This window comes from Ahaetulla prasina, chromosome 1 (genome assembly GCF_028640845.1).
Source record: "Ahaetulla prasina isolate Xishuangbanna chromosome 1, ASM2864084v1, whole genome shotgun sequence".
In the NCBI taxonomy this organism is placed as follows: domain Eukaryota; kingdom Metazoa; phylum Chordata; class Lepidosauria; order Squamata; family Colubridae; genus Ahaetulla; species Ahaetulla prasina.
In genome coordinates, this window is record NC_080539.1 from 69,891,494 (window position 1) to 70,179,851 (window position 288,358).

Sequence of the window (288,358 nt, forward strand, 5' to 3'; positions counted from 1 at the left end):
ACATTTTTCCCATTGAATTCAAATTGAGAATATGGATATTTGGAGCATCATTTCTTCTATTTTAATTACAAAAATCACTGGGCAGATTTATGAAGCAGGAGTACCAACTAGCTTGAGTTAGCTGCACCAGTCTGAAATGATAATCTCTAGATTAGAAACAGGGAGAAAAAAAAACTTTTATGAAATAATATTTTTGAAATTAAATTAATTAAAAAAAACGGACATGCCTTTCTTCACAACCATCTTTAAAATGTAAGAACGTGTTTATGTTTTGAAATATACAATCTTTTAATACTTCCTACAAATCATTATGAAAATGCTAGATAGTATTCGATCTAAAACGAAAATCACCATGATATCCGAATGCTGATATTAGAGATGGTATCATAATCATTAAATAGTATTCTTTGATTATGGATTTATAATTATAATTATAGTTTTGTTATAGTTATAGTTTTGATTATAATTTTTACACCAAGTAGGAATGATAAACATCTACCACGAATTACTTAGCAGAACTGTCATATATATTTTGGAAAGGAAACTGTAAGAAAATTATGATTTACATTATTAAAAGCAAAGACTATATCAATGTGAGATAGGAATTTCCTTGTCTGTCAGCAGCAGCAGTTCCTTGTTATGTTTTGAACTCACAAAACAAATTTGGGGCACACGGGGTGGGGGGGAATTATGGGAGAGAGGTAATCCAATTTATCAGCAATATCCATTCTAATGCTCAGTTCATTCAGTTAGATAGAACCCTAAACATGAATTGATTTCCTAAAGCAGGGCTGTCAAACTTGTGTCATCACACTGTCATCACGTGATGTATCAAAACTTTTTTCCCTTCACTAAAATGGGGTTGGGGTGGCCAGTGCATGACACATCTGGTCCATAGGGTGTGAGTTTGACACCCCTGTCCTAAGGGATAGAAATAAAAATAGGTAGATGTTGAAAAACCAAGTTGCTTATCTCATAGGCTCTCTGCTTATTATTTTCTAGCCACACTTTGTCATAGACATAAGATTTTACTATTCCTTTTATATTCACTCACACTTTTCTTTTAGCAAATAGTAACAGGGTTTTTCCAAAAGAAAGCATTATTGTTATTACAGGACCCTTGGATGATCATAATTACAGTTCAGCATAAAAGAAATGATAATCGTAGGTTTCAGGGCATGAACACTCAATTAGATGCTCATATTCCAACATCAAAACAAAATAGTTCTGTTTCTAAATGCTTAAGACATATGTTAACATGTTAGACAACCTAATCTGCAAAGCAAAGAAAGTGAGCGAAGGCACTTTAAACCAAAGGCACTGCACGAGTTATGAATTCTGACTGACTTCCTGATTATTCATGCTGCAGAAGGAAAATACTCTTCTAACATATCAACATCTGGGCTGACCATTTGCCATCAAATATGCAGAATCGGAATTTTTAACACCATTGTCAGTTGGCTTCAGTAGGGACAGATGGACAAGTGGTAAGAATGGAAACGAGGAAGATCTGTGATGTTTCATGTAAACAGGTGATAAGTAAGGCTTTATCCTTTTATGGAACTGAGCATATATCCTCCTGACCCTGTTTCCATCTCTCCAATCATGTGGGTGGCTTGTGTAATTGAGTTGCAGCAATTGCTTTCTTCAGAATACATGATATACACATTTACATAGTTTTTCTTAAAACTATGGTATTAAGACTTTTCACCAGATGCTCTACAACAGGGGTCAGCAACCCAGAGGTCTGGAGCCGCATGTGGTTCTTTCATCCCTCTGCTGCAGCTCCCTATTGCTGGTTGGCACCACAATTTTGAGAGGAGGTTCTGGTTGGGTGGGGGGAAGCATGGTGTGCCAGGAGGAGACTCTATGGCAAGGGGTGGTTTTTCCGGTCGGCTTCACAATTGATAGGGCTTTTGGTTAGGACAGGTACAGGAAAAAGGACACCACACTAGGAGGAGACTCTATGGTGAAAGAACAGGACTTCCGGTTGGCTGCAGAATTGAACAGGGAGCTTCTGGTTAGGACCTTTGTGGCTCTTTGAGGGCTTCAGGTTGCTGACCCCTGCTCTATAATAATCAAATACATTTAAATCTGAGTAGACTCACAGCTCAATGTGAGAATCTATGCTTTACAGGAAAAAAAAACCCTCCACTTCAGTTTCCAGCATTTAACAGGTAGAGACAGTAAATAACTTTTTCTGAAATCCCAGAGAGCAATCGGAAGAGATACGTCTGATTGAGAAGGTAAAATTGCATGATCTTATTTCTACAGCAATGAACAGTGAGGTGGGTAAATTCTGAAGATAGAAGGTGGTGGGTAAACAATTGTCCTAGCACCTTATGCCACAGCAATACAAAAGTTGGCACATCCAAGTCGTCATTATCTGTGATTATGATGTCATTGGTCAACAGTAAGCAGAGGGCCCAGAACCCTTTAATCAAATGGTCAAAATTAGTATAAAACTGAGTTGGGTTCAGCACTAGTTAAAACCCGAGTTGTTCTTAAATGTTATTCAGATGTTTAACTCTCTTCTATTCTTTTTTTAAAAAATATATGGCCTGTGGCAATGCTCTTAAATAGAGCACATCTGGTTCTGATATGTAAAAAAAAAGAAGTATTTTTGGAAGAATACGGAATGAAATAAATATTTCCATATCACTAACATAATAAGTGATCATAATTAAATCTAAGATGGCATCACAATAAATCGTTCAAAATAAATTAAAAGGTTATAAAAATACAAACTGAAAATATTGCCACCTTCTGTCTTTCTTCAAATACTGAAAGAGAAATACCACTGACTCTATGGAGCAAGCTCAATGTGTTTGCACAAATCAAAAAGAAATGAAAATCTAATTTGCTCTATTGCAAATTATGAAAAATAGATTGTTTTCAAGAAAGATTGTTTAATAAGCAAAAAGTTAGATAAGTGACATGAGAAAAAATATAAACCAAAAAGATGAGTCAAAGTAAATATAAAATGTTTTGTTTTGTTTTTAAAAGGAGGGGAGAAATGATTGAAAAGTCCAGTGCAAATGTTAAAGGGATGGGAAGAAAAAAATGAAATTATGTCAGGAATAAATATCCTGTGGGATCTTGTGGACCTCGACAATAGAAGTCATATTGTCCTTGGGGGAATAAAATGTGCTGAGAATGGAAGCCCCTGGACATGAATTAGTCACTCATTTATTATAATTTTTGCATTCTTGGATACTATTTGTTTGGATCATATCATCTCATGCTATTTATTTACTGACATATGAAATCAATGGTTTTCAGAAAGAGAATGGAAGTTTGAGAAGAGGATATTTTTTTTCTTTTTTCTATTTTTTATTTAAAGTTTTTACATAGTTAAAAGATACAGAACTATAGAAAGGAAGAAGGGGGAAGAAAAAGTGCAATAAAAATCATCCATTTTTACAGCAGTTACAGAAAAACTCATTATCCCTCCTCCTTCCTTAACATTGTAATAATCTCCTCTGCCCCTTATTTTTTTTCCAATTGTCAAATCCAGAAATCACCATTTAACATTTTTCCATTTTCAGCAAAAAGGCAATAAAAGACTCGGCACCCAGAACATTCTTCCTCTGGTAGACCATGTAAAGAAAGTAGATCCCACCAGGTAACAATGGTCATATAAAACTATATAGGCAATCACTAGCACCTTGAATAGGGCTAGAAACCTACTGTTATGGTCTTCTATGCATTTGAGTCACATCAGGTAGACTGTCAGCCTGAGGCCATTGACACCGGAGGCAATCCCAGGGGTCAATGAACCTGAGCGGGCGAGGGCTGACTCAGATCAAGGTTCTGGCAGAGTGCCTCAACAATTACCACACTCCTTGAGAGGAAAGGAAACAACAAGCCAAGCCAAGTCAGCAGCAGGGACTATATAAGAGCACCACCAGGCCCTTCCCCCCCTCTGGTGGAAAGTACTCTCTGGCTCCACTGCTCCCTGCCCTGCATTCAGACCTTAGGATTGAATTTGGACTGGCTAATGGGATTTCTGGCACTAGAATCCAAGACTCTTGTGTCTATGTCTTTGCTCTCTCATGCGATCCCGGCAGATCACAAAAGGCACAAGTTACAGATTCAGTGAACTTTCCAAGTCTTAAGTGTTCTCTGGCAAGTAACCCAATTCCTTCCTCTCAGGAAGTTTATGACAAGGCAATACGGATGTTCGACCTTGTAATTGGGATTCCGTTTATATCAGCTGGCACAAGGAACTTACTGACAACCAATGCAATTTCAACAAAATTGGTGTTATTTTGATGACTGATGGGTTGCAATAGCATAGTCAGTAAATAAATAAGTGGGCACTCTGTGCCAGTTGTAGCATCTAAGTAACCTTCAAGGGCAGCCCAAATAAATTTAATTGCAGTAGCCCGAAGAGGACAAGGGCACAAATCTTTTCTTGCTCCAAGAAAGACGGTTATTGGCAGATACTCTGAAGCTGCCGAAAGGATTTGCTGACTGGGGATTTGCTGACTGGGGAATTCTGGGAGAATTCTACAGAGGAATTATTGAGTCTGTCATCTGCACCTCTATAACTGTCTGGTTTGGTTTTGCAACCCAACGAGACAGACACAGACTTCAGAGGATCATTAGAACTGCAGAAAAAACAATTGCTACCAACCTGCCTTCCACTGAGGACCTGTATACTGCACAAATCCAAAAGAGGGCTGTGAAAATATTTATAGACTTACAGATTTATGTCCTGGAATGTTTCAATTCCTACCCTCAAAACGATGCTATAGAGCACTGCACACCAGAACAACTAGACACAAGAACAGTTTTTTCCCGAACGCCATCACTCTGCTAAACAATTCCCTCAACACTGTCAAACTATTTACTAAATCTGCACTACTATTAATCTTCTCATCATTCCCATCACCCATCTCCTTCCACTTATGACTGTAACTTTGTTGCTTGTATCCTTAAGATTTATACTGATATTGTTTCCTGGTTGCTTATTTGTGTTAAATTTGTACCCTATGACTATCATTAAGTGTTGTAAGTGTTGTACCTTAATGAAGGTATCTTTTCTTTTATGTACACTGAGAGCATATGCACCAAGACAAATTCCTTGTGTGTCCAATCACACTTGGCCAATAAAAATTCTATTCTATTCTAGTCCACCAGGCTAGAGGTTGGAGACCCCTGTCATAGTACACAGTACAGCTTGCAGCCATAATCAACACTTCCATCACATCATCTAGAGCTTGAAGTGCAAAACTGGATGTCACCAAAATAATGATGACATTTAATCCCAAAATGATGAAGGCATTCTCCTTAATGTAGATGGTAAACGTGTCAAAAAAACAACAACCTTTGAATCAAACAATTATGGCAAGCCTAATTCTAGTAAAAGCGATTAAAACTTTCCTTATTTTTCACTACATTCTCTTTAACTAGCTGAATACAGTGAGTGCAATATTATAGAAGTTTAGCCACATAGTTGAAGATTCTGGAATTCAATCATAAAGCTTATTCTGTCATGCCAGCTTTTAGAAGAGATAAGAGAGAGGTAGACCTGATTACAATGCTATTATCAAGGAATTCTATCTCAGGCCTGAACATAGTTACAAAGTGTATTGCAAACCTGTTGGCTATATTCTACAAGATTTGTTGGGGAAAATCAGAAGTAGAATTAGCACAGAAGACACATCCTGAATCAGGCGTGACTGGCTTAAAGTGCCTGTTCAATTAAATCATAGAGTTGTAACAGGAGAGTTAGAGATTTATTTAAATAATGAAGGGCAAGGTGCAGAAGTAAGTCAAGTGCAGCAGTGCTTTAAAGAGAACTTTGTAGCTGCCACAACAACCTACCACTGCCACCTGGTGGGCAACCTTAACGAAAAATACCTTTAGTTTTGAATATCCAAGTTCTGAACTTACTAGATAACCAAAAATACCTGAGGGAATTTTTATATTCTTGTATTATGGAAACTTCAAAATATAAATATCTCTAAGGGTAAAGAAAAAGGGCTTAATTCAGCCTCCACTGAGATTCTTCTCATCTCTGCCACACACCTTTCTGAATAGACTTACTATTGGAGAAGCTCTAAGGCACTTGGATTGAAAGTTACATGTCACAATGGAATACAGGCAGTCCTTGATTTACCACAGTTCATTTAGTGACTGTTTGAAGTTACAACATCACTGAAAAAAGTGAGTTATAACCAGTGGTGAAATTCAGTCAGTTCACACGATCCGGTAGCGCTGGCTGCAGGAGGCTCCGCCCACCCGCCCAAACATCATCATGTCCCATTTTTCACCCTCTGTGCATGCATGGAGGAGGCGCGCACGCTCAATTTGCGAACCAGTAGAATACCACCCCTGGTTATATGACCCTTGCAGCATCCCATAGTCACATAATCAAAAGTCAGGCACTTGGTAAATGACTCATATTTATGATGGTTGCAGTGTCCCTGGGTCATGTGATCCCCCTTTGCAGCCTTCTGACAAGCAAAATCTGCAGTGATATTCACTTAACAAATGTGACAAGAAATGGGACAAAACTTTCATAACAAATGTCTCACTTAGCAACAGAAATTTTGGGCTCAATTGTGGTTCTAAGTCTAGGACTATCTGTACAGCATTCCCCCACCCCACCCCCCAATCTCTTGTTGAGGGTGGAGGTTTCTGCCACTAGCGTCCTTTCCTCATTGGTTGTATTTCAACGTTCACAGGACAATGGCATGGCCCAGGAAAAATTAGGCAACCTGTTTGTTTTGCAGAATTATTTCAAGATATTTGAAAAAGTGGGGGAGAGAAACACTAGCTCCCCCTCCCAAATTTAAACTTTTATACATCCAAAAGTTAACTATAACTATGAATAACAAACCACATTCTTGGATCATATAAACTGACAGCTCTTTATAATTATTCTACTATTTTGGTCCTCTCAATTAAATAATATAATGCCTGGAAAACTGCTATTATTGTCCTGTCAATAAACTAGAAATTGGGCAGCAGTGGAATAATGAATTAATGCATCTCCATTGTATTTCATTGTCCTTGGTTTAATTTAATATTAAGCCTCAGTTGCACAGTCAGTTTGTTTTGCTGAAATCAAAATGCAGTATATTTCAAAGTCACCTCCTGTGCAGAAACAGAATCTATTCAGCTTTCAAAAAGTTCATTAGAACTAGCATTTTAAGCTCTTATTTACAAACTTTCTTAAAAGGCTGAAGAATGCATTGAATGTATTAAAATTGATGGGAGAGAAAAAGAGTCTTTAAAATCCCTTCAGAAAACAATATTGCTTGACTAAACATGCCAAACGTTAAGATAGCCTTGAAAAAGAGACTTTATTGTTGAAGTAATATCACTTCCTTCTTAGCTAAACCTACCATCAAACAGTAAAGTCAAATTAAGTCAGATTCACAGTCTATTAATTCAGATTCTGCATATTACTATCTAATAGTTTATGTAGTACACAGAACCAAGATTATACAGGGAAATGGGTAATATATATTTTATGTTCTAACAGCAAAAATATAAGCAGGGGTGAAATGGTCCCAGTTCAGACCGGATCGGCTGATCCGGTAGCAATGGCGGCAGGTGGTTTGGAGAACCGGAAGCAAAAATCGCTGCCCCCTCATGCCCCCCCAATTGCCCAATCACTCACTTGCCCGCATGCCGCTTCTTTTAAAAAGTGCTTTTAAAAGGTAAAAAAAGAGGCTTTGACAATCACAGCTGAGCTGCCTGATCGTCAAGCCTTTTTTTTTACTTTTAAAAACATTTTTCAGCCGAATAGGTTGTAAAAAAAATGCTTTGAAAAGTAAAAAAAAGATTGCGCGCCACAGCTGATCACCCCCCCCCCCAAGTTCTGTTCTACTTACCCCATGCCTTGTTTTGGCATGCATTGCGCGTGCACACACCTTGCATTTGGTGTGTAGTGCACACTGCGCATGCATGCCGGTTCAGATTTCACCACTGAATGTAAATGTATGTTTAATATTGTGCAAAATGCTTAGGAGTCATACTAGCGTTTGCTCCCTTCCTACTGTCTTGCCCAAAACACTGCTAGTGGAACCAGACTCATTTCTTAATAAACACCACTGAATATTACCTGTCTTCTCTCCCACATATATCTATGGCTTTTCAGTTTTCTAACTACTCCATTTCACTCTTCCCCATCTGGCTTTTAATTCTTCAGCTCTCCCTCACCATCCAAAGGCTGAATCAGATGTCCATGCCTTTGAAGACACACCATCCCCCAATATCAATCTCAATGCTGTTGTGGATATGAAATTCATGATGTGACTTCCTCTCCCCCGTGTCGATAATTTCTGCAAACTTTGAGGATAAGGGTCTCAAATTCAAATCATCAAGGGCTGCATAATCTGATCTGATCTGAATAGATCTGATTCAAGGGCTGCATTTCTGAAACCTTTTCAGAGATCAGTGAAAAAAATTGAGTTAAAAATGAAAAACACAATAGTACATCATGAACACAAGCTTATTACATAAAAATAATTACTCTGATAGATTTTTTTTATCATTTCATTTTGGCCACTTAGATGTCAGTATTTTTTCATTTACCAGGACACAATATTTGGTGTCACATCCTGAAATAAGCCTCAATGTTTCCTCCAAATTTTCAAGTTAGACTTGCCATCAGTAGAAATCTTAAAATGATCATAGATGCAAGAAGCTGTTCACACATATAGTTCCACTGAAGATAAAGCTACTATGGATTTGCAAGATGCATTTGTCAATATGAAATGGTCTAAAGGGAAAGGCCATGCACTACAGGAGGTTCCTTCAGCCCCTATGGTGTTAGCTGCAGTTGGGCATAGGTGGCAAGGTGAACAATGGCTGCAGACAGAGGCTGGCAGGGACACCATTTTCCCCTGGGCTCATCTTTGAATTGTCTGGTCATGACACTTGGAGGATCTGCCAGGTGAACAGCAGGCAATAATGCAATGAACTGCTCACCTATCTAGTACGCACCAGAGGCTCTTTTACTCAGCCAAGGGATCATGCAAACCAATGATTGTCTCCTATTGTCTGCTGAGGAGTTGTCTGACTTGGCTAAAGTTCTGTCAATGTGCATAGACAATGTGCAATGTGCAATGTACATAGAGAAATACCATTTGCACCATCCAGCTAGCTGCAGTCATATGCACCCTAATCATCTCCCAGGTCCCCGCACAAATCCTTGGGGGTAGGTCAGATGCTTTGACAGGAATATCTTGAATCATGAGGTGAACCTGGAAGGGTGTTGCAGTGGGAGGGAAGATTTCTACTGCTAACCAGGCAACGATGCACAAAGCAGAAGATGGTGAGCAAGTCTAGGAATCTGCATGGGTCAGGGATTCCCAATGGCAAGTAGGAACCACCACAAAGCCAACAAACAAACCAACAAACCAAAAACTAGTCCCTGTGATAATTGCTCCAGATATAGCATTGGACTTTTGATCTGAATAACAACTATTAAATTACATAGAAAAGAGAAATAAAAGATGTATTCACTGTTGAAGTAATTCTAACCTTGAGTATTTGGAATTCTGGGGATTCAGGCATGCATATTACAGCAAATCTACCATAATTACAGTATTTATTTTACTTTTAACTGCAATGCACTAGCAGACACAACCAAATAAAATGAATTAAAGTACGTCTGATAGATATTTGGCTAGCAGATGGCATTCGTTGTTGTTGATTTTGTTGTTGTTCTTTGATGAATATGGATAAAATGCGTTTTCCTTTATCAATTAATACCCTTATCATTTGATTTTAATTACACTTGTACAAACATTTATTCATTTTGAAATTTCAAACAAACTAACATGTCAACCAGTAGCCTGAATCTGCTGAAAAAGTAATCTATAAAAATTCATCAAAATCAAACAAAGCAGTAAATCTACAATATAGCAACTGATTTTTTTAGCATTTTAAAAGATGCTTGATCAAACATCTTTTGGAATTCATAAGGTATAAAGTCCCCTAATAATTTCCCTTAACTTTTTAAGATAATTTCTATGACTGTAATTAAGCAGACACATTTTTAAAGCACTTATAAATTGGGTGCCATTGGAATAATAAAGTTAGCAAGAATAGCTTAATCCACGTATTCCTCTTTATGCACTAATTCTTGCCTACTTTCATCATGAATCCAGTTAAAAGATCATTTAGCAGAAAATCCATTCAGATGACCACTAATATGGCAATTGTACTGTTTCCCATTACCATATTAACTTTTACGTTTAAGCATAAGTAAGTTTGCTCCAATAAATACATCCATCCGAGCAAACTCAGGAAAACATGACTTAATGGATTATATCCTCAAAGGATGGAGGTCCAAACAACTGGTTTTAAAATAGATCAAACATTTAAAATAAATAAAAATGGTTGTACTTTGCAGAGTGGGGTTTTCACTTGTAACTCAAACTAGGGATTATAGAAGTCATGTCTCTCAATGTATGTCTCTCCAGTAAACCTTACTGAAAGATTATAATGTGTCAGCATCATTGACATGATTACGATCAGCACTGTCAAGTTTTAAAAAACAAGAAAGATACATGTTGATTCTTCCAAGCAGATTTATTTAGTGCAGGATCCTGACAAACTGAAGCAGTGGAAGTCAACCTGGTCCCTACTGCCCACTAGTGGGCGTTCCAGCTTTCATGATGGGTGGTAGGGGTTTTGTCCGATACTGAAGCACTTTCCTTTTTTAAAAATTTAATTGACTTTTTAAAAAAATGTTCATAGCATTATTTAAAAACATTTTCATTAGGTTTTCATAAAATTCCCCATGACAATTTAAATTTCTGAAAATATACTATTTGTATTGCCCGCGCATAAGTTTAGTTCACGTTACGTAAGTGAAACTAAATGGCGCTATAGTGCGACCGCAAACAAAAGAGCCTCATCCCAGAATAGTTCGCGCATCTCCCCCCACACCACTCAGCTGTAACAGACAAGCAGAGCTGGTAGCCGCCCCCCCCAAACCCAATCCACGATGTGCGAGAGGCATGCGCAGATGATGATACACTTTATAAATCACCATTACTGTGGAACCGGTGGGCGGTTAGAAAATTTTACTACTAACAGAGATACAAAAGTGGGCGGTAGGTATAAAAAGGTTGACTACCCCTGAGCTGAAGCATACTACAATAAGCATATACTCAGAACTATTAGGCAGGGGCCATCTTCACCTTCTTTCTCTCACACAAACTATCTGAACTGAGCTGCCTCTTACTCTGGAATGCCCTCCCTCCCACGTGGGACTCCAGATTACATTCCATCACAAAAGAGTAAGAAAATTGTGGTTGGGTCACATGTCATACAAAATGAAGATGTACACTACGTTGCTTACTTGAAGTGTATCATGTTGCATGAACCCAGTCATTATATTTCTAATAGGTTATGATGTTGTATGGTACCTAAGATAAGCCCATTATTTAAGGCACTGTCATCTGTCATAATATTTACTTGTTTGACTAAATCATGTTGTCGTCTTACAATTCTAGGTTAACATAGCAAGTTCCAAGATCTGCTCAGTTCAATCACACTAGCACATTTATCATAATATATATGTATTTGTGAGCAGAAACAAGTGGGGGGTCAAAAGGAACAATTTCCAGTCCTCTCTGCAATAGTTTATTGGTTGTATATTAGATATATATCTAATTAGCTGTATATTAGAGTCCTAGTGGACAATCACTTAAATATGAGCCAGCAGTGTGCAGCAGCTGCCAAAAAAGCCAACACAGTTCTTGGCTGCATAAACAGAGGGATAGAATCAAGATCATGTGAAGTATTAATACCACTTCATAATGCCTTGGTACGGCCACACTTGGAATACTGCATCCAATTTTAGTTGCCATGATGTGAAAAAAATTGCGGAGACTCCAGAAAGAGTGCAGAGAAGAGCAACAAAGATGATTAGGGGACTCAAGAATAAAACATAAAGAATGGTTGCTGGAACTGGATAGAATAGAATAGAATAGAATTTTATTGGCCAAGTGTGATTGGACACACAAGGAATTTGTCTTGGTGCATATGCTCTCAGTGTTACATAAAAGAAAAGATACGTTCATCAAGGTACAACATTTACAACACAATTGATGGTCAATATATCAATATAAATCATAAGGATTGCCAGTAACGTTATAGTCATACAGTCATAAGTGGAAAGAGATTGGTGATGGGAACTATGAAACGATTAATAGTAGTGCAGATTCAGTAAATAGTCTGACAGTGTTGAGGGAATTATTTGTTTAGCAGAGTGATGGCCTTCGGGAAAAAACTGTTCTTGTGTCTAGTTGTTCTGGTGTGCAGTGCTCTATAGCGTCGTTTTGAGGGTAGGAGTTGAAACAGTTTATGTCCAGGATGCGAGGGATCTGCAAATATTTTCACGGCCCTCTTCTTGATTCGTGCAGTATACAGGTCCTCAATGGAAGGCAAGTTGGTAGCAATTATTTTTTCTGCAGTTCTAATTATCCTCTGAAGTCTGTGTTTTTCTTGTTGGGTTGCAGAACCGAACCAGACAGTTATAGAGGTGCAAATGACAGACTCAATAATTCCTCTGTAGAATTGGATCAGCAGCTCCTTGGGCAGTTTGAGCTTACTGAGTTCTTTGTTGTCCTTTTTTAATGATGTTTTTGATGTTAGCTGTCCATTTGAGATCTTGCGATATGATAGAACCCAGAAATTTGAAGGTTTCTACTGTTGATACTGTGTTGTCAAGTATTGTGAGAGGTGGAAGTATGGAAGGGTTTTTCCTAAAGTCTACCACCATTTCTACGGTTTTGAGTGTGTTCAGTTCCAGATTGTTTTGGTTGCACCACAAGGCTAGTCGTTCGACCTCTCGTCTATATGCGGATTCGTCATTGTCTCGAATGAGACCAATCACTGTTGTGTCATCTGCGAACTTCAGTAGCTTAACAAATGGATCATTGGAGATGCAGTCATTGGTATACAGAGAGAAGAGAAGTGGGGAGAGCACACAGCCTTGGGGGCCCTGTGCTAATTGTACAGGTATTTGATGTGATCTTGCTTAGCTTCACCTGCTGCTTCCTGTTTGTTAGGAAGCTTGTGATCCACTTACAAGTCTGTTCCGGTACCTGTAGCTGGTTTAGCTTAGTTAGAAGAATGTCTGGAATGATGGTATTGAATGCTGAACTAAAGTCTACAAAAGGACCCTTGCATAGGTCGTTGGAGACTCAAGATGTTGTAGGATGTAGTGCAGAGCCATATTAACAGCATCATCTGTTGATCTATTTGCTCGGTATGCAAATTGCAAGGGGTCTAAGAGCGGATTCGTGATGGTTTTCAGGTAGGAAAGCACTAGCCTTTCAAAGGTTTTCATGACTACAGATGTTAGAGCAACTGGTCTGTAGTCATTCAGTTCCTTGATGGTGGGCTTCTTGGCACTGGGATGATGGTAGGCGTTTGAAGCAAGAAGGAACATAGCACATCTCTAGTGATTTATTGAAAATATGGGTGAAGATGGGGCCAATTGGTCAGCACAGACTTTTAAGCAAGAAGGAGTTATCTTGTCTGGGCCTGGAGCTTTTCCTGGCTTTTGTCTGTGAAATAGGTCTTACACTTCCTTTTCTGTGATCACTAGGGGTTGTGAACCCAATGAAATGGGGTCAGTTGTAGGAGGCTTGGCTGTTGTTGGTGTGTCTGAGATGGGGTTGTGGAGATAGGTGGCTGTAGTTTCCTTTCAAACCTGCAGTAAAACTCATTCAGGTCATCTGCCAGTTGTTGATTACCTTCAGCCTGGGAAGGAGGTTTGCCATAGCCGGTGATATTTTTAAGAGTTTTCCACATGTTTGCTGGTTCATTTGCTGAAAATTGATTCTTTAGCTTTTCAGAGTAGCTTCTTTTTGCTGCTCTTATCTCCCTTGTTAGTGCATTTCTGGCCTGATTGTACAGCATTTTATCACCTTTTCTGTAGGCTTCCTCTTTGGAATGTCGTAGCTGCTTAAGTTTATGTGTAAACCAAGGTTTGTTATTACTGTGTATTCGCAAGTTCCTTGTAGGTACACATAGGTCTGTCTAGTTAGAACAATTAATCAGTGGAACATCTTGCCTCCAGAAGTTGTAAATGCTCCAACACTGGAAGTTTTTAAGAACAGATTAGATAACCATTTGTCTGAGATGGTGTAGGGTTTCCTGCCTAAGCAGGGGGTTGGACTAGAAGACCTTCAAGGTCCCTTCCAACTCTGTTATTCTAAAATCTGCAGATGATGCAAGATTGGATAGAATGAAGAAAAATTAAAAAGGAACCTGAGAAGTTGGGAAAATTGGCTGAACGTAATAGAATGCAATTTAATATGGGCAATAATATTAGTTGCTTCATTTTTCATCTGCCTATAAAAGGGGCAAAGTACAAAATAACATCAATAAATTCATACAATAGTTCTCTATAATCCAATTCAAGGTTACCTTAGCAGCCAGATTGGCTCAAAACATATAAAACAATTCACTACGCTTTAAGAAGGATTTAGAGAAATTGCACTAGGCCCAGAGAAAACCAACAAGGTGATTAGTGATAGAAACTAAGGCTCACCAGAATACCTTGATGGAACTGGATATTTTAGCCTTTAGAAAACTTGACAGAGCTTTACAAATTTCACATAGATGAAGACATGCCTTTTTTAGTAACATGTGCAGAACAGTAGATAAATGATTACAAGAAGGCATATTCCTATTGATTAAAAAAACTTACAGGAAAAATAATATTTCTACACTAGAATCACTTTTGATGGGCTACAAAGAAGTACAAAGCTACGGAAACATTGATTTGAGATATTTTAATCTGGACTCCTGGATTAAGCAGTGAACTGGGTTTGATGGCCCAACTGCCCCTTCCAACTCTTATCTGAATGCAACTATACAATATCAATGGGCTCTGGTGGCTCAACAGACTAATGCAGTCTGTTGTTAACACAGCTGCTTGCAATTACTGCAAGTTCAAGTCCCACCAGGCCCAAGGTTGACTCAGCCTTCCATCCTTTATAAGGTAGGTAAAATGAGGACCCAGATTGTTGGGGGCAATAAAAGTTGACTTTGTATATAATATACAAATGGATGAGACTATTGCTTAACACAATGTAAGCCGCCCTGAGTCTTCGGAGAAGGGCGGGATATAAATTCAAATTTAAAAAAAAAAGGAATGGTCCAATACTTAATAAGGTGCAATTGCAGAGTGCCAGGTTTTCTTGGAATACTGCAGAAAAACTAGAACAAATCTATTTCGGGGTGTCAAACTTGCGTTATCATATTGTCACGTGATGTATCACTTTTTCCCCCTTCGCTTAAACGGGGGTAGGTGTGGCCAGCACATGACGCATCCGGCCTGCGGGCCATGAGTTTGACACTGAACTATTTGATAGCCTGTTGTATCCTTGCAGCTCTAAAAATGGTGATGCTAAGTGTTTGCTTTCTTAGTCTTGAATTCAGATATAATAATAATAATAATAATAATAATAATAATAATAATAATAATAATAATAATAATAATAATAATAATAATAATAATATCAGAGTTGGAAGGGACCTTGGAGGTCTTCTAGTCCAACCCCCTGCCCAGGCAGGAAATCCTACACCATTTCAGACAAATGGCTATCCAACGTTTTCTTAAAAATTTCCAGTGTTGGAGCATTTACAACTTCTGCAGGCAAGTTGTTCCACTGATTAATTGTTCTAACTGTCAGGAAATTTCTCCTTAGTTCTAGGTTGCTTCTCTCCTTGATTAGTTCCCATCCATTGCTTCTTGTTCTACCCTCAGGTGCTTTGGAGAATAGTTTGACTCCCTCTTCTTTGGGCAACCCCTGAGATATTGGAACACTGCTATCATGTCTCCCCAGTCCTTCTTTTCATTAAACTAGGCATACCGAGTTCCTGCAACCGTTCTTCATATGTTTTAGCCTCCAGTCCCCTAATCATCTTCGTTGCTCTTCTCTGCATTCTTTCTAGAATCTCAACATCCTTTTTACATCGTGGCAACCAAAACTGAATGCAATATTCCAAGTGTGGCCTTACCAAGGCATTATTTTGATAAAGATCTTTTTGATAAATAGTCTATAAAGGTCAAATCATGACATGTTAATATTCATCTAATAAAATTGTCTTTATGAAAAACATATAAATCATTACAGAACTTCTGAATGGAGCAAGAGGAAACATACAAGTTTTTTTTTTAAAAAAAACCGGGAGATTAGGATAAAACTCCAAGTAAATTATAAAAGTTAGAATGATTTTGCAGTAAAATAGGTTTCTTCTAGTGCAATGTTCATAATTCATTTTCAGAATGAATTAGTTCGTTGTGTGTTCAGAGCCAAAGAGGAACATGAAAGGAAATTTTGCTGTGCCAGAATCCAAAGACTGAATGAAAATCCACTTTCCAGAGTTTCCCATGCTTTTGAAAATCAATTCAAATTTTAACATAATAGTTTGCAGATTGCAAATGTGGGACATTTACTCCCCTACAAACATTAATATTCAACATATAATTATGCATTGGCTCAAAATGGTCTCTGCAAAAATTTCCAGACTTTGGACCAATTCAATTTCTAGTTTCAGAATTATGCCTCAGATTTCCAACAAAAGTGAATGAGTAGCCAAATGTTTTGTTATGAAATGCTACTGAAGAGAAACACGTATTTTTGAAAAAGTCTTAACTTTTAAAGTCTGTACAAATTGTCCTAGTCCCTTGGTAGGAATGTGCTCTCCTCAAAATTTTGAAATCGGATATGAAAGGATAAATGTTTTTCCATAATATCTGTTCAGTATGCCAATACAGGCCATCTTCCCATTTGTCCAACTTTTCTAAGAAATCAGAATAACTTTTTCGGTTGCTGTAAAGCACTGTTTCTTAGAACAAAAATAAATCTGATGTGGCAAATGTACCTTAACTTAAAGAAAAGGCAAACTCAGCTTCTTGCTTGCCAAGCATAACTGAGATGCTCACCTTTGCCACCAAAGAGCAATAGTTATTTATAGTAGCCAAGATGAGAAGCCTGAGGCTTTGCTCTCCTCATTTTCTTTCTCTCTCTTGGACATTCTTTCTCTGTCTCCCCATGCCATAAACCTGCAATATGAAGAGGCTGAATATGAAACGCATGTAGCAGAATTGGGCCAGAGGTCTATTAGAATTGAAATACTGTCTTCAGAGCCCATGTTCTACAAAAGCTGATCTCCAGCTTTGCTAATATTAATTGTGGTTACGGGATTTTGTTTTTGTTTTCTTCCAGCCCACAACACTGCATACATCGTCCAGAATAAAATACAGAACTGAAGTATAGTTGGATTTATAAATAAGAAAAGGGCAAGGGTGGGTGGATGCGAGGGGACCCATTTCTGCTTTGTTCCAGAATGCTAGGTGTAATATGTTATCCACATCTCAAGCAGTCCACACACAACTGAAACTTTAAAACAGACTTTAAACCACACATCATATAGTCTAATATTTCAACTCTTCTACTTCTCTGATTTTTGAACTATCATCTGATGAAGCATTTTGGAAAACTCAGATTTTGCACTTTGGTGGTGATATTTAGGTTGTTCTCAATAAAAACATGGAATACTTACACATTTTGGAGTTATTATTTATTACCGTACCATAATATTTCATAGGACTGGGTTGTTTGAAGTAAACTTACCAAATCAATAGAATCATCTGGGGATTTTTTTTTATTTGCTTCATGTTAGCAGAAGTGGGTGCAGGAAAAGGTTTATTATTCCAAATCTGTCAGACCTATGTGACTAATAGGCCTATCAGGAACCTGAAGAAATATACCATGTAACTATCTCATTTTCTTCACTTAAATCTCTACACAAGCAGCATCGTAAACTATGCTTTTTTACACTCCTGAATGATTATTTAATATACTGTTTCATCCAAAAGGATGGAAAACGTTTTTTGAGTTTATGGCACTTTGCACCATTTTGCTTTCTGAAATGAGTCAGAGTACAAATATGTTTTGTGGAATGTCATTGTTTAAACAAATAGTAGTTCAATAATTTTCTTCTTAGTTTTGCCAGATTTAAAAGAATAATATCTGACATTTATTCCTAGCAATAGTAGTAAAAGGCACAGATGTGTAACACTTTCATTACATTATTTTCTCAAAAATGTAACAACTCTTTTATGCTAAAACAATTCCTTTTAAGTGCTGGTATTTCTGATTTCTTGTAGAAAAGAATTGAACGTACAACTTTTTTGTAACCTATAAGTTTTTCTAAAGGGAGATTTCATTACTTCAACTCCTATGAATTCAGAATTGAGAAAGCTAAATGAAGCTGCTATTCATTTATTTCTTTGTATCCTGCCTTTATTATTTTTGCAAATAAGTCAAGGTGGAAACACATCCAACATGTCTTCCTATTTTCCTCACAATTCTGTGAGGTAAGTTGGACTAAGAGAGAATGATTGGCCCAAGTTGTTTTATTAGCACCATTTAAGAATTCAAAATATAGTGGTATACGTGTCACAGAGGAAACAGTTCTTCAATATATTAAATGGATCAGTCTGTTCTGAAGAAAACAAATGAAATTTCCTCACATCATTAATATTATTCCAAAACCATCTTATATCCAAAATAGGGTGGAAGAGCTAACATGTTATCCTCAGAGCTTCAAAGCAGCAGCACTTAAATGGTTTTGTCTTTGACTGGGCTAAAAGCCCACAAAAGCAATACACAAAAGTAAATAAATTGCTTTCTTGAGAAATCGGCTAGCGGAGCATGATGTCAACTGAACCTAACTTAGAGGTTTGTTCAAACTGCTCCAACAGATTAAAAAGCCAGGGAATGAGGCAAACATGAATTTCAAAAATTACTGGTACTTCCATTCTCCCTAGTACTGAAATGAAATGATTAAAAAAGAATGTGATGCCTGTGTCTTAACCAAACATTCAGAAAAAATGGGTCAAAAACATTAATAAAGAGAAAATAAAATATAGAACATGCCTTATAATAAATGAAATAATATTGCTTCTACAAGTAAGTCTTCTATCCATAAACCCGTGGACTTTTTTGAAGGTGACTACAATCACATAGAACAAGAGTGACCCATAGGATATAATATTTGCATTTTGAAAAGGCTTGGACTGGATCAGTGAGGCTCATGGAGAATCAAACTACTAATGGATACTAAAATTAAGGACTATTTTCTATTTTAAATGTTGGCTGCTAGTTCGGGTGAACTGGTAGAGATAAAAACTACCACTTCAGGCGAACCGCTAGTAAAAAAAAAAGAAGCTACCAGTTCATGTAATCTGGTAGTTAAAAAAAGCTACCACTTCCTCTGAACTGGTATTTCCAATGATCAGCTGTGCAGCAAGGTTTAGCTTTGCTAGAAAGCAGGAAATCCTGCTTTCTAGCAAAGCTAAATCATGCGGCGCAGCTGATCCCCCCTCTCGCTTCTACTTACCTTCCCAAGCCTCCTTTTGGTGCGCAGTGGGAATGCGCGGCCAGCAAACTGGTAGCAAACTGGTTCGGATTTCACCACTGGGTTAGGGTTAGGGTCAGGGTTACTGGTCTCCTGTTCAATTTTTTGGGCTTCCCAAATTCATCCAATTGACCACTATGTGACATAGAATGTTGATCTAGATACAGTAAGGCTTTTATTATTTTACCTTCTATAGAGAAAGACAACTTCTAGAATAGAGCATTGTCAGTTTCCAAATTGTCTGCTAATTTCTCAATCAATGGCAAGATAGCAACTTTTATAAAACTCTCCTTTGGAAATTGTTCAGTCATTTGAACAATATACCACATCTAACAAAGAGACAGAGTCCACCTTGCCTTATTTCTACAATTTTATATTTGAGTTTAGTTTAGTTCATGCTAACATTGGCCTTTTGTTCCTGTTAATGTCCTAGCCTATTTTATGTCACCTTCCCCTGTTCCATGTGAATATGGTTGCATTTTGTCAATCCCAAGCTATATGGTATTTTTTTATGCATAGCCCCAGTAGATGCAGAATTGTACACTTTACTTATCTCAAAATCTTCTATCTCTCTTGAATGTCTACCTATTTTGCACATCTGAAGTATATTCATTTACTTTCCAATTAATTCAATTAAGCTTCTATCCAATTATTTTAATGTTACAAAGAAAAGAAAACAGAAATACATAAGAATAACAAATGTATCTTCCAAGGTAGAGACTAAGAACGTAGCATTAAATACTACTTCATTATCAATGGGGTAAATAGTCTAGCCCAGTGATGGTTAACCTTTTTGGTGCAGAATTCCCAAAGCATGCACATGCGCGCATGAATGTACGTGCGCGTGCCAGAACCCCCAAAATGCAATGCAAGCACCCCCCTGCGCATGCAGCCGGTGCATACCGTCAGGCCTGGAAACCATATTAAACTTTAGGTTTCCAGACGCTGCCACATTTTTATCCTGAGGGGAGGAGGGGGGGTTGAGGGGTATGGTAATATTCTTCAAAGGGTCAAGGTCGGATGGTGTTCACGTCTGCAGGAAGAGTGGCAAGAAGTTACTCAAATGAACTGGAAGAACGTGGGACCGTGTGATCATCAGGGGGGTGGGACTATGGGGGTTTGTATAACTGGGGAAACGAATCCGGAACTTCAGTTTTGGGAACTGCACTCATCGTGTGCCAGTCTCCTCATGCTAGTAAAGGACTCTGAGAAAAAGAAAAAATGCCTCTGAGTCTCTTTTACGCAGAAGAGGTATTTCTGGAACCTTGACATTATTCCCAAAACTGAAGTTTAATATGGTTTCCAGGCCTGACAACACATGCATCCCTGTGCATGAGGATCCCCAAGCCTGCACCTCGTCCCCTGTGCCCTGTTTTGGCTTTCAGGTTGGTGCAGAAGGCTTTTCAGGCCCAAAATGGGGCAGCCCCCCCCCCCGTGGGCCTGGAAAGCCTCCTGCACCAACCAGCACCCCCCACGCATGCAAACGCATCCGGCATACGCCCCAGCCTCCATGCATGTACAGCAAAGACCCAAAGACCAACTGGTTGGCGGGAGGCGCATGCACAGTGGAACCGGGCTGGGGCGATGGCTGGTGTGTCTGTAGAGAGGGCTCTGCATGCCACCTATGGCACGTGTGCCATAGGTTACCATCACAGGTCTAGCCTCTTAGAAATCTCTTTCCTGAAGGAAAGGGGAAATGTGGCCGGCCTCAGAAAATTTGGTGCCAAACACTTAAAATCTTAACATTGTTAATGTCCCTTGGGACAATGCCAACAATGCCACGAATGATCAGAACAATCAGAACCGTTGGAAAACAGTTGCTGCCCAATGTGCTCTGCACAGGACTCGATGATGACAATATAAAAGATGGCAAAACTTTGCATTCCAATAATCCATCCTTTATTTTCCTTTTTGTGTGCCTTCAAGCGAGTGTTGATTCCTGGTGACCGCCTGGACAAGTCCTGGCAGGGTTTGTTTGTTTGGTTTTTTTGGCAAGGTTTTTCTAAAGTAGTTTGTCCCTGCTTCCTTCCTAAGGCTGAGAGAAAGTGACTGGCCCACCCAGCTAGCTTTGTCCCTAAGGTAGACTAGAACTCAGGTCTAGTCTGATGCCCTAACCACTACCTCACTACCCTGGATTTCTAACTCACTCTATAATAGGCACACACTTTTGTGCGACGCTGACAACTACTACATAGGAGCTATATCCCCCTAAAGCTTTGTTTTGCTGTTACTATTATTTGCAAGAGAGTTGGAGGGAGGAAAAAAGGACCTCTGCAGACCGCCGTCTTTTTGAAAACTGAACTAGGGTAACCTTAAAGCAGAAAAGCTGGCCGTCCTTGCGCCCCCGGGGAGAGCGCACAAGTAATGCAAGCAAGGCCAGCAGCAGTTTACTCCTGTGTTGTCCCTCTGGGATCAGTCGCAAGATCGCCAAGTTGCTCTTCAAAGGAGAGGCAGAAGCGGCGCAACGCAGCGCCTCCTCCAAGCATTCTGCCTTTCGCTCTCGGGCGGGACGGCAGCGTCCAGCTCGCCAAAAAACAGGCAGCTGGCGGAAGGCCCGTCCCCCTTTCTCCCCTCCGCTGAGCCGCCCAGGGGCGGTCCTCTCCAAGCCGGCCATCCCAGCTGACTCTGCCCGCCTCTTCCGCCGGTGAACCACGGCGAAAGCCGACCGGGCGCTGCAGGCTTTTGGGCAGCGGCAATTGTTCTCCTTGCCTCGGCGGGATGGAGCAGAGGCTGGCCGAGTTCCGGGCGAATCGCCGCGCTTCTAGCTCCCCGACTCGCGTTGCGCCCGCTTCGGGAAACCCTGCCGCCACCGAGACCGGGGACAGGGCCTCAGCCCAGGCTCCGACGGAGGTCGGTGCGGTTCTACGCCCCGAGAACAGTGGTTGCCAAATTCCCCTTTGCTGTTTTTTCCCCCCAGTCCCGCAGACATGGACAACGGAGGCAGGCGCATTTGTCAGCTGCTTCTGTGCCACACATCCCGTCGGAGTTAGTCCTACGATTGCATCTTTTCTGCCTACCTGAAGGGGGCGATGTTGCGTATAGGAAAACTTTTAACGCTAGGCCGGAACCTTGTTCCTCTAGTCTAGGGAATTTTATTTATTTGTCAATCATATATAAGATAACAGGTAAAAGTATAAACATAATTTGGATACGTGAAAAGAGTAAGTAAAAAGGAATATTAGGACAGGGACAGTAGGCACGCAGGTGCACTTATGCACGCCCTCTTACAGTCCTTTTAGGAGTGGGGTGAGGTCAACAGTAGACAGTTTAAAGTTTTGGGGAAGAAACTACAAAGTCAGGTAGTGCATTCCAGGCATTGATCACTCTGTTACTGAAATCGATAATACAGTGCCCTGACTTGTCTATACCCTCCCCCCCCATACCTAAGATCTGCCTTAAAAGTCTCCCGTACCTGGTGCCTGTGTGGACAGATAGTTGATAATGGGCAGGTATACGACTACATATTTTTTGCTGGCCCCTTTTTTCCAGTGCCCCAGTTGTCTTTGATTTTCTGGTGGTCTCTCCATAATTAACCAGGTCTTATTTTTTCAGCATCAATAGAGATCAGCCAGATACTGCCAGCTTTGAAATTGTCTTGCTCTGTGGATTTTTCCAATGCCAGTAAAAAAAAAATGGTGATTGTCCCTGCAAAGGCTCTAGTTGGAAATTGCAACATCAGAGGTCATGAAAACTTGCAATTCTTAATTCTTCAGCATATGCAGATGTACTTGTTTTTCTTGCAAAGGGGCTTCTCATAATTCTGCATTTCATCCAGAGATACAGGAAGAGTTTGATGCTCTTCTTCCCTTATGTATTTTTGTTGGTACAGCTATATTTCATTCATTATATTAGTTATTAAATGTATATCGTTACGGTAAGAAAGAGAGAGACGTTGAGACCATGTGAGAACATCTAGGTTCCATACAGATAGTTCTTATCAGCTGCAGGCTATAATTCTTGCATGTTTTTTAAGGGAAACTGATATAATGCCTACTATGAGGCGTTTTGCCCAGACATCTTAGACGGTCTGATTTTATGTAGCATTTTAGTCTTTTATAGATATTAGGGTCCAAAACAAGCCACTGTATTATACAAAAAATTGTGACGTGTCCAAAATGGTATCTTGCACCATGCTGTCACTCTGCAGGTGATAACTTCTTGGAAAGCAAGTTAGTAAAATTTTAAATCAAAAGTTGTGAAAGGCTTATAGGCACTGATAGTTTACTACTTAATATTGGTGGCTGAAAGAATGTTGCATAGTTAGGGATATAAATTTAGCCTTGTACTTGATTAACACTTGTCTGACAAAAGAGTTCATAGCCACTTAAATAATCCATGGTTATTGAATAGGTATATGAGAATCAGATCTAAGCCTTGTTGTTTTCATTATACTATAATGGTAATACAATATATTTCCTTATAATGAAATGTTACCAATTGATGGTAGTACTATATATTTACTTCTAATGAAATGTTACTAATTAAAATGACTTTTCTTGGTAATCTAGCTTCACTCCAGTACTTCCTATAACACGAGACTGAATTTAATATTTATTCTGCTGTGGAAGAGAAAGAAGTTTTAATCTCAGTTGTAGGGGAAAGTAGTAATTCAATTTAACACTGTGGCCACTATGCAGTTTTAAGAAGTTCTCAGGATTTTTTTTTTATAAGTGCTATTCCAGAGAAATGAACGTGACTATTTTCCAGCAGCATGCGCTCACTTATATGGAATAAATAAATATTGGAAGGAGGGCCTTCTTTTGTTTAATTCCATGCACTGACCTTGTTCCTCCAGCATGTTAAAATTGCGTCAGTGAAGTGATCAGTATATCATGGGAACACCAAAAAGGGGTCAGTTGGCCCAGCCAACTAACTCCTGGGGTTAAAAGTGGAGCCAGTTTTGCATAGGGTAGAATTAAAATCCCACCCACGCAACTATGCTATGAGAACACCAAAACCCAGTCAGTAGCTTATTTTGTTTAATTTTTCAAGAAAAGAAAAATCCAAGCCATCCCTTTACCGAATTCATTGCAAAGGCCTAGCAGCACAGAATACATTTATCAAACGTGAATGATGGTAGCCAACCAAACAACACCTGTTGTGTGGGAGCAGCTAGCAATGGAACAAAATCTTGCTAGTAGTTTTCCAGTGCCAGGACTTGAGGGAATTTTTGGAGCAAAATGAAAGGATTCTGTATGCCACAAATACAGGTTGGAGTGATTTTATTTGGAGAATGCAGTCCTGAAAGTAACCATGGAGGGCTTTATGGGTTGAAACAAGCATTTTAAGTAGTACCCCACAGGCTTTTTGGTAGCCAGTGCAGGCCCTGTAGCATAATATAATGTGCTTCCAATGCTGGGTGCAGGCGAACACAACTAAAGTTCATTGCTAAGTAATACCTATCAATGAGCAAGAAATGATGTTAGGTGTGCTTAAGGCTGGTAACTTGGTTTATATCTAAAAATGTGTAAAGATCTGATTGGCTTGATGGGCAGTAGAAGTCAGTAGTTGTTTGCTGATGATGGCATATGGAAGACTTGCATCTTGGAATATCTAGAAAAACAACTTTACAATATAAAATTGAGTGACCAGTGAAAAAACCAATACACTGAAATGTCTTGATTGTATAGAAACCGAATTAAGGTATATTGGAAAACAATTATTTGAAGGAAGAATGAAAGGATTCAAATCAAGGGCAAAAACTGAGAAAGTTTCAGGTATGTTTTTATTATGCTTTTCAGCAAGGTCATGACGATCCAAATGTATAATCCAGTTATTTTTATTTTATTTCCCAGGAATCCGGTCAAAGATCAGAAAACCACGAGGCCCAAATCATTACATCTCCTCTGCCATGGTGGCTCCATTATGTACTAAAGAATGAACTCTTTCTCAAGTTTCTTCTCTGGTTGGTCCTACTTGGACTGTTTGTGGAACTGGAGTTTGGTTTGCCATATTTTGTCCTGTCTATGTTTTATTGGATCTATGTAGGAACTCGTGGGCCTAGGGAAAGGCAGCCTGGAGAAAAAAGTGCATATTCTGTATTTAATCCTGGCTGTGAAGCTATCCAAGGAACTCTCACAGCAGAACAGTTTGAGAGGGAATTACAGTATCGACCTTTAATTGAGAGATAAATAGGACTCAGATTCATTATTGTATGCCTAACCTGCTCATGAATTACAGAGAATAATTTGTCTCTTCAATTTCTTGTGATATTCTGCAACATTTTTTTTATTTTTAAAAAACATTGAAGATGTGAATTCTGTTTCTAGTGTTAAGAGAAAGGATGGCTATGTAAAGACGTAGTCAGACATCCATTGTTAAACTTTTTGAACACCTGATAGATAAATAAAATGAAGAAAAACTTATCCAAATAGTTGTTTGAAGGTTTCTAATGAGAAGCAGGCTTGGAAATAATGGGATACCTATAGCTGTTTGTGTATTGGAGAACCCAAAAATTGCAAAAATGTTGCCTGCTCCATTTTCTCACAAAGCAGCTTCGGAATATTCAACACACTTTCTTTGACTTTGAAGAAGAGGGTTTAATCCAGACTAGTTCACAAATTATGAAACTACATGACTTCAGTAGGTTTATTTCACATTTATTTTAGTGTTTTACCATCTATAGTATCTTTTGAAATAAGTAAGAAGTAACAAGAATATTTTACACATTGATCTTTGCAAAGGAACTGGTTTCTGATTTAATCTGAATGTTGCCTATATTTGACAACAATGGAGTTTTTCTGCGATAGGGTAGCAGCCCAATATAGAAATTCTTCATTTGTACTTGTCTCATTGATAGGATAGAGACCTTTGTATATCGTGTATAATTTTCAATCAGCCTAGATTATTTTTGAAATTCAGCAAGTTTAACCAAAACCAAGTGTGTAGTTCTGACATTTAATGTTATTCTAATCAGTAGCTATACATGACCAAACTTTTTTTTCTAAGGCTATTGAGATCCCCTGTTCTAAAGGCATTCTTTTCGTAAGTGGTATGAGCATCCTTTTCACACATAAGCAGGCTAAGCCTTAAATATACCAAATAAATGTGGATCAGCTTACAAGTAGTCCTGTACCTATCATTATTTGTTCAGTGATCAAAGTTATGATCCTGCTGAATGAATCTCTGGTCCTCAAAGTTCTGGCCATCCCAGCAACCTCACAATCATGCGACTGTGATCTGACACAACTGGTTGCTCAGTACTCTGGGAATTTGCAAACTTCCCTGCTAGCTTGTCTATTAATCTCTTTGTTTCCTTCACTACCTAACAGCAGACACTTACCTGCTTGCTGGCCTGGGACTTAACATGTTGTTGCTGGCTTCCCCACTGACTGTGAGAAGCTGGCAGGAAATTGCCTCACATAAGGACCATGGGGTTCAGTTAATGGCAGCAACCTGGACTGCAGGGATTGCTGTTGCTAAGCAACGTGGATGCGCGTTATGATTGCATTGCTTAGTGATATAATTTACCATTGTCAAGAACTACCTAGAATTTGGATTTGTTTGTTTGTGCTTTTGAATCTGTCATGATTTCTGGTGACTATATGGATAAGGCCATGCAGTTTTCTTGGCAAGATTTCAGAAGTGGTTTGCCATTTCCTGCTTTCGAGGTTGATAGAAAGCCCAAGTCATCCAGCTGTTTTGGGTTTTTTTAACCTAAGGTAGGATTCGAACTCATGGTGTCCGTTTTTTTAGTCTCAGGCCCTTAACTACTATAACCACTCTTAATTTAGATAAAACTTAATAATAAAATGCAACACCAGTTTTCTTTGTAGATTTGCAAATATAAATCTTGAGCAACAGTTCAAAATCAGGGGCCTTTAAGCTGCTATCGGCTGTGAGGTACAGGACCATACAAGGGCAGTACTAAAAAAAATCTGCATTGGTTATTAGTTGCTTACTAGTAACGAATGTTAAGATTGACCAATAAAATCCTAAACGGCTTAAAGTTTTAAGAGATGCCTTCTGCATTGCCCGCCCCCCAAGAATATGCGGTGTTTGAGGTTGTGTTTGTCTCCTTTTCTCACATTTTTTGACAGTCTGTATAGACTTATAGTTTACATATTGTCTAAACACCTGAGAATAGGGATCAAACACAAACATATACTTTGCCAGGCTTTTAATTGCCCATTTATACTTTTAATTTTTTATGTTTTCAATTTTATTGGTTACCTTCAGTATTCACTGCGGCAGAATGGCAGGGTGACAGTCCAGTCCAGTCCAATCAAATCAAATACTACAGGAGGTGGCAATGTAGCCATTTCGCTATTTGTTCCAAATTTGTTCAGTCACCTCAGCTTACTCATTCATTCATCACTTCTTGTGTCACAAATTATGTTCTTTGTGTAGTGTGTGAAGTGTTTCCTTGTTTCCCAATCTCTCTTCCATTTGCAGTTCTATGAATTGCACTGTAGACCCAAATTGTTTTTTCCTAGTTCCTTGGCCATTTCTTGTATAATTGTATTGCGTTTATATAATTTCCTTATTTTTTCTCATAAGCAGAATAATATCTGTTGGTTAAAACTTTGAAAGAACTTAGTAATTAAGGTAGCTGCATTTTCTATCCTTCTGTTTGCTTGATAAGTGAAAACCTATTTTGCCTCAGTTTACTCAGTCTAAATGTTAAAGTACTTGATTGCTTTAACAAATGATTTTGCATTGATTCCCTTTCCAATCTTCTGATACAGAAGCCATTCTTTCATCCACATTAGAGCATATTTCTTATTTTAATTCTTCAAAAACTCTTGGTAGCATAAATATGATTTCCTAATGCAAATTAGTCAATCGGATCTAGAAATTAATCATTTTCTGAAGTCCATTATGTCTGTATTGAGTTTCCATAGCAACTTTCCATTACATATATATTAAATTTGATAGCACAGTACTTGCTTTTTTTGTTCTGATGAGAACATTTAGTTCATCAACAAAATCAGTCTGAAATAGCAGCTTTCTTTCGATGAACAATAGCTCTTTAGAAAAACTCCATTTTATTTCTGCTTGTTAAGCTCCTTTTTAAATATAAATCCAATGTTAAGAGGAAGAATAATCAGAGCTATAATCTATGGAAAGGTTTACATGACATAACACAACCCTTAGGTTTATATTTTGGGTGGATTTACAGGTTTGATTTAGAATTCATTGATGTTCTCGGTTTTGAACATTTTGAGTTAAATATCCTATTTTTAACAAACCCCTCAAAATATTCTGCCATAATTTACATTATTTAAATTATAGCAATAAAAAAATAAGCAGAAAAAAATATTGTAAAAGAGCAGATATGGTGCTTTTCATTGGTATAATTGACATTTCAGGTCAAATTTCTAGATCAGGGGTCTCCAACCTTGGCAACTTTAAACCTGGAGGACTTCAACTCCCAGAATTCCCAGAATCTGAGAGTTGAAGTCCGCCAGGCTTAAAGTTGCCAAGATTGGAGACCCCTGTTCTAGATAATGTCCCCATATTAATGTTAAATGTAGCCTACAAATAGGCAAAAGTATCTTCAAAAGAAATTATGGTACATTTGATGAAGCAAATGAGATATGTAGCAGTGGTCTATATGTTTGTAAACCAAAAAAATATCTGTATATCAGGGTTTGCTTATGGAAAGCCAGAAAATTAAATATTGAATATGAGTTGCTGCAGTAATTTAAACCATTGGATCAGTGGAGGTATTCACCTGGTTCTATCCGGTTCGGGTGAACCGGTAGGGCGGCTGCGGGAGGCTCTGCCCACCCGCCCAGATGTCATAACATCCCATTTTTGATGCACTGTGCATGCTCCCATTTGCGAACTGGTAGCGAAGCTAAGTGAATACCACCCCTGCATTGGATTGAGACCTGATTAAGTCAAATTTAAATGTAATCTTATGAAACAATTATCCAAATTCAGAGATAGATATGGATGACCCATTTCTAATATTCAGTAGCCAAAATTATAATCTGGCATTAAAATTGCAGGTTTAAAATATTGTTTAATTTTCTTGTTGAATTAATAATGCGTCTAAGTAACTTACACTGGATTATGTGTGTGTCTCTTGAAAGTACAGAAGAGGAATTATATTTTGTTAATAACAAAGCCATAACAAAGCAAGATGTCAGCTAATAAACAGACTAAAATTATATTTAATTTTACAGAGATGGGCCAGCATGAAAAGCACAGGGAGCTTTGTTTAGCAGCATCTATGACAGGGGTCTTCAACCTTGGTCCCTTTAAGACTTGTGGACTTCAAGTCCCAGCTTTGCTGGCTGAGGGACTCTGGGAGTTGAAGTCCACAAGTCTTAAAGGAACCAAGGTTGGAGACCCCTGATCTATGAGAAATGGATACCAACTTCTAATGAGTAAAAAAAAAAGTGGGGGAGACAGAATTAAATAGGGTATGGCAAGAAGCCTAATAGTATTGCTGATTACCTGACTTCTGATATTTTACTATAACATGTAAGGTTAATCCTGCCAACCTCATAGCATAAAACTACTATCCTAATTTTAAATTTTTGGACATTTATTCCAACCATTTACTTAACTCAGTAGCTGGATTCAATGCTTGATGTTTTACACATTATTTCTTCACTTTTTTTTAAAAAAAAAGATTTTTATATTGCTTAGCTGAAAACAGTCATATCAACAGTTTGAAATCTCAAATACAAAGTCCCCACTCCATCCCAAGGAAAAGAGACAGACAGAACATGTATGAATGGGACTAATTTTTCAGAATATTTTATAAGTATTTTTAAAAATTTTAAAGTACATGCAATATTGAACACTTTCTAAACATGAATCAGAGCAGTAATAGTAGAAACAAGGCATTCACTCATTTTTATTAATCCTGAATATATCTTTAGATCCATCTGCAGTACAAGCAAATACTTCGTTCCATATCTCAGAAGCTGCAGTATTTGTATGTATAACTATCAAATACAACTTTACTATTCATATATCTTGAAATAGAGTCACAGTGCGTAAACAGGTTGCTGGTGCCTTTAGTTGTTCAATGCATATAAACGAGCACTCATACAATACAGTACATATTCTGAAACAAAGACATTTCGGATACAGATTAATGCATATATTCCCTTTCTTATACCCATCTACCCTAATCTGGTGAGGAATATTTTAAATAGATTGCTTGCAATCCCAAACATATATCTTATTTCCCAATATTTCTACAGCTTCATAGGAGAAATAAAAGAAAATCTTGCCCCCCCCCGAGCTAAATCAAGTTATTGGAAAAGTTGCTAGCCACATTTAGAGGGTACTAGGCAACCTGTGGACCACTTTTGGTCATCATTTCTAAGACATTTCCTTACTGAAACAGAGAAACAGAATAATACTAGCAGGCAAAAAAGAAGTGGAATGACTTCCAACTTCTTGTTGGCTTTCCCACTGAGTTTCTGGAACACTGGCAGGAAGTGTCAGAAAACCTTCCTTCCTTCTTAACATTCCTATAACTTCCCTATTTATTTTGTTTCTGGGAAGCTTGCAGGAAGAAATTCAGTAGGGAATCCAGCAGGAACTTGCAAGTCCAGGACCAGCAGGCAGGTAAGTGAATGCTGCTGGGTGGGGAAGGGAATGAGGAGGTGCAGTATAAGCCAGGGAGGGCACATGGGTACTGAAGGATTAGGAAGGATGCACAAGAGGTGCTGCACAGGTTGTGAGGGTGCATAGAACTGCAGTGTGGGAATATGTGCAGGAGTGTATGAATATGTGTAGGGGTGTATGAATGTGGCATGGGTCAGGGAGAGAGTACAAGAGGAAGTGTGGGTTGGGGAGGACACTCAGAATACACAAATGGTTTGCACTGCATGAGCACAAAGGAGCTGAGGAGATTGCGTAGATAGGTAAGATCTGAGCAACATGTGAATTTCCCTGCTGGCTTCTCCATTGTCTTGTTGGAAGCCACCAGGGAGCATTGGCAATGAGGATCATGTGACCCTGGCTGATCGTGGCAGTACTGAAGCAGCAGCTGAAGTGGTCACAACGTACACGAATTTCATCCCCACAGGAGTAATGAGTCCCTGGATTCTGTAAATTTACCCATTTGAGTACCTTGGTTCAATAATTGTTGCCTTATGATGCATCATTTTACCCAACTGAAGGCTACAAACAGACAAAGAGTTTTAATAGCAATAATTATCTTCAACAAATGAAAAACAGCGAACACCAAGAGAAGAAAATGCTTGAGCCATATAGAAGAGCTACACATTTTTAATAGCATTTTTCCTTCTAAATGTAAATTACTTGGAAAAGGTCTCTCCAGGTTAGGCGTATATGATTAGACAGATACAGGATTCCTAGACAAGGCTCCCTTTGGAATCTGCTTTGATGCTGACAGGTGTCCATCAGGTTTTCCTTGGGCCCTCTTACATTAACCCAGGCCAGCATGGTTTGTATTATCTATTGGGAGAGCCCAATTTGGGATTTGCAAATGGTGATCAGATCTTAACTGAAATGGTGAGAAAAACAGATGAGTGAATAAACAATCTTCCATGCGAATCTCAATCATGTTTAATTTTCATTCAGAAATATACTTGCTATTCACCAATTCAATGCATGTTTTTTCATTGATCTATAATAGTTTCTTTAGGTTGAAGAAAATATTTGGAGGGGCACTTTGCTTCATGGGCAACTCTGGTGGATGCTTAGAAGATCAGGAGAAGTCAAATCTTTGAGACACATAACTATCTTGATGCTCCATAACAATGGATTAATGGGAGCTTCATGAATTGCAGTGCTGTGAATTGCACAAACAGGCAGTTCTTACTTAATGAGAGTAATTGGAACCAGCAATTCCATCACTAAGTGACACAATAGTAAAGCATAATGTCATGTGTCCATACTGACTTATGGCAATTGTGGCAGTTCCAGTCGCTGTTTTTAAATGAATCCCATGCAATTATTAGGTGCACTGTCATGTGATCATCTTTTGCAACCTTTTGCTGGCTTCCCCACTGATTTTGCTTGTCAGAAGTCAGCAATGGTCGCAAATGGTGATCACTTGAACATGGTGATGCTGTGGTAGCTTTATGATGACCAGTCTTAAGTCTCCTCATTCAGCATAGTTGTAATTTTGAATGGTTAAGCAAGGACTATAAGCACTAAAAGAAACCGTTTTACGACCCTGTAATCCCTTAATTTGGGGTAGAGTTTGGGCGACTGGATGGAGCTGAGTGTTTATTGGCTAGATATCTTTTCTGACATCCGCTGCTCCCTAGGATTGAACTCTCCACCTTCTGAGTGGAAGATGAGAGTCTTCACCACTAGGCCACCATGTCGCTTCCCCTTAATATTCCAAAGGTGCTTTTTCAAGAGGCAACTGGGCTTTCTGGATGACTGAGAATCTCCATAGACATTGCGCTTGTCCATTAAGTATCACTGAAGAATATAAAATGTGAATTTTTAAGTCAGTGTGACATCACAGTAAAGATGTTGAGCTAGTATCAGGAAGATACAGATTCATGTCCACCCTCTGTTTTAGAAGCTCATCAGGAGACATTAAGTCAGTTTTGCCTCAGCACAACCTACCTCACAGGGTTACCGGTACTGAAATTGGAGAAGAAAATAATATGCATATTTCCTTGAACTGCTGGATAAACATTTGGGACACAAAATTAAAAAAATAGTTTTACTCCCCAAATAGTCTTAGAAAACTAATATTCAACTATCCCAATGCATTTTAAAACTCAATTTAAATGTTAAAATTAAAGTGCTTTGGAAGATTCCCCCACTGATAAATATTTCTGAAAATACTGAATTATTTTCCACATCTCTTTTGTAGTTTGCACTAATTAGGATCTTATATATCTAGAATTTTAAAATCTGGTGTTTTAATTAGGTATTATACAATGGGACATTTTTCTTCAGTTCTGCAATCTCCATTTTCCTAATAGTGCTATTTTAGCCGCTAAATCCCATAGCAATTTAACAGACTTTAGTCACAGGAAGAAACAAATGACTAGGTTCACTTACAACACAATTTTACTTATGAGAAGGCATGTATGTAATATGACCAGTTTATCTTGGTGGTAAACCTGGACTACATTATATATCACAGCTGGTGGCTGACTTTAGAAGCATTGTGATATTGTACCCCTTCTCTAAAAACATAGTGACTTATAAGACTGAGTGAAGTCTTTCATCCTACAGTCTCACTTTCAAAATCTGTCAAAAAATTGCACAAATAATACTTTTAAATAGCAATTATATCTACCTATAAAACTCTGACAATGAGTATAATGAATTATACAAAGTATAATTGGAGAAAAATAGGCAAATACAATTTTTAAGGTTCATGAATTATAAACAGTCAGTGGCTAATCAGTTACATATCCACCTATAACTGAAAATTACACTTACATTTCTGTTTACTTGGGAACAAGCCTCAAAAATTCTTATCATTGAACAGAGAACTATAGAGCTGCATTGTAAATTTGAGTCAATCACTGTTGCAGTGTTTGAAGTAGTGACTTTCCAAAGAGCTTGGTAGAATCTATTGTATCTGTTCCTAAAAGTGAGTGCACAGCTCCACATTTCATACTTTGAAGCCAAAGGAACTTTAGATTCCACCTGACTTCAAGTTTTGAAGGTAGATTTTGTGTGGTCACTGTTGCAGTGTTTGAAGTTATCTTGGACACAATGGTTCTAATGACTTCATCTATTTGTAAGTCACACAAATCATGGACAGGGGCTCTAACAGAGGTTTAACATAGCTGTCACATGGGGAAAGTCTTGTATATAGCATTCGTAGAGAAGCATTTTGCAATTAGAAATTACAGTTGTGGGATTGGACTATAGTAACAAAGTATTGAAGGCAATAGTTCTTCCAACAGACATGGGGATACAGGAGTGAGGTGCAGCCAGCGCAATGGTTATACTGAGTTGATGAAAGTGCTTATGAACTTTTTGTATTCTATGATGGGGTTTTAGATGCTTTTTTGTTCTTAAATTGCAGTATTGTTCTTTTTATAGTTTTATATTTGTTTGTCTCATAATATCTCTCTCTCTCTCTCTCTCTCTGTGCGTGTGTGTAAATGTATACCAAAAATATCTTGTTCATACCCTATTACACACTACAGTGGTTGAAATTTGAATAATGATCTATTAAACTTTAAGAAATCCAGGATCAGAATGGCTACAAACATTACTATTGCCATATTCTATTTGCCATATTCTGTTTTAATCCAATAGCATCTATTTTCTGTCTTTTAAAAAAAATTCAAACAACACTGGCACAAAACAAATTCAGGTTTGAACTGTTTTTCAAATTAGCACCAGTACCCATCTTTTTATTCTGATGAATGTTTTAGGAATTATTGACACCTTGAAATGAATTTACTAATAGGAGAATAAGGAATTTATATAGTTTTAATTCATTCCAACTGAGGAGTCCACTTAATTACTAAGATTCTGAAGATTTCTCGGCAGCATGAATGCCAGCTATCTCTCCTATTGGATTGTGAGCTGACCAAAGTGCTGAAATTATAGCTCCAAAATCAACTTACTCAAATCATGTTTCCAGAAGACAGAAAAAAAAGCTATGGTCATATATATCTATAATGTGCTGAAAGTTTATGACCAAGATGTCTGAGCAAAAAGAGGCAGTTTTCACACGTATACCTTCTACGTTTCAGCATAATAAAATATAGCATTTCTGTTTATTCTTACAGGGACAGTAACATAATCCACTTAAAAATACATACAATACAATAAGCTACTAATTACTTTGGTTCATACTAGCATTTATGCAGCTTTCTGAAGCAGTGAAGGACTATGCAAGAGCTAAGGCATAAAAGGCTAGGGTATACTACAGCCAAGCAATTCTTCAGACAAAACAAAAAAAAGCTAACAAGTCTGAAACCGTGCAGCAAAAAGCAACATATTATATCCAATACTTCTGACATTTGAACAAGAGTTGGATTGTTCAGGTCTTTCCAGGTAGCAAGAAAGTAAACATTCTCAATGCCGTTGGAGCTACTTATTGTAAAAAAGCATTTACTAGACTTGCATTTCAAATATTTTTTAAAAGAAGTTACACATTACTGCCTCAGGATTGCAGAGAACATGTTTTAATTAGCATTAATGACAAAAAGTACTGGCCCGTATTTTTTAACTATAGTGGGCATGTTCTTTTGCAAAAGCTTATTACAGCCGAAGTATTGTAGAAGATATTTCTCTACAGAGTGTTGCTATGTAGAGAAACTTTTTGTCCTGAATTGAGCTCAAAATGGCTACTTTTCGCTTAATAAAGCTACCAATAGTAAATGTATACAAAGATTATGCAGACTGTAACTCCTTTTTTTTTAACCATGAGAGTGGTTAGCCTTACCTTTCTCAAACGCTGATCTTTCTTGTCTGCATTAATCGGCTGCATTCTTATAATTTAATCAATGCTTCAAAGTGTCTACCTGTTCTAATAGGTTATTAACCTCATGCTTTGTAACTGCATCAACACAGGTTGTTAGACTTTGGACACCTGAAGGCCTCTGGCTTTAATTGGGGAAAAACTCTTTCTTTGGAGATGACTTCTACCTTCAAATGCACTGATTATATTAGCCATCCGCTTTATTTTAAAAGCTTATTCAGCTGCCTGCAGCAATGAACAGCGGAAGGTCAAGTCTTCTAAAGACTCTAAGAGTCTGGCTGGGTATTCAGTTTTATTTCCTACAGTTCTGGTCAGAGGGGGCATTTCTTCTGCATCTTAGTTGAATGTAGTAACTTGACAAGTAGCAGCGTAGACTGTGGTTCCAACTGTACCTCCACTGCTAATGCTGTTGGCTGGATATTTAAGTGGCTTCATACTGTTGTCTCTCTGGACATAAAAGTGTTCCAATCTCCATCGTTCCCAGCTTTTCTGGAATTCTGTCCGAACCTTCCATTAGGAAACAAAGAGAAAGAGAACGACATATGATCTAGTACTGCTGCAGTTTTGTTATGGAGCTAAAAAGTCATATAATATTTTAGATAATAAAATAAAATAAAATCAAAATATCTTTATTATGATGTTTGACTGACCTTGCAGTAGGAAAACAGAGTTTGGTACAGCAATTCATTGTCAGGAAAAAGAAACAGTAAGATGATAGAACCACCTATCTATTAAATGTTTTGTGCATTTGTACGAATTGAAGATATTTGGCCATCTGACATGAGTGTAAAGTTAGCATCCTTAGCAAGGTTTTAATGTAATCTGAGTATTTCAAGACATCTCAAATAGGTTGTTTATACTAATGGCAGCAGATATATACTAATGGCATGCACGCACACATCATTGGCATCCTTCAGTCTCAAAAGACTAGGGTATCGTGCTCTGGAAAGAGATCCTAAAACAGCATCTAGTGTGACTAGAAAGGCCAATTCGAGAGTGGCAATCCCTTCCACACTGAGGGCAAATAATTTCTGTCCCCTGCCCAGCGCCCAGATTTTGCTGGTTCCGGGACTGCCTCTTTGCCTCAGCCTGCCGAACAAATGTCTCTTCGAATTGGAGAAGGCCATGCTGCGTCTTTAGCCTCCAAGCTGAACGATCGGAGGTCAAGGTTTCCGAGCTGTTAATGTCCATTCCCAGGGCCTTTAGGTCCCTCTTGCAGATATCCTTATATCACAGTTGTATATCTGCAAGAGGGATATCTGCAAGAGGGACCTAAAGGCCCCTCTTACTGTGGTCTCTTGTGTCTTCGCGGCTACGACCTATTGAAGCCGAGTCTGTTGCTAGGGTTTCTGATTGGCTGAGAGGCGAGCAGCCAAACAGGCGGGAGATCAGAGAGTTCCCATTGGTTCCTTCTGCATGACAGCTCACGATTTAAGCAGCTGTCAGACAGCTTGGCTTTTTGCTTTTGTTCGTGTTAGTGTTCCTGGTTACTCAAGCGTTAATAAAGAGATTATGTTTTGCCAAACCTCCGTCTAATGTGTGCCTTGTTCTAAGAATAGAACACTGGCGACGAGGATGGGCGGATTCCATGTCTCTGTTTCTGCCTGTCAGACCGCTGCTGCTGATGCTTAAAAAAGCCATAAAACTGCTTGAGCCGGTCCTTGGTGTTAGCCTCATTTCCTGTTGGCCATGGCCTCGCTCCTGCCGGCGTTCTCTCCATTCACTCTGGCCACAGAAACCTGGGATATTTACCTTGAACGATTTGACTGTTTTCTGCCTGCTAACGACCTCACAGAGCTATTGCCTGCCCGCAAGAAGGGGTATTTCCTCAGTTCTTGCGGCGGTGAGGTGTTTGCAACTGCAAAAGCCCTTGTTGCTCCCCAAAGAGTCACTGACGTACCTTGGGAAACCCTTATTGGAAGACTCAGGGATCATTATGCCCTGGCCCCGTCTTGAGTGGCTCAGTGGCAGGCATTCCGCTGGTGGCTTCAGAGGGACGGGGAGTCTATCACTGACTACGTGGCCTCTTTGAGGATCACCACGTTACAGTGTCAATTTCATGAGCTGGACGATATGTTGCTCGACCAGCTGATTTTCGGTGTTAAGGACCTCCAGCTCCAGAGGCACCTTTTGGCCCGCAAGGACTTGACACTCCAGGCAGCACTGGATGAGGCGCAAGCTGCTGAGACAGTCGAGAAATCAGCAGCTGAAATTCGGCAGTTTCAGGGAGACTCCGGCCCTACGGGAGCACCGTTATCTGTCCATTGTGAGGACTCCGGGCAGGAGACCACCTCAGGGGAGGAAGAGGACATGAGCCAACTGAAAACATCTCGGCCGAGAAGGAAGGTGGCTGCCGCCAAGAATCCACAGGATGTTTGTTTGGGTTGCGGCGGCAACCACAGCAGGACAGACTGATGTTTTAGGATGGCCATTTGCCACCGTTGTGGCAAATGGGGTCACCTGTCCAGGGTTTGTAGGGCTGCCCTCCCTGCTGCTGTTGGAAAATCTGAGCCCACGCAGTATACTCGACCCTCCAAATTGAGACCGGCCCGCTAGGAGAATTGTGTCACTGAGTTCTGTGATGCTGAGCCTTTAGAGATAGCCATCACCCATGCCACCACTACAGTCCCTTTAAATAAGATTTACCTCATGGTGTCTCTCGAAGAAGCACCGTGTAAAATGGAGGTGGATACCGGCTCTTCCAGATCCTTAATTTCTTGGGTCGTGGTGAAGAGATTAATTCCCTCTTTCACGCAGAGCCGCCTCCAGCCTTGTTCCGTAACCCTTAAAGATTATCAAGGGAAGACAATCCCGACCCTGAGGGTGGGCTCTTTCTGGGTGACTTATGGTTCCTTCTTGTGCCAGTTGCCAGTGATAGTCATCAAGAGTGACTTGCCTTGCCTCCTCAGGCTCGACTGGTTTGATGCCCTGAAACTTAATGTTACTGGTGTCCACACTATTGGCTTTGATGTTCCTGCTCCGCTGGCTGAGGAATTCGCCATTTTTGACAAGCATCTGGGTAATTACAAGGGGACCCCAATCTCTTTTAATTTGGATCCCCAAGTGGTGCTCATACGCCTCAAAGCTCGAAGGGTGCTGCTTGCGCTTTGCCCCAAGGTGGACAAAGAGCTAGATAAGCTAATTGCCCACGGCGTATTAGCACCCGTAGATTATTAGCCATGGGAGACCCCCATTGTCATTCCTCTGAAGCCGGATGGTTCTGTCTGGATATGCACTGATTATAAGGACACAACAGTCTCGGTAAGTCCACAGGGACTTACTGAGTAAATTTGCACAGTACTGAAATATAAAAACAATTACCAAATACAATTGTGACAAGTTACATATGGAATTTATGTATGTTGTATACATGCAACTTTTGCATTCTAATTTAAGGATAAGCAATTTGCTATGAGAAGTCCCTATAGCATGAGCCATGAGAAAAAAAATATGCAAATTACAATACAATATATCAGAAGAGTAATTACTGTTGATGAAATAACCATCTACCTCAGCACAATCTATACCACTCGATCATGACACATTGTGACATATCACATTGTTTTTTGCCTTTGCGGAGCCGGGGCGAGCTGCGGGCCGCCTGTTTGACAGGCCTAATCTATACTAACAGCAGTTTTGGCTTCAGAAAGGACAACAGAGGATTGAAACTTGTATGTGCCAAACATGGGTCTACCACAAGTTTCTCCCTCCCCCAAGCAGAACAAATGAATGGTGTGAGGAAGAGCATGCATTTACCCAACATCTTTCAAGCCACTATTAGCAGTTTAATTAAAACAGAGTTGAGTGACATTTTGTATTTCATTACATAAGCTGCTTTTGAACCTAGTTAAAATTTATGGTGACTGAAGTTGAATACCAAGTTTGGCATGTGAAAATAAAACCTCAGTCTAAATAGTATTCATTCTACTGTTCATTTGATTTTAATCAACAAATGAAAAGGACTATTTCAATTCATTCAGATATGATGGAAATGTTGGTACAAATTATTCCTCATTGCTTATAATATTATACATGAGATCCACTATTATTTAATTATGGATAGGCAATACTTTATGACGTGGCACATTATTTGGTTGAAATAGCCAAATAATGTCTCCCCAAAGCTCTTTATGATGACAATTAAGGAACAAAATGCATCAATGTACTTCTATACTGCCGTCACCACATGCTTTCATAATTGAGCATATAGTTTTTCCATTTCTGCTAGGTTGAAGATTAATGTAATTTTTCCAGCCTTCATCCGCGACTGCAATTTAAGAAAGCCTATTGTTGTATAAGAGTTAAAATCTAATTGTATAAAATCTGCTCTGAGCCATTTTGCCAGGTCACCAATCTGGTGAATGAACTCCAAGGGCTAATAGGAAATAAATATGGCATTGGAGAAGAAAACCAATTATAACAAAACTATGAGGCGTATCAGTTTTTAGGGGGAAATTGGCAAAGTAAATAATTATTTTAAAATTTGAAAAATGCCACTTTGGATTATTATTATTTTTAGGTTCAAGAATTTAGGATCATGTCTTTTTACAGGAACTTCCATTTCATCTTGTCTCTTTACATAATGTGGTACATTTGATTTTTATAGAAATAATGTAGTGTGGCTTATTAAATAATGACAGGATATACATATCTATAGACTACTATTATTTTTCCACATCTATAAATCAGAAACAACTTAAAACCTGACAGTTACAATGTTTAATCTAAAGTGTTTGAGTACAATGCTTTCTATTATGGTATATTTATTTGCAAGCCTGCAAAGGATGGAAGTGTACCCTCTAGGAGTAGATCAGTTATCAAAAAAAAACCAGGCCTGCAACTGTGAGGATGGTTGAGCATCCCATATATTTAAACTTACTCCTTGTAAGCAGTAGCATATGTCAACCAGGAAAGCTTGGGTGAAAGAAGAGCTAAAAAGAAAAGAAATAAGATCAAGATATCTCCCTTGAGGCCTTCCTTTTGCTTTTCAGATTGGAAATAGATTTGTCCTCATAATATTGTAGTGTGTGCATGGTAAAAAAATGTTTAAAGAATTTAGTAGAGCTGTAATTAAATACTTTATTGCATGTTTTAAAGTGGAATTACAGTATTTCTTAAAAATTCAGATTTTAATTCTCAGTAGCACATTAATTGAAAATTCAAGGAGTTTCAGATTCGAAATCCTTCTAACCTTGCATCTATAGTTATAGGGAGATTTATTTGACAAAATAGAATGTCTATACTGGTTAAAAGTACTACTTTAGTTGCTAGAGACAACTATTCTCTTGTCAAATTTTTCATCAGAGATAAACATTCAAGTTCAAATTTTGTACAGATTCTGGTATTTTATCAGAACAAGAACCAAGTAATTCAAGTGTAATTACTTGTTAACAAGAATTGGAATTGAAAGCTGAATTGACTGAAGAAAACACTTGAATGACAACAAAATATGATCAAACAACAAGAATCCATCTGCCCAAAGATATTTAGTTTATTTCCATTCATGTTTTCCCTTGAATGGAAATGTATCTTTAACATCTGTTCCACAGCTTTTCAAGATTCACTTTATCATGAACAGTAGATTGGGCAGCAAATGATTTGAAACATACCAAAATTATGATTACTTCATTTGTGGTAATTCACTGTTCACTAAGTTATGCAGACCTATTATTGTGCTCAATGTTCAATGAAATTCACTTGTTTTTAGAAATAGAACCATATTGAATGAAGAAGGCTATCTATTGAATGATGTACTGCTACATGATTTAATAGATGCTTTTTGTGTGATGAGTACAACGATTTTAAAGAGGATATGAAGCTCTGCTACTTGTTCCAGCATTATCTATTTTATAATTTGTAACAATATGACAAATATCTTTTTTCATTTTGTTTTCTGCCCTTCTAGCATTTAAATTAATGGAAAATTCCATATATTTCAAAGTGTTAGATGTGCATATCTTCTGCCATATAGAGGTCTCAATGAAAACCCCAAATTACAATGTGTTACATATACTTTGCGCTTTGGAATTGCCTCTTTAGAAACTATATTTTTATAAAGTAATTCTTGCATAGAATAAATAAATAATAATCAATTTGTAACCATATGCATCAGACTGAATCCTGGGACAAAATGTTAGATCTCCACTGAACAGCAGTTATAAAATATGGTTTGGTTGCTTCTGTGTGAATTTCAATAGCATTTGATACTGAACAGGTTGTAGCCAGCATATCTTCAAATTGAACTTGCATTCTAGTGAGTACATAAACATTTCCAAAGAGTTTTCTTGGCAAAAATACAAAAATGATTTGTCATTGTCTAGTAGGTAATTAGATAGCAATTTCCCATCTAAGTATCAACCAGATCTGATTCTGCCTGGTTATGAGCTAATTTCCATAATGGCAAAAGCCATTATGGAAATTGATATAAGGATTATCATGGAATTCTCTTTTCTGTATAAACAAATTCTCTTTTCTAGATAAATAAAGCCCTCCCAATTTGTTTAAAACTTTCTTAAATCAAAATGCCCCTCATTTTTTGCTTTTTACTAATTGTACCTTAGACACCACCCAGAGCTCCTCAAGAGACATAAGCCTCTGTTTAAAATTTCTTAAATCCAAAAAGGTAAAACTCACTAGATGCCAAATTTAGTTTGCCATTTTAAAGATTCAAATCCTTTTTTTAAAAGTCCCTTTTAAAATAAAGGCTTTAAATGATTTGGAGTCAAAATAGCCAGCATTTATGATTTCATTTTCTTTTAAATGTTTTATTGATAGAAGTAATTAAAAATTAGTATTGTGGAATAAAGCAACTTTTTATGCCTCTTACCTCAGTATTGTTAAAACAGTAGAGAATTGCCACCAAAAGTCCCTGAAAAGCAAAGATAAGAAAATAGCAGTTAGAAAAACCACATATCCTTGAATTAAGCATCACCAGCAAAGCTAATAAGGAAACAGACTATATCTAATATTATTTCCTGCAGCATGAGAAAGCAGTTCCATGGAAGAAGATTTCATTTGGCTGAATAGTGCCTTACTGATTCAAGTCCAGGAAGAAAAGCTCCTACTGAATGTCAGTTTAATTCATTTTATTAGCAACTTGGTTCATTGCCCTTTTGAAATAAAATGATAAAAAGGAAGACAACTGATAATCAGATAGTGGCTGGTTCAATGTAAAAACAGCAGCACTAAAAGGTTAAATCAGACGCACATTCACTGCAAGGAGTTTCCCAGAATTAGGAGCAATGTGTTGAGAACATAGTCTTCCCCAACCAGACAGGCTGGGACTGCAATTCATCAGCCTGATGACCCTCTACAAATACTCTGCAAATAGTGCAAGTCACATCTCTTGGAAAATTATACGGGTAATTTTCAGATTAGCTTGCAGCCAGCACACTTCTATGTAGACCCTGTACCTATTCAGAGCATTCAGTTAGCCAGAAAAAATATAGCTTGACATGTATCATTAGAAACCTCAACACATTTAATTCTTGACTCTTAAACTATATTAAACTAGATGAATTAGATAAAAAGCAAATCAGGGAGAGACAGAGCAAAAAACAAGATTTTATATAGCTGTATAAAAAGCACAGTCTTTCCAAGAGTCATTGGAAATAATTCTGTGAAATATTAACATGGACAGTCCTAAAAGACAGTCTACCCTCAATCCTTTCTGTAATATAACAGCAGCAGAATAAAGGCAGAAAGTAGGACACCACTCTTGGTGATCTCTTCTGTATTCTGTATTCTGTATCACAAAGACAAAACAATCTGGTCCAGGGGGATGATGCATCCAAGTGTGCCATATTATGCAAGTATTTCCAACTGTGATTGCAGGGCACATTTTGATTCATATTTACACATCACATCACTTGAGCTGTCATTTAAAATTGATGGATTCCTTTGTTCAACTCCAACCTGCAACTCTGAACCAGCTTGCATGTCCTGCATCAGTCAGCTGCAAAAATGACTTGGCAATTTTATTTTATTTTTGTTATTTCCTATTATTCAGTTCTGATGGGCACTCAAAACTCTGGACAATTGACAAACCTAATGGCTGGATAAAAGATGCCTGCAATGAAATTAAAGGGGTCCTTTCCTGTTAATCTAATGAAAAAGGAAATTGTGATTTCTCATCTGGTGAGTGTGTACTCCAGATGTCTATGGAGATTCTCAGTCATCTGGGTCATGGTTTGTTTGTTTTTTATTTGAATTTATATCCTGCCCTTCTCCGAAGACTCAGGGTGGCTTACACTGTGTTAAGCAATATCTTCATTCATTTGTATATTATATACAAAGTCAACTTTATTGCCCCCAACAATCTGGGTCCTCATTTTACCTACCTTATAAAGGATGGAAGGCTGAGTCAACCTTGGGCCTGGTGGGACTTGAACTTGCAGTAATTGCAAGCAGCTGTGTTAATAACAGACAGACTTAGTCTGCTGAGCCACCAGAGGCCTTTGATTGTCCCAAAGGTGCTTTTTTCAAGAGGCAACTTTTCTTTGAAGACATTTCGCTTCTCCAAGAAGCTTCTTCAGCTATGACTGGATGGTGGGGAATGGAAGGATTTATACTCTTTGCAGACAGTTCGTCACTTGCATTCTTTTAGAGGTTCATTAAGACCACCAAGAGGTTTATCTATGTCATCAGGGTCACCTGAGTGGTGCAAATTGTGTGGATTCCAATTTCCATATCAATTTCCACACCAATTTGCATTGCTCAGGTGACCCTGATGACACAGATAAACCTCCAGATAACCTTAATGAAACTCTAAAAGAATGGAAATGACCAGCTGTCTTCAAGCACTATAAATCTTTCCATTTCCCACCATCCAGTCAAAGCTGAAGAAGCTTCTTGGATGAAAAGCAAAATGTCTTCAAAGATAAACAAGAAAGTCCAGTTACCTCTTGAAAAAAAACACCTTTGGGAGTAATCTAGATGTACTCTATGGTATAACAAATTCTAACCAAAGTGATGACATTCATCCTCTCAGTTTCTGGAGCACAACAATCCTAGTGCAGACTGGAGCTGACACCACTGGAAATGGACTTTCAAAAAAGAAAAATCCTGAAATCCTGATTATAAAATTTCAAACTGAACAGAGAATGTAGGTCCTACCTGAAAAGAAGAGGAGGAGAGTTCAAAAAAAAGCTTCACAAATCGCAGCATCCCCTTGGCGTGCTCATCAGTAACAAAAGCAAAGATGATCTCATGTGTACCCAGAAGTGGGATCAGAGTCAGTGTAGATTTGGCCAATCTGGGAAGATAAATCAAACAGGTTAACAAACAGAAGCAAAAGGTTCATCTCAAGAGAAAAAAAATCTGCTGGAATAAAACAAATATAACCACTCTTTTTTGGAAAAAATATCCCACAAAACGAATCCCTTTTGTCTTTAGGGTCTCAACTTCTGCTGGGGGAAAATGCAGAGTGGGGAAATTTGCAGGGCTTCAAAACTGAAAGGCAACATGTTGAGTTAGCTCAAGAACCAATAAAGCTAGCACAAAATTATTTATGGCTACTGGGTTCTTCCAAGCTCCAGAGGGAAGCCTTGTTACATTATACATCAACATTTGCAACAGATATTCAGTGATAGCCCCTAATGATTTGCATTACTGAACTATATCTCTCCCCTTGTCTCAAAAAGAGGAATCCCAATATGTACACAGCAGTAGTGGGTTTCAAATCCTGTCGCTACCGCTTCGCTTGTTGGTGCACACACATGCATGCGCAGAAGTGTCCAGGCGGGTGGGCAGAACCTCCCGACGCTGACGCTACCGGTTTGCCCGATCTGGGGGCAACTGGTAGCAACCCACCAGTGGTACACAGGAAAAAAATGTTTTGACCTAGAGGATAGGACTGATTTCCCCAAATTGACCTAGAGGATAGGACTGATTTCCCATAAGCTATTCCAGGTACAAAAATATACTACATTGATAAAATATGAGTGATGTCATAAAATTGTACTTTAAAATATTATGTGTCTAGCTAGAGAATTAAAGGAATGTTTGGTTAAACCTGTACTGGAAATGGGTATTTGCAGATGTATCGTATTTGCTGAAATGGTACTTATTGGACATATATTTATGTATAGTATGCTACTATACAAGCAACATTAAATATTAATATCAAATATAAATATTGATACAAATGTACATTTCTACTCCAGACAATACTAAAACTCCTACTTTAAAATGCCTGAAAAATCAGAACTTTTCCACAATAAATAACTTAAAACCCACATAAAAAAAACAAACCCACAGCTCGACATGGAGGTGATAGGCAAGTCTTCAAAGTAAGTGATTTATTGGGGACACTCTTTAACAAACTGCATATACTTCAAAACACTCCTAAAACAGAGTTGAGTTCCCTCCCCTTTGGAAAAAAAAGAAATTTGACACATGCACTATACTCTCTGCCATTATTCAACGTTCATCTTTTTAAAATTGTTACTGATAAATGGTACCGCAATTTTGTTTCCTCTTATTAGATGTAATCTGCACCTTTCTCAGTTGTCATAAGCATTTTTCGTTATGATCAATTACCATAAGCATTTTGCTTGGAGATGGGGGAATCTTGATAGTATTTTTGCCTAGAAATGATCTTACCTGCATTTTATGTCATTTTTGCGCAACAGATTGGCTTGCAGCTTAGAAATTATAATGCAAATAACCCTGATAAAGATCAGGAAGTTCACCTGAATAAAACAAAAAGGAATTACAAAGCAGATTGTAGAACTGAGCAGCATATCTATGTTATCTCTACAATAATATTCATTTTAAGATTATGTTACCAGATAACTTACTCCAAAATTATGCCCATCATATGAAATATCACGAAGGAATACATCATTATATATTCTAGTTGACACATTTCAAATGAAATTTTAGATACACATGCCATATAAATTGATATTTTAATTGATGCCTTAATTATTACAATGGTTTAATTCTTATGCATTTTATCTATAGCTTATTATTATTATAAAATTAACACAGGGTATTAAGGATTCTTGCCAACAGCTTTTCTGTTTAGCACAGAGTCCAGTATGCATACCAAGAAAAGATTGGCTTGTTAAGAAAGAGGAGTTTAGCCACAAGTAGACTATGAAGTTGATGGACACTCAATTACTTATTTATTGGAACACAGAAAAAGGCTATTTCCAAATTCGTTTTTACAGAAAGACTGGTTAAAAAACTGTCATGCATCATTTATGCATTGAAGGTTAGGGGACAGAAAACAATTAATGGAACTCCTACAAAATTATTTTACTAGTGAAGGGACAGCTACGCTGCCAGCATTTTTATTATCCCTTTCCACTCACAACCTATAATCCGTGTTTCTATTGCAAAAATTTCCAAACACTTACCCCAATAGCAACCATAATAGGTAGCCTGATGATCAGCCAATAGTTCATGTTCAGATTCTTGTTCCAACAGCTGGAATAATAAAAAATGGGACAAGGATCAGCACATAGAGATAATAATCTAATTATCCCACATTTCTGTTCCATACATAGAAAAGCATGCAATTTAATGCCGATGCATAGCACAGCTGAATCTTAAAAACAGTTTCATGTAACATAGATCATCGGTGCAAAAATGGATACTCTCAAGCTCTCTCGGTTAGATATTAACAGTACTTAATAAAAGTTATTTCATTAGAAATCAGAAAACAAATTATAAGGCACAGTAGATAGTCACATTTCCATCCTCAAAATAAAAGGTCACAGACTGATTGCCAATAAATCCAGATATCAAACAGTTAAGGGTTTTGATTGATAATGAAAAAAATGTATGTGTTTTGGTTTGCAGAAAATTTTGTTCTTGTAGCTGACCAGACTACTGTCTGGTTTGTCCAAACTTTCAATGAAAGCCTGTTCAAACAATCTGAGTGTGTGCACACGCACATCCCTGCAAAGCTATATTTTCAACAGCTCCTTCTTTGGGCATTTTCCCTCCTTCAACAATTCCTTCCAATCCACCTTTCAATTCACTTCAAAGTCATAAAGCTTTGAGAAAAGTGTTTATAATCTATTGATTAAATTATCATGAAGAGATTGAACATTATTCAAATATATCCAATTACAATTTATAGTATAGAGGTATAATGTTTTCAATTTTGTGACTGAAGATTAAATTGCTCCCTATAAAAGTGGGTGACTTTTTCCCTCTTACTTCAATTATCCCCAATTATCTTATCCTTTATAAAACCCAGTAATTGGACATAAGTATGTGGGAACTAAAATAGTCCTAAAATGTACATGGATCTCTCATAGCCCCAGCAATGTCTAATACTCTTAAAGATAGGAGCTGGACAGAGATATATTGCTGGAGAAAACACCAAGTCAATCTCAATTGACTTGGTGTTTTCTCCAGCAATATATTGAGATTCTCCATATATGTGGCAAATGCCTACCTGTACAACATTTTACTCATGTACCATTTACACACCATTGAAGATGATAGGTATAGAAGAAGTAGAAACGGACACTGCTTATTTATGCATTATTCACAAGGTACTACTTGTTTAATTCTACAGACATGCATCTGAAGTTAAAAAAAAATCCTGAAAGTAAGATGGAGAAAAATCTTTTACTTTTATTTTTAGGCATACTTTTATTTTTAGAAATAACACCCTCACCCTTAAAACAGAGACACACAATAGCAAAACACTATTATAACTGGATCTGAAGTGATATTTGGCATTGTGAAGCAATTTTTTCACTAAGACAAACCAAAGAAAAAAGTCCATTAGTGAGTGACAAGGAACTGCCTACCAATTTACTCAAAACTGTCATACACCACAAACAGCAAATTATGCTGCAATACAAAGCTGTACTTCTGCATTCAGTACTCCATCTATCACTGGGTTGTTGACTGATAGCTTATTAGCGCTCAGGATGATTTAAACCCTTTTGACTAGTGCTCCTTTCGCGCCTGATATACCTCTTTACATCACCAATCCCACTAGGGGATATTGAGAAGTTGCAGGCACATTTCACATGTATTCCCCCACTTTTTTTGATAATCTGATGTTTCCTAATCTTTGTGGAACATGAGGAAATGGATATAATAAGTTACACAATGTTTGAGTTCACATTTCTGTATGGATTTGGCATAATGTAACAAAAAAGGTCTTAAGCAACATTTGTAAATAAAACTCAGGAAAACTCTGGATTCCCTCCCTCCCTCCCTCCCACCTACCCACAGCCACCAACTCTGTCCACAGTCTGGAGTTTGATCCTGACAGGGCTCAAAGTTGACTCAGCCTTCCATCCTTCTGAGGACCCAGATTGTTGGGGGTAATATGCAAATAATGTTTACATTGGAAACCACTCAGAGAGTGCTATAAAGTGCTATGGGGCAGTATGTAAGCCTAATTGCTATTGTTATCATTCCGATGTGAAAACTTGTAAGTTTTCCAGAATACGTTTTTCACATAGGATCCAAAATTCCCTAAAACGGTAGATTTCCACAGGATATCTCAAAGGTGCTTTTTCAAAAGGCAACTGGTCTTTGTTTTTCCTTGAAGACATTTCACCCTCATCAGAATAGAGCTGGAAAGGATCTTGGAGGTCAACCCACTCAAGCAGGAGATCCTAGACAATTTCAGACAAGTGGCTGTCCAGTCTCTTTTTAAAGACTTCCAGTGATGAAACACCCACAACTTCTGAAGGCAAGCTGTTCCACTGGTTAATTGTTCTCACTATTAGGAAATTTCTCCTTAATTCCAAATTGCTTCTTTCCTTGATTAGTTTCCATCCATTGTTTCTTGTACTTTGGAAAATAAGTTGACCCCAACTTTTTGTGGCAACCCTTCAAATACTGGAATAGGGCTATCATGTCACCCCTAGTCCTTCTTTCCTCTAGGCTAGCCATACTCAAATCTTTAAACCATTCTTCATCATGAAGACATTTCCACAGAAGCCAACTATAACCTAGGATCCTTATAACTTCTCAGATAAGACTATTTAGCATGTCCCTAAATGTCAGGTTGAAAAGATCAGGTCTTCCAGTTTAATTGGGCGTTCACATGTAGACCCGATCTTTTGTACCTGACATTGAGTGACATGCTAACTATTTTTATTGGAGAATACAATCAATGAGTGCAATTAATGAAGTTTTAACAGGTATAAAAAGGTAAAAGGTAAAGGTTCCCGTTGCACATGTGTGCTAGTCGTTCCTGACTCTAGGGGGCGGTGCTCATCTCTGTTTCAAAGCTGAAAAGCCAGCACTGTCTGAAGACATCTCCATGGTCATGTGGCCAGTATGACTAAATGCCAAAGGCGCATGGAACGCTGTTACCTTCCCAACAAAGGTTGTCCCTATTTTTCTACTTGCATTTTTTACGTGCTTTCGAACTGCTAGGTTGGCAGAAGCTGGGACAAGTAATGGGAGCTCACCCCATTATGCAGCACTAGGGATTTGAACTGCTGAACTGCCGACCTTTCGATCAACAAGCTCAGCATCTTAGCCACTGAGCCACCATGTCCCTATTTGATATAGGTATACATACATAAAATTATGTTTAATATTATTAACTGTCTTACATGCCATTCATGGATGGAGAGATAAGACAAGGGTGTAAAGGAAGCAGAGCAAGGGCCAGGAAGGATGTGGCAAAGGTTGGGGTGAGTGTATAGGGGTAGGCAAAGGGTGAAAAAGAAGCACAGTCAGGTTCAGGGATAGTATGAGATAGGTATGGTGAGGCTCAGGGAGGATGTGCAGAGGGGGTTGGGCAGAGTGGGTGGCTGGGTGGCCAGGAGAAACATGCAGTGACTTAGGATCTTCCCTACTGAATTCCCCATTGCCTTTCTGAGGAAACCAGCAGGGAAGTTTACAAGTGGCAGTCATGTGCAACCAGCCGTAAGTGTGAGCTGTTTGCCAAGTGCTCAGATTGCAATTACATGACTGCGGGGGTGCTGGGACAGTCAGAACTCTGAGGACCAATTATAAACATCATTTCTTCAATGTCATCATAATTTTGAACAGTCGCTGAACAAGTGGTCGACTATCTATATACTAAATGCGCATCAAAGGAAGCACTTATCTTTTTCTTTAGTTTGTCAAATGAAACATGTTGAGCACCCAACATATTTCAAGAGATGGACAAAACCACTGTGTCCACTTACCAGAATAATTAGTCAGCAGAACTAGGGTGAAAAAGAGGAAAATGATTTGATTTTTAATTACATCTTTGTTACTTGGACCTTGCCTAGGCAACTAAAATCTTTGAACTTAAAACAAAAATTCACTCATCCAATCCTGCAGGATGTTTTTATTAAAGGTAATTCATACCATTTAAGAAGTGAAAAAATTATTCATGCTTTATGTTTAAAACTATTGATTTTCACTTCCATGCACAAAGAGATTTAATGGTTGCTGGGATCATTGAAGATTGAACATTATTTATTTTTCATTATCCTTCAAAGGCAAATCACAAGCTCATTTTATAACATGGAGTAATTTATTATAAGTATGAAGACTATTAGGATATTTAATAGCCATTCCTACCTTTTAGAGTAAGGGACGAAATGCTGCCTTTTACAGAGAGGAAAGCCACAAGTATATTTTACAATTTTACAAATATGTTTGTAAGATTTAGGTAACCGATCATACTTCATGAGTTCTACTGATTTGATAATGTGTTTAACAGAAGTTGTAAGTCTTTTTTAAAATAACATAAAAGGCAAGCAATTGAACATAATAAACACTTCAAACACATCTTTAGACTGACAAAAATCTGCTATGCTTGTAAGCGTTCTGGGTGCCTAGAAAACTGAAAAATTACTGTAATCTGGTTTTAGAGAAGAAATTCAGAAAATGTTAGAAATACCCCAAAATAATATGACATACACAAAAATCTTGTATTAATAATAGTAATAATAAAAACTATATTTTCTGTACAGCTTACTCAGACAGTTGAAAATGCTGGATTTCACAAAGACTGTTTAAATGAAACTTGTAGGTTCATCATTTATGCACACAGCAACAGATGCAACAAGACTATTTCACATTTGCAACACCCTCAAAATCATCCTTTAGAAGAATCTCTTTTTATCCCTTTCATGTTTGTCTATACTGCCTTTTCAGAAACTACTTCTGTCAAACTTAATTCAAAGACATATTCAACATCACTAATTTAGTAAGAAAGCAAAGAGGCATCAAAACAATTGTAATAACCAATATTCTCACTGTTATACTGACAATTTACAATACCCGAACACAATGGTAGCAATATTAAATACTAAACTGTTCTAGCAGACCAGGGGAAGGGAACACCAGAATGCTCACTCCAGTGGACATAGTTTGAAGGCTTTTGGGTAATCACTTTAAAAGTAAAGGTAAAGGTTCCCCTCGCACATACGTGCTAGTCATTGCCAACTCTAGGGGGCGGTGCTCATTTCCATTTCAAAGCCGAAGAGCCAGCGCTGTCCGAAGATGTCTCCGTGGTCATGTGGCCGGCATGACTCAACGCCAAAGGCGCACGGAACACTGTTACCTTCCCACCAAAGGTGGTCCCTATTTTTTCTACTTGCATTTTTATGTGCTTTCAAAACTGCTAGGTTGGAGACTTCCTGGTTGGCTCCGTTGGCAATGGAGGTGATCTTTCTGGTCACCAACCTCTGGATCGTGTTGGACTGCTAAGACAGCGACAATCAACTGTCCAGCAGTTCGGAAATCCCCCTCTTCGGGAGAAGAAGCGGAGGTGAGCAAAAAGAAGCAGAGGTAGAGCTTCCCTAGAGCTCCTGGAAGATACCAGGGGGCTCGAAGGGTTAAGCCCCCTCAGAACTTCAAAGTGCTCCAGATCTGAGGCTTTTTTCCTGCTCCGGCAGACCTAATTGCCGCGACCAACTGCCGGGACCAATTTTAACTTAAAGAAGATAATACCGGACTGAACAGAAACAGGAGAGCTCTAATTATAAAAGCAAGTAATCAATCAATTCCCTGTTTTTTTGTTTTTTTTTAAGTTTTGGATTTGACTTCAAAGTGAAAATGGCGATCGTTCTTTAATGAGCTACGCAGTTGAAAACGAAAGTGTTACAATTCTCTGTCTGCTGTTTATTGCTGAAGGCCAGCTGGAAATTTTTTTTAAACATTGTAATGAGAAGGGAGAAGAGCTTGAGATATTGAGACTGATTTTAAAATTAAAAAAAAAAAAGACTTAAAAGGTTTATACGTAATATTAGCCAGGACCAATTTTAACTTAAAGAAGATAATACCGGACTGAACAGAAACAGGAGAGCTCTAATTATAAAAGCAAGTAATCAATCAATTCCCTGTTATTTTTTTTTTAAGTTTTGGATTTGACTTCAAAGTGAAAATGGCGATCGTTCTTTAATGAGCTACGCAGTTGAAAACGAAAGTGTTACAATTCTCACTGCCTGTTGTTTATTGCTGAAGGCCAGCTGGAAATTTTTTTTTAAACATTGTAATGAGAAGGGAGAAGAGATACTGAGGCTGAAAAAAAAAGATTTAAAAGGTTTATACGTAATATTAAGTTAAAGAGAAATTTTAAGAGATGGCAGCAAAACAATTAAAGTCAACTGTTACAAAAACCCCAGGAACATTAACACCGGGAGTCTCTCCAGCACATACAGCAGATACAAAATCATTAAATTTGGAAGCACTTCAGGATAACCTGAAAGAATTTATGAAAGAATCTCTTAACGATGCTATCAAGGTCAACAGCATATAAAGAGATTATATAATGTATTGGTTGAAATTGATTCAGAAATGGAGTTGGTTAAAGATTGTATGGTAAAATGGGCACAAAATTTTCAACAACCTATAATGTTAGAAACATGGGAAAAAATTTGGGTGAGGAATGTTAAATTCACGCAAGCACAAAATTTAAGAGAAAATTTTTATAAAATGTTTTATAGATGGCATTTAGATCCTAAAAAACTGTCATGTATGTATCCAAATGTGAAAGCAAAATGTTGGAGATGTGATTGTGAGGATGCTACCTATTATCATATATGGTGGACTTGCAAAAAGTTAAAGCCTTTTGGATTAAAAATATGCTGGATTATGCAGAACATTTTGAAAAGAAGATCAAGTTTGTTCCACAGTTCTTTTTATTAGGAAGAAATTCAGAAAATGTTAGAAATACCCCAAAATAATATGACACACACAAAAATCTTGTATTAATAATAGTAATAATAAAAACTATATTTTCTGTACAGCTTACTCAGACAGTTGAAAATGCTGGATTTCACAAAGACTGTTTAAATGAAACTTGTAGGTTCATCATTTATGCACACAGCAACAGATGCAACAAGACTATTTCACATTTGCAACACCCTCAAAATCATCCTTTAGAAGAATCTCTTTTTATCCCTTTCATGTTTGTCTATACTGCCTTTTCAGAAACTACTTCTGTCAAACTTAATTCAAAGACATATTCAACATCACTAATTTAGTAAGAAAGCAAAGAGGCATCAAAACAATTGTAATAACCAATATTCTCACTGTTATACTGACAATTTACAATACCCGAACACAATGGTAGCAATATTAAATACTAAACTGTTCTAGCAGACCAGGGGAAGGGAACACCAGAATGCTCACTCCAGTGGACATAGTTTGAAGGCTTTTGGGTAATCACTTTAAAAGTAAAGGTAAAGGTTCCCCTCGCACATATGTGCTAGTCATTGCCGACTCTAGGGGGCGGTGCTCATTTCCATTTCAAAGCCGAAGAGCCAGCGCTGTCCGAAGATGTCTCCGTGGTCATGTGGCCGGCATGACTCAACGCCAAAGGCGCACGGAACACTGTTACCTTCCCACCAAAGGTGGTCCCTATTTTTTCTACTTGCATTTTTATGTGCTTTCAAAACTGCTAGGTTGGCAGAAGCTGGGACAAGTAACGGGAGCTCACCCTGTTACACAGCAGCACTAGGGATTCGAACTGCTGAGCTGCCGACCTTTCAATCGACAAGCTCAACATCCTAGCCCCTGAGCCACCGCGTCCCTATAGGCAATCACTTTACCTACACTTAAATGAGTTAAAATTTTACTGATCTTTAAATCTACAAAAGACAGCAGTGTTTAAGTATTTATATTTAACTTATTTATATATACTTTTCTAAACACCCCTAAAAGCTGCAGAAGACATGAAAAAAAAAAGCCTCAGTGAACCGTACAGTGAATACACAACAAAACACTCCTGTAGGAAGATGCTGAGACTCAAGTAATTATTACAGTCATGCAATGTGCTATTACAAAAAAGTTTCTGAAGTTTTGTTCTGAAAATCCCCAACTAATTATGGAAAGAACAGCTATAACTGGATTATGTATACATTGGGTAAGATTCAGGTTAGACATATAGCAAGGGAACTTAAATCTAAAAGATCCACTTGATCATGAAACTCACTGTGACTTTGAGTCAGTCATACTCTCTTAACCCAATCGCTTCACAGGGGTTTTGCTGTAGAAATAAGGTAAACACTCATAACATGTAAACTCCTATAAAAACACATTTTAAAAAAATACAAATAGAATAGAATGACAGAGTTGGAATGGACCTTGGAGATCTTCTAGTACAGCCCCCTTTTCAGGCAGGAAAACCCATATAATTTCAGACAAATGGTTGTTCAATCTCTTCATAAAAACTTCCAGTGCTGTAGCATTCACAATTTCTGGAGGCAAGTTGTTCCACTAATTAATTGTTCTAACTGTCAGGAAATTGCTCCTTAGTTCTAGATAACTTCTTTCCTTGGTTAGTTTCCATCCATTGCTTCTTGTCCTGCCTTCAGGTGCTTTGGAGAATAGCTTATCTCCCTCTTCTTTTTGGCAATCCCTGAGATACTGGAACATTACTTACTGGTATCATATCACCCCCTAGTCCTTTTCATTAAACTAGAAATACCCAATTCCAGCAACCGTTCTTTATATGTTTAGCCTCCCCTAATCATCTTTGTTGCTCTTTTCTGTACTCCTTCTAGAGTCTCAACGTCTTTTTTACATAATGGTGACTAAAACTGGATGCAGTATTTTTTTTATAAAATAAGTTTACAAAATAGAAACCAGACTTTAAGTTTATTGCCATCTATTCCTTCATAACTTTTTATTTTAAACTGTCCAGAATAAATCTTTATATTCATCATTATTTCCTCAAATAAATTTTATATGCAATTTTCCATTTTTGCAGTTTTGCAAATGTAAGTTTGTATGAGTATGTATAATTTATATAAATTTATAAATAATTTTATAAATTATAATCTATATAATTGTAATTATAAATTATATGTATGTATGTATGTATATGTATGTATGTATATATATATGTATATATATATATGTTTTCGTAGGTTATATATATATTATATATTATATATTATAAATTATAAATTATATTATATTATAATATAGATTATATAATATATATATATAATATAATATATAATATAATATATATACATAATTTTACTAATGTATACATTTCTGAGAGCATATTTGTTCATACCATGCTACTGCAATATAGAGAAAAAAATTCACACAGTAAAATAAAAAGTAAACCAATGTCTACTACAGAACTATTTTTAAATGGGTTAAGATTAAACTTTTGACGGATCTAGTAAATTGTAATAATAAGTTAAACTTCTGTATGGATATTGACTAGTCCAGTAGTATCCATAGCATATAGTTGTGCTAATGCATAAATTTAAGAGTTTTGAGACTATACGTTATGAGATTTCTATACTGCTTCCTATGTCCCAAAATATTTCAGTTTTTGCAGATATGACACTGCACATATTGCTTTTATAAACATTCCTGCAAACCCATCAGGCATCAGATGAGAACATGCATATTAGCAGGTCACAACAATACTGCTAAAATCGTTGCATTAATTTTCAGCTACATAAAACCTGAAGCTACATTGCATAGAAATGTTGGCACAAGAAGGAAAAATTCTGATTAGAGAGAACAATTAAAGCATCAAGCACAAAAGGGAAATAAACAATATTCAACCGATACATATCACTTGGCCAGTGTCAAAACACAATATTAGGAATTTGCTCTACACACTGTTCAATAAAATGAATGAATACACTGTGGTGAAAGGTGACCAGAGTAACAATTCAGGTTTCACTTCACCATAATCATTTCCAGTGGGCTCCAACTAAGTGAATAATAAGGTACAGAATCTGTGACGCTCTAGATTCATTAAATGTTCTCCTCATGTGTGAAATAAGTTTGTAGAAACTATTTCTATTGTATCTAGTTCCAGTATATCAAGTTGATATTGCTGAATAAAAACAGGAATGTGATTCTTTTTGGTGCAAGCAGTGCAAGTAGCCATCAAAGCAGGACAATAAGATGCAGTGGAATTGCAAAACAAAGGTGAAGATACTATGTGTATTTATTCTTCACTTAATGAGTGTGCATATTTTTTAACCAATAGTTTATGGGTTAATATCTTAATTTCTCAATCAAAAGCAAATCATTTGGTGTAGAGAATTTACATTGGCAAGGTAAGATATATTTCCTTTATCTTTTCAGGTACACTCTTTATCAACAGGTATTTTCTTGGCACATATGCCAGGGGAGATACCTTTATATTTTCTCAAAACAAAAAAGTGATTAAGGGGGAAATGTATATATTCTCTAAATCAATGCCATGAACCTCTATGTAGAACATGCTTCTAGGACTGGACTATGCCAAAACTAACTTTGGGATACACAACTGTTATCTCTAGGGTCTAAATCAATTGAAGATATATAAAGAGTTTGTTTTATCAGTCTACCTTTAATATTACATTTACTATTACTCTTGTATTTGCAATAAAAACATTAAGTAACCTAACTAACTGGACATTCATTGATGATGATCTGTTTACTTGCTGCTATGGGACAATGCATAAGTTCAGGTTGTGCCTTGTTATCAATTTTATGTTTGATCAAATTTGTCACGGAACAGGTGTATTAAAATCATTTATAACTGGTGAGTAAATGACAGCTAAATAAGTGCAAAATATAATACATATAAAAAAACATACTCATCCTGAACTTCCCCCCAAATTCATTCTAGTCATAATTGATAAAGCAAGGGCACAAAAATATAGTTATTGTGTAGGTATAGCATGCTTGCTTCATCAAATGGATACCCGCAGCTAAAAAAAACTTTGTATATTTTTTATAAATAAGTTTTACTAAGTCAAATGAAAGAAAAAAACAAAATCAGTCCCCTGTTGAGACTAGCACCTATTTCTGCGGGACAATACTTTATAATAATAACAATCTGCTGTTGAAGCTTTTTGCAATCCACAGGAAGCATGGCTTATTACTAAAGATGTGAGTAAACATGCTTTATCAGACTAAAGACGCTACAAAATCAGATTAAAGGTTTACAAGTTCCGTTTCCACGGTGACAATTCACTAGTATGATTGTAGGAATAAATTGATCAGGGGCTATGAGATTTGAGATTTAATCTAGACAAGGCAGAAACAGTGATGGTCAATAAACAAACTGGGGAATAAAAATAAACTTGGAACAAAATGCAGAAGTGAGAATGTTTCAGTGTCCACTTTTGGAATCATTATTACTCCCCATCTATTTCACACCCACTGGCTTTGTATTTATTTCCAAAGTCTGCCATATACTAAACAAACAAATATTTCCAAAGCCAATTCAATGTCGAGATAGCCCTGATAAGTTTAGAATCAGGTAACTGGAAAGATATCCTGCAAAGGGTCTCCATTTGCATTAGACCTGTCACTGGAGATTTATCATCATGGGGAAAGTGAAGCACTGTAGACTATTCTTGAATGGTTGAAGTATGTAAACCATTGTGAGTATATGTGGATTTTGCAGCATACAAATCAAAGCAATACATACAAATAAGTACGAGAGAGTGCAAGTACGAAAAATGAAGCTCAGAACAATCTATCTGAAACTCTGGAGTTTTGGTGGGTAGGAGGACAGAAAGTTACGGTTATACTATTTTTTTCACCAGGGTTTAATGATTTTTAACCAGTATTTAAAAAAAACCAACTACCAGTAAGGATGCTTTTTAAATGGTGGTTTTATTAACCAGATTTGTGTTGTTGTGAAGGTAGTCCTTGATTTATGACCACAATTTGAGCCCATTTCTGTTGCTAAGCGACACGGTTGTTAAGTGAGTTTTGCCCCATTTTATGAACTTGCTTGTCACAGTTGTTAAATGAATCACTGCAGTTGTTAAGTTAGTAACATGGTTGTTAAGTAAATCTGGCTTCCCCATAGTCTTTGCTTGTCAGAAGGTTGTAAAAGGTAATCACATGAACCCAGGACACTGCAGTGAAGCAGTTGCCAAGCATCCAAATTTTGATCACATGACCATGGAGATGCTGCAATGGTCATAAGTCACTTTTTCAGTGCCGCTTTAACTTTGAACAGTTACTCAACAAATGATTGTAAGAAAGGACTACTTGCATGGGGTCTTTATGAGGGCTGAAACGTGTTATATAATTGTTTTACCAAAAAGCATAAATCCATTGGAAACTCACTAATAAGGCATATGTGCAATAGTATTTCTTTGTGGTTGTCTCCTTCAATTAAAGTAGAACAATAAATACTGTGTTGTATCTTGAAACCAGAATCAATGACCAGAAGCTATGGATAGCCCAATCCTCATGGATCATGGATTTCCATTTAAAATCAGCTAAATGTTGTTTTTGTGACAAATTTTATCTCTTTTCTGTGGAAAAAAATAACTAGACAATAGACTAGAGTAGCCTATCACTAGTGTTTGATCTCTGATTAGTGTTGTTTCAACAAAATCACAATTCTTGATCCTCAAAATGTGCATTTTTTTCCATCACAGAGATTAATGTCATCATCAGAAAGTTTTATTAAATAAGCCAGGCATATTGGCTGCCTCTAGAGAGACAAGTTTAAAGACAGGCTGTCCAAGTGTGATAATGAGTCATGACGAAGGGCAGGATACATAAAACAGTGTACTTTTCCAGCCAGATGTATATTTAGGCATGCAGAAGTTGCTGAACAGCAAAAGCTTGTGCTTATTTGTTTGAATAAAATGTAACGAGAAGCTTTTAAACTAATCAAATGACAAGTGGAGCAAATGCACAAGATGTCAATACAGTAGCCATTGCCAAAGCAATTATAACCAAGAAAAATGTACAACTTCACTCCCTTCCACAAAACACAACCTTCACATGAATTAGTTAAGAATCAGAACTGAACCAACCCCTCATCTTCATAAAGGTACTTGACAATTCCCCAGAGGATTACAAACAGCATTGGCACACCTGGGGGAAAAAAGGAAAGAAGAAATGCATAGAGAATGAGTCAATAGAAAAACAATTAGGAAGGCTTGCAATGTTGTGAAGTTTTATTTAGTGCAAAACTTCCTTAGTCAAATGAGATTATAAGCGGAACTTATGCATTTACAGAGTCACTTATAATTATCTGATGACCTTTTAAATGCTCTCTCTTTAAGAAATCATTTGGGTTGAAAATCATAATGTTGGAAACACTTCAGTAACATCTTCAGTTATAGTATAAGACGACATCATGTTAGCAGGTAGAATGAAGCCCAGAAGTGCTAGAGAGAAATGCAAATACAGAAAAATCCAAAGAAATAAAGCATCACATTCCTTTAATTTCTTGGTCACTTCTTGTTGGGATATGAAGTACCAGAGGATACTCAAAATATGTAATTTGTTCTAAAACTAAGGCCATGCAGTTCTTGGCTCTTCCTCAAGGAGATGTTGATCAATCAATCTAGTGAGATGATGTTTCCTCTCCATGTTCCTGCAGTGCTACCATGGACATGGGCAATTGAACAAGTTTGAATTTCCTCCTGCTTCACCTTTCTAACCAATCCGTTCTTATGATAAGAAAATATGGCTAATAATATACAAAGAAAATATGCCTTCCTCCACTGTTATTGACTATGAATATTGAAATGCTGATATTGCTGATGAAAGACTGTTTAATAAAATGCAAAAAGTCAGTAAGCAATTACAGTTTGTTTAATGCATACCTGTGTGACATAGACAAGCATGCTTTTTTTTTTTACTCTCTCCTCATTTCCTTTAAAGTTAATGCCAAAGTGCTTTCTTGCTGGAAATTTGGTATAATTTATATAATTCAAATGGATAAAAGCAGGTGTGAAATCTACTTACCTTCCCTATCAGTTTGGAAGTGCGTCCCATAGGATTTTGGACCCTCTAAACAGGTTACTTCCTGGTTAAAACTAGGAAGTAATGACGCTCAGGCAGGCGGGCGGAGCCTCGTGCTGCTGCCGCTACCGGTTTTCCAAACCACCCACCGCCACCACTACTGGTTCGCTTGAACCACTACGAACCAGTAGTATTTCACCCCGGATAAAAGGTTTAAAATTAAATATAGAATTTAGGTTAGTTTTAAAGTAAATTTGCTTTAAATGTTAATTATATGTGGGTGAAGTTACTGCTATATAATGTAAATATCCAGTATTCCATTGTTTGTTTTTCTTCTTATTCATTGGTTTTATAATGGTTGACTTTGTGTGCTTCTGTAATTTTTATTGACTATCCCTTTCAAATTACTTTTTCTAATTGGAAATTTCTGGTCGCCAGCATTAGTTCACTTTTGCAAATTTAGTAAAGCCAAAATATAACCTATTTTTTAACTATGGTCCTAGCTACAGTTAAAAAGTGCTCCCTCAATTATTAGATGAAAATTACTAATCAGTAGGCTGGATAGTTTAGTACTGTTCAACTAGCCTTGCAGATTGAAACCAAGTATAGGAACTATGAGAAATTATCATTTGGTGACTGCAGATATTAAATCATGTATTTGACATTACATTATTCACAATTTATTAGATAGATATAAATTGGCCCAACTGATCATATAAGCAATAGGCTTGGTTACGTGGTGAATCAGTCCCCATGTACATCTGCAATAATGGATAACATTTCTGGGTATTATTACCCAGAAATATTTTTTCTTATCTTCTCAATGTTACCACCACTTTTGGCTTTAGAATATACTTATGCTCTTTTAATAGTACATGGTTTCTTCAAGCAACAGAGAAAAAAAAAACTACTGATACTCCTTTATTTATTAAATTTATTCTGATTTTTCTACTGTTAATAGAGTAGGCAGGCAAATGACGTGACAACAGAAAATCAATGCAAGCATAAAAATAGATTGTCTTGCTAAATGTGATATAATGCCTAGCTGTGGTTTAGTACTGCATGATATCCTGGGATAGTCTAACTGTCCCTGTGAAATCTTGTAGCAACCTGCACTTAGCTGTTGTGAACTAAGTTTTATGATCAGACTAAAATTCTGATTAAATCCAATTTGTAAAAGGTTTATCAAAGCAGGGAAAAGCAAACAAACAAACAGAAGTGGGGAAACTGCATTCTAAAGAATCATTTCAATCTTGTTCCGATAAATTTCAGTCACTGGCTTTGATACTATTCCTGAATTGAACATACATTGTTGCTATGTTTTATGCCAATAGCAGCTATAGGCAGTCAAAACCTTTGTATTCTTCTAGTTCTTAATGGAATACAGTATTAAATCTGATAAGAACTGTTATTAGAGAGGGTATTGCTAGAATTTAAAGAATGTATAAGATTTTTTTTCAAGAAATAAATCAAGGATTCATGATGGCATTTGTGCTATATCAATTCTTAGATAACTGATAAGGAAGTTAGCCACTGTAAACACTGAGTGGATCAGGAAGAAAAGAGATGCTTTCATGAGTTAGAATGCAATTTAGAAGTTTAACATTTAAAAAGTGGTATTTACACAATTAATATGTCCAATGTGATTACAGAATTGCCATCAGTGGACTTGTTGAGAATGAATATTGCATTAACTGTCTACTGAAACAAATAAATGACAATAAATACAATCCAGCTGTGGTAGTAAAAAAATGTATCAGATTTCTCATCCAAATTCATTTATAAACCCAGGTGCATGTTTAATTCAAAGAAACACTTATTTACTATGAAGGCTATCTTCTTGACTTTGAAACGAATTAAGGCTCTATTTATAATCCCTAACATTTATAAAATGAAATGTGCAAACTGAAAGGGAACAAATTATATTTCTGCAGAACCAACAGACGTGCAAAGCAATAACTGCTGTTACTGTAGAATTGTCGTGGCCAGAATATATCAGAAACATCTCCACTTCTGACTTTTATTTGCTGTTTGAAATCCAATTATTAACCCAAATGCCTGTTGTTGTGAACCCATTGCAGTATTCTGAGTATATAAAAAACAATAAAGTGCTCAGATATAAGTTGCTGTGTTGCTGCTAAATTTCATTGGTTCCATATGTTGAACAGTCTGGATTTGCACTGGACCATTATATACTGTACAGTTACTGCTATCTTTAAGCAATCTTTTCCCAACAGCATATGCTTCTGATAAGTTGAATGTGCCAGTCCCAAATGTCAGCACATTTGGAAGATACTACATTATAGGAAAATATGTTTAGATGAGTTGCAACAAAGGCTATAAGTTCCTGACTAGTGATCCAATGCAGTTTTTTTAACCTCAAGTGATATTTTAATATCCTTTATTTTATGTTAGCTCAGATCAGTAAAATGATTTTTACAGAAATGTAAAATTTGTTACTACTGGTTCTGTGGGCGTGGCTTGGGGGGGGTAATGTGACTGGGTGGGCATGGCCAACTTTTTTTTTTTAACTTTTAAAAGCATTTTTTCTACAACCTCTTCAACCGAAGAAGTGGTAGAAAAAAATGCTTTTAAAAGGCTCCTCTGACGATCCCAGCTGAGTTGCCTGATCGTCAGAGGCTTTTCTTTTCTTTTAAAAGCATTTTTTTTTGCCTTTAAAAGAAAAAAAAGCCTCTGACAATCAAGCAACTCAGCTGGGATCATCAGAGGAGCCTTTTAAAAGGATTTTTTTCTACAACCTCTTCAGCTGAAGAGGTTTTAAAAGCCTCTGATGATCCCAGCTGAACCGCACAATTATCAAAGGCTTTTTCTTTTTACTTTTAAAAGAATTTTTTCGGCCGAAGAAAAAATGCTTTTAAAAGTAAAAAAAACCCCAACCCTCTGATAATCATGCAGCTCAGCTGGGCATGGGGGGGGGAGGGTTTTTTGCTACTGGTTCTCTGAACCACCCACTGCCATTGCTACCGGATCGGGAGATCCGATCCGAACCGGGACATTTTCACCCCTGGCTCAGATGCTTGCTTAACTGAGTTGCTGATTATTTTCAATCTTTTGTGTACCTAGGAAAATATCTATGTACCTGTAAATTATCTTTTTTTGTGCTTGGTTTAAACCTGATGTTACCTGATGTTTTATTAACAAATAAGGTAAAAATACACTACAAATGAAATATAGTGAAAGCAAATAAGTGTTTGTAGAAAGCAATGTGAGGGCCTTGAGGGGAACAGGCAAAGCCGATTATGTAAGCAAAGAGGAATGAGACAATCCTTAAACAAGAAAGCATTTGGAAGAGACTCAGGCAAATGGAGTGGAGTTATCTCTTCACAAATAGTCTGAACTTCTGAGAAAAATATTAAAATTACATAAGGTGTAAAATTACAAAAGGTTTCTTTTAGTTTTATGGACAATTTAGAATTTGCTGATGCAGTGGCAGTTCAAGAGAGTATTCTAATTTTTCTGAAAGACAGATCTTTTTCAAGAACATATCTCTATGAATTCAACTAAGGTTCATAAAGTAGAGACATTACCAAGGAGAGTTTGGTTTTTAAATGAAAACCCAGTTTTTGCAGAGAGTGGTGAAATGAAATGCCATTACAGAAAGAAGCAGTAGTGGAAAAGTATAAAAAGAAATATGTCAGCGATCATGTTGGCGATCCTTTTTTTATCAGCAACTGCACAAAAAAGTGCTGCTGAGTTTTGTCCGAACCAGTCCCTTAGATTTTGAAGCCCTGATGTTCTTCTTCTGCCTGGACTTCGTTTGCCTTCAATCTTTCCTTGGAGGATTAAGTGAAGTATGCCATATTTTTCCAGGTGTCGCATCACATGTCCAAAATATTCTAACTTTCGCTTTTTAATGGTTTTGATGATTTTCTTTGGCTTTCTCAGGTGGCTTATCACCTCCTCATCCTTTTATTAAAATAGCCTTCCAAATCTTATTGCATCTATTTTATAAAAAGCGTATCATTTTATGATGATGCACTCAAGTATCATTTTGGGGAAACTAAGCATTTCTTATAATAATTGACTATTACTAGGTTATGGTCATACTGGTATAGAACCAATATTATATTTATTATTCTATCAATTAAGGACTAAGATACTAAAAAAAGATCAAGTTGGGAACAATTCTGGTTGGTGTATAATTGCTGTAATATAACAGTAACCACATTATCTTTTACTGAATCACTTGTTTCACTATAAAATTGGACATATGAGAGTTACAATACCCGGAAGCAGAGTTACAAAGTTAAATGCTAATATAAGAGCAGAGGACATGTAAGAGTTACTATATCCAGTAGCAGAATTACCAAATTAAATACCAATAAATTAAATTAAATGTCGATTTAGAAACCTGTAATACTTGTCATGCAGAAAAATTAAATGGGAATATAATTATCTAATAAAGAATCTAAAAAGTGATTCAAATATCCAGACATATTTGTTTTGTAGTTCTAAACTACAAAAGATATTTAAGATATGAGCCATAGTGGTCTGGTAGTTAGAATGCACTATTACAGGCTAACCTTTGCCACTGCCAGTTTGATCCTGACCAGCTCAAAGGCTGACTCAGCCTTCCATCCTTCAGAGGTTGGTAAAGTGAGGACCCAGGTTGTTGGGGGCAATAGGCTGACTCTGTAAACCACTTAGGGCTGTAAAGCACTAGGAAGCGGTATATAAGTCTAAGTACTATTGCTATGTAATTAGCAATAGCACTTACCGTATATACTCGAGTATAAGCCGATCCGAATATAAGCCGAGGTACCTAATTTTACCACAAAAACTGGGAAAAACTATTGACTCGAGTATAAGCCGAGGGTGGGAAATGAGGCAGCTACTGGTCAATGTAAAAAATAAAGATAGAGCCAAGTAAAATAACATGAATATTTATTTGAACGAAAAACAATAAAAGTGCAAAAGGGGGTCCCCAAAAAGAATATGGTATCAAAAATACAGTATCTTTAAAAGTAACAGCAACCAAGCTAACGAGAGCTAAAATCCCTCAAAACTGGAGTTCTCCTCCTCATCATCTGTTTGTCCAAACAGAGCTTCAGCTACTTCAGCTTCTGTGATGTTATCCGCATATACGTTGTCGTCATCACTGAGTTCACAGTCGTCATCATCACTGCTGTCACTCTCATACAATGCGCTGTCTTCACTGCCATCCATAGCATTACTAATGCCACATTTCTTGAAGGCACGTTGCACCATGTCCTCTGGAATATCTTCCCATGCATCACGAACCCACTGTGCTATTAGTTCTATGTCTGGCTTTCTCAGATTTCCAACTTTTGTCAGACGAGCTTGACCAGATGTCATCCATTCATGCCACATCCTTCGCACATGGTCCTTGAAAGGTTTATTTAAACTGACATCTAGGGGCTGCAATACAGATGTAAGCCCACCTGGAATAACGGCCAAAGTGACTTGAGATGACTTTGCCAATTTTTTTATGTCATCAGATGTGTGGGCTCTGAACATATCCCAAACTAACAGTGATCTTCTAGTCCAGTCCCCACTCCTCAAGCAAGAGATCCTATACTGTTTCAGACAAAGGATTGTCCAGTCTGTTCTTTAAAAACCCTCCAGGAATGAAGTGTCCAATAAGGTTCAAATTGCAAGTACCGGTAGTCCTCAATTTAAGACTGCAATTGAGCCCAAAACATTGTTTTGTTATTTTTCCCTAACCGTGTATGTATCCCCCTGCCCCCCATTTTACGTCAGGCTGCCATCAAAGCGAAGCACGGCTGAATATTATTATTATTATTATTATTATTATTATTATTATTATTATTATTATTATTATTATCATTATCATTATCATCATCATCATCATTATTATTATTATTATTATTATTATTATTATCATTATCATTATTATCATTATTATCATCATCATCATTATTATTATTATTATTATTATCATTATCATTATTATCATTATCATCATCATTATTATTATTATTATTATTATTATTATTATCATTATCATTATCATTATCATCATCATCATCATTATTATTATTATTATTATTATCATTATCATTATTATCATTATCATCATCATTATTATTATTATTATTATTATTATTATCATTATTATTATTATTATTATTATATGATGATGATGATTTTTTTGCATTGGACAGAGCGAGCTTCAGTTTACCAAACTTTGTATCTTTTAATGAAACGTGTTAGTCTGGAAGGGACTGTTTGAACTCACAAAACACTTGCAACTTTTAGTTCCGTGCTGAGGATTTTTGGAAAGCAGCCCAGCAATATTTATTTATTGCTCGGACTGCTCTTATTTTCACTCCCCCTTTTCTTTTCTTTTCCTTCCTCCTCCTCCTTCTCTGCCTCTCTTTCGTCCCCCACCTCCCGGGATCCTTGCGGGTCGAAGGTTCTGCCCTGCCTTACACCAGCCGCCCACCTATGCCAAGGTCTCCTGGCTCTTTCGCTCTCTGTAAGCAGCGGCTTCTCGGCAGCGTCGCCCCCTCCCTCCATGGATCGGCTCCTTCCCCAGCACTGAAGGCATCCTTAGGAATACACCTCCACCTCCAGGAAAATAAAAGAGGCAGAGAAGGTAAATCGCCCGCCCGTTCGGAAAGGAAGGAGAGGACTCCAATGGAAGAAGGAGAGGAGAATTACCAATAACAAACACAAAGCGCTGGGTTAGAGGTGCCTTGTCATGTACAAGGAGATCAGAGAGGGCAACCACCATGAAACAATAATCAGACTCAAAACGGGCTGCTTATTTGCCATTTGCTCTGGGTAGAACGGGTTTTTAAAAAATTGGTTTGGAGAAGGAAAGCTAATTTGCTGATCTGCGCGAGGGTCGGTTTCTTTTGCCTCCCTTCTTCTTCCTCCTCCTTCTTCCCACCCTAGCTTGCAATGCCCCCATCTCTCCTCCTCCTCCTCCTCCTGCCCCCTCTCGGGGAGAAATTGTTTGTTCTTGCCGTATTTCTCCGCTTTCCAAGAGGCTTTTCTTTTCACCTCTTTCTCCCCACCTCCCCAATTTCCATAGGGAAAAACCCTGGGGAAAACTTGGCAAAAATAAAATAAAATAAAAAGTACTGAGTGCAAATGTTTTTTTTATACTGTAGTTGGAGTTTTCCACGTTTCTTTCACATTCAAGGCAGCATTCTCCCCATCCTCGCTGCTTTTCCAAAACATGCTTTGAAACCTTTGCATTTTATTGGGATGTATTCGTGACAACGCCCCTCCGCCCCTCCGAGGCGAGAGGAGGACGAGTAAGAGGAGGCGAGTGACAAACAAATAAAGAGAGTTCTTCTGCCCTTGGCGTTGTCACCCTCGCCCTCCTCTCCGGCGAAATTGAGTGCGGCGGCAGTGGGGGTGGGTGGGTGGGTGGGGAGGCCGCCGTGAAGTGCCGGCTGGGGAGCCGGGATTGAAGTGCCGGCATGCTTTGCCAGCTCGGCCGGCTCGTTTTGGGCGGCGGCTGGCCTCGGCGTTTTCTTCCGCCGCTTTTGATGGCGGCGGCGGCGGTGGTCGGCGGAGGCGTTGACATTTCGCCTCTCACTCGTCCTCCTCTTGCCCGCGGTGGGGGCGGAGGCGTTGTCACCTCGCCCTCCTCTCCGGCGAAATTGAGTGCGGCGGCAGGGGAGGCCGCCGTGAAGTGCCGGCTGGGGGCCAGGAGCCAATCCGGGCTCCCCAGCCGGCACTTCACGGCGGCCTCCCCACCCCACTGCCGCCGCACTCAATTTCGCCGGAGAGGAGGGCGAGGGTGACAACGCCAAGGCGAGAAGGACTCTATTTGTTTGTCACTCTCGCCCTCCTCTCCGAAAAGCCGAAATTGAGTGCGAAGCGGCAGGGGAGGCCGCCGTGAAGTGCCGGCTGGGGGAGCCCGGGATTGGCTCCCGGCCTCCCCCAGCCGGCACGTCACGGCGGCCTCCCCACCCACCCACCCCACTGCCGCCGCACTCAATTTCGCTGGAGAGGAGGGCGAGGGTGACAACGCCTCCGCCCCTCCGAGGCGAGAGTGACAAACAAATAAAGAGAGTTCTTCTGCCCTTGGCGTTGTCACCTCGCCCTCCTCTCCGGCGAAATTGAGTGCGGCGGCAGGGGAGGCCGCCGTGAAGTGCCGGCTGGGGAGCCCGGGATTGGCTCCGGGCTCCCCAGCCGGCACTTCACGGCGGCCTCCCCACCCCACTGCCGCCGCACTCAATTTCGGCCGGAGAGGAGGGCGAGGGTGACAAACGCCAAGGGGCGAGAAGAACTCTATTTGTTTGTCACCCTCGCCCTCCTCTCCGAAAAGCCGAAATTGAGTGCGAAGCGGCAGGGGAGGCCGCCGTGAAGTGCCGGCTGGGGAGCCCGGGATTGGCTCCGGGCTCCCCAGCCGGCACTTCACGGCGGCCTCCCCACCCACCCACCCCACTGCCGCCGCACTCAATTTCGGCTGGAGAGGAGGGCGAGGGTGACAACGCCTCCGCCCCTCCGCCCCTCCGAGGCGAGAGGAGGACGAGTAAGAGGAGGCGAGTGACAACGCCTCCGCCCCTCCGCCCCTCCGCCGACCACCGCCGCCGCCATCAAAAGCGGCGGAAGAAAACGCCGAGGCCAGCCGCCCAAAACGAGCCGGCCGAGCTGGCAAAGCATGCCGGCAGCATTTGGGCTCGTCCTGCCGGCCCAGCTGTTCCCGAGGGCAAAAAACCCTCTCCCTGGGTCGGCTCTGCAAGGGTAGACTCGAGTATAAGCCGAGGGGGCGTTTTTCAGCACAAAAAACGTGCCGAAAAACTCGGCTTATACTCGAGTATATACGGTATCTGAATCCTGCTTAGTAGGACAATATTAATTCATAATTAAACATGAATGAGACATAATTACCAATTTCTCTCTCTTTCTGTCCTGCTGAATCACTTCTGAGAACATGTACAAGTTATTATACCTAGTAGCACAGCTTAAATTTCCACTGATAGATTCTTGATGAACTAAAAAAAAATATCATTCTTAGGTGGAAGGAGATGAATTACTTGCAACCCCTCTGACCTTTATCCATTAAAATAAAAGTTTTCCTTGACAACTTCAATGTTCAGTTCCTTAAAGGAATCCAAATAAACCTTCATTCAACATATTAACTTAAAGAGAAAATAATCTGATCAGTCACCAAAAGCTTATCAATTATAACGTTTTAGCAGCGGGAGGTATACAAACCAACAAGCAAAAGAAGCAAGCCAGAAATTCAACTCTAGTCTTTATTACAGGTAAGATTGTCTTATGATACAGTGGTACTAACTCTAACTGTTGCTTTAATAATGGAAATTTATGACACATTATAAGAGAAAATCATATTTTGCAACATTCACAGGACAAAAGCACCAATCTCGTACCTATCTAGAGCAAGTCATGAGAAGTTTAATAAAATAAAAGTGTAGTGCACTATAAGATAGGAACATTTCCAAACCCAAAGCAATACTGAATCTTCAGTTTTGGCATTTCTAAAGGCACTCCTGAAGCTCAACTCAGAGGGCATATAGGGCTTATAAATTCCATATCAGGATGGAAATGCATCCTGCTCAGCATTAGTAAGACATGGGAACATGCAAACAGTACTCAAACACTGCTCTCTGGTAATTAGATTTATGCAACCTCAACAGAATTAGAATTAGCAATGTGCACACACAACATGCCTCAAGGATAAAATACAGCACAGTATCTAAATAACCATCAAATATGTGATCTTCTTTTTAATTAGCATTTTACAATTATTATTTAAAAGAAATAACTTATCAAGTACATTACCAAAAACCCATTTATAAGCTGTCTTCTATTTAGTCTATTCAACACTCTACTTCTGAATCACCCCCATTCACTACAAATGAATAGTGCTAGGGCATATATGATTCCCACTGCTATGCTGGCTGAAATAAAACATTTTTTAAAAAAATCAAACCAATCACAGGCTAAAAAGCAACAGTCCAATCACTGTACTTTAAACAGTTGGATTAGTCAAACTGGTGCTATTTGAAAGGATGGTTTTGTTCCAACTTTTGAAACAAATACTGGGATTTGATTTGAACTTGAAATTAATCTTTTAAAAATACACATTTTACTCTACTTTTACTTTAAATTCTCAAAGTGGGATTTTAGGATAAGAATATTTGGAAGTCAAAATGTTTTGCATCCCTGGTTCACATTTTTTGCAGGAAGCATTGATTAAAAAAATGGAAGTATACAGTATATAAAAAACCTAAATTCCCTAGAAGAACTAGAACTAGTAAAGGACACTTACGTTATTCTAGTAAAGTTTTACTATTCTTATCTTAAATAAGTTTCTTAAGAGTTCAGTAGAATAATTTACAAATGATACTTTGAATCATTTTAGACTTTTAGAACCATAGAAGTATGTGAGTACTTTGTTCTCAAACCTTACATCTTTCCATTAGCGTAAGGTAGACCTTGCTTAACAACCAACATATTGCACCAATCCTATCATAAATAAAGAATGGAACAAAATTATCAAAGTGGGATAGATAATTTCTCACTTCTTTTGATTGGGAAAATTGGATGCAAAAATGTTGGAGGAAAGAGCACTGGGATTTTCATTAACTTTTTCTCACACAGATTTGAATGTCTCAAATTGAATTATCACAGTATCCTAATTGTTTGGATTTTGTCATCACAATAGAAAGTTGTGGTTTCTATAGTTGTGGAAAATGCAGTTTTGCCCATATAGGAATGCATTTAGCTGTATTTTTTAGGGTATCAGATGCACCTTTTTCCCCCAAAAAAGAGGGTGAAAATCTGGGTGCGTCTTATACTCCAAATGTAGTGCTGCCCAGCTTCTCAAACGGAGGTTTCAGAGGCTGAAAAAAGCATCAGAAACAGAGCCCCAAATGGAGCTCCAAGGTGCTTAGGAAAGAAGCCCCAAATGGAGCTTCAGAGGCTTTTTTTCTGAAGTTCTGTTTTGGAGGCTTTCAGAGACAGAAAAAAGTTTTTTCTGAAATGGAATTTCAGAGGCAGGAAAAAAAAGCAAAAAAAAAGCAAGGCTCAGACTTCACAACCAAGGAACCTGTTGCTAAAATTCACCTCTGGGAACAGCTGATTGGGGGTATTCCAGGAGGCCAATCTACCTGCCAATCAGCTTTTTTCTTATTTTCCTCCCCAAAAACTAAGGTACGTCTTATACTCCGAAAAATATGGTAAGTCTGACTGCCCTCCTATTAAGAGTGCATAAAAATGACACTAATGTGAGAGATCACAGACTGACCGAGGGAGACTATTTCAGCTGCAGAGTCCCCAACATCCAAAATGCAGAAATGCAGGAATAGACAATGAGATTTTGTTCTGTCCTGTTTTCTGCTTTTCTGAAATGAAAGTATTATGGAAGCTGGTAAAAGAAAAGCTCAGTAGCTTTCCTAATGAAAAGTGTATCTTTAATTAATTAAACAATTATATTTGATTGATATTAATCTCATTAGTTGTTTTTATAGCCTATTGAAACTGCTTTAATATTGAAACTGCTTCAATATTGAAACTCTATACAATCTCCTGCCATAAATTACAATTAATATTCCAGCTTTTGGTACTTCTTATAAGAAATCTGAGTATTTGCCTTACATGCTGTGCTACTTTGTATCATTTGTATCATTTTAGACTTTTAGAACCATAGAAGTGTGTGAGTACTTTGTTCTCAAACCTTACATCCTTCCATTAGCATAAAACCTTTATGGTAGTCCTTGCTTAACAACCAAATTGGGACTAGCAATTCCACTAACTAAGACAGTCATTATCTGCAAATCACATGATGGATTTATAATCTTACACCCGTCATGGTTGTTATATGAATCGCCTGTGGTTGTTAAGCAAAATATGACATGACAACGACTTGCAATTTTATTGCAAGCTTCTCTGCTAACTCTGCTTCTCAGACACGGATTGTGAAGCATACAAATGGTGATCACATGACTATTGGAATATTGCAGTAGTCATAGGTGCAAAGCTTCTTTTTCAGCACAGTCGAAACTTTGAATGGTCAATGGACAGGGAAGTTGTTAAGTGCACATTATCTGTATGACCAAATCATTCCATTCATGTTTCCTTGCATGACCCTGATTTCCAAAGAGTGGCGAATCAGAACAATCATTGAGGAATTTAATATTTATAACTACACTCCTACTACTTCCAAAATAGAAAAATCCAAAGCATTTTCTACTAGGACAAAATTGAGAAAACTTCCGTTTAGTTCCTTCAACTCTGTTGGCTATAGCAATGATATTCTAGCAACAAGTTGTTATGTCATAAGAGGCATGCAAATCACAACTTGAACTACAGTTCCTGTCTGCATCTCTGCTGAGGTGGTGAGCAAACCTACTTTGTAAAATATTGTCTAGGATACAAGATAGGAATAAGAAAAAATAACAGCAAGAGCTTCATAAAATCAGGAAGCTACAATTTTATAAAAACAGTGAATAAAATAAAAGTCTGAGATATTGAACCAAGTACATGCTTCAGCTTAATGATTTCTATTTTATCCCAGGGCAAGAAATATGTACTTTTGTTGAATACAAATTGGCAAAGTGCAATTATATATAGATTTGTGCTTAACCAATAACCTAGCATTCATTTATTTTCCACTAAAAAGTTAAGGACTATAAAAGCTATAGTCTGCTGTAAATGGTATTTAAGATAATTAGATTTTATTAACAATATTTTTATAGCAGAATTGCAAGAACCTCAAGCTATGTATAATAGAATTAGTCAACTGATAAGTTAGAAAGTGTAAATGTATGTGTTGTGTCTTGCCCGCCCTCAGAGCAGCCGGGGCCTTCTTACCTGCTCCCCAACACTGAGGAATGTATGCCTTCCGGCCCAAGTCCTGGCTCCATGCCCCCACAAACTGCAGAAGAAGGAGCATCTCCCTGCCCCAGCCCTGACTCCATGCCCAGGCAAACGGAGCAGCTAGACCCCTCCCCCTCATCCACAGCAGGTGAGCCTGAGGAGGGTTTACTCCCAAGAACAGCTGATTGGAGTGACCCTCGCATCAGAAGATTGGAGAGGCGGAGGCAACAGAGGGAAGGGAGGGGCAGGCCTTAATGAGTGCTGAGTCATGGAGCCACACCCCATGGCCTATATAAAGGAGCTACTTTCTGGCAGTCTCTGAGTCAGGCAAAAGTCAAACTTATCTTGCTGAAGTCACTTACTGGTCTCCTGCCTGCTCTGAGGACTTTGCTAGGACTTTGGGCAGAGCTGCAGAGGCAAGCCTGATTCGGATTTCCCGGACCCAGCCGTCAGCGGAGGAGTGGGACACGACAGTATGAGAGAACATCAATGGTTAATGAAAACTGCTAAACAAACATTGACTTAAATTGTTAAGAAAAATATTGCAGCTTTTTCAATGAATGGATGAATGAATGAATGGAGATGAGCCTGTGTGTGTTTGTGTGTGTGTGTGTGTGCATGGACAGCATGTGCCTGGTGGAGGAAAAATAGCCTTTGTGTGATGCAAGACATACTTCACTGATTTAGAGGTACACATATTCACAATAGACTGACATAACACTATTAGCACAATGGTTTTTAATTTTAAGCCATTTACTGATTCCTATCATTATCTTTCCCTACTTTATTACAGACACATGCTGGGTTAATGTCTTCAGAGTTGTTTTGCAACAGTAATTGCATCTTTTTTTTTTAGTAGTTAGTGGCAATTCTGAACACATCAGTATGGTTGCAAGGAGTTGTAAGTATCTGCCCTAATGTGAACTAATCTGATTTATTAATGCCAAGTCTCATCTGCCATCCTGTTGCCTTGTGAACCAGTAGAGAAAGATCCTTTGGGAACTCTTTGTAGATGAAGTTTTGTTCCCTATGTAGACTTTTATGGTCTTAAATACTGAACTGTAATCTGCATTTGACTGGGTCAGAGTCAATTTCCCTTTTTGAAGGTAACCATAATGTTGGAAAAACATGGACCAACTATTGAGTTCTGATGGATGTAAAATATTATCAGTTGAGAGGTTCCAGAATTGCATAACAAAAGCATAATTGCTATAAGATAATCAATACTTGCTAATCATATCAAAAATAGGCTGGGGCTGTGGAGTCTAAGAAAGTATTATCACTATGTAAAGTTTTAATTTAAGTAAAATAAAAGAATGCATAACTGTTTAATATGAAATACAGCATGATATAAAAATGCGCCACATTAATGCCTCCAAGAGAAAGGCTACTAACATTAGAACAAATTACTCAAGGTCAAAGAAAATGTTGGTGAAATGAAAATCAAGGAGCAATGAAAAATTCCAAAAATGAGAAACCCTTTTTAAAAATATTATTGATATTGTAATACATATTGTCTATTTGTAGAGAATCAGCAATAATTAGGCAAACGGGGCTTCCCAATTATTCATAAATAATTGTAGAACAGTTCCAAAAGTTATTTCTTTCTTGATTTGTAACTTTATGAAAACATGAATAATAGAATAAAAAGCTATTCAAAACTTTTTTAAAAAACACTTTATTTAATGGTTGGTGATTATATATTATATACCCATATGTATAGACTACATTAAAGTGACTACATGAATCACTTATTTTCAACTTCTCTTCATTCCTTTTCCTATTTGAGCTTTAAAATGTTATAATTATTATTTTGTATTCTATGCAACAGAGCTCCTCCACAGTTTTTATTTTTCTGAAGTATTTTCATACTCTTATTAGCTAAGAATCTCTTCAAATACGTTTTGAAAGAATATAATCTATAATTGGTTTTCAAAACAAAGTATGTTTTATTTGAAATGTGTATTTTCATCTTTATTTGAAATGTGTATTTCCCCCTTTATACTGAAAGAAAATGCACATCCCATTTCACATTTATTCTACTAAATATCATAGTAAGTTAATACCTATTTTCAGTTATCAGTTAACATTCAAATGAAGGATAGTTTATCATTAGCAAGTTTTTACCAACACAAAAACAGAAAGTCCTCTGAGTTTTCCTTTCCACTCCTTGTAGGAAATTATTTCAAATGTGCCTTGAATCCAAAATTAAATTATGTGACTGTCTGTTTGGGCTTTAAGATTTATCTTCCATCTCATTGCCTTGATATTTTATATTACTAAACACTCAGTACCAGTAGGAGAGCACTGGGAACAGTGCTTTGTTAAATTTATCTGTACAGTTGCTGTGCATGGATGTGTCTTAGTAGCCTCCAAGATTGTTTTGCAGATAAATAAAATTGTGCACATCTTATTTATTAAATCAAAGCTAGGATTTTGCATTATAAAAGTAAGAGCTTACCAATTCTTTCATAAGCAGAATTACACATAATGTTTCCTTTAACATAAAGAGAATTAAATTTTATACAAAATTTATCCAGGGTGCTATATAGCAGGGGTCTCCAACCTTGGTCCCTTTAAGACTTGTGACTTCAACTCCCAGAGTCCCTCAGCCAGCAAAGCTGGCTGAGGAACTCCGGGAGTTGAAGTCCACAAGTCTTACAGGGACCAAGGTTGGAGACCCCTGCTATATAGTATTAGCAGAAATAAGTTTTTGAAAATATTATCTATTTATAATAGGGTGATTGGCAACCAGTCATAAGTGTGAATAGCACCCAGAATGTGATTACATGCCCGTGGGAATGTGTATGACATTTTACATTGGCTGGAAGTGCTTAGTCGGCTGTAAAGCACTGTTTCAGATACTGTCATAACTATAAATGGTTGTTAAGTAATAAGTCCAAGTCAAGAAGAATTACCCGTAGCAGTTTGCTTTTCAGTTTCCTTTACTGTAAAAAGATCATGCTCCTAATCCTGGAAAAAGAAATCTCTCACAGGCTGAGAACAAAATGAGCATGATTTTCTAAAGGGAAAAAAAAGAAAATAAAAACAGAGAATGGAATGCCAGTAAAGTATTCAAATATCGTTTAGCGGCTTTTGCTCTTTAAGGCCTGGGATTTGCTGCAAAATGGCACACTGGTGGTCTTGGGCAATTTAGATAGTTGGAATCTCACTTTATATATTTCCTTATAGAAATCAGATGTTAGACTGAATTATTACATACGCAAGAGGAAGGGACAAATTCTTTTTTTTTTGTTTAACTAATTGACCCCTTATCCTCATTTATGCCTATAAAGTGGGATTTAAAAACTTATGTCTTAGGATAGTGTCACCTCAATAAAGAAAATAGATGATAACTACAGTACGTTCAGTATCCCAAAGGTCTATTGATCACAGCAGGGTAATTGTGCATGATTCAGAACTCCTTGTATACAAAGTTTATTTTGGGTTCTTTGTTCTAAACAAATTACACAACCCCTTTTGCTTCATTTAATGTTTTGTTTTCAGCTCATAACAGGCATCAGGCAGCCTCTGTTCAGAACATACTGTATATAGTTAGCATCCTGGATGACAACCACTGAACTCAAGTATTGCTAAATATAATCTGCAATCAGAAATATTTCAGGTCAACCTTTTATAATTTTTGTAATGGAGTTGGGTTTCTACTAAACAATAAAAATAAAACAATAAAACCTTCGATTTCAACTTGCTTAGAAATCTATTCAATAACTTTAGTATAGGGCTCATCATTTTGCATGTTTTTGCTTTCTATAAGTTTAAATAATTTACAGTAAGTAGGTTGTTATGAGATCTATGGAACTTTACTAGAACAGCCCAATATAGTTTCTTATGAATACTTCATTGGTTATTGGTTGGGACAGAACATAATATATTCATCGTTCATACATCATGTGTACTCGGGTGACATAAATAATATGCATCTGATCATTTATATGAATTTTACACTGCACTTGTGTAGTGCAGTGTAAAATGTTTATATGAATTTTACACTGCACTTGTGTAGAATGTTCACATAGGAATGTAAATCTGTGGAAGAGAAAAAGCCGCATCAAGCCCATTCAAGATGTATTTAAATATTTTATCCCTACTGGCATTTAACACAATACAGGCTAGAGACTGTATTAAACTAAGAATCTACAGTGATTCTACAATCCAAAACATATTGGGAAGCTTGTCTTGTATATTCTGCACCTGTGCAGAAATATGTCACTGTTTAAAAATGATTTGATTAATGAAATAATGTATATTTACAACGAAACATTATATATTGTCTTAAAAGATTTGCCTTATGATTACATAAGGTAACATGGTAGTAAAACAAAAAAATCCTCTGGGCCATGAAATAGGGAATTATACCTCAGGAAGAAAAAAATAACACATGATTTTATGCTAGTAAACTCTAGGACCAACATCAGGTAGAAGGTAAATGCAAATACACAGCTCATGTAAGAGATAGTTTGGCCCAGTAGTTAAGGCACCAGGCTAGAAAGTGAGACATGGTGAATTCAAGTGCAGTCTTAGCCATGAAAGCCAGCTGGGTGACTCTGGGTCAATCATTCTATCTCAGCCCAACTCACCTCACAGTGTTGTTGTTGAGAGAAAAATATGAGAAGGGAGGTGTATTGGATAAGTTCATTACCTTGAGTTATTTGCAACAATAATAAAGGCATGATATTAAATCAATCAGTGTCCTACAAGTAAGGACATTATTTTGGCTCATTCATTATTATCCACAGATGTTAGTACAGGTAGTCCTCCACTTATGAACATAATTGAGCCCAGAATTTATGTTGCTAAGTGAGAAATTTATTGAGTTTTGCCCCATTTTATGGCTTTTCTTGCCACATTTGTTAAGTGAATCACTGTAGTTGTTAAATTAGTAACATGGTTATTAAGTGAATCTGGTTTCTCCATTGAATTTCCTTGCCAGAAGATCACAAAATATGATCACATGATCCCAGGACACTGCAACTATCATAACTGTGAACCAGTTGTCAAAAATTTGGATGTAAATCACGTGACCACGGGGATGCTGCAATGGTCATAAGTGTGAAAAATGATCATAAATCACTTTTTTCAGTGCCGTTGTTAACTTCGAAAGGTCACTAAATGAACTGTTGTAAGTCAGGGACTACCTATAATGCTGGCATTAAAAGAAAAGCAAATGATCATCATAACTGATGGTGCTAGAGAATTCAGAAAGGCATCTGCATTATTTCTGAGCATGTTCTTATTGAAAGGCTCTTCACAAGTGTAAAAGCAGACAAAGTGTATTAAAAAAATCAATATTTCTTTGTAATAAAAAGCAGTATTTTTTCAGTTCCCATCTCCTAAAATACTAAAACAAGAAATACCATATTTGGAAAAGAGGCATAAAGACTACTTACCCCAGCCAACACAAAGGTAAAGTCGAAAGATTCTCTGCTCTGAAAATACTGAGAGGGCTAATAGAGTATACAGGTACATTCCTTCCACCAGTAGCCAGTAATAGTTTGCAGTCACACAATATTGCATCATCACGAAGATCAAGCGGCAGCTGAGTGACCCCTGAGAGGGCAGAGATTTGAGTAAATACTTTAGGTGCTGCAGACCAGGAAAAATGTAAAGTGCCCATGAAACCACAATGCCCTCAAAAATTTGATAACAAAGCAACCTTTGGAAACTGTCAACAGCAGGCTAAAAAATAATCGAATTCAGTAGCAAATATTCCTTCACTATACAGCCCTTTAGCATGCCTACTTGAACTATCATATTTCTTAGCTGAGTTGAAGCATTATAATGTTTTCATCTATGTCCAAGGGGACATTTCTATTCTATTCATAAGGGAAGAGGCAGCTTCCTTTATGCTCATTCTCCACAAAATATGTCACTCAATATAGAGGCCTCAGTTGATCAACCTGGGTTGTGGCAATAGAAGCTGCCAGAAAATGATGCAGAGATGGCTTGTGAAGGCAAAACTTTGTCTCTGCCAAAGTATATAAACTCCCTTTTTTCAGCACTGCAGAGCTTATGCCTCATTATACTCTGAACAGATTTTGGAAGAGCAGTGCATTCTCCTTCTATCTGTTTCTCTGCATTTATTATTCTCATAATGTAAGCCATTGTTCAAGAATAAAACTTTGAATAAAAATAAGAATTGCCATTTCCTCTGAAAATGTTAGTGACTACATTCCCAATTGCATCTTATATCCTGGTTCCTCTCTCTGACAAAAGTGGGTTTATTTGTATAGAACAGGAATAGGGCTAGACAGTATTATGTAGTATTTCAATGTTTTTATTATGAGGAAAATGATATCTTTTTCAAAGGATATTTCTAATATCCTTGAAAGATATTTTTAGGTTACTGATTAAAAAGCACAGTTTTTGGACATGTTATTAAGATTTACAATTTTAAGGAAGATCTAAACACTTACAGTTGCTTTTGGACTTCTGAAGTGTAAAAAAAGAAAAGAAAATTGAAGTGAAGAAGAAATCTTATCCTCAAGGGATAAGATTCCCCCAAATAGAAAGAGATTTTTATTTTAAGTCCTTTCATCTATACTCATATGTAAATTTAACAAGCTTTCCCCCAAAAGGAAATGCACACCTTAAAATATATTACAATCACCTATTTCTGTTTTGGAAAATACAATAAGTCTTATCATATACCTGGTAGGAAATTACACTCTCCCACTGTTGTTGACGAGGGGCTGTCTTGTACATCCACGTGAGCATGGAGTCCTTAATGAAGATGGACACAGCACGTAGGATAAATGAGGTAAAAAGGTTCAAGTGAATATAGTTCCTGGTACAATGCAGGTGCCTGTAAACATAATTATGATGCTTAATTCACTTGAAAACATGTAGGCTGTAATGACTGTCAAGTGAGGTATAAGGGAGCTCTGTTCAAAACTGAAGTGTGTACATCAGATAGTTACACTGTAGAGTTAAAAATAAATTTGGGGGTTGCTCTCATCTCTGAAATGGAAAGCAAACTACTAATACTAAAAAATATACAAAACTATTATTGAAGTACCATTTCCTATAGTATTCAGAGAAAAAGGTTTAAAAACAAAGACTTAAAACTGAGTTTTAAGTCCCGTAGGTAAAGATTTGAAAACCCATTGTGTAAAACATGCTTAGTTTAACTGTGCACTGCACATTTCTGCAGGAGACTGTGACAGAAGCATCAAAAAAACAAAAAAGGTCATGTAACAAACTTCAAAAACCACTACAAAAGTATTTGCAACCAAATAAAAACAGAATGTAACACTTACCACACTAAACAAGAAGAAAACCTTCTACGCACCAATTCCAGTTGTGCTTTTTATAATTTTGTAAACAATAAACTAAAAGAAACAAGAACCATTCCACCACTAAAAGAATCTAACGGTAAAGAATGTACTGACCAAACAATCAAAGCAAACCTCTTTAACACATTCTTTGGCTCAGTCTTTGTAAACGGTGATGGCTCATATCCAACATTCCTAAATCATATCAAAAATGTTAACAACGACTCAACACATATAGACTCCACAGAAGAAAACAACGACCTAACACACGTGGACTTTACAGAAGATAATGTTGAAAAAGCCCTTCGCAACCTTAAACCATCATTATCTATTGGACCTGATGGACTATGTGCATACTTTTTAAAAAAACTTTCAATTAATATAGCTGAACCCCTAAGCATTATCTTTAATAAAGCCTTCAAAACTAGTTCCCTTCCAAAACTCTGGTCTCTAGCCACAGTCATCCCTATCTTCAAAAAAGGAGATCCATGCCTTGTTGAAAATTACAGACCTATCTCTCTATGTTGTGTCTCATGCAAAGTAATGGAATCCATCATAAACCAATCCATTACATCTCGAAACAAACAACCTTCTCTCTAACAAACAATTTGGTTTCAGAAAAAAAATGTCTTGTAATCTACAACTTCTCCACTGCAAAAGCATATGGACTACAAACCTTGATCAAGGAAAAACAATAGATGCAATCTACATAGACTTCTGCAAAGCTTTTGATTCAGTAGTACATGATAAACTACTCCTCAAACTAAAATCCTACGGCATTTCGGGACCTCTTCACAACTGGATAAATGCCTTCCTGACAAACAGACAACAAGTGGTCAAAATTGGCAACGCTATATCAAATCCTGTTCCTGTCAAAAGTGGCGTTCCCCAAGGTAGTGTTCTTGGACCAACACTCTTCATACTATACATAAATGATCTCTGTGACCTCACCTCATCTCAAGTTATTGTGTTCCCTTTGCTGACGATGTCAAACTATTTAATACCACTAATAATACTTCTACCCTTCAAGAAGACTTCGACTTAATTTCCGATTGGTCTAAAACTTGGCAACTCCAAATCTCAACCAGCAAATGCTCAGTCTTTCATATTGGAAAAAAGAACCCTAACATCAAGTACAAACTTGATGGACATTACCTAACTGATGACCCCCACCCTGTCAAAGATCTTGGAGTTCTCATATCAAATGACCTTAATGCCAAAGCTCACTGCAACTACATAGCGAAAAAAGCCCTAAGAGTTGTAAACCTAATTTTACGCAGCTTCTTTTCTAAAAACTCTACACTACTAACTAGAGCATACAAAACATTTGCCAGACCTATTCTTGAATACAGCTCACCCATCTGGAACCCATACCACATCTCTGACATAAATACAATAGAAAGAGTCCAAAAATATTTTACTAGAAGAGTTCTTCACTCCTCCGAAAACAACAAAATACCTTATACCAACAGACTTGAAATCCTGGGATTAGAAAACTTACAACTCCATCGACTCTGACATGACCTGTGTTTAACACACAAAATCATCTATTGCAATATCCTTCCTATAAAAGACAACTTCAGCTTCAATTGCAATATTACAAGAGCAAAAAACAGATTCAAGCTAAATGTCAACCGCTTCAAACTTGATTGCAGAAAATATGACTTCTGTAACAGAGTTGTTAATGCTTGGAACTCATTACCTGACTCCATAATCTCTACTCAAAATCCCAAAATCTTCAACCAAAAACTGTCTACTATTGACCTCACCCCATTCCTAAGAAGGCTATAAGGGGCGTGCATAAGAGCACAAAAGTGCCTACTGTTCCTGTCCTATTGTTCCCTTCATCATATCAAATTGATATAATTGATGCATATTTTTTATACATATATGTATATTTTCTTCAAATTATGTTGTTTTATCTATGACAATTATTTGTGTATACTGTTGTGACAAAAAGAAATAAAAAAAAAATCCCATCAAGAGAAAGCATGCTATTTACCAGCAATTGTTTGAAAGGCAATTGAAAGAGGACTATTACTCTAAGAAAGACTTGCATGCACACAGTTGGAATAAGTGGAGCGTGATTTCACTTCTGGCATCCCAATAGGCAAAAATGAAAATTCATTATGAGCATCATCAAGTTAAGAGAACATAAATTTCAGCATGTCAAATAGAAAAACTTAATTCAGTGACTAAACCTGTCATCATTGGAGCAGTACTTTACTTTGGAACCCCTTCTCCTTATTTCTACCAATTTATAACAAACCATATTTAAAAGATAAAGTAGCAGAACAATATTCTGTGGAAAAAAAGTTCTTCTGTTCTACCTCTAACAAAACAAATGTTCTGCCAATTTATAAAACAGAATATTCATACCAGTTTAGCTGTGTGCAATTTAAAAGCAATGTTTATTTATTTATAGTGCAGCTTTTTTTCTTTTCTGCATATCCACCCAAGACAAACTGTATTTCGTTTCTTATTATACACTTCTCTTTAATTCCATACTTTGAAAATTTTCCAATTTTCATATGAAGCTTAATTTTATGCTACTCCTAATTATCCATCATCACATTTATTTTTTGAAGCTAAGCATCAAATACCAGATATTTCCATATGCTAGAATTCATTCTTTTTAGCCACGTGGCTTACCTGAACCAAAGGAGAATGCCAGTTGCTATAACAAGGGCTGAGAAAGAAAGAGCATATCCAGTGGTGTAGATAACAGAAAGGAATAACAACCGTCTTCCTGTTGAGTCCTGAAAAGGGTAACACAGAAACAGCTGAAATAAAATTACTGGACTTTTCCTGTTTTGTTCTGTCATAGTTTGTTTCAATAGAGCGGACAGAAACACAAAGCCAGTAATTTTATATGGAAACACAGAAAAAGCTGACCAAACGTATCTGCTATACAATATTCAAACAAGCAATCAGAGCACCGCTGAAAGGGAGACCCTGTACAATTTGAGACAAGTGGCTGTCCAGTCTCTTCTTAAAATGAAGCACCCACAACTTCTGAAGGCAAGCTGTTCCATTGGTTGATTGTTCTCAGTGTTAGGAAGTTTCTCCTTAATTCCAGGTTGTTTCTCTCCTTGATTAGTTTCCATCCATTGTTTCCTGTCTTGCCTTCTGGTGCTTTATAAAGCCTTAGTAAGACCACACCTTAGTAAGACCCTCTTCTTTGTGGGAGCTCCTCGGATACTTGAGATACTCAGATACTTGAGAACTGCTCATGTCACTCCTAAACTTTTTTTTTTCTAGACTAGCCATACTCAGTTTCTGCAACCGTTCTTCATATGGTTTTGTCTCCAGGACTTTAATCATCCTAGTTGCTCTTCTCTGCACTTTTTCCAAAGTCTCAACATCATTTTTTTAATGTGGTGACCAAAACTGGATGCAATATTCCAGGTGTGTCTTACTAAGGCTTTATAAAGTGGTACTAATTCTTCACGTGATTTTGATTTGATGCCTCTGTATATACAAACAAGGATTGTATTAGCTTTTTTGCCTGCTGAAATTTATAGTAGGCTAGAAAGTGAAAAAACTTTGTTATTTCCCCTGGATTATAAGGTGACTCCAGCATCAGTTCCCAAGTATAACATAGGGTAATAAAGCTTCATTTTACAGGTTTAATAATAACAGAGTTGGAAGGGACCTTGGAGGTCTTCTAGTCCAACCCCCTGCCCAGGCAGGAAACCCTACACCATTTCAGACAAATGGTTATCCAACATTTTCTTAAAAATTTCCAGTGTTGGAGCATTCACAACTTCTGCAGGCAAGTTGTTCCACTGATTAATTGTTCTAACTGTCAGGAAATTTCTCCTTAGTTCTAAGTTGCTTCTCTCCTTGATTAGTTTCCACCCATTGCTTCTTGTTCTACTCTCAGGTGCTTTGGAGAATACTTTGGCTCCCTCTTCTTTGTGGCAACCCCTGAGATATTGGAACACTGCTATCATTTGTTAAGATCATTTGTTAAGATCAGTGAGAAAATAATCTGCTTCAGATGGTAAAGATATTTTTATATGTATTTGTAAGAAGCATTTCCTTTTCAATAACCCAGTATCTACTAGATCTTTCATTAAAATTATTTCCATAAAATTCCAGTGCTCTAAATTCTAAATTTCATTTGTTATTTATTTAATCATTCATTTTCATTCATTCATTCATTCATTTGTTCTATAGCCAGTCTTAATCTGTTCTTCTCCAGATTGTCTCTGGTGCACTTCAGCTCTCATAATTCTTGTTCAGCATTATTCTACAGAAGAGAATACTAGATTTTAACTGCTGTTTAAGCAAGGAAATTCTGCAATTTTTGTTCATCAATGAGCTCATGAAGAGTAAGTATGAGCTCATGAAGAATAAGTATGCATTTCTACAGCAAGGAATTTTTTTAGTTACGTTAGCCAAGTATTATTATTAGAAAAATAATCCAAAAGGCATGAAACCAATGCTGTCTCACTTCATTCCAATTACTTTTCAAGTATTGAGTTATTTTTTTTTCAAACAAATGATATAGTTTCCCATTCAACATGCAATTTGGGATAACACTGAATTAAAACAAATGACATACTATAAAATAAAATATTAAAGCCTTAGTTATTTGTAAAAATAATAAAGGCGGGATACAATTAAATAAAAAATGAAATGCAGTAAGACATAGATAAATGTCACCAGATGGAATTCAATTTCCCTTTTTCTTTTTCATTATTTTCCTGGAAGATAAAACCAGAAGAAATTATATAATTTTGTCAAGGTGTTATCTTGCTCCCTCTGTATCACATACTCAAATGGTTTCCTTAAAAGTTTTTCAAGTTCTAACTTCAGTTTCATTGCAATTATCAGTATTACAAGCCCGAAGGACATAACAATCAAGAATATTATATCACATCTCCCTGTTTTCAATCCCACTAAAATTGCGAAACAATCCAAATCATTCTATAAGAACTAATGGAAGATTCCATGCTGTTATTGTTAATAGAAAACTTTATTTTAAGACACTTCCACAGCATCAGAAGCAAAGAATGTACCATTTGGGCAATAGATTCTTCAAACAAATATTTATTTGCTTACTTCATCAGGAACCATACACGCCGAAATGTTCCTCCATGGATTAGTGGAATTCTCCTCCATCAGCCATGTCCCTTCCAGTGTGCAGTAACGGTAAACTTGGCCTGTCCAACAAGATTGCAATGAAAAGGCAGGTGATGGAAAAGCCAAATGGAATCAAATCAACTGCAAATATAATTAAAATCTTATCCAGGGGTTGCCCACAATATTAATGTACCCCTGACTAGACTGTAAATTATTTATGACATGTTTTGGGTGTCCAAGACAAATTAGAACCTGAAAGGTGGAATTGAATTTGTGGGCTTCAAATCTTTGTACGAATCTTGGCAAGCAAAGTTTCTCAACACACTAGAGATTTAACTCTATATAAATTTAAAATCAATCTATTCCCAGAATCAGACCATTTGTAGTGGAAACAATTCCTCTACCATCAGATAAAAAAAGTAGTATTTGATTGGCATGTAAGAAACGATCAAATAATTTGCAGCCTAGAGTTTTCTGTGCTGTCACTTACATTCAGCTAAGTATATGTCATCAGTTTTGCTGCAGTCTTATTAAATAAGGAAATCAATTTATGTTTAATTATAAAGTTGTAATGTTTAATTTCTAAGAGAAGAAATGCCACAGGACATGCCACCCATCCTTGAATTTTAAATCAAATTAGGCTGTTAATTCTCGGTTTGGTCTAGTGGTCTAGGTCTAGGTGTCAAACTTGATTTCATTGAGAGCCACATCAGGGTCATGTTTGACCTGATAGGCTGGGATGTGCACAGCCAGGGAGGGCATGGCCAGCTTGACATCACTTGTGTTGTGGGTGCTTATGGCCCAAGTGCTCTGCCAGAGAAAATGGGCTCCCGACCTCCGTTTTCGGCTGGGACAGCCTCCTGCAATCCTCTGCCAGCAAAAAACGGAGCTCAGGTGGGCCGCAGAGGCACCATGGCAGAGGCACCATGGGCTGGCCCTTCATTATTTCCAGGGTGGCCCAGTGGGCCAAATCTGCTTCCCCGGCCTTGAGTTTGACATCCCTGGTTTATGGATAAAGCAACAGGCTAGAAAATTGGAGACCGTGAGTTCTGTTCCCACCTTAGACCTGAAAGCTGGCTGGGTAATTTAACACAGTCACTTTTTCTCAGTCCAACTCACCTCATAGGGTTGTTGTGAAGAAAATAGAGCAGGAAGAGTGGAAGGTAGATTTTCTGCCATGAGTTATTTATATATAACAAAAATAATAATAAAGACAGGATAAAAAATTTTTTAAAACACCACATGTAGGTACTCATAGGAATATCCCATTATTTTTACTCTACATATTCCAATATTCAGGATTTCTGTGAAAAACATGATTGATCCACCTGATAGCATTTACCTAATATTAGCAAACTTCAGATTATCCTCAAAGCAAACTTCTTTAATCTGATTTTATTTCAGGCTGCCTTTATTTAAGGAATCTTATTTAAGGGTTTAGGGCTAAGTTAGTTCTTATTAGCCTTTTTGAAAAACACAAAAATAGTTTACCAAAATAACATGGTTTTAACGTTCTTTTGGCTTATTATTTTTGCGGCATGTTAATTTACCAATAATATAGGTTTTTACTGAAACGTTGCTTTTTTGTAAATCTCTTTAAAAACAAATAACAGGACTTTTTATCCAAAATGATATAACAAAATAGGTCCTAACTATAGTGTATAACAGTTTTATTACAGATACTCACAACTTGCCCGAATGTTTCATTTCCAAATCAAAAAATACTGAATAATTCCCTAAATTTCATACGGCCATAAAAACATGTTCTTCTTCATAAAAACATTTTTCTCTCACCCTTTTAAAAGTTCAACCTTCTTCTCTAAATTTTCTGTAAGTTACTATTGTAGTTATACCTATCTTTCACTATTGGACAGTTCAGTCCCATCTGGAAAACAAATTCCCTCCATGCTCATAATGTTTTTTTCTAAACCAGGAAATTCTGTCTTCTGGAATATTGACAGGGCATTTTTAATTCATTGTAAAACTTGACTTTGTGTCAAGCAAAAGCAACCAGAAGCACTTTTACAAGGGAGAGGCTTCTCTGGGTAGCAAAAGATGAATTGCATCTATTTTCTCAGCATAGGGTCAAATGTTTTAGGAGGCAGTACTGTGCCATAGCAGCATAAAAGATCTGCCATGTAATTCTGGCCTTAAATCCATTTATCGGGGGGGGGGGTGTTATCAGTGTAGCTTTATGAATATACTTGTGATGGTGACCTATAAACAACTTAATGTCCAATTGCTAAGCTCTTACTTCTTCTTGGGGATCTCATTTTTCTCATGTATCGTCTGGAACCAGAGAAATCGATAAGCATTTAAATCTTATTCAAAAGGGAGCAATATTCCAGAAATTATGCTATAAAACTACACGATTAGGCTTGGACTTTGATTTATTTAGCTTCTAATGGAACATGCTTTCAAACAAAGTTAGTTTCTTAGAAGCAGCTCTCTTTGAGCCTATCTGCTGGAATTCCATGTCAATTACATCTTGTTAATATTACTGTAAATGTTTAAAGATATGGAGCGGTGCCTAGAATTCAAACAGTCCCTATATGCATATAAAAGAACAAGAGGGGAGGACAACAGTTAGATCTGGAGTTAATGTCATCATTTATCTTGTTCTGCAATAAGCTTATAAATCAAATCAAATGTTATAGCTGGCTAAAGGCTTTTGAATACAGGAAAACATGTTATCACATGCCAGGAGGCTCACAAATATTTTATCAGCTAGCTCTTTTAAATGCTTTCCCTGTTAAAATAGCCAACCTGATTGGTATTTTTGTGCAGCTACAGAACAGGAATAGCGGGAGATTAGTCACCCAATTGTCCTTCAGAATAAATTGCCAAATAATTTATTATTTGAAACAAATTACAGCAAGTCATAGACTATCAGAATTTATCCAGACAGGGAAAGACAAACTGTGAGAGAGGAAGCCGAGTAGAGTTTTCCCTCCGTGCACTGTGTGTGCATTTTGAACATTGAAAGCTACCCCAAATTTAATAACTCTTTTTAATTGTTGATAAGGGAAATGTTCTGAAGAGCAAGCAATTTTCTTCTAGAAAGAAGTTGTGAATCTGAAACTTATAAGGGCTGAATTCCTTGCTGTGGTAGATTTGACTTGACAGAACGATTTTGCCTCTAATGATAAAAATAGGTATCATAATGGAGATTTTCTTTTCTAATTTATTATCTGCATAGGCAATGCATTGGCTTCCAAAGGGAAGGGCTGGGCTGTAGGCTGGGCAAACTCCGCTTATAAAATTTCCAGGCTTACTTTCCACTGAAGTAATTGTAAGTTAGGGTGTATATAATGTAATGCTTCTTTTTATTCTCACACTGTTTTCTTTGTAAATATAGCAAATATATGGCAAAATGGTATCAGTCGCTGCAAAGTTTAAAAACAATATTTAAAAGAAACTGGAACATTATGATGTCCTTTTAAAATAATGGTATGTGAAAGAAGCTAAAAAGTAGTTGAGGTTCAACCTCTTAGAATTTCCAGTCAGCGTATTTAAGATATGAGGTTAAAAAAAGCTGGAAATCAGATCTATCTGTAAAACGTAATCATAGTTGTATTTTTTCCAAATATATTTTCGCAGCAGTTACAGACTAATATTGCAAGGTATAAATCCATACTTTAATAACAGAGGACGTTTTACATGTAGATAGTCCATGTTCAGTTTCTGACATTTCCAAATAGGACTGTCAAATCCCTGGAAAATTATTTCTAATTTATAAGTAGTAGTCAGCACTGATTGCCATATGACATTCATTTTAATTGTAATACTCTATGGTAGATTTCTGTTCATTCTATTTCAGATACAGGACATTTACATGAAGATATCTACATAAACTGGAAATTCAGCTCAAAACATTCTAGTTCCAAATCAATGCTGCACCACCCTGATTTAACTACTGTACTATTATACAGTACAGTACAATTTTTTTAAACATAGCTCAAATTTTCTGAGAAATCACCTGAATAACCCCTGACATATAAACATGGCAAACTGGAAAGAAAAAACAGTCTGAGACTATAAAAATATGTAGGCAGATACAGAACACTTTGCACTTCATTATATATATGCTTGGCAAGCTATATTCTACCTGTGAAGAATTCCACGTTGTACTGGCGTATTTGAGATTTAAGATCATAATGATGATGATGATCAACATATTGTAGAAATTCTTTTGGAAAGGGACAGAAAGATGTGGGATTTTATAAATGTTTTAGCTGCAATATTCCCCGCACTTGATGCTTCTCTATGAAATGATCTCTCTACCTTCAGATTGTCAGTTTCAATGAGGTATCTGCATTATTTTCAGAGTAAGACATCTTTATGATTTCAAACAAAGTCCCTATTTTCTACTGCTTTCAAATAACATATAATCTTTGCAGGAATTCTGGCTTAAAAAGAAGACAGTTCAGTAATTCCAGTACCATCATCAACCAAATCTATCTGTATATCAATTTTCCAATTAACCTGCAATATATTAATTTTCTGAATTATATCATACCAATGGGTAAGAAACATAAAACCACCATTTTCAACTGCAGACAAATAGGGGCAACACATTCCTACACATTTCCAGTTATCATTCAAGGCACATCACATCCTACAATAAGTATAGTCAAGTCTTAAGAAACAGTTATATTACTGCTGCTTTCAACAGAGTCTAAATACTAAACTATTTACAAACTAACTTTCTTAGGATTACAGAATTCAGCCAAAGAAACAGAAGTCAAAGTTTAGATGTGATGAGAGAAATAAACAACTTAACATCCATAACTGAAGGGATTTAGTTGAAACCTGTCTGTGAAAATAATCTTTCCCTCAGAAAACTTGGATATAGCAGGAGGACTCTTTTCAGTGAGTAGAGAGATTTTCGAAGGAAGGAAGGAAGGAAGGAAGGAAGGAAGGAAGGAAGGAAGGAAGGAAGGAAGGAAGGAAGGAAGGAAGGAAGGAAGGAAGGAAGAAAATAATTGAAGAAGACATTGCACTATTTTATGTCTGTTTTTTAAGGAGACAAATGCAAGTCATGTTTGTAATGTGTTCTTGCCAGCATATACTGTATTTTCTAAATATGAAAATATGCTTCTAAAATACAAGCAAAATTCACTGGTTTATATATAAAAGGATACATTGATCCAACCAGACTTTAGAAATAACAATTTTCAGAAAATCATTTGGTAACATTTTTATCTCTCCTGTGGAGCTTTAGTTAACATTTTTTCACAAAACAATTCCATGTCACTGTTCTGATATGATCAAAATTATTCGCAAAATTTAGAAATCGCTACACTTATAGCCATGACTGCACTTATGCTACAAATAGTGCTAATCATACCTATGTCTTGTGTCCATGTGAACGATTCTATATTATGCAGCATGCAACTATATATTAATTTCTTACCTCAGTGAATTAACATCTCACATAAAAGAATTTTTTTCTGTTTTATATCCAGAATTTATGAAGCAACGATACCTTTGTAACATCCCAGAATGACTGCAGTAACAAATTTACAGGGGTTGGCTTTGAAAAGTATTCAGAAATGTCAATTGGCTAAGAATGCTTTTACCAAATCATTGACCTTACCACAGCTTCACTGGCTATCTAAACTACTCTGATGTAACTGCTTCTGACCTGAAAAATTCTACATCCCTTGGGACTAGATAGTCTGAAAGATTGCTTTATCCAGTACACAGTACAGCACAGGAGTGTTGACAACTGGAAAAGAGCTCCCCAAATAGTTGTCTTCTACTGTGAAATAAGAATTCAAATAAGCCTTACTCTTTACTTGGCATGATCCTCTACTTGTATTCTACTTGATATCCCCCCTATAAGCACACAGCAAATGTTTGCTAGATACATCTAGAGATTCATTTCATTTCATTTTTTCTTCTATGAGTAGTAGGACTTGGAAGAACATTTGTTTAGACAAAGCCTCTTGATCTGAATAAGTATAGATCAGTTATTATTTATTTATACATCCATCCATCCATCCATTTAACCACCCTTCTCACAACACCTATGAGTGGTGCTGAGTTCTTTTATTCATAATTCAGAATAAAATATAAATTGTGTGTTTATAAAAACATAAATGAAAAATATGTATCACCCAAACTTTATCGAAGTATATGATTCACACAACATGTCTTAGCACAGTTCAGCCCCTCGGTGCATTTTCTTAACGTAAGTATAGTTTGAAGCAGTGCATTGCTGGTCCTTGTCTTAAAGATCCTGCTTGAGCTATATACATCAGAGGACTCTATGGGTATGTTATACTATACCAGGTTTCCTCTATTCTGAAAAGCCATAAACAGTAAGTATGGTTATAGTTCCTATACGTCTTGTTGAGAACTTGCATCTTTGGAAGATTTCAGTTTTACAGGATTTAGTGCCATTAAACAATTAACATACAGGACAGGGGTGAAATGCTCCCAGTTCTGATCGGATCTTGCGATCCAGTAGCGATTGTAGCCTGTGGTTCGGTGATCCGGTAGTGATCACTGAACCACCGGCAACACCCGCTGCCCGGGTGTCATTTTAACCAAGAAGTAGTGTGTTTTTACCTTCTGCGCATGTGCAGGTTTTGCGCATGTGCAGAAGGTCTGTGCGCAAATGTGATGCGTGCACACGAGCGAAGTGAGCATGTGGTGTGTAGACTTCGGAGCCGGTAAGGAAGGTAAGTAGATTTCAGCCCTGATACAGGACCTTAAAGGAGATACAAAAGGTAAAATGAATTATCTTTGCAGCACCAAACTTTTTCTTAGCTTACACAGTTTTACTGGCAGCTGAGTTTAAATTATAAAAATGAACAAAAATGAAATTACATTGTGAATTAAATGAGCCATCTTTTTTATTTAACACAGCTCTTTTCCAAGTTTTAAAAACTCTTTTATGGTTTTAAAAAGAGATGGACCATTAGCAGTCTTCTTGTACTCCTATTATACATAATGGTACCTATCATTATCTTCATTTTATCTGATTCTGACCTCTTATAAATGTTGAGCAATAGTATCACCAAATGTCATTTTGGCATTGCTGTGATTTGCCTTGGGTCCTACTGCAAAGTATAAATGCATAGAAGGAAAAATCTGTGCATATGAAGCTAGGTAAAAGATAAAAGTTCCTTGTGTTTTTCATAGTCAAAATAGGCAATTAACAACAGAAAATACTGAAATTTTGTACTAATGCAATTTGAGGCCTCCAATGTAAAGCATCCTTTCTCCCCATTACTGCAGCTATAATTACTTTCATGGAAGCAAAATATGTTTTGGAGAAACTACTAAGAAAGTATTATTAGATTAAATTAAGAGATTTTAGCTTTTTTTTCATTTGTAATTCTGAACTGAGAAGGAAAGTTATGTTATTACGATTGAAGGAATACAGAACTATCTCTTGCCTCCGGGCAGTAAATATTATATGTCTTTAAAAAATGACAGAAGGTACTGGCTTGCTGGTTTTGCTAAGCTACAGGTCTGTGCAAGCCATTCCAAGAACTGTTTCTAACAGGAGAACAACTGACATTGCACACATTTGTAATGTATTGTATCTTGAACAAATAATTTGATCCACTATATTATTTGGTTACAAAGTTCTCACTATTGCTTGTCTCTGCTATTGTGATACAATGAGAAAACAGAAGAAAACTAAACTATGTAGGTCTGAGATTGAAAGGTTTTATATAGAACCAAGAAAATGCAGATTAAGACATTTGTTGTTGTTGTTGTTGTTGTTAGTCGCGAAGTCATGTCCGACCCATCACAACCCCATGGACAATGTTCCTCCAGGCCTTCCTGTCCTCTACCATTCCCCAGAGTCCATTTAAGCTCACACCAACTGCTTCAGTGACTCCATCCAGCCACCTCATTCTCTATCATCCCTTTCTTCTTTTGTCCTCAATCTTTCCCAGCATTAGGCTCATCTCCAGTGAGTCCTTCCTTCTCATTGGCCCAATTATTTGAGTTTCATCTTCAGTAACTGGTCGTCTAAAGAACAATCAGGGTTGATCTCCTCTAGGACTGACTAGTTTGATCGCCTTGCAGGCCAAGGGACTTGCAGGGTCTTCTCCAGCACCAGAATTCAAAGGCCTCAATTCATTGGTGCTCAGTCTTCCTTATGGTTCAACTCTCACAGCCATATATTGCAACTGGGAAAACCAGAGCCTTCAGTATATGCACTTTTGTTGGCAGGGTGATGTCTCTGCTTTTTAGTATGCTGCCTAGATTTGCCATAGCTTTCCTCCCCAGGAGCAAGCGTTTTTTAATTTCTTGGCTGCAGTCCCCATCTGTGGTGATCTTGGAGCCCAGGAAAATAAAATCTGTCACTATCTCCATTTCTTCCCTATTTATTTGCCAGGAATTGAGAGGGCCAGATGCCATGATCTTAGTTTTCTTAATGTTGAATTTCAAGCCAACTCTCCTCCTTCACCCACATCAAGAGGCTCTTCAGTTCATCTTCACTTTCTGCCATTAGAGTGGATAGTTAACATCAAAAACATCATCAAAAAAGGACAACAAAGACTATTCTTTCTGTGCCAACTCAGAAAGCTCAAACTGCCCAAGGAGCTACTGATCCAGTTCTACAGAGGAATTATTGAGTCTGTCATTTGCACCTCTATAACTGTCTGGTTTGGTTCTGCAACCCAACAAGAAAGACACAGACTTCAGAGAATAATTAGAACTGCAGAAAAAATAATTGCTACCAACCTGCCTTCCATTGAGGACCTGTATACTGCACGAATCAAGAAGAGAGCCGTGAAAATATTTACAGATCCCTCACATCCTGGACATAAACGGTTTCAACTCCTACCATCAAAACGACGCTATAGAGCATTGCACATCAGAACAACTAGACACAAGAACAGTTTTTTCCCGAAGGCCATCACTCTGCTAAACAAATAATTCCCTCAACACTGTCAAACTATTTACTAAATCTACATTACTATTAATCTTCTCATCGTTTTCATCACCAATCTCTTTCCACTGTATGACTGTATGACTGTAACTTTTTGTTGCTATCATTAAGGGTTAAATTGCAACCTATGACCATCATTTGTGTTGTAAATGTTGTACCTTTGATGAAGGTATTTTTTTTCTTTTATGTACACTGAGAGCATGTGCACCAAAACAAATTCTTTGTGTGTCCAATCACACTTGGCCAATAAATAAATTCTATCCGCATATCTGAAGTTGTTAATATTTCTCCTGGAAATCTTAATTCCAGTTTGTGATTCATCTAGCCCAGCCTTTCTCATGATGTGCTCTGCTTATAAGTTAAATAGGCAGGGTGACAGTATACAGTCTTGTCAAACTCCTTTCTCAATTTTGAACCAATCAGTGGCTCCGTAGATTAAGACATATTGCAATACAAATAGGGAAGGAAGGGAAAGGAAGGCCACAAATTTAGTGGAGTTGGGTAGTATGGGCTCAAACAGCTTTTCATAATTAAAAAAACCCGAACATCCCATTTTGGCCATGAAGAAATAGGAAATTCAAGAACAATTGGGAAAAGGCAGCTTGTAAGCCTTAATTTACTTCTAAAGGGCCTGGCAATATTTTAATGATCAACACACCAGAAATCCAAACACTAGTGCTATCCCCAGATAATGAAGCTTTTAATTATTTTCAAAAATATATTAAAGATGCAACTAATTGTGATAATTTATTTACAGTGCAGGAGTATGGTAAATCTTGGTTCTTTTTCTCACACTAAGGCTGTTGGTACTGAGCAGCCAAAATTGCTACCATGAATCCTAAGGATAGTAAATAAATAGACTACTTGAAGGAAGGCCTCTAATTCTTCATGCAGGGTGTTAAGAGATTTCCTAATCCCTTATTTACATTCTTAAATTTTAGAGACATATTTTTAAAATAAAAGTCTACATCTAAATATTCTTAGAAGGCTATTCTTTCCATTTTTATCTCTGAAACAGAATGAATAAAATTAGCCCATTCTGCTTAAAATTCCTAAAAGCTGCCAAGTAATTTGCAACAATCTGAGGCCAATTTTCATTAACAGCTGTTCCAGTCTAGGACTCATCTTTATACATATTACTTGTTAGGAATAATATTTGTATGAAACAATAATATTTTAAAGCAGGGACTATCAATTTCTGGGTTTCCAGAATCTGCTGAGCCACTAATTTTGGCATTCTTCACCACTGACCATGCTGGCTAAGATTGCTGGGCATTGTAGATCAGCAAATTTTAGAATGCCACAAGATATCTAACCCTATCTTTTAGAACTTAGTTCAGCTAAAGACTAGCCCATTGCATCATAACACTTTCCTCATTCTGGAAAATCTGCTAAAATGATAATTCCCTAGATGTCCGGGGATGATAGGGTTTTCTCCCGCGTAAAATTGGAAGTGTCTTGGCGACGTTTCGACGAAGTCTCATTCGTCATCTTCAGGCTTCAGCTTCGTGCTTCTGGGAGCAATGTGTGATTGCAGCTGTTTCTTCCTTTTTGTGGAATTTTGTGGAAAAATACCTTTTTGCAGCTGCAATCACACATTGCTCCCAGAAGCACGAAGCTGAAGCCTGAAGATGACGAATGAGACTTCGTCGAAATGTCGCCAAGACACTTCCAATTTTACGCGGGAGAAAACCCGAATAACCAAAGACCTACATACAAACACCCGCGAAAACCTCAGAAAACAAATATATATATATATATATATATATATATATATATATATATATATATATATATATATATATATATATATATATATATATATATATATATATATATATATATATATACACACACACATACACTTAAGACTGTTCATTGAGTGACTATTTAAAGTTACGATGGGGCTGAAAAAAGTAATTTATGATTTATAACTGTTCCAGAGTCCCTATTGTTACATGTTTGTGATCTAAGCACTTGACAACTGCCTTGAATGTACAATGATTGCAATATCACAAGGTGACACAATCACCATTTGCAACTTCCTAGCACGTTTCTAATAATCAAAGTCAATGGAGACAAAAAAAGGTTGCAAAATCAGACATGATCACATGATGACTCAACTTAATGACTGCATCCTTTGTCAGAGGTTTTGGTCCTAACTGTCATCATAAATCAAGGATTACCTATACTGTGGTTGAACAGCAATAGGCTGTAGAACATTGCCTGATGGGCATTAAGCTTTTAACAAGTTTAGCATCTTAGTAAGAAGAAAGAACATTTTGACCTTTTTCCAGGATTGGTATGCAAGTAACTTACCTGAGCTACCTGATGGTAAATACCAAGGGCAGCTCATATTCACATAGGTGCCAGGAATACCATCAGGCCAGCAGACATAGTTGTCAAAAGTCCTGTTGCAAAACTTGCCTTCTATGAATAGAGAATAATTTAAAAGTCAGCAGAGGAAAACAACAACAACAAAAAATAACATTGTATTATATGTATTACTTTAATTATTTGACTTTAGAAAAGATATTTCCATCCTGCTTTTTTATCATTAAATACAATTTCAAAGTAGCAAATTGAGTTTTAGAAGGAAACATTTAAGATTTAATCTTACAACTAAACCACAAAATTCAACAGCTCAAATCCTCAATTATATTTTTTAAAAGCCTGTCTAGAATTGCAGGTCATGGCAATGGTGAACCTTTTTCCCTTGTTGAACTAAACCTTTCTCAGAGATTTTGTTCTCAACATTTATAGACCTGCTATCAATCATAAATTACTTAATTGTAAAAAGAAAGTATAATTGCAATGAATTGTTGCAATATTCTTTACAGCACAGCTGACAAAAAACTTCAAACTATGCAATGGTGGGATTCAAATAATTTAACAACCAGTTCTCTGCCCTAATGATTTCTTCCAACAACCAGTTCACCAAACTGCTCAGAAAGTTAACAACCGGTTCTCCCGAAGTGGTGCGAACTGGTTGAATCCCACCACTGAAACTATGTATATATTTATATGTTCAGAGAGAATCTTAAGAACGGAACCAAATATTGGCCCTAGGTCAACTATTTTACTGACAGTAAAAATTGCACTATTAGATATAAGTATTCTTAATTAAAATTAGACATTGATGATCATTTAATAAAGAATATCACACTAATAAAAGTCTTTATATCAAGGACTGAAAAGTGGCCAGGGTCCATGTGTGCATATTGTATATACATAACATTTGCAGGAAATTCAGTAAATCACAAATTCTTCTGGTTTCAGCTGACAAACTGAAACCACACGATAATGACTTAAATAGATAAGACTAGGGGTATGGTCAAGAAAGCAAATATTTTCACTGAGACCACCTAGATATCTTCCACTTTGTCTTGCTTATAACACATAATACCTGGTATTGTCTTACTGGTCTATCAAAGTATTCAGAGACTTCATATGTTTGTCCTAGCAGAGACCTTTTGTCATGTTTTTAATTGTAAATGATATGCATTGATACACTGCACAAATTCCCACTCAAAAGACCATCACGCAGCATTATTCAACATGTTAAAACTACAATAAGATTTATTAAACCATGACAGTTACAGTATTAGCTGCTCAAAATGATAAAAGGAAATTAATTCCCCATCTGGCTATTATTATTCCAAGTAGGGATAATTCTCCATGGCTGTTACTGGCAGTGAAATTCTGAGAGGGAGCAATGAAAAAAAAATGGTTCAGAATGAATCTAAAAAATTATCTTTATGAATTGTTTACATTCAGACATACAACCAAATGTTATAGTGATGAAGGCTTTCTTAAAAACAAACTAGGCTGTTGTTTCTAATGCCTTTTATAGCTAAAATAACTTTTATTGGGTTTTTAAAAACCCCAATATTTTGTGATACAGCAAAATATGCTTTTAAAGATGTTCAGTGGTAGTTGTGAGAAGGTGTACAAATTGTTTGAAGTTTGAACCTTATTAGAAGTTTGAACCATATTAAAATTCTGCTTTTGGAGTCTTTGGCAACATTTTTAGACAACATTCTGTAGCTCCCCAAAGTTGATTGATATTTATTTTATTTTATTTTATTTTTATTTATTTATTTATTTATTTGTTTGTTTGTCAAGAACATACAGTATTAGATAATAAGTATAAACGTAGATTGGATACATAAAATAGATACAAATAGAGGGAACATTAGGACAGGGACAGTAGTCACACTGGTGCTCTTATGCACGTCCCTTACAGACCTCTCATGAATGGGGTGAGGTCAACAGTAGGCAGTCTTAGATTAAAATTTGGGGGGTTTTGGGATGAAACCACAGAGTCAGGTAGTGCATTCCAGGCATTGACCACTCTGTTGCTGAAGTCATATCTTCTGCAATCAAGTTTGGAGTGGTTCACTTTAAGTTTGTATCTATTGCATGCTCATGTATTGTTGTGATTGAAGCTGAACTAGTCATTGAAAAGTAGGACATTGTAGCAGATAATTTTATGAGCTACGCTTAGATCATACCAAAGCTGGCATAGTTCTAAGTTTTCTAAGCCTAGAATTTCAAGTTTGGTGGCATAAGGTATTTTGTTGCGAGCAGAGGAGTGGAGGACTCTTCTTGTGAAATATTTCTGGACACGTTCAATTGTATTAATGTCCGATATGTAGTGCGGATTCCAGACAGATGAGCTGTATTCGAGAATTGGTCTAGCAATTGTTTTGTATGCTCTGGTTAGTAGTGTGATATTACCAGAGAAGAAGCTATGTAAGATTAGGTTTACAACTCTTAATGCCTTTTTGGCGATGTTGTTACAGTGGGCTTTGGCACTTAGATCATTAGATACAAGTACTCCAAGGTCCTTGACAGTGAGGGTCGTCTACAAGGTCGTGTCTACTCAGCTTGTATTTTGTGTCCTGGGGTTGTTGTTGTTTTTTTGGCCATATATTAACTTTAAGAAGCCCTACCTGGCACAAGAGGGGGTGTTTCTCGGAGATACTTTAAACACTGAAGCCGATATTCTTCCCAATTCTGCTTTAGGGAGGGAAATGAAGAATATGGTTTCTGAAAAGAAAGAAAATGAGTCCATTAAATCCAATTGTCATTATTTTCCCATAATATTAAAACAACTATTTATCATGTGATTATCTCCTCAAATTCACAACTGGAAATTATGAACTAGTACGGAGACAATTAGTAACTAATGTTCAACAAAATATTAGACTTGGCTAGATTTTGCTATAGTAATCTTTGCTATGCTACAGCTTTCTAACTGTAAAACAGGAAATTGATTCTAACAATCATTCTTAACCTTGCTTATTGATAGCCAGCTCCAAATTAATTATTCATAACTTGTTCCTTCATGCATTGTTTTGTTGGCATCTGACATGATTTATTATAATTACACACTGACTCCAATATGCAGGGGCTTCAATCTTCTTTAATGAACAGACTATCCTTTCAAAATTACAAAAATGCTAGATATGTTCGACAATAACTCACAATACAGATGCTAACTGAAGGATTGTTGTTGAGTGTGATAAGAGCTCTGTATGATAAAATTAAAATATGTGCTGAAAATAAATGTAATGCTTAGCAAATGGTTCAACAATGAGTAGAATAATTATTATACGAGAATGTATGATGTCTTTTCCTTTGTTTATTTATAGACAAAGATATGGAAAGCTCATGGTAATCCTAGCTGTATGTTGGTTGGGGGCATAAATGTGTATGTACTTTAGTACACATATGATACTATGGGTAGAGATAGAACATACCTACCAAAAATGTTTCTAGAGCAGTGAATTTGGATACTGAATTTGGACAAACAAGATATGGAATAATCTCATAAATACTTGGCCCTTATAGAATGTGCTAGTTTGTATCATTATGACAAACATGACCTGTATGTTATTTCAAAATGAGTAGGTTGACACATAGAATGAAGTTTAAAAAGACATGATAAAATGGGAGAAACTATAGCTGTTATTTCCGGGGATAATTTTTATGATGAAATTTCTTGCCTTGAATGTCTAGGCAAAACATTCCTCAGACAATACTTGTTTGATAACCTTTTTTTGATACCATTTTAAACAGTGGCAGAAGAACATTTTTAGATTTGTATGGTGGGGGGGGGAATCCAAGAGTTAAATGGGGGTATAGTTATTATTGGTTCTCTTATTTACAATTATTGGAAGGATTTAAAGTGGACAAAGAGTTCTTGGTTTTGAACATTGTGAGACAGAGTTTGAAGTAGTATCACATACAAACAATGAACATGTAGTTATAGAAATTTAAAATAGAAGAACAAGTGAAATAATATATGATAAAGTAGGCTAAAGTTTTTTGGATATAATGTAAAGACAAAGGGAAAATACATGGTTGAAAGGATTGAAGTTTAGACATTTTTTATAATCTTAAAAAGGATTTTTATAAAATAATGTATCTATATATATCACTAGATAAAACTCTAGAATGTAGAATAGAATAGAATTCTTTATTGGCCAAGTGTGATTGGACACACAAGGAATTTGCTTTGGTGTATATGCTCTTGGTGTACATAAAAGAAAAGATATATTCGTCAAGGTACAACACTTAATGATAGTCATAGGGAAATAGTCAATATAAATCTTAAGGATACCAGCAACAAGGTTACAGTCATACAGTCATAATTGGGAGGAGAAGGGTGATAGGATTGATGAGAAGATTAATAGTAATGCAGACTTAGTAACTAGTTTGACAGTGTTGAGGGAATTATTTGTTTAGCAGTGATGGCATTCAGGAAAAAACTGTTCTTGTGTCTAGTTGTTCTGGTGTGCAGTGCTCTATAGTGTCATTTTGAGAGTAGAAGTTGAAACAGTTTATGTCCAGGATGTGAGGGGTCTATAAATATTTTCACAGCCCTCTTTTTGACTCGTGCAGTATACAGGTCCTCAATAGAAGGCAGGTTGGTAGAAATTGTTTGTTCTGCAATTCTAATTATCCTCTGAAGTCTGTGTCTGTCTTGTTGGGTTGCAGAACCAAACCAGACAGTTATAGAGGTGCAGATGACAGACTCAATAATTCCTCTGTAGAACCGGATCAGCAGCTCCTTGGGCAGTTTGAGGTTTACGAGTTGGTGCACAAAGAACATTCTTTGATGTCCTTTTTTGATGATGTCTTTGATGTTAGCTGTCCATTTTAGATCTTGTGATATGGTAGAACCTAGAAATTTGAAGGTCTCTACTGCTGATGCTGTGTTGTCTAGTATTATAAGAGGTGGAAGTATGGGAGGGTTTCTCCTAAAGTCTACCACCTTTTCTACAGTTTTGAGTGCGTTCAGTTCAAGATTGTTCCGGTTGCACCACAAAGCTAGTTGTTCTACCTCCCATCTGTATATGGATTCATCATTGTATCAAATGAGACGAATCACTGTTGTGTCATCTGCGAACTTCAATATTTATTAATTTATTAATTTATTTATTATTCAAATTTCTATACTGCCCTATCTCCCGAAGGACTCAGGGCAGTTTACAGCCTTATAAAACATAAAATATAAAAATAAATACATGTTAAAACAACATTTAAAAAACTTATTCCATTAGGCCAAATTTAAAACTATGGTTAAAAAATACAAAACCCCATTTAAAATTAAGTTTAAAATTAAACTCTAGGCCAGCCCTGCACAAATAAATAGATGTGTCTTAAGCTCGCGGCGGAAGGTTCGAAGGTCAGGAAGTTGACGCAATCCTGGGGGGAGCTCGTTCCAGAGCATGGGGACCCCCACAGAGAAGGCCCTTCCCCTGGGTGTCGCCAGTCGGCACTGCCTGGCAGACGGCACCCTAAGGAGTCCCTCCCTGTGAGAGCGTACGGGTCAGTGGGAGGTAGTCGGTGGCAGTAGGCGGTCCCGTAAATAACCCGGCCCTATGCCATGGAGCGCTTTGAAGATGGTAACCAAAACCTTGAAGCGCACCCAAAAGGCCACAGGTAGCCAGTGCAGTCTGCGCAGGAGAGGTGTCACATGGGAGCCACGAGGGGCTCCCTCTATTACCCTCGCAGCTGCGTTCTGAACCAACTGAAGCCTCCGGATGCTCTTCAAGGGGAGCCCCATGTAGAGAGCATTGCAGTAATCCAAGCGAGATGTGACGAGCGCATGAGTGATCGTGCATAGGGCACCCCGGTCTAGAAAGGGGTGCAACTGGCGTACCAGGCGAACCTGGTAAAAAGCTCTCCTGGAGACGGCCGTCAAATGATCTTCAAAAGACAGCCGTCCATCCAGGAGGACGCCCAAGTTGCGGACCCCTTCCATCGGGGCCAATAATTCGCCCCCAAATGTCAGCTGCGGCTGCAACTGACTGTACCAGGGTGCCGGCATCCACAGCCACTCCGTCTTGGAGGGATTGAGTTTGAGCCTGTTTCTCCCCATCCAGACCTGTACGGCTTCCAGGCACCGGGACAGCACTTCGATAGCTTCATTGGGGTGGCCCGGGGTGGAAAAGTACAGCTGAGTATCATCAGCGTACAGATGGTATGTCACCCCAAAGCCACTGATGATCTCACCCAGCGGCTTCATATAGATGTTGAACAGAAGGGGCGAGAGAATCGACCCCTGCGGCACCCCACAAGTGAGGTACCTCGGGGACGACCTCTGCCCCCCTGTCAACACCGTCTGCGACCGATTGGAGAGATAGGAGGAGAACCACCGATAAACGGTGCCTCCCACTCCCAATCCCTCCAACTGGTGCAGCAGGATACCATGGTCGATGGTATCAAAAGCCGCTGAGAGGTCTAATAGGACCAGGGCAGAGGAAAAACCCCTATCCCTGGCCCTCCAGAGATCATCAACCAACGCGACCAAAGCCGTCTCCGTGCTATAACCGGGCTGAAAGCCGGACTGGAACGGGTCCAGATAGACAGTTTCATCCAGGTACCGGGGTAATTGACATGCCACCACACTCTCTACAACCTTCGCCGTAAAGCGAAGGTTGGAGACTGGACAATAATTACCTAAAACAGCCGGATCCAGGGAAGGCTTCTTGAGGAGGGGTCTCACCACCGCCTCTTTCAAGGCGGCAGGGACAACCCCCTCCAACAAGGAAGCATTTATAATCCCCCGGAGCCAGTCTCGTGTCACCTCCTGTGTGGCCAGCACCAACCTGGAGGGGCACGGGTCCAGTAAACATGTGGTGGCATTCAACCTCCCCAGTAACCTGTCCATGTCCTCGGGAGCCACAGGATCAAATCCATCCCAAACAGTCTCGACAAGATGGGTCTCTGACATCTCACCTGGATCCACCCAATAGTTTAACAGATGGATCATTTGAGATGCAGTCATTGATATATAGAGAGAAGTGGAGATAGCACACAGCCTTGTGGGGCCCCTGTGCTAATTGTACAGGTATCTGATGTGATTCTGCATAGCTTCACCCTCTTAGGAATGGGGTGAGGTCAACAGTAGACAGTCTTTGATTAAAGCTTTGTAGGAGGCTTGGCTGTTGTTAGTGTGTCTAAGATGGGGATTGTGGAGATAGGTGGCTGTAGTTTCCTTTCAAACCTGCAGTAAAACATGTTCAGATCATCTGCCAGTTATTGATTTCCTTCAGCCTGGGAAGGAGATTTGCTATAACAGGTGATATTTTCAAGAGTTTTCCACATGTTTGCTGGTTCATTTGTTGGGAACTGATTCTTTAGCTTTTCAGAGTAGCTTCTTTTTGCTGCTCTGATCTCCCTTGTTAATACATTTCTGGCCTGATTGTAAAGAATTTTATCATCTTTTCTGTAGGCTTCCTCTTTGGAATGACGTAGCTGCTTAAGTTTAGCTGTGAACCAAGGTTTGTTGTTACTGTCTATTCTCAAGTTCCTGGTGGGTACACATAGGTCTTCACAGAAGCTGACATATGATGTTAGTCTCTGTGAGTTCATCTAAGTCTGGAGAGGTACTTTTGAAAACATTCCAATCAGTGCAGTCAAGGCAGGCCTGTAGCTTTAACTTTGCCTCCTCAGTCCAGGTCTTCACTGATTTAATTGTTGGTTTTGTGGTTTTAAGCAGGTACAAGGTGAATCATGCAATCATCAGTGTGTCCCAAAGCTGCTCGTGGTAAGAACCAATAAGCATCTTTTAGTGTTGTATAGCAATGGTCTAAAGTATTCTTGCCTCTAGTGGGACAATTGACATGCTAAAAGTATTTTGGTAGCTCTTTCCTTAAGTTTGTTTTGTTTAGATTTCCCACAATAATGGATGGCCAGTGAATCGGGGTATTTGGCTTAAGCCTCCATAATCTGGTCACCTAGAGTTCGTAATGCCTTGTTTACACAGGCTTGTGGGGGGACATGAACAGCAATTAGTAGAAATGAACGTAAATTTGTCAGGAAGATCAAAGGCAGAGTAGTTCTATTTCCCCTATTCCTTAGCTTGTTTAAAATTCCCGACCTTTTACCTTGTCTCTGTTTCCTCAGTTTGGTTTTCTTGGTAATCCATAGCTCCGGAGAAATTGCTTCTTCCTGTGTTAGAATCTCCTCCACATTTGTAAAGACCGGGAGGGGGGGATTTGAGATCACAGAAAGCTGCTCCTTAAAGAAACATTGCTTAATTCTTAGCAGATGGTCTTGTAAGAAATCCATACTGAGTTGCAGAGAATAATTAAAAATAAAGAAACCATTAGAGAGCATTTCACTGAAGCAGCCTTTGGTGGTGCTTGGATCTTGGATTAAATAGAAAGGTAAAAAATTCTGGATTCAAAGTAATACACTGATGCAGTGGATTTTAAAGATTAATATATAATTGAGATCAGAGGTTTTCCTTTTGGGGTTGATGGACAAACCATTGGGGAAAAAAGTCATATTTTTGTATATGGTTATCTGTAGGACGATTACTTTATACATAAAGATGGAAAGACTCAGTGCCATCCACAGTGGAGGAGCAGTTGAGTGAAGATGATAAATTTTTCTAAGATTACTAAATTAACTTATTTGATAAAAGATAATTATTGCTGACTTAAAATCCTGCATGGATTTTTTGTGTAAAACAGAAAAAAATGAACCTATGATTTATAGTTTTGATGGACATCAAATTGGACATCAAGAAGACAAGTTGGTAAACATAGAGTAAGGCTTCCAAACTAGAGTAAGGCTACCATTTCATAGCAATTCATAAAGTGAGAAGGCATTAGTTTTGACTTTGTACTGCAGTACAAAGAATACATAACTATTTGATATTATCTGAAAATGGGAACATCATTTTAAAACAAATTAATCTCATTGCAGATTTTTTACTAGCATAACAAATGATAACATTTTGTTACATTTTTCTGTCTTTTCAGCACATATCTTCTAAAAGAAAATTCTATAAAAAATTTGAACTGTAAAATTTTACAATCCTTTAAATAACTAATGACCCATCTAAACTATCTTCCTTGCACTCAGGATAGTTTGGGCAGCATGCTTAAGAAAAAGGTCATAAAACCATCAGCAGAAACCCAATTATGCAGAATATACTACTAAACTGCTGATATATCTCCTGACCAGAGTTATTGGTACAAGTCTATATCCCCAAGCAGAAGATTAATAGCTCTTGTAGTTGTATCCTGATTGCATGAATTTAGGGGAGGAGGGTTGCCGTGATTTTGCAAATCCTTGCTTTATTTCTGGCAAAAAAAGTAGAAGAGAGAAAAACAAGGCATTTCTTGGCATATAGTTTCCACAATTTAATTGAAAAAGTTACATTCACATGTCATACATTACATATAAATATAGAACATGGTGGTTGGGCACTGTCCAAGCTGACAACAGCCAGTGCATAAAGGTAAGGGAAAGGTTTCCCCCCACACATACGTGCTAGTCATTTCCAACTCAAGGGGGCGGTACCCATCTCTGTTTCAAAGCTGAAGAGCCAGCACTGTCCAAAGATGTCTCCATGGTCATGTGGCCGGCATGATTAAACACTAAAGGCACATGGAACACTGTTACCTTCCCACCAAAGGTGGTCCCTATTTTTCTACTCGCATTTTTACATGCTTTTGAACTGCTAGGTTGGCAGAAGCTGGGACAAGTAACGGGAGCTCACCCCATTACACATCACTAGAGATTCAAACCGCTGAACTGCTGACCTTTCGATCGACAAGCTCAGCATCTTAGCCACTGAGCCATCGCACCCTAGCCAGTGCATAGAGCAACTCAAATAATTAGTGCAAGTTTGAAAGATGTGGAGAGACCTGGCCCATAGAATTGTCAAGAGTCGGACACAACTGGATGGCTAACATCATCATCACCTGGTAATTCCCTCTCTCTGTGGGATAACAAAACAGAGGGAAAGTCTGCCAATCTTACAAAATTTTCCTTCTTATGAAATGTGAATGGACACTTTCTTAATAGCATTTTTTAAATGAGATCAACATCTTTTGTTAGCTTGAAGATGGTTATTGTAAGATGATTAATTGACAAGCCCAAAGGACTAGGTTCTGAATATTTTTGAAGTGCACACAAGGTTACTATTTGTATTTTGAATATACTTAATAGTTGCAAGAATGTAGTTATGATTAGCTAAACAATACTGGTTAGCAGTTCTTTAGAACAGAGATTTCTAAATTATTTTCCTCAAAATATCAGATTAATCCATCTGTTTTCAGATCACATATTTAAGCACAGTATTTTGTATGTCACCCTGCCAACAAAAGTGTGTATAATCATAAAAGGGAATCATAGCAAAAAATCAATATACTTAATGCTTCATGTGATAACAGCAGCAAGGTTGGTTTATGCACAATACTGGAAAAAGGAAAAAGAAATCTCCCCGGAAGAAGAAATAATAAGGAAGATTTTGACGTGTGCAGAAATGGACAGGCTGACAGTTGAACTCAAAAACAAGAATGAGAGAGAATACTATAAAATCTGGAATAAAGTGTATTGTTGGTTGGAAAGGAGAAAAGGAGTTGGAACAAAAAAGATTTGGGGTTTGTAGAATTAATACTGGATAGTATTAATAAATGTAAATACTAAACAAATAGTAAATAGATAGTAAATGAAGATAAGGGATATGTATATAAGAACAAAGTAACAATGTATGTTAAATAGTAATTATATTTGTTGTTATGGAAAGAATATGTATGACTATATTAAGACCAGGATGGTCACACACTGTGTCCAATGTTTTTAACGTTTATTAAATAAAAAACTTTTTAGAAAAAAAAGTGCGTATAGTCAAAGCTATGGTTTTTGCAGTTGCAATGTATGGCTGTGAGAGTTGAACCATAAGAAAGACTGAGCGCCAGAGAATTGAGGCCTTTGAACTCTGGTGCTGGAGAAGACCCTAAAAGTCCCTTGGACTGCAAGGCGATCAAACCGGTCAGTCCTAGAGGAGATCAACCCTGACTGCTCTTTAGAAGACCAAATCCTGAAGATGAAACTGAAATACTTTGGCCACCTAATGAGAAAGAAGGACTCACTGAAGAAGAGCCTAATGCTGGGAAAGACTGAGGGCAAAAGAAGAAAGGGACGATAGAGAATGAGGTGGCTGGATGGAGTCACTGAAGCAGTCGGTGTGAGCTTAAATGGACTCTGGGGGATGGTAGAGGACAGGAAGGCCTGGAGGAACATTGTCCATGGGGTTGTGATGGGTCGGACATGACTTCGCGACAACAACAACAACAATAACAACAACAAATGTCTTAATCTGCATTTTCTTGGTTCTATATAAAACCTTTCAATCTCAGACCTACATAGTTTAGTTTTCTTCTGTTTTCTCATTGTATCACAATACCCAGAGACAAGCAATAGCGAGAACTTTGTAGCCAAATAATATAGTGGATCAAATTATTTGTTCAAGATAACAATACATTACAAATGTGTGCAATGTCAGTTGTTCTCCTGTTAGAAACAGTTCTTGGAATGGCTTGCACAGACCTGTAGCTTAGCAAAACCAGCAAGCCAGTACCTTCTGTCATTTTTTAAAGACATATAATATTTACTGCCCGGAGGCAAGAAATAGTTCTGTATTCCTTCAATCGTAATAACGTAACTTTCCTTCTCAGTTCAGAATTACAAATGAAAAAAAGCTAAAATCTCTTAATTTAGAGGACAGGAACACCTGGAGGAATATTGTTCATGGAACCACGATGGGTTGGACACAACTTCGCAACTAACAACAAATTTTGTATGTATAACTGAGCAAAAAAATCACTGTCTGCTGTAGTTGGGCTTCTCCAGTTTTTGGATTTAATCAACTGTCCTACTGTTTGTACTTTTTACATATGCTTACCGCTTGCTTACAATTTATTATTAGCTGCATGAAGATTTACATGAATGAAAGACAGGGTAAATATTTTAATAAATAGCATTCATCTTTGTTTATGAAAACCGTTAACATTTAGATCCTTTTCAATTACTCTAAAATTCAATTCTACACAGGTTCATCCTAATTACATTTATTCTAATACTATACTCTGTAAGGATTTATTCTAGTTTAAATATGTATAAAATTTCATGACTGACTGCAGACTGTCTTCTTTAATTTGGAAGGACTACTTTCAACAGTTTTAGCCCTGCTCAACTCACTGGGAGTTTTTTAGTGCTTCCTTTTATATTCCAGAAACATATTTTTAAATTTTCTACATACACTGTACATTAGAAAGTCACATCACTTACCTCTTTGTATACTAATGTGGCTAATTAAGCACTGAAACCAAGACCACTGCCCTCCACAGAAGTTAGGTTACTGTAAAAAGTGTGAATGTGAACACTGCTTTCTGCTATGCATTTCTGTATTTTTCTGCATGTAATTGAAAAAAGAAGCAACTGAAAAGCTACCCTTGTTCAGCCTTCATATACATGGGGGAAGAAGGAACTGTTTTTGTGTAACAAACAAGCCAATGTTATTATAAACCATTATGATCAATTACAAAGATGCTCTCAGAGAATCATAAAGGCAATTCAACCTATGTACTTGTTACACACCATGCACATTTATTAACTGCCTTTATTTGTATAGTTTTTAATAATAATTACTCTTTATCTTTATAATGCAAAGCTCACTGCTGTGAGTCTAACCCTTGGCAGTATAGTTCCTGCTGAAACCTGAATTGCAACTGTGGATCCAATTTAGGAATTAAAATTGAGAACAAGCAGATTTACCTCCAGTAATATGTGGGAATATTTAGATTTTTTTAAAAAAAATAAAATGTAATAATGTTACATTCATCCTGGCATGGATATAAGTGTTGAAGCATTTTATAGGATGATTCTTTTATGAATAATGATAACCATAGTTTTGCATTATATTTAAGCTACTACTACTAGATGGAATTGGTTTTAAGGGCTTTCAATAGCCAAAGCAAACACCAGCTTCAAAATATGGTAACTGTTCCACAGTGATGCAAGAGAGGTAATTAAAGATAAACAAAATAGGGAATAGAAGTAATGGCTTCTAAAAAAATATGTTACTAGGTATGACATGTAACATATGGGTTTAGACATATGTTCTAAATTTCTGTCATTAAAAATGGCAATACCCTGGGTCCTATAGTTTTCAACACTTTAGTTCAGGGGTCTCCAACCTTGGCAACTTTAAGACTTGTGAACTTCAACTCCCAGAATTCTGCTTTAGTTACTGACTTGGGTGAAAGGGCTGAGGGGATAGTTAAAAAATTTACAGATTATAAAAAAATATCAGGAATGGCTAATGCTCTAAAACTCGAAGAAACGATTCAAAAAAATCTAAATATGTTTGAACAATGGCCAAACTCTACAGGATGAAATTATAAAGAAAGATGAAAAGATGGAACAGACCTGGTTTGGCAACTGTAGATATAAAAAGAATCTGGATATTCTTGTAGATTGCAAGTTGAACATGAGCCAAGAGTGTGATGCAGCTGTTCTTTTGAGGTTTATTAACATGAGTTTGAGTACTCATCACAAAAAGTAATTATCCCATTATATTTCAGCTTGGTCAAACTCAACCTGGAATAGTGTGTCAATACCAAACAGTTATTCAATGTCCTTTTTAAACTGCAATGAGTTTAGAGGAGGGCTACCAAAATGTTGTGCAAGACTGGGAGGCATGACCGCAAAAAGTATAGCGAAAGAAGTCTAATAAAAGAAAATTGAAATAACAGCAGAGAGATTAACAAATAGAGAAAGAAGAGATCTTGTTCTTTCTTGTTCCAGAAGGCAGGACCAGAATCAACTGATTTAACTACAGAAAATAGATTCAAATTAGGTTATTAAGAGAAATTTCTTGATAGTATGAACTGCTATCCAGTAAAATAGATTGCCTCATGAAGTTATATGTTGCCTTTCAATCAAAATCTTCAGAGAGACATCTACTCAAAATGCTTTAGCAGGTATTACACTGAGAAAAGATTAGAGTTGATCAAATTCTGTAATCCCTTCCATTTGATTCTAGATTTCTAGACTTACTTTTTAACTAAAAATAACTAAAATATAAACCAATACTCAAAGAAATAATTTCAATTTTACACTGCAAAGTTTTAGCAAATCTAACTGCAGATCTACTGTGCAGTCCAGCTGAGCTCTTGGTCACTATTTGGAATATTAGTCAATGTTTGGAATATTAGTCAATGTTTGGAATATTAGTCAATGTTTGGAACCAACAATGAGTACAACGACCTAACACATATAGATTTCACAGAAGATAATGTTGAAAAACCTCTTTGCAAACTGAAATCATCCCTATCTATTGGACCTGATGGACTATGTGCATACTTCTTAAAAAAGTTTTCCACTAATACCCATTAGCATAATCTTTGAAAAAGCTTTCATGACCAGTTTCCTTCCTAAACTTTGGTCACGGTCATCCCTGTCTTCAAAAAAGGAGACCCCAGCCTAGCTGAAAATTACAGACCAATCTCTCTATGCTACGTCACCTGTAAAGTAATGGAATCTATCATCAACCAATCCATTACCCTCCCCCTAGAAACAAACAACCTACTCTCTAACAAACAATTTGGTTTTTATCATGTAATTTACAACTTCTTCACTGCAAAAACATATGGACTACTAAAATCCTACGGCATTTCAGGACGCCTCCACAATTGGATAATAGCTTTCCTGTCAAACAGACAACAAGTGGTCAAAATTGGCAGTGCTCTATCAAATCCTGTTCCTATCAATAGCGGCATTCCCTAAGGCAGCGTTCTTGGACCAAGACTCTTCATATTATATATTAATGATTTCTGTGACCATATTATAAGTAATTGTGTTCTCTTTGCTGATGATGTCAAAATATTTAACACCACCAATAATACAGCTACGCTTCAAAAAGACCTTGACTTTGTGTCAGAAAGGTCAAAAACTTGGCAACTTCAAATCTCAAGCAGCAAATGCTCTGTCTTACACATTGGAAAAAAGAATCTAAACACTAAATACAAGCTCGATGGTCATTACCTTACAGATGACCCCCACCCTGTTAAAGGCCTTGGAATTTTCATATTAAATGATCTAAGTGCCAAAGCCCACTGCAACTACATCGCAAAAATGGCTTTAAGAGTTGTAAACCTAATCTTGAATAGCTTTTTCTCCAGAAACACTACTTTACTAACCAGAGCATATAAAAAATTTGCTAGACCAACTCTTGAATACAGCTCATCTGTCTGGAACCCATACCACATTTCAGACATCAATACAATTGAACGTGTCCAGAAATACTTTACAAGAAGAGTTCTCCACTCCTCTGAATACAACAAAATACCTTATGCCACCAGACTTGAAATCCTGGGTTTAGAAAACTTAGAACTCCACCACCTTCGACATGACCTGAATTTAACTCATAGAATCATCCATTACAATGTCCTTCCTGTTGATGACTACTTCAGCTTCAACTGCAACAATACAAGAGCACACAATAGATTTAAACTTAATGTTAACCGCTCCAATCTTGATTGCAGAAAATATGACTTCAGTAACAGAGTTGTTAATGCTTGGAACACACTACCTGACTCTGTGGCCTCCTCCCAAAATCCCAAAAGCTTTAACCAAAAACTGACTACTATTTACCTCACCCCATTCCTAAGAGGTCTGTAAGGGGCGTGCATAAGAGCACAAACGTACCTACCGTTCCTGTCCTATTGCTTCCTTTCATTATATCCAATTAATATAGTTATTACATACTTATATATATGCTTATATATTGTATAATTATTTCATGCAAATGCTTATATATACTGTTGTGACAAAATAAAAAAAAAGAATAGGAAGGTGACTGAGGCTCTGGATAGGATTACACTCATGTGACCTCTCCTCACCCATAGACCTCTCTGTGCCCCCGTGGTATACAGAAGAATTGAGAGGGATGAAACATATGAGGAGACATCTAGAGCGCTGCTGGCGGAAGACAGGATCAACTCGATTGAACATGAGTAAGAGCTGCTACTAAGGTCTACCTCCTGGTGATTCCTGCGGTGAAGTGTAACTACTTCTCCACACTAATTGCATCTGCAGATAATTGCCCAGCGAACCCTCTTTAAGGTGAGCTGCCTCCTCCTGGGGAAGGAGGTGATTGAGGTCTACCTGAAGAGGTGCGCTGAGGAATTTGCGGATTTTCTGCAAGACAAAATTGCTGGATTTCGTTTCCAGTTAGATGCTGGCAGGGTTGCTGGCCCGGTGGAAGCCCCTGAGGCAGGTTCTTGCCTGTTATCTGGGAACAGTTTGATCCTGTTACTCCCGAGGAAGTGGACAGGATCCTAGGGAGCATGCGTGCAAGCACCTGTGTTTTAGATCCATGTCCTTTTTGGCTTGTGAAAGCTTCCCAGGAGGTGACAGGCGGGTGCTTCCCTACAGCAGGCAGCAATGCCCCAGCACTTTAAGGAGGCTGTGGTCCGCCCATTGCTGGACTCCACCTGGTTGGATAATTTCTGACCTGACTCCAATCTTCCCTTTTTGGGGAAGATTGTTGAGAAGGTGGTCATGCGGCAGCTCCAGAGGTTTCTGGATCAAACGGATTATCTCAATCCCTACCAGTCAGAATTCAGGCCTGGATTTGGGACAGAAACAGCACTGGTTGTACTTTGAGATGATCTCTGGCAGAAGCGGGATGCGGTAGTGCATCCATCATTGCTCTACTTGACCTCTCAGTGGCTTTTGATACCATTGACCATGGTATTCTCCTGGGGTGGCTTTGGGGAATGGGAGTGGGAGGTCTTGTGCTATCCTGGTTCACTTCCTTCTTCTGTGGTTGCTCTCAGTCAGTGTTGATAGAAGGAGAGCGATCCGGCTCTCACCCACTGCTTTACAGGGTTCCGCAGGGCTCAGTACTGTCTCTGCTCCTGTTCAACATTTAAACCGCTGGGTGAGATCATCCATCACCAAGGACTGAGATATCACCAACATGCTGATGATACTCAGCTGTATGCTTCGGTCCGTGGTGAGTTAAGTGATGCCATGTCCTCCCTCTCGCAGTGCCTGGAGGCTGTTAGGGACTGGATGGGAAGCAATGGGTTGAAACTAAACCCTTGCAAGAACGAGTGGCTCTGGGTTTGGGGTTCATTGGAACAGGGAGAATTGCCACCTTTGGTCTTGAATGGGGTGGCACAACCCCAAACAGACCTTGTTGTGCGTAATCTAGGGGTTTTCCTGGACTCACGACTCCTGCTCAAACAGCAGATGGCGGTCGTGGCCAGGAGGGCCTTTGCGCAACTGCGGGTTGTGTGCCAGTTATCCACTTTCCTGGATCAACAGTCCCTACTCACAGTCACTCATGCCCTAGTCACTTCCTGTCTTGACTAGTGCTCTACATGGGGCTGCCCTTGAAGAGTATCCAGAAGCTCCAGTTGGTTCAAAATGCAGTGGCCTGCATGGTTTTGTACAGACCCCAGTGTGCACATGTATCACCTCTCCTGCGGGAGCTTCATTGGTTGCCAATTTGCTTCTGGCTGCAATTCAAGATACTGGTTGTTACCTTTAAAGCCCTTCATGGCTTGGGACCAGGTTATCGAAAGGACCGTCTCTTGCCAGTCACATCTCTCTGACTCATCAGAGCGGGGAGGCAGGGAATGTTGCGGGTCCCATCCCTGAGGGAATAAACCTGGTGGGACCAGAAGTGAAATGCTACCGGTTTGGCTGAAATGGTAGCGATGGCAGTGGGTGGTTTGGCGAACCGATAGCGATGGCAGCATAAGGCTCCACCCACCCACTCGACTGTCATTACTTCCTGGTTTTAACTGGTAAGTAACCTGTTTTTTACCCTTTGCACATGCGCAGAATGATTTGCGCATGTGCAGAGAACCCGCGTGTGCACTTCCGAACTGGTAGGGAAGGTAAGTAAATTTCACCCCGGTGGGACCTAGAAGAAGGGCCTTCTTCGTGGTGGCTCCCTCTCTCTGGAACATCATTCCCCCAGACATTATAATGGCCCCCACTCTAATACAGTTCTGGAAGGCGCTGAAGACTTGGTTCTGGCAGGGGGCCTGGGGAACACAGAGTGGGATGGAGCCCATTAAATGGCTTGTGTGATCTGCTGTCGCCAGGGCAGGGGGTGGGGGTGATTTTGCTATATTATACTATATTAATTTATTTGATTCTTTTTGTTAGTTTTTATTGTTTTTTTTATTGAAAAAGTTTTACAAAAATTTTTTCCCCATATATCCTCCACTTCCCCACAACCCTAACCCTTCCCCTCCCTCCTCCCAACTTCCCAGAGCAAATACAGGGTATCGTATCTAACAGTCATAAACTAAAATATGCTAATTAACATAAAATCCCATCCTTCTTCTTAAACCTCAATTCCCCTTTTCCATAAAAAAAAGAAGAAAAAGGAAAATATTAATACTAATACAATTACCTTCTATTCATTTAAAAGCTATTTAATATTTTGTTATTTCAATCTCCATTATATATATCTTTCAAAAATAATCTTTTAAATATGCTGATAATTCTATCTTCTCATCTAAGTCCATTAAGTTTAGAATCCAATCTTCTGTAATAAACAGTATCCCATCTTCCAATGTTGTAATATCAAAAATTATTCCTCAGTATACCTTATAATCCATCATATTTATATATCCATCATACATAATAATAAACATCATCTTTCCTTATATAAATTTAACATTTACCTCATATTCTTCCCCATATTCCCCATACCATAAATTTCTAAACAATTACACCCCATTTATCATACAATCCATAACTTCTTTCTGCTTTTTCTATTCAGAAATATCACTTATAATTTATCCTATCCCATGAAAGGAAGGTCTTTTCATTTGAAAATATTATTTCTTTACTCCTTGCTCTTTACGTTTAATAGTTACAATCATACTTTGATCCTTCCCTACAGCTTTCTGAGTTTCTTCTCCCAAATTTACAGCCCCACTTTTAGGTTGTATTTGCTTTGCTTCCTTTTCCCCTTTTTTAAGCATTCCCACCTCTCCTTTCATCTTAATTTCTAACAATGGCAAACTTCCAACCTTTAATACTTTAGTATAAAAATCTCTTGCTTTAAAAACTGTATTAAGACAATATTTCCCTCTCTTATAGTTTGCTGTTACTCCAGCTGGTACATTCCATCTGTACTGTATCTGGAGATTTCTAAGCTGATTCACCAAAAAAGCATATTCTTTTCTATTTCTTAACAGTTTAGGAGGAATTTTTTTCAATACCAATACCTCTTGTTCCAATATTTGAATTTTATTTCTATAAGAAACTTGTGAAATTTCATTCCTAATCTTCCTAGATGTAAAATAAATTACTACATCTCTTGGCAAATATCTCTGCTTTGTAACCCATAAATTAACACAGTAATTTTTTTCAATTTGGATTTCAAAGTCCACTGGTTCCTGTCCAATCAGCTGTGCAAAAATCTTTTTAAAGTCCTCTCGTTTATTTTCTTTCAAACCTCTTACTCTCAATGCAAATTCCATAATTCTGTATTGCAATAACACCCGGTCTTCTTCTGCTCTCTCTGCCTTGATCTGGAGCACCTCTATTTTATTTTTTAAGTCCAAATTAACTTGATTAATTTCTTCAACTCTATCATCCAACTGCTTTATATTCTCCGCCTTGGTCTGAAGCTCCTCTATTTTGCTTTTTAAGTTCGAATTAACTTGATCCATCTCTTCCACTTTTTCATCCAATTGTTTTGTGTATTCAACCAAAGTCTTAAATGCTGCCACCACTTCTTCTCTTATCTCTTCATCCTCAGCTGCAACAAAGTCTTTAATTTTCAATATTTTCTCCTTAATTTCCTTATTTTTTTTATCCTGAACAGAAATTTGAGCCTTCAAAAATTCCTTCAGCTCCTCTTGTAATTTATGTAGTTAAACTAACGGTGCTCCAACTTCCTTGAAAACAGCAGGCTGTATTTGTACAGAAGCCATTTTACTTTAATTTTATAATTTGAAACAAAGTCAAAGTTTTTTCATAAGCACAGTATTTAAGTTAAATAAGTCAATTGTATAATCCTTCAGCTTTCATTATAGTTTCTTCATATAAATGTAAAATCCAACAAGTTTAAGCAAAGTTATAAACTGTAACAGTGTTAATAAACACCTCTTTAACTTTCACTTTCACACCCATTATACTCAGATGCCATTTCCTTTCTTCTCAAACGGAATCCACAAATGGGGTTGAGGTCTGACATTGCTCTGTCTGGTTAAATCAGAAATCCATTTAAACTCAATGTTGATCGCAGATGTGGTCGCGGCGTTTTGCTCTGCCAAAAAAGACAGAAGTGTCCTGGATCCGGAGCTCTTCAGGTTCCCAAGGGAGGTCTCCCCTTCAAGCCTCCAGGATCGTTCCTGGTGCTGTTGGGGGGGCTCTACCTCCACCCAATCACTCACCTATCCCTCTTCACCCGAGGGAAAGGTTTCCAAGCCGCTAGACAGCTGATTTTCACTGTCTTAGCAGCTCTACGCGATCCAGGGCTGGCGGTCTAAAAAGATCATCCTCAACGACCAGCGGAGCCACAGGAAATTTCTAGTTTTTATTGTTTTAAATGTGGTCTTTTATTCTGTAAGCCACCTTGAGTCGCCATGGGCGAATAGGTTGCAGTATAAATTCAATAAATAAGTAAATAAAATATTTGGCATTAAAACGTCCAGTAAACATCAAAGGAATATTCTATCTTTGTTAGCCTGCAGTGTCATGTTGTGTCACATTAATCACAAACTATCAGTTATCATATTACTATGATAAGCATTTCTAAAGTTTAATGATTTTAGTAATTTTTGCTGAAATAAATACAGGTAGTCCTTGACTTACAACAGTTCATTTAGTGACCTTTCAAATGCTACTGAAAAAGTGACCTATGACCATTTTTTACATTTACAACATTTGCAGCATCCCTATGATCATGTGATCAAAATTCAGATGCTTGGAACTGGTTCATACCGTGTTTCCCTGAAAATAAGACCGTGTCTTTTTTTGTTTTTAATCCTGAAATAAGCGCTTGGCCCTATTGCCATGTGCTCAAAAGGCTGATTGGGCTTATTATCAGCGGATGCCTTATTTTGGGAGAAACAGGGTACTTATGACCATTGCTGTATCTCAAGGTTATGTGATCACCTTTTATGACCTTCTGACAAGCAAAATCAATGGGAAAGCCAGATTCACTTAATAACTGCGTTACCTACTTATCGACTGTAGTTATTCATTTAACAACTGTGGCAAGAAAGGTCATAAAATGGGGCAAAATTCACTTATTAACAGAAATTATAAATTATTGTATATATAATTTATAAATTATATAAAAATTCCTTCTACAGAAATGAAATAAAGGAATATTATTTTAAGCAAAGACTTTAACCTGTCTCTAGTGGTTTTTATATTATGCCTAGCCAGGCTATGGAATATTATTAACAAACCATAATAAAAATAATAATAAGATAGTCCGTCTTGCAAGAATGCCTAATTTATAGGATTCCATTTTAATAGAAGCATCATGTTGCTGTAATTTAGGCAAATAACATTCAGAAGAATCTTTGGCCATAATTTTCAGACAATATATATCAGATTAACTTAAATAATACTATGAAAGAATGAAAGTCAAATCAAAATGTATATTAACATATAATACACATAAAAGGCATTTTACAAGTAAAAACAATGAATACATATGAGCATTTTCATGAAATGTTGTTTTGACATAAATAACATTCCCAAAAAATCTAATGAACGTTCATCTTCAGCCCCCTTAAAATGCATAAGCCTAGTCAAATGCTTCTGACTAAATAAACTCGGAATAATCCCAACTGAAATGTAATTGTAGAATTTAATTGTTTCTTTAACTGCGAAGTATGTTAACACAATCTGTACCAGGAAAGTGCCTTACATCATATGCCAATACACATAGCTATGTCAGATACGATGTTTTTTTCCATCAAAGCTTAAACCCTCTTGCTAAATTACCACATTTCTATCAGAAGGGAGTTATATTACATTTCACACTCCATTTTACAGAAAGCATTCCAGATATTCTATATTTCTTACACAGGAGGACTCTGTGACATAATGATAATCCAGAGAATTTTTCTGTAGTCCTTAACATTGTGGGAGTTCAGTGGAAATCGATAAATATATATTGTGTACATGATGAAAACTGGTGGGTTGGAAATTAGGTTTTGTATATTTTTATTCAATTTTAAGCTCACAATAATTTATTGTACTTTGTCTTTAATAAATTTCCTAACTAAATCAAGACTCCCAGATTGGTTAGTAAAGGCTCTGAATGTGCCTTGACTGGAGGGAAAATATCATAAAGCAGATCTCAAAACGCAAAACCTCCAACCAATCTTATACCTAAGTGTACTTCTGGGAACATTATGGTTTCTCATGGAATTGGACAATGTGTTGAGTACATGTTTCACTAAAATGAGAAAATACATGAAATGCAAAAGACAGTACAAATTGCACATGGAATTGATGATTTAGATACAGAGTACAAATTGTGCAGAAACCAGAGAAATTTTTCATTCTGGCACCACATTTCATTTAATCTCAGAATTATCCATTATCCAACTGAATAAACAACTGAAACAAAAATCAAACGGAAATGCATTGCCAATTTAATAAACCAATTTTACTTTTTGACAGCAATAGAAAATACACTAAATTCATATTTGCCACTTTTCAGATTCAGACCTTAATGCTGAAAATCTTATGGATGCATTTTGAATAAATGAAACACTCAGGAGTGTTTTTAAATGATCAAGAACCAAAGTCAGATTTAATACCCATCCAGATTGAATCTCTTGGAACAATCATGAAATCAATAGTAAAATGACATTTTTAAAAGCAATAGTGAGAAACAGCTCTTTGCCTTTGAATTTAACTTACATCTTACAAATAAGGAATCTACTGCAAAGAAAGGGAAGAATGACAGAACAATGTGATTAGTACTCATGTCCATTGCATGTACATGTATCATGGACACACATTGCTTTACAGGTGGTCATTGTTCAGTGACCACTTACTCAGTGGTTGTTCAAAGCTGTGATTGTGCTGAATGACTGGTATTTATGACCAGTCCTTGAAATTCCAGCTGTCACAACATTCCTGTGATCATGTGATCACGATCTGGGAACTTGGCAACCAACTCACAATAACACCAGTTGCAATGCCCTGTGGATCATGTGACTGCCATCTGCTACCTTCCCTGCCAGCTCCCGCAAGCAAAGTCAATGGGGAAGGTTGCAGAAAAGGCTGCAAGTCACTTTGGTAAGACTCCCCCACCTGGCAGCAATGTTCCTGATATAATGGTCGATAATTCTCACTTAATGAGAGCAATGGGAACTGCCGGGATTGCCATCATTAAGCTCTGCAGTCATGTGACATAACATTTTTTGATTATGTTGTTTAGCAATGGAAATTCCAGTTCCAATTACCATTGTTAAGCAAGGATTATCTTTATTCGGAAAAGTAATTGAAACTACAGACTATTTTGTCATCTCATAGGTTGACAATATTTCATAGTCCTGACTAAAGCAAATACTAAGTTGTTTATGTTACCTCTTGAGTATTCAGATCAATAAAAAAGTTGGGATCCTAAATAAGTAAGAGTCAAAGCATAAACTATTCCAGCACCAGCACCCATCCCTGAAGCAAGAGCAAATATTTTTTTAAAATAAATGAGCACCTGCAAGCAGGACATTTGACCACTTGCCAAGAAAAAGAAATTGGTGAGCAGCACTATCAACCTGCCTCCCTCTGATGGACTGCCCAGAAACTTTAACCGGTGGAAACCAAAGAGAGAGGAAGAGATTCTTGGCTCGCCTTTTTCAAGACCTACTAGCCAAAGTTTAGGGAATAGTGAAATTGTCTATGGACTGCCTCTGGGGCGTATGCTTCTCCCTTGGTAATGCAGCCACCCAACCTGATGTTGGCCACACTGCAGGAGAAGGCATCTCTTAATCTTGCTGAAGAACAACTATTTCAGTCTCTTTTCATAGTAACAGCTATATTGCAAAAGAGCAAGAAGAGCTTCATCCTTCTAGAAAATAATTCTGAAATTTCATCAAAAACAAAGCATTCCTTTAAAGCTTTGCACAGCTTTATCCAATTCAGTTGTTACTTTCTTACTCACCTGTCTTCAGGTGAGATGCAATGACCCTCATTCTCCTATCCCATATAACAGAGAAATTATCACAGCTGCTCTACATTTTACACCAATCAACACAGTGTCTTTGTATTCCTGAGATTGTGATCTAGGTGCTTAGTGTCTAGTAGGCAATTCGGATATCACAGTGAGCTGTGGACACCTGATTATGGCTTTTGGCATTCCATGCCATCATCCCACAAGAAAAGTGGGATGATGGAAAAATGGGGAAGTTGGAATTGCATGAGGTTCTCCCTTAATGACAAATACAGTTCTCAGGTGATACCAGCAATCATGAACAATCATGTTCAGAGAACATTGTGCTTTATGACTGCATTGCTTAGCAATAGAAATTCTGGTCCCAATTGCCTTTGTAATCCAAGGATTATCTTTTATTAGATTTATATTCCACTTTTCATTCATCAGCTCACATTAAACTATAACAAAATGTATTACAATCTAAGAAACTAAAAGCTGTCGGAGATGGACTTTCATTCTTTTTTTTCTTTTTTGGGGGGGGAGGGAGGATGTATGGGTTTCATCTGCCAGGTGATTGTGTTACAATGTTCTAGATAAAAGTTCTAGATAAGAAGATGCATTTAGCAGCTATTATACAACTCTTCTTGTGTTTTTTATTTCCCAGTCAAATCACAAAACACTGCTTTGACGCAGGAAGTCTTTTGAAAGATTAAAAGGTTGTAACTAAAGCGAACAAGGCACAGGACGACACTAACATGAATCACAGCTTCAAATGAAATATATCACCACTTTATGAGCCTGTTTTCATCTACTGAATAGCTAACATGAGCTCAGTTATTTAAAGAATAGGAAAGGAGGACTGGAAAAAGAGAGATGCATATCTGAAGAGCAAATGAAGATAAAGTACTCACTGGCGATGAAGGTATAAGCTGGGGAACAGGCAATTCCCATTTCTTCTCTCTACTGACAATCTAGAAATAAGATAAATAAGTAATATTGAGGGACAAAAGCTCTGTACTACAAATGAAAAAAAAGAATAAGGTAATTATTTTGTTTCTTGTATTTTAAAAAAGATGGAAAGAGAAGTTAAAATTGGAAAATGACTCAGCCTCCAAAGTTACTGCTCGCTGTTTGTAATGGACTGGGGGGCCATTTCTTCTAGGGAAGAAGAAGTACACAATTTAGTGGCAAAATAAGGTGAAAAGGCCATTAAAATAGGCCATCATCAAAGGGATTTTGGATACATTGTTTAACTATGTTACACTTGACATTCACAGTTTCCTGTGTTCTTCCATCAATAGTTTGAAATATTGATTTAAAGGCATGTTCTCACTTTGAAACACAAAATAAATGTAGTGAAATAATAATGAGAATTAGGCATTCAACAGTGAAACAGCTAATCGACTAAGCCGAGTTCACCTTTAAATACAGTTTGTATTGTTGACTCCAACTATCCATAAATTTAAATAAACACTAAAATACTTCAATATTATATATATCAAGAAGAGCATAAAAAATTCCTGACCCTGATCAATTAAACATATATATCTTTTATATCTAACAGCAACATATCTAATTATAACACATTATATCTAATTTAGCAACAAATAATTTCATCTTGTGGGCAAAGGGGCGTGCATAAGAGCACAAAAGTGCCTACCGTTCCTGTCCTATTGTTCCCTTCATTATATCAAATTAATATAGCTGATGCATATTCTTTACTTATATATATATATATATATATATATATATATATATATATATATATATATATATATATATATATATATATATTCTTCATGTTATGTTTTTTTTATTTATGACAATGTTTGTGTACACTGTTGTGACAAAATGAAATAAAAAAAAAGCTTATGGTCCAAGAGCTAGTAAGTAATTAAACAATTACTTACAAAAGACAAAGAAAAGCTGCAATAGGAAAAAACTTGAATGAAAAAGATGAGTGAATCTTTCTGGAAATGAAACTACTACTAAATTATTCCAAACAAAGGGAGAAAATGGAACCCAAACAACCATAATAAATAAGCAAATCAGTAATTTTCCTACAGAATAATATTGGCCTCAACTGCAGAATTTAATCCAGAACTAGTTTTCATGTGCAATTAAAAACACACGTTTGCTGTTGATGGAATCTTCACCCCCTGTAGTGGTGAAAGAACAGAAAAAAGTTGTAGTAAGCCTACAAAGGAAATTCAGTTTTAAAATGTTTAAGGAATACACCAAAGAGATTTAAAAATATAAACATTTAATTCAAGACAGAAAACCCCTAATTCCCTATAACTCAAACATGTGGTTCAAAATATAAAAAGACATTTATTTTATTAATTTATAGATAGCCTACCTTTCCTTCAGGAGCTCATAGTGTGATGCTTATGGTGGCAAAAGGAGGAGGAAGACAATAATGCTACAGCATAATGATGTTACTATGCAACTGACACAATTGCTTCAGATAATTTTGATGCAAGTGCATAGCTATTTTATTTATCTGACAATGTCAAAGCGTGTCATTTTGTGATCAGCATAAGCAGTCTATTATGAATACCTCTCCCTTAAGGCTGCTTATGTGGAGACGATCCTTCTGTTTTTATTCCCATAACTATAACTCGGCCAGGTTCCATCAAAAGCAATTTCAAGAGTTCATGCCCAATAGGCAGAGGCTTATTCTTGTCTGAATGGGCATGGTCAGAATAAGGCTTGAAACAAGACTGGTCCATTACAATAACAATCCATGGGAATCAATTAGTACTTCCGGTAAGAAATCAATGTTTCTCAGCCCATTGTGATGCAAGGACAAGAGAAAGAAACTTTCAATCTTGGTTATACTAAATATTTATTTATTTATTTATTTATTTATTTATTTATTTATTTATTTATTTATTTATTTATTTATTTATTTATTTATTTATTTATTTATTTATTTATTTATTTATTTATTTATTTATTTATTTATTTATTGAGTACCTATTAGATAACATATATAAGTATAAGCATGAATTGAATAAATAAAATGAGTACAATTAAAGGGAACATTAGGACAGGGATGATAGGCATGCTGGTCCTCTTATGCACGCCCTTTACAGACCTCTTAGTATGAGGTCAACAGTAGCCAGTCTAAGGTTAAAATTTTCGGGCTTTTGGGATGAAACCACAGAGTCAGGTAGTGCTTTTTTTTTTTTTACCGTTTATCATGCTGCTTTTTTTGGTCATTAAAGACTTCCATAGAACCATCTCCAATGCTTCTAAAAGACAAGAGACCCGTGTCTCCAAATCTTTGCCTACAAGCCTTCTAATTTAAGCATCTGACTGAGTAACGCATGATACCTTTCCACTGGTTCTCCAAAAGCACTGTGCAAACCACAGCTGGATTATATACTACAGAAAGTCTGTTCCTTAGACAAGGGAAATATGGGAACGAAATAACCATTTCTAATTATTATCCCAAATTTCACAGTAGTGCTGTAATTTTAAATAAACCCAAACTATATACCATTTAGTAAAATATAATTTTTACAAAATTATAAAATTTCACCTCAATTATAATTGATGTAAATTTGATATAATCCTGTACTAAAACAGTTTAATTAATCAACGAAAATTGCATTAATTAATTTTCCAAGTCCTACTCTAGAAAATGTTATGATAATGCTAGTTGACTCTGGACAAATCTTAATTTTCATTAGTTCTTACATTTTTAAAATGTATAGGCAGTAATTATTAATAACTAAAGAACAGTAATTCCATTATTCAAATAAATATATTTTATTTTATGATTTTAAAAAAAAATCCTGGGCAAAATTCTGTTCCTTCAGAGTGATACTGCATTGCCACTGATAGCAGGCTTCACACATCATTTTAAAATCTCTTTTTGCCAGCAGCAATCACTTAGTAATGCATTTCAATGAATGCCACTGTTTTAGTTTAAGCTAAAGCTATTTCTTTATTTTTATACCATTGCAATTATACAACTCTTAGGATAATAATGACTAATAAAGGTAGTCCTCAATGTGCAACATAATTGAGCTCAAAATTTATGTTGCTAAGTGAGAAATTTATTAAGGGAGCTTTGCCCCATTTAATGACTTTTCTCGCCACATTTGCTAAGTGAATCATTGCAGTTCTTAAATAGTAACACAGTTATTAAGTGAATCTAGTTTCCCCATTGACTTAGCTTGCCAGAAGGTCACACAAGGGTATCATAGTACCCAGGGACACTGCAACTGTCATAAATATGAGTCAGTTGTCAAGCATCTGAATGTAAATCATACAATAGTCATAAATGTGAAAAATGTCCGTAAGTTTCAGTGCTGTTGTAACTTCGAACGGTCGCTAAATGAACTGTTGTAAGTTGAGGACTACTTGCATTTCTAAGAAATATAAAAATTACAGTAGTATAAAAATCGTATACTGCTAGAGTGGGACTTGAAGCATGATTTCAGAAGGTGGAAATGCCCAATAAGTGCCAGGAAAATGCCCAATAAGTCATCAAGAAGACGTCACCTTTTATTTGTGACTATCAAACTTCTGAATGCTTAGTGAACTGAAGTACCTTTGTATAGAGCAGTCTTTCAAATCAGATTGCTAGTGGAAAGTGGCTTCTTTCCCCTAGCACTATTTCTCCCATAATAGATGAGGCAAAGGGAACGTTGTCTTACCTGAACGTCCCTTCTTGGAGAGGGGAAAATGGCCGTCAGGACTGGGTAAAATCTCCTTGTTGCTAATTGGACCGAGTCTTTAATTTGTTGTTTATGGTCCCCGCCTACTCCTCTTTCTTTCCAGCTTTTTCGGCGAGAATCCAACTGCAGGTCGTCGTGTTGTACTGAAATGAGAGAGAATTAGCGCCCTCCCGCCCCTGAACCCAGATTTGACAGTCGCCTTGGGTGGGGCTGATGGTCGTTTTCCCCTCTCCAAGAAGGGACGTTCAGGTAAGACAACGTTCCCTTCTCCCAGTTGGGGAAAACGGCCGTCAGGACTGGGACATACCAAAGCCCAATGTCTTACCGGGAGGGTTGATGGCGGCTTGTCATTGTTGTTGCGAAAAAACCGTCTGTAGGACACGTCTGCCAAACGCCACATCAGCCGATGAGTAGGAGTCCACCCGGTAGTGTCGAATGAACGAAGAGGGGGTGGACCACGTCGCCGCTCTGCAGATCTCCTCGATTGATGCCTGGGCTCCCCAAATGGCAGAAGATGCTGCGCTCCTGGTAGAGTGTGCCGTAATCTTGCGCGGCACCGGGAGAGACTGACTCTCATATGCTGTGGCTATTGCCGCCCTGATCCACCTGGCCAGAACCGACTTGGTCACCTTCTGACCCAGAGAAAGTGGTTGGAACGAAACGAAAAGAGCCTCTGTCTTGCGGAAGGTCGATGTTCGATCAATGTAAATTTTCAATGCTCTCCTAACGTCTAGAGTGTGCCACACCTTTTCTAAATGGTGCCTGGGATTTGGGCAGAAATTAGGCAGTACGATTTCTTGTGTTCTATGGAATTGACTGTTAACCTTCGGGAGGAAGGTAGGGTCTAGACGTAGCACCACTCTATCATTGAAGAACGTGCAGAGGTCCTGCTGAATTGATAAAGCCGATAGTTCCGAAATCGTCCGGGCCGAGGTGATGGCTATCAGAAAGGACACCTTCAGTGACAGAACACGGAGAGAGGCATCTCTAAGTGGCTCAAACGGTGTCTTGGTCAGAGCATTGAGAAGCGCGTTTAATCGCCAAGATGGAAAGCGGTGTACAACAGGCGGGTTGACATTGTTAGCACCCCGGAGGAATTGTTGAATGAGAGGCTCTTTTGAAAGGGATATAAGTGAACCACATCTCAGGACAGACGAAATCGCCGCTACTTGTCTCTTGAGTGTATTGGTCGCCAACCCTGAATCGAGACCTCGCTGCAAAAAAGCTAGAATGTCTAAGACAGAAGCTGATGAGGCCACTATACCTTGAGGTGCGCACCACCCTTCAAATGTGCGCCACGTGGCCTCGTAAATTCTTTTGGTAGAGTCTCGGCGAGAGGCTAGCATGGTGGGGATGACCTGATCTGGAACTTTTGCCCTAGCTAAGACGCTCCGCTCAATCTCCACACGGCTAGGCTTAGCCATTGCGGTTCGGGATGTCGAACTGGTCCCTGGTAGAGAGACACCTGGTTGTCCGGAATCCTCCACGGTTCTCGAATTGACAGAGTCATCAGGTCCGCAAACCAGGTCTCCTGGGCCAGAAGGGGGCGACCAATATTAATTCTGACTTCTCCAAGAGGAGCTTCCGTATTACTCTGGGGATCAGCGGAATTGGTGGGAAGGCATATAGGAGGCCCCGAGGCCAGCTGCTGCGTAGGGCGTCTACTGATTCCGCTCCCCGAGAAGGGAACCTCGAAAAGAACCGAGGCACCTGATTGTTGGTCTCGGAGGAGAACAAGTCCACCACCGATAGCCCGAAACGGGATGACAACTCGTGGAAATTCTCTGGGGACAAGGACCATTCCGACTGGTCGATAGTCTGACGGCTGAGGGAGTCTGCCGTGCAATTTTCCGTCCCCGCAATATGTTCCGCTCTTATTGAACTCAGATGGGATTCGGTCCAATGACCTAGAATAAGCGTTTCCGTCATCAACGAGTGAGAGTGAGTGCCTCCCCATCTGTTTATATGTGCCTTCGCTGTCACGTTGTCCGTGAGGATAAGGACATTCCCGTCCCGGATGAAATCCTTGAAGGCCATGAGAGCCAGACGGATGGCACGTAGCTCCAGAAAGTTGATGCCATGGCGGATATCTGCTGGGGACCACTTGCCCTGAGCCAGGTGTTGATTGAGGTGAGCTCCCCATCCCGACAGACTGGCGTCGGTGGTGATGACCACTCTCACTGGTTCCCTGAAGACCGATCCTCTGGCTACCATCTCTGGATTCCACCATGCCAAAGAGTCGATCACCTCCCGTGGAAGAGTCACCCGTCGCCTGGAAGGACAGAGTCAGCTCCTCTGGTGTGGCAAGAGAAACCACTGCAGAGGCCGACTGTGGAGGCGAGACCATGGGATAATATGGTATGATGATACCATTTTCCCTAGGAGCTGGGTAAGTTGGTCTAAAGGGACTGACTGTGAAGACATAGAGATGCTAGCTAACTCATTAAACTAACCTGACGTTCTGCCGACAGGTAGACCATTGACTTCTGTGAATCTATCTGAGCCCCTAAGTGGACGATGGTGGTAGACGGAAAAAGATGACTTTTATCCCAATTAATCGAGAACCCGTGTGATTGTAATACCTCTAAGGTAAGGGAGATATCCCTGTTAGCCCGTTCCTGAGATGTTGACAGAATGAGAATATCATCTAGGTAGGCCTGAAGCCTAACGGGAATCCCCCAAATGTGGGCCATTAGTGCTGCCATTACCTTAGTGAAAACCCTGGGGGCCGAGGACAACCCGAAGGGCAAGGCCCTGTATTGATAGTGAATGCCTTTGAAGCAAAACCGGAGGAATTTACGGTGCTCTCGTCTAATGGGAATATGCAGATAGGCTTCCGTCAAATCAATGGAAGCCATATAATCCCCCGGCCTTATGCACTCTAAGATGGAACATAATGAGTGCATTTTGAAACGGCGGTACACAATGTATTTGTTTAGGGCCTTAAGGTCTAGAATAGCTCTCCAGCCCCCCGACGGTTTGCTCACTACGAAGAGTCTGGAGTAAAAACCCTGTTTTTGTTGATCAAAGGGAACAATTTGAATAGCCCGGATAGCTAGAAGATGGTTGACCGCTGACTCCACGAGGGAGATGCTCAAGCTGCGGTTGGAAACCGGGCAAGGTAAGAAAACCGTCGGAGGGGTGGAGATGAACTCTAAGGCCAGACCTAGACGGATGGTATCTAGGACCCACCGGTCTGAAGTGGAAGAACCCCATTGGGAAGAAAAATAAGCCAGCCGGCCTCCAATGGGAAGACTCCCTACGGGATTATTTGAAACGGTTGAACGGTTTGCCCCGCCCCCCTCTGAATGGCTTGCGGGCGGTGAATTTTGTCCCTGTTCTAACCTGGTCGGCTCGCTGGGAGTTTCCTCTGTAAGGTGGAAATCGCTGTCTTCGAAACCCTGAACCTCCGAATTCCTGGCCCCGAAAGGAAGAAGAAGAAGAGGGAGTCGTGGGACGAAAATAGGGCTGTTGACGTAGTTCCCCTCGCCGCGATAAAGATGGCAACACCTTCTTCTTGTCCTTAGTTTCTACTAGAATCGGGTCCAGAGAAGCCCCAAATAAGTGCAAGCCTGCATAAGGAGAGGATGCCAGACGCCACATATTTCGGGTGTCCGCTCGCCAATGTCGGAGCCAGAGGAGCCGGCGAGATGTAACCGTAGACCCGATAGATTTCGCTGAAAAGCGGGCAGCATTCAGTGTGGAATCGGCCGAAAATTCTAAGGCCGCGATGACCTTGTTAAGGTCCTGATGAGCTCTCACATCTGATGTTGATATGCGGCCCTGAAGCTGCTTGAGCCACATAATAGAAGCTCTATTGAAAAATGAAGACGCTATGGAGGACCTGACGGCCCAGGCCGAGGCTTGATGGGACTTGACGAGGGATTGGTCTGCTCTCTTATCTTCCGGACGAAGAGCCTCATTTTCCGGACCCGTGACATGAGAGGTCGTTGTTAGGGCGACTACCGGAGCATCCACAGTGGGCACCTGTAAGATATTTTCGAGATCCGGAGTGCAATTATAGAACTTTTTGTCTGTGGCATTAGGGTTAGAGCCTGAACCCGGATGAGACCAGTCGCTGGACCACGTCCATGAACATTTTGGGTGCTGGGATGGTCTCTGCCACCACTGTGGGTTCCACAAAGAGGCTAGTTGAGGTGCCAGGTAGGGACTGAGGGTCTGTCAGCGGGGTTTGAACCGCACCTAAGCCCGTAGTTGCTAAAGCCTTAAACAGAAGGGACCGAAACAGATGGGGTTTGAAGAGCCCCACGAATGATGGTTGATCCAGCCCTAGCCCCTCGTCCTCCGACAATGCCTCTCCGGCGTCTTCCTCTTCCAATAATGAGGCCTGACTGTCCCTCTCGGTGGATTGCTCCCTACGAGACCTAAACATGACTGATTCTGAAGTGGAAGTCTCACGTGCTCTTTCACCTTTACGTGGTTTGGGGACAGAACTGGGAGCAGATTCCCTTTGCAGAGATAAGGCCAGTTCCTGGTGTATAGCCTGCTGAATCATCAGCCCAAAGGAATCAGGAAGTTGAAAAACTGGCAGTTGTGGTAATGTGGCCTCTGGTTGTTGCATAGGTGCTCCTGCCCCTGGGTCATACTGCCTGACTGGTTAGGAAATGGGCCTGGAGTATGTTGAAGTTCCATCTCAGAGAGAGTGCGGAACAATGGGGCAACTCCAGCCTGCGCCGAAGGCCAGGGAGATGTCCTGTCTGGAGACCAGGATCCAGACCCTTGGATTGATTGTGCAATGATGCTTGGGCTTGGAGGGGTAGGGAGGTCTACCTTATCCTTCTTCCCTCTCGGTGAAGGGGATCTGTGGGCCCTCCTGGAGGCCTTGGAAAACACCCTCTCCAGAGCCTTATGACGCCTCTCCTCTGCCCTAGCCCCCTTCTTGGCCCGGGTTACTTTCCTACCCCTGGGAGGGGAAACCCGAGGGTCAGAAGATGTGCCCTCCCCAGGATTGTCCTGATTAGTAGCTTCTGGGGGTGAAGCAGGCAATTCTGGCTGGGAGTTACTGGCGTCCGCCATCTTGAAATTTTTTCCCGCCAATTTAGGGCCGCCTTGGCCTACTTACAGTTCGTAGAACCCTGAGGAGGCTGCAGGAGAATCGGCCCACTAAAGTCCAGCTGGAGGGACTAATGATGCAGGAATCCAAGCGGCCAAAAATAAAATGTCTCTCTCTGATTTTTTATTTTTATTTTTATTTTTTAGGCCGCACGCACCAGAGGCCGCCGCTCGATTGCCAGAGAGATAGTGCGAGCCGCTAGCCTGTAGGCTTCAAGCGCGGCTTTTTTAAAACTCCCTGAGGCGTTGGTGGTAGTGGGAGCAAGGCCAGAAGCTCCGTGAGGTGTTGATGGCAGTGGGAGCCAGGCAGGGAGCTCCGTGAGGCGTTGGTGGCAGTGGGAGCGAGACGGCAGCGAGAGAAAGAGTCAGGGAGAGCCGCTAGACAGGAGCGCGTCGGGGACGTGCCCGTGAGCCTCCCGAATTCCTCCTCACCATTCTGAAAATATTGCGGCTCTCCGCGCTTCGGGGACAAGCCCGTGAGCACTTCTCAGCTGTTTGGCTGGCCGGCGAAAAAAGAAAAAGAAAAAATTCGCCGAGGCCACCCTCAGCGGGCTCGGGAGCCAGTCCCTTCTCACTGAAACCTCCAAAAAAAAAAAAAAAGACAAAACAAGGTACAAAAATAGAAACCAAAAAACGAAATTATAAAAACTATAAAAATTACCAAATATTTTCAAACCTGAAAACCTCAAACTCCACTCACGAAGCCTGAGGTAAAATTACATGTCCGGTCCAAAGCAAACTGAGTCGAAAAAGCTGGAAAGAAAGAGGAGTAGGCGGGGACCATAAACAACAAATTAAAGACTCGGTCCAATTAGCAACGAGGAGATTTTACCCAGTCCTGACGGCCGTTTTCCCCGACTGGGAGAAGATACTTTGGCTTCAGGGGTGTAAAGACAGATTGATGTATGTGAATCCCTCTTCAGAATGCAGAACAGGGCAAATGTTAACTAGTTGGATGATGAAAACAACTTCACTCCATTTACAAGAGAAGTCCCAGTGCATGCATCTGTTATCTGAAAATCAGATACTGTACATGCATTAATATACAAAGGTAATTTATGCACTTTTAGCATCCATCCCAATATGGTGCTGGTAAGATTATGTCTGAGTGTCTAAAACTACTTAATTATAGGAGGAATGGCTAATTAGAACTGAACAATAGACTGAATAAATGGGCATTGGGTTCTGAGTAGAGTCACAGCAGGTTCAGATGAAGTTATCCTGGGCCATAGATAGTTAATTAAAGCAAGCAGCTTCCTTTGCCTGGAATAGTAGCTTTTGAGACATAGTCTTAGTCTTCATTTGCAATCACTTGCCATTAGGAAATGCAAGACCCATGAAATTATATACTAGAGATTATGTTTAATAGTTTTGTAATTATTCTTTTACTGCCTTGATCATTACACAAATATCAGCAGCATTCTGTTATCATTTCTATAACTTCTTATACTTTTAGCTTCAAACATATAACTGGGCAGACTAGCTAGAAATTGTATCTTTGACACAAGGACAGCACAGTCTCAAAGAGGGAGAGAAGTTGCAGGCATCTTTCCAGGTAGTTCCCAAGACCAGCCAACTATTTTGGACTGCACCATAGTTTTAACTGAGTATTCTGTACTATTACTTAAATTCTAAAGTACACTATATGCATTACAATGCCATAACTATTGCTAACACCTGGATGAACAAGACATAATTGCTGATGCATGCTGGTTAATTGAGAAAGAATATCAAAAAGAACTCAGTATTCAATTGCCATGATGTCTGTACATATGAAGATCAGAATACTGCAAACCATGGTATTTCCTGTGACATTCTATGGAAGTAAAAGTCGGACTTTGAAGAAGCAGCATAGAAAGAATATGGATGCTTTTAAACTTTGGTGTTGCAGAAGACTCCTGAAAATACCATGGATAACCAAGAAAACAAACAAGTGGGCAATTTACCAAATCAATGCAGAGTTCTAACTTAAGACACAAATTAAAAGGTTCCAATTATCCTATTTCTGTGACATTACGTGAAGACTTAACTCTCTGGAAAAGGCTCTAATGCTAGTTAAGTTGGAAAGAAAGCAAAGCGAATGACCAGCAACAAGGTGCCTGGACTCAGTTACAGTTGTAATGAGTACATCACTGGAAGACCAGGTTAGGTACAGATTGTCATGGAGATCTGCCTATGTGGTTGCTGGCACATTTGTCTATGTAACAAGATGCCACATAATCAATCAATTAATGAGCAAATCATAGAGACCAAGTTGTAAATCACCTTATACCATAATGGTTGAGTCTGTAGTCCTTGACTTACAACTATTTGTTTAGTGACCATTCAAAGTTACCGCAATACTGAAAAACATGACCTATGACTGATCCTTATGCTTATGATCGTTGCAGGATCCCCATGGTCATATGATCAAAATTTGGGTGCTTGGTAACCATGTATTTACAACCGTTGCAGCATCCTGGGGTCACATGATCACCATCTGCAACTTTCCCAGCTGGATTCTGACAAGAAAGTCGATGTTGGAAGCTCTACTTGCTTAATAACTATGTGATTCATTTAACAACTGCAGTTGTTATGGCAAAACAATTATGGCCAAAAAGGTAATAAAATTGGGAACAACTCATTTAACAACCACCTTGCTTAGCAATAAACATTCTGGTCCCAATTTTTGTTATCAGTCAAGGATTACATGTATATCATACTAAACTGAAAACAAGTAACCTTCAGATTTAGTATATATTGAATAGAACAATTATGCTGGATATATAAATCTCTAAACAAAATATTCACTAATGGTATATGAATTAGATAGGAGAGAATTACTGAAAGAATGCTGACAATCTTACCGAATCATTCTTCTCACTCTGCTCCAGCTTTTCAGCTAAGTGATCCAAATGCTGATGTTCAGACACCTAAGTAAGGAAAAATATACAGAGACATACATATTAATAAGGCAAAAGAACCCTAGTATGCTATATTTTCATTTTCATTTGGGTATCTTTCCTTATGATTAGTCAAGCAGGAATTACAAATGTCAACAAAATAGGTAACTTAACACTGAATACCAGTTAGTCTTTTGGTAATTTCTTCATGGTTCATTAACTTTTATTTTTGACATTTTCAGCCACAATTAATGGAACTGTTTATTTTTCATACTTAGTTTCCTCTGATACTCTGAATATGCTGCAGGATTGCAAAAGGATTTTGAATGCAGGAGAATAATGGCATAATTTGCCTCCCGCTTCCATTCCCTTACACTTGGGAGAATAAAATGCACCATAGGAAAAGATAATGAACAAATTCTCAAGCTGTACTATAGTGTCCTAGGCTTTCAGAAGTATTAGATCCAATGCTGCAATGCCAGTTCGGTCAACAAATTTGTTAATGAACATGGTAAAACACCAAACCTTTCAATGCTATTTTTTTATCTTTCAATTAAACTAAGATTTAAAAATTTTCACTAGGCTCAGCTGAAAGAAACTGTGTTATTAGCTATCAACAGTACAAGGACTGATAAGTTATCATCACAGAAAAGTCACAATTTAGAATTTTCATAATTTACCAATTTTAAAAATATTCAGAATAATGTGTAAAATTAAACAGGGGTTTGTTTGTTTTTTGAGATGAAAGGATGGAGAAGGACCAGCTTAAAACATCAGTATACTGTACCTTTCATTTTCCTATTGAAGCTAGTTGAATTATACCCTATGATACTGAAAGAAATTGCTGTCTGCTGAAAACTTATTGTATAATTCTGTGATTATATTTGTTTCTTAGGGTTTTCTAAATCAGGGTCTCCAACCTCGGTCACTTTAAGACTTGGGGACTTCAACTCCCAGAGTTCCTCAGCCAGCAAAGAAGGAACTCTGGGAGTTGTAGTCCACAAGTCTTAAAGTGACCAAGGTTGGAGACCCCAGTTCTAAATGTTTTGCTTTCAATGTGCAATATTAAAGAGTAATATCCTTTCATTGCAGTAACAAAACTAAACACTTCCTGTAACAGTTGGTAAGACTATCACGTTGCTGTATAGCAATTTTTATCCACTCCCCCATGGCGAACTGCTTCAACAATAACATTTTAGACAGTGGTGGGTTTCAAAAATTTTTACTACCGATTCTGTGGGTGTGGCTTGGTGGGCATGGCATGGCATGGCGGGCGTGGCTTGGCGGGTGTGGCAGGGGAAGGATACTGTAAAATCTCCATTCCATCCCCACTCCAGGGGAAGTTACTGCAAAATCCCCATTTCCTCCCAATCAGCTGACCTTTGAGAGGCAGAGAATAGATGAGGGCGGGGCCAGTCAGAATTTTTACTACCGGTTCTCCGAACTAGTGAAAATTTCCGCTACCGGTTCTCCAGAACTGGTCAGAACCTGCTGAAACCCACCTCTGATTTTAGAGTTTTGTAGCATGAATTGCTCATTTCAAGTCCTGTGCATTTCTATGCGATTTCTATGCTTTGATCATTTTAAAATGCTAAATTTGTTCTTCCTTATCCATTTCCTGTACACTTGTTTTTATACTTGGGATTGCTGTTTTGCTGCATGACTTTCTTGTGCTTCAGAATTTAAGCTTCCTTCAGTCATCCAGGTCCTGATGTAGCAAAGCATTTCCAAAAATGACTACTCCACGCCTGACAGATGATATTAAGGTTCTTATTGTAGTGTGTATGGTTTGATTTCCACCAGAAATCACACTCACGTAATCCAAAAATTCAGTCCTTCAAGGTAGATTAGGAAACAATGCAAAGATTTTGAATGCAGGAGAATAATGGCATAATTTGCCTCCCGCTTCCATTCCCTTACACTTGGGAGAATAAAATGCACCATAGGAAAAGATAATGAACAAATTCTCAAGCTGTACTATAGTGTCCTAGGCTTTCAGAAGTATTAGATCCAATGCTGCAATGCCAGTTCGGTCAACAAATTTGTTAATGAACATGGTAAAACACCAATCCTTTCAATGCTATTTTTTAATCTTTCAATTAAACTAAGATTTAAAAATTTTCACTAGGCTCAGCTGAAAGAAACTGTGTTATTAGCTATCAACAGTACAAGGACTGATAAGTTATCATCACAGAAAAGTCACAATTTAGAATTTTCATAATTTACCAATTTTAAAAATATTCAGAATAATGTGTAAAATTAAACAGGGGTTTGTTTTTTAGAGATGAAAGGATGGAGAAGGACCAGCTTAGAACATCAGTATACTGTACCTTTCATTTTCCTATTGAAGCTAGTTGAATTATACCCTATGATACTGAAAGAAATTGCTGTCTGCTGAAAACTTATTGTATAATTCTGTGATTCTTAGGGTTTTCTAAATCAGGGGTCTCCAACCTCGGTCACTTTAAGACTTGGGGACTTCAACTCCCAGAGTTCCTCAGCCAGCAAAGAAGGAACTCTGGGAGTTGTAGTCCACAAGTCTTAAAGTGACCAAGGTTGGAGACCCCAGTTCTAAATGTTTTGCTTTCAATGTGCAATATTAAAGAGTAATATCCTTTCATTGCAGTAACAAAACCAAACACTTCCTGTAACAGTTGGTAAGACTATCACGTTGCTGTATAGCAATTTTTATCCACTCCCCCATGGCGAACTGCTTCAACAATAACATTTTAGACAGTGGTAGGTTTCAAAATTTTTTACTACCGATTCTGTGGGTGTGGCTTGGTGGGCATGGCATGGCAGGGCGGGCGTGGCTTGGCGGGTGTGGCAGGGGAAGGATACTGTAAAATCTCCATTCCCTCCCCACTCCAGGGGAAGTTACTGCAAAATCCCCATTTCCTCCCAATCAGCTGACCTTTGAGAGGCAGAGAATAGATGAGGGTGGGGCCAGTCAGAATTTTTACTACTGGTTCTCCGAACTAGTGAAAATTTCCGCTACTGGTTCTCCAGAACTGGTCAGAACCTGCTGAAACCCACCTCTGATTTTAGAGTTTTGTAGCATGAATTGCTCATTTCAAGTCCTGTGCATTTCTATGGGATTTCTATGCTTTGATCATTTTAAAATGCTAAATTTGTTCTTCCTTATCCATTTCCTGTACACTTGTTTTTATACTTGGGATTGCTGTTTTGCTGCATGACTTTCTTGTGCTTCAGAATTTAAGCTTCCTTCAGTCATCCAGGTCCTGATGTAGCAAAGCATTTCCAAAAATGACCACTCCACGCCTGACAGATGATATTAAGGTTCTTATTGTAGTGTGTATGGTTTGATTTCCACCAGAAATCACACTCACGTAATCCAAAAATTCAGTCCTTCAAGGTAGATTAGGAAACAATGCAAGGATTACAGGAATTGTATTTATTGTTGTAGGATATAATAATAGAAGCTGGAAAACCTGCAATTTCCTTCTGCTACCTCTTATAGCAAATAAAAATAAGCAGAATTAATCTGAGTCCTTTTCCAGGACTGATTTTTTTTATTTTCTTGCACTTAATCCTGCATACCTTCTTCAAAGTTATCTTTGAAAATTATATCTGCAAACATTTTCAGTTTTTTGAGTCAATAATTGTCTATAGAACAATCCTTCAAAATCATCCCATCACTTGAGAATCAATGTTCTTCTTAATAAGTATTCAACAATGTGAAAGGGGTAGAATCCTCTTTCACAAAACTCTTATTATCTTTGAGAAATGCTAGAGAATGAGTGAGATAACTGGAGAACAGAAAATATTGCCATATTGGGGGGGGGAAATTCCAGGGGACCATAGATTACTCAGTAAAATATTAATTCTGGGAAGATTCATAAAAAAGATGAATCTCTAAATTCAATGAAAATAACAACGTGGTCATTACAAAACGAATCAGTAATGTGGACTAGTTAAATACATGACTCATTTTTAGATCAGGTCTTCAAGCAATGTTTCTGAGTAGAACTCAAGTGCTGCTGCTTCCTTTACAGACCTATGTGATTTTAGCTACAATATTTAAAAAATCTCCTTTCCCAGAGAGCTTCTGACCACCCAAGTCCAGAAGACCAAAGAATACCTGCTAAGAATCACCATCCATCACTGGGAAGTTCCAACACTAGGCTGTGTGTGTGTGAGAGAGAGAGAGAGAGAGAGACAGAGACAGAGACAGACAGACACAGACACAGAGAGAGACAGAGAGAGAGAGAGAGAGAGAGTGCAGTGTTGAAATAGGTAGGTCGGTAGGTCGGGAGAGAGAGAGAGAGGGAGGGAGGGAGGGAGAGAGAGATGCCTAAATGCTATTGCTATTGCCATGGTCTTTCAGAACCTGGTAAAATAGGTTGATGCTCAGAGACTGATTGTGAAATCACTGATGCCAATAGAGATATTATGATATTAAAAATATATTATTTTTCTATTACTAATACCTATTCATTATCTTATATACAGAGCCTGTTTGAATTGAGGTGGAAGAGTAACCTCATAAATAAAGTTCCTTAGTGAATTCTGAAAATATTATAGATAGGATATATCTTGATTTTAACAAAGCATTGATAAAGTACCATATGACATTCAGGTAACAATCTAGTTGAGTGTACGTCTGGACAGCATAATAATTAAGCAGTTTGAAAGCAGTGTTCAAAGACTCTGGTCAGTGTTTCCCTATTGGAATAAATAGGGAATCTTAAGTTTCAGTCATACTTTTCAATATTTTATTAGTGATTTGATACAGAAATGGAAGTAATACTTTTCAAAGTTCCTGGTAATACAACCTTGGGTGGTATAACTAATATTCTAGAAGACAGAAGTAAAATTTTAGATGACCTTGATAGGTTAGAAAAATGGACTGAAAATCACAGAATAAAATTTAACAACACACTAATACAAAATTCTTCACTTAGGAATCATAGGTCAAATGCAGATAGAAGACCTCCAAGGTCCCTTCCAACTCTGTTATTATGTTATGTTAAAAATATGGAATAAAACATACCTGGCTTGGCAATATTGTGGTATTCCCAGAAAAGATCTTTAAAAAAAACAGTTGACTATAAACTAAATATGAGTCAGCAGTGCAGCATGACTACAAAACTGCAAACAAAGTTTAAGTAACAACGTATGTAAATTTCCAAATCACAGGAAGCAATAGGTTATTTGATTTAGAGGGCCATGAATTAAGATTTGGATTGCACGGCTATTTGTGGTATGACAACATTAAAGTAAATGTTGATTTTAATAACCATTTTGTTAGACGTGCCGTCCTAAGAGTTTGGAATAAATATAAAACAAGGTTTTCTGTGAAGATGCCTCTCCAAGTGTTCCCCCAGAAGGCATTTTTTAAAGAAAGGAAATAGTGGTGAAGTCACTGGTGGACTTATGGTCAAATAATTTCTTTTAATTTTGGTGACCTCAAACCCAAACAGGAGTTAGAATCAGAAGGAGGTGACTGCCATTGGTTTACATTTTTATAATTGAAAGAAAGATTTAAATTAGATAAAAGGAGTTATGGGTTTGACTTTGTGAAAAATGAATTAGAAATCCTACTGTGTGGTAGTGATGAATATATTATTGCTAAGGTTTAGAAATTGTTATTAAATTTGAATTTGGAAAATGTATATGTAAAGAAAGCACTGCATGACTCAGTGAGCAAGAAACTCTGGATATAATGTAATGCTTGAACAATGGGAGAATATGTGGATGAAATGTCTAAAATTTATACAAAATTATAATTTAAAAGAAAACGTTTATAAAATGATGTATTGTTGGTATTTAACATCAGATAAGTTGTCAAAAATGTATAAAGGTATTTCAAATGAATGTTGGAAATGCAAATGAAAAGAAGCAACCTTTTATCATTTATGGTTGACATGTGATAAAGCAAAGCAATATTGGAGTAGGATTTACATCTCAATACAGAAGATTCTCAAAGTTAGAGAATCTTTTTTAGAGAAAGTAGTTAGAGAAAGTAGTTTTATCTTTTATAAAGATAAAACCAGAAACTTTTCTTCTGGGTTTAATGGAAAAAGACTTGGATCTTTGGCGTTATATATCTTGATGGCAGCAAGATTACTTTACACACAAAAGTGGAAGGACACTGATTTCTACAATGGGTAAATAGTTGCAAAAGTTGATGGCATTAGTAGACATGGCCAAATTGACTACTTTGATCAAAGAAAAAAATTACAATTACTTTTGTTTCTATTTGGAAACCGCTTGTGGACTTTGTACTTGAGATAGAAAAAATAAAACTTTGATTTTGGGTTTTATCTATTAACAGGTTTGTTGTTACAGAAACACCTACATTTCTGTATTTATATTATTATGTAAAAATACATTTTAATTCTTTGTTCCTTGTTAAACTTTGTTTCTTTAGGACACAAAGTTTATTACATTAATTTGGAAAAACCACTTAATCTATACTTTATATAGATTTTAATACATAAATAGCATATTTTATGCATCTACTGCTATTTAAGGGGCTTATCATAGAATTATGGGGTTAAAAGGGACCATTTTGACCATTGTGTCTAACATGTCACTCAGTGCAGAAACACAAATTATTGTCTACTTTCTACTTTTCAGATCTGTGAAGAGGAGCCCACAATCTGTCTGTATAGCTGGTTCCATTAACCTACCTGAATATCTCTTATTCACAGGGAGGTTTCCTAACGTTCATTTTGATTTTGCCCTGAGGTGATTCAAATCCATTATTTTGTATTCTTCTCTTTGAAACAATGGAGAATAGAATTGGCCATGTTCTGTGTGACATGCTTTCAGATATTTGAAGAGTATATCATATCTGTCTTAGTTCTGTTTTCACAAAGCTGAACATTCTCAGTTCCTTCAATGTCTTCATTAGACTTAGTCCTCTCATCTCCAAATCTATTCTAGTTTGTCTTTTGCCAACCATTTATATCAGGAAATATCCTAGTTTGACCTGTACAGATTTGGGTAATATTATTGCTTCCTTTTTTGTTTATTTATTTAATACAAAAATACAAAAGAAAATAAGAGGAAAAAGGAAAGGGAAAATGTGGGACAAGGGGAAAAAAGAACGAAAAGGTATAGATTCCCTTTGGTGTAATAGAATAAGATAATAACATCAAACCTCAACTTTTTTACTTTTACATAATAATATAAATACAGAAACATATATTTTCTTTTATTAATTTTATTAAAGAAACACATTATCTATTTTTCTTCCTGTAGTCACAAAAGAATTCTTGTATTCCACATTCCACATTTCTCTTTTCATTCTTTTTTCTCTTTATCCACTTCCTATGTTTAGGATTAATTTCTCCCCTAATCTAAAATAATTTGAAAATGAGATTCTGGAAATGGGATGGAAACGTTCTTCAAAACGCTAATTCAACAAGCATACATATTTTTGATGTTTCAGCTAAGTCTTTTAGAATCTTCCTTCTGGCTAGTTAACTTGCAAAGTAATGTCATTTATAGCCATTATCAATATGCCATTGGGTAGAAAGAAAGTTCAGCAATAGCTGAGCTGCTGGGAAAACTGGAAGAGTAATTTAACAGATATTAAAAAGAAAAATGTTAGCTTTAAGCCAACAGACCTCTTTCTGTTCAAAACTATCCAGTTCATAGAAAAATGACAACAGAGATACATTCCATCTTCTTGAAAAGATACCTTAATAGGGAGTTCCCAAATTTTCCTGTGCAGTCACCTAAAATGCTAGGTGTATTTGTTTAAGCCCTTCAAGAATAAAAATGAAGAGTACATTGGGACTAGATATGGGCAATTGGAACCTTGTTGGAACACACTTCTACTTTGCCTGAACAAGGCAGCTGCCTGCTTGTCCAAGAAAAACAGAGACAAGTTCTGACAGCAATTCAATTTTGAATCTACATGCCAGGGGGCTTCACACAAATTTGGGAGTTCTGGAAGACTTTCCCCAGACTTTCTTCTCTATTTTGCTTCTCCAATCTGATAGGCAGTTTGTCCAGGTGGAACAAGTCAGGAAACATGCAGTCAGTCCCTCTCATATTTGGTCACAACTTCCAGGAAGTCATGTCCCCCATACCCCCTGAAACTCTCTCAAATAACTTTCTAATGGATTGCTCATGAAAGATTTTATATTTCTGAAAACATTCCACATGAAAAAATAAATTACTGATCTGCTCCATTGTGTTTTGCTCATATAATAAAATCCTTCTAACTTGAACAAAACTGAATCCAATTTCAAATGACAAATCATTTAGTACTCCAATACTAAAGCACTAAACAGAAACACCAATTCTATAAACAAATGCATAATAGAAACATAACACAGAAGTGTAACAAATATCTGACCAACCACTGTTGTTACAAATGATCAATATGTTATACAATAATATAAGCTATCACAATGAAGGAATAAAAGAAATCTCTTCTGTACCAAATATACTATCATTCTATAATATTAGAATGAGTGGGAATTAAAAAAGAAAATAAGACAATGGCTAAAGAAAAAGAGAAATAATAATAAAAGAGGAGCAAAACAGAACAGAAACTTTGGAAATAATGAATCTGAAATTGTTTTTCATGAATATGCTTAAATAACAGGTGATAATGCCCTATACATTGTAAGCCGCCCTGAGTCTTCGGAGAAGGGCGGGGTATAAATGTAAACAAAAACAAAAAAAAAAACAAAAAACAAATACCGTATATACTCGAGTATAAGCCGATCCGAATATAAGCCGAGGCACCTAATTTTACCACAAAAACTGGGAAAAACTATTGACTCGAGTATAAGCCGAGGGTGGGAAATGAGGCAGCTACTGGTCAATGTAAAAAATAAAGATAGAGCCAAGTAAAATAACATGAATATTTATTTGAACGAAAACAATAAAAGTGCAAAAGGGGAAGGAGGATTCCCAGCTTTAGAAAATTTAGAACTACGCCTTTGGTATGACCTGAGCATAGCTCATAAAATTATCTGCTACAATGTACTTCCTATCAATGACTACTTCAGCTTCAACCACAACAATACACGAGAACACAATAGATTCAAACTTAAAAGTGAACCTCTCCAATCTAGATTGCAGAAAATGTGACTTCAGTAACAGAGTTGTTAATGCCTGGAATGTGCTACCTGACTCTGTGGTCTCTTCCCAAAATCCCCAAAGCCTTAACCAAAGACTATCTAGTATTGACCTCACCCCATTCCTAAGAGGTCTGTAAGGGCGTGCATAAGAGCACCAGCGTGCCTACCGTCCCTGTCCTAATGTTCCCTTTAGTTGTATTCCTTTTATGTATTCAATTCATGCTTATATTTATATAATTATTTAATATGTATTTGACAAAATAAATGAATGAATGAATGAATGAATAGAATAGAATAGAATAGAATTTTTATTGGCTAAGTGTGATTGGACACACAAGGAATGAATGAATGAATGAATGAGTGAGTGAGTTACTTCAACAACATTGTCTCACAGAAATTGACAATACAACTGCAAGCATGAAAATGAGTCCTCCTTTAGCTTCCAAGGGACCAGGGTGCCTCTGAAGGTCAGTGCTCTAAGCACTAAGAACCCAGCACAAATCTAAGCCTGTATGCACACCAATAGTGAAAATACCCTGCACAGTGTCTCTTGGCAGAGAAGGTTAATTTTCATAGACGTTGGGGTGGCTCTTTTTTTTTTTTTGGCAGGGCAATAAGGGTCTCTAATATCATTAAACCCAAGTGTGAGGAAAAAGACAGCAGCTAAAATGTTAAGGCCAGTTGTGTGACCTTCTCCAATACAGTTGGCCTGGCTGTTTGCCAAAACTTAAAACACCCTCCCATCCCCCCTCCCTGCTAAAGCTTCTTTCTTAAAACAATTGTGGTCTTTGCCTTTCATTGTGCCAATCGACTTTAGAAGTCTGTGTGTGTGTGTGTGTGTGTGTGTGTGAGAGAGAGAGAGAGAGAGAGAGAGGGAGGGAGGGAGGGAGGGAGGGAGTGCAAAAGGGGGAAGGAGGATTCCCAGCTCTAAACAAAGGGAAATCCCGGAATGCCAGCGCGAAAGGCGGTGCTCACGTTCCTCCTCCCTTGCTCAAAAGCCCCAACATGATATTGGAATTGGATGCCATTATATACCTGCTGAGGGGATAATTTGAATAACTTGAAAGATATAAAAGCTCTAAACATATTTGTTTAAAAATCTAAAATCTATACTTAAAATAAATGAATATAAAGTAATAAAGTTCTTTAAAGTTGTAATTCACTTTGCTGCTGAAAAAGAAAAGAAGCTTAACACCTTAAATGGTATTTATTAACTGAAATATCATCAAATCAAATATATAATGAGGTATATTATAATGACCTTTGTTTTCAGAAAGAAGCATGATGGAAGTTTTTCAATAAAGGGGAAATATAGAAAAACTTAGTGTCATGCTCATATATCATCTTTACAGATGTTGTTAACACTATACTATGGCAGCATATGATGGTACAATGTTTCAATCAATTTCAGGATGAAAAGTCATCAATGAGGAGGAGGAGTATAATTTATTAACCTTGTATGATATCAGTTTCTCAAGGACTCTAGAAGGACCCGAGGAAGAAATCTCTGCCCCTCCCACTTTCCCTTTCCAACCCAGCCTTCCAAGGGGACCTTGAGGAGAAATCTCTGCCCCTCCCCACTTTCCCTTTCCAAGGCAGCCTTCCAAGAGGACCTCTCGAAAAGAGCGAAAGCTTTCTCCTGGCCGTTTTACCACCACCACACACTCCACGCCGGCCATCCTAGGCTGGGTTAGAAACAAGGAGGGGGAAGTTCAAGGACCACATCGATGGCACGAGCTCAGATTGCCGGCTGGGGATGATGGGCGCTGCAGTGCGATCTCGGGAGAGACTAGGGGGGAAGAAAGAATGACTGTTTCCCCACACCCTAGGATTGGGGAAAACATTGACACCCCCCCTTAGTTGCGGGAGAAGGGTTGCGCTTCAAAGCGGTCGCCTCCATCCATCAATCCATCCTTCCTTCCATCCATCCATCCATCCTTTTTTTTCCCCCAGCGAGCGGTGCGTGTGTGTGACATGCAAGCAAGACGTCTCACGGGGCGTGTGTGTGTGTGTTTGTGGTGGGGGTCTCGTCCCAGCCACCCACCCACTCGCCTCCCTTTCCTCTTCGAGCGTGGGCTGTTCCCGTTCGCCCTGGCCTCCGTCCTCCGATCTCCTGCGCTGGGAGGCGGCGGCGAGCCAGCGAGCAACCGGGCACCGCGGACTTTGGCAAGGAGGAAGGTGGGAGGAAGCGGAGCTGCCGGCTGTGGGGGTTGAGGCGTGCAAGAGGAGTGAGCGTGGAAAGGCCTTTTGTGTGTGTGCGTGTGTGTGTGCGCCTGTGTGCCCTAGGGAGGAAGCGGAGCTGCCGGCTGTGGGGGTTGAGGCGTGCAAGAGGAGCGCCTCCTCCTCTTCCTCCACGCCGCTCCTCTTGCACGCCTCAACCCCACCATCCCCACCCTCTCCGCGTGAAGGTCACCTCCTCCTCTTCCAGGCGGCGGCGGCGGCGGCTCGCTCCGCCCGAGCGAGCGCCACAGCCGGCAGCTCCGCTTCCTCCCACCGTCCCAGTCCAGCCGAACGGTGAAAGCGACATGCCGAGCGCCGCCCGCCACCGCTCGCTGGATTGGGACCGCTTGGCTTGGTCCGCGGGCGGGGAGCCGCCAGCCTTCTCGGCCGACGCCACCGCTCGGGAAACCTCCTCCTCAGCCGAGAAGGCTGGCGGCTCCCCGCCGCGCGACCTGTTAAGCGGTCCCAATCCAGCCGAACGGTGAAAGCGGAGCGCGCCGCATGTCGCCACCGCTCGCTGACTGGGACCAGTGGGAGGAAGCGAGCTGCCGGCTGTGGCGCCCGCCGAGCCGGAGCCGAGCCGGAGCCGCCGCCGCCGCCTGGAAGAGGAGGAGGTGACCTTCACGCTGGAGAGGGTGGGGATGGTGGGGTTGAGGCGTGCAAGAGGAGCGAGCGTGGAGGAAGAGGAGGAGGCGCGCCTCTTGCACGCCTCAACCCCCACACAGCCGGCAGCTCCGCTTCCTCCCTAGGGCACACAGGCGCACACACACGCACACACACACAAAAAGGCCTTTCCACGCCACCTCTTGCACGCCTCAACCCCCACAGCCGGCAGCTCCGCTTCCTCCCACCTTCCTCCTTGCCAAAGTCCGCGGTGCCCGGTTGCTCGCTGGCTCGCCGCCGCCTCCCAGCGCAGGAGATCGGAGGACGGAGGCCAGGCGAACGGGAACACTGCACCACCAGGGCTTCCCGCGCCAATGCACAGCCCGCCAAGTTTGCGCCCGTCCGCCCACCAGACACGGGAATGGGGCCGCCTGGGGCGACAAATCCCGCGAGACCTCGGCGGGCCCGCTCCCGTCCCTCCCATGGAGTCCGCTCGTACCCCTCCTGGGGGGGGTCCCCGAAGACGTAGACTCGAGTATAAGCCGAGGGGACGTTTTTCAGCACAAAAAACGTGCTGAAAAACTCGGCTTATACTCGAGTATATACGGTAATTCTGGATGTTCTTAGAATATTCTTTTCCATGCCCATCTTGCACTCTCAGAAGAACAAGTTTTTTCTCTTCTCTCCTTTTAAGTTACAGGACAACTTTTAACAAATCCAGTACAACAAAAGTGGTCGTTAGATTACCTCCTATCATCTCTTTTAAAGTTATGTGTTATTAACAAAAACAATTTATGATTACACTTCAGAGTTGCACATACTGTGCTAAAAGAAAATTATGTACCAAGGTAACACAGTTCCATGCCAAAATGTCTAAATTCTGAAGTGTGCCCATAGATTTATTTCAAATATATAACATCCATGCATGTTGGTGGGAAAAGGCTAAGATAGCCACTAAAATCCTCACTACTGGAAATACTAAATAGTCCCAATTCAAGATCACTATTTTTCACTAACAGTTTGCCTTCCAACTATTGTTAGAACTATCAGGATTAAGAAATTTTAATAAAAGCATACAGCATCCATGTTTCTCAGAATTATAAGCTTTGTGCACAGTTCCAAACACTGCATTTACACCTGCATAAGCATGTATTCACACTCACTTACTGTTTACAAAGTTAATTAATATTCTCTGAAAATTGAAATCAGTCACAAAAGTGTCAGTATTTTAAAACCAAGTTTATGTTTTTTCTATGCAAATTTTCCCCAATTTGCTAAATTCCAAATATAGTAGATTAACTTCCAGTATTCTCAGACAAAATGAACAAAGAATGAATGAATGCTTAGTCTGACATGGGTGATCAAGACATTGAGAGCCAGCATAGTATACTTGTGAAAGTACTGTACTGGAGCAGGAACAGGGACATCTAGATTCTAGTTCATATTCATCTGGATTTATCGCTGTGTTTCACAACCTAAAAGAGGAAGGAGCAGGCAGAATAAAAACTGAATGAATAAATACTGGAAAGCAAGTTGTGAAGTTTAGAGTTAGGTCTTAATGCTCAGATCAAAAGTTTCTATTTCTACTTTCTATTTCACTCAAGATAGCCACCACTTCTCAACCCCGTATTTCATTCATACTCCTTCCATGGACAGAGAATCAATGAAACTAGTCAATCTGTGCATATTATTTGTAAATGCATTTCTGCCCTTACTATCAAGAAAGAACTATTAAGCATGCGCAAGATGGCAGCTTACTGAAACGCCGGATCATCGGCTGGCGGATCCCTGGCTGATGGCGATGGTTAGCTGTCGCCTATGCCGCTGGCTCCCCTCGGCCCGGTGAATAGTACATCTCAGCAATCGCGGGTGGGGTCTTTGGACCTCTTTGAACCCGCGGTTGCTGCACTGGAGGCCGGAGGAACCGGAGACGGGGCGGATGAAGATGGCGGCCCTGCGGAGGTGCGTGGGCGGCTGGCCGACCCTCAGCTGTTCTCAGCTGTTTGGCGGTGAGCGGCATGGGTTTCTAGCGCCGCTACCGCTTCCATCAGGCGACACCCACCCTGGACTAAGTCGCATGGACTCGGCTCCCCCGCTCTTGTTGTCATCTCCCTGTTGGTTACAGGGTGAGCGGTGGGAGACGAACGGCCATGTGGAGGTGTGGGGCGGCGGATGCCAGCCGCGACGCCCGGGTTGTGTGGCTCAGCACTTTGGCCTCGCTTCAAAACGCCTTTTTCCCGGGCGGTGGAGGCTTGGCGGACTGGTGAAGGCGGCCTTGTGGAGATGGGGGGAGGGGGCTGCATGTTTTTCAGCTGAGATGGCGCTTATTCAGCTGCGCCTTGTTTGCACCCCTGGACTACGCCTCCTTGGGCTTCTGGTTTCCAGCTTGTTAGATCATCTCTCCCACTGAGGATGGGGGCAAGTGATGGACATGATGACCATGTTGAGGCGTGGGGCAGGAAGGTGTATTCTTCAGCTGATACTGTGGCTACCCTCTACCCCACCCCGGACCTCCTTCCTGGACTGCTGGAACATCTCTCCGCAGACGGCATACTCCGGTCCAGCGGAACATCTACCTGGTGGATGGGCTGAGACGGTTTACGATCTTTTGTCTGCTAATCCATCAGGATATAATGGACTTTACATCTCTTTAGGACGGACTGCCTGTCTCTTTTTTTCCATCTCTTTTTTCCATCCGTTACCGGACTCCAGAATGACATCCCAGTATAACATCTCGGCTGCCAAATGGGACATAGCCAGCTGATGGTTGATTCTATGCGTTATTCGCCACAAGAACTCTTGCGCCTGCGAGGTGCCCCCGCCTCCCAGGGAAGGCCCCCCACACTATCGAGGGCGGCCTCTATGACGGGTCTTGGGACCCACAGAGGTGGCATGCTAAAAGAAGGGTTTATGGGGTTTTTAGAAAGGAATTTTTAAGGGTGGGAGGGTAAGGGCGGGTAATGGGGGTAACCCGTCGGGTAGGGGGCCAGTTCCTGCACATGCTCGCGGCGGGTTTTCTTTATTAGGTCCAGAGGTTATGGGGGGAGAGTGTGTTCCTATTTGTGAGGGTGGTTCTATTGACACGGTAAGTGGGAGAGGCAGGTATGGCGGAAGCGAGGGGTCATATCAAGTTTCGGGAGCGCGTGCTCGATGTTTGAAAGCGATCACGCGCTCCGACCCCTTGGACTTCACCCGTTCCCCGGATGGTCAGGATCCTCAGAGCTTGGGCCTCCGGCTGATGTTGTGCAATGCCCGGTCCGTGGTGAACAAAGCCCCCCTCGTTTGTGACCTTATACAGGGGGGTTCCGCGGACCTTATGGGCATTACGGAGACCTGGTTGGGCACTGAAGGCGTGCCCTGGTTGAGTTGTGCCCGCGGGTTTCCGTGCATTCCATCAGCCGAGGGCCCAGGGTAGGGGTGGGGGGGTGGCGGTTGTGATTAGAGAGAGTCTAGAGCCGAGGGAGACCACTGTACCTCAGATTGCCGGGTGCGAATCCCTCTTTGTGAGATGGGGTCATAGGTGTCAGATGGGTATGCTGATCACGTACCTGGCTCCTTGCTGCGTGACAGCTGCCCTGCCCGAGCTCCTGGAGGTGCTGGCTGGGGTGGCAGTTGAGACCCCCAGACTTTTAGTCATGGGGGACTTTAACTTGCCATCGTCCGGCTCGTCATCGACGGCAGCTCGGGAGTTCATGGCTTCCATGACGGCCTTGGACATGACCCAAGTAGTTGATGGCCCTACTCACATTGGGGGTGGCACCCTGGACCTGATTTTCTCTCTGGTCAGTGGTTGAGAGATCTGGACTTAAAGGAATTAGTCATTGAACCTTTGTCATGGTCAGATCACTCTTCTTCGCCTGGACTTTCTGACCGCCATTCACCACCGCAGGGAGACGGAGCCGATCGTTGGTTCCGTCCCAGGCGCCTGATGGACCCGGATGGGTTCCGGACCTTATGGGCATTACGGAGACCTGGTTGGGCACTGAAGGCGTGCCCTGGTTGAGTTGTGCCCGCGGGTTTCCGTGCATTCCATCAGCCGAGGCCCAGGGTAGGGGTGGGGGTGGCGGTTGTGATTAGAGAGAGTCTAGAGCCGAGGAGACCACTGTACCTCAGATTGCGGGTGCGAATCCTCTTTGTGAGATGGGGTCATAGGTGTCAGATGGGTATGCTGATCACGTACCTGGCTCCTTGCTGCGTGACAGCTGCCCTGCCCGAGCTCCTGGAGGTGCTGGCTGGGGTGGCAGTTGAGACCCCCAGACTTTTAGTCATGGGGGACTTTAACTTGCCATCGTCCGGCTCGTCATCGACGGCAGCTCGGGAGTTCATGGCTTCCATGACGGCCTTGGACATGACCCAAGTAGTTGATGGCCCTACTCACATTGGGGGTGGCACCCTGGACCTGATTTTTCTCTCTGGTCAGTGGTTGAGAGATCTGGACTTAAAGGAATTAGTCATTGAACCTTTGTCATGGTCAGATCACTCTCTTCTTCGCCTGGACTTTCTGACCGCCATTCACCACCGCAGGGAGACGGAGCCGATACGTTGGTTCCGTCCCAGGCGCCTGATGGACCCGGATGGGTTCCGGACGGAGCTTGGGCCTTTTCCTGGGGGTCTGGCCCCCGGCCCGACTGAGGACCTTGTTGCGGCCTGGGAACAGGCCGCGGCGGGGGCCTTGGACCGTGTCGTGCCTTTGCGGCCTCTGACCCGGCGCAGGTCCCAACCGGCTCCTTGGTTCTCCGAGGAGCTGAGAGGGATGAAGCGCCGGAGAAGACGCCTGGAGAGTCTTTGGAGGTCTAGCCGTTCGGAAGCTGATCGGACACTAGTGAAGTCCTATACTAGGACTTACCTAGTGGCATTGAGGGAAGCGAGGCGTAGCTCCGCCCCCTCCCTCATTGCATCGGCAGATAACCGCCCAGCCGCCCTGTTTCGGGTGACTCGCTCCCTCTTACACCAGGGGGAGCGGGATGACCCGTTGCAGGGACGTGCTGAGGAGTTTAACGGTTATCTATACGATAAAATCGTTCAGCTACGGGATGGTCTGGACCAAGATAGCGGTGATACGGGCGAGATGCGTGAGGGCGGTCTTGGTGACATTGTGTGGGATGAGTTTGACCCTGTGGCTCCCGAGGACATGGACAGGTTGTTGGGTAGGTTGAATGCCACCAGGTGTTTACTGGACCCGTGCCCCTCTTGGCTGGTGCTGGCCACTCGAGAGGTGACACGAGGCTGGCTCAGGCGATTACGACTGCTTCTTTGGTGGAGGTGTCTTCCGGCCGCCTTGAAAGAGGCGGTGGTGAGGCCCTCCTTAAGAAGCCTCCTTGGACCCGGCTGTTTTAGGTAATTATCGTCCGGTCTCCAACCCGCCAGCGAAGGTTGTAGAGAGTATGGTGGCATATCAATTTCCCTTGCACCTGGATGAAACTGTCTATCTAGACCCGTTCCAGTCCGGTTTTCGGCCCGGTTACAGCACGGAGACGGCTTTGGTCGCGTTGGTGGATGATCTCTGGAGGCCAGGGACAGGGGTTGCTCCTCTGCCCTGGTCCTATTAGACCTCTCAGCGGCTTTCGATACCATCGACCATGGTATCCTGCTGCGCCGGTTGGAGGATTGGGAGTGGGAGGCACCGTTATCGGTGGTTCTCCTCCTATCTCTCCGACCGGTCGCAGTCGGTGTTGACAGGGGGCAGAGGTCGGCCCGAGGCGCCTCACTTGTGGGGTGCCGCGGGGTCGATCCTCTCGCCTTCTGTTAACATCTACATGAAGCCGCTGGGTGAGATCATCAGTGGTTTCGGTGTGAAGTACCAGCTGTATGCGGATGACACCCAGCTGTACTTTCTACACGGACCACCCCAACGAAGCTATCGAAGTGCTGTCCCGGTGCCTGGAGGCCGTCGGGTCTGGATGGGGAGAAATAGGCTCAAGCTCAATCCTCCAAGACAGAGTGGCTGTGGATGCGGCATCCCGATACAGTCAGCTAAATCCGCGGCTGACCATCGGTGGCGAGTCATTGGCCCCGATGGAAAGGGTCCGCAACTTAGGCGTCCTCCTGGATGAGCGGCTGTCTCTAGAAGACCATTTGACGGCCGTCTCCAGGAGAGCGTTCTACCAGGTTCGCCTGGTACGCCAGTTGCGCCTTTCTGGACGGGATGCCCTATGCACGGTCACTCACGCACTCGTGACGTCTCGCCTGGATTACTGCAATGCTCTCTACATGGGGCTCCCCTTGAAGGGCATCCGGAGGCTGCAGTTAGTCCAGTATGCGGCTGCGTGGGTGATAGATGGAGCCCCTCGTGGCTCCCGTATAACACCCATCCTGCGCAGGCTGCACTGGCTACCTGTGGCTTTCCGGTGCGCTTCAAGGTTTTGGTGACCACCTTTAAAGCGCTCCATGGCATTGGGCGGGTTACTTACGGGACCGCCTACTGCTACCGAATATCTCTCACCGACCGTGCGCTCTCACAGAGGGTCTCCTCAGGGTGCCGTCGGTAGCGGCAATGTCGTCTGGCGACGCCCAGGGGAAGGGCCTTCTCTGTGGGGGCCCCCACCCTCTGGAATGAACTACCCCCCGGACTTCGTCAGCTCTCGGACCTCCGGACCTTCCGCCGCGGGCTTAAAACGTATTTATTTAATTGTGCAGGGCTGAGCTAGATTTTAAATTATTGGTTTTAAATTGGGTTTTATTTGATATTTTAATTCTAAATTTACGGGCTTTTTAGAATCAGTTTTTTAATTGTTTTATATTGTATTTATATGTCTTTTAAATGCCTGTACACCGCCCTGAGTCCTTCGGGAGATAGGGCGGTATATAAATTTGAATAAATAAATAAATAAATGAGCGACAGGATTTAGAAGCAGCACTTCTGAAGGAAATATAGAGATAGCAGTGGTACTTTCAGGTAATGCCACAAATAGAACCAGATGAAGAGAATTAAAAGGCAACATAAATCCGTCAGAATACTATATGATTTAGATTTATAATAAAATTTTGTCTCAGAAATTATGGAGCAACACACAAGGCAGATGTTTTATCACTGAATCAAATCTAAAGTAAGCAACAATAAAACCTACCAGCAGATAAAAATTTCATCAGAAAAGATCAAGACAGAAAATGTAAGCAATACTGTTTATATTTAACAACAAACTAAAACATTTAGGTTTAATAAAACATTGTGAGAATGAGAAAGATAGAAGTATGTATACTTACTTACTCTGCTTCTCCCTTCAGAAGACCAATAAATCAAGAAAAATGCTTTGTATAATGTTAAACGTGGGTAGAATGTTTAGGCACTGTTTATCTAAATAACAAGATGTTTAAACTACCCAGGACAAATATTTGCTAGTGGCTTATGAATCCAGACATGTTTGGGCACTCTTAACCCTATACTGAAATGAATCCATTTTCCCCTAGGCTTGTTTTCCCATTTACACATAAAATAAACTGAAAAAAGGAATTAGCATAGTTTGTTTACCATAATATTTATCTTGCCACTCTGGCTGCAATCTGATAAAAGAGGAAGGGAGGGAGGGAGGGAGGAAGGAAGGAAGGAAGGAAGGAAGGAAGAAAGGAAGGAAGGAAGGAAGGAGGGGTTCCCTTAAAGAAGAGTGTTCAAATGTGAATGATCCATATTTGAATCTGCAAATGATTAGAGACAGCTCTTTCTGTAGTGATTAGCATTTTAAAATCAAATACATTTTAAAGCATTGACATGTGCTTATTAGAAATGATTGTTATTCACTTATTTTATTTATTTATTTTGTTGAATACATATTGAATAATATACATTATATAAGTATAAGCATGAATTGAATACATAAAATGAATACAATTAAAAGGAACATTAGGACAGGGACGGTAGGCACACTTGTGCTCTTACAGACCTCTTAGGAATGGGGTGAGGTCAACAGTAGACAGTCTTAGGTTAAAGGTTTGGGGATTTTGGGATGAGACCACAGAGTCAGGTAGTGCATTCCAGGCATTAACAACACTGTTACTGAAGTCATATTTTCTGCAATCAAGTTTGGAGCAGTTCACTTTAAGTTTGAATCTGTTGTGTGCTCATGTATTGTTGTGGTTGAAGCTGAAGTAGTCATTGACAGGAAAGACATTGTAGCAGATGATTTTATGAGCTATGCTCAGGTCATACCGAAGGCGGTGTAGTTCTAAATTTTCCAAACCCAGAATTTCAAGTCTGGTTGCATAAGGTATTTTGTTGCGAGCAGAGGAGTGGAGGACTCTTCTTGGGAAATATTTTCTGGACGCACTCAATTGTATTAATGTCCGATATGCAGTTCCAGACAGATGAGCTGTATTCGGGAATTGGTCTAACAAATGTTTTGTATGCTCTGGTTAGTAGTGTAATCTTACCGGAGAAGAGGCTATGCAAGATGGAATGCTATGCAAGATGGACCAGAGGAATGCTGTCAATATAATTTACTTGGACTTCGGTAAAGCATTTGATAAAGTAGACCATAACCTACTACTAGATAAAGTAGAAAAATGTGCGTTAGACAGCACCACCACCAGATGGATTCGTAACTGGCTGACCAACCGCACTCAACATGTAGTCCTCAATGGAACTACATCCACATGGAGGGACGTATGCAGTGGAGTACCCCAAGGCTCTGTTTTAGGCCCAGTATTCTTCAACATCTTCATCAATGACTTGGAAGAGGGGATAGATGGGGAACTCATCAAATTTGCAGATGACACCAAGCTGGCAGGAATAGCCAACACTCCAGAAGATAGGCTCAAGATACAGAAGGATCTTGACAGACTTGAACATTGGGCGCTAACTAACAAAATGAAATTCAACAGTGAAAAAAGTAAGGTTCTACATTTAGGCAAAAAAACCAAAATGCACAGGTACCGTATATGTGGTACCTTGCTCAATAGTAGTACCTGTGAGAGGGATCTTGGAGTCCTAGTGGACAACCATTTAGATATGAGGCAGCAGTGTGCAGCAGCTGCCGAAAAAGCTAACATAGTTCTGGGCTGCATAAACAGAGGGATAGAATCAAGATCACGTGAAGTGTTAATACCACTTTATAATGCCTTGGTGAGGCCACACTTGGAATATTGCATTCAGTTTTGTTCGCCACAATGTAAAAAGGATATTCAGACTCTAGAAAGAGTGCAGAAAAGAGCAACAAAGATGATTAGGGGACTGGAGGCTAAAACATATGAAGAATGGTTGCAGGAACTCGGTATCTCTAGTTTAATGAAAAGAAGGACTAGGGGAGACATGATAGCAGTGTTCCAATATCTCAGGGGTTGCCACAAAGAAGAGGGAGTCAAACTATTCTCCAAAGCACCTGAAGGTAGAACAAGAAGCAATGGGTGAAACTAATCAAGGAGAGAAGCAACTTAGAACTAAGGAGAAATTTCCTGACAGTTAGAACAATCAATAAATGGAAAAACTTGCCTGCAGAGGTTGTGAATGCTCCAACACTGGACATTTTTAAGAAAATGTTGGATACACATTTGTCTAAAATGGTGTAGGGTTTCCTGCCTGGGCAGGGGGTTGGACTAGAAGACCTCCAAGGTCCCTTCCAACTCTATTGTTTGTTATGTTATGTTATGTTATGTTATGTTATGTTATGTTATGTTATGTTATGTTATGTTATGTTATGTTATGTTATGTTATGTTATGTTGTTATGTTAAGATTAGGTTTATAACTCTTAATGCCTTTTTGGTGATATTGTTAAGAGTGGACTTTGGCACTTAGATCATTTGATATGAGTACTCCAAGGTCCTTGACAGGATGAGGGTCATCTACAACGTCATGTCCACTTAGCTTGTATTTTGTGTTCTGATTCTTTTTGCCAATGTGTAAGACCATTTGTTAGTTGAGATTTGGAGTTGCCAATTTTTTGACCATTCTGACACAAAGTCAAGGGTTTTTTGAAGCATAGCAGCATTGTTGGTAGTGTTAAATAGTTTAACATCATCGGCGAAGAGAACAGAGTTACTTATAATATGATCACCAAGGTCATTTATGTATAATATGAAGAGTGTTGGTCCTAAAACGCTGCCTTGGGGGACTCCGCTATTAACAGGTGCAGGATTTGATAGGGCGCTGCTTATTTTGACCACTTGTTGTCTGGTTGACAGGAACGCAGTTATCCAGTTATGGAGGGGTGGTACATATAGTTTGATAACTCTATTGACTTCAAGCAAGAAAATATTATAGTAGTCTTCGGGAGTGATACAGTTAGAGAATAGAATTTGCCAGTCATGAGATGAGAGGTCGGTGTCTATGAGATAATAATTGGCTTTTTTGAAGTTGTAGTTTGGTATCCCATTATTATGGAGATTTTTGTAAGGGCGTATATTGAGACAAAAGTCTATCATGCTGTGGTCATTGTTGGAAAAGAGTTCTTTTATTTGTAATCCATAAATTGAGTTTAAGTTGTTGCAGAAGATGCGGTCAAGGCAGTTGTTGAGTCTAGTTTTGTTAGTTACTAGTTGATCTAGACCTAGATTTGTAACAGCATTGTATAGGGTTGTATGGATGGGTTCAGTTGTACATTCGTTTATTTTTCAATTAATAAGAGGTAGGTTGATGAGAGGGTAAGGGCAAAGGATACCCATATTAGAAGTGTGGTTAACTTGTTCGCATGTGCGATGTCATAGTTGGGGGCTCCATAACATAGTAAGAAGCAAAGCATGAGGTTAAACACGCCATGTTTATGCATGGTGAAATAGTACATTATCCTTCAAAGATGCTGTTAAACATAGCTGATCAACCAATAGAACAGCTTGCCTTCAGAAGTTGTGGGAGTTTCATCACTGAAGCTTTCAAGAAGAGACTGGACTGCCATCTGTCAAAAATGGTGTAGGGCAGGGGTGTCAAATTCAATTTCATTGAGGGCTGCCTCAGGGTTGTGTTTGACCTTGGGGGCCTGGGGGGCGTGGCCAGCTGAACATCACTCATGTCGGGGGCACCTGTGGTGGCCTGAACACTCTGCCAGCGAAAACGGGCTCCCAAGCTCCATTTCTGCTGCGATGGCTTTCTCCAACTCTCTGCTAGTGAAAATGGAGCTCAGGAGGGCTGCATACAGCCCTTCCGAGCCCAGTTTTCACTAACAGAGGCACTGCAGGTCGGTCCTTCGCTGTTTCCAGAGCACCCTGCGGGCCACATCTAAGCACCCCACAGTCCATATCCAGCCCCCGGGCCTTGAGTATGACATCCCTGGTGTAGGGTCTCCTACTTAGGTGCAGGTTTGTGCTAGATGACCTACAGGGTCCCTTCCAACTCTATTATTCTGTTCTGTTCGGATTACTTTGTATTATTGAAGGAGTATTATCAGGTGAACTGAAAGGAAGGTGTGCTTTTGATTAAATCTGAGAAACATCTGCCAACTTTTTTCTCTTCAACAGCTATAGTTTAACATATTATTATGTATTCAAACACCAATGTTTATGACAAAATATTATTCCTGTTTCCTGTTTGCTTCTATTAAAATGCTTAGAGGGGGAGGGCACCTTATCCAGGCTTCAACTATCCAGGCTTCAACTATCAGACAGGTGTTAATAACATAGATTTCCAGTAGATTTCAAGTAATGCCCTTAAGAGCCTGACTCAAATCTTCTAAGATGTACAAAATGGAAATCAACAGCTATTGCACTACTGTTCTAGGTTTTCTACAACTAACTCTGAGATCCCAGAAGAGGAGAATGACTCATCAGATTCTTTTCTTTTGCATTTTCTGGCAGTTCATCCCAGGAAGTTTTGATGTTTGATTTACTTCTCATAGCTAAAGCCCTTGATTACAACATGAGCCACAGAAAATACAGCCACATGCAAATATTCCTGTATTTTTGTGACATCTAACCATTCATTTTCTGTTAATAGACTTAGATGGTAACTGATGTTTTATCAAGTGGGAGCTAATGACAGATAATGGTCTATCAATAGCTAAGAGCCACTCTTCAATATTTATGGAGAGGTACCCATCTCAATGGAAAAGGCAGAAGCATCAAAAAGCAGATTTTGGATTAAGAATCTAGTACACAATAGTTGAACTGGACTATAGCAAGGAAATGAAAAGCTGCAACTTTCAGGCAGAAATAAGAGGCAAAGGCATCAAGTGCATGCTTCCATGTTCAGGAAACTAACCTCAGCCTCTGATGACTATTTAAGTGGGGAGGATATATATTGGATATTATTTTGGAGATTGTAGATATTGGTAGCTTTGGAACTCAGCTGATAATAAGGTAGAATTACAGTATAGAGTAAATCAGGGGTGCACAGGAACAGGCCACACCAACCCCAGCTCTGTGAAGGGGGGGGAATGTTGCAAAACATCACGTGATGGCAATGTGACGCCATGAGCTTGACACTCACAGAGTAAATGAAGCTAAAAAAGGCTAGAAAACAGGAGACTGTGAGTTCTAGTCTCATCCTAGCCAGTCACTGCCTCTTAGTCTCAACTCACCCCTGAGAGTTGTGGGAAAATAGAAGGAAATTGTGTTGTGTTGGATATATCTGCCTTGAGTTATTTGTAAAAATAATAAAGGCAAGATACAAATACTGTAAATAAAATGATAAAATCAATTATTTTTGAGTCCCAAAGCTATCTACAATCTTCCAAATACTATCCAGTGAATAATCTTATTGATTTTAAAGATTACTGTGACATCCATCAGCACTGAATCCTCAGTAAGGAGGGCATTTTCTTCATCACCCTATTACTATGCTATTCTTTGCTTTAGAACGCCAGAGAAACAGATTAAGATTATAGCTCTGGTTGTTTGTTCACTTTTCTCTTTCATTACATCCTGGGTCAAAGTGGCATTCATCAAATATGTTTGGAAGATTGCTGCAGCTGCCAAAATATTTATATCCAAATAGATTTTAGAGAGTGAAGCTTGGTAGAATCCAGTGTCCTTAATGCAGGCCCCACAGAAGGTTAAGTTGAATGTTTGTACCTGGTTTCTGGCACACAGGGCAATGCAATGGCTCAGCAGTTAAAGACACTGGACTGACAGCCCAGGTTCGAGACCCAAGTGTCATGTGACGAGGTGAGCTTCCGTCTTTGCCTAGCTCCTGCCCATTTAGCAGTTAGAAAGCATGCAAATGTGAGTAGATAAATAGGTACTTCCTATCTGGACTCATGGCCTTGAAACAGAGATGAGCACGCCCCCTACAGTCAGCAATGACTAGCAGAGTAAAATCTGCAGGAACTCTTTTCCTGTCTTCCTGGCATTCTATCCACAGTTCACCCACAGGTTCTCTTTAAATCCTGTGGATTCCTTCTGCAACACATGGTGGTTTCTTGGCTTCTCCTTTACTGGAAGTACCTCTACAGATCTGAGAACAGGGTCCAATTGCTGGCCTCAACCTCAGTATTGGCTCTGATCATTAGAGGTGTGTCTGTTCACTATGTTTTCCACCCATTACACTCCAGAGAGGAGGAGGAGGCAGCTGGGGAGGAGGATAGATGGACACACAGACATACACATATACTTTACTTTGCATTTGTTAAACTTTTATTAGGCTTCACATTGTTGTTTTGTTGTCAATTGTTTTTTGTTGTTTGTAATAAAATCCTCCAAAATTTGATGGGGTATATATCTCTTCTAAGAACTGTTGTACCTTTGAGCTACCTTTGGCTTATCTCAAAAACTTAACTTTGAACCAGGATTGGACTTGGATTTTATATATCCATTAAAATATATATTTGATTGCTTACTATCAAAATATAATTGATTAGAGTAATAAACTGTAAGTAAGTCTACTTCCAGATTACTATCTTCTTGGCTTAATTGGCTCATTTCCGCATGCAGCCCAGCCTCCACACTGCCTGTTTTAAGCCTGGATGACCTCCTGCAGCATTTTACCAGCCAAAACAGGGGGCGGGGGAGCGTTTTGGCCAGCAAAGTCTGCAGGAGGCCATCCAGGGGCTGCGTGCGTCCCCATGCTACCAGAAGTACCGCAGGCTGCTGCTTTGCTACTTCCAGGTGGCCTCGCAGGCCCCATCCAGCCTTGACATCTCTCATCTACCTACATGTGTCTACAACACAGTCCTTTCATCGGTTCCAAGAAGGCTCCACATTCATTTGCACTATTCAGGTGACCCTAAAAATACAGATAAACTTCGAGGTAGCCTCAATGACTCTCTAAAAGAATGCAAAAGTCTGCAAGGAGTATAAATCCTTCCATTCCCCACCATCCAGTCAGAGCAGAAGAAGGTTCTTGGATGAGAAGTGAAATGTCTTCAAAGAAAAACCAGAAAGTCCAGCTTGAAAAAGCTCCATAGACACAAAGCAGAAGGAAGATGCTATTGTTTGCAAGATACAGCCTACAATAAACTATGTACTTTAAATCCTTTAATTAAAGAGAACGTAATTTAATGAATCAAAGCAGTCGCAACATCACACATGCTTTCTTTACCAATAAAATGAGCAAAAGGGGGCAAGCTAAAAAATAATGGAATGTACTATTATTTTTCATTGATTTGTACCAAAATTATATGCTTTCACTGGCATTGTCTAGAAGGTAGGTATTCTGTGATTTCTCCTTCAACAAGGACTACCTTAACACACTTGTCATTAACAGGAAAAAGTATGTTTCCAATGAGATAGTCATGCTATACTGGTATATAAATGTATCTTCGGCAAGTGTTTTTTTATTCCTCTTTTCTTTTGCCATCAATCTATTACTTCAGTCAGGAAATAATGTATGTCTTGCTTCACCTGCTAACTGACAGTAACACTCAAATACATATATTAATTTGTAGGTGATGTCAATACTACAAAAGAAGCATAAAATACGGCATAAGTCTCTGGGTATTTCAAATCTCAAAGTTAATCATTAACTGAGCTACTTTTTTAAAACCATGTGAAATTCAGAACAGCACAATGCAATTTTAATATTCTCTGGAGGAACACATTATAATAATACTCTATTTCCAATGTTAAAAGGCATAAAAGCGTTGCAGACAGATGCAATATATTAATACTGATTTGTTCAGAAACCACCGGTTGTCAGTATTATTCAGGTAATAATAAAGAGGAGAGCTGATAGTTACCGCATTCATTTATTTAAACAAAATATGTGGCTAAATAATAACATTTGTACATTGTCCAGCACCCTCAAGCGAGTAAGGCGGTCTAGAAACATGAAATATAAACGAACATTTATGCTTGTCTGATTAAGAAAAAATTCAACAACAAAAAGAAAGGATTAGAACAAGCTCTGTAATTTTTCAAGTTGAACTATCCTAGGCATTTATGCAGTTTTTCCTCAAATGTGTAAAATTTCACTTTTAAATATTGCAATGCAGGTGCCAGGCACATCTGGAGAGAGAAAAGTTTTATTTCCTCCCTTTTCTTGATACATGTGTTTGATCTTAATCAAAAAGCCAAGAGGCTATACCTTTTCTTTGACAGTTGATCCTATTTTATTGACTCAAAGCAGTCCGCAGACACCTCTGTCTTTCATTTGACAGTATGTTGGTTTGTAGAGAAATATATTTTGCATTTTACAATGGAAATAGTACTCCTAGAAGAACCAGGCAATATGAAATTAATGCAGTGGCATGGCTTTATTTAGGATGCAAATATAGACAATATATAGGCCTTTGTTAACAAATCAAAACAATTCAGAATAAGAACCAAGGTAACCAGATATTATCAAATGATGAAAAGACAGTAAATAGGCTAGCAATAGAACTGTAGCAAACCTGAAAGACTACAAACAAACAAATCCCACATTCCTTAAACTCAGGACTTTGTACCAAAAGAACTGATATGATAGTAGTAACACTCTCCACTTCTCTGGGAAAATATTTTGGAATTTAATGAGAATTCAATGTCATTTTTAAATTCTTAAAATGCAACAGACAAAAGAACAATGTAGCCAATAAAAGTAATGGTTTAATTTTACATCATGAATTTGCTCTGGACAATTCTATTTATTTAAAGACCACTATCAATCATCACTGTCAATATTGGCACAGTAGTTTTATACTGAAAATTTCGGAAAATAAAATTAGCAGAACCCATATGTGAGTACTGCAATGCTGTCCATATTTCCATACAGAGGCTTGCATTGGAAAATAGATGCCATTTCACAATAAGATGTTTACATATCACTTAACTAATGTCTTTATGTATCAAAATGCAACTCTTTAAAGATTTAATAGAAGCAATTTCAACTATGAACTTTGCCATAACTTCTGTAGGGCAATAAGTTCATTCTGGAGATGTGCAAAATTTATTTAAACAATGTATATGGTTGCCTATACTATCCTGTGTCTCTGGGCAGCTAAAATAAATTAAAACCATAATATGAAGCCTTAACATGTAAAAAAAGAAGTATGCTAACATTAATGCCACAGCCCTTAAAAAGACTCAAATCCAACAGCCATATAACTTAATTAGGCACTGTGACAGAAGGTACAGTACATCTCCTGGGTCCCACTAGATAATACTGCCTCAAGGAAGGGACCCAGATCATGTCCATAAACAACCTATTATATTCTGGGATAAGCAAAATCTGAGGCAGCCACCTACCCCTATTTATGCAAGGCTTTATAAGAGACAATCAGCATCTTGAATTGCACCTGGAACACAACTAGCTAATGCAAGTACAGAGCAGAAGGTCACAAATTATTGCATTCTGACTAATTGCAGCTTCTGAATACTCTATAAGGGCCGCCCCATGTAGAGCTGCAGTAGTCTAAGACATGACTGACCATATGCAGGACCATCCAATCCTGGAATGGGCACAACTGATACAGAAGATGGATTTGTACAAAGGCCTTCCCAACCATAGCTACCACTTGGTTGAGTAAGAAAACTGAATCCAAGATTGTGTCTATCTGGAGGATGCTACCCTATTCAGAAATAGAGACGGAAAACCTGAAGATCTGTGTGGCTTCAAAACCACAGCCATTCGCTCTTTCCTGGGTTAAGACACAACTTGTTCTTTCCTTTAGACTTTCTTAACTTCCAAACATTGGGATAGAACCTCGGCAGCATCACTTGATCAGCCTATACAGAGATATACCACAGAACATCACTAGCATGGTATTGTTCCTTCATCCCATGCCATTGGATGATTTTATCCAACACTTTCACAAAGGTATTCTAAAGAAATAGGAAAAGTCTTCCCTCCCTGCCCCCAAACACTGACTGGAACCAGCCTATTTGTCACTGAGTATTGATGATGTTGTTTACATTTAGCATTCAAATCAGGGGTGAAATCCAGCAGGTTCTGACAGATTCTGGAGAACCGGTAGTGGAAATTTTGAGTAGTTCGGAGAACCGGCAAATGCCACCTCTGGCTGGCCCCAGAGTGGGATGGGAATGGAGATTTTGCAATATCCTTCCTCCAGGAGTGGGGTGGGAATGGAGATTTTGCAGTATTCTTCCCCTGCCACACCCACCAAGCCACAGCACGCCCACCAAGCCATGCCCATAGAACCGGTAGTAAAAAAATTCGAATTTCACCACTGGTTCAAATGAAAGTAGCTACACAGGAAGAATATTACTACTTCTACTTCTGAGGTTAAAGCCTCTCTCTTGGGTAGTAGCTTTTTTCTTTCTTTAGCTCTGAATCTGCAAATCTTTTATTGGTTTATAAAAACTAACTGGAAAAGATAATGTAAATATAGATTTGAAGAGAGACAGTTCATGGTTCTGCCTGCAAGGCTAGAAGTTTAGATGCAGGCTAACTGGAATTAATATAATTTTTTCTGCAAGGATGACCTCCTGCCTTGAAGGAGATAGTGGTACTAAATGTGGGAGATGAAAAAAATACAGAATTTCTCATTCATCACATTCCTTTCAATTAGAGTATCTTTCCACACCAGCACAAATGATTTTTTCTAACACACACACACAGACAAAAGGATAAGGACTTTGCTACCAGATTTGGAAGCATCAATCTACTAGCATGCCGCAAAAACTGAGAATTTTCTGTATTTCTTTGCTGACCATTAACTATTCAATTGTTTGCAATGCAAGGAGCTTCTTCTGAATCCCACCATTTCCCAGGGCTGGAACATTGTCCTGAGTTTGTTTCCATAAATTATGATTGACCCAGGTTGGGTTAACAGAACTTCTGGAATGTAGTGATTTAGTTTGAGTTCAAAACAAGCATTGTTTCCATTTTGTGTATATCCTTCATTTGTTCTATACAAAAGAGTTCTCCTCCCAAATATTTTTTAAAAATACAAGAACACCCTCCAGAAGGAATGTTTTCTTCAGAATGGTGGAGGAGTCTTCCTGTTGATAATTAATAGTTTCCCAGCTATTTTAGTTGAACTAATCAACAGAATGATACACATTATAAATTATCTACCTTTCTGTGCTGACCTCACCACTCTAAGCTTACCTAACTCCCAATTAAAGTCTGTTCTCCTGGAAATATTGCTAGTTCCAAGAAAATTCAGCAGTCAGTTACAACATATTTGATGCTAACAAATTGATTTCTTCAGATTTAAATAGAATTTTTTGCACACTAAACTGATCACAATTAGTAAAGAATAGCACTGTCCTCAAATCCAATTTTTGTTACATGCATTTTCAGATAACTCTTACATGGAAGACAAACAGATATAAATTTTAAAGCAACAAAAAATTGCATTTACTTTAGTTCTCAGTAAAAGAAATCTATCAGAACTAAACACTTGAAATATTTACGCGGAGAGTCAAATGCTTAAAGACCACCATATGTAACACTGGCAAAGTAATTATCGGGGTGTCAAACTCAGAGCCCGTGGGATGGATATGGCCCATGGGGTGCTTAGATCTGGCCCACAAGGGCGCCCTGGAAACAGCAAAAGACCGGCCCACAGTGCCTCTGCCAGTGAAAATGGAGCTAGTTTTCTCTAGCAGAGAGTTGCAAGAAGCCATCACAACTAGAAACGGAGCTTGGAAGCCCGTTTTCGCCGGCAGAGTGCTCAGGCGATCACAGGTCAGGCCACACCCACCCTGCCCCCCCCAGGCTAAACACAACTCTGATGCGGCCCTCAATGAAATCGAGTTTGACACCCCGATCTAAACAAACTAAAGGTAAAATAACTATTCATTGTCATTAGGCTTAGCTAAGCATTCATTCAACGGGAGGTTGAACAACTAGCCTCATGATGCAACCAAAACAATCTGGAACTGAACACACTCAAAACTGTAGAAATGGTGGTAGACTTTAGGAGAAACCCTTCCATACTTCCACCTCTCACAATACTAGACAACACAGTATCAACAGTAGAAACCTTCAAATTTCTAGGTTCTACCATATCGCAAGATCTAAAATGGACAGGTAACATCAAAAACATCATCAAAAAAGGACAACAAAGAATGTTCTTTCTGCGCCAACTCAGAAAGCTCAAACTGCCCAAGGAGCTGCTGATCCAGTTCTACAGAGGAATTATTGAGTCTGTCATCTGCACCTCTATAACTGTCTGGTTTGGTTCTGCAACCCAACAAGAAAGACATAGACTTCAGAGAATAATTAGAACTGCAGAAAAAACAATTGCTACCAACCTGTCTTCCATTGAGGAATACTGCACAAATCAAAAAGAGGGCTGTGAAAATATTTACAGACCCCTCACATCCTGGACATAAACTGTTTCGACTCCTACCCTCAAAACGACACTACAGAGCACTGCACACCAGAACAACTAGACACAAGAACAGTTTTTCCCAAATTCCATCACTTGCTAAACAAATAATCCCAACACTGTCAAACTATTTACTAAATCTGCACTACTATTAATCTTCTCATCGTTCCCATCACTCATCTCCTTCCACTTATGACTGTGTGACTGTAACTTTGTTGCTTGTATCCTTACAATTAATATTGATATTGTTTCCTGATTGCTTATTTGTACCCTATGACTATCATTAAGTGTTGTATCATTAAGTGTTAAATTTGTACCCTATGACTATCATTAAGTGTTGTAAATGTTTTACCTTAATGAAGGTATCTTTTCTTTTATGTACACTGAGAGCATATTCACCAAGACAAATTCCTTGTGTGTCCAATCACACTTGGCCAATAAAAAATTATATTCTATTCTGTTCTGTTCTGTTCTGTTCTGTTCTGTTCTATTCATACGATTTTCTTGACAAAAATAATGAAATGGCTTACCTTTGCTACTTTCTGGGATATTTGACTTCTGAATCTACCCTGTCATCCTGAGATTTCTGGGTAGTCTGTCATCCAGATACTAACTTTTCTTTTCTTTTTCTTTTTTTGAGATCAGCCAAGACAGGCTAGATGCTGCCACCTGCTGTGGCTGATGTAAATAGAATTAGGTAGGAATAAACAAGAACTTTATGCATGGTCCAATTTAGTTCTGTTTACTACATCTTTCACGTGAATTGATTAAACAGAGTAATTATTGCAGCAGCAGTATATATGTTTAAGACTTCTTCAGATAGATAATTATGTGATCATGCAAAAGAAAATACTTCCTACCCATCCAGAGTTATTTAAAATGGGCAGCCATATACATTTTCTAAATAAACTAAAAGTGAGCATTGTCCTTCATATTAGTACATGAAATAAAATGAAGTTTGGAGTACATGGTTTTATTAAAATATTTTTAAAAGAAAAATTAAAAATAAACTTAATATAGGGGAAATAGATTACCTTTCTTCAAACATTACCTTTAATCTGTCTCAAAGTGAGATTCACTGAATAAAATATGGCTTACTTTTCAGTAAGTACTTATAGAATTGTACTGCAAATATGGCAAATGTATGAGATGGATAGTTAATAAAGAATACATTTTGAGATCTGAAATTTGAAAAGTTAAGGGGATGTGGGGGGGTTGCTTACAGTTAATACATGCAAGAACGGGTTGGCATTAGAGATTTTGTTGGCAATTTCATTGTATATATGATGTACAAAGACAATAAAGGCTATACTACTACTACCGTCTTCAAACAAACTAATTGATATTGGTACTTTTTATGCACTTAAATGATGCAGCCTTTTAAAACTAAGTACCAGGTAAGGATATGTTACCAAAAGATACTGCTAAAATCCAATAGAGAAAAGTTGGTTGGTCAAAAAGTGCTAATCAAGCTAAGATGAAAAGGAAAATGCAAGTTAAGCAGGCTATTTGCTGCAAGGAGGCAAAATTGCTGGGAGGCAGAGGCAGATTTCTTTTTCTTGTTTTCCTCACCAAAAAAGGTAGGTGCGTCTTATACTCTGAAAAGTACAGTATTTTGCTGACATTTAACCTCTTTTGCTCTTTGAAATCATTTATTTTCAATGCTTTCCATGGCTAGCAATCCAGCTTTGTGTTCATGCATTGCCTTTTAATGTTCTGATTTAGTTCACACTGCAGTTTAGAGGTAACACTTTGGAAGAGATAAACTTTGGATCAAGTAACTGAAATGCATGCTACCCTTTTTGGCTCTATTTAAAATTTAGCTTCTCTCACAATCTTCTCTATTATAATTAGTTTCACCATGGTTTTTTTTTATTAGAAAATGACTTGGCTGAGGTTACTATTACTCATACTTTAAAAAAATCTGATAAACATAATTCTTTTCTATATAATGTACATTTTTAAATTATAGAACCATCATTTCTATTTTGATTTGATAAAAGCAATAGTCATATATCAGTCACCAAGCACAAAACAGATGCTTGAGTTACAACTTGGATCTCAATCTCCTTCTCCACAGTACTTACAGTAAACTTTGGTTATTCTGCAAAGTTTTAACTAGGGAAAACTCCTAAAATCACATGATACTTACCCATTGCCTTGGAATTATGCTCTGCATGTAATACACATATATAAAGTCAGTGGGAGTCAGACAGTATAAAAATGTAACAAATAAATAAAAATAATTTTAACTATGTAAAGCCTCACATTTTAAAGCCCTTAGTTCCATATCAATCAAAATGCTAAGAAAGAACTGTATCCCAATTATTCATGAATTTCTATTCTATACCAGTTGACTCCAATTTAAATAATGTTAGAAACAAACTTCAAGTCAAGTTTGACTTAAACTGGAATTACAGTATATGAAGAAAGAATAATTATAAATAACCACACCCCTAGAACAAACCCCTCTAGTAAATTGACCACAAGCAACAGCATAGACAACAGCCCGGGAGAGATGCTGCTGCCAAGTTGTTATTCCTAGTGTTTGTTGTACACCAAGTTGCAAGATTGCCTATTTTGCATATTTGCTTCAATTATCATGATGACGGTATGAAAAGTTGTCAATGCCTGAGAGCTTTTGTTTTTCAGATACTTTGTGGCAGTGACTGACCTGAAGTCATCCAGTTGGCTTCCATGCCCAAAAGAAGACCAGAACCTGGGTTATGTAGTCTGTCATTTGAATCATCTACACCTTAACCACTGGATCTCTATGCTGCTGGTAAGTAATGCTCAGAAATTAAAATGATCTTTGAGCATTGTTTTAAAATCAGCTACTTCTTAAACAAATCAAGTGCCTAATTTTCCCCCATCCTGAAACACATTTAAGTCCCAATAGAAGACAATCTTTGTAACTCAGAGTTGAACTGTGGAGTTCCTCAAAGAACTATCAAGACCATTATTGGCAGGGCAAGCCACCAGAACATAAAATGAGAGCAAACCCCTCTCTTCTAGCACTGATGATTTTATCTAGTTTGGTATTGAAAAGTCTCCAAGAAAACAACAAAGCTCAGAGAGCATCAAGGATTCCACATACATTAAAGTGACTACCCTTAGTTGGTTCCATTCACCAGTACCCTTCTAAAAACACAAAATTGTACAGAAATGACACAGAGGAAAAGAAAACATAGAAGTTCATACGCTTGTGTGATGTTCATTTACTGGCTAATAATGGTTTCAGATAAACCAGAGCAGAAGTAATTCAACTCAAGGCTTTTTAGACAGATTACAGCAATAATGTTGCTCTCTCTCTTCCTCACTGATGGTTATTTCATGAAATAAAAAGCTGAAATAGTAGGGGTAAATCATAGGGAGTTACAGATTGAAGGCAACATCTGGAGACTATCAAATGCTATTAATAATGGATAATGCACATGGAAAATCTTATCTGGAAACACCCAGAATAGCTCCAGAGCACCAAACCGTATGTTTAACTTGAAACCTTATGGAAACAGGAAGGTTGATATTTAGGGAGATAATTCTTGGGACAAAACACTTCAAGCAGCTCTTAGGGAAATGTCAGAACATCAGAGGAGCCATTTAATTTGAAAACAAGAGTCACCCCTCCTCACTATCTCCCAAAAAAGTGAAGTTGGTACTTAGGAAGATCATGTTTCAATCTTTAGTACTTTCTAGAATCTGAAATGGCATTTTAACATGTTTATATTTGCCCAACTTTCTAAAAGCAAACTCAGGGAAGCTGTTCATTTTTAATGTAAAACCTTGTTCAACATTTACACTTAATAGATGATGGTACCCCACCACCTATTTACCATGTGGTCCTCCCAAACCTTTTAAAAAAACAATTGCTACCAACCTGCCTTCCATTGAGGATCTGTATACTGCAGGAGTCAAAAAGAGGGCTGTGAAAATATCTACAGACTCCTCACATCCTGGACATAAATCCTTTGAACTTCTACCCTCAAAAAGACGCTATAGGGCACTGCACACCAGAACAACTAGACACAAGGACAGTTTTTTTCCGAATGGCATCACTCTGTTTAACAACTAATTCCCACAACACTGTCAAATAATTTACTAAGACTGTATTACTATTCTTCTTCTCTTCCTTACTAGTATCTATCTCTTCCCACTTATTACTATAGCAAGGTTGCTTGTATCTTTCAATTTATATTGCTTTTATTTGTTTCCTAGTCTATCACTAAGTGTTGTATCTTTTTATTCTTGATGAATGTCTTTTATTCTCCTTATGCACATTGAGAGCATATACACCGAAGACAAATTCCTTGTGTGTCCAATCACACTTGGCCAATAAAAGAATTCTATTCCATTCTATTCTGTTCTATTCTAAGCTTGGCTACCTACTTTATACTAATGAAGGGGGAGGGGCGGCAGAGGGAAAGAGATCGCCTGAAGACAGCTAGCCGACCCGAGTTTCTTCCCCGAAGATCGTAAAGGCAAGATTGGGAATTATCAGGAGAGGCAATGCCGAAGTTTGCACGGGAGAAGCCACCCGAGGAAGTCTTTCAGCTCCACTACATGGTGCACTCCTCAGGGACGAACCTCGCAAGGGCTGACCTCCGTTTTTCTCTCCAAGCCTCCCTTGCTCCTCACGAAAGCCAACGGGAGACCCGAAACCGCAGGAGGTTGCAACGTCCATGCCTTCCCTAGGCTATACCCCGCCTCGAGCCCCCGGGCTCAGAGGAAGGAGAGTCCCCGCTCTCTCCCAGTCCCCTCCGCCTGCTCACCTTGCTCGAGGGCGATCCCCCCGTGGTTAGGAGCAACGCCAAGGTGAAGCTCTTCCAGGGAGCAGAAAGCGGCCAGGGCATCGTTAGCCCTTGCAAAACTTGGCCGCGCAGGGAGAGCTTCTAATCTCTTAGTTCCTGCGCCGCAGACTTTTTGAGTGAACTTTGCAGCGCGGGCTCGGCGGCATTTGTAAGCTCGGCGGGGGGGGGGGCGCGGGCTGGGGAGCGCGAGGCCAATTCAGTCAGCGCGCGGCTTACCAGCCAATCGCTGCCAGAACAGAGCGCGCGCCCTGAGGGGGTGTCGGTGGGGGTGGGCGGGCGTTATGTTTTTGGATTGGGAGAAAGCGAAGCGCAACTGCAAGAGACCCACCCTCGCTTTCCCTCTCCGGCGCGAAGGTAGACGTCTCGTGCGCGCGCTCGCGCTCGACTGCCCGCTCTCTGCTTCTTCGTTTCATTCATTCCCGCGCGTGGCGACCTACAGTAATAGCACCTTACGTTTCGAAGTGGTGTGGTATTTTCTTTTTTTCTTTTCTTTTCGTGAATCCATCCTTCTAGGTTCGGGGCTGCTGCTCTCAAGTGCTACTTTTGCCAATAACTAATTATATCGTTTGAAAATGAGCTGTGGGGATGTTCTTCCTGCCAACGTTTGGTGCCTAGGATTAATGCAATCGAGGGGCCTTTCTTTTAAGACGATGATCAAATACTTTTACAATTCATTGATCAAATTAGAATATTGGAAATAGAATATTTTTTTGTGTAAATTCTCCCAGAAACACCTTGTTCAGCCCCGCTTATAAAATGCCCAAGATGATAGGTGCCGTTACAGCATATTCCTCTGTTTGTTGAAGTCAAACGTTTGGCCCACTGGAGAAAATGCAAATACAGAAAAGAGTGGAAAAGGAAGTCCTGTCAGCTTCACCACCCTATGCTGTAATTAGAAGTACTGCTTAATATCAGCTTCATCTAGAAGTATCTAAAACCTTCATATGCTGAACTTTATGAATACATTTGTTTTTCCCCAAAACTAGTCACAGACAAGTGACTTGAAAGAGGCGATGGTGAGACCCCTCCTCAAGAAGCCTTCCCTGGATCCAGCTATTTTGGGGAATTACCGTCCAGTCTCCAACATTCGCTTTGTGGCGAAGGTTGTAGAGAGTGTGGTTGCATGGCAGCTTCCCCAGTACGTGGATGAAGCCGTCTATCTAGACCCGTTCCAGTCCGGTTTCCGGCTCGGTCATAGTACAGAGACAGCTTTGGTCGCGTTGGTGGATGACCTCTGGAGGGCCAGGGATAGGGGTTGTTCCTCTGCCCTGGTCCTATTAGATCTCTCAGCGGCTTTCGATACCAACGATCATGGTATCTTGCTGCACCGGTTGGAGGGGTTGGAAGTGGGAGGCACCGTTTGTCGGTGGTTCTCCCCCTATCTCTCCGACCGGTCACAGACGGTGTTGACAGGGGGGCAGAGATCGACCGCGAGGCGCCTCATTTGTGGGGTGCCGCAGGGGTCGATTCTCTCGCCTCTCCTGTTCAACATCTATATGAAGCCGTTGGGTGAGGTCATCAGTGGTTTCTGGGTGAGTTACCACCTGTACGCTGATGATACGCAGCTGTACTTTTCCACCCCGGACCACCCCAATGAAGCTGTCGAAGTGCTGTCCCGGTGTCTGGAAGCCGTACGGGTCTGGATGGGGAGAAACTGACTCAAGCTCAAATCCCTCCAAGACGGAGTGGATGTGGATGCCGGCACCCCGGTACAGCCAGCTGCAGCCGCGGCTGGCTGTCAGGGGCGAGTTATTGGCCCCAATGGAAAGGGTGCGCAACTTGGGCGTCCTCCTGGATGGACGGCTGTCGTTTGATGATCACTTGGCGGCCGTCTCCAGGAGGGCTTTTTACCAAGTACGCTTGGTCCGCCAGTTGCGCCCCTTCCTTGACCGGGATGCCTTATGCACGGTCACTCACGCTCTTGTCACTTCCCATTTGGATTATTGCAATGCTCTCTACATGGGGCTGCCCTTGAAGTGCACCAGGAGGCTGCAGCTAGTCCAGAATGCAGCTGCGCGGGTAATAGTGGGAGCAACTCGTTGCTCCCATGTAACACCAATCCTGCGCGGCTTGCACTGGCTTCCTGTGGTCTTTCGGGTGCACTTTAAGATTTTGGTCACCATCTTCAAAGCGCTCCATGGCTTAGGGCCCGGGTACTTACAGGACCGCCTGCTGTTACCTTATGCCTCCCACCGACCCGTACGCTCTCACAGAGAGGGTCTTCTCAGGGTGCCGTCCGCCAAACAATGTCGGCTGGCGGCCCCCAGGGGCAGGGCCTTCTCTGTGGGAGCGCCTACGCTCTGGAACGAACTTCCTCCTGGACTACGTCAAGTGCCTGATCTTCGGACCTTTCACCGTGAGCTGAAAACGCACTTATTTATTCAAGCGGGACTGGCATAATATTTTTAATATTTTTTAATATTCTAAATTTTAACTGGGGTTTTATTATTTTATGATTTATAATTTTAAATTTTAAATTTTTAAATGTTGGCCATTTTTTCTAATATGCTCGGTTTTAAATTGTTGCTTTAATTGTATATTTTTGTGTTTTTTATCTTTTGGCTGTACACTGCCCTGAGTCCTTCGGGAGAAGGGCGGTATAAAAATTTAATAAATAAATAAATAAATAAAATAAATAAATGGTTACGGCTGAGAGACAAAAAAAAAATCTTAATGTTTTTCCCATAAAGACATTATTCAAAATCATTCATGAGAGAAAGACACTTGCTCAATTTACTTTGGTGAGCTACTGTTCATTATCTCTTTGTAATATAACTAAATTCCATAATTTGTTCATTCCTATCTGCCAGGTTGGGCTGTCAGAATTTTAATGCCAAATATATTGTGCCTTCAATAGTAAAGGCTAATTGTAAAAATGCTTTTTGTCTTTTGTCCAGGTTCTATTACATATTTGGGAATAAATTTTCCTAAGACCTGCATGCCAGTCCCAAGCCTGGATAAATGGGGAGGGCTGAGTTAAGGTCTGGTGACCTACCTTGTAAAAACCTTGCCAAAAACTGTTATGAAAAGGTCTCAGATGAATTGAATATTGTGCTCAAAGGTAGACTGGAAAATACTCAACAAGTTACTGGGGAAGAGCAAGATCCTGCAGTGAGTAGTCAAAACATTAATGATGTGCAAGAATCCCAGATGCTGATGCAGCCATGGGTGAAAGCAAACATCTGGGTTGCACAACGATATATCGGATAGCAACATGGAATAGCTGAGGAATGAGCCAGGGTAAATTGGATAACATCAAATGTATTTATTTATTTATTTATTTATTTATTTTTCGTATTTGTATACCGCCTTATCTCCCTAAGGACTCAGGGCGGTTCACAGCCAGATAAAAATATACATATAAATACAACATAAAACATCCATTAAAAAACTTATTATAAATGGCTGAATAATTAAAAATGACAATATAAATAATGAAATCCCCATTAAAACCAATTCGAATTTAAAATCTAGTCCAGTCCTGCGCAAATAAATAGATGTGTCTTAAGCTCGCGGCGAAATGGAAGATGAACAGTTTGAAAATCAGTCTCCTTAACATTACACTGGATTGACAAGGACTATTTTGAGTTTAAAGAATTCACTATCTATTAGTCAAGATGTGTCACCAGGAAAATGAATTGAGTGGCATTTATCAAAAGCAAGTAATTCATCCAAGCAATGCAAAGCTTCTAGATGGTTAATGATATCATTATAACCATCTAAATCTGTGCTAGAATCACAGCTGTCCAAGTCTGTGCCCTAATAACTAATGCAACATAATTTGAAATAGTGTTTTTTTTGTCAGCATCAAACCCCCCCCCCAAAAAAAAACCACTAGAAACCCTCTGAACCAAGTACAGGTAGTCCTCAACTTACGACCACAACTGAGCCCAACATTTATGTTGCAAGGTGAGAAATTTGTTAAGTGAGTTTTCCTGCCACATTTGTTAAGTGAATCACTGCAGTTGTTAAGTTAGTAACACAATTGTTAAGTGAATCTGATTCCCCTATTGACTTTGCTTGTCTGAAGGTCGCAAAAGGGGATGAGGTGACTTCAGGATATTGCAACTGCCATAAATGTGAGTCAGATGTCAAGCAACTGAATGTAAATCACATGACCATAGGGATGCTGCAATGGTCATAAATGTGAAAATTGAACTTAAGTCACTTTTTTCAGTGCTGTTGTAAGTTGAGGACTACCTGTATCCAATAGAATATAAAATAGTTTATATTCTTGGTGATTTCTGTGCAAAAGCAGAAACGGGCATCACTGGCAACTTTGGACTTGGGAAGAGGAATGATGCAGATAATTGATCCAATTTTGTCATGAAAATCATGTTCATATCATGAATAACTGCGTTATACTGCGCAGGCACCATTTATACATTTGGACCAAAAACTGCACTGTAACCAGGCTGACTACAGGTAGTCCTCAACTTACAACCACAACTGGGACCAAAATTTCCATTGTAAGTTGTTGTAGTCATAAATTTCTATTTACTTCATTGTTGATTGCAATTGGCTATAAAAATTCAGTAATGATTTATTGATCAGTAATTTATTCTTAAGATATTTAATAATGACTAATAATAACCAATTGATGGGATTACAAGATAAAAACATGACAAATGATTGGAAAAGTAAGAAGGAAGGTGATGGGAAAATAACACTATGAATTTCTTCCATTGAGGACCTGTATACTGCACGAATCAAGAAGAGGGCCGTGAAAATATTTGCAGATCCCTCGCATCCTGGACATAAACTGTTTCAACTCCTACCCTCAAAACGACGCTATAGAGCACTGCACACCAGAACAACTAGACACAAGAACAGTTTTTTCCCGAAGGCCATCCCTCTGCTAAACAAATAATTCTATCAACACTGTCAAACTATTTACTGAATCTGCACTACTATTAATCTTCTCATAGTTCCCATCACCAATCTCTTTCCACTTATGACTGTATGACTATAAGTTGTTGCTGGCAATCCTTATGATTTATATTGATATATTGATCATCAATTGTGTTGTAAATGTTGTACCTTGATGAACGTATCTTTTCTTTTATGTACACTGAGAGCATATGCACCAAGACAAATTCCTTGTGTGTCCAATCACACTTGGCCAATAAAAAATTCTATTCTATTCTATTCTATTCTATTCTATTCTATTCTTTTCAATTAGCTGTCACAACTCTCAGACATTTCTCCAGATATCTCTCCAGATGTCAGCTCAGAGGAAGATAAACCAGTCCAGGCACATCTGGAAGGGACTTGGTCAATGGCTCCAAGCAACCGTCTGAGAGAGATCTGGGTCAAGTACAGCTGCACCAGGACACCCCCGAGGCTTTAGGTGGAGAAAGCATGCCACTGCAGCCAGCCAGTGATGAGGAAGAGGAACTGCCTTCTGCACCTGATCCAAGAACACATAGGGCAGAGAAAAGGCAGGAGCAGAGAAGGTCAGCCAGATTACTTGTGAGGAGAAAGACTTGCCCTTTTTGATGGCTACACCAGAAGCTGGCTATTTAGCACAGCAGACAGATGGAAGTGATGCTGGGAACAATGTATTTGTTTCCTAGCTATGTGTTTCCTGGTCATTGTGATTCTTGCTTTGCTTTGGATTGACACCATGCCTTGACTTGGATGTGAACTCTGGATTTTTCTTGGCTCATGAACCTTCTTGTATTGTGGATTTAATTTTGCTGGGTTTATTTTGACTGAGAAATTTTCAAATGCCTCGTGTACTCATTGGCCATTGCTTTGTGGACTAGGATTGGTCTGCTTGTGGCTGGATTCAGTTGGGACTGTTTTGAGTTTTTGGTGAAGGGAGTTGTGGGGGAATATTAATAAACCCACTAAACCAGAGTTACGTGTGTGTGAGAGAGATCAGGACAGCACATTGGCATCTGATGGACTTGAGTGCCACCTTCTTGCTGTGCCTGTTTTCTCCTCAGCATCCCTTCCCCCTTTGGGAGAGCAACCTTTACTCAAAAGAAATTGCTGACCCCTGAAGTATAGAACATAAAATGTTTCAAAAGAAGAAGTTATAGTTATGTCATGCATGGATGAATTGTTATAGATTTGGAAAGTTTGCCCTGAATGAAAAGTGAGGAATGACTATTAAAACATTTGTTGAATTTGCTTGCCACATAAAGTAAATTTATGTGGCAACATTATCTAACTAACATTATCCACGGCATACAAGGAAAACCAGCTGAAGATGTTTTATAGATGGATCTTCCACCGACAAGACTTGCAAAGATGTTCCCAAATAATACCCCAATGTGTTGGAAGTGTAAGAAAGCTCATGGAATATATTACCATCTATGGTGGATGTGCCCGGCAGCAAAAAAGTTTTGGGCAAATATAAAGAAATGGCTAGAAAAAATAATAGACCAACCAATTGAAAGAAAAACGGAAACATTTTTATTAGGAATATTTATGAAAACATACACCAAAGAAATAAAATATCTGATTTTACACATCATAATAGCTGCACGAATAACATATTAACAAAATTGGAAACAGGAAAGGGCACCAACAGATGAAGAAGTGATAGAAAATTTTTTAGAATGTGCCCAGATGTACAAATTAACAAAAGAAATTAAAAAAGAAGAGACCAATTTTTACATAATTTGGGACAAATGGTATGAATGGCTTGAGACTAGAAATAAAGAACAATATATATAGGAGAGAATCTAGGAATGTAAAATTTGTATATAACAAATATATAGAAATGTATAAAAGTAAGGCTATTAGTGTTAGAAAATACAATGTAACCAAAGAAAAAGGGACAATGAAGAAAATAAAACAGTAAAAGATATATGGGGGGAAAGGTATAAAACAGAAAGAAGACCACTAAGAAACATTGGTTTAAAAAAGGATATATTTATATGTCGTATGTTATGTGTTTGTCATATTGTATCATAATAAAATACTAAAAAAAATTTAAAAAATTGTTGAGATAAGCATCAAAAAGGGAGGAACCCGCCAAATCAGAAGGGTAGCAATATATCAGATTTGAATAGTGTATTTGAATCTCCAAAATGAAAATATTTTGACCCTAGCACAGTTTTCATGAAATATGAAAAGGAAGAGAAAAAAATCTAAATATCTTGATCAATGAAATTCTTCCCTGCAGACTTATAGGCATAATTTCATAGTTTATTTATTTATATGAGAAATATTGCAGCTTCTGAAACATAATAGCTTAAGGTACTTTGAAACTTCAGTGAAAAAAACTAAGAATGCTAGCCAAGAATTGTTTTTTCAGCCACTACAATGCCACTTTAGGAAACGGCGAACAAGAATCCAGACAGAGATAGTTTGTAACTCAAGGCAATGCTTGATTGATTTACAGCAGTTGCTGTGGTACTGCCTTCAGAGTGCTAGGACTGCTGATTTTGAGTCTCCATTTGGATCAAAAACAACAGACACAAATGGGAGGTGGAGAGGAAGAGTATTATTAGACATCTGCCAGGGACCACATTAAAGCAAGGAATTCATTGCCAGTGAACTTGATTCTTTTGATACTGCTGCTGTTTCTCCTGCTTGCCATTTCAGCCTGATCTGCAAAGCTGTGAACTGTAAAAGGAAGTCACAGAGTGATCGTTATCCTGCGTGGAAGGAAACCCTAGCTTCTCTAAACATTCCTGCTGAATTGTTATGTTTAATGTGACAGAAGGAAGGGTGTTATTAATTATAGAGAGAGTAATTAACTATGCTAAATTACTTTAATTAAAATCCTACATATTGCTGGCAGGGCTTTCACAAGCCCCATGTGACCCATAGTCTGAACAAGGTTGTGTCATCTCGTTTTGCATAATTTTATGCTCGCTCTCTGGAGAAGTGATTTTTTTTTTTTTAGACCAGGAAGGACAAGCAAATGAATAAATAGTGACAACAGTGGTGAGAAAGGGAAAGAAATCTGAGAATTCCTGTTCAAGGCCCTCCTTCTGCTTCAGTTCCTGAAAAGATACTCACTTAAATGGTTTAAAAAGCTGTTCAGTGGTACCTCGGTACTCAACCACCTTGAAACTTATTGAATTTGGTACATTTTGACAGAAATTTTGTCCCAGTAATTGTCACTTGTTTGGTACTCAACGCACAAGCTAGAACTTGTCGTTGTCAATTGCCTCATGACTGTCTACTCTTACCAGCCCAAAAAAAAAAAAGGGTGATGCATTAGTCACATGATAGTTATTGTCCTGTGCGCTTCCCCTTGCAGTCTTATCTTAGCTTCTATGGTCATTTTGTATATTTTTGCGCTTTTTTTTCCCATCAGTACAGACAAAGTATCATTTTTATTTTATTTAATCTAAGTATTTATTAATTTTTAGGTTTATTTCTTATATAAAACAAAGATATACAATTCTTTATGTTTTTACATATTGCCTTAAAAATGTGCATTATCTTTTGTTTGGCAATACATTAAATTTTTTTACCTTATTCCTCATGGGAAAAATTTGTTTGGCTCATCGTTTTTGATACTCATCGTGCCTCCCGGAACCAATTAATGAAAAATTCTGTATTGTGCAGAAACTCTGCATGAATTGTAAGGTACAGGATTTCTGCTCTGTTTGCCTAACTGCAAGATTGAGACGGAAATAAATACATAAATATTACACTGAAATGTAAAATAGGCCACTGAATCCTCTTTACAAACAGAAAGGACAGTTCAGGTGTGCCTGGTTGAAAAAATAAGAGGAGATTGTGCTACATTTTCTACCACAAATTTACCCTTCAAAGGAACTTTTCTGTCAGTCCTTTGGGATAGACCAGACTAGAAAACCAAAGTTTGGAATGTTAATACAATTTTTATTATAAGGTTATAGCAACAGAACCTTGCAAGTCTGAATGTGCTTCCCCGTCCCTCCCCTTATCTTTGTGAAAATTAGGGACAGTCAAGTCTGACACATTTTCTCAGATTACATTTTTGCCTTGGATCAAAATTATTTTATCTGACTGGGAGTTGGTTGTGAATCTTCCTCCTGTTCCTCAAGGTTATTCCTACTTCTCAGTACATTTTCTTTCTGGTGGTATAAAGTTGTAGATGCCGCTTAATCTGAAGCAGCATTGCATCTAGGAATAACTATACTTCCTGGGATGGTTCCATACCAATGCACTATCCCTTACAGGATTTTTGGTTGAGTGTACATTTATTAATTAACTAGAATTGTATATACAACCTACTAGGTAAAAAAGTATCTTTGTTTCAGCTTGTTGTATAATCTGTCTAATTCATTTATGATTCAACAACTGGATTTTTCCAGATCAATTCTTGAATACAGCTCATCTGTGGAATCTGCACTGCATATCAGATGTTAATACAATTGAACAAGTCCAGAGATATTTCACAAGAAGAATCCTCCACTCCTCTGCTCGCAACAAAATACCTTATGCCACCAGACTCGAAATTTTGGCCTTAGACAACTTAGAACTTCGACGTCTTCAGTCGATCTAAGCATAGTACATAAAATCACCTGCTACAATGTCCTACCAGCCAATGAATATTTCAGCTTCAACCAAAACAATACAAGAACACACAATAGATGCAAACTCATGGTAAACTGATCCAAACTAGACTGCAGAAAATACGACTTAAGTAGCAGAGTTGTCAATGCCTGGAATGCATTACCTGACTCTGTGGTTTCTTCCCCAAATCCCCAAAATTTTAACTTTAGACTGTCTGCAGTCTTACCCCATTCCTAAGAGGTCTGTAAGGGGCATGCATAAGCGCACTAGTGTGCCTATTGTCCCTGTCCTAATGCTTTCTTTTATCTGTATCCTTTTCATGTATCTATAATTAAGTTTATGCTTGTATCTGTCATAAAATACATGCTTGATGAAATAAATAAAAAAAAATAAAAATCAATGCAGTAAACGACATTAAATTATGGGTAAACATTTTGTGCAAATTACAGCCATTGTGTCAAGATCTATTTACTAGACAAGGCCTCCATTTATTATCATAGAGTCTGACAGAAGGGCAAAGGTATATTTTATGTCTCCTGGTCTGAAATTCTTTAGAGCCTTAAGGAGTAATATAAAATGTTTAAAGTGGGTCTCACATCCAACTGGCATTCTTTCAGTGGCTATGCACATCCCATAATAGCTTAACTATTTCATGTATGCCACCTGTAGTTTCTGGACCATATCTAGGGAGACAGCGAGTCCTGTTCAGTAATCAAGATGTGAGGTTACAAATGCATGGGTCAAAATTTGTCCAGAAATGATCATTGCTGCAGCACCAACTAAAGTAGGAAAATGTTCATTTTACAGATGCCACCCATACATCTAATAACCGTGATGGTTTGATAAATCATTAGGCTATATACCTTCAGGTGAAATTCAGTCCAACCAAGTCAAGTGAACTGTTCAAGTCTCTTAATTTACAAGAGAAAAAAAATCAACCATATCATTTCTTTCAGGCAATGTATTACAAATTTCATGTCATGCTCTTCTTAGTTGCTCTTAGATTCCCACAACTCTGAAATATCCTTTCTGGCAAGCTGGGTTACAAATACACCTAATATTTAAGTTTTGGCTGCACCGATTTTTATATAATGACATTCCTTTATTGGTGCAATAGGGAGCATGGTGTCTCACATGGTTAGGATGCTGGGCTGATGATCAGCAGGCTCGCATTCAAGACCCAGTTGCATTTGAAATGAAAAAAAGCTGTTTTAATCATTTATTTCAAGAAGCTTGAATGTTCAGGGGATATAACGTATTGGAATAAAAAGGATGCATGCCAAATGATTCAGCTTTGATTTTTAATATAGGTATGTGTGTGTGTGTATATACAGTATGTGTGTATACATTTTTAGATGGTTAGATACAGTGAATGGTGTTGATATGAATCAGATTTAGTTATACTTCCTTCTATTATACTTTAATTTCTTAAATTGTACCTTAGCTTAATGTTTCATTCTTGGTTTCTATGCAATGTTACTCACTTCAAAAGAGAATGATGATATGGATATGCACCTCTTCATTTTATACTGTTATAGCATTGACTCTTCACCCCTTTTTTAATCTGTTCTTATGATCTTTGAAGCTGCTGGGTATAACTTCAGAACTAAATGTGGCACTTACTTGGCATACAAAACAGAGTCTTTGCTGCTATTTAGTAGTTGTCCAGATTTTTGCCACCCAGAAATGCCAAAATGGATTGGCATTTTGGATCTCCTGGAAGATGGAAATTTCATTACTTTCACAGAAGTAATCCTTAGGAGAAGCAAGGGACCATGTGCACAATCCCCTAAAGAAATTTTTACATTTGTCTTTGTTTAATAAAGAAGGAAGTACCATACATTATCTTCCGCATAACTCTAAAAGCTGCGAAATTCTCACAGGAGAATTTTTTTTTTATTAAGGAGAAATATGTACTACACTTCTGAAAAGTTTTAAACTGTGTATTAGAAAGTTTTGTTTTGTTTTGTTTGTTTTTTAGTCCCTGACAGTAACAGAAAAAATGAGACTTCATTGAGGCTCCTGAAAATAGATGTTTTCCTGTTAATAGGTACAGCTATTAACAAGAATACAGAGGGAGTACATAGAGCAAAAATCCTCTTTCTTGAGCATTTTTAATCAGTAGGAAATAGATGTCCTTGGGGGGTTTTTTTCTTATGAGAATTGGAAGCATAAATAGGGTCCCACCCTGCAATCACTAAAAGCTACAATACTTTGCTGAGGAACAAAGACATATGAGCCATAATGGGACACATTAGTTCAAGCTGTTGAAATAAATCATTTAGAGAATTGAAATCTGTATTCAGAAAAATGAGTAGGAAGATTTATCCTTTCTAGTTGGATGACGTTTACCTGATTCCTATTGGACTGCAGCATTGTAGAGTAACAAAAGGACCTATATCAAAAATATAAATTTAAAAGTCAATATCCATCTTCCTCCATCTGCCCCCATGGTACGTCATATGTAACTAAAAAGGTGAATTCCAAAGACTTTTCTCTTTAACTAATTCTGTTTCCCCAAACTTTAAAGGAAAAAGAAAAACAGGGATAAGCAAGGTATGCATCCCAGATTTCCAAGGATATGGGGTAAAATGCAATTTAAACCCGCTTTTTTTACCATGATCCTTCATGTATGCTGGATGCCCAATTCCCATGATCAGCAATTGATATCACCGTTAGCCATGCTAGGTGGAAATCGAGTAACCTGAATTCCAGAATATTTGCAGGGTACCAGATTGTGGAGTATTGAATTTCTGAATATATCTTTGCCCGTTTAAGTTTAATTTCTTTTTAGAATTATTTTAATTTCTAGGAAGAACTACAGTTTTTAAGAAGAGTTGGAGAAGGATTGAGTGAAGGATTCACTGACCTCAAATTTTCCTTTTCCAATAGAATCCTTTAGGCTGAAGTGAGAAATGTTTCTTAATGAATAATCAGCAAGGGAAATAAGTCCCCACTTGCAAATTTGTGATATGTCAATACTTTTGATTTACTATAGCAATAAACCACCCACACTATGCCTATGATTAATTGAAAGAAAGATGGTTTAAGACAGGTATTGCAAAAACATTGTATCATACCAAATAGTTTGGTAAGAAACTGGAAATAAATTATTATGGTTAAGGCAGTGAAGTATTTCATTACTATCTTGGTAATCATGCCCTATATGTCTGATGCAAATTTTGATTAAATAAAATGAATGTAACCCTATTCAGCCCCTTAAAGCAGATCATTATATTTAGACTCAAAATATTCATAGCTGGAAATAACTGATGGAATAGGTACAAAAGTAGCTTTCTGAGATTTAAACAAGAATGAGTAAAAAATTACCAGCTAATTAATTATGATTGTGAGGTATTTAATGTCAGAGCTGAGTTATCTTTGTGCACAGCTTAATTTGGAGCATTCTGTCAAAATGAATGAAGTATAGATAATCTCCAAGAAAAAGCATTTTGTCATAAATCGTTGAAATTAAAAAAAATCTTAGAAGAAAAAGCTAACAGATAATGAAATGGAAAGTGATTTGCATTCTTTATGTTAACTCTGAACTTGTATCTAGTAGTACTATATTAGAGACAAGAAAAACCTAGCATCAAAAACCCAGACCCAATAAAAGAGGAGGTGGAGTTGCACTGTATGTAAAGGACCACTATATTGCTATAGAATTGGAAAACTAATTCTGCACCAAGTGAAAAGTCAAATAGGTTCTTAACCAACCTAGCTGACAACTTTGTTGTCCAAAAGATAGAGAAGGGAACTAGAGGGACAGCCATACTGGACTTAATACAAACAGAGAAGAAGTGATAGAGGAAGTTGAAACTGCAGGAATCTTGGGTGAGAGTGACCATGTCATACTAGAATTCAACATAACACAAACACAAGCAGTAGAACAAAATGAAACCAGAGTCTTAGATTTTAAAAGAGCTGATTTTAATAAACTCAGAGAGAACTTGGGAAAGATTCCTTGGATGAAAATCCTGAAGTGGAAAACAACTCAAGAATCTTGGGAAACTCTGAAAAATACGATCATAAAGGTCCAGACCAGTGCAATACCGCTGAGAAAGAAAAACAAGAAATCAAAGAAGAAACCAGCATGGCTGCACAAAGATCTCTCTGACAAATTGAAAGACAAAAAGGACAAGTACAAAAAATTGAAAGCGGGACACATAACTAAGGCAGGATATCAGCATACAGCCAGAAACTGCAAAGACAAAGTCAGGAAAACAAAGGCTCAGAATGAACAAAGACTTGCAACAAAAGTCAAAGATAACAAAAATAGTTTCTTCCAACATATAAATAACAAGAAAAAAAATCAAAGAAACAGTCGGTCCACAGAGAGAAAGCAGAGCTGCTTAACTCGTTCTTTGCATTGGTCTTCACACAAAAAGAAACTATAGCCCAACCTACCGGAAACATAACTGTAAAAAACAGACTGGAAATAAAAGTTAAAATAAGCAAAAAAATAGTAAGAGAACACCTGTCTGATTTCGATGAATACAAATCACCAGGACCTGATGGATTACATCCAGTGGTGGGTTGCTCATGGTTTGGACCGGTTCTATGGAACCAGTAGTAAAACCGGGCGGAGGCTCCGCCCACTGACCCAAACGTCATCAAAACTCTTCCGCGTGCATGCGTGGACATGATATGAACCATTGGTAAAGGTAAGTAGAACCCACCCGATTTCATCCCAGGGTTCTAAAGGAGCTGGTAGATATCATCTCAGAACCATTGCACCATATCTTTCAAAAATCCTGGAACACCAGGGAACTACCAGAGGACTGGAAAAGAGCTGATGTGGATCCCATCTTAAAAAAAGGAAAAAAAACAGACCCAGGAAACTACAGACCAATCAGCCTAACATTAATACCCGGGAAGATACTGGAAAAGATAATAAAAAACAGATCTGCCAACACTTAGAAACGAGTAAAGTAATAACTAGCAGTCAGCAGGATTTGTTAAAAACAGATCATGTCAAACCAATCTTATTTCACTCTTCAACATCATGACTAAATTAGTAGACCAGCAAAATACTGTGGACATAATACACTTAAACTTCAGCAAAGCATTTGACAAAGTAGACCACAACCTACTTCTTCATAAGCTAGAAAAAAGTGGGATAGATAGCTTTGCCACCAGATGGATTCGCAACTGGCTGACAAACCGTACTCAATGAGTAGTCCTTAATGGGTCTAAGTCTACATGGAGAGAAATAAGCAGTGGGGTGCCACAAGGTTCCGTCTTAGGCCCAGTACTCTTCAATATTTTCATAAACGACTTAGTTGAGGGAATAGAAGGGGAACTCACCAAATTTGCAGATGATACTAAGCTGGCAGGAATAGCTAACACCCTAGAAGATAGGCTCAAGATCCAGATGGATCTTGACAGACTTGAACACTGGGCCCTATCTAACAAAATGAAATTCAATGTAGAGAAAAGTAAAGTCCTACACTTAAGTAAGAAAAACCAAAAGCGCACATATAAACTGGGGGAAACCAGGCTTAATAGCAGTGACTGTAAGAGGGACCTTGGAGTCTTAGTGGACAACCAGCTAAATATGAGCCAGCAGTGTGCAGCGGCAGCTAAAAAAGCCAATGCAATCCTAAATTGCATTAACAGAGGGATACAATCAAGATTAAGTGAGGTACTAATACCACTCTGTAAAGCCCTAGTAAGACCACACCTAGAGTACTGCATCCAATTTTGATCACCACACTATAAAAAAGATGTTGAGACTCTAAAAAAAGTGCAGAGGAGAGCAACCAGGATGATTAGGGGACTGGAGGCTAAAACATATGAAGAACGGTTGCAGGAACTGGGCATGGCTAGTCTAGTGAAGAGAAGGACCAGGGGAGACATGATAGCAGTCTTCTATCTGTTGAGGGGCTGCCACAGAGAGGAGGAGGTCAAGCTGTTTTCCAAAGCACCTGAAGGCCAGACAAGGCATAATGGATGGAAACTGACCAAGGAGAGATTCAACCTAGAAATAATGAGGAACTTTCTGACAGTGAGAATAATCAACCAATGGAACAGTTTGCCTTTGGAAGTTGTGGGAGCATTTCAGGCTTACCATAACTGTAATTTTGTTTCTTCTTGTTCTTTTACAAGAATCTACTTCAGGTTCCATGGATGCCTATATGCAGCTGTGAGCTGGCCACCCAGTATCTGAGAAAGTTCAGTATCATTGTCCAATGTTAGTACCTTCTACTGGTCATTGTGAAGGTTTTGTCCTCAGAGGTAAGTCTGGAAGTGCTGTTTCCTCTTCTCCCCTGCCCCCCCCCCCCCGTAAAGGCACATGTTAGTCTAAAAATTAAAATATTCTCTGTGGTAAAATTTGTTCCAATAGCAGCCATTATGCTTATAATGGCTGTAGGCTACATCTCATGTAAAGAAATTTCCTTCCCCCAATGGCTTAATTTCTTAGATCTCAATCCAGATCTCAATCCACTTCCTTAAAAATGTTGTAACTGAACTGTTACTTGCAATGTCTGTTTAAAAAATGCCCACACACATTTCCCCAAATATTTTCTGCACACTACTTTCAAAAATGGTATATACTGTTCTATAGCTTCTGACAGGCAGTTGATTCACAAGTTAAAACTTGGATTCTAAGAAAATACTTACATTTTTAAAAAGCCTAGTTCCTACAAAAATACCCAAAACTTGTCCCATGTAATTCAAATGCTATAATTCGTTTAGTTACAAAGTACAATTATCATAAAAAGGAGAAAAAGACCAAAACGACTGATTTTACATTTTGACAATAAGATTTAATATAAATAGGGAACAAAACATAACAATACAAATGTTGCTAGAAAGAGGAAACAATATTTAATTTTAAGGAAAAAATAATTTGTGTGCCCTCATATTTTGAAGCATGTTTCATGTTTCTGTTGTAGTCCAAGGACTAGAATTTATTTAATGTCACACAGAAGAGCTACTCCTCTTAGTATCCAGTGATCAGGAGATACAGTTGTTCTTAGATAGATTGCAGTGATATAGGTCAAATCTGTTCTTCTTGGCTTCTTATAAATGGGACAAACATAGAGTTTAGGATCTCTTGGGCCTGTTGTGTTAATTGCAAATACATGTACAACAGGAAGTAAAGTGAAAAGAATCTTTGCTGTAGATTCAGTAAGCTTATTATTACGTCTATCCCATCCAGCTCCATCCAAGTATAATCCATAGATATAAACCCCTTCCTATATAAAAAGAATGTATAATTATTATGATTAGAAAATCATCAGCTTTTAATATTATAACATAACTTGATTGATTTAACCTGTGCGGTATAAACTATAGTATAATTAACAAAATGAAAAAAAAAATACTAGCAAAATTTGAGAAAGTAAAACAATCTATAATGTTTCCGAATGATAATGAACAATCTAACACATATTTGTGTTTACTGAAAAGAATTGACAGTGATATTAAAAGGAGTTTTCTGTTTTATGTTCTATGTACCTTTCTATCTGGGCATAGTCACAACCTGTATTCCTAAGAATGCAATAAGAAAAATGCCTTGCAGAATCCTACATTTTCTGCAAAGCCCCCCCACCCCCACCCCTCAGATGACAGAAGCAAATCAATCTAGAGAAGATTTTGTTACAGTGATGTCATCCTCCTCTATCTCTCTCCTCCATCTTTTCTACTTTGGTAATGGAAGGTAGGAAGCGATCATGTCAGGGCTCCATATGTGAAAAACACATGTGCTTTCTTTCTTTTATTGGTCATTTCATTCTTGAAAAATATAAAGTGAATAGAAACCAAACATATATTTTCAAAAAAATCAGGTTAGAATTATCAGAACACAGAATTAGTATGGAAATCAATGCAAAAAAGGATGTATCCATGGTATACTTACAGGAGGGGCTGCAGTGATCTCTTCTTTGACCTGTTTCAGCACTTCATTATGGATGGTCACTGTATCCAAAGCCCAGCCTTTATGTGCTCTGGTAACCTCTTGTCTCATAGCTGTTAGAAAGCCTGTAAAACAGGCCAAAGAATAAGACAAGTTTAATACAATCTTTTTCTTGTATACATTTTTATATTGTAGTGTTTCATGGCTAAAATGTTCACATAAAAAAGAACCACAAAAATACTCAGTAAAATTACCTAATACAAAATATGGGTAAATAAAAAAATAAGAAAATACAGTTATATAGGCTGCTGGTCTGGTCTGAATATAGATTAAAACCCTGGATTTTATTTTACATTTGGAGAAACCTAATGCTTTTAAACTGAGAACTGAACTTGGACAAAGAAAGAAATACAGCAATAAACTTTTAGAAGAATTATACAGTGCATCAATTCATCACAACAGTCATCGAACTATTGATGATACTGAATATCTGGTTTGTATTTTCTTGCAATTATTTATCTTTCCCTTGCTTTCCCCCCAAAAAAATCTGTAATTTCTTTTGTGAATTAAACAAAGGTACCAATATTTGAAAATATTTACAGACCCCTCAAATCCTGGACATAAACTGTTTCAACTCCTACCCTCAAAATGACGCTATAGAGCACTGCACACCAGAACAACTAGACACAAGAACAGTTTTTCCCCAAACGCCATCAGTCTGCTAAACAAATAATTCCCTCAACACTGTCAAACTATTTACAAGTCTGCACTATTAATCTTCTCATGGTTCCCATCAACCATCTCCTTCCACTTATGACTGTATGTCTGTAACTTTGTTGCTTGTATCCTTATGATTTATATTGATATTGTTTCCTGATTGCTTACCCTATGACTATCATTAAGTGTTGTACCTTCTGATTCTTGATGAACGTATCTCTTTTTTTATGTACACTGAGAGCATATGCACCAAGACAAATTCCTTGTGTGTCCAATCACATTTGGCCAATAAAAAATTCTACTCTACTCTATAAGGCATAAATAATCCTTTAATCATAACCAGGATAAGAATTTCAAAAGCAATCCTTAAAAAATTGAATTTTTTAATCACTTTATGAAATGCAGAATTTTGTTTATTTGATACAATAAATTGTCATTTAGTTATTTCAAATTGTAATAAAATTCTATATAAAAATTGATATCTGTCCCTGCATAATGACTTTCACCCATATGAAATAAACTTGTATATGTTAACAGTTTTAGAAAGAACTAATTTAATATGTATGACTTAAATGATGCTATATTCACTGGTTTGCTTAAATAATCAGATATAGAGAAATATGACTTTCACAAGAATCTAACAGAAATCCTAAACAGTAATATATAATTTATCACCATGCAATTGAAAAAAGTTTTTATATATATATTGGATTTCTGCCTCTGCTTCTGTATGAATGTGATAGAATAAATCAAATGAAATGGACTAATATGGCTTCACTCTTATAACAGAACATATTGTTGATTTTATTTATAATGAATGATATTTACCCTGTGGATTAAAAAACCCAGTCATCCAAAATACATGTGGTCTTCCTTCAAAGATCCAAATACGGAACTGGGAATTTCTTTCTAAAAGTTCAGTAAACCAGAAACCCAGGGTAGAAGAATCCCATGATACACGCTTCCAGAGCTGAGGAATTCGAGCATCGTACATGTTATCAAGAGCATCTCTTAGGTTCTGGAGAAGTGAAAGTTAAAAAATGTCATGACATATTTGAATAGAAAATGTCCTTATCTCAGAATGAATGATTATATATAATACTGTACTTTTTTACCTCACTCATAATAATAGTTCCTTCTATGGCTAGTTTAAGGTCAAGGAGGCTGTTTCGGACTATTTTGATAACTTTTTGCATGCGGTCAATTTCTTGGCGAAGAAAAATGTTCATTGAATTAAGATGGCCCATTTTAATTAAACGAGCTTTTACCTAAATAAAAATAATTAAAAGAAAACAAGTCAATCAATAAAGCATTTAGGATAGCTTTATGCTAAATAAAGAATATTAGGCAACACTTCGCAACTAACAACAATTCCTATTTACAGTAGTATAGGATCTGCCTGTGTGTTCATGTGCATCAACACTGTAGACAAGCAATTTCCTTTTCTTCCCAGCCAAGTATACTATATAGTTCCCATTTGGTGCTAGAGGTAGAATGTCCCAAATGAGAGTAAAAGCCCATTGATAATAATCTTGATACCTTGATAATGATATTTTGCTCTTTCACGGTATATCAGTTCAAAGTGGAACTTCACCCTTACAATAGGCTGGCTTAAATGAACTATATGTATTTGTTTGGTGGGCTATTGTGAAAAAATGTACAGAAACCATGTGAATATGTGACAATAAAGACAGTTGATTATAAAAAGTAAATCTAAAAGTTCAATCCAGAAATTGATCGTACTTTACTGATAGAGGAGAATATTTGTAGCTAAAGGTTGAAATGAAGTGCTCTGATGATATTACAAGTTTATTTATTTATTTATGTATTTCTTTTTTTATTTATTTAGTCGCAACAGTATATATAAGCATAAGCATGAAAATAACTATATAATATATAAGCATATATATGAGCATAAGTATGTAAGTATATAAGTATACTTATATAAGTATAAGTTTGGGTAATGAAACATCTGTAAAAAAACCCAAAATCCAACCAGGTACAGAGAGTAGCAAGGACCTCCAATCATTTAAAAGAAAAATATCTGTGAGCAGCTCTCAGTGGAATGTGCCTTAAATCACTAGACGTTATGATTATCTAAGCTCAGATATACAATGGAAATGACTATCCAGTTAATGGAAAGCAATACAATTATTGTATTCTTACATTTATTTAAGATTTGTAATCCATTGTTGCAGATAATGCAGTTAATTATTAAATTTTGAGAAATAAGTATAGTAACTAACAACGGTAAATATATACTACATTTAATAAAGCTTTTATGTTTTTTCTTTAAGCAAGTGGAGAAATTACAACTTTCATATTTGTCTCATTCTTATCTGAGTGAATCTTTATAGCATCTTTTCTCATTGCTCTTGTACTCCTCATTGGAATTTTAAATGGCAGCACAGATGTGCCAATGTTTGCAGCATCTTGACTATAAATATGAAAATTATTCATTAATATACCCAGTTGTTTGCAGTTATTACAATCTAAGGATGCACATGACCTTTCAGGTGAAATATGGAATCAAGGGAAACTTTCTCATTGGTAAATGATTAGCTAATAATTTTTCCTTAAGCTAGAATCATTAGATATATATACACAGCTAAATCCATATTTTAACATCATGAAGGGACCCATGTCCTTCTTATGCAGCACCTGAGGATTTCTTCTACCAGCAGGTTTAGAATCCGGGTAAAGCAAAATGAATGCATTTCAGAAAACTATTCTCTACAAAATAAAAGTCCTATTCAGTTCTATTGGAAGCAGAGGGTTATAAAGCAGGACAAAGCATTTCATATTTCATCCATCCATCCCGAAGTAGAATTCTTTTCATTCTAATTTTATTTTCTGATATTATCATGTAATGACATTTTTTTTAGTGGTGGTGGGAGACAGGAACACCTCAGGAAGACAGCCCTTTTTTTTAAATTAAAAATTATTTTCAAAAACACATAGTAAGAAAAGCAGCAGCTTTAAACAGACACTAGTGAATGAGAAACAAAAGAAGCAGGGATACGTTTTGAAATGATTTGCCCTCAAAGCTGCTACTTTTGCCTCTTAATAATAATAATAACAGAGTTGGAAGGGACCTTGGAGGTCTTCTAGTCCAACCCCCTGCCCAGGCAGGAAACCCTACACCATTTCAGACAAATGGTTATCCAACATTTTCTTAAATTTTCCAGTGTTGGAGCATTCACAACTTCTGCAGGCAAGGTGTTCCACTTATCAAATGTTCTAACTGTCAGGAAATTTCTCCTTAGTTCTAGGTTGCTTCTCTCCTTGATTAGTTTCCACCCATTGCTTCTTGTTCTACCCTCAGGTGCTTTGGAGAATAGTTTGACTCCCTCTTCTTTGTGGCAACCCCTGAGATATTGGAACACTGCTATCATGTCTCCCCTAGTCCTTCTTTTCATTAAACTAGGCATACCGAGTTCCTGCAACTGAGTTCTTTTTCATTAACATTTAGTGCAGCGTTAGGAAAGTGATTTTAGCTCTTTTTAACACAAGAATTATTTGAAAAGATATAAAAAACGAGTAGTGGAGAATCACTAGCTATAGACTTTTTAATAAAACAAGCCCCTTAGAATTAAGATAGTAAGAGCTTTGAAAATGCGTATTTAATCTCAGGCTTTCAACCAAGCAATGCCAATAGCATATTTAAAAACAAGATAATGTTCCAATGATAATGTTGCAGAGAAATGAGTCTGAATAATTTCAGATTGACTCTATTCAAAGTGTTTAAACACCCAAAGACCTGGGACCAGAGTGATCATTTCAGCTACTGTTTAAAATATTAGTAGATACTTTTCTTTCAATCAAGCAAAAAGAAAAGGGTTGGCATCTCATTTATACCTGGCTAAGCCAAATCATACTGTACCAAGCTTTTGGATTCATACTGAATACCATTTGCTGGGGTAAGTAGTGTCTATCCTATGAAACTCCCCCAGGAGAATAAGTATATGATCCAAGGTGAGTCAATTACAGTGTTCCTTAAATTACTGCAAGTCATACAGTTCTGCGCCTGGGACTACAAAACAACTCAAGCCATTTTAGCTCCAATTTCATGCTTTATAATTATGGTATTTTCATTTTGTTTGCTGCTCAAAGTTATTTGCTAAGAAGGGTGGACATATAAATTGCATCAATGAATCAATAAATACATAAAAATAAAAAATTAGGATGAAGTTATTTTGACTCATTTTGTCTAAACACATTTCACATTTTGCCAAGACATTTGCCAACAAAATATTGTTCTAATAATTGCGGTATTATTTATACGATCCTTTGGCAAAATTGAAATAGCTACTCCATACAGTCCAACAGAGCTATTTTAATCATATCCAGAACCCATCCCCACTTTTGATACTTTGCCACAAAGAAGATAATTTAAAACCAGGGTGATTTTTATTTTTATTTTTTTGCTTTTGTAAAAGCAATAGTAAAATATATTGAACAATACCATAAAACTCACACCCTCCCACAAATGTTAAGTCTATTCCCTCCAGTAAGAGCATAACACAACCACAGTATGGACTGTGACTAGAAAAAGAATTGCCCAATAGCAGAAGTGTGAAATTGACACACAAAGAAGGGGTTGAGAAGGGTATTTCCTTTCAGTACTCTTAAACAATACAAAGAGTTTACCACTATGAATTAGTATTTTCATGTTTATCTGTACTTTAGAACAATTACCTCATGGGGTACATAATCAGGGGGCAGTTTCTCAAGCATATCTTCAGCTAGTCTATACACAATAGCTTCTCGAGTTTCTCCTACTCCACCTCCACTCTCTTTTGGTTGAATATTGGTTATAGTATTCAAGACATCAGCTGCTGTGTTACTCTGGTATCTGAAAGGAATATTAAATGATATGTAATAAAGTCAGAACTTGTAAAAACTGTAAATTGTCAAATAGGATTGTTATACAGTAAATAACCCACAATAAAAAGCCACAGACAATTCAACGGATTCCTGCTATTTCTGGCATTTGGGAAACAAAGACAACAAATTCATTAAACTGAAGATTATTATTATTATTATTATTTATTAGATTTTTATACCACCCTTCTCCCGAAGGACTCAGGGCGGTGTGCAGCCAAAATAAAAACAATAACAAAATACAATTAAAATAAACAATTTAAAAAACTTATTATAAAATTGGCCGAAATTTAAAACATATTAAAATCTAAAACCCAATTAAAATACATTCAAAAATTTAAAATTTAAAAAATTTAAAAAATTTAAAATTTAAACCAACCCCGCGCGAGTAAATAAATACGTCTTCAGCTCGCGGCGAAAGGTCCGAAGGTCAGGCAATTGGTGCAAGCCAGGGGGAAGTTCGTTCCAGAGAATAGGAGCCCCCACAGAGAAGGCTCTTCCCCCCTTCTCCCGAAGGACTCAGGGCGGTTCACAGCCAGGTAAAATGCACAATACATTATAAATACAATTAAAATACTAGTAAAAACTTATTTAAATTGGCCACAATTAAAATTTAGAGATAAAACCCATTAAAACCCATAACTTAAAAACTAACCCAGTCCAGCGCAGATAAATAAGTAAGTTTTGAGCTCATGCTGAAAGGTTCGGAGGTCCGGAAGTTGACGAAGTCCTGGGGAGTTCGTTCCAGAGGGCGGAGCCCCACAGAGAAGGCCCTTCCTGGGTGTCGCCAGACGACACTGTCGCGACGGCACCCTGAGGAGTCCCTCTCTGTGAGAGCGCACGGGTCGGTGAGAGGTATTCGGTAGCAGCAGGCGGTCCCGTAAGTAACCCGGCCCTATGCCATGGGCGCTTTAAAGACGCTCACCAACACCTTGAAGCGCACCCGAAGGCCACAGGTAGCCAGTGCAGCCTCGCAGGATAGGTGTCACTCGGGAGCCACGAGGGCTCCCTCTATCACCACAAGAGCTGCATTCTGGACCACCTGCAGCCCCCGGATGCCCTTCAAGGGGAGCCCCATGTAGAGAGCATTGCAGTAGTCCAGACGAGACGTCACAAGGGCGTGAGTGACTGTGCACAAGGCATCCCGGATAAATTTTCTTAAATTTAGATACCATGGTCGATGGTATCAAAAGCTGCTGAGAGATCTAATAGGACCAGGGCAGAGGAACAACCCCTGTCTCTGGCCCTCCAGAGATCATCCACCAATGCGACTAAAGCTGTCTCCATACTATATCCGGGCCGGAAGCCGGACTGGAATGGGTCTAGATAGACAGCTTCATCCAGGTATTGGGGTAACTGCCGAGCCACCACACTCTCTACAACCTTCGCAACAAAGCGAAGGTTGGAGACTGGACGATAATTTCCCAAAATAGCTGGGTCCAGGGAAGGCTTCTTGAGGAGGGGTCTCACCACCACCTCTTTCAAGGCGGCAAAAAAGACCCCCTCCTGCAAAGAAGCATTGATAATCCCCCGGAGCCAGCCTCGTGTCACCTCCTGTGTGGCCAGCACCAACCAGGAAGGGCATGGGTCCAATAAACACGTGGTGGCATGCAGTCTTCCCAACAACCTGTCCACGTCCTCGAGAGCCACAGGGTCAAACTCATCCCAAACAATCTCGACAAGACGCGTCTCCATCCTCTCACCTGGATCATCCCAATTTTGGTCCAAACCATGCCGGAGCTGAACAATTTTATCGTATAGATAACCACTAAACTCGGCATGTCCCTGTAAGGGGTTATCCCGCACCTCCTGATGAAGGAGAGAGCGGATCACCCGAAACAGGGCGGCCGGGCAGTTATCTGCCGACGCAATGAGGGTGGAAATTAAGAACGCCTCGCCTCCCTCATTGCCACTAGGTAGGCCTTAGAATAAGACCTAACTAGTGTCTGGTCAGCTTCGGAACGACTGGACCTCCAGGCACTCTCTAGGCGTCTTTGCCGGTGTTTCATCTCCCTCAGCTCCTCGGAAAACCAAGGGGCCGGTTGAGACCTACGATGGGTCAGAGGCCGCAAAGGTGCGACACGGTCCAAAGCCCCAGCTGCGGCCTGCTCCCAGGCCACGACTAGTTCTTCAGCTGTGCCGTGGGCCAGATCCTCAGGGTACGGCCCAAGCTCCATCAGGAACCGCTCAGGGTCCATCAGGCACCTGGGACGGAATCAACGCATTGGCTCCGTCTCCCTGCGGTGATCAAACCATGATTGTCCATGCCATTTGAATGTAACCAGAACATGGCTTTTGTATATTTCTGAGACTTTAAAACATAAAGTTTTAGTTGGCAAGGCCAACTAACATAATATGAAACACAGTTTCAATTATTAGTTTAAAAAACCCCCACAGCTGTGTTCATGAATAATAATAGAATAGAATAGAATTTTTATTGGCCAAGTGTGATTGGACACACAAGGAATTTGTCTTGGTGCATATGCTCTCAGTGTACATAAAAGAAAAGATACGTTATTTTATGATAAGGTTTATAAGATAAGGTCACTTTGTTGACCATTCTCAACAGGTTTCTGTCTTGTAACTTTTCCCTTACCATCTCCTCATCCTCTTTCCTGAAAAGGAGGAACCTGGCAACTTTTAGTTAGGCTAAGTTTCGGGTGTGAGTTTGTGAGGCTCTGAAGTGCTTTGGAGCTTTTGAGAACAATTTGTTATTCTTGACCAGATTGTCTTCAATATCTACAGCTATTAAACATGTGCTCTGTATATAAATTCAGCATTACTTTGAAAATATTTTAAGTTGTAAAGCACAGGGAGATATTACTGCTCCGAATGGGTTTTCAGGGTTTTAAATTCTAAAACAGAAAAAATGAGGTAAAGGAAGGGCCCACAGAGAAAAATCTAAAGCTTTTGTAATTTCCCCAAACAGTTAGATGCTAGTCTCTCAAACTAGGAATGTCATTTAAATTCTTTAGTATATTGTTCTTTAACTATGCATGGTGGATGGAGTCCACAACTCATACAGCAAACTACTTTTTTTTAAAAAAAGTGTTTTCTAGCATTCCAAATGAGGCTGTTGAAAAACTGATGAGGAATTAGCTATAGAGAATGCTTGAAGAATCAGATTATCTTTAAAAAAATGCATTATGCAATCCATCCAAAATTGTTCAGCAAGTGATGGTCTTAAAACCTGATCAAAGAAGGTAACAAATAAATAAAATCTGGTTCCTTTCAGCCATAGTTCCAGACCAATCTAGCAACTCCGAGAGATGAAGCAACACAAGAGATTCCTACCATCTGCTACACAAAGTTGCTCAATTTTGCTTGCAGTTGGATTCTCGTTGGGCAGGTCCCTTAGAAGTGGTTGAGTGCCCTGTAATCTGGGAGGAGTTTAAAACAATTGATTCTGAAGAAGTGGACTGGGCCCTTGTGGCTGGGAGCAAGCTGCACGGGCTCCCAATTTCCTTCTGGGCAAAATTCAAGTTGCTAGTTATTACCTTGAAAGCCTTACATGGCACAGGACCAAGTTACTTCTGGGATTGCCTTTTCCCAAGGACATCTACCTGTCCTATCACATTCGAAAGGATGGGCATGTTCCTAAGGCCTTCCCTTAAAGGCTGCCATCTTATGGGACTTAGGAAAGGTGCTGTTTTCCTGGCAGCCTCTTCCCTATGAATACCATTTCCTCTGAGCTTTCATGGGCCCCCACTCTTTTAACCTAAAAAACACTTAAGAAGTGGATTTTCTCCCAAATGCTAGGATAGGATGAGAACTTGTACAATGCATGGGAAAGTTTAGCTGTAGTTCCAGATCATTTGGTTTTAATGTTTTTATTAAAGATAAATATTGTTTTTTAGTTGTAAGCCACCCAGAGTTTTGTTCAACATGGGCAGTTATATAAAAGTTTTAAATAAATAAATAAAATCATGGGACATTATGATTCCTTATCGCTGACTGTCAATTACAATTCAACCTGAACCAAAATGCTTATGTCCTTATTACCATGCCTTTGGACTGTTGCAATTTATATGGGATTATGCTTGAAGACAGCTTGGAAACTGCAACTGATACAGAAAGTGGTGGCGATGCCACTAACTGGAGAAATATACTGTTGTAGAATTCCACCTATTGTTTAGGTATATGACAATAGGTTTCTGTACCAAGTTCAAAGTGTTGGGTATTATCCATAAAACCTTATAGAGTGTATCAGGGATTGTTTTGTAAGCATGCTTTGATATCCAGTCTGGTCACCTATTGAGAAACTGCCTCCCTTGAGAGAGCTATGGCTTGGGATGAAATGTCAGGCTTTCTTGGTAGAAGTTCCTATACCCTGGCATATGCTACCTTTGGAGTAGCATAGAATATAGAATCATACAGTTGGAAGCAGTGGTGAAATCCAAATTCTTTTACTACCGGTTCTGTGGGTGTGGCTTGGTGGGCATGGCAGGGGAAGGATACTGCAAAATCCCTATTCTCTCCCCACTCCAGGGAAGGATATTGCAAACACTCCCATCCCACTCTGGGGCCGGCCAGAAGTGGCATTTGCCAATTTTCCAAACTACTCAAAATTTTTGCTACCGGTTCTCCAAACTGCTCAACATTTCTGCTACCGGTTCTCCAGAACCTGTCAGAACCTGTTGGATTTCACCCCAGGCTGGAAGGGACTTCAGAGGTTTTCTGCTTCAACCGTCTGCTCAAGGCAGGAGCCTTGAAGGATAGTTGCCAAGTCTTTCCTTTGGTTTAAAACACACCCTCAGGCTATACTACAGTAATGGTGCAACTGGTGTGTCATAGTTTTTTACTTTACACTTTTTATTTATTTATTTATTTATTTATTTATTTATTTATTTATTTTATTTTTGTCACACAGTATATATAAGCATAAGCATGAAATAACTATACAATATATAAGCATATATATAAGTATGAGTATTTAATAACTATATTAATTGGATATAACGAAAGGGAACATTAGGACAGGAATGGTAGGCATGCTTGTGCTCTTATGCACGCCCCTTACAAACCTCTTAGAAATGGGGTGAGGTCAATAGTAGACAGTTTTTGGTTGAAGCTTTGGGGATTTTGGGAAGAGACCACAGACTCAGGTAGTGTATTCCAAGCATTAACAACTCTGTTACTGAAGTCTTATTTTCTGCAATCAAGATTGGAGCGGTTAACATTAAGCTTAAATCTATTGTGTGCTTGTGTATTGTTGCAATTGAAGCTGAAATAGTAGACTTCGACAGGAAGTCTTCTTCCCGGGAGATGCCAGGTATTCATGTTGATTTTAGAAAAGACCAAGGAATTTTTAATAAGAGACACTATTTCTGATGCACCCTGGATAATTGAGAATGACAAATGCCAAAAAGGAGTCAGTATGTGTTTCCTTGATTATAAGAAAACCTTTCATCGTGTTACTCATATCACGCTGCAGAAAGTGCTCAGAAAAAAATGGGAATCCCAGAACATCTCATTGCCCTTATTAAAAACTTATACGCAGATCAGAAAGTCACAGTATGATGGCAAAGTAGTAAGGCAAAGCTCTATGCTCTCTCTATATTTACTCAACCTGTACTGCAAAATATATATTAAGAAAAGCTGGAGTGTAAGAAGATAAACATGATTTTAAAACTGAGGAAAGAAACATCGAGAGCCTGGTATTATTCTGATGACTGAAAATGTGAATGATCTACAAATGTTGGACCACATGGACCACAGTAAAAAAGAGGGACTAAATATACATAAACAAAGTGTTTGAACTTTGATAGTAATGCAACTGAGGCATTTTAATTTATTTTTAATAATCCCTAAATATTAAGAATGAACATTTTGCAAATTATATAATTCATTACAGAATTAAATGAATTATAAGGAGACAAATTTCACAGACTGATTTATATCCTACAATAAGCTATACAATTTTTGAAGCTAAAAATAAGAAATAACGTGGTAAGGGTAAGAAGATGCTCACATATATTTTATTTCTATTTGAAACTGCTTATCAGACGAGGCTGAAATTTTAGTTTTGAACTAGAGCTTCCTGAGAAATTCAAAATTATTACTTTTCTTCCAATTTGTTTAATCAATGTTCTGCTTACAGAAGTGACTTAAGATCACTTAATATAATAAAGTGGGACAAAAGTACTGTTGAATTTTATGCTTGAACATTTGGGAAATGCTCTATGTTTATAGCAATTTAACAGATTAAACTTTTCAATAGCTATACTTTAGAGCAGGGGTCTCCAACCTTGGGAACTTTAAGACTTGTGGACTTCAACTCCCAGAATTCTGGGAGTTGAAGTCCACAGGTCTTAAAGTTCCCAAGGTTGGAGACCCCTGCTTTAGAGCACAATCTTGTGCATTTGACTTTAAAAGTAAGTCTCAGTGATTTCAACAGAGCTCAGCCCAGATATATGCGCATCAGCTTGAATCTTTAATCTTTAGGACGTCAAGGAAAGCTTCCTTAAATTTTGCATTTATTCAGACTCTGAAATTCCCAGGAAAATGTCCTAAATGTTACTAAAATTATCTTTTAAAAAACCTGACTATCAGCTTCTTACATCTACTTACGTTATGTCTGCATTAGGGTGAAGACCAAAGACTTCAGGACTATCCATGGCAGGGAGAGTTGAAATGTAGTCTTGATATTGCTCAAGAGTTTTGCAAACCGGGATTTTATATCCAATATAAAAACAGAAAGTGTTTTCAAACATCTTCTCACTGAACCAGACCTATACAAATTAATGGCAAAAAGTTAACTGATAAGTTATGTGATTCAAGTAGGAAAAAAAAAAAGAAATCGGCTACTCGTTAAAGCCAAACTATAGGTGTACATCAAGACTGTTAACTGACTCATTAATGATTTGGGAATGTCTTTCTTAAAACCAAAACCTATGAGAGAGACATATTCTTCAATCTAGCTACAAGGTCCTAATGTATTGATCTTAAGGGAAATGCCGCATCCAAAATTAATAAGCTTTAATTTTTCTAGCAATTGTGGTTCCAGGTTTTAGGAAACTTTTAGGCAAGGTAATCTAAAGCAGGGGTCTCCAACCTTGGGAACTTTAAGCCTGGCGGACTTCAACAGCCAGAATTCTGGGAGTTGAAGTCCACCAGGCTTAAAGTTCCCAAGGTTGGAGACCCCTGATCTAAAGGATGCACTTTCTTCTTGTTTCCATTGTCCACTCATTGGCCCATACTTCTTTTAAGGAGAAGGGGTAGTAAAGAAAATTTGCCAGTTGTATAGAGAGCAGGTGAACCGGCACTAGCAGCAAAAGGAGCAGTGAAAGAACAGGGCCTGTAGGAAACCAAAGTCAGCATAAGCTTCTGGAACAGTAGGAATTCTGTCAAGTGTCCAGCAAAACCCTGTTTCCAGAAGATGTATTTCTTACAGTGACCGCCTTAATGTATTGGAAAGTATATTTCAAAAAACATTCTTTAGTTTTATTTGATTAAAAACTGTTTCATCTTATTTTCTTACCCTTGCAAAGCAGTTAAGAAGGCGCTTATCATAATCATCAGTGACTCTGCCTCCGTACTGTACTTCTCCAATCATGTATCGGACTGTGCTCCAAGATATCCCCTAGGTAAAAAGTGGGAAATGGAAAATAACAAATATGTATCAAAAAAACTGAGTTTTTAGACGTCGCCTATAGTTGCAAACCTCTCCCTCGCATCAGTTTGCACTCTGTTTATATGAAGGGATTTTGGAGTTTATCAAGGAGTGAGATTTAGATTTTCACCAAATGTTCTTTTCCTCTTGATACATATCACCCAAATTTTCATCAATCCAGATAGCTGAAAATGGTTAACGAAAAATCATTTGCCAATTTGCCTTGGTAATCCATTTATATATTACAGTATTAACTGCATGTATTTTAAATGTACTGTTGGAAATGCTGAATAGCTGTCTAAAATATAAATGGTTTTTCCTTGTTGTTTAAGCAATTGTTTAATGTATGGTCCATCTTGTAATAGGTACAGATATGCATACAAAAGACAGTGGCATACTGGATCATATATTGCTGCTTTGGCTTCAGTTTTCACTATTTGGCAAGGCATATTCTTCTTCTTTTGTGATACAGTCCAGGAAAACTAAAAGCACGTACGGGCTTTATGAAGCCAAAATGTTGTCTGTATAGTGCTGCCAGCAAAAGTAAACAAATGGGCATTGTTTTCACACTGAGCCTTTAAGTTAACTCTAGTTGTGCAGGTAAGTGCATTTGAATCCTAATAACAACAATATTGTGTAGATTACAGTACTATTGGGAGGCTAAAACCACTCTGTACAAGATTACCAGCTCGTTGCAATCTCTTGGCTCTTAGCAGGCAGTGTGGGAGGATAGAATGCCTCTTACACACTCTAGATTAACACATTCTTCTGAGAAAAAACTCTGCTTCAGAAGAAAGATATGTGTGCATTTGAATTTATATGACCATATGCAGCCAAGGAATGTTTCATTTTCTTATGCAATGTGATCAGAATTAATCTCTTTCTTTCATCTGTGTTTCTGCATTCCTTTAATGCCCTCCCCCTCCCCCCCATTGCCCAAAATCTGCATTTTGATCCTGACGGGCATAAATGTATTTCTCTAATTTAGCTGTGCAGTGTAGAAGTAAGTACTGCCCTTTGGCTGGGCAATAGTCCTGCAATTCAAAGCACATTTCTCCTCATAATTAAACACTATATACACTATATTTTAAGAAACATATATGTGTAGTTCAAATTCATTTTGTAAAAATGGAGAAAAATTCTGAAAATAAATGCCTAAGTGATTTTCACACGTAAGAATTTTGCCCACACTGAAGGATTATGGTTCTGCTTATGAAATGTTTAAATTAAGATATTTTTACAATACAAGGTAGCAGAAGAACAGTACTGATAGAGATGCAAGTCTGGCTTTTGACTTGCATTGCATTGGATCTGCTATGAAATTAGTGAAGCCAGTTTCGGTGAGAACAAGATCAGTCTGCCAACTCCTAATTAAACTTGATCCCACACACTCCTCCCTGATCCCAGCTCCTGATACCGCCAGGAGATTCTTTTTTCTGCAAAAGCTTTTCAGCAATTCTTGACACATAAAGCAGTTGTTTGAAACACAGGGAGTTGAGGAGTGAAGGGGTAAAGTTTTCATCTATATTATTTTTATCTGTATTAGTAACAAAGCTGCATCTCCAGCAAGCCTTAGAAACCTGTGAAATTTTTCTCCCATTTGGGATAAATATCTATTTGGCAACATTTCTAAGTACAAATTTACAGATACTTACTTTCTTAATGTCACATTCATCCAAATGATTCTGTATAAATTGAACACTGGCTGTGAAGTCTGCAGAATTGAATTCATAGGGAATATTCCAGCCCAAAGGACCAAATTTTCTCCTTTCCTTATTATAGAAAATATATAACAAATAGTAATTATTGAGATTTATGAATTTATACGTATATTGTTTTTCATTATTAATAATATTTTGTTTAGCAACTTTCAATATCCATATCAGAGAAATATCATTATTAATCTTTCTCAGTATATAGCTTTTATACAGATTTTGATTTTTTTTCATGAGCAACACAATCTTTTTTTAAAATGCAAATTCCATTACTGACATTCTCATTAATAAAGCAAACTATTTAATATAAAGATGGACATTTTCTTCCTGTGAATAGTTTATGCAGCATAATTAATACATGTACCCTGCTTCCCACAAAATAAGACATCCCCTGATAATAAGCCCAATCGGGCTTTTGAGCACATGGCAATAAGGCCAAGTGCTTATTTCAGGGTTCAAAAAAATATAAGACAGGGTCTTATTTTCGGGGAAACATGGTATATACAACTGGAAATAATCCAAAATTCAGTGTACTATGACAAGTGAACATGGTATATTTTCCCAAATTCTATTCATACAATAAGACAAAGGGTTTTAGTCTTTTTAATTTATATTTCTTCTTCAAAAGGCACAAGAGATAATAGTATTAATATTACATTATTATTAAAGTGTTATTCTTGGTTAAAATATAAATAAGGAACAGGGAAATAACAGAACTATCAGTACAGCTAGAAGAAATAAAATATTTAAGCTGTCACCTGTCTTTTGAATCCAAATAGAAGAACATTTGGAATTGAGGGATGAATTTACAATATATGGCCTTCATTTGGCATGAGACATACAAAGCTTGTAGGCCTCAATAAGATACCAGAATGATTTATTGTCGTTCCTAAAGGAAAGATTATTTTAGGCACAAAATGTGCTATTTGTCTGTACTACCTGAACAGTGGAGTGCAAGAAGGCCACTGTGTACAGGAGAGGTTTCCACATAGGCATATTGCTGACATCAAGCAAGTCTTGATTTATCCCAGAAAATGTTCTCTTCAAACCAGCTCGTACACCTTGTGGAGGTTCATTGGTGAATTTTATTGAAGTCTAGCATAACATGAAAAAAAGGGGTTTATTATTTCTGATTCCAAAGGAGGCATGCCACACCGTTTTGAAAAGTAAAGGTCAGGGCACTTCATTTAGAAAATTTCATCAAGTCCACAAATACAACAAAATGTACTAGTTAGAATGTTTACCATAGCAACTGCAAGGGCACAGAAAGAGCAAATGAGGATATGTTCATGATAGGCATCACACAGATGCTGTGATTTACACATCTGCCTCAGATATTGGAGCATAGTTTGTAAAGGTGGCATTTGATGATGGCATCATTGTGTGCGTCTCAAATAACATTTGCTGTTTTTGCAGTTTACTTCAAATGCTACTTTGTGTTTATTAAGCGTTTGAATGAAGGAAATGTGATCAAAAATAAAAGCACACGTACTTCATATATGTTTCAGCATTGTCTTATAAAGCTAGAGCACTTAAATATCGTTAAGGTAATCCACCTCATCTCAGCATGTCAATTTAAAACCTAAAAATAGGCAATCACAAAGCATTTAGAAATTTTCATTTTTTTTCTCTTATTTCTTTCTATTAGTGGGGATTTCCTTTTCCAATGTCTACATTTTCCCACTGTTCAACTGTTTTCTCCCAATCCATATATTTGCAGAGAGTAAGGAAGATAACCTTGACAGAAATAAGCAGGGACCATTATGTAGGCAAAAGAGGCTGAAACTTTTTTAAGTTGAGAACAATGCAATAACGTAACATCTGGAAGTGGCTAAGATAGACACTTCCCTAATTTACAGAAGTATAAGTAAGGGGAGGACAATCAGAGGTTGTCTTGTGAGATTCTTTTATTATATATCCATTCTCAATAAAAGTAATTGTAGCCTTGATTTTCTGCTCTGGTTTACCTAGTGTTGATGAGTGTCAGTCTTGGTACTGTTTTTTAATTACAACAATGACTTCTAGGATATGAGGAGCAATAATAAAGTCTCAGTATATTCAGTGTGTTTTTCCCCTCATTAAACTTTGATCTTGCAATTAGAAAGTCAGGTTTTCCCCTTGCCACTTTTGTTTTCAAACAAGTATATAGACCTGAATCATAGTGTTGGAAGAAAACGTCCATCTGGGTTCAGTTCCAAGTGGGGATAAAGACACTGGAAACATGGAGACTGCTTGGAAAGATGGTTTAATGGTGGACATGTTCACATGGTTTGAGTTCCTCAACAGAAAAGGGACGAGATACTGAGCGTGCCTTGGTTTTATGCTTTCTCTGAACTTCCTGGGGCACAGGAAGAGTATCCTGATTGGTTGTCAGACTCCCAGGGGGTGGGGTTTTTAGCTAGCCTTGCTGGCTGATGTAATCTTCCCAGGTGCCATGTGGTGAGTTTCTGTTGCTAGATGGGTCCTATTGCAGATGATGGTCATTGACAAAGGGTGGGGGGAATGAGTTTCTGCCTCTGGCCCATTGACAAAGGTGGGGGGAAGCAGGAAGCTGTAGGGAGCTGCTTCGTCCTTAAAACATGATTCTCCATTTCTCATCCAGGGAAATATAATATTCTGCCCTTTTTAATATTTTCTAAAATATTTCATTCTTCTAGGAGAGGGGTGGGTGCTAACTTCCTACAATAGACTGAGAGGAAACACTTGATCATGGAAGTTCTCCTTCACCACAAATCTTGTTAGAGAGTTGGATGACAGCCCTTCCCTCAGCATTAATAAGAACATGGGTGGCCACAGGAACAATGAGGAATCATCGTCCCCCCTCTCCCCTTTCCATGAGTAGCAGTTTCTACTAGACACCCAGCTTTGATTCAGATTGGAATTCTTTAATCCATGTTGCCTATGTTCACTTTCATCTCTTTAATTGTCTAATACCTCTTATCATGAATACACAAACGACTCTGTTCCTAGTTCGAAATAGCAATGATCTGCAGTGAGTGAGTAACCCAAGAGCACCAGACACTTCAGAGCTAGAGTGTAAATTGCTTTTGAACATATCACACATCTGCTTGGCAAATAACAGCCCCCATAAAGGAGTAGAAAACAATTTGCTTTTTGAACCAGTCTAAATGCAAACTAGCTCAAATGACTTAAATGTTTAGCTTTTTCAGTTCCAAAGAAGGCAGTATTTTTAGTTGATTTTTTTTGTATCAATAAACACTCTCATTTTCCTTAGATTTAGCTAACCTGCAGCAAAGTGATTGGAAATCTATCATGTGGTTCAGTGGTTATCCAAACTCGGAAGGTCTCATCAGGAATATCAGCAGTCATCAATGTCTCCAAAAGTTCTTCCATAAATTCTAGACCTAGATGACAATTCTGAAGTAACACCCAGCCACCCTGTTCCCAAAACAGTTGATTAAATCATTTGTCTAAGCATATTAATAACACTATATGAAGACTTTTCTAATGGAAACTTATCTTTCATATACCATACTTTGTCCTCCAATATGTGCTTGTTAATACCTATCAAAAACAAGTATGGATTTGCATACAGATGAAAGGAGTAGATCCAATTGTAAATAAAGTAGCACTGCCATCATGTGGTAGTTATAAAAATTACAATAGAACAACTATTGTCAATTGGGGGGAATGGTAATTTTTGGGGAGTAATTACCAATGTAATAAATTCTATTTTCTGAGATCTGGGCATAATTATTGAGCTATTTAGTTGAATGAGAGTTATTCTCAAATCAGTAAGTAAAGGACTGTAGCCTTTTTCAAATACAAAACATTTTTGTTGGAAAAAAATAAAACCCAGCTAAAAAGAACATTGCACGTTACCTGTACCATTGACATCTGAATTAGTTTGCGTGCATGGACTTCTTGTCCCTGACCCATGGAGATAGCTCTGTTTTCTACCAAAAAATAACACAATAAAAAGCTAATAAATGAAAATATTTCTGCTTTTGCAATTGTAAGCCAATTTTGATTAATCCCTTTTTCAATTATGGATTTGATGTATTCGCTACCAAAGAACACCTGATATTTTTTATTTATCTCAGTTGTAGAGTTATTATTTTGTTCCATATTAATACCAAATATTATTTTATTTTTGCTTGTGCTAGTCCCACATTACATGGTAGCTTTCTGTTGCATTATTTATTTAATGAAAAGTATAAAAAAGAATGGAAAATGAAATAAAGTATAATACAGAGCCTGCAGGTATTGAGGTAGTTGCCCAGAGAAATTTGAGTGCTTGACGGTACAGTATTAAGGAACTGGGCTTTATTTAGTGGAAGAAACTATTACAAAAGGTAGGATTCTTAAAAGATTCACTAGAAAGTTACTGCAAAGGCAGATTTAATGTAGTAATTTTCTAACATGCTTGCTATAAAATGTAACATAAACTTATACCCAGTTTAAGTTTTCTAGCCAATGCATCAATTTGGTTCGTTGGGTCAGATCCCATAGACAGGAAGCAAATGAGAGGTGTCCTTCTATCACTTTCTTCCCATGTTTTTTCTAAGTTTAAGATGACAGGTTCCGTATACTTCTCACTCAAGGAATCTCCAATATACTTTCTGGCCTGAGAAAGTGTGCGGTCTGGGCACCAAGACCTACAAAAAAGATATTCCTAAATCAGTGTTATATATCTATTATTTTAATTCATAATTATATTCATAATTTTATATTCATAATTATTGTAATGCTTTAAAAATAACATTTTAGAAAATGTGGATTTTCCAGTGCCAATATGCAGTACTTCCTGAAAAGAACTAAGAACATATAAAAAAAAGTAATGCCAAAATTACTTGTCATTTTTACCTGATAAGCAATAATTTGCGACAGGTATCTAGTGAATCACTATATCCATCAGGAATAGTTTCTTCCTCTGGAGCATCTTTATCAAACCAATTTTTCCATCCCTTCTCATTACGGGATATCTAATGAAGAACCAGAGATAACATTTAAGCTTATTTTTCCTTTAAAGAATGGACAAGAAGTCTCTACTTCATGGAAGTTATTTGGATTCAGGAAAGGTCACTTCACATCACATTTCAAAAAACGATAGCATTTATTATGATTTCTGCATCCACCTTCCTTAAGACATGGGGGGGGGAAAAGTGCAATTTAAATGCAGAACAATATAATGACCTGGCATGAAGGGCCATGTCATAAGTGCTCATAAAAGACAATAGGATTCTCTGCTAATGCTAAAAAAAGTGAAAATAACTAAGGCTATAAACATACCTGATTCATAATTTCTGAAAACTGGGGTAGTTTGCTTAGTTCTACCAGATTGAGCCATGTCATATCTAGAATCCATCGGAATGGTTTGGGAGGACAAGCTTTTAGATCCAATGCAGCACCCCCTGGATGAAAAACATTAATAGTTATTGAAAATGACCCCTATGATTAACAAAGAACTATATCAAGCCTTAACAAGACAGACACAGACTTCAGAGGATAATTAGAACTGCAGAAAAAACAATTGCTACCAACCTGCCTTCCACTGAGGACCTATATACTGCACGAATCAAGAAGAGGGCCGTGAAAATATTTACAGACCCCTCACATCCTGGACATAAACTGTTTCAACTCCTACCCTCAAAACGAAGCTACCTCAAAATGACGCTATAGAGCACTGCACACCAGAACAACTTGACACAAGAACAGTTTTTCCCCGAAGGCCATCACTCTGCTAAACAAATAATTCCCTCAACATTGTCAAGCTATTACTAAATCTGCACTACTATTAATCTTCTCATCGTTCCCATCACCAATCTCCTTCCACTTATGGCTGCATGACTGTAACTTTGTTGCTTGTATCCTTACAATTTATATTAATATTGTTTCCTAATTGCTTATTTGTACCCTATGACTATCATTGTGTTGTACCTTATGATTCTTGATGAATGTATCTTTTCTTTTATGTACACTGAGAGCATATGCACCAAGACAAATTCCTTGTGTGTCCAATCACACTTGGCCAATAAAAAAAATTCTATTCTATTCTATATTTCATATTATTGTAAAATACATACATGTTATGCTTGTTACAATAACAAAAAAAAAATGGCAGTTTTTATCCCAAGACAGAGACAACCCAAAGAACATTCAACAGCGCTAGCCCACTGTGCCTGTTAGGATGGACTTCTGAATAAAAATGTTTAGGACTGCACAGAGCAATGAAATTCTAAGCAAGTGTCCTAGCTAGTTGAACTCATATTGAACTCAGCAGGACTGAGAGCTAAACCAAGAGGTTCATGATCAAGTTGCATAGAACTTTGTTCTCCAATTCACATTGGTCCTAGCATGGGATCTGTGTAATTGTCCTATGTCAATTAGAAAGTGAAAGTAAGATTACTATTTTTATTTTGTTTGTTTGTATCCTGACTTTATTATTTTTTATAAATAACTCAAGGCAGGAAACATAGCTAACACACTTTCCTCCTCCTACTTTTCCCACAAAAGCAATTCTGTGAGGTGGGTTGGGCTGAGAGAGAGTGACTGGCCCAAAGTCATCCAGCTGGCTTTCATGACTTAAGGTGGGACTTGAGCAGTGGTGAAATCCAGCCGGATCTATCCGGCTTGCACGAACCGGTAGCGCCGGCGGCAGGAGGTTCATTCTACTTTGCTATTTCTACTGACATCCCCAATTCACACCTGCATATAATACAGTAGACCGAATCAGGCTCTTATACAATATCCTTCCCCTTTCCTTCAAATTAATTCCTCACAATGGACAGCAAGACTACTCATTAGCTTTTACCAGCAATTACACATCTTAGTATTTCTCCATCTTGAATAATCAGGATTCAAATACTTGTTTGCCTTTTTTCACCATTTATGTATTAATCATCATTCCTTTTTACTGTCAAGAATAACTACCTTTTTTCTTGATAACATCAGTTTTCAGAGCCATTCTTTTTTGTAGTCTAATCATGGTTGCAAAATAAATTCTTGTGTAATCACACATTATTTATTACCTGTACACAGAGGTACACATACTTTCATATCTCCAGCCAACACATCTTTAATGCTACAAGCATTTTGATATATTTATTTATACTGACATGCAGCCAACAAGACATTGCCTATCTTCATTTTATCCATGCTGAATCATTTGCAAGCATTCCATATTCCCACACACTTCATTCTTTAATACTTAAACCTTCAATATATACATGTAAAACAAATTATAATGCACTGATCATGCCTTTTCTCTAGATCAACAAAGTTTCTCATGTTTTTTAGTGATTTGATGAAGAGCAAAACCTTGTTCTGTGCGGTCCCTACCAGGCATAAAGCCATCCTACAGATGTTGCTCATTGTCATCTCTTGTAAGCTGTCAATCAAAATTCTGTCAAATACAGCTAATAAACTAATCCTTCAACCTTTCTTCTTACCTTTCTTTTTGTCTACAAGAACAATTACAGCACTCTTCAGCCTGTGCAAACTTCTCATGCAAGTTAAATAAGGTGCACAGCTATTCCTTAGGCAAACTGTGTCCATATTTAGTATTTCTCTATTTACGCTATCTACAACTGCAGCCCACCATTCTCACAGCATTGCACATTAATATTCATTGCAGCCATGTCAACTCCATTCTTTGATACTGATCATGGTTCCCATAAAAATTTCAAATATTCCTTTCAGCATTCTCTCACTTTATTGGAATTTCATTCCAAGTCATTTAATCACTTTAATTTTTAATTCCATTCACTTTGAGGGAGTCTCTTCACTTAAGCTCTGTTCACCCATTTTCAAAACAATTTTTACATTCATCAAGTCATTTTGCATTTTTTCTGCCTCCTTTAATCTTGCTCTTTTGAGTAAATACTTTTGCAATTCTATTTTTGTTATACACACGTACAATATCTTTCTCTCATACTTATTTTTTGCAGCAACAATTGTCTTGCACAAATTTATATTTATCAATAAGCTTGTCATCATTCTGGTAAGTGTCCTTTTTAATAATTTCCAAACTTCCAAAATCCAAACTCTTCTATGGCAATCTTGAGGACAATTTTTCCCATTCTGTTCCATGCAGCTTCCAAATCATCTTTTCTTTGCACATTTCCACTGATTCTTTTGGGAGAGCATTTCCCCCCAATATATTTTCATGATAGACCTGTATTTTCTCCTTTTTCATTCGTTCTCTTTTTGTTCTAGTTTACATTCTTTTTCCCCCTATGTCCACTTTTTCCTGAAAATCCACTTTTGAAACTAACAAATAGTGGTCCCTCCCATATTCAAAACTTAACATCACCCTTGTTTCCTTCATCAATTCTCCCAATATTTCATAAGAGAGAAAGAAATTTACGTGGTTAATTTATTTATTGTCCATAAGCCATTTGAACGGATGCATTTGAAAAGAATTTGGCTGAAAAACTCAGGAAACAAGAACCATTTGGGCATCCAGAAAGATCTTTATAACTAATAGGGAAGAATAACAGAATACTGTTAAGGCTATTCCTTAGTTTAATTTATACCTGGCATAATTAATGGAGGGGTTAATCTGAATCTCCACATCTGTTCTCTCCCCTGGCCACAAGAATCTTTTCTATCACAGCCCTGTTTCCTCCTGTAACAATATGGCTCTTATTTCCATAATCACAGGGACTTTCCAATATTCCATGATACAAACTGACTCTTCGAAGGAAACACTCAACAAATAATTATCATTCTCATTCATTCTCAGGTCTCCAAATTGCCAAATCACTTCTTGTGGTTGTGCTCTCATGCCTTCTTCCCATCCAGCATTCATGACATCTAATTTTTACCTTATTTCACTTAGATTGATAAGATTGCCCAATCTGTTCCAGAAATCATCCCTACATTCACATGCATCCACAATAACTGAAATAGTATTTCTGGTATTTCTGCTTCAATACTTATTCTGTGAGACAAACGTGTAATTTTCTTGTTTCATAGCATTATAACCGATTACTGCATATGAATGAATGAACGAATGAACGAACGAATGAATGAATGAAACAAACTAAGTTCATTTTGTATCTATGGTGACATATTATATAGTCTGCATTTTTCTTTGATGAACACACATTCTTTTATGAATAACTTTTTTGGCTATGACTACTACAAAGCTCTGAGGATTCAATCCAATGGCTTTAGGTGTTGCGTGCTCTGTTTAATCTTCATATCAGATTGTGATGAGGATTTAACATGCAAAATATATAAAATAAAATTAATATAGAATTCTAGATGATTACCTTTAATGAGTGCCTGGAATTCTTTTGGTTTGACCTGGCCCCTCTGAAGATCAATTTTTAATGTCAAAAGCAAGGTAAAAAGAAATTTGTGATTTTCATACAGGCCTCTAACAGAATATGTGAATGTTTCATATGTCAAGTACTCAATAATATTTGTGATCCTTTTCTGTGGAATAGGAGTCTTGTCAGATCTAAGGTGCCAAAACAAAGCAAGCAAATCGACTACGTTACAACAAATACTGTAGAGAAAGCAGAAAAAAAAACATTATGTGTACAATAACATTGTGTTCTTACCTAGCCATGGATTGATCAAACAGCTTTAAAAACTGGGCTAGGGAAGTCTGATACATCATATTAACCATGCTCATTTCAGTGATCAGAAAATAAAGAATGCTCCCTCGTGTAGCAGCAGGACGATATTCCTCTTGAGCAGTGTTAATTTTTTTCTCAGTTTCTCCTGCAACTTCTAGTTTTTCAGATACCTCTGTAGCTGTTTGTTTAGTGGTTCTCAAAACACCGATTAGTGATTCATCATCCACCAAAGAACCTAAAGAGTATAGCACAATAAATGTTTCAAATAAAGTTTTAGAATATTTTGAATAGATTTTTCCACTTCCAGAGGGAAGGGTACTATGAAAAAGACTAATGGAAAACAGAGGGACTGACAACCCAGAGTCAAAAGCCTTCAGTAAAATGCCCAGAGTCATGCATTTGAGATGGGCAGCTATGTAATTCAAAGTAATAATGAATGAAATGAATAATAAAGTATCTTAAACTCAATACCAAACTGGCTCGACGTACCTTCTATATAGATCATAATAGATTTTAGAGTAATGGATTTTAGAGTCAGGGAAGACAGCGAAGGATAACAAGAATTCTTCAGCCCTAATAAAGTTCCATTACTCAATTTGCCTTAACATCTCAGTATAATTATGACCAAATTAATTCATGATAGTTTAGACAGCCATTACCAGTTAGGTGGGATGCTGAACAATTAACTGTTCTACCACACCATCCCAGATGCTGATTTAAGGCAACTGAATCTATTTAATTGGTATTGTTCTAAGGTTGCTTGTTAACAGCAGGAGAAACTACGCCCATTGTTTTATCTGCAGGGAACCAAAATTTCCTTGCCTCAGAATCTTTTTTTTCTTCAAATATAGTAGAAAATTTCTGAGGGATGGTCTAGAGTCAAATTAATAGTCCAATAAGCTTTAAATTAGAAGTTTATATTTTATTATGATGCACTGGTAAATACGTCTACATTATTTACGTAACAGTAGGTAAAAATAAATACCATACCTTTAGTTGTAGTTAATTTATAAAGGAGATTATCTTCTAGTTCTTTCATTTTCCTCTTATTATAAGTCACATCTTCCATGAGTTTAATTCTTTCGGCTTCTAGTTCCTATATTAAATATCACAACACAGACTTGTTTAGTTTTTCAGTTTTGCATTAAAAAAATGACGAAGATTAGTTTAAATCTGGTTTATTGATTGTCTTCTTAGGAAAATGTTTTTGTACATTTCAGGACATATAGGATTTTGATGATCATTTTGATCATAGGAACATTAGGTACCAGAAACCAGCAGCTAAATGTGCCATGGTATAAATGGTTTTGATAGATCTCAGAAATCTATTTCTATAGAAATCCATGATTGTCTTCTTTTACATTTCTACATTCTTATGAAATTGTTACTGCCTACGACACAATCTACCCAAATTTGCAAGATTCACTTTTTCCATGTTTAACTTTTTAAAGAATTGCTGCAATAATGTTCCCTATTTTAAAAACTAAATAATTATGCATACACTTATAATTAAATCCGCTTATACTTGGAGACCGTCCTCTACATCCTAGTCTGTAAAGGAGAAAACAATTCATTTAGATATTTTGTGTTTTACAAATTGTGCACTGCAGAAGTGGAAAATGGGTGTGTCACTCTTCCTGTACAGTTCTTTCCTCAAGCAACTTTTCCGATGGAATCTGGAAATAGGACTTTAAAAAAACCTCCTTAAGAAAATAGCTTTGAAATAAACTGCAACACAAATATGGAGGGCAAGGGTTACTCTCCCCTTCCTATTACTGTTTTTCTCGTGCAAATGCTTCCATCTACTCTTTTTCTTTCACTGTTGCATTGTGCAGTAGGAAAAAATCACAACAGGATTCACATCGTTGCTTGATAGTGAGATGGGCAGCATATAAATTTAGTAAATAAATAAAATCAAATAAAAGTAAAAATATCATGCAATGCTTTTATTCCTGTTACAGGTATCACATAGAATTTGAAAATATTCAATTTCTGGGATTAAGCCAGCTCTCTAAGCCAGCTCACCAGCAAACAAGATCTTTCTTCCCCTTCCAAATCTTCCTATTATCTTAACGATGGTTAATTTTACTTGCAATATGTTTATTTTGCATAATGGCAAATTAGGCTTTGTCTTAGCTGTTCTACACCTTTCTATAGGAGAGAGTGCTTAAAAATATTCAGTCCTGAGAATGTACTCCTTATGAAGAAAGGTGGCTCCAAAGAACTCTTGACACTTGATGAAATGCCTCCGATTGAGGTGACTGATGTCACTTTGGAGGGAAGGTCTTTGTAATTACCTTAACCTAATAATATAATCAATTTTGGGGAGGAAGAGTAAGGAAAATAATGTCCTTAATCTTTGTGTCTAAATCTTTTCTGTTTCCTATCCTACAATCCTTGCCTATTTTCTTTGTTCGAAAATTCATTGCTAACCATTCATCCATCATCTTAAATTCACCTTGCCTGCTAATGAACTGCAAACTACAATTTTGGAATCAATATTTAAGCTTCAGTGAAACATCAGTGTTTCGTTATGTATAACAACTCATTGTACAGGTTATCTTACCTGTTTCTCCGTGAGAATTACTCTCTTCAATAACTGATTTTCAAGTCCTTTCATTGTAACAGTAAAATCAATTACTGATGTTTTAGCATTAATCTCAGGAGTGAAGGCAGGATTGGGCAATTTTGTGGTAATATAAAGTTTAAAAGTAGTCATGACATCTACTTCTTTATCTCCAACTTTCACCTTAATAAAAATTCAAATCTTGTTTCACTGCATTGTTAATCATACAGTTAATAACTGAAAAATATAGTTCAGGAAGGTATGCAAAATTCACGTAGCTCAAGATATTTTTAACATCACAGTTCTTAATGGACATTTTTCTTAACTGACCTGAGTAAAACAAATGTTTTAAATATTTGCTAATAAAATATAATTTTTGTCCTCATTTTTCCCCATTAAATCACTGTTCAATCATTTGACACTTTCTCCCATCCATCCCAATATTTAACTGAAGAGGAAGTACTGCAACATGGGTGAAAATCAAGGAAATTAACCATGTAAATGTACTAACCAATATACTTGCTTTAGTATTTTTTATATATCTATAAATATAGATTTATAGATATTAATGTATAATTATTTCAGATTTCTTATCATATGGTAGTTCATTTGTTAATCTCTATAGTGTATGGTACAAATTCAAGTAGTATTTTATACCTTTAATATAACATTATAAAAAAAGAAGGGAATGCATTGTGCTTTTTCCACTGATTTATATTAGGGGTAGCAAGTTTGGACAGATCAATGATATGCAATTTCTGAACTCTTTAGTTTAAGGGTGAGAGCATCCACTTCTCTTCCCCATTGCCATAATTTGATGGTAAATTTGCTCACTATTTTCCATAGAAATGTAAAGTATAAGGCAGGGGTGAAATCTAATTTTTTTTTGCTACCGGTTCTGTGGGCGTGGCTTGGTGGGCATGGCTTGGTGGGGTTATGTGACTGGGTGGGCGTAGCTATGTATCCATGTGCCTGGGGGATCAAAAGACAGAAACTCACTAACAATGCCCTACTGGAGCAGAGTTGGACTAGATGACCTCCAGGTCACTTCCAGCCCTGGATTATTCTCTGACGCTGTGTCTAGTGCCAGGTTTGTACTCCTTCCTTCTTCTCCTCCTTCCTTCCTTCCTTCCCTGCCTCCCTCCCTCCTTTCTTTCTCTCTCTCTCTCACACACACACAAAAACGACACCCCCCCACACACACTCCATTTTTTGGCTAGCAGGCTTAAGGGAAGCCTGCTGGGAGCAAAAATGGACCCCCCATTTTTTGGCTATAGGGAAGCCTGCTGGGAGCAAAAATGGACTCCCCCCCTGTTTTTTGGCTAGCATCCAGATGAGCTGCGTGATCATCAGGAGCTTTTTTTAAACTTTTAAAAGCATGTTTTCAGCTGAAGAAAAAATGCTTTTAAAAGTAAAAAAAAAAGTCCCTGATGGTCACATAGCTCAGCTGAGCATGGGGGTAGCAGGGATTTTTGCTACAGGTTCTCCGAACCACCCGCCACCATCTGGTCCGAACTGGGAGATTTCACCCCTGGTATAAGGCCAAAAATGCAATGATTTTCATAAGGAGATAGATTGCTGACATTTGTAATTTTATACCTATCAACTGTCCTAGGAAAATTGGAGGTCATGCGGAATGGTATTATACTGGGGGGGAATGGCAGTAGTAGTGGATAGGACTAGGGGAGACATGATAGCAGTGTTCCAATATCTCAGGGGCTGCCACAGAGAAGTGGGAGTTGGGCTGTTCTCCAAAGCACCTGAGGGTAGAACCAGAAGCAATGGGTGGAAACTGATCAAGGAAAGAAGCAACTTAGAACTAAGGAGAAATTTCCTGACAGTTAGAACAATTAATAAGTGGAACAACTTGCCTGCAGAAGTTTTGAATGCTCCAACATTGGAAATTTTTAAGAAAATGTTGGATAATCATCTGTCTGAGATGATGTAGGGTTTCCTGCCTGGGCAGGGGGTTGGACTAGAAGGCCTCCAAGGTCCCTTCCAATTCTGTTGTTGTTGTTGTTGTTGTTGTTGTTGTTGTTGTTGTTGTTATTATTATTATTATTATTATTATATGCTAAATAGATGGAGCAAAATCAACACCATTTAGATACATAATGGTTGCTTCAGATCATTAAAGGGATAGCTTCACTTGGACAAAGGGATGGCTTTACTAGGACAAAAATCTTGGATCTCATTAAAGCATCTCATCAAACCCACAGTAAACCCTTTTTAACCGTGAAGTGAAGCAAAGCAAAGCAAAGCGAAGTAGCCTCATTGCTCCGCTTTGCTTCCTCCAGTATTGGCCAAACACAGATTTCTGAGCATGGAAAGAAATCTTCCAACTATTGGAAATGTTAGTCCAGAGTAGGATGCTAAGTGCTGCGTACAGGCAAATCATGCCACTTCTCAACCTCAGTGAGGCAAACTGCAGAATAAACCAATACGTCAAGGAGAATCAAGGCTGCCTCACAAAAGCCTAGTAATTTAAAAGAAAAAAATCTCTGAAATGTTGCTACCATTATGTAGTAAAACATTTCTGTCCTTGTAGCAGGTAAGTGGGGCGGGGAGCCTTCCAATGAAGCACCGGAAAGGAGTGGGAGGAAAAATGAGACCTTTTCCCCCTAGAGGTTCACAAACAAATAATCTCTTCTCAAGGAGATTTCTGACCTATCTGTTCTCTGGAGATTGAAGAAACTGGTCATAGAATGAAGGAGAAGGTTCATTGTTTGATTATAGAATTTCTTTAAGTGGTTTGTTCGAGAACATTTGTTATATAATTAAACAAAAAACAGAATATAATGAATAACATAGCTAACCTTGAAAGAAGATCCTGATTTAATGAAGTTCTTTTCTAATATATTATCAAGGGCAGGATCTAATTCTTCCCTGATATCCTCTATTAAAAGTGGCCTTCCCAGAGAGAGGGCATCCTCTAAGTGCGTACGGAAATATTTATGATTCAAAGTTGTCACCTTAGGAATAAAAATAGTTGATTATAAACAAAGGCAATATAGTTGATCAAAGTTCTAATCTTCATTTATTTTTAGAATTTTCCTAAAGTTCTTGTAATCATGTGCCTGCTTAATCTGATGTAAATCTCAGTGAATTTAGGTTACCTTTGTGAGGACTTATATAGGATTTCATAATTCTCTAAATTTCCTTTTATATTTTACTTTATGACAATTCTTGGAGGCAAATTACTATTTTCTATTTTGAATCCCAGAAGAATACCCACTTCTGTCTGAAAAATTTGAATCAGAATTTAAGCAACCTTTTAACGTTTTTATTTTCTAAGGTCAGTGACCTTATCTCAGTGACTTAAGAGAAAACGTTTAGCTCCTCCTCACCCAAGGAACACTGAGTGTGATGGTTGGCTGTTGTGGTCCGTCAGCAGCCTACGGAGCTGGCAACAGAGTCGGACAGCGATGAGGCTGAGGTGAGGCCAGGGCCATTGGGAAGTGAGGTGTGGACTCCAGATCCTCCAGAGACTGATAGTAGTGAGGCAGAGGAACAGGAGGAGCCTGTTCCTCATTCACGCATGAGAAGAGCTGCCAGAAGGCAAGAACAGCTCAAGCAGAGAAAGCAACTCGGGAGTAGGGCCAAGAGATGATTGGCCCCTTCCATAAGGCTTAAAACAGACCAGCACCGGCGTTTCAGCTTTGCCGCAAAACAACATTGTAGCTGCGTCTTCTGCTTCATCTACATCTTTGTTTTTGTGGCTTCTGGATGTTTGCCAGGAAGGGCCTTTGGCAGTTTGCCTAATTGGACTAAGGTTTGTGAGATAACTGAGGAATTTGTGTTGGGAAGCATTTGTTTTACTTTGAGTTGAATGACGCTGGGAATGAAGTAATTCCCAGCTGTTTGAATAAAGTTTGTTTTTCCACGGACTAAGTTTATTACTGCCTACTTGGGCCTGGGTCACAACAGTTGGCTATTGATTTGCTCTGACCCCTGTAATGCAGTAACTCTCTTCTTCATATGTAATCATTACTATAGCTGAGTTTTCTGAGATGGGGGAGTGGAAAGGAAACAAGAATTTGAAGAGAATTTTAAAATTCTGTAATACTTACTTGTAAATCATTGTCCTTTTCTTTCTGCTTAATCCATGTTTTCCCTTGAGTTTGTGGATCTATCAAAAGTGGGTATCTGGTTGCTTTTGTAACAATGATGCCATTTTGAACTGAGAGTTCATCTCCTGGAAGCCCTTGCAGATTCCACTCACTGATCTAGATATATAGAAGACATAAAACGAATAAGAAAACTGAATCAAACAACAAGAACAATAATTTCTGAATGCTGCCCTTCTGGAATCCTGGTTACCCTGGACAATTTACTGCTACCATCATTCATCTGTGAAATGGCAGTTAATACCAGCCCATTGTAGAGATTGCAGTCTCAATACGGAAGTGATATGGAAAAGAGTGGTTTAGGTACTCAGTGCCATATGTGAACCCCTATCTATTTCCCCATCATATATTGACATATTTTTTACTATAAAGTAAAGGTAAACGTTCCCCTAGCACATACGTGCTAGTTGTTCCTAACTCTAGGGGGCATGCTCATCTCAGTTTCAAAGCTGAAGAGCCAGCGCTGTCCAAAGACATCTCCGTGGTCATGTGGTCGGTATGACTAAATGCCAAAGGCGCACAGAACGCTGTTACCTTCCCACCAAACGTGGTCCCTATTTTTTCAAACTGCTAGGTTGGCAGAAGCTGGGACAAGTAACAGGAGCTCACCCCATTACACGGCACTAGGGATTAAAACCACTGAACTGCTGACCTTTCAATTGACAAACTCAGCATCTTAGCTACTGAGCCACCATGTCCCTATTTTTTTTTACTATATTTTCCCCATAAAAATGCCTGGCCTTCCAAAGGGCAAACACCTACAGCATCTCCACAGCTGACTAGAAAATTGTATTAGGTTTTTCAATCACACACGTTTGAATTTCTTTCATTGTAACACTGTCTCCTTTGTAATATTATTTATTTATTTATTTGTCAATCATATATAAGATAACAGGTAAAAGTATAAACATAATTTGGATACATGAAAAGAGTAAGTAAAAAAGGAATATTAGGACAGGGATGGTAGGCACAAGGGTGCACTTATGCACGCCCCTTACAGACCTCTTAGGAATGGGATGAGATCAACAGCAGACAGTCCAAGGGTAAAGTTTTGGGGGTTTGGGGAAGAAACTACAGAGTCAGGTAGTGCATTCCAGGCATTGACCACTCTGTTACTGAAGTCATATTTTCTGCAATCAAGTTTGGAGCGATTTACCTTGAGTTTGTATCTATTATTTGCTCGTGTATTGTTGTGGTTGAAGCTGAAATAGTCATTGACAGGCAGGACTTTGTGGTAGATAATTTTATGTACTATGTTTAGGTCAGATTGAAGTCTGCATAGTTTTAACTTGTCTAAATCCAAAATTTGGAGTCTGGTGGCATAAGGTATTTTATTGCAAGCAGAGGAGTGGAGGACTCTTCTTGTGAAATATAATAGTACTCTGACTCCATTTTCACCCCAGAGGCAACCCAGGAAAACTCAAATACAATTTTTGAGAGTGCAGTGAATATTTTGTTGCTATTGTACTAACATTTTTACCACGCAGGTGCAATTCTTCAACCTATCACTCTAGTTTAGAGCTCGATAATATCCAGGAATATTTTTACCCAAGCAGTTACTCTGCTCAGCCTTTACACTCAGGCAAAGTTGGCTAGGTGACAACATGTACAGAGACAGAATTAGTGAGAAGGAATTTATCAAGCCACTAACATGTGTTAATAGATTTAGCCAACCACATAGTGAAATGGTCAATAGAATTAAAAAACTAAACTGTAAGAAAACTAACAGAACTGAAGACCTACCGTAGGAGGATCTACCAACATTGAAATGATATTCAGATTTTCGGTAAAAGGGATTTTTCGTGATCTCATCTCTGTCTCCCATAAGTCTTTAAGCAAGAGATTCCGGAATATCTGATTAAAAGGGCCACAGTAGGAAAGGAAGCCTGTGCAAAGTAACACATCTCCCACAAGTCTAGGAAAAATCATGGAATCTTTCATTAAGATACATTTTTTTAACCTTTTAAAAAAAGGAATGTGGCAAAGGCATTTTAAAAAGCTCTTTCGAAAAAGGCATTTAAAACAAATCACTTTGATACCTATTTTACTTCTCAGGTTCAAGCTGGAAAGTTTATAGCTTTTTCAAAATGTGCATGATTGACTGCTGAAATGAACACAGCTCCTCCTTGCTTCAGTGAGCTGATTAAATGGAACACAGCACAGTGAAGCAGCATTACCATTTCTGGCATAATCCCGGCAATTAGTAGCCCTGATTTAAACTCTGAGGAGATGTAAAAAATTAGAAGGATGAAGCCAGATTGACAGATCCCAATTTTGGTTTACATATCTAGGTCTCCACCATAAGAAGGGAGCGAGTCACACTCAAAATTTTATTGTTATCCATCCAGCAGTTATCTGAAAGTTATCTATTTCAAATCAGTTATCAGGTCAAATCTCACCAGGCTCAAGGTTGACTCAGCCTTCCATCCTTCCGAGGTGGGTAAAATGAGGACCCAAATTGTTGGGGGCAATATGCCAACTCTGTAAACCGCTTAGAGAGGGCTGTAAAGCACTGTGAAGCGGTATATACGTCTAAGTGCTATTGCTATTGCTGTTTCTTAATCATTTTAAAAGATAAACAGTATAATAAAATAATAAAACGAACAGTTATACTTTATAGATTGAAGACATTTTCCTATGACTGCTTTATGTTATTTTACAATGAATACTATTATCACATTGGTCACATATTATACCTATTTATCTGGGCTCGGAACTCTTTACTTTGTTGAGTCCACCGGATTTTCTCTCCACTCAAGCCATCGATCAGGGCAGAGGCAGCCTGCATCTTTCTCCTGCACATGTCAGCATCATTCAAGAGGTCCTGACATTTGAAAATATATCTTATTACACTTTTCAAGGGTTCATCCCAAGTACTGTGCAGGTTGAGCTTGCAACTTAAAAAATAAATATGTCAACCCCAACATATTTGGCACAGATTCTAGTTGTAAATTTGGGCATGAAGATTAAAAAAAACTGCCACTTTTTTTTACTGGGCATAATTAATTTAGAGAATCATAGCTTAGGAACCTTAATGGATTTTGCAATTTCACTAACCAAGGAATCAAAACACCTGCTTATTCACAGAATTTTATTTAGATTCTCTACACACTGCCTCCTCCCAATGTCTCTTGACTGCCAAAGCAACTAATCGCAAAACATTCACTTACTAAAAAGCAAATTAATATAGGTATCCTTGCTAATTCTTTGAGCTTGCCTGAATGCTATAATTATTGTTTAGTTTCTTTTCCCACACCCCAGGCTAAAAAGGCACACATTCAAATAAAATCCTGATCTACAACCATCTGACATTTTTACTTTCCAAAATGCTTGTTAGAATTACACGAGGCCTAGAAACATTTCTGTAAGTCAAGATAAAACTAGATATTTTCTTTATTTGACAACCTTCTAAAGTCTCTTCCCTCTGCTTTGCAACATGCGAACCTCTGATTGAAAAAAGGGTTTAAATAAGATACGGCAAAGCTCTGAAGGCACCAAGATCAGCAGCCTTAAGATTTCTGCTTAAGGTGCTAACTAGAGTTTCAATGAAATTTCAGTATCATACCAATCTCAGAAGCTTGATGGTATGGATATGGAAATGCAAAAATAGGCAGTGTCAATGTCTACTGCTCGATTCCCTTCCCTGCCTCAGAACTGAGGAAGCAGGGGCAATGACTGGTTAAACAAAGAGCATCCAAAATTGCTGTGCAAGCATTTTCCTAACTTAGAATGAAACGTGCATACAAATAATAGCAAAATATATGGAATGTGTAATTTGGATATTTTATCTTGTTTACCATCTTCTCCTGCATTGCTGCATCAAATTTGGCTTGCACTTTGTCCAGCTCTGCTTGCTTCTCATCTAGCAATGATTGTGCCTTCCCCAATTCTGTATTGGCTATTTTCAAGCGTCCTTCTTGTTTTGCTAAGTTAGTCTAAAAATAAAAAAATATGAAGCAGTATGTTTACTAAAAAATATTTCTATGTTTAAAGTGAGTAGGTCTTGGAAGAAGCAAGGCATATTTGAATTCATGTTGGAGAAGATTAGTATTAGTATTTATTGGATTTATCTATCTGATGCCTGAGAATACCATGGACAGCCAAGAAAAAAAAATTAACCCGATTCCCGCTGAAGACACAAATGACCAGGCTCAAATTATCTTCTTTTCAACACATAAAGATCTAGCCATATAGAAAAGACTTTAATATTGGGAAAGGTGGAAGGAAAGAGAAAAAGATAATAACCAGCAGTAAGGTGGGTGGACTCAGTTACCAGTTACTCAGTAGCCATCACTGGCCTAGAATATCCCTTCGTAATAGTGGCATATACAGATCCAAATCACTTTGTATCCAAGTGCTAGTTTGTCACTACATAGCTTATGGTCTGACCTTTTTATGGAGCTACCTGTTTCTAATTGTCTCTGTGTGCTCAAGAAAATCCAAGAGGAACAGCATGCTTGAGTTCTGCTAATTAAACCATGTCATCTTATAGGATTCAGAAGGCATGCCTTCTCCATCACCGCTTCTGCCATCTGGAATAAAAATCTTTATGGGATGTGCATGGCCCCAACATTGCCATTAGGGCCTGACTCTTTCTGCAGGTCAGGATATTGTATGAATCCATCACTGAGCTTGTTATTTCTCTGTTTAATTAAGGAGGGTTTTATATTGTTTAACTATAGTAAGCCACCCAGGCTATGGCTTGGGTGGCTTACTATAGGGAAGGAGGCAGGGAGAAAGGAAAAAAAGGCACCATTAATAATATCACAGTCAAAGTCACTTGCGTCTTTTTCAAAATGGTGAATTTTAGTTTGCATTTTAACTAATTAGCACTATTTACAACACTGTGAACAACTGAAGAACTTACTTCAATTTGTTCCTATATTTAACTAAATGTATCTATTTTCAGTGATAGTTAAATTATTTGTTACAAATAAACTAAAAGTCGATGAGACACTTGATGTCTCTGTAGTTATTCTGTGCAGACAGAAATGATAATAAGAATCTGTAACAGATTTCTTCTCATTAACTAGAAATCTTGTTATTTTACCTTAAGAGGCAACACATCTCTGTTTATGCTGTAAAATGTTGCCATGGCCAGGGTCCAAGAAAGCAGCCCTGCCACATTACCACAGACTTTTTTGCCATTCTCAAAAGTATAATCCTCCATTTGAAAATAAGGCTGCAATAATTCAACCATCTCTTCATTGATCATATCCTTGGCAAACTGTTGGAGACTCTGGAGAAATGGTCCACTCATTAGCTGTAAAAAACAAAACAAAATGGGGAAAACACAAAGCAGCATTGTCTATAAATTTAATGTTTACCACATTTCCAGTTATAATAGTTTTCTGAGCCCATCTCCTCTCTAAATAAAAAAAAAACTTTCTTTAAACAAGTCTCAAAACATTAACACCATTGTTAGTTCCATTACTGAAATGAAAGAGTAAGAAATGTTAATATGTGGAATGTTTCAAAAGACTTTTTTCTGGCTGATTCAGATATTTATTCTCAGTTTATTTATTTGTGATTTTATTATATGAGGTTTTGAGAAAGAGATTTTATAATTATGAACATGGCTGAAATGATTAAATTAAATTAAATAGCTGAAATTAAAGAACTGACCTAAGGAAACAAGGGAAGCACACAGATGAAGTGTAAAATGTTATTGGACCGAATATATTTGAGAAATGCTAATTATATAATATATGAATAACCCAAATCATATTATTTTGTGGATTACCTTCTTAAAGAGAGCTGGCTTAGCGTAATAGTACCATGCTAGAAACTGGGAGACCACAAGTTCTAGTGCTGCCTTAGACTCAAAGCCAACAGAGTAATTTTGGATCTTTCATTTTCTCTTAGCCCAAGGAAGGAGGAAATGGCAAACCATTTCTGAAAACCCTAGCCAAGAAAACTGCAGAGACTTGTCCAGGCAGTCTCTGGGAACTAGACACAACTCAACACAAGGGGAAAAAAAGTCTTTAAAAAAATAATTCAAATCACACTGGCAGTGTGTGTGTGTGTGTGTACATTAGCATGTACATGCTTGGAGTAAAACTAACTAATTTTTTCTGGTGCTGATGGTATTGTGCAATTATTACTTAAGAAAAGAGAAGGTTATGAAGGACAGAGCACAATACATCTGAATTGAATACAAAAGTAAAAAGCCAGTACAAGAAAGTATGTTGATGTGGTTTGGTCACTTCAGGATAAATAAGGATCAAATCGAAAAACAAATATTGCATATGGAAACGTATGGATCAAATGGACCAAGAGAAAAGGAAAGGAAGGGAAATTCTTCTCATTAAATAATGCTTTTTTGCTGTAGACATTATGCTTAAAAACAAAACATTTGTAAGAATCAGGAACTTTAAATTAGTATATTGTGTTTTTGGCTAAAGAAGGCAAATTGTGAAAACTGAGGACTCCCCCTTCTACAACTGTGCTGTGGCTTTGTTAAACACTGGAGGTTTTCAAGAAAATATTGGACAACCATTTGTCTGAGATAGTATAAGAACTCTTACCTTGGGCAGGGGGTTGGACTAGAAGACCTTCAAGGTCCCTTCCAGCCAGTGGTGGGTTGTTCCTGGTTCAGTCCGGTTCTTGCAAACCGGTAGTAATTGTGGTGGGAGGCTCCGCCCACCCACCCCGACATCATCACTGATGATCTGCGCATGCTCCGCTGCGAACCGGTAGTAAAGTTAAGTGGAATCCATCCCTGCTTCCAGCCCTATAATTTTATAAGATTTCAACTATGGATTAAAAAATATATATTAAAGTGCTTACTTTCAATGATTCACTCCAGGATGGTTTTAAGCAAGGCCTTTCTGGATCCATGGTAACTGGATCAATTTTCTTTTGGAATAGCAATAGACAACAATCCATGATCCTCATAATCAGATGAGGTGGCTTGGCAAGTTTCCGAACTGTTGCAATGTCTGCAGGTTTGATAGTCTAGGAAATTTTTAAAAAAAAACAAAACAATACAGTTAAAAGACAAACAGCCGTAGATGCAAACATTTCGTATTGAGTCATCAGTACCAACATTACAATAACATGGTTAAAGTCAGCCTAAAATGTAAGATCTAGCAAGAGCATTAATTAAGCCTATAATGTGTGCAGGGAAGCAATCAATGACAAACCACAAGCCCACGGGAGGCTTAGATTGACATACAGCTGTTTCTGCACACACAAGGGAGGCTTCAATCGATTAATGGCAACCGCTTTGGCAAAAAGCAAAGAATGAGAGTTCCTATGGTGCAGTAAAATTTTAAACTCAGAGTTTGGCTCCACCTGGTGGCCAGTAGCTAGTAAGTATCTCACAATGGCCAAAGAAGGCATTTTATGGCCATGATTTGCTGTTGTTATTGGCTGTCTGGAAAATGCTCCTTCATTCTGAAAGCCAAGCACCTATCAGTTCTGCTGATGCAATTGTCTCCGCAATTAGAAACCAATTGGTAAACACAATGGGCTTTGGCACTGACAGGTTGTGCTTCCTTAATTAGTGGCAGCCACCGCCTCTGGGTTTGATGTAATATGTGAAGCTCAGCCATACTGAATTGTTTCAATTCAGGTATTTAAACATCGAGTCATCTGGCATGCTAAAATATATGACTAGTATTTGACTAATACTTTATAAAATTGCTAAGAAACTTTACTCTTCTACTCTTCTACAACTCCTATTTCAGCTGCCAAAAGGGACATTGGGAATTTGAAATAGGGAGATTCTAATTTTACCAACCATTAAAACCGCTATAATCAAGATGGTAAATAGGGCCTCTCAAATAAACAAGTACTGTATGTGACAAAAAGATAATACAATTTGGTAACAGCAGGTAATTTCAGCTTACATAGGAACTATTTCGAATTAAGATAACATCCTCTAGTTTCCTCACCATAAATTTACAGAAGAATTACAGAAGCTGCATTTTTTATATTGCACATTTCATTCGCAAGGCTAAACACCACTCACATTCAAAGCGGCTTCAGCTTCTTCTAAGGCAGGTCTGGCTGCCTCCAGCTTTGCCTCCGCTACCACTTTCTCTGAGTCAATTTCATCTACAATCTTCTGGGCTTTGTCTTTTACCCCTTGAACTTCATTCTTCACTTTAGCTGAAGCCTCAGCACTTACAGTCACTTCTGCCAGTACCTAATATAACATTTTTGAAAAGGATGCACCATCATTTACAGAGCAAATTTAGAATGGTAAAGGCCAAAGCTATAGTATGACTGACATTAGAAACTCCCTAGTCTTCCTTGCCTCTTCATTCTCAAGCATACAGTTCCCGAAACAGGAAGAATTTGGCAGGAAACAATGCACTAAATAAGCTGTCATTTTCAGCACAATATCAGTAGGGTAAGTTCCTTCCTATTGAAGAATAGTGTATATGATCATGTGGCAGATAGAAAATAACACCTATTAAGCTTGTAATTCTTGAACACAGTTAATTAATTGATGCATAACCTACCAAAAAACATTTACTTGTCACCTTATTATTAAAAGGAAACCTAGAAAAAAAATTTAAATTAAAAAAAAATCATTCTTCTCTTTTTCTCTCTCAGTGGAAAATGATTTACAGGCAGGCAGGCAGGCAGGCAGGCAGGAAGGAAGAAAGGAAGGAAGGAAGGAAGGAAGAAAATAAAAAACAGTAATTTATTCATCAGTTAGTGATACTGCAAGTATTTTATTTTAAAATGATTTAAAACTACTGAATGGCTTTGGAGAGCCAAGATCCATTTTCAGTACATATTCTAGTTAAGGATAAAAATCTGCTGGAATTAGTGAGTCAGAAGGGAAAATCGAGGTAAGGCAATGTGTTCAGACTCAATGGCAGGAAGCCTCATGAACCAGAAAATGACATTGAAGCTACAAATAAGAAGGCAAAGATATAAATCAAGGAAGCCAATCAAGGTAAAGAAGCAAAGGTTCACCTCATAAAAATCATAGGATGTGGTTGGAAGAGGACTTGCAAAAAATTTGGAGACTTGCATTTTTTTTTTAGGTAGCAAGGTAGGCTCTTAATAGACCCTTTTCCATTCAGGACTGTCCGTCCGTCCTTCCTTTCCTCAGGCACATTAAGAAGAATTTCTTCTTCTGGGTTAAGAAAGATGCAAAGACAGCACAAAGCACTCCCTCCTTATCCATGTTTCCTCATATTATTCTCCACCTTCCCCTTGTACTACAGCAACAAATGCCTTGAATCATATTTTGATACTCTGGAAAAATGTTTTATTTATATCTTGCAATTTTTCCCAATGCACCTCTTTCTCGGCTTTAGTTTTCTTGTCTCCATCCTTACTGACTTCATTTACTAGTTTGTATATCCCTTTTGTTATCAGTCCTTTCTCCCATTCCCTACACATCACTTTCATCCAATCCTGCCTTTTTAATGGGAAATTGTAGAGAGCTGTGCAGTTTTCTGCCTGAGGATGTATGTAAATATTTGCTTGCTAAGCACACAGTCTGAGCACATAGCCGAAAGGAAAGGGCATATAGCAGTGCAAGTCACAAAAGAGTATCTAGAAAGCAGCTCCAGCTTTTCAATATGAAGATGTATGGCTTCAAGGTAAAACAGATTACTTTATCCTGGTTCCTGGGCTTTTCACCTTTGAAAAAAAGATCTCTGTTGAATTAGGGTGAAAAGAATCTAAAAAAATCATCCTCATTCAACACTGGCTAAAATAGAGAAGAATGGGGGGGTTAAATATTGATAGTAACTGGTTCAATTAACTATTTTCTAAAAAAATTTCAATAAAAGCCTTAGCATGACTTTTTGATGAGAACAGGGACCATGCTATCACTGAAAGATAGATTAATCAGTTTCAATGACATTGTGGGTCACCTAAAAACATAGGATAATATAGCCCTTACTGTACTGTCCTTTTGGAAGGCCACTACAACCATTTTAACTGGTAACTGTATGGCTAGACAACTATTTGTTTGTTTTTATGTGTTTTAGATGTTTATGATCTTAACATAATATGTTTTGTACGGTGCTAGATTTTGTGATTTTATTTTCAGTTTAACTGCTCTAAAGTGCCTTGAGTTTATGGACTAGACTAGGATTTAATCAACTGTCATAAACAAACAAACAAACAAAACATAGGGTAATATAGCCCCCAAACAAACAGACTTAACACAGTTGTAGCAGTTAAAATAATCATTATGGGAAAGGATCACGGCAATATGTCATCAGATCAGTTTTGAGCATTTGTCTGAACTCTGAAACTGTACAGTATAAAAAGAAGAATAACAACATGAATACATGGTATTAGGCCTTAATGAACTACTGCAGAATCTATTACAGATTCTAAAATGCATATTTTTGAGCAGTGGGGGAAAAATATGGATTGATTCAGGAGGTGCCAACATATTTGCTTAAAAACACAGGTCAAACAAATAAAAATCCATGAGCAACCTTTGTGTACTTAATGTTCTAATGTGTGCTTGTACTTACTTTGTCTGCTTTGACAGAAGCCAACGCCAATTCCTTTTCTTTTACTGCCAGGTCCTGAGAGAGTTTAGCAACAGATTCACTAGCCTCCATTAGTTTAGCAAGGCCTATAATAATGGTCAAAATCCAGATGAAGTTGGCAATCATTTATGGTTCTCTTTTATATTAAGGCAATATTATGAACATCAAATGGCAACATCTTTCACTAAAAGGTGGGTTAAGTGTCTGACCTCTGGTCTAGGATTTACTAGTAGATTGAGATCTCCAGAGAGCTCAGCTAAACAAATCTTACCAATCTATATCTATTTTGCTATTCCTTTTCAGGTAAGCAACATAGTATAAAGTACAAAAAGTAGTAAGTGTAAAGAAAAAGTAAACTGAAGAAAATAAGTAGGAGATTGAAAAAGCGAAAGTTACTAAAGCTAAACCTATTTAATACCAAGCCTTTGAATAAATTACCCTATATCTTTCTAACTCAGATTTCACAACAAAATGCTTGAGTTCGTGACAATCAGGCAGCACTTCATAGTGTGCCTCTTGTTCAAACTTTTCATCTGTTTTGAGGATCTCCTCAATTCAATTTAACTGTAATTTAATTCCATCTACTTAATCCATTCACTGATTTTTTTAATATCATGTTTTGTAATTCAGTCTTTATTCATTCACTTTCTTTGATTGATTATGTACCATTAAGTCAGTGTTAACACTTAACCCTTAAAACTTTCTCCATGATCTTCCCTACCTGGCCCTTCAGCGCTTTTTATTTTATTTATTTATTTATTTATTTATTATTATTTATTATTTATTAATTCAGCGCTTTTTATTCAATTCTGAGAATTGAAGTCCACCCATAACAATAGCAATAAGAGTTATATATCGCTTCATAGTGCTTTACAGAGTCAGCATATTGCCCCCAACAATTTGGGTCCTCATTTTACCCACCTTGGAAAGATGGAAGGTTAAGTCAACCTTGAGTCTGGTGAGATTTGAACTTCCAAACTGCAGGCAGTCAGCAGGCAGCAGAAGAAGCCTGCAGTACTGCTTTCTAACCACTGTGCCACCGCAGCACTTAAAGTTGACAAGGTTGAGAAACACTGGTGTATCCATCACTGCTGTAATTGAGTGCATCTACCTTTTGAAGACTTGACTTCAACTTTATGGCACATAATGAATCAATCATTACGTACAATTAACTGTTATACTGATTTATCTATTAGATTACATCCTACTTTTCATAACAAGTATTTCCAGGATGGTTACACAAGAATAAGAATAAGAATTAATTCCCCCAAAGCAATAAACAATTATAGGAACAGAACAACTGATCCATTTACAATTTTAAAATTGATTAGTAGAGAAGAGTAAGCTATGGTCTTATGTTTTTGAAAACAAGTCCAGCTGAGGCTCACTTCTGAATATATTGATATATGATGACATAGTAAAAGGATTGAGAAAATAAAATATTTGACTTGTACTTACCTATATTCATACGCTCAGCTTGTTCGTTAATGCTGAACAGTTTTTCAGCATAAACTTCTTTGTAGCCATTGATGAAAGAAAGATAAGATTTGGGAGTGACATGAGCTCTTCGGCGATATCTGTAATTTACAATAGTGATAACTCTTCAGATTCAAATGCCATTTAACTATATAATGATCTTAAGATACAACCTAGGGTATTAGATTATTATATTACATACATGAATCACAGTTTTAAACAGTAATTTATGAAGTAAATTACTGTAAGTTATTACTGTAAATTACTGTAAAATAATCATGTTTCCCCTAAAACCAAAATAATGGTGCTATATATAATTTTCTGTTACATCTCAGTTTATCAATTGTCACTGTGTGACAGGGTTGCTTTTGAACTGTAAGTATATTTTGTTTTGCAAGGGTGGCAACTGACATAGAAAAATAAGGCAATTGAGGCTTCTCTGCTTTTTACTATATATTAGTGATGTTATTTACAGCAGCCACATGATGTGGTGAATTTTCTTTCATTATAATTTTTCAAACAGAAGCTGGATCTATCAGTGATGCTATAATAGATCCTGCCCCGATCAGGAGGTTGGACTAGATGACCTTCAAAGTTCTTCCAAATTTATAACTCATGTTGAGATTAAATTGCAAAATAGTTTTTAGCTATATAAAACTATCTATTTTTTAAAAAGTTATTACAGAATTATAAATGGTTACCAATAAATATACTACCTTTGAAAGTAATTGTCACAGCTTTCTGACACTAGGTCATGAAAGATGCCCATTGTTTCTACCACATGTGCTTTAACTTCAGCAGAACAGACAATATTGAAACCTGACAGAAAATATTGTGACACAGCAACAAGGGCTTCCTTGGGCCACTGAGTAAACCAATCCATAGTACATCCAGATATAAGACCAGGAAACTTCAAAGACCGTGCACGAAATTTTTCACCAACCTAGCAAAAGTAAGAAATAGACAAAAAGTGACATATCAATGAAATATATTTATGGGAAATATAGAAGATGATCATGATTTATTAAACTTATCAGCTGTCTGACTTATATACAGTTTCAAGTGCAATTGTTTCATATAAAAAAAAACTGGGACTATACACGTAGTCTAAGTTCATACACTATGTTAAACCTACCGATTAACCACAATAAACAATGTGTTAATTTATAAGGCACTAAGGCAGGGATGAAATGTAAAATTTGTTACTACCGGTTCTGTGGGTGTGGCTTGGTGGGAGGGGTAATGTGACTGGGTAAGTGTGGCCAACTTTTTTTTTTTTTACTTTTAAAAGCATTTTTTCTACAACCTCTTCAGCTGAAGAGGTTGTAAAAAAATGCTTTTAAAAGCCTGTGATGATCAGGCAACTCAGGGGGGATCGCCAGAGGAAAAAAAGCTTTTAAAGGGTTCTGACAATCCCAGCTGAGCTGCACAATCATCAGAGGCTTTTTTTTTACTTTTAAAAGCATTTTTTCAGCCGAAGAAAAAATGCTTTTAAAAGTAAAAAAAAACAAACTCTGATGATCATGTGGCTAAGCTGAGGCGGTGGGGGCAGGGTTTTTGCTACCGGTTCTCTGAACCACCCGCCGCCATCACTACCGGATCGGGCGATCCTGTCCGAACCGGGAGCATTTCACATTAACTATGTTCGTTTAACATTCCAAGGAAATCACATTATTGCTTGGTGTAAATATAAACCAATCTGCATACGTCTGTAATATCATAAAACCTCATTGGAGAGAGGAGAAAAAAGGCTCCTATATGAAATCTTTCATATTTTAATATAAATATTTTAGAATGTAAGCTGTTTTTTATAATAAATAGTACTTGCTGATTAAATCATTTAAGAGAGGAACAAAATATTAGAAACATGATTCTAACAATGCTTGGAGATTTTTTTTTTAAAATGCAGACTTATTTTGAATATTGCCATACAACATAAATGCCATGCTATGTCTTGTTCTGGAATAAATAGGTCTAGAATATTATTTGTAATCTTAAGAAAGGAAATATTTCTGAATTTTACTTTAAACTTCTCTGTGTACTATTTGGGAGTGGCACTTACTTCCAAATAGCATGTACAGAATTGGGTTGCATATCCCACTAAACTTTTCTGTTTAGGCAAGGGAGATATCTCTGAAATGATGACCTAATAGATCATTGATTGTCTAAACATATATTTAAAGAAACTCACAGGAGAAAAGCAGAGTACCACATGGAGGTTTTTTCTTGACCGTGATATAAAATATTCATAAAGATTATCAAACGTTGGGGGAACTCGTGCCAGCTCTTTTTTCATTACAGATATAAGTCCTTGAGTTATTTCATCCAATTCATCTCGAGGAAATAAATTGGAGATCTTATCAGGAAAAGCAAAAATCGGAGAAAAAAGACATTTATGAATATTATTAAAATACCACAGTTTTTAATTTATAGATTCCAAGACTCTCCTAATTCAGGATACATCAGCTTCAGTTTATAATTCATAGGTAACTGAGATTCACTAATGTATTTATAAAAATATATGATGTCAAGAAATAATGCATAGATATTCATGTACACAATATTCAAAATGTTGCATGTTGTCTTTTGTGCTTGGGATTTTATTCTTTCCAATGCTTACAGCTAGTTCAAAATATTGAACATTCTAGAAATATTAACTTTATTTAGATGATAAATGAATAATAATAAGTTATAACAACTATACTCCAAAAATTGGATACTGGCTAGCTAAAGATTCTAATCCATTTATTTGTCTCAAATTTACTAGGTTTCATTCTCTCATAAAGGTGTATTGCTTCCATATATATTTCTTGTGAGAAAAAAAAGGTCATAGCACTTTATGCTTCAGATTACTGTCAATAAATAAATGAAATTTCAAACGAATACAATAAAATGTGCTTTTGAATAAAGCTGAATAAAGCTGGTAAGCTGGTATCTTACAAGTAAGAATGTAATAATCAGCATAACAGCAACATCTATAGTGATTTGAAATTCTAACCTCTCCGGAAGAAAGCAGATTATTAAGATATTCAAGAAATGCTTCATCTTTTATTTCATTGTCGGTGAAAATAAATGTGATTCCTTTTCCCTCAGCACCAGCAACTCTATATAAGTTCTTTAAGTCATCTGTTAGATTGGTCACATTGTAGGACCTGAGAGGAGAAATCAAACTAATAAGCAAATTTAACCTGCACTACAAATTCTTCAGGTGTAAATTTAGCAAATATTAAGTCAATATAGCAGGTATGAGATATGTGACTTTCATATGCAACTAGAAATGCTCCCTTTAGGACTTGTATCCACAAAGAAATTTTGTTGCATATTTTAATGGGGAGTGTTACTGACATGGAACTCCTGAAACCACTCAAGCAAAAATGAGAAAAAGTATTGTTCCTAAGGTTTGTGCTCTTTATTGCCCTCATATTAATGTCAAAGTGTGGGAAAGAAACAAAATGCATATATAAAGGCATATCTGATTTAATAGATAAAAAGGAAAGCTGTTTGGGATGGCTGCCAGGACTGGACTATAACAACTGAAAGATATAATTTGTTCAAATGGAATGTAAACAAAGAAAAGGATGTGGAATTGGATTATATGTTAAAAATAAGCCAAATTTAAAATTAAACTTGGTTCTAGGACATCTCCAAAGATTCTCCGTCATCCAGGTAGAGTTGAGTCATGGCAACTGGAGCGTTTTTTGGTGGGGCGGGAATGTTTCAGTGCTTATCCAAATAGCTTCTCCATTCTGAGCTATTGAAAACTCCAGGATATTTTTATGCAAAATCTTTTCACCATCTTAGGAGAAATTAAGGTTATCTTTATATAAATTAGACACAATGCCATCATGAATCAGCTGTGAACTAACATTTATATTAGTTATATTAGCATTCTGTTTGAATTAGGATTCACATCTACTGACCGCATTGTCTCATTGATGCCTTATAGTACTTAACCCTGCAGCATAGCCTCAAAATATATGCCAAATTCTAACCTTAAACAGGTTGAGTTATTATCAATCATTAATCGTATCAATGTGATCAATTTAAAATGTAATAACTTTTCTGCATTATAAGAATGCTAGTAAAAAATTATCATATGCAAAGTATCAATGCAGTTAAAAGAATTCAAGAATAAAAGAAAATCTGTATATTTGTTAATTTGAGAGTCATCACAAATGAAATTAATTTTTTGTTTATCACTAGATGGCATATAAATATTTTAGTTTAATATATTGTAACTCTGACATTATAGTTGGTTGCACAGTCAGCCAGATATTAGACTGCATTTGGCATTTTTATCTACCTATGAAGTCCTTCCCAAAGATCTGGGATAGGCATCTGAGAAAGAACTTCCAGTCATACCCACTCTTTTATAAGTATCATGCCAAGTGCTATTTGAAAAGATGTATTATAAGCAGAGGGCAGAACAAGAATTCCTCTACATGCCTAGAAATTATTTTTAAAATATGTGGCTTAATATGACTGAATAGTAGAGCATATAATCATTAATATTGTAACAATGGTCCTGAATACACATAAATACACACAATCTATCTTCATCACAAATCATCATCATCTTTTAATGATCCCATAACCCCTTGCAGTATGGAGTCTGGGCAACTGAATGGACCTATCAGAGTGTTTAATGGCCGGAAGCCCTTCCTGTTGCCAATGCAGAGTTTTGTTCAACAGATATTCTGATTGTGCCGAGAGAGAGAAATATCTGTCTCTACATAGGATCGAACTCACAGCTTCCTGATTATGAGGCAAGAGCTCCTCCTCTAGGCCACTGCCACTCCTGCCTTCATCACAAATAGGAGCCTCTAATTCTGTATGGAAACTCAATCATTTTGGTTAAGTAAATGTTTCTGACCTTGTTAAAGTTATCTGAAAGATTTTGTATCCAGCTATAAAAGAAGCAAGCCTAGAAAGACTCTGTTTTCCAGAACCACCAACTCCTACAAGTAAAGCATTTCCACATGCTGTCCGGATTATTCGGGAGATCTACAATATTAAAAGAAAAAAAGGACATACAATGTATGCTAAACTCATTGCATAAGTTCAAACTCCTGTTCAACATCTATATGAAGCCGCTGGGTGAGATCATCTGTGGTTTTGGGGTGAGGTACCAGCTGTATGCTGATGATACTCAGCTGTACATTTCCACCCCTAACCACCCCAACGAAGCTGTCGAAGTGTTGTCCCGGTGTCTGGAGGCTGTGCAGGTCTGGATGGGGAAGAACAGGCTTAAACTCAACCCCTCCAAGACTGAGTGGCTGTGGATGCCGGCATCCCGGTACAGTCAGCTGCAGCCGCTGTTGACTGTTGGGGGCGAGTCATTGGCCCCAATGGAGAGGGTCCGCAACTTAGGCGTTCTCCTGGATGGATGGTTGTCCTTTGAAGAACATCTGACGACCGTCTCCAGAAGAGCTTTTTATCAGGTTTGCCTGATCCGCCAGTTGCGCTCTTTCTAGACCGGGATTCCTTATGCACGGTCACTCATGCCCTCGTCACTTCTCGCCTGGACTACTGTAACGCTCTCTACATGGGGCTCCCCTTGAAGAGCACCCGGAGGCTCCAGCTGGTCCAGAATGCGGCTGCACGGGTGATAGAGGGAGCTACTCGTGGCTCCCGTATAACACCTCTCCTGCGCAAGCTGCACTGGCTGCCTGTGGTCTTCCGGGTGCAATTCAAGATGTTGGTCACCACCTTTAAAGCGCTCCATGGCTTAGGACCGGGGTATTTACAGGACCGCCTGCTGCCACCGTTTGCCTCCCATCGACCCGTGCGCTCCCATAGGGAGGGCCTCCTCAGGGTGCCGTCAGCCAAACAATGTCGACTGGCGACCCCCAGGGGGAGAGCATTCTCTGTGGGGGCACCTACCCTCTGGAATGAGCTTCCCCCAGGGCTTCGACAGCTCCCTGACCTCCGGACCTTCCGCCACGAGCTGAAGACATACTTATTCTTCCGTGCAGGACTGGCATAAAATTAAAAACTATTAGTAATTTTAATGGGTTTTTTTATGGTTTTAATGTGTATTTTAATTAATGGGCCAAATTGAATAGGTTTTTTAAAATCGGTTTTTAGTTGTATATTGTATGTTTTTTATTGTGTTTTTTACCTGGCTGTAAACCGCCCTGAATCCTTCAGGAGAAGGGCGGTATAGAAATTAAATTATTCATTATTCATTATTCAATGGAAAAGTTGAATCATAGGCTAAGCCTATATTTAAATATTTTATTTTATTTTGTTTTGGTTGGATTTATATTCTTTTCTTCAGGATGTGTAATAGGGAATAAAATTTGAATTTCATTTTAGCTTCAAAACAAATGTGAGGAGAAGGTGTGGCAAGGAGTATGACTGGCTTAAAGTCACCCAGTTAGTTTCCTCAGCCAAGAATGGATTCAAGCCTTAGTCTCTACTCTCCTAGCCACTACATTAGGCTGAAGATTTATTTTTTTAAAAAAGGAATTTTGTCAGTTCTTAACAGATCTTTTGCAGGCAATGAAAATAAAATAAAAAATATTCTTCTTTGGATGGTGTACATCTCTGTGTGCATTTGTATATCTCAAAGGAGCTTCATAGAAGCTTTTTCTGAACTGTGTTGTAAAAAACAATAGTTAAATTTTATTATACAATTCCAATGCATATACAGTATTTACAAAATCCCACACTGAAGTCTCTTCCACAACAGTGGTTCCCAACCATTTGGCGCCAGGGACTCAGTTTTGCGGAAGACAATTTTTCCACGGACTGGGGGGAATGGTTTTTGTTTCACTCACTCACCTGCCATTCACCTCTAGCTGTGTGGCCTAGTTCCTAACAGGCCATAGACAACTAATGGTCCATAGCCCAGGGATTGGGAACTCTGCAGTACAGAATTGCTTTTATGTCCCTTTAAGTTTTATGGGTAATTCTATAGCTTTTCTGCGGGTAAAATATAGACCTAATAATCTTTAATTAATACCATAAACCAAATTAAGTACCAAATTAACCTTTATATCTAACAAATTAACTAATTTCTTAAAATAATATGCAGCCCTTCAAAACAGTATTTCTAGGAGAGCTAATAATTTCCATTACAAGGTCACCTACAAGAAAGAGTTTTCCCAGTAATGGCAAATCAGGTAGTTAGACTGTATCAACATTTCTGTCAGGCTAAAAACATCATTATCACTATCACTTCCATCATACCACCAACACTTTAAAAAACTATTAGTTTTTGAATTCTTAATAATTGGCTTTCATTTATTTACATTATCTACTTTTATGAAAAATGGTAAAAGGTAGCATCGGCATGTTACCTTTTATAAATGTTTAAATGTATAAACATTTTATAAAAGTTTTTATTTTATAAATACTTTTATAAAAGTATAAATGTTTATACTTACTTTTGCCTGTTATCTTATATATGATTGACAAATAAATAAATAAAATAAATAATCCGAATAAATGAATGATCTGAAATGAAGTTTACATTTAGAATTAAAGACACAAACCTTAACAAGATGTGTGATAGCATCTTTGAAAAACACCAGATCAAGCAATCCACCTCGAACATTTTCATTATATTGTCTTTGGTAGAACTGTAATTTATCGGATAAAAATTCAAGAGATGGAACCTAATGGTAAAGAAAATAGGAATGTTAAAACTACCATTTATTTATTTTTTAAAAAATTAACCACCATTGCAATCAACAAATCACTAAAATTGGGGGAAAAAGTCTTTCCCCAAAGAATTTATACCTACACAAACAAACAAAACCAACAAACAAAAGCCTAGATAGGAGGTTACATTAAATAAGCACATCAGATAAGACAGATATAAGCATGGATAAAGGGGCTATTGTGTATGGTGGTGAGATTAATAATCTGTTTCAACAAATTAACATGATTTAAAAATAAAAGATTAAAGAAAGATAAATATAATGCAAAGCAGTAGTGAAATCCAATTTTTTTACTACCGGTTCTGTGGGCGTGGTGGCGTGGCAGGGGGAGGATATTGCAAAATCTCCATTCCCATCCCACTCTGGGGCCAGCCAGAGGTTGTATTTGCAGGTTCTCCAAACTACTCAAAAATTCTGCTACTGGTTCTCCAAACTGCTCAATATTTCTGCTACCAGTTCTCCAGAACCTGTCAGAACCTGCTGGATTTCACCCCTGATGTAAAGGTTAAGGCACTGGGGTGACCTTGAGCCAGTCACTTTCTGTTAGTCTTAGGATGGAGGCAATGGCAAACCATATCTGAAAAACCTTGCCAAGAAACTGCATGGACCTATTCAGGTATTCTCCAACAATTGCACATGATTGAATGGAAGCATACCACCAAAAAGTAAAGTCAAACATGATATAATTTATTCAATTATACAAAATATCACAGGATAATATTTGTTATAATATGTATAATCTTTAATATTATAATTATAGTTATTATAATCTACAATAATTTTAGAAATGTCATCACTTAAATGCAGAGAAATCAGGCAGGTACCCACATTGGTTTTCTAGACACAAACTTTATTAAAATAACTTTCCTTCCCTAATTATTTGGTTGCATTTTGTAAACCCTGATATTTTCTGGGTACAGTACAGTAACCTCCTTATTCATTTTTGCATCTGTCTTATTTCACTGGCTATAATCTTTTTAGCTATAATAGCTGGCCTGTGTCAATTAACCTTGGGTTTGTAGTAGTTCGATTTTCAACCTTCATGTCCTTTCTAATAATTGCTCTTCTCTATGCCAGCTTCCTGAACATAGCTGCCACACAATTTCTATACTGCCATTTCTTGTAGTTTAAATGCATCGTAAGTGTAAATCATAAAAAAGATTATGAAAATTAGGTTACTCTTGAGATCATATTTCTATATGAGCCATGACAGCTGTTTTGCTAATGGCAACTTAAAAATATGCCTAATAAATAATAAAATAATGAAGTTGATATATTTCTGTACTATTTTCCAGCATACTGCTCATCTCAATTTTTCTGTATTTTTCGCTCTATTACTTTCTGAAGTTTCTGTGGTTAAGAATGCTTGTTTTGAGAAAACAAACTGTACATTCTGTCACCAAGGAAACTAGGAAAAAGAAGCTCAGACCCTTTGTTTATTTATAAGAGGATCTTTTGGAGCATTACCATCCATTATATCATGAGTTTCTACAAGCAAAAAAAAACAAAACGTTTCTTTCTTAGCCTAATTTTTTGGAAAAATAGGTGACTGGTGAGAAGGAAATGGTTGCAGGCAACATCTAGCACATTCTAATTATTCTTCAGTATCACTTGTGTTTATTAACACAGGGGAATATACACTAATCACACACCACAAGCAATTCCAGACACATTGATCTACAACCAGCCTATGAGCCCCTCAGAATCCAAATCAACTGCATCAACCAGAAAAAGCACCAACCCTTAAGCAACCCACGCAACCCCCCCACCAGAAGTTCACTTCCCAATGACCTGATATAATTTCCTTATCACAAGACCCATCACAAGACTCACTGATGAGTCACAGCTGACCCATCACAAGACCCTCACTTTACACATCTACACTTGAAGCCATTATAAACTAAAGAACACTGACAACCTCTAAAGTCCACTGAAGATATTATCTAGTCTGGTAACAAAATGTTTGGAAGCCAGCCCACAAGCTTGGAGAATGAACCTGCACGCTCAATTAATCCATGTATGAGAGAGATTTTGTTCATGAGATGAAGATATAACCTGAGCATAGATTAGGACCAGATCTGTCCTAAGGTTGTATATACCTTCAGGTCTAGTTTGATTTTCCCTTCATATTATAAGCAGAAACTTAACCCACATCCAGTGGTAGTCATATTCTCAGTTCATGTTATTAAATATTGCTTGGACCAGTAAAATGTGGGGGGGGTGATATATAAAAATGTATATGTGTCTCTCTAAGTATAAATAGGTCATGAGTTCAAGTTCATAAGCAAGGAAAAAATGTGGCAACAAACCTACCCCCAAACTCTCCATAAGAGATTTTGAGATAAGACTTAAGACTACAACCCAACTTGGGAGGCTGGCATGTTTATTATACATCCAGATAGCAAAAATTAAATTATCCATAGACATGAACAACTTTTTCTACTAGTAAAAAATAAGAAAGATGACTAATTCTTAGACTGGCTAATGAGCATCTTAAATCCATATACTTGGTAGCTAATAACTACTATTAATTGCAAGAATGTTAATCTTAGTTCTGTTCTGTGGATCAATATTTTTTGTATCATTATATACTAATAAGTAAAAAGGTGCTCTTTGGAGAACTTTTTCTATGAGGGTTCTTGGTGCTCTTTAAGCTTGCTTTTCTTGCAAACATTTCATTACCCTAAGTAGCACTGATGATGTTACCTAGTTAGGATAATGAAACGTTTGCAAGAAAACAAGCATGCTCAGAGAGCACCAAGGACTCCTCATTTCAACCTTGAGCTACAAATATTCTCCTTTATTGGAACTTTTTCTATGTTTGGAAGTACCACTACCAAATGCAATATCTTGACCATTATAGAGAGTTATTGCAGAATATTTATTATGTTGAAATGTGATGGGTACACTTCATGCAGTTTTCAACCATAGATTTCAATTTTTTGTAACTCTATTCATTACATTTTACAATTGCCCATCCTAGACTCAAGAAAAGATATAAAAATCAAAATCTATGTAAATACCATTTCATAAATTTTGGGTGCTTCAAACACAAAATCTTCTGGTTCTTCACCCGTTGGCTCAGGCATATCCCGCAAAAAATCTACAAAATATGGTTCAGCTGGAACTTGTGATACTAAGTCTGCATCCACATGTTCTTCAATTACTCTACCAAAATTTCTGTCAAACCATTCTTCATCATCTTCGGTAATAAATCTGCAAGAAAAAACTTAACTTCAGCTGTCCATGTGTTTTCCTGCCAAACTTAAGAAGTAGTATTCTCTAACTCATTATTTTTCATTGCTGGATGCAAGATTCTGGATGTTAAAGTCCAAACATCTTAAAGTTGGCAAGGTTGAAAAATACTGTTCTAACTTGTGATGGATCAAGTGGTGCTGTCTAGTTTGCCTACTTTTCTTCATTTCACTCTATTGTAGAAAAATGTCTCCCTTCCAGATACTGTTCCCCATGGTAGGAACATACTCTCCCATTCAATTACTGGTTACTGCCCTCCATGGCTATTTCATCTTGGGCTACTGGACCAGTGAATCCCTGTTCACAAAAAAATACTAATCACAAAATAGCATGCCAACTACTCTTGTGTGAAAACTGAATTTGATCAAATTTAGAAACACATTACTTCATAGCAGTTCATTTGTTCCTTTAGACTCCTACCCGAAATCCAGTTTAGAGAAACCAAAATGGAGTATTCACTACATCTGAACTTTACATACTTTCTGTTACATGGCAAGAGGCCACCCAGATCTTCCATAGGTCTTGTTTTCCTTTGCTTTCAGCACCACTGGGTGTCAATTTAACCATGACACAGAAGTCTAAGTGGGAGGAGCTCAAATTCCTCTCCTTGCCTATGGTATAAAGACAGCTACCGACTGGCAGCTGGAAAGGGCAGAGGTGGAAGAATATTGAAAAAGGCCTTCTGCTTCCATCACCACCTTTTCCATTTCTGACCTTCCGGAAATATGGGGTTTATTGCTCTCCTCTAGCAGTTCTATGATGATATAAAACATCCTAAACATCCTATCTCAAGTCACCTTACATCAGCCTTCTGAAGTACTAGCCAAGTTGAAACAGAGACAGGAAAAATGGAGGAGAGAAGACAACAGTTGAAAATTCCTTCAACATATGAAGTCCCTCACCATTTTCCCTATGATGGAAAGGAAAAATAATAATTTAAAAGATAAATTAAAAAAAGTATCTCTTAAAATGTCCAGGTCCTTCAATGCAGAGTCAAAATAGATATATTAGACTCTGCCTGCTCATTCAGCCCTTTTCCCCCCTAACACATTGCAAAAGCAACATGTGCAGGGTATACATTCACTTTTGTGCAAGCCCACTTAAGCATTTCTTTGCAGCTTTGTTTTGGGGTTCCAAATTTATCTTTGGAATTTGGATTTCAGAATGAAAACTGAATAGAAGGTGGCTGATTCCTTCTCTTATTACTTGTAATGCTTCAGTAAATAGTCATACCTGTCAGCAATTACACGGGTACATTCATGTTTAAATAGAGCCAGAAGTGTATGAATACTTGTACATTCTTCTGATTTAATTGTTAACATGCCTTGCCAAATTCTGGAAAGATCACGCAGGTTGAAGATATAATGAAATTTGGATGGTGTAGGCAGCATCTTTATCTATAACAAAAATATACATACATGTATGTGTATTTGTGCAAGTTCTCATAATGCAGAAGTGAAAAGCATGTACATAGGTTCCCATGTACAATTGTCTTCCTTATACGCTAGCGCAAGTACAATGCATTCAGTATGTTTTGAATTGTTGGTACACAGGAAATATATATCTTACCTGTGAATTTCCTTTTGAGTAAATTTTCCTTGACTACATACTTGTGTATTTCGATTATGGGTCAGTGGGGCTGGTTTTAAATTTATCCCTGTCTAGGATTATTTATTTATTTTTCAGAGCAATAAGGCTTCTTGCATAAATTAAAGTAAGGTGCAGGCCTTATTCTCATTTTAAAATTTAAAAAACAAAGAGGACAACTCTTGCAAAAAAAAATAACAAAGAACAGAAGATAATGAAGAATTTTACAATACTGCATAAAGCATAATAAGTACTTATATCTTACAGGACCAGATTTTTCTAGCAACTGACAAGATTATTCTGGCACTCTCTACCAATATATGTTTGGATAAGAAAATTGAATTAAATTAGTCACCTACAACATGTAAAAACAGATTTGTTTTCCATAACTTCCAGATAGTGAATTTCTTTCTAGTAAGTACTGATTTTGATACCTTAGTCCATTGCCACAATATTCTACCAGCGGATACCAATTTCATTATCATATCACTTATTTCGGGCTTGAAATTTCTACATGAATGAAAATATCCACAGCCAATTATTCCTGAAAAATAATAGAACAGTTTTAGCTTTAATATTTTCAAATAAGAACAGCGTTAAATCTAAAATTTTACTGCATCAGTGTCATGCAGTCAGTTCAGGTATATGGAGTTGTAATTTTTCTGATTTTCCCTTAGCTGTATAGCATTGTAAACACATAGCTTAATTAAAGGACTTATTAAGCCACAATTACAGAATTGGCAAGATAAAATATGACAATGAGTGATAGCCTGTCTTGTAATAGAAAAAAACACACACTAATTCTTTAAGAATAATTTAAAACTGAAGCCTGTTTGATTTCAAGGCTTATCTCCGAATGGCAAGCAATGCAGAATTAAATTTTGCTATTTATATTTTCTGCAATTTCCTGTAGATATGATCTACTCTACTTTCTTTCCATAAGATTAAACTCAGGTAAGATCTTAATGAGAAAGCCCCTTTTTATATATTCTTTATGAACGCCTTTTTTACCAACTTCCACTGAACTAGATGGTAACTAGGCAAAGGGACTTTTTGATGGTTGGCACTCCGTTTTGGAAATCAGTTTTCATTATGATGCAAGTCTGGCGTTTTTATGAAGTCTGAGGTTTTCAGAATTGTCCAAGACGTTTTATTTAAAACATAGGGAGGGGTCAAGCACATCATCAGACATGAGTCTCTTCATGCCCACAAGAGATCTAAGTCCAGCCCACCTTTAATTCCTTTCTATTCCTTGACTGTTAGTAGTTCAGATTCCTGTGGAGAATTTAGGCTTACAATAAATCTTTATACGAATTTGAACTGCCTAGATCTCTTGATTTCCCTGGTACTGAAACTATACAATTTTATATTTCTTTATGTTTTGTCTCATCTCGTGCTGTTCCCTTTGCCTGCAATGATAGAACTCTTCTCTCTTTGGCTTTGTTAAATTTGGTTGCAATCTTTCCTAACCAGAAGCCTTCCAAATATTTTGGATTTCAACTTACATTATCTTCAGAAGCAGGAGGGCTCCTTCATATAATGTGGAAACCTCCCAGGCAGGACTCTCAAAAACAAATTACCTGGTTTCTCTCTGGCAAGATAGCATTACTGGTCCTAGAATATAAATTACCCAAGGGACTGGGCAAAAACATAGCAAAATATACAAACAATATGAATGCTCAGTCAACTGTGGCTGAAGAATCTATATTATGGTGTCCTTGAAATGAGCTCAGCTATTAGTAGGAAAAATTCAGTCCTAGAGAATGTATCATCCAATTTATCATCCAAGTTTTTGGACTGGGTGAGAATAAAAATGATGTAATTTCCTTTTAGCAAGATCATTCATTTGGGTGCAGACTTATTTCTTTTTAATTCTGATGGAGAACATTCTTTAGATCACCTCATCAGTAATCAATAAAATAGTTCATAAAATAAAATTAATTAAATATTAAAATTATTAACTAGATTAAATATTAATGTCCAACAATATTATTCCAGGTTTTAGTTTCTCTAAAGAAAAGGATTATCCACTGATAAAAATGCATGGGTTCTATTTAAAATTACACAGAAAAATGAGAATACCAAATATTTTATCAATGGAGGCATTAGATGGAAGGGTGCAATTAAATACAGTAAACTGCCTCTTTAAGCGTTGTGGGATGTCATTTCGACCTCCTCCTGGGTGAATCATTGCCGCTATAAGTTGCACGTCAACAATTGTAGTAAAGTCTCCAGGTTTATCCAAACTATACATTCCTTCCATTTCCATCATCTGACGTACTATTTCATTTGTTACCTGCACATTTTTAAAAAAAGCAACAGATCATTCTTTCAAAAGAAAAAAAACCCCACATATTTTTATTTCTACTTGAGATACATGGCAGAATGTGGTTTAAGTGTACTTTTACATTGTATGCAAAGTATCAGTCCACCTAAAATAAATAGGAATAACATGGGCCTATCCTGATTTCAGGATGAAGAAATATCTTAACTTTCAACACAAAAATGGATTAATACAGTATATACAGTAAATGAAAATGATTTCAAAAATGACCATTTTTATTAACAACAAAAACTAAATTAATCTTTTATACTGAGAACATTCTTGTTATCTAATTCAGAACTGTCCACAGCAGGTACAGGGAATCCACTCTCTCACGGGTGTGAAACTTGCTGCATCATGTTGCTGGCATGTGATGTTTCGTGATGTTTTTCCCCTTTGCAGAGCTAGTGTGCGTGTGGCCTATGTGTGACACATCTGGCCCACAGGCCGCCAATTTGACACCCCTTCACTATCTGCTCTGTCAACTCCTTCTGCTTTTTCTGAAGTCCTACTCCTTCTCCTTTATTCAGAATCCATCTCCATTGCTCATACTGTACATGTAGGTTTTTGAAGGCTTGATCTTCTCTGTCCAAACAATAGCTGGCAAGAATCCCAGTGCTTAGAAACCTACATTTATGATGGTCCACAGGCTTTTCTCCTGAGTACTCAGGCACAGACTATTTCGGAATTCTGAGCAAAACTCTTCTTTTCACAGAAAGGGAAAATTATTGCTCTTTGAATCTTGCAGCAAGGATAAAGGCAACCTGGTGGGACCCCAGGAGTAGGGCCTTCTCTGTGGGAGCACCGACACTCTGGAACGAACTCCCCCCTGGCTTACGTCAAGTGCCTGATCTTCGGACCTTTCGTCGTGAGCTAAAAACATATTTATTCATTCAAGCAGGACTGGCATAAATGTTGATTTTAAATTGGGGTTTTAGTAATATTTTAAATTTTTAAATTTTTTAAATTATCGGCCGTTTAGTAATAGTTCATTTTAAATTCTTTTAATTGTATATATTCTGTATTTTATTTTGGCTGTACACCGCCCTGAGTCCTTCGGGAGAAGGGTGGTATAAAAGTTTAATAAAATAAATAAAATAAAAATAAAAATAAATAAAGAAACAATGGTAGATCCAGGGGCTTCATCTCCCCTAATCATGTAGAATGGCATATTTGTCAGGGGCATTCTGGCAGATGAATTGAGTTTGGTTTATAATAATAATATCATCAGAGTTGGAAGGGACCTTGGAGGTCTTCTAGTCCAACCCCCTGCCCAGGCAGTTTCTTACCCATGGACCATCTTGAAAATAGCTCTTGCGGATGATGGAAAATTTCTCCCAATTCTAACTAACAGTGTTAAGGAATGAACTTGGGGGCTTTTAAAATAAAATACGTCCACTCCTTACTGCATATTCAGTAACTATTCAGTTAAGATGCCATATTGCTGACTTCCTGGTTTCTTTACAGATTTAAAACCCAATGGAACATCTGTCTGCATACCTATGAGCTCACAGTTCAGTTGCATATGTAGGAACATCATTAAAATGCAACCTGTGTATTCCTGTCACTCCTGATTCATACAAGGGTGGCACTGCCTAAAAATGTCCTGCAAGCACATCAAGAAAAATAAACAACTTGACTGCTTTAAGAATATATACTTATTTAATAGATAGAAGCTCTTATTCAGCTGTGGTATTTTGTTAATTCTCACTCAGGCAGAATATTACAATCAGCCCAACATTTTCCTAAACTGATTCTTGAAGTACAGTTTCTAAGCAGTGCTAATAATTTTATAACACAAACAGAAAATATTGTTAACATGGGGAAAGTTTTCACAAATAGCTTATTTTTAAAAGTATCATTTTTATTAACAAAACTGTAATGTATTACTGTAAGTTTTGGCGGGAGTTTTAGGCGGGAAATATCTCGCTTCTGATTGGATGCAGCCTCAGGCTGAAGTGTATATAAGGAGAGGTTTTTCTCCAGAGAGTTGCTGGGTCACACTATATTAAAGAGCTGTTGTCACTAACCTGGTCTCCTGCCTCGTCAATACCCAAACATAACATTGGCGACGAGGATGGGATCTTGAGGCAGAGCACCAGAACAGAGCTGAACTCACTACGAGAATCAAACCCAGCAAAGTAATGGCGAATGCAGCGATGACCGGCTACACGCCACCCACTCCGTTTGACCCTGCCCAGGAGACATGGGGAATATATATGACCCGTTTCGAAAGTTTCCTGGAGGCAAACGAGCTACAGGGAGTCTCCGACAACCGCAAACGGGCTTACTTCATAAGCCACTGTGGGTCCGCAGTCATCGCCGTCGCAGAAGCCCTAGCGGAGCCAACACCGCTACACTCCGTATCGTGGCAGACCCTTCAGACCCTCCTGAAGAATCACTACGCACCAGCCCCGTCCAAATACGTTCGACGGTACGAGTTTGGGGAGCGCAGGCAACAAGAAGGCGAGTCTATCAGCGACTACATGGCAGCCCTGAGACAAGCCTCCAAGCATTGCGAGTACCGCGATCTGGACGAAGAGCTGCTGGAACAACTTATACGGGGGGTCAGAGACATCCGTTTGAGGAGACGGTTGCTAGCCAAGAGCAACCTGACATTGGCAAACGCTCTGGACGAAGCCAGAGCCCATGAGATGTCCAACCATGCAGCAGACACCTTACAAAAGCGACTCACGCCGATGGCGGGCGCAAAGCCGAGCACAGTCCACCACGAAGAAACCTATCGTGAGTCAACCAGCGAAGAGGAGGAAGAAGTCCACTACACCGAAAAATCGACAAGGGAAGACCCGGAGGAATGCGGAAGTTGCGGGCGACATCAGCGCCAAAGATGTAAGTTCAGGGCGCCATTTGCGGCGGTGTGAAAGGAAGGGCACCTGGCTCAAGTCTGCCGAGCACCCCAACCTTCCGCCGAAAATTCAAATCGCCAATCAGAGCGGCTCTGAGTCAGAGATGCAAACCCCACATTCCGCCGAAATTTCAAACCAGCCAATCAGAGCGCGAGATCGGCGAGGCGACCCGCGATTGGCCAGGAAAGAAAGAGCGAAGTCAAACCGAATGACTGTTACCATAGACCACGCAGCTACCCGCATCAAGAAAAGATCTTCACAAACCCGACAATTGAAGGCGTACCGTGCCGACTGGAAGTAGACACAGGATCAGCTATCACAATCATGTCCTGGGACACTTTTGTGAAAGCCTTGCCGACATCGCAAAGCGCAAGCTACAGAAACAACGGCTCCGGGTGCAGGATTACCAGGGCAACCGCATCCCTGTTCGAGGGACAACGACCGTCGAGGTCAAGTACGGACATACGAAAAGACCCTGCCCATCACGTTAGTCGAGGGAACCTTGCCAAGCTTGCTGGGGCTAGACTGGTTCAGGCGTTGGGAATGGGGTGACTGGCGTCCACGGGCGGATGCAACCTGCAAAACGCCTAATGGAGGAATTCGCAGATGTATTCGAGGACCGTTTAGGCAAGTACAAGGGACCCCTATCTCCTTCAATTTAGACCCCAAATAGCTCCCATTAGGTTAAAGGCAAGGAGGGTTCCTTTTGCACTCAAACCTAAAATCGACAAAGAGTTAGATAAATTAGTCAGCCAGGGGATACTAGTGCCAGTTGACCATGCCAAATGGGAGACGCCAATCGTCACCCCTATAAAACCAGACGGGTCCATAAGAATTTGCGCTGATTACAAGGCTACCTTGAACAAAGCATTGCAAAAGAGCGCCTACCCAGTTCCAGTAGTGCAACACTTATTGCACTCACTAGGGCACGGACAAGTTTTCGCCAAATTAGACTTGGCACAAGCGTACCAACAGCTACCCGTAGATGCTAGCACAGCTGAAGCCCAGACCATTGTAACGCACCGGGGTGCCTTTAAGTGCACCGGTTACAGTTCGGGGTGAGTGTGGCCCCGGGGCTATTCCAAAATTTGATGGAGCGGCTCCTACAAGGGTTACCGGGAGTCGTACCCTATTTCGATGATGTGTTGGTATCAGGGGAAGATTTAAGAGAACTGGGGAAGCGGTTAAGGAAAGTTTTGGCCATTTTTAGGTCGGCAGGATTAAAAGTCAAAGCAAGCAAGTGTCAGATAGGGGTCGAATCTGTTGAATTTTTGGGCTATAGAATAGACAAAAAAGGGATTCACCCCACGGAGAGCAAAGTCAAGGCGATAAAGAGAGCCCCAGCACCCAAAAACAAGACAGAACTCCAGGCTTTCCTGGGTCTGGTAAACTTTTACGCCGTGTTTTTAAAAGACAAGGCAACCGTTGCTGAACCGCTGCATAAATTGCTAGGAAAAAACACTGCTTGGTCTTGGGGGAAGTCAGAGAATAGGGCATTTGAGGCAGTAAAAAGTTTGCTATCAAGCGATAGCCTGTTAATACAATACAATAACAGACTGCCGTTAGTATTGGTTTGTGATGCGTCCCCCTATGGAGTAGGAGCTGTACTTAGCCACAGACTCCCAAACGGCACTGAAGCCCCTATAGCGTTCTATTCACGAACGATGTCCCCGGCTGAGAGGAATTACAGCCAGCTAGATAGGGAGGCTCTCGCAATAGTGTCAGGGGTGAAAAAATTTCACGAATACGTTTTTGGGAGAGACTTTGAAATTATCACTGACCACAGACCACTATTGGGATTACTGGCTGGCGACCGCCCAACGCCAGTGGCACTATCACCCCGCTGACCAGATGGACTATCTTTTGGCCGCCTACTCTTACAAACTGCAGCATCGACCTGGAAAAGAGCTGGGGCATGCGGACGCATTGAGCAGATGCCCATTGCCCGGGGAAATCGAGGACCCTACTCCGGGCACCCCCGTTCTACTAATTGACTCTTTGGACTCGGGGCCAGTCACATCGCAGGAAGTGGCTCGGGCCTCCTACCGGGACGTTGTTTTAAGGACTGTAATCAGTTGGGTTCAAAGGGGATGGCCCGCTGCGCCGGGCGAACGTTTTAAGGAATTTGTAAAGAAAAAAGGGGAATTGTCCGTACAAGGGGGGTGCCTGCTCTGGGGGGATAGGGTGGTAGTCCCAGAGAAACTGAGGAAAAAAGTTCTGGAACTCCTGCATGAGGGTCACCCAGGAATTGTGAGGATGAAGGGTTTGGCTAGGAGCTATGTCTGGTGGCCCCTAATGGACAGGGAAATCAGTGACAGGGTTGGCCGATGCCAAGTATGTCAGGAATCCAGACCACTACCGCCTCGGCCCCAGTTTTGGAGTGGGAGAAACCCCAAGGCCCTTGGTCCCGCATACACATTGATTTTGCGGCCCTTCCACGGCCAAACATTTCTAATTGTGGTGGATGCATTCTCCAAATGGCTGGAGATCATCCTAATGAAATCCACAACCGCGGAGCTGTCATCTCAGCACTAAAACACCTTTTCGCCACGCACGGGCTACCGGACACCCTCGTGTCCGATAACGCCCACAGTTCACCGCAGCATTATTTGAAGGGTACCTGGCTGAAGAGGGCATCCGACATGCCTCTCAGCGCCGTTCCACCCTCGTCGAACGGCCTTGCTGAACGCTTTGTTCGAGTGCGAAGAAGCGCTATCACGAAGCGGCCCGGCGATTGGCAGGCACAAATCGACGCATTCCTAACCGTCAACACAGGACCCCCTGTGTGGCCACCGGCCGCAGCCCAGCCGAGCTATTAATGGGGCGGAAGCTACGGTGCCCGCTAGACCGGCTACACCCGAACTATGTACAGGACGGGTTCAAAACAAAACCAGAGAGAATCCGAGAGTTAAACATAGGAGACTCGGTATGGGCACATAATTACAGCGACGGCCCTAACTGGAAGAGGGGGATAGTCATAGACAAAACGGGCCCCAAATCTTATCTAGTGGAACTAGACGATGGCAGAGTCTGGGCGCCACATAGATCAATTAAGAAACAGATTGAGCGATAAGGCAGAATTAGGCGAGAGCAGCCCTGACTATGATTTAATTAACCCCACAGCTGACCGGAGCCAAGAACAAACAGAAAGCGTAAGCAAAGAACCAAACAGAGACTTATCTGAGTCAGGCGAGGTCCAGCGACACCCTCCGGTCTCTCTAGAGGACAGCAGGTCCGAGCCGGCGAATAATCCAGGGCGGATGGCGGGAGGAGGAGCTCAGAGGAACGAAAAGTCCCTCCGGCAAGCTCGACTCAACTCCAGAAAGTGAACTGCGCAGGTCCGGGAGAGTCAGAAGACGCCCCACGTACCTGCAGGACTACGTAGAGAAGTAATATGCAAATATTGGCAAAGTGCCTTCTGGGAGGGAAGGAGTGTAATGTATTACTGTAAGTTTTGGCGGGAGTTTTAGGCGGGAAATATCTCGCTTCTGATTGGATGCAGCCTCAGGCTGAAGTGTATATAAGGAGAGGTTTTTCTCCAGAGAGTTGCTGGGTCACACTATATTAAAGAGCTGTTGTCACTAACCTGGTCTCCTGCCTCGTCAATACCCAAACATAACAAAAACATTGCTTACTTGTATAATTAGGAACACTTATTAGAACTGTACCTGATCTCCCCATTCATTTATAATGGGCATGTTAATGTCATCAATGAATATGGTCATTTTTCTGCCCCCTGGAGGTCCATAGGTACTGCCCATCCGCTTGTCCACATAACTTTCTATTGTCCTCTTAATAATTAAACACAAATAAACACAAGTGAATAAAAATGAAGGTCTTTTTAATTATTTGTTATATGTATATGTAATGAATTTTAATTTAAGCCAACCAATTGGAATTATACAAGCATGCTTTAAAATAATTTATAATCATTGCTGGAGTATTAAAAATAAATATCAAAATTGTGCCTTTTCTTTAGCTTATTTCAAATAGTTTATATAGAAACAGATGGTGTAGAAACAGCTCATAAAATCTACAGTTTACCTGAAACATTCCAGGCTCTGTTGCTGAAGAAAAATTTAAACATTTTGATAACTGTTCTTCTGGGTCATATTTTTTTAAATAACCTTTAATCATTACAGTCTTTGCAGTTCCTTGTTCACCAATGAGCAATACTGCCTGTAATAATTTTAGTATCATTATTTTCACATCCTTATTATATATTTTTAAAAAAACAACCCTTCAGTTCTGCCAAAAATAAATTACACACTTAAACACAACATAAAAAGCAATGTGTCTTTGCTGTCTTGTTGAATTATATATAATATTTCTGATTTATATTTGGGGCTCAGTGAACTGGAGCTAAAACCATTTCATCCATAAGAAAAAGAGCTTTAGGATAGTTGTAGAAACACAGATAAAATCTGTCACCCACTGTGCAGCATACACACACACACACACACACACACACTTTGATAGCTAATAAAAACATTTTGGCATGGAATGGTGTGTGGAAAGAGTGATGTGGAAGAGAAGATGAATGAAATGACTGCAAAGTAAGAAAAAGAAATAAAAGAATTAAAAGAAAAGAAGAATATTTTCTATATACAGAAGGATGTTTTTATTCATTGGAGAATTATTTGGAAATATCTCCACAGGCAAAATAGACAACATGTAGACACAAATAGAAAAATCAAATAATTAAACATGCATGACACTGAGCACAAGTGTGTCCATCACACCTCCCACTTCTAAAATTTAATATTAGGAGAGAAATTGTGAAAAAACCAAATAGATTTTCACAAATCATAGTTTGGAAACCTGAATGGCAGGTTCACCCCAACTTCTTAAGGCAAAGCTAAACACACTAGTGTACAGTATGATGGTTTAGCAGAATGTGTGCATTATATTCAGTGGCAAAGTAGCATCCCTTAGTTCATAATTTGCCAAAAAAATATGCACTTACTTTGTGTTGCTTTGCTATTGTATCCATCAAAAATTGTGTTCTGACATTGTCTACATTTGGAACTAGAATAGAAGAATACTCAGGAATACTGTCAGTTGGATAAATATATTCCTGAACCTTTTTATTCCAGTGATTCCAGTCACCTAAAATGGAACATAACAACAATAGAAAAACACTAATTATTTCTCTTCTTTAACCACTATATTTATTAATGAAAATAGCTGTTAAGAAATTAGACATTCTGTGCAGTAGCAGCTCAATAGGCTTGAAGAAATCAAGGTCTCTAATTTTTTTTCTCAGTCAGACCAGTCTTCAGGCAGATTGACCAAATTAAGACCTCAGAATTAGATGAAATCCAGCAAAGACTAGTGGTGAGATAACCTGTAACCAGTAAAGTGTTATTCTGGAAAACATCTATCACGTTTCTGCCATTCAGAACTATCTAGCTATTTCTAAAACAAAATGTTGAAAATTGGTTTGTGTTGTTTTCCTCCACAATGTGTGCCGTGCCAAGGATCATTTGGCTTTTGTCTGTTTGTTGTTAAATGTTATTTTCCTATGTTTTAACTTCATGACCCGTGCGCTCTCATAGAGAGGGACTCCTCAGGGTGCCGTCAGCAAGGCAATGTCGTCTGGCGACGCCCAGGGGAAGGGCCTTCTCTGTGGGGGCTCCCACCCTCTGGAACGAACTACCCTCTGGACTTCGTCAGCTTCCGGACCTTCGGACCTTCTGCCGCAGGCTTAAAACATACTTATTTAATTGCGCAGGACTGAGTTAGATTTTAAATTTATGGTTTTAAATTGGGTTTTATTTCTGTATTTTTAATTATTGGGCTTTTAGAATAAGTTTTTTAATTGTTTTTATATTGTATTTATGTGTTTTTAAGTGCCTGTAAACCGCCCTGAGTCCTTCGGGAGATAGGGCGGTATATAAATAGGATCAAATAAATAAATAAATAAATAAATGATTCTAAGTTGCCTCCTGCCACCCAGTTACTGAGATGGCATACAAGTCAACAAAGTTAATGAAATAACTAAATCAGAACTGACTCATCAGTAACAATTACTAAAATGTGTAATGTACAAATAGAAACCATCCAAATAAATGAGGGTTTCTGATCTATAGATAAGTGCCAAAGTTACATGCTATAGGCAGTGGTGGGTTCCAGCCAGTTTTACCACCGGTTCACATCACACACACGCTTTGCGCGCAATCACCACATGCATGCTCGTGTCACTCGCACATGTGCCAAACTTGCATTTCATGCAAGCGCCTTAAGTAAAACAACTGAAGCAATCCACTCTGGCAATCCACTCTGCTACGCCTTACAGCTGAACTAAAAACAAAGGAATAAAGGTAGGTATAGCGCAGGGGCGGGCGGGAGGGCCCAGCTGACATTAGGAGCGAACTGGTTTGCTCTCATATCAAGATTTCTGCTACCAGCTCTTCTGAACTGTGGAAAACCGGTAGCAACCCACCACTGGTTATAGGCTGAATAAGCTATAAAATATAATGTTCTCTGCTAAACTGTACTAAAAATATCAGGGATATTAAAAAAGTAAGAAGCTTTGCACTATTTTATCACTTACCATAATCACTAACAAAATACTCATACATTGTATGTGTTTCCCCTTTATCAAATGTTGGCAAGTCCAGTTTGCTTTCATGGTTTCTCAGGAAAGCTTCCAACTTCTCCCGGCTATCCAACTCTAGAAGGGATCCTAAACTCCACATTATGCCAAAGACAAATAACTTGTGAAGATGCGCCAGACATACAATGCCACCTTCTTCCTTAGAGGGTATCAAGCCTTCCAAAAGATTAATAGACTGAAAATATTTTAAAAAGAAACAGAGAAGAGAAAGGGAGAGAAGTAAGAATACCTGGAGTACAATCTAAAATGAAAATAACTGCAGATTCACATAATACATTTTGCTACTAACAAGGGTCATAGCAAAGTTGTATTTAATGTACCTCATATTTTCCAATAGCTTTGTCAAGAAAAGGAAATTTCTGTGTTATTTCGATAGCCATATGGCATGATTTTGTTAGATTTATTAAAAATATACCTGCATGATATAGTTACATTCTAGCAATTCCATTTTTGGAGAAAGATTCAGTTTCATATAAGTATATGCTGCATCAAAAACTTTGTCATATAGACCCAATAATACATCTGCTTCTTGTGGAGTACGAGTCTTCAACCATCCCTGTGGGGGGGTTGGGGGTGGGGAAAAGGAGAATGCTAGTCAGCTGTCCCACAATTTAAAATTTTTTTTTTTTTTTAAAAAATCCTCTCCGAAAATATACCTGCAATATTGGCCTCCAGGTTAGGGCAGAAGAACTGATGTACACCATACCCATCCTGGAAACTGTGGCAGGAGAAGCATTTTCAATATTGTGCACTTCGAAGAGCAACTTGCAAGTAGGAGCCATTGGAATCCGATCTCCATTTGCTAAAGTGAGAGTCTTGTTATCATCAAGCACCGAATTCAGATTTTCAATCCAAATTGCATCTACTGGGCCATCTAGAATCAGAAAAATATTCTCCCCTGGAAATAAAGTGAAAGAGTTTACACAAAGTCGAAAACTTCTTGTTCAGTTAATAAGCTCATCATCATCGTCATCCTTTTCATCATTCTGTAATGCAGATCTCAGATTACAATTTGACTATATGCTGCACATTTTAAGCCCTGCTGCTGCAATCAGATTCAAGTCTTTTATCCACCTAAGAAAAGATGGTAGTGCAGGTATTAGCTTTTTTTATTGGTATGTTTTCTCCCTAAAAACTGAAATAAAAAACAATTTGTATTGTAGAAAAGTATATTATTTCATATTATCTTGGTTCAATTTATTATCTTGGGATATAATTCCAAGGGGGGGGGAGGGATATCGGTATAGATGAAAACAAACACTTTTAGTAGGAAAGTGATATTCTGGGATTATGTTGCAAGTTATTTCTTAATTTCAAAATATAAACAGACTCTTCAGTGGATTTATTATACCTTTCTTGGCTTTAAGGGTTTTTCGCCACAAGGTGGAGAAAATTCCATCTGTCCAATCATTTGTTGCTGTATCCAGTTTGCCAAACATCTGAGGGGCTGTAATAGCTTTTGGGTTCATGCGCATTTCTCTGTGAGGATATCCACATTCTGTCATCGCCCTCATCAATATAGTTATAACTGCTGTTTTCCCAGATCCACTTGGTCCAAGCGTCATCAATCCATGGCGGACTTTGGAAGTTTCATATAACTAAAGAAGGAGGGGTGGTAGGAGAGGAATGGAGCTGGATTATTGGCCTTGCTTTCAAAAATATTTTCTCTGGAGAAGGGCTAAGACATGAAGGTGAGAGGGCATATTTTATGAGAGGCCCTGAGCCAGCATTAGGAAAAAAGCTCATTGTCATTAGAAAAGAAAGGCTAAATTCTAAATGGTGGTAAATCGTGGATAGGAACTGCTAATATATGTATGTATGTATGTATGTATGTATGTATGTATGTATGTATGTATGTATGTATGTATGAAATATATTGGGATTACATCTAATCCCAATATACTTAATAGAGAAAAAAATCTCTATTACTACTCTTTTGGCTATTGTCTCCAAATGCCATAGAATACAATACATAAGGGCTCCCTGTAACATCAATTTAAAAGGGGATTTATAAATAAAATATTGCTGTAATATAGAACAGGGGTCTCCAACCTCGGTCCCTTTAAGACTTGTGGACTTCAACTGGACTTCAAAGCAAAGCTGGCTGAGGAACTCTGGGAGTTGAAGTCCACAAGTCTTAAAGGGACCACAGTTGGAGACCTCTGATATAGAACACTGATCTTGAAGGGTGCTATATCACAAGAGGGTCTATGAGTTCATATCAGCTGCCCCCTTCAGACCTTTTCCTGACATACAATTTCCAGAACTTTCAACCAAAATGGCCATTGGCTGATTACTGTGGGAGAGCTATATTCCTAAATTATCTGAAGGCATTAGGTTATTGGAAGTGGAGGAAAAGGAGTGTTATATCTCTTTCTAGTGAAGTTATATTTGGGTAGGGTTCCTGAATATTAATAACTACATACATAATGTAAAATATGTAGTCTTACACTTGGATTATTTGAAAAGAGGCTTTTAAACATATTTATTAAAGCATATGAGAAAAATGATGGTAAAATTCACATTGCGACTTTTTTTAATTAACTGAGTTTTATATTCTACAGTACTGTCTTCTGAAAGCCTAAAATGTGTAATGTTATACCTGTACAAGTTTAAGATTCCAAGGAGGATGATTAATCAGTCCTGCCTCATCAACCTGATTTGCAACTGCTGCTTGAAGGTCAACGTAAGTATTACTATCCAGTACCAGCCCAGGAAAGAGATCGTTGATAAGGCTAAGAAACAAGGGCTCATCTTCATCTACCTGGATAACAAACCAAAAAAAAGGGGGTTTAAATATAAATTGTTGATTTGTCAGGAGGGAGCAGCAACAGAAATATTCAAATATATACTTCTTGTGAGCTTGAGAACATAGAGACCAAGCTAGATACAATTTATGAAGGTCAATAAATTATACGGAAGTACTGAATAAATTCCAACAACCTGATTCTGTTGGGTTCAGTGGGGTTTCAATATTATTACTTTCTGTATAATTTCCTTAATTTATTGTATGCAAATCAAGTAACTATATATATGCACAAGAGAGTACGCAGTCAGACTGAGAACCACATACTTCTAGAGAAGTATACAAGAAGCTATTAAATCATTTTCATAATTACTCTAGCAATGGGAAGTTTAAACAGTTTCCAGAGTATTCATAGCTTTTACAACATTTCATATTTCACTGAGAGAATAGTTTAAATTACATTTTACTGTCTATATTTCTTCTTTTACCAAAATTAGCTGCTGGCTTCCCTGATCAAAATTAAAATTATGGCCCTGTGTAAAGGAAATATATGTTTTCTTGCTCAAAATCAGCCTTCAACTTTTGATCTGAAGATATAAATTATTCTAAACCTTCTTAAGTACAATAATTAACTTTAAAGAGAATGATGCTTTCATTAATTATTCAGTGGAATAACTGATTTATAAATAATGACAAATATTGTCAAAATATAATTTTACAACATCACATTGTTTTCATTTGAAAACACAGTTTAAAACGATACTAAAAAAAAATAACAAAAATATTGCCAGCAGACCAATACCAACACTGCAGTAGATAAATTCTTACAAGTTTAGAGAGGTTCATGTCCCTTAGACCTCTCATAACCGTACTCATTTCACTGTCATCTGGTCTTGCCCTCTTCTGTGATCCAAGAGTTCTCAGCACTGAAAGGATATTTCTTAACCCAAAATCATAATGAACCTAAAAAACAAAATAGATGAATCAATAGGTTGTGCATGTTTTTTTTTTCTTTAGTAACAGCATTCACAGAATTGTGAACATTTGAAAACCTGTAAAACCTACAGGTTGCAGATAAGTAATTCAATACAAGCATATACACATGTATGTATAAAAAGTTTGTCTCAAGTGATTAGATAAGAAGGCATGGTTCCATTAGCCTTGATGAAAGCAGCATTCTTCCCTGTCCAAAAAGCCATTACTGGATCGAATGATCATGACAACTTTTATCCAGTTTCCAACCTTCCCTTTTAGATATAGTACCGAGACACCACTGGACATGCTTGTTGGTGATCTTTGGGGGAACTGAGAAGGGAATGGTACATCCATCGTTGTGCTTCTTCATTTCTTGGCAGCTTTTGATACAGTCAGTTACTATATTTTTCAGGAGTGGAGTGCATCACATTACCATTTTTTCCCTTTCTCTGTAGTTGGTTCAAACACACAGCCCCTCACCTGTGAGGTGCAATAGAGCTCAACACAGTATACTCAACATCTACATGAAACTTCCGGGTGAAGTCAACTGTATGTTCACAGTCCTGTATGGATCAGTATATTGATGATATCCAGTTATATATGGTGACCCTGGCCTGTCCAAGCAGTGCTGTTGATGTGCCTGGAGGCTATGTTTTATACAGCTAAGAACTGTTAATTCACTTCAAAAGCAACCACATATAGGGAGCATTAAGGTGTTCTGAACAAGTATTATTCCCTTGTGTAGTATTTGTGTTAAATTAGATACACCTAAGTTGCTATCAATTTTAAATAGTATGACAAATACATGATATTTCAAATAGTAAACCTTGATCAATTACTTGCATTTGTGGTTTCTGAAGTTATACAATGGCTGCAATTTTGGAAGAGTCACCTGTCAGTATTTTTTTAATGGGAAGTTGGGTTAATGAAATTGATATTTATTATAAATACAACTTCTGAAATATAAGCTTAAATATACTAAATGTCCTGATAAGCCAGTAGAAGTTTGCTTTAAAAAAACAACATGGCATTAGCTTCTTATGGTTTTAAAATAAGGCTAATAAACTAAGGAATGTCTAAACGTATTTTGGATGTTTCAGGGAAAACTTAGTAAAAATTGGTTAAAATTATCCTGTGCTTACGGATGATCAGGATTTGAAATACTAACTCGTTTGGTTTGATTTTGTCCTTTTATTATCACATTTTGGGTTCACATAAACAGAATCATTACTATGATTTTGGATCAATTTTTGTGTATTAGATACGTGTATTAATAGGCATTACCAGAAGCCATATATATTTTGTACAAATTGGGTGAAGTTTGTTTTAAAAAATTGTTTACAAAAGCAAATGAATGAAATTTGATCTATAGTAATTAGATCTGACAGAGAAGGCACATTGCAGGTAGCATTTGTCAGGGACTTATATCTGGTGGATCCCAGGAGGTGGGCCTTTTCTGCCATGGTGTCTACCCTATAGATCATTCTCTCATCTCCATCCCTGTTATCATTCCAGAAGTCCATCAAGACCTGGTTATATCACACACCTGGATTTTTCAAGGAACTGGAGATGTTCTTCAATGGCTACATTGTGGTTGATCTTTTAATGCTCTGTGTTGTTTGTACATTTTAAATTTTATTTTCTTTTAAAAAATTAAAAAGTACAGGTAATCCTCACTATAAAAAACAGTTGCTTGACAACCATTCAAAATTATCATGGCCTTAGTAAGAATGCTTTACAGCTTATAAAGCACTTTCAGTCATCATAAAATGTTGTACTGTCCCTCCACAGTCATATGACCATGATTTGCAATGTTTTTTGCTATTTTCTGGTAGGAAAAAAACTTTTGAATGCGCTTAATGACCACATGGTTAATTTAACAACTATGTGTTCCACTTAACAACTGCAGTGACTCAGTTAATGACCATCATAAAAGTCATAAATTGAATCAGATCGTGTGGTAACCTGCTTAACGAGTGCCCCAAATTATGACCAAAATTCTGAGCCCAATTGTGGTTGTAAATTGAGGACTACCTATATCAGGGTGTCAAACTTAAGGACCAGGGCTGGATACAGCCTGCGGGGTGCTTAGATTTGGCCCGCGGGCCCACCCTGGAAACAGCACAGGACTGGCCTATGATGCCTCTACCAGTGAAAACGGAACTGCTCCATTTTTCCTGGCAGAGCGCTCGGATCACCACAGGTGCCCCCGACACGAGTGATGTCCATGGATGGCCATGCCCACCCTGGCTACTCCCACTCCAGCCCCCCAAGATCAAACACAACCCTGATGCGGCCCTCAATGAAATCGAGTTTGCCACCCCTGACCTATATATATTTATGGTTCCACTGATTGTTGTACACTCTTTTTTATAAGATGGGCAAACATATAAATGCGATTATTAAATAGATAAATAACCTGGGTCTAGGGTATTGCCAGTTATCGTCACCATGATAAAGGAAGACTTATAAGGAAGTTAGCCCACACTCATCTAATCATTCATTCTATAGCTATAGGCCAACCAAAATCAGTTAGGAAAAGCCTTGATAAGGTTTCCAAGTTAGGTTTGCATGTTTATTTTTATTACTTAAAAGATTGTGATTGAACTGCTCTCTGTTAGTTATGACCACCTTTTGCCCATGGCCAACAAGAAGACAAAATATTACCTGTTTAGTAAGCTGTTCTTCACAAAGCTTATACAGAACAAAGAATTTCTGAGCCAAAATGACGTTATCAATAAAGCCGCAGCTTGCAAGTTTCACTCTCATGATGATCTGAAATGGAATCATACAGATTTAAGAAATTAATCAAAAGTAGGGAGGAAAAGAAAATAGCCCAGGCTAAAAGAGTATATGAGGCTTGGGGGATATAAAACTGATGCCTTATAAATTTAAAATGATACTGCATGACAATATGGCACAGTAATAGCAGTACCTGTCTGTCTGGAACCATCATCGCAACAGTTCTAAATTGAATTTTCAAGTTTTCTGGTAATTCTTGCCGCCCAGCATAGCCAGGATTCTATGAATAAAAGGAAACAGAAATAATTCAGAGCAGTTGGACTGATTCTGATTATATCAAACCATAGGTCATATTAGCTATAGTGCTTTTTATTTCAAAGTCAGCATGGGGGCATGTCCTTGCCTTTCATGCAAAAGACTCTGGTCTACCTGAATTCACACTGTAGGAGTGCAGTATATTACTTTATATGGAAGCTAGCCTGAACCTCCTATCTGTTTCCCGATTGTGAGAAAAGAAATAGCCATTTACTCTTGGTCATATCCGGGAGCATGGTGCATGGATTCCTATAGTCCCAAGCTTTATTATAGTCACAAAAATGTTCTTGGAAAATAACAGTCTGAACATGTAGTTCCAGGTACATGTTCTGTTTTTACGTGATTGAAGACAGAAGTGCCCACCACCATGGGGCTGTTATTCCATACGTTTGAAAAGATTATTGCCACATCTCAAGAATTCTCAGAGGTATAGTATATGCAAACATTGATGGGCAATAAATGGAAATCTGTGAGCAGTCTTTACTTTCACATCTCCTTAATGTAAACATTGCTGTCTTTTTGATTATAATTTTGCATAAGCCTTAATATTGTTAGTTCAGATGTAATATCTGATTTTCACATAGACATGGTAGCTTGCTATTTGCCAACAGTCGCTCCCTATATTAAATCAAATTTCTCACTTCTAAATTTAAGTGCACAGAAGTATTTATCAGCACAAATTATTAACATGATTACAACACTGCAGTTTGGAGTGCTTTTCTGATCAGATCAGATTAAAATGTCAGATCCCTGGTAAATTTGATTGCAATTCATCTCTCATTCTGAATGAACAATTAATCAAGTGTTATTTGTAAAAATGTAAACACAACACAATCAAGTAATAGTGGGTGAATGAAAATAATATTCAATAGACCCTGAACAGATATCACCTTGCCAGATGATAAAAAATGTCCTCCCTGAACCAAAGTATTAGATTTCAAAAACTCATCGATAGAGAAAATTCTTAAAAAAGATACCATGTGAACCTTATCTGATTAAATATTTGTATTTTATGGAAGTCCCTAGTTCTGTGGAGAAGGATCTAATGCTGGAAAAAAAGTGGAATGGAAGAGAACAAGGGAATGACCAGCAGCCAGGTGGTACATTTAATTACCGAGACATTGGCAATAGGAACACTGTTGGAAGATCTGAGGGACCAGGTCAGGAGTAGATCAACATGGAGAAAAATCTATCTATGTGGTCACTAAGAACCAACAATGTCTTGATGGCATGTAATCAATCAGTTTTATTTGAGGAATAAAATGTGCAATAGCTGTAGATTTACAAGCTTGTAAATATATTGCTAGGATAGGCAAAATAATTAATGAAATGTGAATTTATTTTCAAGTAAGTTGTATAACAAATGTATGATTGATTTGCACTCATCAATAATTAAAAGGAACCTCTACACTCTCATCACAATAAATTTACCATTGTCAGAAAAATTCCAAACTCAGGGTTTAAGTCCACTATATCTCCATCCGAAAATATAAACTGCTTTTTCCTTTCTTTCCTTGCTGTCAAAATGATGTAAATTTGTTGAGCTGCTACTGACAAGACGGGTAATTCAATTCTGTTAAATTCATCAAAACATCCCCAGGAGCCAGATTGTGCAAGGCCTGAAATAGGAAATGATTTATTTTTAAACAGATTACAACTTCCCTGTAATTAATGTTTTCACATTCTTACCATATTGCGGCAGCATCTCTTTTCCTAGAATCATACCCAGAAAGAAATATGAAGTGTCTGAACCTGGATATTAAAATATCATAAAAAAGCAAATCATCTGGTACTGTCACCCATTAGTAAGGTAAATGTTGGATGCCATTCAATAGCGTTTGAAAGCAATACTACTAAATCAGGCATAATACTGCACAGGCAACTTATCACAAACATAGAAAAACATCTGAAAAAGATGTAAAGGGAAAGATCTATGATAAGATTCTCTATTAGCCCCATTCAGAGCTACAGTGACAAACCTTTCCCTCTTTTAGTTAGGCTGCTGACTTGTGAATAATCTGTTTCTACATTTACAGTACAACTGTCCAGAGCACAGAGCATACTACATCACTATGCAATCACTTCCATGCTAGCTGGAACCTAACGATATAGGATTACAGTTCACATAGAAACAATTTGTGTAGAGCTAGATTGCATCTCTAGTAAAATTAGAAGAGATGAGGGATTATTTATCTCTATGCCTCTGCTGGAGCGTGTTAACACTCAAAGGTAATATTAGATGAGGAATTTTGTTTGCAATCAAGATAGCGTACATATTGAATTTGGATATCTAATCTTGTGTAATGGTATGTGGGAAAGACCTTGGAAGATGGGAAAGACCTTGGAAGATGGGGGAAGAGATGCTGCCTCAGGTATGATAAATTAAGAGATAGTATAGGCTGCATACTGCATAATAGGCAGAGAAATCTCAGAAATAAACCTCCCTAATTTATCAGGCTGTAATAGAGCCACTGGGCAATTTGGAGTATCAGACTTTCAAGCTTCTGCTAATGAAGCTTTACAATAAAAGTACAGTTATTTCATCTGGTCATGATTCCTGTCTGGTCTGTCTTGAAAGGCTAACAACCTGCAATAATATTAATTCAAAATGATCATGGATTTGACTCCTAGATATATAGGTTGCAGACCAGGGATTTCTGATCATGGTACTGTGTCACTTAATCAGTAAATCTTTGTCTCTCATCTAATCTGAAATGCTTTTCCGCAGAGTCTACAGCTAAAATGACTTCTTAAAATGGTTGATACAATAAAATTCTCTTTTATGCATGAAATATCAGTTGTGGCAATGGTGGGTTTCTACCAGTTCACCATGGTTTGGGCGAGCCGGTAGTGGCGGTGGTGGGAGGCTCCGCCCACCTGCCTGGATGTCATCATGGACGCTCCTCGCATGCGCAGAAGGCTTTCCGCATGTGCAAAAACACCCCAAGCACACACGTGCTCCCAATTTCAAACCGGTAGCAAAGGTAAGTGGAACCCACTACTGAATTGTGGGCATTGTACATTTCTGAAGATATTTCAATCATGATAATAACTAAAGTGCTAAAATTCTAATTATAAAAAAATACTGCTTACAACTATAAAGTGCAGGATCATAATCTCCCAATAGATTTTAATTTTCTGTTGCATTCAGCTGTATCTTATGTAATATATATGATTACATTTCTCTAGGTCTTCCATGAAATCTATTTTTGATTCTGTATTTCTAGTTTATTCTGGTATTAACAACCCAATGTTACTTGACAATATTTACTCAAAAATAAATCCAACTTAACTTCAGTTTCATTGCTCTCAGAAAAGAATTCTTCATTAAGCAAAAATTAGAAATGCAGAACCTTCCTTGTATAGAGTAACTTCAAACAAACCCATTCAGCCCGTGATTATGGGTATTACATTACAAATTCTCCAGGGTTTCCAGTAGTTAGAAATGCCAAGGATTGAATCTGAGACTTCCTTTTTTCAAAGCATGTGCTATACCAATTAAGTATACTTCTTTTCTTTTTTCTTTTTCCCTTTCGTCTCCTCTCCTTTAATTATTCTTCATCCTTAAAGGAAGCTCACTTAGTTTTCTTTTCACCCAAGACCAGCTTATGAAACATGAGCTACTGTATGAAGTCTATGCTCATAGGCTTATTAAAACTGCACACATAGGTTTAGCCAATGAAGATTATCATGCTTACGGCTTTGATTGAGATTGAGAAGATAAAGGGAGAGGCTGTGCAGTTTCAGTGCCAGAATCAGGAGATCAAAGACCCTCCATTACAGTAGCTTCACTATCTTTTGTGGTGAATACATAGTAATTCTTATATGTGGGGGGTAGAAGAAAGAAGTGAGAAGACACAAGGCAATATTTAGAATTGTGGGTGGTCTAAAAAACGGAGCAAGTGACAAAATGTGTCTAGTGATGTTGCAGTGCAAATCCTGTGATTTATGAACTTGCTGATAATGTTGGAATGCAAGCACAAGAAGCAGATCATAACAATATTTGTATTGTGATGATGCAATGTAAATGCCATATTTCCATCACTTGAGCTTATAGCACCTATTTAGGAAGCAATGCATTTAATTTGCATTCAAGTATATTTAAAACAACTGAAAACCAGAAAAAGTTACTATATATTTCTCACTAAGATTATCTAGAGTAATATGCTAATTTTGAGCCATTAATAACATTAGGAAAAATGTAGTGACTGCCTTTATGTAAGTGTGCTATAACAACGTTCATTCAAATATAAGAATAATATTCAGAATAGAGTTTAATATAAATATAGAAAGATGTAGAAAACTAGCAAAATGTCATACACATATAGACACCCCAGAATCTATAAAAATACAGGCATGTTTTATCTTTGTAATAACATCTGTGTTCCTATTTCTTTTATACAATCAATTGTTGTGGTCCGCCAGCAGCCTGCGGAGCTGTCAACGGAGTCGGACAGCGATGAGGCTGAGGAAAAACATGGGCCAGTCCTGGAGACTTGGGAAGGCCTGGATGAGGGCTTTGCATCAGAGGCAGAGGTGGGGCCAGGGCCATATGGGAGTGATGTACGGACTCTGAAGCCTCCAGAGGCTGACAGTAGTGAGGCAGAGAAATAGGAGGAGCCTGTTCCTAATGCGCACATAAGAAGAGCTGCCAGAAGGCAAGAGCAGCTAAAGCAAAGAGGATGACTTGGGAGTAGGGCCAAGAGATGATTGGCCCCCTCCCATAAAGCTTAAAAGACCAACAACGGCGTTTGGGCTCTTTGTCAGAAAACAACATCAATAGCTTTGCTTCTTGTCTTGCTGCATTTATTTCTTGTCGGTGTCTTCTGCTTTTGAACTTTTGCCAAGAAAAACCTTTGGCAGTTTGCCTAATTAGACCAAGGTTGGTGATAAGACTGAAGAATTGTGTTATGAAGAATTTGCTTTGATTTAGTTTGGACAATGCTGAGAATGAGTTAATTCTCAGCTGTTCTAATAAAGTCTGTTTTTGAACTGATTGCGTTTACTACTACCTACTTGGGCCTGGGTCACAACATCCATGCTCACATGTATGCTAATATTCAAAGGCGTTATAAGCTATCATGAAAAGAGCTGTGATTCCTGACCTCTTCCTCTGAGCCAAATACATCTCAGAAAGGATATATTGGCAATCAGGGAGAGTTGGTAAAACAATATCTGATTCTTGAGGCTTTCTTTATGATCTGCTTCTTGCTGTATAAACCTCTGTAACGGGCTGCGCAAGAGCTTTCCTGGATATCAAAGAAATATGATGGCTATCTTACTTGAGGTACAGTTCAAAAACTTTCTTAAGGGGCCTTCTTTCAAAAACAAAAGTGGGGGGCCTTGGTGACAGAGTTCTTCTTGAAAAGGAAGGGAAAGAGGAGAAGGAAATAGTTGATTTGTCATTTTCTTTCTGCTTTTAAATGCCTTTAGCCTTAGTTTGTAGTCAATAGGAAAACATTGAATACAGTAATATTGATGGGCTCTCAACTCAGAAGGCAAAGCAGTTTGATGTGCTTGAATGAGCAGGGTTATTTCCTCTGCCTTTCTTCATATCCATCCCAATTATTAATGAGATGGAACAGACTGACTTTTCCCATTCATGAATTCATTTGCAAAATTCCTATTTTTTGAATGAAACATATTCTGTAATCCCAAGCAGATTTACAGTAATTATATCCTGGAGTTTGTGTAGGAATGCAAATGTCATTTGATAGTCTTCTTTATATTCATGAAAGCATCACTATAAATCCTAAAGTTCGGTTCATCTTAGATATTATGATTTAGAATAGCAACGAACTGCTACAGAGTAGCAATTCATTTTATTATACAGCATTTTAGGCTATCGAGTCCAACCCCGTGTCAGTTTAACTGGCTGTCTAGCCTCTGCAAGAACATCTTCAATCTTAAAGGTTCTTGGTTCTACCATCAAACTGCCCTTTCCTATCCCTGCGCTCCATTATTTAGTATCCTAATTTCTAGAACAAGGTTTCAAATTCTTTCTGTTATGCCGAGTCAGGTATTTGCTATCATTCCCCTGCCCTCTCTGCTCTCTTCTTAAGGATAAATATCTCCAGTTCCTTCATTCTATCTTCATAGGGCTTATAATTTCTTAGGAAGATGATGATTTTATCACCTAATCCAGGGGTGTCAAACTTGCGGCCCATGGGCCAGATGCGTCACGTACTGATCCCGCCCCCACCTGGTTTAGCAAAGGGGGAAAAAGTCCCGATATGTCATGTGATGCTGACGTGATGACGTGAGTTTGACACTCTTGACTTAACCCTTCTAATAAGCCAAATCTTACCTTTGAAAATTCGTCCCAATCCTCTGAAATCCATTTGATCCGAACAATTAAATACTACTACATATTTCCCCAGTGCTTTCCCCATGTCCTTGGTTGTTTCTGTTTTACCAGTCCCTGCAGGTCCCGCTGGGGCTCCTCCCATGTTCATTCCCAAAGCTTGAGCTAATGTAATATAACATCTGTAAAGATAAATTTGGCATATATTTGTACACACAAATGATTCTTTAAAAATGTTGAGTTTAACAAATAGAGTGGAAAAGTATAGAATTTAATGCAGTCCCTTCTTTAAATTAATTAGAAGTTGCAGGGAGAAAAGATTGTGCTCCAGTTGGCAACACTAAGACTCCAGCAGACTTAAATATAAATAAATTATTCACACCTGTCAGTTAAAGGGGTAATGACGAGACGATCTGTGCATCCCAGAAATTCATTTTGATAAACAAAATCAACATCAGTAATAGACACCAATGTCTGATCAAGATCTTCCTTGAAGTAGAATCTGCACTGCTTTAACCATTCAAAATCACTCACTGATTTAATATGCATTTTAACCTTCAAAACAGAAAAGGAGCCTGAATTATATAACTGCACAGAAACATTTTTTGCATGATGAATTTCAGAGGTGGAATGATAAAATATTTGTTTAGCTACTGCCCCTGCCAACTTCCTCTCCAATTAATATTATCTCAAATTAACACATTTAATGTTTGGTTTTACTTGCTTTGTTATTTTATTCTCTTTCTCACTTTTACAGTAGGAATGTTGCGGAACATTTGCTTTGCCCATTCTCCAGTCTTTCTTCTGAAGATGAGACCTCAGTTACAGAAGTCCATCATTGAATTGCTTGCCAATTACTACTAGACATTTCTGCAAAATTTCAGCTAAAAATATACAAATTCATTAATTTTGTCTTTAAATATTCAGAACTAGAATTGTGTGTGTGATGCAGATGGTAATGGCCATCACTGGAGGGTACAATTTTCCCACTCAATCTTCAGTGTTCAATCCCATACTGATGCCCTGCAGAGTTTCACAGTTATAGAGCCCTGATAGTGGAGTGGTTAAAATACAGTATTGCAGGCAAACTCGGCCCACAGTCTAGAGTTTGAATCTGACAGCCTTAAGGTTGACTCAGCTTTCCATTCTTCTGAGGTCACTAAAATGAGGACCCAGATTGTTGGGGGTTATATATACATTATATATACATTATAAACCGCCCAGAGATTTCTGTAAATCACTACAGCAATACCAATAGCCCTTAGGCTTATATACCAGTTAAGTGCTATTGCTATACCCAAAAACAGTACCATTGTAACATAATTTGAACAATTTTATATGCACATTAACATCTCAAGCATTAATATTTCCATATTACCAGGTCATCAAAGATATCACGCTGATGCACATGAATGGTGATAAGGGTTTCAAATTTCACTCGGTCAAACTTGGAAAGGTCATGAGTAGTCTGGCTAATAAGAGTATTTAGAATATCCAGAAATTTCTGATTGGTCACTGACATAATTTTCCGATCATCTTTTGCATTTGTTAATGCTTCTTCTGAATCATGGGTCCATAGCATCTGAATTCCCAGCAATCCTACCTATAATTTAAGCAAATAATAAAATGTGTACAGTAACATTTATAGTTCGTTTCAATGAATGATAAATACTTCAACAACCTTCAGTTTTAAATTCTAATTTAGGGTGTGATCGATTTGAACAGCTAAGAAATTGGGTTTCATTATAGACTTTGCCTTTTAGGCAGCTTGAAAAATCAGAACGCTTTCAAAGATATTCAGAATAAAAACTGAACCTTCTTTTGCTTTATTGCCACAGAGATAATGAATAAGGAGCACTCTAAGGAAAGGGGCTTAGGAAGCAAGTTGGAAGTTTAATAAAGAGTTCTGTGAGGAGGTTTCCATCTTTCATCATTGTGGGCAAGGTATGCTGGACAAACTCTAATTGGTTCTTATCTCCTTTGGATGTGAGGATAACCAAAAGAAAGAAGTGTTGAGACAGTTGGTGATTTCATCTTGTCTGAGAACCTCTGAAATTATGGGAAAAGTGAGAACTTCCTATTTCTAAAACTGACCACTTGTATATACGTATAATTAAAGCAGCCACCATGTCACATTGAATGATTAATGCACATAAGTATTTTTGTCTCTTCTTTCATCCTTTTTATCTTTTTTCCCAAAATTGTCACTGTTGCATATTCACTTTATACAAATCTGAAACAAGCCATTGTCTAAATCAATCAATAAAAGAGAGTCCAAATTTGCTCAATTAGCATTAAGCAGTTGTATTCACATGAAAACAAATAGATCTGTACACTATTAATTACTTGCTACATTTATTGTTACAAAAGGCAAAATTACTGTTCACAAAATAATGTAAATTTTTCCAAGCTTTTTATTGATTATTGGCATACAAATTCAGCCTCTTTGCATGCTTGTGTTTGAATACCAACTATTTTTTCAAATTTCTCACCTGTGCTGGAAAATGATATAGGAAATTTAGCAGTTGATAGCCTGGATCACTAATCTGATAAAATGCAGCCCGAATTACACAATGTAATGAAGACTGTTGCATTTTCAATAGGTCCAGCAGCCAAAGCTCTACGGGTCCTTTTGCATTTACTGGGGTGTCCAACTGAAATAATATGTAACACATAACATATATGTAATACTACCTATTATGGCTTAGCATTATGTACATATCAGATCATAACACATTCAACAAATATAGTTATTTTTATGCAACAAAATATAGTATTAAAAAATTCTGACCTGGTATTGAGTATGTATGCCACCACAGAGAAATACAAAGTACATAAAAGAAATTGAAAGCAAGAAGACTACTTTCCTTTAATGGCTATAACTTTCAATCTATTTGATTCTTTTCTGTTCTGATACTCTCCAGATGTCTTGCACTACGATTACCAGAATTCTTAGGGAACATTGTGAAAGATGTAGAGTGTAACACATCTGGAGGTTACCACATTGAGGTGGATTTGCTTATTTCTTTCAAATAGCAGGAACATCACAAGTCAATATAATGTATTGAAAACTACTGCTATAGTTTTAAACATTAGATATGTATGTTGTCTAACAATGTCAGAGAACACTACCTCCTGCTGTTAATTGTGGATTACTAAACAAGGTTATCTCAAAGCTTAGTATTTATTAAAACAGTGTTTCTTAAAGTAAGGGCTCTGCAAAATCAAAGTTATCTGCTATCCTATGTTGAAAAATAATACAATATTAAATTGTGAATTGTGGTATATTGAGCAATGAATGTATTAATTTTAACTTTTAACACAGTAAACACAGATAAATATATCGTTCAAAACTCTTTTGGGGTCCACCATAATTTTTTTAAGTTGAAAGGGTTTTGAAAGACAATGTTTAAGAAACATTCCATTAAAGAACATATTTAACATACAATAGATAACATAATAGAAACTATGAATACTACAGTTTTACTCCATACCATCTGAATGACAGTCATTAAAGGTAGTTAAATCACTTTAAAACATTAAATTCTATATTTTCAATAAAATTTGAATCATGCTTTGAAAAATCTTGAGGTGGAAAGGAGATTACTTATAGCTAAGATAATTTAATAAGATATTTTTTGTTTTATATTGGATTGTGCCAAGCAACATGAGTTTCTTTTTAATTCAGGAGAATTCTGGAGTATAAAATAACTATTTTTAAAATTAAAATTATACTAATTTAACAATGTAAAATATTACAGGAATTTTTTCTCCTTCTCTTGATACAACTGTCATAATGCGATCATAATCCTTTGGGTGAAATTCCACTTCATTTATATTGTCAGATAAACCAGGAAGATGTGGCTAAAAGAAAAATAAGACCAATTACAACAATATAATTATCATTTAAATTAGCCATTCTTATAAATAAGATCACATGTTAGAGGAAAAAAATGTAGACCTGAAGAATCATAATATAAGTAGTTTGTGCTGATAACTATTCTGACATAATTCAATATTTATTGAGGAATTATCATATGATAATTATCCATCCATATATATAAGTACAAATCTATGTAACACTTGTAACCTACCTGAATAGTGTGAGAATCACTAGCCTGTCCAAGTATCTCCAGAAGGGCAGGATCAGAAATAAAAAAGAATCTAGGAAACAGCAATCTTTTTTTTTCCAAATACCTTTAGTAAGAAAAGAAGAATATTTCAGAAAAACAATCGTTCTCCTGTTTTATGAATGTGTTTCATCAGCCAAGACTGTAATTATATGTACATACAAATATTTTGAGCGTTCAGCTGAATTTTTCAACTGTGTGAAGCTGTCACTGAACTCCAAGAGCCAATGTCCTTTTTGTTTTCCCTATTCAAATTTCTTTATTGGTTTTTTTCCTGTAATCCTCATATTACTTTCTTTTTTCAATTTATGTAATACAATTGGAAGTCTGCTTCATTTTGCTTTAGCATCTTCGAACACAACTTGCACCAGAAAATCAACTTAAAAATGAAGTACAAATGAGGAGAACCCTGAGTTTGGTGCTATAAATCTAGTGCTATTTTATTATTTTTGCTCCCCTTAAATATTACCAGTGAATTAAATATGCAAAACTTTTACTGTCAAGAGATAAATGTAACAATACTATTTTATTTTGCAACTACTTTTAATTACTTTTTTAACATTTTAAAAAATGAAAAGAAATATCCAAGGTTAGAGAAATTACATGCATAAGTCTAAATTCATAAATTTACAATTAGCTATGCATGCTATAAACTAATCTAAAATGCTAATATTCTCTCTTTAAATAACAATATTCTTAAAATTCTCTTCCAAAAATGTAATCCAGAATGTTACTAGAATAAGAGGCAGATTAATAAAATAAAAATAAAAATGCATTGTTAAATTATGGTAATAAAGCATTATTTTATCTCAAGCCATCTTTTTTGCAGCATTGAAAAAGTTATTAGTATTTTTTTTTACCCTGTAAGTGACTTCTGGCATACTTCCAATTGTTCATGTAAATGGGGTAAAAGTTGTCCCATAGTTTCATCTCCAACACAACAGCTAACGACATTGGGATTTTCATGTGCTCGCTGCATTATTTTTATCCATGATTTATCAATGTTTTGAAAACGTTTTGCTTCCTAAATAGAATAAATCCATATACACTTGAATGAGACTCAGAAGTCATTCTTAAAACCAGGCTAGATACGTTTAAGCTTAAATATTTGCACAGTTCAGCAGTAGCTGATTTACCTACTGATTTACCTGGGGTAACTGCTTGGCGATATCCCCACCTACAAAAACAGCTTCAAGGTAAACCCAGAGGTTTTGTACAATCAGCCATTCTTCAATTATATCACTAGAGGTGCTGAGTTTGAACACCCAGTTTTGAATATCTTTTTTAAATGGTGCATTGTATCTAAAAAGAGGAGGCAAAGAATAATTTCAGGATTTATGTTTCTCCATTAATAATTGTTTTAGCCTCTGACAGTAAGGGAGAAATATGAACATCAGCACAAAAGAGAACAAGAGAGAAGGGCAGTGCATACCTAATAATAATTCGAACATAAACAAATAATTGGCCCTAAAGCTAACAGTGTTTATGATGAAATCCCATCTATGGAGATTCTCAGTCATCCAGGTCATGGTTGTCCCAAAGGTGGTTGGGACGAAAAGTGAAATGTCTTCAAGAAAAATTGTTCCCTTTCATTATATCAAATTAATATAATTGTTGCATATTTTTGCTTATATATACGTTTATATGATGTGTTGTTGTTTTATGTCAATGTTTGTGTATACTGTTGTGACAAATAAAAAATAATAATAAAAAAAAACCAAAAAACAAAATCCAGTTCCCTTTTGAAAAAGCACCTTTGCGGTGATGAAATCCCATGATAAGCAATCTGTACATTGCTTATAATACAGAATGGGAAGAAGAATGCTTCAGAAAGCACAGCTTCATTCATTTGGTTGAAAATGCCTAGCAGACGTGAACATCTTCTGTCTTCACATACTGTATGTAGGGCTGTTGCCAAAATGGAAGGGAGAACATGGTATTGGAAGCAGACCAAGTCTATTGTATAACAGAGGAAGCAGTGATTGTTTCCTCAGACAGCTATGCAGCAGTAGGCAACTCTGAAATCCAAAGACATTATCACCCTGGCAAGCTGTTGAATGAAGGACAAGCTGTTCTTTACAGTTACTGTGTAGATTTTATGGGTTACAAAGTTGTTCATTTCCCACAGGCCACATGGGCTGAATGCCATGGCCCTTTTTTTCCCAGCATTGTAAAATAATGTGAGTAAAAGCTATAGCAATCTTTCCTTTGTGTTAGGCACGCATTTGAGAGAGACTGCAAATTTCATCTCTGCTATAAGGAGCAATCAGATGATTAAAAATTAATAGAAGCAAAAAATCAAAACCTATGCCATCATAGTCAAAACCAAGGAACAATAGTTAGAAAACTTGGTGATCGGTTTTCATTGTTTAATGGCGATAAAAGACTTTCTGAAACAATCCTTTGGTTATGGCAGGGATCTTTCCACAAAATGCTTCTGTTAATACAATTCAACTAAAGAACTCTGAAGTGCACAAATACAAAACCATTTTAGTATAAAACTATTAGTATGATGCATAATCAGTAGTGGGTTACCCCGGTTTGGACCGGTTCTATAGAAACAATAGTAAAACCGGTTGGGAGGCTCTGTCCACTGACCAAAACATCACAAAACTCTTCTGAGCATGTGCAGAAGCACATGAGCACAATGCGAACCGGTAGTAAGGGACCCACCCCTTGCATAATGTCAAATAACTTCTGCTCTATAATAGTCTTAGCTAGAATGGGAGAAATAAATGAACCCTGGGGGTTACCAAGCCTTTAATAGACAGAAATGCTGTTATCCAAGGAATACAGTTTCATATTCCATCTTCTGTTCCTTTTCATCTAACTAAAGTACTGAAGTTTGCAGATGATACATCAGCCATTAGTCTCATTTGAGATGGTGATGGATCTGCATACAGATGGGAGGTTACTGTGTTCCACTAACAACTCCAAATGAAAAGCTGTCAACATCTCTTTCCTTAGAAAACTGCTAAGAATCTATCCTTAGCATTAGTGTTTGGCCATGACTCCAAGTGAACCTAACCTAACCCTAGATTTATTTTCATTTGAATGGGATTTTCCCATGTATTTTACTGTAATCAACAAATAACTCTGAATGAAAAGCTGTCAATGTCACATTTCTTAGAAAACTAATAATAATCTATTCCTAGAATTAGTTTTTGGCCATGACTTCAAGTAGACCTAACCTAACCCTAACCCTAGATTCATTTTCATTGGAATTGGGATTTTCCCATATATTTTACTGTTGTCCACAAACAACTCAGAATGAAAAGATGTCAATGCTTAATAAGCCTCTAAGAATCTATCCATAGCATTAGTTTTTGGCCATGTTTCCAAGTAAACCTAACACAAACCCTAACCCTATTCCTTGATTCATTTTCTTTGGCAATGGGATTTTCCCATATATTTTATTGTCCACAATGAACTCCAACTAAAAAGCTATTGATGTCTCCTTCCTTATAAAACTGCTATAAATCTATTCATAGAATTAGTTTTTCGGCATGACTCCAAGTAGACTTAACCCTAACCGTCAATTTATTTTCATTGGCAATGTGGTTTTCCGATGTATTTTATTGATGTACACAAACAACTCCAAATGAAAATATGTCAATGTTGGTTTCTTTAATAAATCTTTAGGAATTTATCCATAGCATTAATTTTGGCCATGTCTCCAAATAAACCTAACCCTGATTTTAACCTTAGATCCATGATGGCGAACCTATGGCACATGTACTATAGGTGGCACGCATAGCCATATCAGTGGGTACACAAGCTCAGCTCATTTTCGGGCCTTCTGGGCCCACCAGAGTAGGGAAACAGGCTGTTTCCTGCCTCTGGGGGGCCTGGGGGTGGTGGGGAAGGCACATTTTTCTCTCTTACCTGGCTTTAGAGCCTCTCTATGAGTCTGAGTAGGGCAAAAACAGCCTCCCCCCCCAGAGGCCCTCTGGAGGCCAGAAATGTCCCGGAGTCCCTGGAGGTTGGGGACTCCAGGCCAGAGTCCCTAGAGGCTGGGGACAGCAAAAAACATCACTTCCTGTCCAATTGGAAGTTGTGCATGTGTGCATGTGCAGGGGCGGGGCACATAGAATTATGGGTGTGGGCATGAATGCAACCCCCCTCCCACCCACTCCTCCTGGCACACAATGGCAAAAAGGTTAGCCATCATGATGCCTTAGATGCAGAGATAATATGATAATATTATCTATAATTTTTCTTATTATATAAAAATAATATTATTTTCCATTCCATTCTAATCACCTCCTCCATATTTTCACCAGCTTGCTAACTTGATCGCATGCTGTCTTTTATACCTCTCACCAGAGAAACTGGGAAAAGTTGCAGAGTTGCCTTGCCCAGCTCAACTAAATCACAGAGTTATAGAGTGGTATATTTGCAATATAGCTCTGATATCGACACTAATTAAAAAGTACAAATTTGCCTGAATGCAAGGGCTGTTTTGCTAGATGTTATCCTTTACACCGAAGGGGTTACAAAACCTCATGCAGCAATGCACTCTGACAGTGTCTTTGCTAGGTTGGAGAGGCACGTGCCTTTGGTAACTTTGCAGTAATTGCTGTCAGCTTTGACGGCACCTGAGCATCTGTTTGCAAAGATGCAAGATTAAATCCAGCCTCCCTTTCCTCATTTTCTAAACAAATAATCAGTATGGCTAATGTCGACTGTGCCAGCCTTCCTATCTTGGAAATAAGAGGCAGTTCCTCAATAAATGAAAACGTATTGGTAGAAATAATTAAATTTTTCATGATTACCTGTTACTCAGCAGAGAACCCAGGACCATTAAGCTGTCCTCCATCATTGTGATAATTTCAGAAGATTCTGTTCCCTTGAGAAGGAGTTCTCCTCTTCCTTTGAATGCTGAAAAGCTCAAGACCTGATATGCCCAGCTATCCACTACTTGCGCCAGTTTAGCTTCAATATCCTTCTCTTTAATAGCAGATATACAGATGTCCTGTCCCGAAAAGAAATACCCTTAAACTATGCAAAACATGAGTGGTGTGTATCTTTAAAGCAAGTTATAAACGCATGGCAAAAAAACTAAACCTTCTTTCATGGAAAAATGTCATTCTGGGACAGAAGAAGCACCATCTTTAACTGGAGGAAAATACGAATTAATTAAAGGGGTATCCCTAGGAAAATAATCACTTGCTTATATAGGCCAACGAAAATACCAAGAAGCACTTGGGAACGAGGGAGAAGCTAACATTCCATATTCCCTCCATTTCTCTGCTTGACACCTGGTGACCCCAGGTCAATGAAAACAAGAAAAGCCAATAAAAAGAAGGATGCTGAAGCCATAAATTGAGTTTGTACACCTCAGACAACCTGATCTCTAGAAAGTGAAGGTCAATTGTAAAAAAAACAAAACTGCACAGACATTCCTGAGGTAGAGAGGATCATTTTACCTATATCAGTTATTTTGAGAATGAGATGGGTAGTACCTAAATTTGACAAATAAATAATAAACTATCTCAGGAATGTATAAGATCCTTGACATATGGGTAGTTTACAGTTGAGGAGTAAAAGTGGTGATATCTTCATGTTAAACCAAGTATGCGTCTTATGTTACTGTTTTAGACTGCTTTAAAAAGTAATATATTTCTATTTTAGTAAAAAGAAAAATATTTTATTAAACTTTACAATACCTGTAGAATAATTTAAGAAAACATAATGTGCATTAACATTTCAAGTCTAATCTCAAGGCGAAATTCGTGATATACCTCAGAAACTTTTAACTATGTCTGGTGAAATATTAATTGACTGCTTAATAAAATAATAGAACTTTTGAATATCAAGCAATCATTCAAATGTTGTGTTTTTAATGACAAATATGACAATTTCTAAATGTATCTATTTAAAGAATATTTACATGCTGTCTATTAGGTCCCATAAAGTGGTTTACAGTAGGAATAATGTTAATTATGATATACCTCTTATACTTTGAGCAATCAGACTTGGTTGATGGGACTTGATGTCATGTTGTCTGTTATGTATTTTCTAACAAACGATTTTGTTTTTATTTTTTGTGCCTTTGAATCATTGTTGACCCCCGGCAACTACCTGGCCTAGTTTGTGTAGTTTTCTTGGCAAGATTTCATTACTGAGTGTCACTGCCTGCTTCCTAAGGCTGAAAGAGAAAGAGAGAGACTGGCTCAAAGTCAGCCAGTTGGTTTTGTGCCTAAGGCAGGACTAGAATTCACCTCTCCTGGGTTCTAGTCTGGTGCCTTAGCTACTACCACAAATCTGTTGTCCTATCAAGTATTAGGGGATTTGAAACATTTTATCATTTATCAAACTTAAGTACCACTCATCTCACTAAGTAATTTCGGCTTATCAATAGCCTTTGAGTTGAAAATATCATTATAAACAAATGTAACAATGTTTAAAAAAGTAGAAATGATGAGCATATAACATGGAAATCTGAACAAAACATGCATGTATAAAAACTTGACATGTTGATATAGTTAAGCTCTTAGGACAACTTAAAGTATTAGCACTACACCTTAAAATATGGGCTTCATTGAGGCAGGAGATGAGTTTCAAGAAAACCTTCTGCTCAACATTTTTGCCTTCATCTTTTCCTTTTTTTGTACTAACAATAGTGACAGTTTTACTTCCTGTTGTTATTGAAGTCTTTTTTGCATTAAGCTCAGTCATTTGGATATTATAATAATGTAAGATACAATATCAACAGTTCCAGTAACTCACAGCAGAAGTACAAAAAAGCAAGACCATTCTATCAGTACATGAAAATATTATGCTTAAAGAAAATGTCATTGTACGAGTTCACATGCTTTTGTCAGGCCAAATGAATCACTGGGTTCAAATATTAAAATATACAAGGTATAAGGACACTTATAAATGTTTAAATGGAAAAAACTCTCCATTATAACTTATTTCCTATTAGGATAATGCACAATTACATTATGTATTATTATCCTCCTCCTCCTATACACACACACACAGACATCTTTGTGTTTAGTGTGTGTGTGTGTGTCTGTCTGTCTCTCTCTCTCTCTTTGTATTTATTTGTTTATGTATTTATAAATTTTGTTTGCTGCCCATCTTATATCCAATAACTCTGGGCAGCTTACAATATAAAAACGCTGAAAAATATTAAAATCACCCATTGTAAAAAAAAAACAGCAGATAAAAGCACTAACAGTATGTTTCCTGATATGAAATATAAAATGCAGCACTAGGGAAGGCTACCTCAATATCATCCTTATGCTTGAGAAGTGGTGCTTCCATGATATTCCGAAGGCAAAAGGAATCAGATTCCACATCAAATGGGTGCCCAGTTGTTTCAGAAATCCGGTTCCAATGTCTTAGTTTCATAGCCTTGTTGGTCATCATTTCCAGCAATGGACAAGACTCACTGAAATCATCTATTCGTTTTTTAAGATCTAAATATGCTTGCCAGTCTTTAAGCCCTTTAGGTAGCTTACGGCATCTTTCATTGGGGAAAAAAAAAGAATGAAGACAAAAGTGGGGCAACTATCTGAACAAAAATAAAATCCTGTATGAAATAATCTAAAAGCACTCCTTAAGAATTACAGCTTTGTGCATTGTCTCTTAAAGGAGGGCAGATTTAGCCTACAGAAATGTATATACAGCAACAACAGCTGAACTATCTCAGTGACTGCATGCTACTCTTCTCTTTCGAATAGGCAATTTCCCTCAATTTGAACCATATGTTGCTTTATTTAGAGAACCTCAGAAGGGATTCCATGAGTGGTTTCAATGTTAGCCTTTGACACGAATAAATCTATTGTGGGATAGGATATAGAAATTAGTGTTAAAGAAGTTTAGTACAGATGTTTATATAGGAAGCAATCTCACCTGTTTTGAAACTCCAAAAGTTCAGCATTGATTTTTTCAATATCAACATCTCCCCAAAGAATTTCATAATAGCCACTTATATTGTTCATCACGGTATCATACAAACCATATAATTTCTGAAGCAAACTCAACTCTTTCCTGTAGGAGAAAAAGGGACAAGATTAATTATAGTAAAACTATTATGGTAGCATTCTTTCTGCTTATACCACAATGTGATTAGAAAAGTATAGGCAATTCTGAAATTGTAATCTTAGGAAGTGTGGCATAAAATTCTAAATAATCAATCATAACTGATTCAAATTCAGGATTTTGTAGATGTGCTTTACTAAATTTCTGGAGACATTTCATAGCATAGGAAGATTTTGACAGGGGTTAGGGTCCATTGTGTATAAGCATATAAAGAACTCCAACTGGATTGTTCTACATTTTCTTGGCCAAGTCTGACATCTATCTGTCCATAACCAAGAAAACTGTATGAAAACTAACCAGAATGGGATGAAACTTTTGGATAAGAAGGCAATAAAAGAAAGACACTGCTTGAAATTTGGTTGGATGCAACTAATGACTGTAAAAAAAAAATATTGGAGAAGAAGTTGGATAAGGGATCAGAATTTTGCCCACTGATCTTCTCTTATATTCCCCTTCATGCACATTAATCATGTAACCTAGTTCAGTGTTTCTCAATTTCAATAACCTTAAGATGTGTGGCCTGAGGAATTGAAGTCCATACATTTTAAATTTGCTAAGGTTGAAAAATACTGACCTAGGGAAGCATCACTGCTAAGAGGTTACAAAGAATTATAAAAACTATGCTTTGTGTGCTTTTCCTACTTAGTTATCGATGTATCCCTTAACACTTATTTTCTCTTATCACAAATATTTTTTTTATTCTGCTGCCATATTTACTCTTACCACACAGTTGGTTCCTTAATCCTCCTTACTGATTTTTTTTCATTCACTTTATGATTCTTTTTTGTTTTGCCACAGTTTGGGACAAGCACAGTTTTGAAAACTATATTGGGGCCCCAGTATAAACTACACTGTAGTAGCTACAATTTTGTGCAAATGTCTTTTTTCCATTCTTGTCTTTTAGTAAAACCTTAACTATTCTGGCAGTTTTCCAGAGTTACCTGATTTTATGCAAAACTTCATAGTCTGTGACAGGCAATCCAAATAGCTGCTCACCAGATGAATATGTAATAAACTTCCTCCAGAGCTCATCAAAGTTGGCCTAACAAATAAATAAATAAATAAATAAATATAGGAATTAAGAGTTTAGCTCATTCACAAATATATTTTTTTCTTTTGGTGGGGGGCTAATATTTTGATATGATTTGAAATGTCAGTGGTGTACAGAACCAAATGAAAAATAGATGGGGCTACTCACACACTCTTATACACATCTACATAGAACACAAATTTATACAAAATTTGCCTTATGCAAATCTATATCCAACCAAATAAGGTGTAAGCTCAATTCCTGTTGACTACAAGGACACAGCCATGACATTTACTTGGCAGTGTTCCTTAAGTGATGTATTACTGCCTTCTCTAAGCAGGTTTTTATGTTCCAAACTAGTCTAGGGCCCTGGAATTCCCTAGTGATTTTCCACCCAACTTCTAACCAGACCTGACACGCCACGGTGGAATCTCCAGTTACTGTGTGTGTGTGTGTGTGTGTGTGTGTGTGTGTGTGTGTGAAGAGGCTGGTGAGTTTAGACTCTCTGCACAGTAGGAAGTGTCACAAACCTCTCTCAAACACAAAGAAACAAAAGTCCTTATCTGGCTATTCCCCCTTCAATCCCTGAAGTCCTTATCTGGCTATTCCCAAGACAATGCAGTGAGTCTGGTGAGATTCTTGTAAATAGGTTAGCAACAATAACGAAGGAACTCTGATCAGTTTACAATGCCATTCTGGTTCCTTGTGCCTGTCCTTGGGAACAGCCAGATAAAGACTTCAGGGATTGAAGGGGGACAGGAGTGTCAGGTCTGCATCACTTCCTGACCTATAGGAAGCTCATCAGCCTTTTCACTCCTTCCCCCCATTCTAGCTGGACATTCCATGACACCTCTTTACTTTATGAGAATAGACAGCATTGACTAGACCTGCCACCATATGCATATTCACATCCATTGTATAAACCTATTTATCACCAGCAATCATTCTCACATGTAGCACACCCTCAATATACCAATTCAGCCAGACTCCAACTACCTCCAGTTCTTTCCATCTTCCACTGAGCAGCTACAAGAATGGAGCTACAAGCTTCCCATGTAACATGTGGGATTGCATTAATCTCATCAGATATTCCACGGTGCATTTAAGACTGAAAAGATGTATAAACAGAATCTGGATAGCCATCTGTAAGGAATACTTGTGTAAGGATTGGACTAGGTCAGGGGTTTGCAAACCTGGCTCTTTTAAGACTTGTGGACTTCAATTCTCAGAGTTGAAGTCCACAAATCTTAAAAGAGTCAAGTTTGATCTTTACAATCCATTGTAAGACTTTAATTGTATAATTCTGCAAACTAGCCTATATGAGTTGTTGTATTTGGTGAATGGGAATAAGAAGGATGAAACTTTGTATATATGCCTGAATACATGTATACATAAAAAGATAAAACAGCATACTCTATACAGAGATGAAATTATACCTCAAACCTCCTTGCTAATAGGATATCTATTACTTCATAACGTTAAATAGCTATGCAAGATTCAGGCTAGCCCAATGGCTCTCCAAACAACATGTAAAAGATGAGCTGCAAAATTACTATAATAGAAAATAAAGTATCAAGAAATATGACTGAATAGACAGTGAAATAAATGGGAAACAAAATATGTTTAACAATAAATCTACTCGTGTATTAACCGTTAGATTTGCTGCAATATTTTTATTAAATGGAGATATACCTATTTGGTTTGTAACTGCTCAAATGGAACAAATCAGACACAAAAAATCAACTAACCTTATTGTAACTTCAGGATACACAATATACAAAATGTTCTCAAGGTTTTCAATTCAGCTGCACAAAATTTTATCTTTTATTTAAAAAGTGCATTAATAATGATTATAGCTTCCAAGATAAAACAGTGTTTTCAAAAGCGACATTCAGTAGAATATAAATTGAAATAATTTCCTTTTGAGAGAACTAATAGGCATCTTGCTACTCAATTTAATAAAATTTTACCTGAAATATCTGTAATCTATTGCTAGCTTCTTGAGGTGGTGTATTTGGAACCATTGGTCCTTCCTAAAATACACAAAATGTATCAAAACTAATTATCTGATAAGATTTAATCCTATGTTCTGTTTTCACATTCTCTCAACAAGAGACATCATACAATCACTAGGGTGTGGAAATTTAATATTATAGGCCATTATGCTTTATATTATTTGTGTAATTGTTACAACTGTATAGCACTTTGGATTTAATTCTTCAAAGCAATTATGTGATCTGTTGGACAGTATATCATGTTCTAAAGCAGGGGTCTCCAACCTTGGCAACTTTAAGACTTGTGGACTTCAACTCCCAGAATACCTTAGCCAGCAAAGCCGGGGGGTGGGGGAGGGAGGGGGGTGTTTTGTTTTTGTTTTTTGTTTTTTTGGGAGGGAGGGGGAAAAAAGGGGGAAAAATATTTTTGTTTTTTTATAAAACTCTTTCAATAAAAAAAAAAAAAAAAAAAAAGCTGTACAAGGTATAATTATTTTCCTTACATATTTATTCCATGTTTGTGAAACAACAATATCAAAAGCTTTTCTTTTTTTATAGGATTACTTCATTCATGTCAATTTTTAATCCAGCCAACACTGACACAACAGGTTTTGCAAGACAGTGATTCAAGGATAAATATTGATAAGCTAGCTTTATTTATCGCAAAAGCTAGAAATGCTGGCTATGAATAAATCTAACAATTGCCAAGACTGACATCCAATCCATAGTTATAGTGGAAGCAAAAGCAAGTTTGAGGTATCTTCCTTCCACCCATGCTACCTACTAAGACCTAAGATCTTCCCACTCTGGACTGGGAAGAACAGATGCCTCTTGTCCTTTGTTATGGTAACGAATTTTCTGGTTTCAGCTCCCTCTATTTGACCTTAACAGCTTTGTTCCTCAAAATTCCTATTAAGCCCAGAAATATTTAACATTTACATTTTTAATGAATCTTTTTATATTGCTGCTTGTTATTTCAGTTAGGCCACAGTAAGTTATTCGAATTATTAATAATTCAATAAATTATTATTGGATTAAGTTTTCTTCAATCTATAGGGTTGAGTCTTAGTCTTAAAGTAATTAGATTTCAAACATTAATAATTTAGTATTTTAAATCTCTAGAAGTAAATATTTTTTGGTTAAAACAACCAGCTGTAGTTTCTTCACAACCCCCATATAAATCAAGTTACCGTTTCATATGCTACTTCATAATTTGACACATCTTCACGGAAAACCTCAACTGCCTCCAGAAGCTGACCCTTAAACTTGGGCTGGACTTGAATTAGTTCATCCTGAACACTAGCCTGAAATAGAAATAAATATCTGTAATAAGAATGCAAAATAGTTATTATTATAGTTTTATATATGTTTAGAGACTCAGTAGATTGCTATTAATTTTATTTAAATGTACAATTATGAGAACAGAAATGATCCAGTATATACCTATTGGCAAGATTGGAGGAAAATAAGGGATTTGGGATGCAAAAAAAACAAACAAACCCTGAGGCTATGAAGTTAAGGTATAGATTTGGGCAAATCTATGATGGCTATTATATACATTCCTGAAGGAATAAAAATTTGTAGGTAGTCTTGAAATTTTGTAGAGATCCATACACCAGGACAATTGCTATTATAGAACAATTTCATTAACTTTGTATATTGTGAATTTATATTCATAAACTATTGTTATATAATAGGCTATTTTAATATACTTACTGCTTTGCTTTGAAGCTTATTAAAAGAGTACCGTAACGTATCAACACCTTCTGATTCTTCCTTTGTTACTTCAACTTCAAATCTATACAGAATTGTGTAGGCTTCCTAAAACAAAATCAGTATCACACAATTCACACTTTTGAGCACTCTTGGTTTTTTTTTTTTTAAAAAAAACTTGTTTCAATGATATTTTTGCTTTTAAGGAACTTACTTCAATGGGTCCCATTATCATATCCATTTCTATTTCTTTATCACGTATATTGGCCAGAGCTTCCATAGCAAAACGGACATCATCCAAATCTCGAATTGGTCGAGATAATTTTTTCAGATACTCCGTTATAAAACTTATCATGTCTTGCATTTTTTTCTTGTATTCTTCATTTAAATAGCGACAGAGCAACATTTTCCATGCTTTTGCTTCAATCGAAAGAGCTAATTTCATCGGCCCTGTTGAAAAATTGTCGTACTGCATATGCCAAGCTATTGATGTATGAAAGCCTCGTTCTTAAATGATTTGTACGAACTGCTCTAAAATAGAACTGTACTGTCAGAAAATTTACAACATATCATCTGGACCTGAAATAGTTGTGCTAGTTTTGCATGCATAACTATTCTGTTTCTATTGTTTGAACATCAAATCCCTGAAATATTTTTGCCCCCAAAAACTAAATGTTAAGAAATGTTAGTTGAAAATCTTAAGTTTTCAAATTCAAAGGATTTTAAAACATACGCTCAGGTCTCTGTGCTCAATTGTTACATTTTCAGTAGTGGTTTGTCAAACTTGAAAGCTAAGTCCATAGGCTCCTCCCTCCAATTGTTTGGATTAGCTGATATATCTTCTGTACAATCATATGTTAGTTTTCATGATGCACAAAGATTTAGAGAGAGATTGGGAATTATACATACAAAACTGATCCCCTTTCTAAGATGACTGGAATTAAGATAGTTTCTATATAGCATTTTAAAGCCCATTATTCTTTAAAAATTGTTCATTATTGATTTATGGCCATGGCTGGAGTCATGCCATATTTTAATCTTATTCTTCACGATATTTATCATATTTACTGCTATTTTTGATAATTTTATTGATTTCATTTTTTAAAAAAAGATTTGTCAGAAAAACTATAGCTGGTCAGATTAAAAGTGTAATTTTTATATTTCAGTCAATTTCTATTAACTTTGCTGTGTTGAATTTTTCATTAATTATTTATTGTCTTTACATTTTTTAAAAAGTATAAATTGGACAGATTTATATTGATACAGCTATTCACATAAAATTAACAAATGTATATTATTTAGAGATATATAGTATTGCACCTTGTTTTGCTAATTTTATCTATGCAAATATTTCTGTCTTCTAATTTCCGAATATTGCAGTCTCCATTTCATACCTGTATTGAGTTCTATGGGGCCAACAGAAACTGTTGGTTTTAAATCTTCTATTTCCTGTTCAAAGGTAGCATAATGAAGAATTTCTGATCGGATCTCAGTCAGAGATGGATTATTGGCCAAAAATTGCTGTGAGGAATTGCAATCATTAATATTGTTTATTTAACTAGAATCAACTTACGTACTGTATCATTTCAATTCTGGTCCTTTCTACGAGGTCACATGCTTTGAATTGCTATAGGTAAGCCATAAAAATAGATTTGCTTGTGGCTGTGGATGTATTCCTATCCTCTTCTCCATTGTTTCCCTTGTGACAATGTCTCCCACCAACTATTCCCAGAATATCCATTCAACTTCTTTTGAAGGCCACACTTTGCAGCTGGTCTATTCAGTGGTAAGATCCTCCCGGTTTAGCAACCAATTCGGTGATTGCATGATTTGCGTGCATGCGCTTGCTTCGCCTGTGCCCGTATCTGATGCACGCTGCATGCGCGTGTACAGTTTAAGAAATCTTCACTCCCTGGTTTCTTTGGAGGAGTAACACAGTTGATTCGCGTGGTAATCTGCTCTACCGCACGAATCAGCTGAGAAGATAAAGGTTGGAAAATAGTGTGGGCAGGCGGGTGGGCCCATCTGAACATCGGGGTGAACTGGTTCACTCCCAGCTGATTATCGGAGCTACCGGTTCATCCAAACCGCTCTGTACTATAATACAGTGCAACCTTACATCAGTTGGCAAAGCTGGTTCTTTGACTTTATTAGGGATTCTGAATGTTAGAAAGAGATAACTGCTATATACAAAAACACCTTAAGAGGGTTGATACCTGCCCCCATCTCAGAATCCTTATGAGACTAGAGGAAACAGTATTATTGTTACTCAATAACTGATTATCTTTCCCATTAGTTGCATCAAAAATGTTCTACCCTTCCCTTCTTCCCTAGTGCATCGGATGTCAAATAAATGACAAATCTGGCTTTTAAAAAGATGGAAAAACAACACTGGGAGAGGTACATCCTTAATGAATGACTGAATGAATTATGTCAATTTGTTGAGAACTGATTCTAAGTAGGCCTCAAACATTTGTAATTCCTTTAGTATAACACACCATTACCGTGGGACCACATGAGCCGTGGTTATGCAGTGGTTAGAAGGCAGTACTGCAGACTACTTCTGCTGACTTCTGGCTGCCTGCAATTTGGCAGTTCGAAGTTCACCAGGCTCAAGGTTGACTCAGCCTTCCATCCTTCTGAGGTGGGTAAAATAAGGACCCAGATTGTTGGGGGCAATACTCTGACTCTGTAAACCGCTTAGAGTGGGCTGTAAGGCACTGTGAAGCTGTATATAAATCTAAGTGCTGTTGGTATTATTGGATAGCAAGCTTACTGCTAAGGCTGAAAATGCTGGTTTGCAACTGCTTTGCATTTTCCTTAAACTGAACTATGTTATTCATCTTTTACAGAACTTTCAAATCATAGCAAAGATTCCAAGGTGGATGTTACCTGAACTTTAGCATCCCTATCTTCTGTCCACAGGGCTTTATACTTTTGAAAGTCTTGCAATGCTTCACTTGCAGCTTTCCTTACAGAGTTTACTGCTGAGGACAGAAGCACAACTAATTTGGATATATCCTTATGTTCTGCCACACCAGGATAAAAATTTCTCAACTTTCTAGCAGGAAATTGCTCCTCCAGTGTTTCTGAAAGAAATATAAGGTACCACATAAATATTTCACATTACTTTACCTAGATGATATAGATATATAGGTATACATTTAA

General features: G+C 38.0%; 3 protein-coding genes across 3 annotated transcripts in view; 1 reads left to right on the top strand and 2 right to left on the bottom strand.

Annotated features, from left to right (window-relative positions):
- Positions 1–22,023: 22,023 nt before the first annotated feature.
- SAYSD1 (SAYSVFN motif domain containing 1) lies at positions 22,024–25,801 on the top strand. Its single transcript, XM_058163798.1, has 2 exons — positions 22,024–22,269; positions 25,215–25,801. Exons 1-2 carry the CDS (start codon positions 22,138–22,140, stop codon positions 25,548–25,550), a joined length of 468 nt encoding a protein of 155 aa, XP_058019781.1. The 5' UTR covers positions 22,024–22,137; the 3' UTR covers positions 25,551–25,801.
- A 9,416-nt stretch (positions 25,802–35,217) lies between these two features.
- Positions 35,218–170,488, bottom strand: GLP1R (glucagon like peptide 1 receptor). Its single transcript, XM_058163799.1, has 15 exons — positions 170,372–170,488; positions 134,104–134,169; positions 122,405–122,464; positions 99,970–100,066; positions 97,334–97,444; positions 86,071–86,171; positions 83,653–83,759; positions 80,378–80,531; positions 79,117–79,276; positions 59,962–60,022; positions 47,137–47,206; positions 46,376–46,464; positions 44,888–45,026; positions 42,600–42,641; positions 35,218–36,280 (listed from the first exon to the last, which is right to left on the bottom strand). Exons 1-15 carry the CDS (start codon positions 170,450–170,452, stop codon positions 36,110–36,112), a joined length of 1,509 nt encoding a protein of 502 aa, XP_058019782.1. The 5' UTR covers positions 170,453–170,488; the 3' UTR covers positions 35,218–36,109.
- Positions 170,489–186,645: 16,157 nt separating this feature from the next.
- Positions 186,646–288,358, bottom strand: part of DNAH8 (dynein axonemal heavy chain 8) — a 139,199-nt gene continuing 37,486 nt past the window's right edge. Inside the window, exons 22-88 of the mRNA XM_058167819.1 lie at positions 288,083–288,279; positions 286,585–286,711; positions 285,405–285,640; positions 285,194–285,298; positions 284,668–284,781; positions 283,454–283,516; positions 281,395–281,495; positions 280,265–280,402; positions 279,635–279,875; positions 277,174–277,373; positions 273,547–273,700; positions 273,259–273,422; positions 272,363–272,465; positions 272,028–272,132; positions 270,761–270,922; positions 269,647–269,871; positions 268,651–268,823; positions 268,272–268,450; positions 263,396–263,583; positions 261,843–261,929; positions 261,575–261,682; positions 258,761–258,895; positions 257,789–257,950; positions 256,538–256,784; positions 255,843–256,084; positions 255,602–255,742; positions 255,124–255,361; positions 253,534–253,676; positions 252,612–252,746; positions 252,236–252,358; positions 245,460–245,673; positions 243,812–243,921; positions 243,024–243,187; positions 241,559–241,751; positions 238,368–238,490; positions 235,742–235,872; positions 233,867–234,020; positions 233,060–233,224; positions 231,585–231,811; positions 230,851–230,969; positions 229,375–229,478; positions 226,890–227,066; positions 225,704–225,871; positions 223,965–224,177; positions 222,712–222,849; positions 221,611–221,738; positions 220,658–220,829; positions 218,858–219,013; positions 217,604–217,759; positions 214,788–214,970; positions 213,212–213,317; positions 212,204–212,456; positions 211,910–212,100; positions 207,924–208,045; positions 207,498–207,616; positions 207,087–207,289; positions 206,514–206,587; positions 205,917–206,069; positions 203,610–203,765; positions 202,611–202,727; positions 200,824–200,925; positions 199,914–200,074; positions 193,158–193,314; positions 189,575–189,727; positions 189,288–189,477; positions 187,746–187,867; positions 186,646–187,083 (exon numbers count right to left, since the gene is read on the bottom strand). Of these exons, the coding sequence (XP_058023802.1) occupies positions 186,796–187,083; positions 187,746–187,867; positions 189,288–189,477; positions 189,575–189,727; positions 193,158–193,314; positions 199,914–200,074; positions 200,824–200,925; positions 202,611–202,727; positions 203,610–203,765; positions 205,917–206,069; positions 206,514–206,587; positions 207,087–207,289; positions 207,498–207,616; positions 207,924–208,045; positions 211,910–212,100; positions 212,204–212,456; positions 213,212–213,317; positions 214,788–214,970; positions 217,604–217,759; positions 218,858–219,013; positions 220,658–220,829; positions 221,611–221,738; positions 222,712–222,849; positions 223,965–224,177; positions 225,704–225,871; positions 226,890–227,066; positions 229,375–229,478; positions 230,851–230,969; positions 231,585–231,811; positions 233,060–233,224; positions 233,867–234,020; positions 235,742–235,872; positions 238,368–238,490; positions 241,559–241,751; positions 243,024–243,187; positions 243,812–243,921; positions 245,460–245,673; positions 252,236–252,358; positions 252,612–252,746; positions 253,534–253,676; positions 255,124–255,361; positions 255,602–255,742; positions 255,843–256,084; positions 256,538–256,784; positions 257,789–257,950; positions 258,761–258,895; positions 261,575–261,682; positions 261,843–261,929; positions 263,396–263,583; positions 268,272–268,450; positions 268,651–268,823; positions 269,647–269,871; positions 270,761–270,922; positions 272,028–272,132; positions 272,363–272,465; positions 273,259–273,422; positions 273,547–273,700; positions 277,174–277,373; positions 279,635–279,875; positions 280,265–280,402; positions 281,395–281,495; positions 283,454–283,516; positions 284,668–284,781; positions 285,194–285,298; positions 285,405–285,640; positions 286,585–286,711; positions 288,083–288,279 (10,598 nt within the window). The 3' untranslated portion in view covers positions 186,646–186,795. The remainder of the gene's footprint in view (positions 187,084–187,745; positions 187,868–189,287; positions 189,478–189,574; positions 189,728–193,157; positions 193,315–199,913; positions 200,075–200,823; positions 200,926–202,610; positions 202,728–203,609; positions 203,766–205,916; positions 206,070–206,513; positions 206,588–207,086; positions 207,290–207,497; positions 207,617–207,923; positions 208,046–211,909; positions 212,101–212,203; positions 212,457–213,211; positions 213,318–214,787; positions 214,971–217,603; positions 217,760–218,857; positions 219,014–220,657; positions 220,830–221,610; positions 221,739–222,711; positions 222,850–223,964; positions 224,178–225,703; positions 225,872–226,889; positions 227,067–229,374; positions 229,479–230,850; positions 230,970–231,584; positions 231,812–233,059; positions 233,225–233,866; positions 234,021–235,741; positions 235,873–238,367; positions 238,491–241,558; positions 241,752–243,023; positions 243,188–243,811; positions 243,922–245,459; positions 245,674–252,235; positions 252,359–252,611; positions 252,747–253,533; positions 253,677–255,123; positions 255,362–255,601; positions 255,743–255,842; positions 256,085–256,537; positions 256,785–257,788; positions 257,951–258,760; positions 258,896–261,574; positions 261,683–261,842; positions 261,930–263,395; positions 263,584–268,271; positions 268,451–268,650; positions 268,824–269,646; positions 269,872–270,760; positions 270,923–272,027; positions 272,133–272,362; positions 272,466–273,258; positions 273,423–273,546; positions 273,701–277,173; positions 277,374–279,634; positions 279,876–280,264; positions 280,403–281,394; positions 281,496–283,453; positions 283,517–284,667; positions 284,782–285,193; positions 285,299–285,404; positions 285,641–286,584; positions 286,712–288,082; positions 288,280–288,358) is intronic.

Bases quoted from the DNA above. Each gene is read 5' to 3' on its own strand.
- SAYSD1 (XM_058163798.1), top strand. From the start codon at position 22,138: ATGGAGCAGAGGCTGGCCGAGTTCCGGGCGAATCGCCGCGCTTCTAGC. The intron at 22,270-25,214 runs GTCGGTGCGGTT...TTTATTTCCCAG, and splicing joins CAGCCCAGGCTCCGACGGAG to GAATCCGGTCAAAGATCAGA.
- GLP1R (XM_058163799.1), bottom strand. From the start codon at position 170,452: ATGCCCTGGCCGCTTTCTGCTCCCTGGAAGAGCTTCACCTTGGCGTTG. The intron at 100,067-122,404 runs GTGAGTACTTTA...CTTTCTTTTCAG, and splicing joins AGCTTATACCTTCATCGCCA to AAACCATATTCTTCATTTCC. The intron at 47,207-59,961 runs GTTGGTTCAGTT...TTATTATTCCAG, and splicing joins TACCTTTATGAAGATGAGGG to CTGTTGGAACAAGAATCTGA.